Source organism: Amphiprion ocellaris, chromosome 10 (genome assembly GCF_022539595.1).
Source record: "Amphiprion ocellaris isolate individual 3 ecotype Okinawa chromosome 10, ASM2253959v1, whole genome shotgun sequence".
NCBI classification, from domain to species: Eukaryota; Metazoa; Chordata; class Actinopteri; family Pomacentridae; genus Amphiprion; species Amphiprion ocellaris.
Window position 1 is genome coordinate 26,875,470 of NC_072775.1, and position 230,233 is coordinate 27,105,702.

General features: G+C 39.9%; 8 protein-coding genes and 2 long non-coding RNA genes across 20 annotated transcripts in view; 6 read left to right on the forward strand and 4 right to left on the reverse strand.

Moving 5' to 3' along the window:
* Positions 1–1,273: 1,273 nt before the first annotated feature.
* Positions 1,274–16,164, forward strand: LOC111570371 (dnaJ homolog subfamily B member 6-like). The gene is made up of 8 exons (XM_023273096.3): positions 1,274–1,770; positions 8,463–8,569; positions 9,878–9,987; positions 10,217–10,282; positions 10,535–10,645; positions 10,785–10,931; positions 11,076–11,289; positions 15,272–16,164. The coding sequence occupies exons 2-8, from the start codon at positions 8,505–8,507 to the stop codon at positions 15,375–15,377; spliced, it is 819 nt and encodes a 272-aa protein (XP_023128864.1). The 5' UTR covers positions 1,274–1,770; positions 8,463–8,504; the 3' UTR covers positions 15,378–16,164.
* Positions 16,165–18,337: 2,173 nt separating this feature from the next.
* LOC111570379 (potassium voltage-gated channel subfamily B member 2-like) lies at positions 18,338–50,052 on the forward strand. The gene is made up of 3 exons (XM_023273110.3): positions 18,338–18,602; positions 20,563–21,342; positions 42,715–50,052. Exons 2-3 carry the CDS (start codon positions 20,758–20,760, stop codon positions 44,728–44,730), a joined length of 2,601 nt encoding a protein of 866 aa, XP_023128878.1. The 5' UTR covers positions 18,338–18,602; positions 20,563–20,757; the 3' UTR covers positions 44,731–50,052.
* Positions 50,053–52,802: 2,750 nt separating this feature from the next.
* On the forward strand, positions 52,803–54,182 carry LOC129349732 (uncharacterized). The gene is made up of 2 exons (XR_008602846.1): positions 52,803–53,843; positions 53,958–54,182. It is a non-coding gene; the product is annotated as an uncharacterized LOC129349732 (long non-coding RNA).
* A 7,988-nt stretch (positions 54,183–62,170) lies between these two features.
* LOC111570370 (E3 ubiquitin-protein ligase RNF31-like) lies at positions 62,171–123,735 on the forward strand. 4 transcript variants are annotated; one of them, XM_055014398.1, is made up of 25 exons: positions 62,171–62,365; positions 66,708–66,908; positions 68,018–68,164; positions 70,965–71,120; positions 71,715–71,771; positions 73,380–73,578; positions 74,493–74,655; positions 76,269–76,402; positions 76,856–77,028; positions 77,388–77,621; positions 77,713–77,898; positions 78,025–78,189; positions 78,280–78,465; positions 89,883–90,089; positions 90,181–90,354; positions 96,235–96,333; positions 97,108–97,197; positions 98,405–98,519; positions 100,159–100,271; positions 104,590–104,700; positions 105,155–105,203; positions 112,019–112,115; positions 114,012–114,177; positions 119,172–119,248; positions 122,100–123,735. In XM_055014398.1, exons 1-24 carry the CDS (start codon positions 62,312–62,314, stop codon positions 119,220–119,222), a joined length of 3,327 nt encoding a protein of 1,108 aa, XP_054870373.1. In that variant the 5' UTR covers positions 62,171–62,311; the 3' UTR covers positions 119,223–119,248; positions 122,100–123,735. The 4 variants fall into 4 exon arrangements, 3 of the variants coding, with proteins under 3 accessions (XP_054870373.1, XP_023128863.1, XP_054870374.1); XM_055014399.1 differs by adding an exon at positions 63,977–64,107 and having other exon boundaries at positions 62,222–62,365; positions 119,172–123,735; XM_023273095.3 differs by having other exon boundaries at positions 119,172–123,735.
* LOC111570376 (cytochrome c oxidase assembly factor 1 homolog) lies at positions 123,148–126,563 on the reverse strand. Of its 4 annotated transcripts, none has more exons than XM_035949459.2 (6): positions 126,455–126,563; positions 125,576–125,682; positions 125,325–125,375; positions 124,734–124,885; positions 124,041–124,117; positions 123,148–123,484 (listed from the first exon to the last, which is right to left on the reverse strand). In XM_035949459.2, the coding sequence occupies exons 1-6, from the start codon at positions 126,541–126,543 to the stop codon at positions 123,349–123,351; spliced, it is 612 nt and encodes a 203-aa protein (XP_035805352.1). In that variant the 5' UTR covers positions 126,544–126,563; the 3' UTR covers positions 123,148–123,348. The 4 variants fall into 4 exon arrangements, with proteins under 4 accessions (XP_035805352.1, XP_035805351.1, XP_023128874.2 ...); XM_035949458.2 differs by lacking the exon at positions 126,455–126,563 and adding an exon at positions 125,769–126,402; XM_023273106.3 differs by lacking the exon at positions 125,325–125,375 and having other exon boundaries at positions 126,455–126,558.
* Positions 126,564–128,831: 2,268 nt separating this feature from the next.
* blvra (biliverdin reductase A) lies at positions 128,832–137,853 on the forward strand. Of its 2 annotated transcripts, XM_023273102.3 has the most exons (8): positions 128,832–128,998; positions 129,101–129,160; positions 130,412–130,531; positions 132,736–132,855; positions 133,606–133,703; positions 134,087–134,194; positions 135,604–135,772; positions 136,367–137,853. In XM_023273102.3, exons 3-8 carry the CDS (start codon positions 130,413–130,415, stop codon positions 136,620–136,622), a joined length of 870 nt encoding a protein of 289 aa, XP_023128870.1. In that variant the 5' UTR covers positions 128,832–128,998; positions 129,101–129,160; position 130,412; the 3' UTR covers positions 136,623–137,853. The 2 variants fall into 2 exon arrangements, with proteins under 2 accessions (XP_023128870.1, XP_023128868.1); XM_023273100.3 differs by lacking the exon at positions 129,101–129,160 and having other exon boundaries at positions 128,833–128,998.
* Positions 137,854–142,856: 5,003 nt separating this feature from the next.
* Positions 142,857–154,840, reverse strand: LOC111570377 (uncharacterized). Its single transcript, XM_023273108.3, has 5 exons — positions 151,682–154,840; positions 147,549–148,549; positions 146,251–146,406; positions 145,559–145,657; positions 142,857–144,113 (listed from the first exon to the last, which is right to left on the reverse strand). The coding sequence occupies exons 1-5, from the start codon at positions 151,848–151,850 to the stop codon at positions 143,814–143,816; spliced, it is 1,725 nt and encodes a 574-aa protein (XP_023128876.1). The 5' UTR covers positions 151,851–154,840; the 3' UTR covers positions 142,857–143,813.
* A 282-nt stretch (positions 154,841–155,122) lies between these two features.
* On the reverse strand, positions 155,123–167,745 carry LOC129349832 (uncharacterized). Its single transcript, XR_008602985.1, has 2 exons — positions 157,030–167,745; positions 155,123–155,582 (listed from the first exon to the last, which is right to left on the reverse strand). It is a non-coding gene; the product is annotated as an uncharacterized LOC129349832 (long non-coding RNA).
* Positions 167,746–170,967: 3,222 nt separating this feature from the next.
* On the forward strand, positions 170,968–176,203 carry LOC118470478 (uncharacterized). Of its 2 annotated transcripts, none has more exons than XM_055014479.1 (5): positions 170,968–172,726; positions 173,118–174,107; positions 174,224–174,382; positions 174,482–174,577; positions 175,555–176,203. In XM_055014479.1, the coding sequence occupies exons 2-5, from the start codon at positions 173,412–173,414 to the stop codon at positions 175,867–175,869; spliced, it is 1,266 nt and encodes a 421-aa protein (XP_054870454.1). In that variant the 5' UTR covers positions 170,968–172,726; positions 173,118–173,411; the 3' UTR covers positions 175,870–176,203. The 2 variants fall into 2 exon arrangements, with proteins under 2 accessions (XP_054870454.1, XP_035805347.2); XM_035949454.2 differs by having other exon boundaries at positions 171,049–171,164.
* Positions 176,204–182,952: 6,749 nt separating this feature from the next.
* Positions 182,953–230,233, reverse strand: part of LOC111570366 (junctophilin-1-like) — a 61,533-nt gene continuing 14,252 nt past the window's right edge. Inside the window, exons 2-8 of one of the 3 annotated variants that reach the window (XM_023273087.3) lie at positions 214,084–214,843; positions 202,519–202,637; positions 197,846–198,124; positions 190,129–190,556; positions 185,610–185,683; positions 185,392–185,488; positions 182,953–183,503 (exon numbers count right to left, since the gene is read on the reverse strand). In XM_023273087.3, the coding sequence (XP_023128855.1) occupies positions 185,678–185,683; positions 190,129–190,556; positions 197,846–198,124; positions 202,519–202,637; positions 214,084–214,843 (1,592 nt within the window). In that variant the 3' untranslated portion in view covers positions 182,953–183,503; positions 185,392–185,488; positions 185,610–185,677. Of the gene's footprint in view, positions 183,504–185,391; positions 185,489–185,609; positions 185,684–190,128; positions 190,557–197,845; positions 198,125–202,518; positions 202,638–214,083; positions 214,844–230,233 lie in introns of those variants that run through there. The other 2 variants (XM_023273086.3, XM_023273089.3) reach the window with 2 other exon arrangements.

Below are 230,233 nucleotides of genomic sequence, written 5' to 3' on the forward strand. Positions count from 1 at the left end.
GTCTTATTTCACACTTTTTTGTTTATGTAATACCATATGTGTTCGTTTATAATTTTGATGCCTTCAGTGAGAATCTACAATGGATATAGTCATGAAAATAAAGAAAAAACATTAAAATAAGATGTGTCCAAACTTTTGACTCTTAGTGTCCAAATCGAAAATAACTCCCAAGGTTTTTAATAGTAGAACTGGAGGCTAACATCTACTCCATTTCTCTTCCTATCCATACCTTTATAATAAAAAAAAAACAGCTTGAACCCTGCTCCTGAACTTCTAGCTTTGCTACCTTTCCACCTGGTCTCCTGAACACAGTATATAAATCTTCCTTCTCTCTATCATGTCAACCATCTCTCTAGCTTTTCCTGTCATACTCCCAAAACATTCAAAGTCCCTACTCTGAAGGTGCGATAGATGCGATTTTCCCGCACGGCAACGGGAAATCTCCGCACGCCGCATCAAATTTGCATAAAGTAGAAGTCCAGTCTGCTCTATGCAAATGAGCTGCAGCTCTCTCCGGGTAAACACACCGGATCGCAGCTGGAAACGCACCGAAACCGGACCAGCATGCCACATGCGGCACATTTCCAGCTGCGATCCGGTGTGTTTACCTGGAGCGGGCCGCAGCTCATTTGCATAGAGTAGACTCGACTCCGGCGTGTGGAGATTCCACGCATCGTGAAACTGTCCTCAAACATCTAAACTAGCCATCGGTGAAATAAAACGAGGACAGATTCAGCAACTGCATAGCTTATTTCTCGCCTCAAACGCTTTCAGGGATATTTTTCGCTGAAGTGTTTTTGTAATAATAGACAAAGTTAGCGGCCGAGTCGCCATGTTGGTCCGGTTTGAATCCCAGGAGCAGACCAGCCCCCGAGTCGATGCGTTTGTCCAGTCAGGGGCAGGCAAGGTGCTTAACCCTTTGATGCGTAGACCACATCAGGAGATACCCATTTTCCATTGGATTTGGGTCACTTTTGACCCATGTTATGCATCAAAGGGTTAAAGAAGGTCGGCAGGTGTTGAACATAGTTCGCCATGGAGGAGAAGCTTATAACAGCTGTAGGCCTATCTGCCCACGCATCGTAACCATTAGTGTTTTCGAAATAAAAGGGAAAATTTGCGGCCGAGCTGCTGTGTTTTTTGTTTTTTTTTTGCTGCTGTGTTTATCCGACTGATTTCCCGGACTGTCAAGCTGAAAGCGCTGTCACGTGACATTGTTGTGGTCCGCTAGTGACCGCCCGCCATCCGTGCGATTTTCAGATGCGGTGCGTTGCCGTGCGGGAAAATTGCATCTAGTGGACATGCGGCTTCAGTCTCGTTGGCGGCGGTAAATCGCCGGTAAAAACTAATAACAACCGAAAAAACTGGAAGAGGGGGAAGAAGAAACAGTAACACTTTCAAAGAGGAAGCTCTTTAACGACCTGTGAGTCGTTGAAGACGGTTTTTACTTTGCACCCGTGGTTCAACCTGGATAACTGCAATTAAATAAAGAAACTGTTGGAACATCTCTGCAGTATGGACGATATAAGGCATAAACATCTATCTTAAAAAGCGTATTAAACCCAAACAGTAGAGGGCGGCAATACGGCAAAGCAGCGTGTGTTTAGCCGACAAAGAAGAAGAGCCAGAAACAGGATGTTGCGTCTAATTTGAGAAACTGCAGGCTGCTGAAGATGAATAAAGCTTTTCACCTTCTGTTGCCGCCTAATTAGCAAAACTCGTCGTTCCCTGTTTATCTGCTGAGACCACGGACAGCTAGACTTGAATTGGGTAAGACTGTTTGACAGCACTCATATTATGGCGATTGATATATGTACAGCTCAGAGCTAAGCTAACGCTCTAACCAGCTTACGTTAGGTTCGCTCAGGTGAGCAGCTACCGTCACTAACAACAGCGTTTCATCAGATTCTGTTTTTCATTGTTTGGTTCGTTGTTTGACGAGCTTTATCATTAAGTGCTATAAACACAATTCACATGTGATCGCTTGAGGATTGTGTAATTGTGGGGCTACCTCTTCGACGAAGTTGGCCTTAAGGATGTAAAATGAATTTCGGTGTCGTATCATAGTTGCTTTTGACGGCAACAAACCAGCCAGTGGCCCTCATAAAGGTTAAACAGTCTATAACGTAAAAGGCAATCAGCTGCAGGACACATACACTATGTAACCAGAACAACAAGATATTTTATCATGAGTTGATATTGTGAATTGAGAACTCAGACCAGTCAGTTTGACGCGCTATTCATCAGTATTGAGGTTCCATGTGATAGCTGTACTTATCGTGCCATGGCATTTGACTGTTGGGAAATGACTCCTATGACACATTATTGTTTATTTCTATTTTCTGGAACTAAACGCTGTATAATTCTTAAAGATTTAAGCATTATTTACGTGCTTCACATGCATTATAATGATCTTTGTTCACTGTCAGTGCTGAGCATTTGCACGTGAGGTGTTCATACTGTGTGGAGTGATTACAAGAGGTGATAAATCATAGCCCATAAATCTCTTTTATTGGAAAATCATAGTCAAAACTCAAATAGTATTTGTCACGTGATGAGTAGTCAGCATTTAAAGTTTACAATGGAGTTTGTGCTGTAGACAGTGACTGACAAACGAATGCTCTGTACAGGATTTTTTTTTAAAATACCCACAACAGGTCGTAGCAGCTATCTACAAATAAATCTTTATGATTTTAGAACATTGACCAAGTCGGCAAAATGTCAAATTTGGTTGATGAATGTCCCAACTGTACAGTCAGAAAGTGTTCCACCATCTTCCTTCTCAGTGTTGATTTCGACCGCTCCAACCGAACTCAGTGTCGGAAGCTGACTTATTTACCACTAGCTGGCAGGATCCTTTCATAAATACGTAGCCATGTGCATTTCGATCTGTGCACATTAAAATTAGTGTACAAAAGTCATAGATATATGCAACCTCAGATAAAAACGGACACGTAAACAGCACTACAACTACAACTTTAAAAGTAGAGCAGGGTTCCAGACATCAGTTTACATTGATTGTATTAGTGTGCCAAACCTTTTCATGTAGGTGCACCTGCACGTCATTTAGGTGTGCCCAAACCTTTTCAGCGAACCTTTTGGTAAGATGAGGGAGGCCCACTGGTTACAATAGCACGTATTACCAATTGGATTCTGCTTTATGGTATTGTAAAGAGAATGCTGTGACACACTGGGATCTCTTGAAGGAAATCTCCATTTGCTGTGACTGCTGGAACTATTTTTTTTGTCTTTGTAGTATTTTTTTAACCATTTGTTTACTTGTTTTGTTGCTATTTTGCTTTGAAGAATAAAACTATAGTAGCTTGATTACAATATTAGTATCATAATCAGTGTCATTAGTTGAGTTATATGAGTGGTTAATAATGATTTTGTTTTGAACTCACTAGACAGCTTGTGCGCATCAGAAGTGAGTACTATACGAAATGTCAGAATTGTCTAAAATAAAAACCGAGTGGTTTTATCTGCTTGAGCGGAATAAACAGTCAGTCTCTGATCTTCAGGTGTGACAGAGTTGGACCTCTCTCTCCACTAGCGGCCTCCTCTTTCCTCATTTTGTTTTTAAAATGATCAGCTACAGCCCCCTTTATCTTTAGAATGCACAGCAGCTAAACAGCATCAGGCAGAGACAGACTAATATGACCAGGGAAGAAATATAAGTAGTCCACCACTGGGGCTAACGCAGTGACCACCTACACTGAGAATCATTCACCCGCATCAATGAGACCACTTATAAATTTAACTCACACACTCTCAAAAAAGGTCACATAGGTGACCATTTTGGTTGCAGTGTTGAGCCTTGTTGTAGTTGTAATTTCAGATTTACCCAAGGAGAAACAGAGTAATTTTTTGTTAATCAATATTTGCCATTTTCTATTAGCAGTTTTTTACAAGCAGAGTGCATTTAAATGTCAGTTCTGCAGTCGATCATTCTGTCATCAGTGTAGTGCTGTTCATTCTTCACTGAGTCGGTCATTTGAAATCTTCCTACACCTGCACTCTGGTCATCAGGAGTATATAAGTCAGCTTGTTGTTTCACATCAGACATTGACAGACCGACAGAGCCAGTAAAGAAGATAAAATACTTCTTTCCATCACTAATGGTAACCCTGACCTGGTCGGAGGGGCACCAGAAGAGCCTAATGATCACCATGTATTAGGGACAATGGACCCCGACACACCACAAAAACTGCTCAGGAGTGACCTGGGGAACACGACAGAGCTAAGCTGTTCACCAGGGTTCCACACTCCCCAGATCCAAATCTTACTGAGCATCTGTGGGATGTGCCAGGATAATTCAGTGCCTCCATCCCGGTGGCACAGGACATTCACAACAGGACTCTATATGGTTTAAATTGTTTAAACTACTTGAGATATAAATAATTATTACCAGTAGGTGTCACTGTGGCTCTAACTTTTGCGTGTCTAAATTACTATTTTGTGGCATTTCTGGATTTTTTTTTTTTAAATCCATGCCATACAAAAAGCTCAACTCAATTTACTAATTTCAGCCTTCTCTACTCCTCTGTCCGCCATCCTCTGGCTCATGACTGAGGAATCAGTCTTGGTGCATCATCACGAAAGACATATCAGTTCTGGAAGCACACCTAGATGAGAGTACCAAGGAGGCACTGGAGGAACTACGAGTGAGGATGCACAGTATCCTCACTGGGTCCTCAAAGTCTTTTCTGCGTCTGTAACATAAAAGACGCCTGACACACAGCTGGATTGTATACAAACCATGTTGAAAGTAGAACTGACAAATGTTTGTGTATATGATATATATCACTCAATATTGATATATGTCACATTGATTATAGTATAGTATATACAGCACTATTTTGTGTCACAACTCTTTTATGTGTCACACTGCATGTGTGCTGAATGCAAATATATGAACAGTAGTAGGCTGTAACTACACAAAGGACACGTGATGCAACTTTGTCACATGTCATATTAATGTATTGTCACTGTAGAGCGATGGCTCCAAGGTGAGGATGTCTCTTTTTGTTAAAAACCTGTTGCTTTGTTGCATCTCTGTCTGACCTTCTCTGCTTGCACCTCTGGTGGGTGTGACTAAGACGTGAGGAAAGGAGTCGAGGAAAGGAATGGATGATATGCAATTAGTGAAATGATATGAGGGAAAAGTAACAGTGTATTTATATTTGAAACATTATCTTCTGTCGGTTTCCTGCAGGATGGAATGTCCTTAATGATGCTCTGTGTCACAGTTATGCTTTAAATTGGGACAACCTCTTTTGTGAAACAAAAAATGCAATACCGTCATTTGTTTTTAATCACAATTTTTTACAGTCATTAAAAGTATTTTCCTCTTGTTTGAATTTCATTTTAGGCCTTCCTAGCACAATATATAGAGAATTTATTTTATCAAAGAATGTCAAATATAGCCTTCATATCTTTAAAAAGAACAGTTTGGCGAATTCCATTCTTGCAATTGCAAGGATTTTACTGAACAATCTCCTAAGACATGGGGATGATAGAGACTGCATCCATGCCTTTCATAACAGCCTGCTTTTTGATTGTAGGGAAGAGTTGTAGTTCTTGTTAAGTCAGCCACATAAAACCAAATTGCAGTTTGGCTGAATGTGTATTCTATGTTGTTTGAACAATTCATTTAATATTATGGAGCAGTTCCAGTGTAACCCTTCTGCAGTATCACATCTATCACACATAACATGGAAGAAACTCATTCAAATATTATACTAAGTTTAGCTTTGTAAGGCAGCCTGTGTTGGACTTTGAATTCAGTAGCCGGTGCAAGGGGTTATTATTAGCAGGGATTTTATCAACGGAATATATGCATCTTCAGGTTTGGACTCTTATTGTATGGTGCACAAAAGAATTGATTAACACCTTTCATGTTGTTGGAGCAAAATCTCATTCTACCAGGAAAACAGACTATGTGTGAGATAGCTCCTGTGCATTCGTTGAATGAAGCGATAGGAGAAGGTATTTAGATCTCATTAAACGTGTTTATTTAACAGCAGATTGAATATAGTATACAGAGCTCTGGGTACAAACTTCTATCCCTGACAACAACAGAGTTCTTGTCAGTTCACGAAGTCTGACACACTATTCTTCTCCTGACCCAGCCTTATGTCTAGTTTCACAGGTGCATAAGCATTCAAGGTGTGTCTTTCTTCTGGTTGGTTGTCTTGTGCACATCTAACCCCCTCCTTTGCGTATGAGCAGCCATCTTATTGTCCCGATCTGGATGCTCCAAACCTTACAGCCATGAAGATGGTTCCTCTCTCTTTGTGGGGGAGGATGAAACCTCAGCAGTTGTTCTTATCTGTGAAACAGAGTCTTCCAGCACAACCTTGAAACAGAGTCTCCATCATAACTTTTCACCTAGTTCTTTTCCAATCTTGCATACCTCCCTCATCCAGTGTTTTTCCATCTTCATAGACAGTGTAAAATATCATCATAAACAGTGCAAAACAGGAATACGATTCTATAAAAGCAAGCAGTTAATATAAAAACATATGATTCTATAAATGCAAGCCGTTAGTATAAAAACAGTATAAGAACTCCATTTAGAAATATCATAGAAATCCCACAATGTCCACTATGTTACATCAGAGAAAGCACATTAATTATACACCATGCTGCTGTACAGTATATCAAGTGTAGAACACACCATGTAAATTTCATGTTAAACTAGTTATTTGTTACATGAGGCTGACTTTCTGTTTTCAGTGTGTGGCACTATGACTACAAATCAGCATAAGTTGAGATGGGGAAAGCACAGATGGAATTAATGATGGCTCAATTACAATAAGTGTCTCAGACATCTTTAATTCTCTAGAAGGAGTTCATTGTGAGTACAGTGCCTGATAATGGCACAGTAAATTCAAAATAGTTGACTCCCAGTGTCTTACAGCTCCAAGCAGATTTTTTGGAAGTCTGCACAGGTGCCTACTAAATTCATGAAGACTAACATGGGTGCTGTAACTTTGAAGATTTGTAGGTGTAACTATTTTGCCCTACATATGTCCAAGGCCCATTAAATATATATTTCAACACTTTTAAAGCATTTGCCAAGATTTTCACTTTTAAGCATTCCTACTCCCTAGAAAACTGTTTTGTCTTTCATGGCTAATAATATGCCACAGTGTTTGAAGAGCTAAGCTTATTGCTGCCACTTGATTGCGATATGACTGTGATTTAGTAATAGCATGTACATTTTCACAACAGGAATCTTATTAAATGTCTGAAATTTGAGAAAGATCTGAGAATGTGGAGTCAAGTTACAGTCAAGTCTTTTTTCATGTCAGAACATCAAAATCTACAATATCGCCAAGACAACTCACAAGTTTGATAATATTGCATCATTCAAGTATTGAGAGTTGTTCTAATTCAAATTTATGTGCATCGGTTTAACCTGGAAGGCAAGTCTGGTAAAAGTCAACTACCCGTAACTGGCTAGAAGTCAATATTAACATGTAGATATGTTCAGGCTGTATTCTTGTCAAGCATGAAAATTGTAAAACAAAGGATATTAAAGAATAGTTGTTAATTACCGTTAGTACCTTTAACAGTCTAAAAATGTCATAAGGAAAAGGGCGATGGGCATGCATGTCACTAAATGTATATAGATTTGCCATAGGACCTGGCTGCACCACCAAGTCGAGTCTGTAATTGTTAAAACCTGTAGCGACCCGAGAAGGTAGTCTTTGGGTCTCCCAGCAGTTTTGTGTTGACAAGCCTAGAGTATTGTGGGATTTTAGCCATTCAAGTGCCATCATGAGAAGGTCACCTGTTACACTTAATGACTACCAGCCAGAGGTATCATTATGTAGATGAGCTTCAGTGTGCTATGGCAGCATTACTGTGATAACAGTGTAATTGAGGAAGGCTACATTTGGTTTGGAACTGAAAGTTTGGTAGGAACAAATTTGACTTTTAACCAGTGTGGGAACTAATAAACCAGTCATTGCAAAGAGAACCTCATGGCCAGAAAGTGAGTATCCCTTTGTTTGCAGCCCAGTGATTTTCCATAAATACAGGAAGGCGAAGGGCTCTGCTTTTGACATCCTTTAGCGATTGGGCCTTATAAATGTGAAGGATTATTTGCCTTAACAAATGAGAGAAGAGTTAAATCCATTTGTTTTTGTAAATATAGTGTTCCAATGGTGGTACCTTAAAAGTACAAGGGTTCTGATAGCAGTGATGTAGCCAATCAGGGAGGAAGGAGGCAACCCTGAGTTACTGATGTTTGCTGTTTATCTACCATGTCCAAAGCAATCACCTGCTATTCAAGCCTAGGCATTTCTGTATTGCGCTATTTAAAAAATGCAAAGCTCAAACTGTTTATGAAAGGCATGAATTTAACTTTTAAAGTCAAGGGCACCACTCAGAGTGGCATGTTGCGCTGACAGTAACACTCATCAGCAACACTCTCAATCCCTTTGCTCTTTCAGGTGCATCTACCTTTCTGAAGTTTCTCCATTCATCCACTCATCATGGTGGACTACTACCAGGTTTTAGGAGTACGAAGGGATGCATCTGCAGATGACCTAAAGAAAGCGTGAGTTGATGTAGTTTTGAAATTTGGTTTCAGGTGTGACATCTGTACAGGGGTTCTTTTGCTGTGCTGTCCTCCAAAAGCCTTGGCTACCATGCATAAAACTCCTTAATGAATTTACAGGCTGCTCACCTTTCCATTCAGTTTCAACAGTAAAAATAACTAAGTGAGCCAAACTAACATTCAGCATTCTCTGATCAGTGTCTTTAAGCTTCTCACTCTAGTTTTAGTGCTTTGCTTCCATCACATGCAAGCGCAACCATAGCATAGCAATCTGTGCTATTCCTTAGTTACAAGACAACTAAGTTTGGCTTGTGAAGTGTTCCCTATTATTGCTCCTCTTCAGTCCTATCAGGAGCCTTCCCAGTGCAATCCATCAGGTTTAACTTCTATAAAGAGCTAAGTCAAACACACTGACATGGGCACATCCTACAGAAAGCAAAAATTCAGGCATCATTGTTTAAAATGTGTTTTGTTCCTGTGTGCTGTTAGATATGGATTTCATTTTTTTCTTTGTAAATTTACCTGTACTGACATTTTTTCACTTAGTTTTGAGCATTCCTCACATTTTTGTGCTCTTTCTGCTAGGGTAGAACGTTCTTCGCTCAGCCTTTTGTCAACAAGAAAATGTTGAAACAATTTTATACCATTATGTGAGGACATTTTGAAGGATTGGCTATGGTAAACATGATAAAACTGCTCATTACAAATGTATTTGCTGTAACATTGTTCATTTCTATTAAGGTGAACTTTCCCCTAACATTAGAACTACAAAATATGAGGCATAAGGAACAGGTGTAATGATCTGATCTGTAACACATGTTACCAAAGGTGTTAAAGTCTTATTCCTTCTGGTTTGAGGCATTTTGATTTGGTGACACCTGTGGTTTCAGGTGGTGGGAGCAAGTATTGCAGAGTTTCGTTGGACTGACATGTCTTGAATTGGTGTGAGCAAACACACACCAAGCAACAATTTTGTAGTCCTTGGGCAGCTCTTTATCAAACAGCAAATTTTAAGAACACTTTGATTGTGAAATGCACAGATATTTTCTCTACGTTCATTTTTTTTAATGAACAGCACTGTTAGTCTCTCTGGCTGATACATTTTATTACATGTAGTTGTATCACAGTAAAAGCTACCGTATAGTTTACCAGTTTAACAGGGTAATGTGAAGCAGCAGGTGGAAACGTTGAGTTTGCATTAGCAGGAATTTAGTGCAGTTCTAGTATGCCTGCAGTGAGGGTCAGTGAACAGGAAGTTTGGCTCAACTCTTATTAAGCACTTCTTACCTCCCCTGTGTCCTGGTGCAGATACAGAAAGCTGGCTCTGAGGTGGCATCCGGATAAAAACCCAGAGAACAAGGAGGAGGCTGAAAAGAAGTTTAAGGAGTTGTCAGAGGCTTACGAAGTCCTGTCAGATGGTTTGTATTACAGCTGTCTGTGCAAGCCTGCAAATAACCACCAGACAATAGAGGAACACTGCACTGTTAAAGGGATGAAGCTCATACCAATAACACAGGGTGTGAGAGGAGCAGAGGAGTTTAAATGAAACGCATTATCTGTCTTTCCCATTCAATGATTCTTGTTTCTAGCTCTATAGTTGGTTTCTCACTATCATTCTGCTATTGAGTTTTCACTTTAATCTTTCAGCCAACAAGAGGAGCATCTATGATCATTACGGCAAAGAGGGGTTGACAGGGAGCAATGGAGGAAGAGGTTAGTGTTTCTTTTAAACTTAAACCTTTGCAGTGACTGTGTGCGTGTATCTATGTGTGTAGTTTAACTTTTACTTACTCAAATATACCATACTGCAAGTATAAGAGGATATTTAATCTAACATATAATTTTATGTTATATGGAACAGATGGAATAAACACAGACTTAGCAGTGTCAAAAGAATTTAATTTGTTTTGACTTTGGTCCAGGTTTACACTGTTAACTTTAGCTTTTACTAATATAATGTTTCAGGAAACCACTTTCACAATGGAGAGCATTTCCATGAGCCATTCACATTCCGTAACCCAGAAGATGTTTTCAGGGAATTCTTTGGTGGAAGAGACCCATTCGCAGATTTTTTTGGTAAGACATCCTATGCAGGTAAAGATGCCGATACATGACTAAAGCATTGGAAGCTAAGATTGAAAGAGTATCAGCCTAAAGCATTGTTTTCCTTACCTCCAGCTGCAGTTTTAGTTTGTTTTTTATTCTGTCTTCTCAGGTGCAGATCCTTTTAGTGATGATCCATTTTTCGGTAGTGGTCGGCAGCAGCAAAACCGGACAAGTCGCAACCGAACAAGTGGCTCATTTTTCGGGGGCTTTGTTGGTTTTCCTCCTTTTGGTGCTGGCTTCTCACCTTTCGACCCAGGTGAGGATGCACAAACACATTTTTTATTCAGAAAAATATTTTCAAAAGGTGTTCTGCTGCAAATCATATAAGCTTCAAAATATTTCACATTGCTGCCAAACCATTCTTGCATTTTTAAACAAGATTTTGTCCTCTTTATTCCAGGCTTTGGTTCTTTTGGCTCCATGAGTACCATGGGTCACATGGGTCATATGGGTCACATGGGTCACATGACAACAATGGGAAATCTGGGAGGTGGAGGCTTCACTTCTTTCTCCTCAACCTCCTTTGGAGGAGGAGGTGGAGGAAGCATGGGCAACTTCCGCTCTGTGTCCACCTCCACCAAGATCATCAATGGCAGGAAGATCACTACAAAAAGGTAGTTACTGACCAAATGGAATATCACAGTGACTCGCACATGCCATTAGAAGCTGTCTGCACAGTTATAAAATGAATAAGTATTCTTATCATTATTCTTGAATCACATGCACATGCACATACTGGGTCAGACCAAGGAAATAAAAGAATAATAAATAAAATGAACCTGATGATGTCTAATACTGGAGTGTTAATTAAAAGAAAGATATCGTTGAAAAATCTAGTGGGGATAGGGTCCAGCAAATATGTTGCTGCTTTAGGAAAAATTGACTAGAATTGACTCGAGGTGAGCTCTGAGAGATTTACAGAAGAGAGGCAGCCCAAGTATAAATCTGGTTCTGTGGATGCTTCCAGAGCTGCTGCACCTAAACACATGTTCAGGATTTTTTGTCTAATATTCAAAACTTTATTTGTGGAGAAGGTCATGAAGTCATTACTACTGAGGGGTAAAGGAACAGAAGGCTCCACAGAGCTGTTGTCAGCCTGGCTACAGAGCTGAAAAGAAACCTGGGGTTGTTCTTGTTATCCTGAATTAAAGATGAATAATAGGCAGTTCTCCTGTGAGTAGCTTTTTTTATATATGAGAAAACAATTTTTCCCCAGAAACTTTTCCAGTTATCTACATTACCGGTCAAAAGTTTGGACGCACCTTCTCATTTAATGGTTTTTCTTTATTTTCATTACTATTTCCATTGTAGATTCCCACTGAAGACATCAAAATTATGAATGAACACATATGGAACTATGTAGTAAACAAAAAAATTTGAAATAAATCAAAACATGTTTTGTATTTTAGATTCTTCAAAATAGCCACATTTTGCTTTGATTACTGTCTTGCACAGTATTGGCCTTCTCTGGTTGAGCTTCATGAGGTAGTCACCTGAAATAGTTTTCACCTCACAGGTGTGCCTGTCAAGGTTTATTTGTGGAATTTCTTGCCTTCTTAATGCGATTCGGACCATCAGCTGTGTTGTGCAGAAGTCAGGTTGGTACACAGTTGACAACCCTATTTGACAACTGTTACAATCCATATTATGGCAAGAACCAATCAGCTAAGCAAAAAGAAATGACAGTCCATCATTACTTTAAGAACTGATGGTCAGTCAGTACAGAAAATTTCAAAAACTTTGAATGTATAAGTGCAGTTGTAAAAACCATCAAGTGCTACAGTGAAACTGGTTCACAGGAGGACCTCCCCAGGAAAGGAAGACCAAGAGTCACCTCTACTGCTGAGGGTAAGTTCATCTGAGTCACCAGCCTCAGAAATCGCAAGTCAACAGCACCTCAGATTAGAGCCCAGAAAAATGCCACACACAGTTCTAGTAGCAGACATGAACTGTTCAGAGGAGACTGCGCAAAACCCTTTATGGTCAAACGGCTGCTAAGAAACCACTGCTAAGGAAAAGCAACAAGCAGAAGAGATTTGTTTGGGCCAAAAAACACAAGGAATGGACATTAGACCAGTGGAAATCCAATCTTTGGTCTGATGAGTCCAAATTTGAGATCTTTGGTTCCACCCACTGTGTCTGTGCGACGCAGAAAAGGTGAACGGATGGTCTGCATCATTAGTTTTTCAACAGGACAATGACCTTAAACACACCTCCAGGCTGTGTAAGGGCTATTTGACCAACAAGGAGAGTGATGAGTGTTGCATCAGATGACCTTGCCTCCACAGTCACCTGACCTAAACCCAATCTAGATGGTTTGGGATGAGATGGATCACAGAGTGAAGGCAAAAGGGCCAATAAGTGCTCAGCATCTCTGGGAACTCCTTCAAGACTGTTGGAAAACCATTCCAGGTGACTACCTCATGAAGCTCATCCAGAGAATGCCAAAAGTGAGCAAAGCTGCCATCAAAGCTAAGCACGGCTGTTTTGAAGAATCGAAAATGTAAAACATGTTTTGAGTAAATTCACACTTTTGCGTTTGCTACATAATTCCATATGTGTTCGTGATTTTGATGTCTTCAGTGAGAATCTACAATACAAATAGTCATGGAAAAAAAAAAAGAAAAACCATTAAATGAGAAAATGTGTTCGAACTTTTGACTGGTGGTCTATATAGCTCTCATTGTTTTATGGACACCACCTCGACAGTCAGCGGTTGACATTGTTTTAGTGAAATTACACATCAATTCAACATTAATTTTGGTAACCTCAAATTGCCTCAACCGAATGTTATTACCGCCAACATGAATTACAGTCTTATTGTATTTACAATTATCCTTAGCCAGCAGTTTTAAATAGGACTCAACGTCACCCGCTATGCCCCCTGGAATGTATTTAACTATGGTCGCCGGTGTCTAATTACACGTTTCTGACCAGGAGCTGCCAATTACCAGTGTGTGTTTGTCAGCAGATGTGTTGCTAAGTGGGGAAAGGGGGTTAAAAACGTGAACAGGGGGTGGTTAATGACTTTGCTGCCTTCCTCATCGTACTTAAATTCTTTGGAGGACTTTTGGGCCCTTCCCAAACGAGATTAACAGTAAAGGAAAAATACACTTATTAGGACAATATTTTGAAGGTTACAGGTTCATTATGAATAGATCAAGAAACAGATTTCATCCATGGAGCGCTCATGACAGTTAACTGAAAAGAAGGATATATTGTTCACTGAATGTCCCACAAAAATGTTTTGGCATTTTGTGTTGTTGTATTGTTACAATTACTCTTTCCAGATTTTTTTGTAAATTGTGCACTCCAGCATGTTCCCCTGAGAAAGACAAAATTCACTTTTCCTTTGTTAAACATTCAGCTTTGAGGTTTAGTAACATTTAAATTGACTGAGAGCATTGCGTTTGTTCAACAATAATCTCAAGAGTACCATTTTTTCTGGGATTGTGCCAGCAGTCTAATGGAATGATCATGGCTTTAGACTATTTCATTTTCTCAGCACATTGCAGTGTTACACAATATAGACATTTTTCAATCTTTGCTATCACATTATTTATTACTAGAAAAATGAAAATCTAAACTAAGATGATACCACCTACACTAGTAGCCCCCTGTTATCAGAACACCTCAACTCCATTACAAACCAACCTGAAATAAGCATGCTGATTTAATAGCAAATCAGTAAAAAAGCAGCTTTGGCCAGGGCAGGCCCTGAGAGTTCCCAGCTGCTCAGCAGTACAGTAAGCAGTTTCAACTTATCTTATAAGCACTGTGTAATGTGCCCAACAAATCCTGTGTTTTTAGTGAAACTGCTTTTTGAGCAGTTTTTGCAGATTAGAAGTGAAGTGAGAGCAGCTAGTTAACACCCATTCAGAGTGCTAGGTTGAGGAATTTTAGAACTGTCCTGATGTTGATGTTCTGCCTAGCAACTGAATTCTTTAAATCACGGCTGAGATCCATATCACAGTTTAGACCAAAGATTTTGACATGAGTTTTAGCAGAGCGTGACATGGCTTTCAATTTACAACTGTTGCAATCTAGTAGTTGTACATGTAGTAGAAGAATCACCAGAATGAGTGATTGTGGTGAGCACTGTGACTTTGATTTACTGTAAATGCAAATTAAGTGGTCACCAAATAAAATACTGTTTGTTCGAAATCATTGTAATAAACCAGGAAACGCTGTACATAAGTGTGAAGCAGCTGTTTTCCAGATGTGGTTCTTTCTGTCACAGTTGTGATGTATTTATTTATTTATTTTTTAACTATATGAAACCAACAAAATTAGTTTCTTCTCCTTCTAGAGAATTTTTGGTGAGCAGTTTTACATTAAAATTGCATTTCCAGTGTAATTTTTATCTGTCTATCTTTGTAAAATCTATTTAAAATGAGAGGTGCACTGTAGATTCTTGTAATATGTTGAATTGGCTACATTGACTTTGCTCTGCACTATCACAGAGTGTAAATTCATCTCCAATTTTATGTTCATTTAGGAAGTTTTTAATAAGCAAGGTACTTACATGGGTGATGTAAAATTTGATTTAAAGCCATCTGTACATTCTCTCCTCTTCCTCACCCTCTCTTTTTCCAGAATTGTGGAGAATGGTCAGGAGCGGGTGGAGGTGGAAGAGGATGGGCAGCTGCGGTCACTAACCATTAATGGGAAGGAACAGTTGCTGCGACTGGAACACAAGTGAAGACACAAGCATCCTCTGCTGGAGAAGTGTTACCTCAGCACAAACATCCCAACAAACTTGAGCTGGAAACAGAAAGAAAAAAAATGGCAACAAAACAATGTAATAATAGTGCTCTACTATTAGTTGGATGTACATACTTTATTTCCCTTCATGTCCTCTGCCTGCTGACTCATTAATTAACCAGCGATTCAAATCAGAGGATTGGGATGCAGGCTTTTCTATGCATTTTGTTAGTGTATTTCTGAATTGGAGCTGTTCTTATATTTTCGCTCAGGGTGGTGTTATTCTTTCAGTGTTTGGGACCACAGTATTGTTTTGATATGACCAGGCCCCTTCTCTTGCAGTACTTTCTGTATGCACTCCACTGTGTCATTCTGTGTGCAGACAGCACACATTATTTTCAGAAAACAATATAAGACTGCTTTTTCATCTGAATGGAAAAAAATGTTGACTTTGATTTTAAATAGTGAGTAGGAATAACTGGAGTTGTCCCCTCTCTCTGTTTACTGCTTGTCTAACCTCTTCTTGGTAATTCTTTTTTATTTATAAAATACAATGCTGGTAGGATGGGTTATGCAATTTTATATGTTCTAATACCTATATGTTTATGTTTATTTAATTATGCATGTACTCCTATTGATGTTGGGTCTTAATGTTAAACTGCATTATGATGCACAAATGATGGAAGGCATTCTACAAATTCTATATGAATTTCGAAGGAATTTTGTGTACTTTGTAATCCAATAAATCTTGAGTTCCATCTTGTTTTCAGGATGCTAAAATCATAGCTCTTTCTGGTGTTAGTTTGCTGTGATTTAGGTAAGTGTCTTTTTTCCAACCTTGAAATGTTACGAGCTCCATCATGGGTAAATAACTGAAGTGTCAGTAAGATTTTGTCAGACTTCCTAAAAATGTGTGTTAATGTGAACATTATTCAGACATAAAAAAACAATATTACAGGGAAAATACTTTATTGCAGTGAAACATTTAAACATAGCTGCAGTACAATCCTTTTTATTGCTTGACTGCACACTTTTTTAAATTTTTGCTCTCACAGGTCTGCATGATCTCACACTGTCACTGTACAATGTCTCTGGCCTACTCAAAGCCCAATCAAAAAGCAGCACATGATGCCATGTTCTAAAGACATTCAAGAACAAATGCCAAAGTCACTGAAACAAAGTAAACCTTCCCAGGAGTGGCCAGCTGCCAAAGCTTTCCCCAAGAGCAGGTCAGCATCTCTTCCAGAAGGTCACAAAAGAACTGCAGGCCGCACTTGCTTCAGTAAAGGTCAGTGTACATTATTCCACAATAAGGAAGACTGCAAAATGGCATCATGGGAGAGTTACAAGGCACAAATCACTACTGACCAAAAAGAACATGAAGGTTCATTAGGTTTTTGCAAAACCAAGACCTTTGGGAGAACATCCTGTGGGCTGGTGAGTCAAAGGTGGAACGTTTTGGAAGACATGAGTCCATTACATCTGGTGCTTAGCTCATACTCCACAAGAAGAACATTATACAAGCAGTGAAACGTGGTGATAGTGTGATTCTTTGGAGCTGCTTTGCTTCCACGCCTGGTCCTGGACAACTTGTCATAACTGATGGAGCTATGAATTCTGCTCTCTATCAGAAAATCCTCCTGGAGAACATCCACCATTAGTTCATGACCTAAAGCTTGAGCACAAATGATTTATGTAGCTTGACAACGAACCAAAGCACACAAGCAAATCCACATCTGAATGACTCAAAACGAACAAAATGAAGGTTTTGGAGTGGCCACATCAAAGTCCCGACTTCAATCCAATTGAGATGCTGAGGTGACATAAAAGACTGATCTCAAGCTGTAATATGTAACTGCAGTTGTTGCTGCCAAGGGACCAACCAGTTATTAGGTTCAGGGGGGACATTTTTCACAAGGGTGGTACAGGTTTTCAATAAATCTTCAATAAATTAGCATTTAAAAATGGCAGTGTGTTTTGTGGGTTATCTCTATGTAATATTAAATAAATATAAATAATAGTTTGATGACATGGAACATTTAAGTGTGAGAAATATGCAAAAATATAAAAGTTCTGGAAAAATATGGCTACAGTACAAGACTTTCTTCCTCCTGGGCAAAATGACAACCTGCTAGTACATAATGAATGTGAAATGAAAATGAAATATTTTATTGTAGTCTGGAAGACAGGACAATGTACAAATATGTACTGAATTTTTCAGGGGATGTTCATTTGGACTTAAACTTTCTCAGGAGGGGGCTTGGGGGATTTCATCAGTGAAAATGAGTTTGCATATCATGCCCCTTCTGCTGACTGTCCCTCTCTGCTCTCTCTCTCTCTCTCTCTCTCTCTCTCTCTCTCTCTCTCTATATATATATATATATATATATATATATATATATATATATATATAGCTACAGATTGAAAACAAATATTTAAAGACTGCAAGTTACAGAACTGAGCTATGCTGACCACATCTTAGGTTTTAGCAGCCAGCATTGCGATGTTATGTGCACTGGTACTTTTATAGAGAACAGTGCAGGCTAAATAAAGCCATGCAACATTTCAGTCACCACTAGTTCTCAGTCGGGATAAATACCTGTAATTTCGATACAGCGATAGTTGTGGTTCAAACACCCCTTTATATGTGAGTCAGAGTTCAGTATAAACAAAACGAAACTTGGACTACTACAAGTCGCTGTGTATAAAATGTCTACAAAATAAATGTAATGGCATGTATATCCACCTAACCTCCTTAGCGGAAGTTATCAAAAAACATCCAGGAAGAACAGAACGGAATGCGACCGTCAGCAGGGCTCGAGGCGAGCAGGAGTTCAGCTGGAAACGAGCTGTTGATCTGGAGCTGTCCTTGGTGCTGAACGCCTCAATCCAATTACCCGCGAGGGGAGGGAGGGAGGGAGGGAGGTAGGGAGGGGGTTCGCTCTCTCTTTCTCTCTGTCTCTTTATTCTCTCCTCCCCTGGGGTAACATCTCTCTATATCCGCTGTGTGTTTCCTCATGTAGAAATCCGCCGACCCCTTTCCTGGGACATTTCCTCTCCTGCGCTGCCAAAATGCAGCTCCCCAGCGGTCTCTGTGTTCTCTGCAGACTCCGCAGGTCGGAGGGGAGGCGAAGCAGCTGGGATAACTGAGAGGGTGCTATGGTGGGACCTCCTGGAAAGCAGAAAGTTCCACACTTCCGAGATATCAACACTTTCCACTGAGGTAGGTCACACGGAGGTTCTCCTCCTTTCCCGACTTTTAACTGTCTTTAAAATGTTTACTTGACTGCTATGACGTTAATTCGGCGATAGAGAACAGATTAAACTACAAGGTGATGTGGTTGCTATAGACACACTTTTTGTTCATTTTCTTTCTACCTTTGAAAACTTGGGGTGGACAAACGTGAGTTAAGCCTGAGTCACCTTAATCTCCTGACGGAAATGAACGTTCTCATTTTGGATTGTTAGTCTGGGGTCTATGTCCAGTTTCTAAACTGTCCTGCTTTGATTGAAGAAAATGGAGAGAAGAAAAAAAAGTCTTTCCTATAGTATATTGTCAATGACTCCTAAGACTATTGTTTAATTAAACAAAAATGTATACTGTAAAGTGAGTTCATTAATCTAAATGCTTATATAAAGGAAATAATTGACATTTATTTTGGATGTTAATTACTAGATAAGATCGTTTGTGGGCAATGACGTTGCATCTTGGTTCCTGACGTATGCTCCATGTGTCCTGAGTGTCCCAGGAGAAGATAGACAGTCTATAATTAACTAAGGCAGACTTGAGCCAGGGGAGGCGAAGCTTAATGCCACTACTGGGATTTGTGGAACTCCATTACACAATCAGATAAAGGTCCTGCAGTCAGAGGACTTCTAATGGCAGCATAAACCTTTACAGTACAACAGGAGAAATGCTTCCAAAACAAAAACTGCACTTTAAGTTCTATGCATACTCTGAAAGTGGAATACAATCTGCATTCATTACTTAACAAAACATGTAGAATGATGTTTCATTGTCAGGTTTCACAAGAAAGAAATACATTTTCTTGAGTTTTGATAAGTCACAAGGGCATAACAGGACTGCCATTTATCAACCTGTAACACATCTGCAGTATTCTCATCCAACGAAGTTAGCTTTCACTATAAATAATCAGATATGCTTTTTTGATTTGGTGCAAAACTCTTTTGTTTGTCTGCTTTTCATTGATTAGCAGATACATTCAATTTTAACAACAGTCTGTATCAAATGTGATGAGACATCAGAGACAGGCTCTTTATATTTGCACAGGTGGCAAACTTTGGTTTATGTATCAGCCAATTGGACTTTAATATTATATTTCTTTTTATTATATTATTTATTTCAAAAAATGTAATGCAAATACTGACACATTTTATTTACAGAACACAAACATGACTGCCACAGAATGTAAAGAGTAGCGTCCATACCAGTCTCTGCTCACCGAACACGTTGTCCAATCATGACCCCAGTCATAATATTTGGTAGATTAATAGACTTGACCAGTCCCATGCCAGCCACCCCTCTGTCTTCCATCTCTGTGTCTGGTGGTCTGATGTTTCTTTCTATAATACAATATTATAAGATCTTCACCGAACTACGTGAAGTGTCTTCAGATGATCTAAGTTGTGAAATGAAACTGTATAAATAGAACTAAATTGAAGTGAATTGAATTGAAACATTCACTGGGAATTGTCAATGACAAGAGGGCCATGCTGTAACAATGTGCTAGCAGTATGGGGAGGTGGGGAGAACAGGGAATCAGTAAGCATGTTGATCCCCTGTTTCAAGAGTAATGTAACTTCACAGCCTGCTGTAGCTGCCAGAACTCAAAGTGTGCATAATTTTACCAAAAAAGCTTTAACCAAAGATTAACCAAGTTATACCTAATATACTATACGTATACTAGCATAAAAAGTTGTATACATTGCATGTTGTAGCAGAAAAAGAAAATCATGGTTGATGTCAGAATGCCCTTGGGCAGGATTCTGTAACATGTATGACTTTCTTTTTTAAAATCAGTGTAATGTTTTCAGTGTGACTGCACAGTGTAAAAATATGGACAGTAACAATAGTCACAAGGAGACTCTAGTAGTCATGGAGAATTGGATCACATCACAACTCTGGTCACTCTTGTGAAATATGTTATGTTTTGTTTTTCCAGCCATGGACCTGACCAGGACTTCAGTCATCTGAACACAGCGAGGTGAGCTTGGTGGGCTTGGGCAACCTTCCACTGGCTAACGAGCACCATCCTCTCATTGAGCCTGAAAAGCTGCAGACATTCACAGACACCACACTGACCTCTGTTAGATGTGACCCACACCCATTATAAGTCAGCAGTGTAAGCAGAGCAAACATGACAGACAGAGTTAGCTACAGCACACCCAAAGCAAACCCCCGGCCTGCCGCACCTCCTGTTCTGCCCCCTGAGCCGATCGACATCATCCGCATTAAGGCGCGCTCTCGGAGGGTCAGGCTTAATGTTGGAGGTCTCACACATGAAGTCCTGTGGAGAACGCTTGACCGGCTGCCCCGAACCCGTCTGGGACGGCTAAGAGACTGCAACACCCATGAATCACTGCTGGAGATCTGCGATGACTACAGCCTAACTGAGAACGAGTACTTCTTTGACAGGCATCCGGTAGCCTTCTCCTCCATCCTCAACTTCTACAGAACAGGAAAGCTGCACATGATGGAGGAGATGTGTGCATTGTCCTTTGGCCAGGAGCTGGACTACTGGGGCATTGATGAAATCTACCTGGAGTCCTGCTGCCAGGCACGGTACCACCAGAAGAAGGAGCAGATGAATGAGGAGCTGAGAAGGGAGGCTGAGACACTGAGAGAGAAGGAGGGAGAGGAGGAGGACCAGGGCTGCTGTCCCGACAAGAGGCAGAAACTTTGGGATCTTCTGGAGAAACCCAGCTCCTCTGTAGCTGCAAAGGTAGCACACACACTGTACACATACTAGTAAAGTCAAACTCCACTCTAAAATACAATTTAATTCTTTGGAATTTAAATTTGGAAGCCTGTTATAGTTTCTGGGGTCACCAGGAGGTCTGCTAAAGCCATAGAAGAAGATGAAATGCCCTCTGCTCAGGCTAGGTTGAGAGCATTTTCTATTTTATAGTATCTGCACTTTGGTTCATTGAGAAGAGCTGTTTGTGCAGTGACAGGTCAATAGTTTTACACTAGAAGTCAGGTTTTTTTTTTTTTGGTCATAATTAGTGATCAGTCTATGAGAGCTGTTGTATAATGTTTCAATGTCTCTGGAGAAATTTCACCCAGTCTGAGAAATTACTCTGATGTTGTCACAATGATGACATCTTGATTACCTCAGTGTGGGCTTAGACCACAAATTTAGAGCATAACTTCAGGTGTGACGCTTGAAAGATGGTGGTATTTACCAGGTAAGAAGGATCTAATGAGAGGATTGTGCAGGGATATAGGAAATGTATGATAGAGTTTTTGTAGCTTGATCAATAACAAAAATCAGAGGCATTCCTCTCAAGTATGTTTTTCCTTTATTTTTACAAAAGAACAAAGACATGAAAATGAGATGACATGGAACAAAGCAAGAATTCTTAAATTAAATCAAACCAATGTCCATGAAGTTACTGCACATGGTTATACTGTACAACCTAAATCCGACGGCCACCAAGACATGGCTATAATGGCTACATCTTTGTTTTTAATGAGGGTTAGGGTTAGGGCTGTAGTCATAAACTACCAGAGAACCTTGCTAAAGAGACTTTTTTTTCACATGCTGGCTTACTGAGGTCACAGGAACAACATTTTATTATGGTGAAGATTTATTTTTAAAAACTGTTCCAAAGGCAAGGTGTTATGCTAATTTACAACTGAAATTAGTTTGTACGTCAATGTTCCAATACAACAGAAAGTTAGGCATCTCCCACAAAACAGATATTTCATTAGTAGTGCCTGTCAGTCCAAGACATTACTCTACGACATCAGATGAACCCAGGTCTGTCCCTCCTGCTCTTTTCTATCTGCTTTTATGATATATAGCATTATGCAGTCCCTGTGGAAAGATCATAGGCCATTAGAGAGCTATCAGGACCATGTTCGTCTTTCATCTATAAAGTAGAGGTGCCAAGAAGGGGAATGTTATTGTTGTGTTAGATTGTCCTGTGGTTCTCACTCATAGAAATGTTGTGATTGAATTGTGTTTGTACTGATGGTACAAACACAATGATAAACAATGAGGGTAGGTTGCATTTTAATAGATACAGCCCAGTCCTGGTGCAAGGACCTCCAGCTTAGAAAGGGTTAAAGCAGGGCTGGACTGGGACCAAAATACGGGCCTGGCATTTTTGGTCATGGCGGCCCACCATGATTATTTATACAATATACCAAGGCATACGACATACCAGAGGATATATGTGCACATTGTATTGTTTCAAAAATTAAAATAAAACGCAGCAGCCTACGTGGAAGAGAGTAACCATGTTAAAAAAAAAAGATACACTCTATCACTTCTCACAGAGACTTTATTTAAAATTTTATTTCAAAGTGTCAAAATTACCAACTTGAATTAAAAGTGGAGCTCTTCACCAAAATGGAACCTTAAAGTATGAAGAGAGAGATTGAGAGAGAGAAAGATAGAGAGAGAGATGCATAGATGATAAAGAAAAGAAAGAGCTGGAATCAGTTAAGGTATAGTTTTAATAATGTTTAGGTGAACAGAGAGATAATATTTTGTACTTACATATGCTGAGACAAAAGGCTGCATGGACCTTGCTGCTCTGATGAAGACAGAAAGCAGAGGTGACGTCAGATATGCTAGACTCCCCCTGAACTTCGGCTTCTTTTTCTATCCTGGCAGCAGCACTCGCTGCCGCAGGTGAACTAGTGGAAGCAACGGCAAACATGTCACTTATTTTGGTGCATTTTGCTGCATCGACTTGCAGGCTTTTAAGCCTTTTTTCGCGCAATTTTTCAGCGCCCCCCTTTCGTTTGGGCCGTTTCTCCATCTTTGCTCCTCTCCACTTTCGGCCAACTCAAACGGCAAAATTTGATAACTTTGGTCAAGAGGCCGGGGAAGGGCGGGCCGGGGAGGGGCGGGCCGAGGAGGGCTGAGAGATTTCATTGGATTAGCCCAATGTCCTTCAAGAAAATCAACCAATGGGCCGTCGTGATCGACAAAAAGGATTTATAATACACTTTCTTGGTTAAATTATGACACCCCCTGGGCCGGCCCAAAAATGTGCGTCGGCCCACCGGGCATCGCCCGGTACGCCAGATGGCCAGTCCACCCCTGGGTTAAAGGACAAATGTACTCAGATTTAAAATCAAATAAACAGCCAAACACAAAACAAAGCAACTTATGTTTCACTTTCCTCTAGCAACATTTATCCAATCAGAAAGTGTAAGCTAAATTTTTCCAAGTCTGCTTCAAACAGATTACACTGTGGATGATTGGAATTTAGTTGGTTGTGCACAGAACATTAAAAAATTACATTTACACCACAGGCGTTAAGTCTGTTACTCTGGATAATCCACATAACACATGGTGAACCGATTTCATCAGAACCGTTTTCTGCTGAAGAAAAAATGCCTGTAAGAACCTGTTGCCTATGGGTCTGTGGATTATCCAGAATTGTTTAATACTTTGGGTGAGCAATATAATCCAGATATACAACAATGGGTGATAAATCCTGCAGACTTTCTCTTATTTGTACCTATGCCAGTGAATGTAAACAACCAACTTTTTGAGGAGGGCCTTCTTGGAATGCATGGGTTTCTTCTTCTTCTTCTTTCTTCATCCGCTTTTTGAGTTGGATTTTTGAAGGCCTAAAAATACTCGAAAACGTGAAAATTTGTACACATATCAGGACCGGAGAAAAATTTGATATTTTAGGGAAATTGTATAGGTGTATGCCAAAATGGCTCAATAGCGCCACCTGGAAAATTTCAAACAGGAAATACGGCCAGTACGTGTCAACGACAGCTATGAAATTTGGTATGCATATGGAACATGTCAAGAAAAAAAAATATGGCAACCATGCCAAAAACACAACAGGAAGTCGGCCATTTTGAATTATGTTTCATATTTTGGATGAGTTTGGACCAATTTTTGGACATTTTCAAAAGCTATAAACTCAAACAAGGTAACCCTGACAGAGCTGAAATTCTGAAGGTGTGAAAATGGCAGCCCCTGGAATTTTGATGTTTCGCAATGAAACAGGAAATGCTGTGTAACTGGACTGTAGATGCTCCAATCTGTCTCAAACTTTACACGTGTGATCAGATTCCAGCCCCGATGACATTCACAGGCCAATACACAGTCACAGTCACCTGGCAGACATTTTTTATGGCCGCCATGAAGCAGGAATTGCTGTCTGATCAGTCTGTACATGCTCCAATCTGCCTGAAATTTTTACAAGTGATCACATTCCGACCTTCATCACATCCATAGGCCGATAAACATCCACAGTGATAGCGCCACCTGATGGACAGTTTTGATGGTTTGCCATCTATTAGATGGCAAACCATCAAAACCATAGGCCGAAGTACAGTCTCAGTCGCAGCGCCACCTGGTGATCATGCTTGGATTCACTGACCAGCAAGGATGCAAGGACCCGACCAGCCCTGCTTGCAGCTTTAATATAATTTTAGAGTTAATTGCCTTTTGGGCTTTTAACCCCAAAAAACAGGCAGAGTCATATGCTAAGATTCTTAATCACAGATTGTATATTTGTCATGACACTGATCTGAACATAAGCACTAAATTTTATTTTACTGAAATATTCATTGTTCTTATTTATTTCTCTTTCAAGACCCCCATATGATGATGTTAGTATGTTCTGTCAATTGTCTCAACTAAGCTCAAAGAATTTTAATATGAGAGAGTTTGATGCACCAGTTGTAATCTCTTTCACACACAATCTCTCTTAATCTGATCTTCATTCTACCATAATTTATTGATAAGGGATAGTTTGATGACAGATGGAAGGGTTGCAGGACATAGGTGAATGAACCTCTTCAAAAATCCCCAAATTCCATGTAAAATCTTTTAAAAGGAAAGCACAATGTTTTCCGTTACATAATTTGTTTCAAAATTGCTGTGACATCTGTTTAGTTTTATTTTTTTGGATTAAAGAAAGTGGTTTAGAGATGGTAAAGACTCTGACAGGTTTTCACTGACAGGTGCAATCGAGAGGTGGTTTGTGTTTTGTTTTTGTTTTTATCTGATGAAAAGATGACGTAATTTGTTATCTTAATAAATAAGTATGGATTTCTAGTGAAATAAGATTCGTGACTGTGTGTCTGCAGTGTGCACCACACATCGCACATTGTCTGTTCTTTTCTCTTTTTTTCTAAGGTTTGTGAATTACATTGCAAGCTTAGAGTCATTTGACAATTTGTTTACCACAGCAAGCTTACTGTGCTTGTTTTATTGTCTGCAGCAGAGCAGGCAGACTGCAGATAGATGGCTAAAAACACAATCCAAGCAGAGCATTAGTCTATTTCTAATGATGTGACAGCAGGGCACATTTGTCTGTTATTGCTAAATACACTAAATCCCTGTCACTATGGAAGGAATTCAATAATAGTACAACTTTGTTCACTGAAGCACATATGAGAGGAGATTTTTATTTATTTATTTATTTATTTATTTATTTATTGCACAATGGCACATAAACATTTTGAGCTGAGGAAACCTGCTTAGTCTCCATCATGGATTATTGTGCAGCTCATAGTTTACATGTAATGACAACATTCAGAATCAGGGCAGGAAGTAGACCATGCTTTCTGTAAATCAAGTGACACTAACATGTGTAGAGGTCAGTATGGTTGATGTGAATCCAAATGTGACAAACATTATGTATCTAATATAAGAAAGATAGTTGATTTATCAACAACTGTATCATTTAAATGTAAGGAAAGGAAAGAAAACAGGCGTAAGTGCAAAAGTACACGTACACAAAAGCAAGTAGTCAAGGGAGACAGCAAACTTGGGGGCTGATATTAGAAATTGATTCCCCTTTTTTAGCTGACTGACTAAAGAGTATTCCAAGCCAAATACACTGTCAGCACCCAGCGTGAGTAAAGACTGTTCAGCGCTGTGATTTTACTCAGAGCTGATTATCATTTAGAGCTCAAATTTGGGCTTTATCTGTCTCAGTCAATACAAGCAAACCCAACATGTAAGATTGAAATCTGAATGATGCAGATGTGGTTTTACTGACTATGTTTGTAGCAAATAGTTTCACAGTTAGACTTTGTGGGAAAAAGCAGTCGTGCTTACGAGAGTTCTGAAGGAATGTGAGCAGCAATGAGGATCCTGCGGAGAATCACCTCTTTCTGTAACAAAATGAGCAAAATGTTGCACAGAGGAGGAGGCTGGAGAGGTTGAGGGATGCAAGACCACAGGATTTATGACAAGAGTAAGACAAATAAATAATATCAGCTTGTTATAACGGTCATGGAGCCAGCTATTGTGATGGATGAATGTTACCACTGAAGATATTTAGTTTGCATATTTTTACTACAACCAAAAATTTGTTGAAGTTATTGTAACTATTCTGCAAAATTAATTTTCATTCTATCACTACAAATATTTGTTACAGTTCATTTCAGTATGCTATTAAAATTAACTTACAAAGGAATCTTTGCATGTTAACACACTTGCCAGGCAAGCATAATTTCAGAATTAAGCAGTGATGCTAAACAGCACTGTACAAATGAACTGTGTTGTCAGGAAATTATTATTACAAAATAATAAATAAACAACAAACATGCATATTGTTTCTTACCTTTAATAGATTGCTGTTGATCTTCTAACACTAACCAAATATTGCCACCATTGATTGGACAGTATTGATAAAAGAAATACTGACACATGAATTTTAGAAAGAAATTCCAGAAATAACACATTAGTTAAAAGATTTTCGTGGCATGTGGGTTTGTTTTAGTACACGTGTACCTGATTGGCTGAAAGGTCACTGAGTTTGCAAAGTGAAGGAAACTGCAATACCAGTAGCAACAATCCAGAAAAATGGCAGAGATGTTTAGTATGTGAGTGGAAAAGGTATCATTATATGTTTAATCTGTATTGTTGCTAAAGCCCTGAGTGTCCAGATGGATCATTTTACCACTACACATTGTAAATGCAGCAATCTCTATTCTTTGGAATCTATAAAGATTACGTGTTGCTGGGACTTAGAGCTGTAATCAGCATTTTAGGTGAACACCGGTGAGTCCTGGTAGCTTAGAATGTTTACCTGTGATTCATTAGCAATAAATCTGGGCTCACTTCTGTTCTTCATCATTAAAGTACAGGAAACCACTTTCAGGATTTCATAAGACTCTTCTATGCTGTAAGGTAGAATTATCAGTTTGGATCAACTCTTGCTTTCATACCGGTTATTACTTTCTGCACTTGTAATTATGCGCTTTCTATGAGGGTGTTTGCATACAACAAATGCTTAAAATGATTAGATTAGCTAACGAGGGATCAGACTAAACACTATTTACTGAAGGTAAAATAAACATTATTAGTAATGACCTGAACATTCCTCATGGACAAAATTAGGTATTGATATTAGTAAATTAAGAGCACACTGGCAGAAATGAAAACCTAAGTTGAACAGAGTCAAAAGTTGAATTGTCTAACTCAAAATTTTATTGGAGGTCTCTTAAATTTTTCTTTTGCACTGTAAGTGTGAAACCTGATGCCATGACCTCCATACTTATAAAGCTTGGTGTTGTGATTTGTGGATTCTGAGCATAGGAGAGGCAATTGGCTCTAGAGACACCTTAGTGTTGTTTTCTGCACTGAACAGCTGTGAACCATGTTGACAATTCCCACAGCATGAGATTTTATCCTTTATATTTGTGGATCAGGAAAAAAAACACAGTATCTAGCGATATGGCCAACATTTGCACCAAATGCAGGGTCTAATTCAGACTCCATTATATAACATGCAATTGTAATGTGGTGTATATAGCTGGACATTTCTCAGCTACACATATATAAAAATAAATGAAGTCCAGTTTACAGATAGTTGTTCTCTCTAAAAATACAACTGTGCTGGCCTTCAAAAGGTCCATGTGACTATGTAGGAACCGTAGTGTCAGCAGGAGGGAAGCTGCTTAGGCCACTCTGCACTGACACCAGCTGTGTGTCACTCTATAACAGCACTGATGCAGCTCAGCACGTAACCAATAGGAGTGCCTCTTCCTAGTGGCATGGACAGGTCAGTGCTATAGCTGATTAGAAAAGAAGCAAGGGAAACATGGTGCATTTTCTGCCCTGTAGCAAAGACGCATAGACACGGCAGCAGTTCAGAGTCCAGATGGACAACTGTTCATAATAGTTTTCTTTTTGTTTGATAGTATGAATATCAAATGTTCAAATAATAGAGATTAGTTTTATACGCTTCACATAATCTGTGTAATCTTCTTATTTTGGGCTCTGATTACACTTTGTGACATGTTCCCTTTTGTACTACCACACACATTCTCAAACTGGATTTTTTTTAGTTTCAGTTTCTTTTCTGTTTTCAAACATTCTGTCAAACATATCTAATGCTTCAGGCTCAACATTTTTGAGGATCATAACAAAAATAACCTAAATTTTCTTTTCTTTTCCTGTATACAGTTTATTCTAGTATAAAACTAAATGAGTGAATTTGATGAGTGAATTTGAGTGAATTTAGGTGAAACAAACATTGAGATACAATAGCACGGCAACATACATGGTCTCTCTCTCTCTCTCTCTCTCTCTCTCTCTCTCTCTCTCTCTCTCTCTCTCACACACACACACACACACACACACACACACACACACACACACACACAGTATGACTTAGGAGTATGGCTTAATCTCCTTTGGAGCTTTTACCAGGACTGCTACTGCTGCTGCAAATAGACTAAATGTGTTGGCAGGTTGGATAGACTGTTCTGTCCACTGTCTGACCGACCTGCAGTAGAAACAGAAGAGCGATGAAACAGAAGAACGTCAAGACAAAAGAAGTTTGAGACAGAAAAATAGCTCATATGCCAGTTATTAGTGGAATTTTATAAAATGCATTATTCAAAGACAATATCTTTTTTTTTAATCCAATGTATATAAAAAAAAGCTCCAAACTATACAATGCCCACCAGACTGCATCTGATAACATTGTGGTCAGTTGCAGTCTGTGGGGACATTTCTATCTGCGTTTCAACAAATATTTTTAACTCTATTTAAAAAAAAAAAAAAAAGAAGATAAAATTCTGTCCAAATAGCCAAGCTTCAAAACATAAAAATAAAGAGAATGATGAGAACAGAAATGAGGAGAGGAGAGGAGAAGTCAAAAAACCAAAACCAAACCTAAACACAGATCATGACAGTTTTCATTATTGACCTCAAGCACTGCTCTGTGACATGAAAATGATTTCCTGGAGTTCAGAAAGGGAAAACTTTTGACCCCAAATGGTTGTTAAGGGGTGATTATTTATATACAAACGTGATGACTTTTTTCTCACAGCCAGTGAATGGAGAGGAGATCTGTGGTCTGTGTATTCAGTTTTGTGCCTTTTTCCATTCAATTTTCTCATTTTATAATTTTGCTTTAATTTTAAATGATTTTTACTCATGTCTGAGCTAGCGATGATTAGGGCTGCCTGCCTTTTAAGCTCCACATTCATTTCAAAAGTGGTCACAGTTGCATTTGGCCACTCCTGCTGCATTTCAGGGCACATAGATACCCGACTGAGGGCTGTAACATTCAGAAAAATGTTTGTATTTCCCTTTAAGCAATTTGCATATATAATATCATTAAGTGAGATCCTTCATTGGTGAAAAGGAATTCATCATTTTTTTGGTATTATATTTTGACATCAACATCTTGTTCCTAGCCTGTTGATGAGCAGAACAGAAGGAAGAATTGAGAATTGAGGCATTTAAACACAGGAATGATGTATTTTATCTGGCATGAGTCTTTCTATGTTGTATGTGAACACGTCTAGGAAAAAATGAACGTAACACAGAGGCTTTACAAACTCGTGGGATCAGTGCAACAGAATACAGAACTAAAAGGCTGTTCATTAGATGTTGGAAAATCGCTTCCTGCTTCACCCTTTATTTTATGCTAGTATTTTAGTATGCGCAATGGATAATTACAACAAACAAGTCCAGTGAGTTCGCTATTAACTTTCTCTTCATGTAAGCAGTTTTTATAATGTACTTAAATTGTTGTATTGTGTCTGACTTGCATCTGTTAATTACACTGTAAGGTTCAGATAAAAGGAGGATTTTATTACATTACACATTCCTTTCTGTAGCTTTGTAGACACAGTTTCCCAAAGAAGTGTTGATGTTAAAAACAGACAACAGGACCCAAGCCCAAGATTCAAAAAACATAAGGAATGAACAGTTTACTGTACTGATTGTAAAATGTATAGTGATGAATAGTTCTCAGGTGGTTACTCAAATTAGTGTAGTGCAGAATGACAGAGGGCAGGGTTTGGTGTGAGCTGACAGAAAGGGAGTGATTATTAGACTGGGAGTCCAAGGAAGAAGTTGGTGAACACAGGTTGGCTCTTGTATACAGTGGCTTGCAAAAGTATTCATATCCCTTGAATTTTTCCACATTTTGTCACGTTACAACCACAAACATAAATATATTTTATTGGAATTTTATGTGAAAGACCAACACAAAGTGGCATACAATTGTGGAGTAGAAAGAAAATTATACATGATTTAAATTTTTTTTAACAAATGAAAAACTGAAAAGTGTGGTGTGCAAAAGTATTCAGCCCCTTTTCTCTGAGTGCATCCAATTGCCTTCAGAAGTTGCCTGATGATTGCTGAATGATCGAATGTTGACCTAATGACTAAATAGAGTCCACCTGTGTGTAATTTAATCTCAGTACAAATACAGCTGTTCTGTGACGGCCGCAGTGGTTTGTTAAGAGAATATTGTGGAGCAAACAGCATCATGAAGTCCAAGGAACACACCAGACAGGTCAGGGATAAAGTTGTGGAGAAATTTAAAGCAGGGTTATGCTATAAAAAGATTTCCCAAGCTTTGAACATCTCACGGAGCACTGTTCAGTCCATCATCCAGAAATGCAAAGAGTATGGCACAATTGAAAACCTACCAAGACACGGTCGTCCACCTAAACTTACAGGCCGGACAAGGAGAGCACTGATCAGAGATGCAGCCAAGAGGCCCATGGTGACTCTGGATGAACTGCAGAGATCCACAGCTCAGGTGGGGGAATCTGTCCACAGGACAACTATTAATGGTGCACTGCACAAATCTGGCCTTTATGGAAGAGTGGCAAGAAGAAAGCCATTGTTAAAAGAAAACTGCAAGAAGTCCCGTTTGCAGTTTGCCAGAAGCCATGTGAGGGACACAGCAAACATGTGGAAGAAGGTGCTCTGGTCAGAAGAGACCAAAATGCCGAGGAGATGTACACTTTTTTTAATCGTTTCAGTTCCCCCATGACCACTGGCTCCACCCCACATCCCTCCTCTGCTCCTCCTGACCATCACCATCCTGCTCCTCCTGCACATGGCTCTCTTTCGCTCTCACGTACGCTCACCACTACCACCTCGACTCCATTGCTTCCCACTATTACAGCAGTCCAGGTGACAACTGAGTTGCTACATCTACACCCTAGGAAGGCTGCAGGTCCGGACCAAGTTTGTCCACGGCTCTTGAGGGCTTGTGCTGCAGAGCTTGGAGGACCTCTACAGCAGGTCTATAACCTGAGTCTGCGGCTGGGGTGAGTATCCTCACTGTGGAAAATATCTTGCATTGTTCCAGTTCCAAAGAAGGGTCGTCCTCGGGACCCGAATGACTACAGGCCAGTTGTGCTTACATAGCACATGATGAAAACACTGGAGCATCTGGTCCTGCAGTTCATGCGACCTCAGGTGCAGCTGGTGAGGTACCCCCTCCAATTCGCCTATCACGAGAAGGTGGGGGTTGTCCCGCGTACCATCAGGCTGTATAATGCAGCCATTTCAGGAAGGAGCAGGAGAGGAGTGCTGGAGATGTCCTGAGCATTGTTTTGCTGTGTCTTGATTACTTGCACATTTCAGTGTTGTATTAATTAATTATTTATTTATTGCATTTTTTAATGTGTACTCTATCTTTTGTCCTTGTTCTGTGTCTGTGTGGATGTGAGCAACAGACTGCTGCAATTTCCCTCGGGATTAATAAAGTACCTTGATCTTGATCTTGGTGGAACTTTTTGGCCTAAATGCAAAACGGTATGTGTGGCGGAAAACTAACACTGCACATCACTTTGAACACACCATACCCACTGTCAAACATGGTGGTGGCAGCATCATGCTCTGGGGGTTCTTCTCTTCAGCAGGGACAGGGAAGATGGTCAGAGTTGATGGGAAGATGGATGGAGCCAAATACAGGGCAATCTTGGAAGAAAACCTGTTGGAGTCTGCAAAAGACTTGAGACTGGGGCGGAGATTCACCTTCCAGCAGGACAACGACCCTAAACATAAAGCCAGGGCTAAAATGGAATGGTTTAAAACAAAACATATTCATGTGTTAGAATGGCCCAGTCAAAGTCCAGACCTAAATCCAATCGAGAATCTGTGGCAAGATCTGAAAATTGCCGTTCACAAATGCTCTCCATCTAATCTGACTGAGCTTGAGCTGTTTTGCAAAGAAGAATGGGCAAAAATTTCAGTCTCTTGATGTGCAAAGCTGGTAGAGCCATACCCCAAAAGACTTGCAGCTGTAATTACAGCAAAAGGTGGTTCCACAAAGTATTGACTCAGAGGGGCTGAATACTTTTGCACACCGCACTTTTCAGTTTTTTATTTGTTTAAAAAAAAAAATTTAAAAAAAAAATTAAAATCATGTATAATTTTCTTTCTACTTCACAATTGTATGCCACTTTGTGTTGGTCTTTCACATAAAATTCCAATAAAATATATTTATGTTTGTGGTCATAATGTGACAAAATGTGGAAAAGTTCAAGGGGTATGAATACTTTTGCAAGCCACTGTAGATGTAGACTGCAGCTAGGTGGCTTACAGTCAGCAGAGGCAGGGAGGGAATCTGAAGCACAGAATCAAAGGAGTTACTGAAGAGTCAATGTATCAGAAACAAAGCAAAGCTACACAAGTAGAGTTGGCCGAAACGCTGAACAATCTGGCAGACAGTGGCATGAAGAGCCAAGGAAGATTTACTGCAGGAGGTTCAGTCGATCAAATGAGGAGCATCACACTTAAGCAAACACACACAAACAAAAAGAAAACTGGGGGCAACAAAAAATATTAAAGAAATGCAGGGAACAACAGAGAGGCTAGGTCAGAGCCACATTACATACACACAATAATATCTGCAACACTTTAAATGGAATCTCTCTGTTAGTGTACTTATTAGTAATCTTTTCAACACTTATGACTTTTAAAATTCATTGTGAAATCCTGAGTGAAATTCTGGACAACAAACCAGTCAACACTGAGTCAGTGGTTGTGTGTGTCCAAAATGCCTCCTTCTGCACTGTGTAGGAAGCATGCCAGACAGCAGCAAGTAGCTAAGTGGCTTCTCTGAGGTCTCTAGTTTACGGGCCCTGTCCCTTTGGGTAGGAGCAGAAGATTGATGTGTATTCACTAATGTACTGAAGCTTTCCCGTTATGAATGCATTAATTCAGATGAGAATTTATCACAGGAAACCGGCAGATCCAAAGTGGTTTGCATTCTACAGCAAGTAGTCCTGTCAGCTGTAATTTTGTTGATAAATGTCTCCATATTAGACTGTTCAGTGTGCATAAGTAAATACTGCTGCTACATTTTCACTGTTCAATAAATGTGCAAATGTGTGTGTGTATGTATATATATGTGTGTATGTGTGTGTGTGTGTGTGTGTGTGTGTGTGTATAGTCTTACATGTATATATTGTAAATATTTTTTACACTGTATTTCAAATAATTTTAGTTTTTGTTTCTTGTCAGTCTGATGGCGAGTTTTTGCAACAAACCTTCATTCAAATGTGCACCAACTACTGTATGTTCTGTCTGACAATAACAGTAGCTATTCTATTCTTTTCTGTTCTGTGATATTCGTGTGACACATCTTTGAATTTGCCAGATTGTCTTTTTAACTTGTTTGTTTGCTACTTTATTTGTTTTCCGTATACAACGTAGGCATCAATAATATTTCTTTGAGCTAGTTAATTCTACTGTCTTTACTGAAGGGCACTGCAGAAGATTGCTTGTTTTTATCAGAAAAAAAATACCTTCCAGGGTAGCCATTTCATGACTTCTTGTAGGCCATCATATCAGCAACAAATGTTGTAGAAGGTGATATTCTGCAAAGGCACAGAATCACATCAAAAGTAAAATAATATGCCACTAATAAACATGATGCTCTGACTTCAAAAACATTTCTAACAATCTTTTGGGCAAGACACTGAACCTGAAGTTGCTCCCAGTGGCAGGCAAATACCTTGCATGGCAGCTCTGTCGCTTTGAGTACCACTAAGGTAGACGAATAGCAGATAAGGAGCGAGTTGCAGAGTTACTGCTGCTTTTACTGAAAGTTACAGTCTTGCCAGAACTAACAGAAGGTCTGACTCTGTTATGCAACTGAGCATCTAATGGAGGTTGCTAAAACAAGCTAGTACTGAGCACTCTTTCTGTTTTTTCCCCACAAGCCAGCAATTGCCCCCCATCCTCCATCTGTAGTAAGCAGAGGTGGAAGAAGTACTCAGATGCTGTCCTTAAATAAAAGTAGTAGCCTAATACTAGAGTGAAAAAATATTGTGTTTCAGGTCAAAGTCCAATATTAAAAATTTTTCTGGGATAAAAGTGAACAGTGTTAGCTCAAAAATATTTTTAAATGTAAAAGTAACTATTGTGCAGAATGGCCCATTATATTAGACTATATATACTGATGCATCACTTTAATGTTGAAGCTGGTAGAGATGAGGCTAATTGTCACAGTCCTGATGAGAGAGGATGAGGAGCAGCTGCAGGACTTGCGCACATATTGATCAAGGTTTGGGTCGATTTTTTCCACAAACCGTAACACTAATTTCTACTACTTCACACTTTACAGTATTGTATACTGCACATTAATCTAAAGTAAGAAGAGTTTTTATGTTATGTCAGTAGCGTTAATGATCTATAATGAATGGGACAACTTGATGGTTAAGTGGTGGCCTAAAGTTTGGCCACACTATTGTCATTCCCCTGCTCATTTCCCTATTATCTCTAAAGTACTTTGGAAATAAGAGTCAAAAACTCAATCAGATTCAACTAAGTACAGCTTTAAATATGTTGTGAAGTAAAAAGTAAATATTTTCTCTAAAAATGTAGGTATTAAGTAAGATACAACAATATTATTGAGCTAAAGTAACAAAGCTAGCACTTCACTATAGCACTTAAACAAGTGTACTCAGTTGCTTTCCATCGCTGCTAGTAAATGTGTCTTACATAGCGTATGGCCAGCATGTTTTATTTTGTTAACTTCTTCTGAACCTTGAAGGTTTATTTGTGACAGTGAAATAACATTTCTTAAGAGCAGACTTGCTTTTACCCAACCTGCAGTCACATGATGTCACTTTTATCAGGCTTCATAAGGCATTACAATGACTCTGAATGGTATTAGTTTGTGCAGAAAAGATTAGTGAAATAAAATTTGCCTTTGCAAGAACTATGAGCAGTTGTTTTAATTTGCTTTATTTCTTTTAAAGACTATAGGACACAACAACATGAAAAACATTAGCCTTTACTTTGTGTCTTAAACCTTGCTACATTGAGCCCAGAAGAACTAAATATGGAAATTGGTCACAAACACTGTTCATTAACTCTGTTCAAACTACTTTGGAGTGGTTGGGTGTAATAACCAGCTCAGCCGCCGTGAATCTTTCTGTGAGTCAGCATAGCCATCTAACTTTTTGATGAAGTGTGAATTAGGGTTATACTCACAGTCAGTTGTATCAGCAGCATCTATGAAGGAGCAGAAGGACCATCAGGCTCAGCTCATCCCAGACTGCCAACATTTAGACTTTTTTCAGCTTGCTCTGAAATGTGTCAATGTGAAAATTGGTAGTGCAGCTAGCCCTGTTTATGTCTCTATTTGTCAGTACCTGCGGTGTTGTGTGTATTTTTAATGGCCAGTCCTTGCTTTCTCAAAAGAAACCTTTCAGTATATAAGTCAGCTTGTGGATTAATTGAGCTTATTAACAGGTTTGTGGGGATGGAGATCGAGGAGGGGTCTTTTAAGCATTGCTGGAGATTTACTTTTGGTAAAATAAAATAGAATTAGTTTCTTTGTAAAACATTTAGATTTGTCTTTGGAATAAAACATGATTACAAAGACAAAAACATTCTGACACATCAACAAATGTTCATCAAACAACCTTAAATATTAAGAGCAGCTTCCACTGTGTTTCAGTGTGGTCGTTGCAGTGACCACCCTGCCAGAGACATCAGTTACTATAATTCCGATATACCCAGATTTTGTGGCATTGATGTTTCTGTCTCACTTTGTTCTTTGCCTTAATCTTTATACTTGTACTTTATACTTGTTAAATAGTGAGTCAGGTTGCACCATTTTTCATGTGGTCTCTCATTTCATTTCTCTCAGTAGCAATGAAACCAAACTGCAGTCACATTTCCTGTCTGCAATTTGTTTCTTGAGTTTAGTGGAATTTGCACCTAAAGATAAAACATTACACAGGTATTACACTATAAGGACAATAATATAAAGATACATGATAAGAATGAGGACATCCTTGAGCTCAAAGTGACAAGCAAAAACAGCTAAAATGACTAAGACTGCTGTTTCCAAATAAATCCTGATTCTTCAAGGTATAGTCTTTGTGAAACACAAACCCACTTCTCAGCAATAGTGCATGTCAGGAAGACTATGATCACCTTTCCAACCATCTCTCAGTCTTGCTTGATAGCTTCTTTAAAATGTAAAATCCAAATGTAGCTGACGATTAAATATTCCAAATTAGCGTTCCCCAACCCTCATCATGAAAAAGGCAGCAACCTGCAAAGGACAGAGGAGTTTTAAATAGATCTGCAAAAAGAGATTCAGTTTGGTGATTTGTTGACGCAATTGGTATAACACCAATTGCGTCAACTTTATCTTTAACAGTGTAATAAATATCTAAAATATTAATCACTTTCTTTTACTGAAAGAGGTGCATGTTGCTAATAGCTGAGTACTCCAAATGGTAATCACAAAGAATGTAGAACATCTAGTTTAAAGATTACATTAATGAGTAAATATCAGAATGAACTCAGTGTAACAGCAGATAAAAAACTATTTGACCACAAGACCTCTGCAGAATAAGCAGCTGTCCAGCAGATCCTGTGACTGTTGTTCCAGAAATTCCGCACATATTGATCAAGGTTTGGGTTTCTCTGTACAGTCACTTCATCCACTCTTTCGTTCTATTTTATATTATCTCATCCTTTAAATTTCTGTGACTCCTATTTGACTTTGTTAGAAATCTCTCTCAGATTTGTAGGCATTCCTCACAACTAACTACTGAAATAATTTGCAGCTGTTTTTGTTTGGAAAGTGCAGAGTTATCAGTTTCTCTATCTTACAGTTTTTTTATTTGGACTCTAAGAAGTGTACTTACCCATGCCGCTCTTCACTTCTTCACAGCAGTCTATGGTTGACCCTCTCAACTCTTGCATCTCTGGCATCACTGAGGGAGCTAATTTTCCCCTTCTGCATAAGCGATAGCAAACTTTCCCCTTTTGACACTGAGGATTCGATTTATATGATGTATAGTGTTGGTGTGCCATGGATGAGTGTGTGCCTCATGGGGTTGTAGCGTCATGCATACATAAGCCTGTAAAGGACATACCCTTCCATACTAGGCATACCCTGATCCCAAATATTTATAATTTTTTCTGATCACTCCATCAATACAACAACATTCTAATGGCAAAAATACCAAAAATACTAAAAGAAAAGTGTCAGAAGTTTGTCAGCAACTAAAAATATATGGAACTAGCTATAATTAAAATCATAACTATTAAATGACTGAAGAACTGTTTCACTGTGATTAATATTTTTGAACCGAGTCCATTTCATTTCTTTGTAAGTGACTCTAAAAGTGTTACTGAGCAGCTGAATCTCAAATGTGGAGCCTCAATTAATTCTTCCTTCACTGCACAGCTTCTAAAGCAGCTTGTATGTTCCTGGTACTGCTTAAAATCTGCCCTGGGTGCCAAGGTCATAGCATTTGGCAGCCATTAAGCCATTAAGACGCTGTAGGATGGCCACACTTTGATACACTTACCCTCTACATTCCTTTGCCCTGTCTTTCTTTGGCTTTCTATCTATCTATCTTCCTTGTCTGTCTCAACTTTCTCTCTTATCTCTTTCTTTGTTTCTCTCTGGTCCTCCTCCTTGCTTTCCATACAGTTTTGGCTAAAAACCCTGTACATATACTGTACATTTTGCAAAGCTCTAATGCTCAGTGTTCGTTCCCATGACTCTGATAGGCCAGACGATTCGTCACCGAAAATAGCTGAGACAATCCATCGCATGATTTCACAGGAACTTCCTGTCCTTACTGCCTTACTGTCCAACTTTGTGAATTAAGAACTAAAATATTTTGTTATTTCTAGCCAATGAGTAACGGACCAGTGGTGTCACATCAGTAATTTCACTTTCACTTAAAGTCTATTATATATATATATATATATATGCACATGTAATATTTTATATAACATTTTATCCATGTTCTGACTCTATAAAAATGCTTGTATCTGCCATATATTACCTCTAAACCAGGCAACCCTCTACTGCTTGGCCACTTGGGCAATCAGGAAGAGTACCTTTCACACTCAGGCATAACAAATCTAGAGTATTAGTTCATCTATTTACTCACAGAGTGTTGTTCTCATGTAGAGATACAGTCACTCCCAGTTGTAATTAAGCATGAGGCAGCATTCGCAATATCAATATATATAGACGCAGATATTTTTTTCACTTTGATTTAAAGCTTTTCTGGGGTGTCAAGCTATTGCTTAATTCCAAATGTTTGATTCTTCCTGTTGGGGGCGGAAAGAACGAGTAACCACTTCTAACCTCTCTATATCCTTTCTATAGATAGCAACACAATCCTATTACAATTATCCTGAAATGTCCTAGAGCTGCAGAGAGAAGACACAGACCAGGATGCTTCAGCTACTCTAACTCCTTGAACGTTAGAGTTCCCCGTTAGTTTTTTGAATCGAGGCTGTAGGTAATAGTGTTGAATCTCTTCAGTCAATTTTTCATGAGGTCATGCTGTGAGAAGTTGGACGACTGTGCTTCTAATTAGCCAGGAGAGGGAGTGAATAGGGGCTGAGGTCAAATGTAGTTTCAAGGGTTCAATATGAATGAGGACAAACACTCAATCTGTTCACATTTTATAAAACAATTTGTAGAATATACATTCTTTAACTTCTGCTGGCCCTGATGGTAATTCATCCATAATTCAATTTGACCAATCTGTAAAAGGGCATCTAGAAAGTTAAAATGGTTGACACAAAGTAGGAAGATGACCGCAGATCTCTGATGTTCTTTGTATTCGGGCAGTATAGAGTAAAATACTTTCCAATGTTGGTTTCCATCCTTGATTTCTGAAACCTGAATGCTTCCCTGGGCTTTACAGTGGATCAGTAGTTAGCACTGTTGCCCTGCAGTGCATCCCTGGATACCGGCCTGGGCCTTGGATCTTTCGCATGGAGTTGGCATGTTCTCCGTGTGCATGTATAGGTTTTCTCTGGTTACTCCAGCTTCCTCCCAGAGTCCAAAAACATGCTGAGGTTAACTGGTGATTCTAAATTGTCTATAGGTGTTAATGTGAGTGTGATTGTGGATAATGGATGGATGGAAGGATGGATGGATGGATGAATGCTTTCTCTAGCTTCCTGTAGGGTATAACTGACAGGTCTTCAGCCCAAAGAGGAGCAGAGCCACACCACACAGAATACATACCCTGAGAACATTTCTTCATTTACTGGGGGAACAACATACAACAAGGAGCTGTGGGTTGGAATTGGACAGTAGTCTTAGTACATGGGACACACATTCAACCAGGTGAGAAATCAAGGCCTCTCAAAAGCAGCCCCCAATAACCCTCCACAAGATAATGGATGGATGGATGGATGGATGGATGGATGGATGGATGGATGGATGGATGGATGGATGGATGGATGGATGGATGGATGGATGGATGGATGGATGGATTTTGTGTCATTAATGGTGGACTACACCCACAAATGCAATCTTGCAGGCAGTATGTCAATATCCTTTATACTTCAGTATTTTCTTAGTATTGTGTGGCTTTTTAAAAATAAATTCATACTGCTATATGGCTGGAATGTGTCATCCAGTTGCAATGAAATTTTGCGTTGGTGTACAGACTTAGACAATGGATATAAGTGGCACTAAGGGGTGCTAGAGTAAATAAACAGAAAGTCCTTAATATAAATTGCTTTCTATACACTAAAGGCTAGAAACATGGTTAGACTTTTAAAATCTCAAAGAAGTCTAATCTACTTGTTACAACTTGTTATTATATCTTAAAAATATTGACTGCATTCACCTTAAATTGATCAGAAGACTGTATCCTTTGCATGAATATTTAAAGAAAATAATTATATGGTGCAGGATTGTAAATTTTTTATAATGTACATTTTCAACCTTTACAGTGGGCGTATGTTGCCACTCCTGACTGTTTCAGGTCTTGAATTGTACACCTCTAAAGGTCCTCAAACCTTTATCATGTGGTAATTGCTGGAATTATAGTAAGACATTTGTTAATTTTTGTTAATGTACGAAGATTGTTTGTACTCCTGTGGCTTTTGTTCAGATCTCAAGAGTGTTGCTGTGGCAGTAGGTGAAAGCATTATTTTCTGTTTTTTTTTTTTTTTACCTTAGGAAACATTTTTTGATCTTGTCTGGCCTTTGTACAGGTGACATTTTAGTTTCATTTATTACTAAGTCCTCTTATTTTACAGTTGGTGGGTATTGTATTCTGTACACACTCAGTTCCAATGATTTCTACTAATCTCTTCATTCGATGCTGGTGTTTTTCCCTAACGCTTTTTTTAAGTGATACTTTTCCCATTCCTGGGCCGTCTTTACACCTGTTCTCCTTCTTAGTTTAGAAAAAAACGTTTTTAAACATTCAGCATTTTTGGATCTTCAGCTGGAGCAATGACAATTAGCCAATTCACTTCAATATATTTCAAAATATTTGAATTTTAGTACTATTAATAATAGTATTTTCTGCAAAAAAAATGCAGAATATTCTGTACATTTTCTTAAACACTACTTGTCCTGAACACAGAAGATAGAAGCATTGTTCCAAAGCTAAAATGCTTAGCATGTTCAGATGATTTATCCTATGACTTTTTTGTGTTAGTATCTCTAGTTGATTTTATTTTTTTATTACATTTTTTTTCAGTAATGTTTTTTTTTTTAATTGACATTTCTATGTAATTTGGAAAGCATGCAAAAAAAATTATGGCTATATCAAAAAGCATAAATACTGACAAATGTGGTGGACCATTTCCCATATGCAATTATTTCCCCAAACAAAATTTGCTAAATGCTTAGTAAAGGGTTGGTAAAAGGTTAAAAGCAAACTTCAGGTGTCTGAAGATTCAGTGGCTACTAGAGAAATTCATGTAAGTCACATCCATTTGTCTTGAACATTTTTCTGCTATCTGAATTTTTTGTCTGTACATATATTTGACTGTCTGGGAAATAAAAATTTCATGAAACATGACAATCTTGTGGCAGCTGCACAGTCAGCAGATTTAGACTTAATATTTTTAATGATTTCTTTGGAGTTACTACTGTATTCTATGACTTTGTGGGTGAAATTTTTTCTTCAAATACACAGCAAGACTTCTTCTGCTGACCCATTTTCTATCAACACACTCTTACAAATTAATTACCATAAGCAAAGCATTAGCATCGCATGCAAAGTATAGCTAAGGCTGATAAGAATGATATTATTTTTGGAACTGGAGATCATCAACAGGTGTAAAGAGTTTTTTTTTTTTTAAATCAAATATGGTAACAGCATTAATTGGACTACAGTAAGTCAATGAATCATTAGTCATTTGGACTCTGGGGAGCATCTGATCCAAAGCTGGCATACAGGCTGATATTCACCTCCCTACAACAATGCAGTTGGGTACTAATAAGCAATAATTGGACCAAACTGCAACTATCAACCGTATCTGATCACAAGTTCTACATATTTTAATTTGTCTGTGTAGATACAGAAGTATGTATGAAATTAATAATAAGCACAGCTAACACAGTTATCTGTCTATGTCTTGCAGATCCTGGCCATGATCTCCATAATCTTCATCATCATTTCCACTATTTCATTGTCTCTCAACACCTTACCAGAGCTGCAGGTTGTAGATGAATTTGGCCAGTTCAATGACAATCCCAATCTAGCCCATGTGGAAGCTGTCTGTATTGCCTGGTTCACCATGGAGTACATGCTGCGCCTACTTTCAGCACCCAACAAATGGAATTTCATCAAAGCACCTCTGAATATCATTGATTTGCTGGCTATACTGCCTTATTATGTGACACTCTGCCTCACAGAATCTAACAAAAATGTGATGCAGTTCCAGAACGTACGCCGTGTGGTCCAGATTTTCCGTATTATGAGGATCCTAAGGATCCTCAAACTGGCCAGGCACTCGACAGGACTCCAATCTTTGGGCTTCACTTTGCGAAGGAGCTATAATGAGTTAGGTCTGCTCATCCTCTTCTTAGCCATGGGTATTATGATCTTCTCTAGTTTGGTGTTCTTTGCTGAAAAGGACGAAGATGCAACCAAATTCACCAGTATCCCTGCTTCCTTCTGGTGGGCTACTATTACTATGACAACTGTTGGTTATGGAGACATTTACCCACAAACCTTGCTGGGCAAGATTGTAGGAGGACTCTGCTGCATAGCAGGTGTGTTGGTCATTGCCCTTCCTATCCCAATCATTGTCAATAATTTCTCAGAGTTCTACCGAGAGCAGAAGCGGCAAGAGAAGGCAATCAAGAGGAGGGAAGCTCTTGAAAGAGCCAAACGGAGTGGAAGTATTATTTCTATTAACCTAAAGGATGCTTTTGCCCGTAGTATGGAACTCACAGATGTGTTGGTGGACAAAAGAGAGGACAGTAAATGTCCTGTGGACAATCACCTATCACCTAGTCGCTGGAGCTATCACAAGCGCTACTCTAATATAGAGCTGGACAGCCCAGAGAGGTCCCAAAATTATCAAGGAGGTGCTCATCTGGGCTCCCCTGAACAAGTCAAACCCTCATCTAACAAAACCACTCCTCAACACCTCAGTGCAAAGCGACTAGAAGATGTTTACAACAAGACAGCAGCTATCCATGAGCAGCAAGAAAAAAATGTACAGGAACAGACAGAGATGAATGCCATTGCATCCACCCAAGCCCAGCAAACTTCACCTCAAGTCAGCATGGCTACGAAATTCTCCAATGTGGGTGATGATTTTTTAAGGGAAAGAGGAGAAAGAAGCTCCCTGCTCCCCAATGTTGAAATAGGCCAAACTGGAGCTAGACAGCAGCGTATTCCCCCTCCCTTGGATCTAAGTCAGATCAGTACCTTGGAGTTCAAAAAGGGCCCTGACAGCATCCAGCCAATGACCATCATCAAAGAGGGTCTGTATGAGTTCATGTCTAGTCCCAGAGAAAGCACGACTGGAGATACTGAGTTGGTACCAGAAAATGTGGAAAGTTTTGGGATGATCTGTGACAGCATCTGTGGCTCCTTGCGAGACAATAGCAGTCCACAAAAGACGAGAGCCCTGAAGGTTGACTTCATTGGATCCCAGGATGACATTCTTATGGCAGTGATGACACCTGTAGCAAGACCAGCCTCTATTGGCTCAACCAAGTTTGCTCAGCTACTTTCTGATGACATGGTCTCCAGGTTTTCTCCTCCTAGTCCTGCAATACAGGAAGCTAAGTCTCCGCTGGCAATCCTACAATCTCCGTCCCTGGCCCAGCAATCTGTCAGTCCTAGCAACTCCCAGGGGGGAGGTGAGGGCTCAACAGCCAAGAGCTTAGAAGGTGAAGGGCAGCTCACAAGCTTAAGCCACCAGGGGAGGAATCACATGGAGAAGTCTGCTGTCAGCTCAGGCAGTGATGCTAGCCCACTGTCATCTAAAGGTAGCCAGCTCAACTGCACTCAGGAGCTAGTAACTATGGAAGGAGTTGATGACAGAGGAGGAGGGGAGGGGCCAGAACAAAGTGGAGAAAAGCGAGAAAATCACATTGTTCTGGATGGAAGCCTGACACCGCCCTGTGAAACAAGTATGTAAGCTGAAAGGAAAGACAGATTCACAGACAGGAACAAAAAAAAGGCAGAGTTGAGGAAAAGACTGATGGGATGGATGTCAGGAAGAATCCGAAAAAACATAGCAACAAATACCTGGTTTGGGCTTTGCACCTAGATGGTAGCATGTTTCATATACCACAAGACTTTTGGACTCTCTTCTTTTTTTGACAAGTGCTACTGTCCAGAGATAGACTTTGCTCTGGTATTGTCACATAACTTTATTACTGGAGGAAATTCAAAAGCACATGCCCACTTGTCTAGGTACAATGTGAATTTGAATTGACAGTGTCTCGTGTTGGTGTTATTTACTTATTCTTTGAAGGTCAAACTGATATGCTGCAAAACTGTGACAACTGACTCATCTTGTAGGACTCGGATGTGAGCAAAAACAAAGCCTTGTCTGAATGATATATTTATGACCATCCTCAAGTTTTTGTGTACATCTCAGCAGGAGTAATTTACAGTTTCCGATTGCTTGCTGTATAGATCTGTTTATTCTAATGGACTATTTACACCAAGCAAAAACAGGTGGAAGCAAATTATATTTTTATATTTGTCTGAAATTCTTTGAATTTGAAAATTAATCTTTTACAAGACGTGAAAAAACAATGATCAGTCATTACATTGTATTATGGATCTTACGTACACATCATTTTATAAGTCCAGGTATTACATTCTTGTAATGTAACAAACACAAGCACAGGATACAGGACAAGAGGTTCCACTATTGACACTTAAGAAGTGATGCTGTGAAATCCAAAAGGATCTATGCAACTGCTTAGTCCAGAACAATGATATTTGTCACAGTGCTTCAACAACATATGTTCTTACTTATGTATGTTTCTGTTTTTTGATTGTTTGCTTTTTGTTTTGTTTTAATGTCTGTCCCTCATTTTTCTATAATACCTGAGATGGAAGCAGCATCTTGAATGTGAAAAGGGAAACGAACAGAGATGTAATCGCTATAGTATTCATTACCATAGCTCTTTTCACACACATTTCTAGAAGAAAATGTTCTTTAAAAAAACAACAAAACAAAACCATTTAGGAAACAACACTTTATACCTATAATGAGACAGGAGAATTGAGTGTATATGAAAACATAAAGACAGAAAGGAAAGTGCACAAGGACTATGAACAAGTTCTGAGATCATTCACTGTGGGTCACAGAGTCTGCCTATGACCAAGCTCAATGGCTTCTCCGGCAGTGTTATGCATTGCCATGCTAAATGTGTTACAGTAGACCAATAGAGCTTCCAGTATGACAGAGTTCGGACTTTCTTTTCCGATCCATCAAGAAAATGGCTGGCCACATGTTTAATACTACGTTCAAGCAGCCCTCCTAAATTCATGAACTTCAAGTGTGAATGTAGTACTAGAGATGGCAAAGAGCACCCATCCACACCATGTGTTTTGGTCTCTATGAGACTTGTGATTTTTTGAAGGATCGTTCCAGTTTGCTGTAACTTCAGTCTTATTTTGTAGTTCGGACAATTTTTATCAGTAATAATATCACTGTACTCATTAAATTAATACCTAAGATCTCAAAACATGGTGACTCTAATAAAAAAGACCAGCATATCAAACATTAGTACTCAGACAACCAAACAGTTCAAAGCAAAACAACAAATTAATTAAACCTATCTGGAAGAGAAAATGAAACAAATTTGTAATACCATCATCCATCAGTTTATACACCTAACTATACAATATAGGGGCTTGGTGTACTTCAAACAATTTACCTGTCTGATTTAAAGGGGGGAGGGACATCATCAAATAGATTCCACTAGATTTCCAACTCACAACCTCACAACGACAGTGACTGGCTAGTTGTATGGAAGTGTGAGAGCAGAGAAGGTTTAAACTTTTCATTCTTTCCTATTTTGAATGTCCCTCACCTTTCACGTGAATAACTGCATGCAGTACAGTGAATGCTTTTGAAGTGTACATCATTATTCCAAATTGTATAATTTATTGCATGGAGACTACTAACATGCACAGCACTGTGATGCGGTGGTTAGCACTGTCGCCTTACAGCTAGAAAGTCCTTGCTTTGAATCCCGGCCTGAGGTTGTTCTGTGTGGAGTTTGCATGTTCTCCCTGTGCCTGAGTGGGTTGTCATTGGGTTCTCCGGCTTCCTCCCACAGTCCAAAGACATGCTGAGGTTAATAGGTGATTCTAAATTGTCCATAGGTCTGAATGTGAGTCTGCTTGTTTGGCTATGTGTAGCCCTGTGATAGACTGGCGACCTGTCCAGGGTGAACGTTGTCTTCACCCTAAGTTGGCTGGGATAGACTGCAGCCCTCTCTGCTAACTCTAGGGAGGATTAAGCGGTGTATAGATAATGGATGGATGTATGAACTACACCCTAAAAACAAAACTATTTGAGAGAGACAAGGTGTACAAAATTCCTTGAGTGTGAACATTCAGAACAGGAAAAGGCATTTTTGTTGTACACACTATTTTTTAATGCATACAGCACTCTTCACTGCAGTTGTGTGAGCACAGTTTTCCTATGAAAACATTTTTTTGTTCAGCTCTTTCTTATTTGGTGTTATTGTCATTCAGTGTGATTTAGATAATCTGGATAAGCTGCTGACTTGTTCCCAATTATCTGATCACCTGACTGGTTGTGTTTAACTCACTGGCCTTTGTTGTACTACCAACTACCAAAATATGGCAGAGTGGTTTTAAACTAATAAATTATCCTCTGAGGGAGGAGGTGCAGGTTCATCCTTCTGGCCTTCCGTTATGCAAGCAAACTATACGAAGTTATCCCTGAATTTCTGTGACTCCATACACTGTTCGTACTGTTCAAACCTGAGAGTATTGATAAGTAATGACTGGAAAGAGATCAAGAGACAAACGGATTCTGTGTATTGTAAAGGTAGAAAAGAGTGGGCTGCACAGTGGCCCTATCGCCTTGCAGCTAGAAGATCCCTGGTTCGCGTCCTGGCCTGGGCCTGGGACCATGCATGGAATCTGCATGTTCTCCCTGTGCCTACGTGGGTTTTCTCTGGGTACTCCAGCTTCCTCCCACAGTCCAAAAACATGCAGAGACAAATCTAAATTGTCCATGGGTGTGAATGTGAGTCTGCTTGTTTGTCTATATGTAGCCCTGTGATAGACTGATGACCTGTCCAGGGTGTCCTCTGCCTTCACCGTAAGTCAGCTGGGATAGGCTCCAGACCCTCCACCATCCTAATAAGGATTAAGCAGTGTATAGATAATGGATGTATGGAATAAGAGTGCCCTCTACAGGCATTCTCATAGTACCTGAAAAGGCCTGATGCCTCTTTAGCACTCTATGTCATCTTATTGAATGGTTATCTTTTTATTAGACCAGCTGTGCATTCATTTCAATGCATGCTGACACATTCAAGTGCAAATTTAATTTTGTGCTAAGTAGATGATTCATACAGACTGCAGAGTGAGTGTGCACTCATGGGAGTGAAGACATGGTGAAATGTGAATTATAGCTGCGTCCCCAAATATATTTGCTCACTCTTTCTAGGTCAAGATGTCATATCTTTTGTTGTCAGTTAAAACTTATTTATTCGAATTTTTAAAGAGGACCTTGAAGCTATGTATTGTTCTTAACATCCCAGTATATGTTTTTTAAAAAATGGTACCTTTTCATAAATAGACAATTTATGAGAAGGTTAAAAAAAAATTAAATATTGCCATTTTTTCCTCTTTTTTTCTTCTTATTTCCTTTCTTGTTCTTGTGTAGTGGATAACTATATTCATACAGCATCCTCACCTTTTCAGGTTTTGCTTTGATTCCTGGCTTCGTGTAAAATTATCCACTTCAGTGTCAATCATCCAGTTTTTATGCATCATAGTTCACAGTTTGACCTGACTGTGCCACACTTTCATTTTATTTTTACCAATTGAAAATTTTGTAGAAAGCAGTGGCTTCTGTAAAGTTCAGAAGTGAGTTCAGCTCAGATCACACTGGTGCTGCAGCAGTTTACCTGTATAACTGAACCAAAGAACTCCACTCAGTGAACAGCAAAGTTACCACAGCTGGTAAAATTATCACAGCTGGGACATGTGTCAGTCAACACAAACTTCACTACAGCAGTTTTGAACATTATCTTACTGTATTTACCTTATGTATAGGGGCCAGTACTCCAAGCTGGCCGCTCAAGCAGAACGGGTTTTTTTTTATAATTAGGTAGGCAACACAATGACCAGAATTGTATCTTAACAAATTCATCTCACAAATAAGAAAGCCATCCTAATAAGGTCATTGTAACATGAAACATAATAACAAAAGCTTAAAATACAAAATTACCTAGATTGGAATAACTAGCTTCGTTTTATTTGTTATTGTACTTTTTGTTCATCTGAGAGATTAGCCAAAAAATGAAAAAGTTGCACTACAGTCATGAAAACCGGGGCTGTCACTTTAACTGTGATACAAAATAAACAAAAACCTTAAAATGCAAAAGGTATTTTTTTTTAAAACGCATTGCTAACATAAAACCATTATCATATGCAACACCAACAATGTGCCTGCATACCAATTGGTTGACTGAAGAAGTTTAAAAATAATCTTAAACAGTGGCTGATGCACACTGCATGCGCAATACAACTAAAGCAAAGAGAAATATTTAGGTACTTAACATTCCCTTGTCTACATTCACAGATTCATTTAAAATAACCAGGGGAAAACCTTCCAATATATTGGCCATGGCATACCTTTAACAACTGGCAGTAATATATATGCAAAAGAAATCTACAAACTGCAGCTTGGAAAAGAGTTAGGTTAGCATGCTCTATATCGGAGAGAATGACTCAATGGGGGAAATAAATACTGTAAATCCTTGCTTCACCTCTGTCTATCTGTGGAAGAAATTGCTTCACTACAGAACCTTACAGCTCTGCCTGGATTATTTGATCAGATGAGGCTCTGTGGTAAGGAAAATGTTAGTTTATTACTTCTGCTGATCAGAAACCATAGGAACAGTGTTATGGCTCCAATACTCAATCTAATTTCCACACTTTGTTTGAAAAATATCAAACCATCATTTCTACTTGTGTTGTAAACTTTTAGGTTTTGTACAGTGAGGCAAACATTTCATAAGACGCAAACCAGACACTAAAGCTTGCTTTTCCATTGTCCTGCCTGCTCAACATCTTTAATTGTTTAATGTCCTTCTTCATCATCTACTTTGTTTAACAGTAGCCTGTGTGATGATTAGCAAGACTCATCATATGTAAGTCAACATAATGATAGTGAATGATAAGTACTTTTGACTGTCATCAAAATGCAAGACAAATAAATGTGTTCATGTGACCTTTTTTTCTTGTGTGTATGTTTTTGCTATGTGTATGCATGTGTACATTTATGGAAGAAAGTTCAGGCAATTCTAAAATTCCAGTTGTGGCGAGCAGAGCTCAGAAGTGTTAGTTTCACTGTGTAAGCATTGGTAAAATTATTATTACAAATGTGTTATGTGTGCACTGCTAAAACATGCACAGTGAAAAGTACTATAAGCATATCCACTTAAGCACATTAGTTTACATGAATTCATCATACTACCAACTATAACTCAACAACATTTAGGAGTACTTTGTATTTGCATTATTGTGTTTTTTTCTTGACATAATCTAAACCCAATATGAAGCTAAGAATGGCTAAGGATTTGGTTGTTTTGTCAGTAATAATGAGGTATGCTCATACTGCCTATATTGAGGGTGACATTTATTTTGTACTCGAGTATTGATGTTTGCAGCTGAGTGTGACGTGACTGGCTGAGAATCACTGTCTCCAAAATTTAGACCCTATGCAGGAAAATTATGGATTTCCGCCTGCTAGTGTAGAGAGAGTTGCTGTCCCAAATGAAAGAGTTCAAGTATCTTAGGATCCTGTGTAAAAGTGAATGCAGGTAGGAATGAAAGATTCAGAGGCGAATTGGTGCTGGATCTGCAGTGATGTAGACCCTGGTCAGTTCTGGTGACCAGGGAGCTGAGCCTCAAACTGATGCTCTCAAAATGGATTTATGTTACAACCCTCACCCATGACCATGACCTCTGTGAAATGATCGAAAGAACAAGAGCGTGGATGTAAAAAAACAAAGTGAGTTTCCTCCTTGGTCCTTGGGCGTACATCAGAAACAGGGAGGGACCGAATGATGTAATTCACGCATCTGGATGCCACCCAAACATTTCCCTAGGGAGGTATTCAAGGTGCTTCCAACTGGGAGGAGGCTATAGAGCAGACTAAGATTACACTGGAGGGATTACATATCCTTCTTGTCTGAGAACATCAAAGGATCCTTCAGGAGGAGGCTGATACAGGGATGGGCACTGCAGTTATCTTAAGCTATAAATACTCTGTACAAATAAACTATATGAGGTAATGTAGGTGCAACAAAATTATTAAAACACTCTAAATAGCTCAGTCTAATAAAAAAATTGGGCACTAAGCTCAGCTGAAGGGTTTTCTTCTGATGACTCATAGGAGGAAACTAGCTGATATAAGGCTCATCTCATTTCACAGATGTCAGCCTGCTTGACCCTTCAGTTCGTGGTTCTCTGGCTTGTGAACTGGAAATTGATGGTGGTGCAGCATAACAAAAGATGTCTCAATTCCTATAATGCGGATAAAATAAGACAAGACAAGATAAGATAAGATGCCTCACGTGGGGAAATATACATGACACAGCAGATGAACACAGATGAGAAGATGGAAGAAGCAGGACAAGAATTACAAAAGTACAACTACGCCCTCCACCTCCAACTCTGCTTAGTGGCAGAGTTGGAGGTTCCCCTCTTTTCCTTTTCCACCTGGTGGTCGTGTGCAATTTGTGTGTGTGTGGATTGCGGGCAGGTTCAGGCCATTGGATAATCACCTGAGTGAGCACACCTGTATGGAGGACTAAAAGTGCCAAAATTAAATAAATAAATACATCATTAAATAATTAATTAAATATGTCATTAATTAAAATTGGAATTAAATATTTCATTAATTAATTAAAATTGGAATTAAATATTTCATTAATTAATTAAAATTGGAATTAAATACATAAATGTGTTATTAAATATGTCATTAATTCATTAAAATACCAATTCATTTTAAGTAAAAAACATATTTTATTATTTCACTATTTAATTAATTATTTCATGGTCCTTGTGTTGCAGTGAATTTATTTTATCTGTCAACCTCGCCTGTCAAAGTCGGTGGGCGGATCCTAACACCTGATTGGTTACCCTGCACATCAAGTCAAGGCAAATCGATTCCAGATAATGGATTGATGCAGAGCTTGTGAACACATTCAGATACACTGGGTGGCGCTATTCACCTCTACGTTGGTTTGGATACTCAATAAAACAAAACTTTATTAGCAACCGCTAAAGACTCGGTCCTCTTTCCCAAATGTTGATACATGCGGTGCAAGACAAATTTTCCTTTAGCATTTCCTTTAGCATCTACTCGGCGCGCCACGGCTCGTCTCGGTTTAGTTGTTTTTCCATTACATTGAGTACCACCTCATCGTGGGTGGAGTCGTCATAGCACGGCGGTCCGAAAGTCCCTTACCGTCATTTCTGTGCCACACAAACGCAATGCAACAATGTACATGGAGGCGACACTACACCTGCTGCTCGGTCTGTGGCTTTCTGTCAGATTCAAAGTAATAGAAGTTGGAGAAAGCTGAGAGCGGCGAGTCGAAACACTCAGGAGACACACAGGAGAGTTTGGGAGGCGATACAGCAGTATCAAGCTGAAGACAAGAGGATATGAACTAGACGACATGTGAGGGTAAGCTAATGCTAGTTCGCTAGCTATCGTGTATCAGTCCTGTGAACGACCCTGTAATGGCTGCAGTTTATCGCTATTAGGTATTAAAATATGTATGCTCTGTATGTGTTTCAGATGGCTCTCTGATGAGACTTCATGGGATTTACCTGAAGCAGCAGCACATGAGCCTGCAGTGGCACAAGGTGTAGAGGAGGAGGGCAGAGATGTACAGGATGCACTAATGCAGTACGTGTCATGCAAAGTTATTCTTCTTGTTATACTTCTGTTTTTCGGTCCCCGGACTATGGAGGACTAAAAGTGCCAAAATTAAATAAATAAATACATCATTAAATAATTAATTAAATATGTCATTAATTAATTAAAATTGGAATTAAATATTTCATTAATTAATTAAAATTGGAATTAAATATTTCATTAATTAATTAAAATTGGAATGAAATACTTAAATGTGTTATTAAATAAATATATCATTAAATAATTAAATATGTCATTAATTAATTAAAATTGGCATTAAATATGTCATTAATTAATTAAAATTGGCATTAAATATGTCATTAATTAATTAAAATTGGAATTAAATACATAAATGTGTTATTAAATATGTCATTAATTTATTAAAATAACAATTATTTTAAGTAAAAAACATATTTCATTATTTCACTATTTAATTAATTATTTCATGGTCCTTGCGTTGCAGTGGATCATGAATTTATTTTATCTGTCAACCTCGCCCGTCAAAGTCGGTGGGCGGATCCTAACACCTGATTGGTTACCCTGCACATCAAGTCAAGGCAAATCGATTCCAGATAATGGATTGACGCAGAGCTTGTGAACACATTCCGATACACTGGGTGGCGCTATTCACCTCTACGTTGGTTTGGATACTCAATAAAACAAAACTTTATTAGCAACCGCTAAAGACTCGGTCCTCTTTCCCAAATGTTGATACATGCGGTGCAAGACAAATTTTCCTTTAGCATTTCCTTTAGCATCTACTCGGCGCGCCACGGCTCGTCTCGGTTTAGTTGTTTTTCCATTACATTGAGTACCACCTCATCGTGGGTTGAGTCGTCATAGCACGGTGGCCCGAAAGTCCCTTACCGTCATTTTTGTGCGACACAAACGCAATGCAACAATGTACATGGAGGCGATAGTACACCTGCTGCTCGGTCTGTGGCTTTCTGTCAGATTCAGAGTAACAGAAGAGTCGGAGAAAGCTGAGAGCGGCGAGTCGAAACACTCAGGAGACACACAGGAGAGTTTGGGAGGCGATACAGCAGTATCAAGCTGAAGACAAGAGGATATGAACGAGACGACATATAAGGGTAAGCTAATGCTAGTTCGCTAGCTATCGTGTATCAGTCCTGTGAACGACCCTGTAATGGCTGCAGTTTGTCGCTATTAGGTATTAAAATATGTATGCTGTGTATGTGTTTCAGATGCTCTCTGATGAGACTTCATGGGATTTACCTGAAGCAGCAGCACATGAGCCTGCAGTGGCACAAGGTGTAGAGGAGGAGGGCAGAGATGTACAGGATGCACTGATGCACTACGTGTCATGCAAAAGTTAAAAGTTGTTCTTCTTGTTATACTTCTGTTTTTCTGTCCCCGGACCGCTATTGTTTTCTTTAATGCAATTCTGACAATAAACTTTTGTAGATGTGTCTATGCTATTGTTTGTTTGTGAAGGTTAGCAAGATTAAATAAAAAATTAAACGCCAAAACATTAAAACAGCTGTTTTAAGAAAATTCCAGTTTGATAAATCAGTATTGCTTTGGTGTAATTCAGTCACCAGAATTATGAACCATAAAGGAGTTTGTGTTAAAACATGTTAAATCCCATTAAACACAAATACATTATTAGGGAATATAGAATTGTTTGGTTCAGACTGTTGACTCTTTTCCTACCAGTGTCTTAACAGACAAAATGAAAAGTTATGATGCAATCACATAAGTCACAAAATAGTTTATTAGTCAGCAGCAAAATCAAAACTATTTACAATGTGCAAAGTACAAACTGTGGTGGGCCTCTCCTACAGTGGAGGGCTAAAAGTAAAACTATATACAACTACAGGTGCTGGTCATATAATTAGAATATCATGAAAAAAGTTGTTCATTATTTCAGTAATTCCATTCAAAAAGTGAAACTTGTATATTATACTCATTCATTACACAGAGACTGATATATTTCAAATGTTTATTTCTCTTAACTTTGATGATTATACCTGAATACTAACAAAAATCTCAAATTTGGTATCTCTGAAAATTAGAATATTGTAGAAAGGTTCAATATTGAAGACACCTCTAATCAGCTAATTAACTCAAAACACCTGCAAAGGCCTTTAAATGGTCTCTCAGCCTAGTTCTGTAGGCTACACAATCATGGGGAAGACTACTGACCTGACAGTTGTCCAAAAGACAAGCTTTTTCGTGATATTCTAATTATATGACCAGCACTTGTAAATCTCAAGTCTATGGGAGGTGGACTCGCTCACACTCGCCGGCTGCCCACTGCCTACCCAGCTACCCCAGCTGCCCCAGCACACCCAGGAATGACTGGTTGAAGGCAGTATTCTGGGCCAGCTTCATTCTCTCTTGCCTCGCTGAGGAGCAACCAGATGTTCTCATCATGCTGGGCATGACTCCACTCCTCCTCAGCCTGCATCTCCACAAGTACGCTAGGAAGGTCCAATTTTCTGTGGCCCCCTTTCCTCTTGCCTAGACCAAAGACAGAAAAGTGATCAGAGTCAGCTTTAATGGCCAAGTAAGTACACAATATACACAGAATTTGGTTTCGGCTGTTGGTGTCATCCTAGGAATATGGAAGAGAATAATAAAAAATAAACAATAGAAAGAGGAACAGGGAGGAAAAAGAAATAGTAGTAAAATAGAACACAATATAAACAGAAATGTACAGCTAGACTGGAATGTATGAACACATTAGCAAAATGGTAATTGCTATAAACACAGTAGTGGCGATTTTTGTGTACAGGGCACTGTAGTCCAAATGTCCAGGGTGAGTGGGGTCTCTGATGATGTTTTCTGCAGTCCGTACTATGGGCTGTAGTCTGTTTCTGTCCTGCTGTGTGGTTGATCCAGAGGTGCACAGGACAGATTGTATGACTGCAGTGTAGAACTGGATCAACAGCTCATGTGGCAGGCCATGTCTCCTCAGCTGTCGTAGGAAATACATCCTCTGCTGAGCCTTTTTCAGGAGGTCCTGAGAGATTGTAGTCCCCAGGAGCTGGAAGGACTCCACAGCTATGATGTGATGTGTTTAGCCACCCGTCCATCCATTTTCAATCATGATCATGTCTTTGATACTTTAATAAACTTCTGGCACTCTTCGCTTTAACCAAAGCACAAGCAGTAACTGCTCCACCACAAACAAAAACGACGTGGTGTGAACTTCATTTCATCCTGTGCACATTTTGGAGTTGCTAAGAAGAGCTGTGTTTTCTCATTTTTATGTATATTTTCATTCAGTTTCACAGCTACCTAGTGACTATAAGAAGAATGGTTGCAATACTACACCGCACCAGAACGTAAATTAATTAGAGTGACTTACTTGTTAAATCAATAGAAAATAAATGCAGCTGCATGTGTTCTGTTTATGTGTCACTGTAGCTACATGTAGCTTTCATCAGGCGTTCCTGAGCTGGCTGCTGCACAGTTTGCATTTACACCTGCCTCAATTCTTGGTCATTGGTCTCGTTGTTCTGATCATGCTTGCAGGCATTTACACCTGTAGTAATAATAATACGAAAATCAACCATGCTCTCTGTTTACCGTGTCTTACCGGTGATAAGACGTTGCTGTGACGTGCTGGTGTCGGTGTCCGAGCTGGTGCTGGAGAGGAGACAGGGCAGCCGGGGGCTCCGCGACGGAGGTGGAGTAGGCTTCGCATGTGGAAAGGGATTCTTGAACAGAAATAAACACTCACTCTAAGTACAAGAAAAACACGGCATGCTGACTGAAGTATTAGCTTCTGAGAGCTAAACGTTAGAAACAGCAGCACGAAATACAAGCAGAGCACGGAGTTAGCGCCGATGGCTAACTAGTTATCTTATTGTCTGCTACAGGAGACAACGACGTTACTTTCTAAAAATACTTGTTTGCTTAAAAGAAGGTTGCCACCAATGGAATAAATGATGTATAAGTTTCTTGAAGTCACAAAACACTCACCGTCCTCGAACGTCTCCAACAATGCAGCGGCTGAGTCTCCCTCCTGTTGCTCGCCGGTGCGGTGCCAGTAAATAGCTTCCATTAAACCTCTTCCAACACCTCCTGGTTGACCCACGCCGGCCGTTGTGGTCCTGGGTGGACCGATAGTCATTTTTGAGCTTTTTCAGCTTCTCCCTACACTGCTTCTGTCCTCTTTATATACAGTCTACTGTATATGTGAGCGGCCATCCGCTCAGAGACCTCCTGATAAACTTTCTCCGTCCAGCTCTCTCTGTATTCTTTGGTCCGCCACCAAAGACAAAGTCTCGACCTCTTCATTCACCCACGGTACAGGTCTGGCTGTCACATTAAAATTATGAAGAACAGAGAGTTTCGTGAAGAGCAATGCACACCGTCGCTGTTTACAGTCATTTTTTAATGCAGGATTTTGTTTTCGTGCTGAAGTTGCTCTGTGTCGTCACTCCCTGTCCAATCAGTGGCCTGCACTATGTAAACGCCACATTATCGGCTCATCTCAGCTCGCTGGGAACCTCAGCCGAGAAGGTGCTGAAAATTAGTCCGTATGGAAACGCTCGCAAACAAAGATGAGACGAGCCGTACCGTGCCGAGTAGATGCTTGTGGAATCGCGGCTAAACAAAGACGAGCGGAGCCGTGCCGCGCCGAGTAGGTCCTAAAGGAAAAGCGCTCGACACTCCGAGCATCGCTGCAATTTGACAGGCTGGTAATCCACAAAGAACGTGATGTTCCAGAACTTCCCTCGGTATGCCAAACGCCCTGGTCCCTGTGTGTGCTCCTGTTGCACCCTGGTACCAGAAAACCGGCGGAGTACTTCCTCTAAATTTGCAGTCACTCTACGGTCAACATCTTGGTCGGAAAGTGCGGAAATAACTTCAACAACGTCAATAAATTCCTCTGCTTTACACGCTACATGCTCGCGGTAAGCAGGTCCTGCTTCCACATACTCTGCAAGGTCTAAAATATCTCTCACCAACTCTCTAGAAAGTTCACAGCGACTCTCCCTCTACACAGCCTCCATGTTTAGAAAGACTTCTACTTCCGGTTTCAAGGCAGACAAAAGCAGTGGATTAGACTAGATTCACGTTAGTCCCGCCCACGGACTTTGACGGGCGAGGTTGACAGATAAAATTAATTCATGATCCACTGCAACACAAGGACCATGAAATAATTAATTAAATCGTGAAATAATGAAATATGTTTTTTACTTAAAATAATTGTTATTTTAATAAATTAATGACATATTTAATAACACATTTATGTATTTAATTCCAATTTTAATTAATTAATGACATATTTAATTCCAATTTTAACTAATTAATGACATATTTAATTATTTAATGATATATTTATTTAATAACACATTTAAGTATTTAATTCCAATTTTAATTAATTAATGACATATTTAATTCCAATTTTAATTAATTAATGAAATATTTAATTCCAATTTTAATTAATTAATGACATATTTAATTAATTATTTAATGATGTATTTATTTATTTAATTTTGGCACTTTTAGTCCTCCATACCGGACCGCTATTGTTTTCTTTAATGCAATTCTGACAATAAACTTTTGTAGATGTGTCTATGCTATTGTTTGTTTGTGAAGGTTAGCAAGATTAAATAAAAAATTAAACGCCAAAACATTAAAACAGCTGTTTTAAGAAAATTCCAGTTTGATAAATCAGTATTGCTTTGGTGTAATTCAGTCACCGGAATTATGAACCATAAAGGAAAGCCTTACACAATTACTGATTATCTCTGCACCAGCTGTTTCACATTTCAGAATTGGTTTGGCATGGTATATATATATATATAAATATATATGGTTGCTTCTACACTTCTGATTTGTGGTGAGTTGGGAGATTAGAGATAGATTTTGAAAAATGGATCCCCATAAGGTGAAAGAAATTGAAAACTTCTTACAGAAGAAAATCTATCCAATTGGCTCTACAGCCAAAAGTAGATATATTATAAAGAGAAGATGCGAAAATTACATCATTAAGGGTAAGTGGTGAATCTTGTCACTTTAAAAATACAATTCACTCCTGTAGAATTACTAATATGTTTGGCCCAATAGATGGGCAGCTGCATTACATATGCCACAGACGGCAGCAGGGTGAGCATTATGCTAAAGTGGTAACCTCTCCTGAAGAGGCTGACCAAGTGTTCCTAGCTTTCCATGCCAGTAAGCATGGAGGCCACTGTGGCATGGAAAAAACAGTGGATGCCGTAGCCCTCCGGTATTACTGGCCTGGTATGGAAAAGGACATACGAAAATGGGTAAGTTCCATCAACATTCGTAAGTGACTTTATAAGTAACACTTTTGCAGTGTCTTCATGTTCACTGTTGACCCCTTAAAAATTTCCTTTAGATATCTGAGTGTCCTGAATGCCAGGCCAGAAGAAATGCATTAAAAATGAAGAAGGACTACATTCCTATTGAGGTGTGTGTATATGGGTTTTCTTTTGTTTTATGTTTTTGTTCTTTTTTTTCAAAAGATAAATTTCCACAATATGTTCTCTCTCTTCAGATAAATGAACCTCTGGAACTCGTAGGCATGGATCTGGTGGGCAAACTGACTCCAACTTCAGAGGGACACCAGTACATTTGTGTAATGGTGGACTACTTCACAAAATGGACAGAGGCCTATCCTTTAAAGACTAAAACTGCCATTGAGGTCACTGAATGCATTTTAAATTTCTTTGACAAATTTGGTGCACCAAAAAGGCTTCTCACAGACCAAGGACGAGAGTTTGTTAATCAGGTAAGAACTTCTCATGCCATTTGTGCCTTAATTCCAATGGGGTCAATATTCATGCTTTTACTTCTATTCTCAGATCAACTATCATGTCTGTGAGAAGCTCTGCATTCAGAGAAGGCTTTGTTCTCCTTACCACCCTCAGACCAATGGCTTGGTGGAAAAAATGAACGGGACTATTCAAAGGTATTGTGGCTGAAGTTTTCTTTTTTGACAGAAATTACTTTGTAGCTATGACTAATCGTGTTGTGTGTATGTCTGACCTTACAGAACCTTGACTAAATTGGTGGGGGACAAACCACACACTTGGGACAAACATCTCCCAGCAACCTTGTTTGCACTGAGAACCAAAAAACAGCTGACAACAAGGTTCTCTCCATACTTCTTGATGTTTGGACGGGAGGCCAGATATCCGACAGAGGTTCCAGAACACTATGAGGTCTGTAGGACAGTATTTGTGTCTATGTGTATAGTTGCTGCAAGTTACCCATCTGATATGCTGACATTGTATCTTGTGTTTCTTGTTGTTACAGATAAATGAGGAGCTGGTACAAACAATTGCTGCCCATGAATCATTGTCCTCAAGTGTCCAGGCCCTACCTGGACACTTCCTTGCAGCTAAACAAAATACTGACCGAGTCAGGAAAAAAATTAAGCGAAAGAGGGAGGAGAGGGGCTGCGAAGATGATTTAGAGTGGGAGACAAAGTCATGCGGCAAAACATCAGACAGGAGCAGAGGAAAGGTGGGAAAATGGAGAGCTCCATGCTAGGACCCTTTACAGTTGTCAAAATAGAGGGGAAAAGTGCTGATCTGATGTCACACAAAAATAAAAAGACTTCTTTAAAAAAGAAAAAGACTTCTTCTACTTCCGGTTTCAAGGCAGACAAAAGCAGTGGATTAGACTAGATTCACGTTAGTCCCGCCCACGGACTTTGACGGGCGAGGTTGACAGATAAAATAAATTCATGATCCACTGCAACACAAGGACCATGAAATAATTAATTAAATAGTGAAATAATGAAATATGTTTTTTACTTAAAATAATTGTTATTTTAATAAATTAATGACATATTTAATAACACATTTATGTATTTAATTCCAATTTTAATTAATTAATGCAATATTTAATTCCAATTTTAATTAATTAATGAAATATTTAATTCCACTTTTAATTAATTAATGACATATTTAATTAATTATTTAATGATGTATTTATTTATTTAATTTTGGCACTTTTAGTCCTCCATACACCTGCAGTGGGGAGTGGTGCACCTGCAACTCATCTACTTCAGTCATAAAAGCCTGACTCAGACCATTACTTGATCTGAGACCACTGAACAACTACAGTTAGCCTTTGTTTTTCTTTCTCTCAGTGTCAGTTTTGTTGTTCTAACCAGTCTTTCCTTTTGCCTCAGTTCATGACCACTCCTGCCTGCTCCGTCTACCTACTGTCATAACCTCTAGTCCTCCAGCTTCATCAAACCTGGTCCTATGTGGATTCTCTCTCAGAAATCTCTACCTGGCTCCTGCACCTGCCAGGATGACATTCCTACCACGGCATATGTCCGTATTCCCTCATGCTCTTTCCCCATCAGGCTGTCAGGTATGTAGCACCATTCTCTCTCTGGGTCTTAGTTTGTGTGGTACTTGTGTATACTATTGAGCGTGTGTTTGTACCTCTCTGTGTAATTGAGACGAGTGTACAGCAGAGGGCTCAGTACACAGCCCTGGGGCCACCAATGATCAGGGTGCATGAGTAGGACAGGCGTTTTCCCACTTGAACCACCCGTGGTCTGCTGGTGAAAAAGCTGTAGACCCACCTGCACAGGGAAGAGGTGAGTTTGAGGTCCTGCAGCTTAGTGACCAGTCTGGAGAGTATTATGGTGTTGAATGCTGAACTGAAGTCCACGAACAGCATTCGCACATAATCCCGCTTCCTAGTGTCCAGGTGGGCCAGGGCTGTGTGTAGCAGGTGGTTGATGGCGTCCTCTGTGGATCTATTGGGCCGGTATGCAAATTGTAGGAGGTCCAAGGAGGCAGGTAGGGAGGAGGTGATGAAGTGTCGAACCAGTCTTTCAAAATATTTCATCACCACAGAGGTAAGGGCAATGGGCCGGAGACTCTTAATTTATTCTGGCATTGAAGCTATACAAAAATACTATGAAAGGACTTGAGTATATTTTTGCTGATGATTTTGAGAATGTTCTTTTTGCTTTCCATAAAGGTAACAGCAGTTCAATCAAAGAATGTTATTAATAACTTAATATCTTTGCAAAATTACATGTCCACAATTACAAATTTGATAACTGGACATTTCAGTGTGTGTGCAAAATTAAACCAGACTATATACTAAAACATTTTTTCCAGTAACAGGTGTGTGAATAAATGATGTCCCCTGGCTTTGTCATTTAGCATTTTTTAAAATGTTTTTTTTTTTATGTTCACTATTGATGTCATATGAATGTTCTGTTATTACAATTCATATTTGTGTAATAATGAATGTGACATTTAAAAAGAAATTAAGAAAAGAGACAACTGCAATCTTTCCGGGAATCATTCTGCACAAGTGTGACTCACCTCTATCTAAATGATCATTGATAAATGACTTCTGATCACTAATAACTAATAACCAACTGTCATAAAGCATCCGCTTCGAAACCTGTGGGTGACGTCATTTACGCTGCGTCCATGTTTTCCTCCAGCCCGTTCAGTTATCACTGGGAGACTGAAGCAGGCTGTATGCCGTAGCTTTTTGTGCTGTACATTATATTTACTCTGTAGGAATGATGGGGGTATTTAGAAGAGCGTAACTCTGCAGCTTTATGTGAATGAGGTCAGCGGACTCAAGGAGGAATTCGCCGACGTGTTCTTGTGAAGCAGAGGTAGGAAACCGCAGCGGCATGCCTGTATGGTTTGGCATTTGCTACATGCAGGTTTACATGTCTACTTTGGAGGATTATATCTACACATTGTTTCAGAAGCCATATATGCAATATATATAATGCGAAATGTCGTTTGGCCATAGATTCGTGTCTGGATTATTTGTACGGACAGCATGACAGTCGGTGTTCAAATATAAAACATCTTCCACAAAGATAAAAAGATGAGTAAATTCATAAAAATACACTACAGTATAAAAGGAAAATCAGGAGTGGAGACAAGGGGCGGCTAGAGTCTGGCCACCCCATGTCTGATTTAGCGGATGTAGGCTGGGAGTGTAATCATCAGTTCATGCTTCATGCTCATCCATGTGAAGGCCGATAGGGGGACAGCAACACACGCCTTCTCTATTCCAGAGTCTTTGACAGAGTGAGTCCCGGCAGCCAAAGTCCCAAATGCTTGATGATCACCAGATTCATAGAGACTTGAGATCGTTTTCCAGAAGCTCTGAGTAAATAATTTGAATCTGTAAATATGGACAGAACTGCCATTTAGCAAGTAGTAGTCAATAAATAATTAAATGTACAATATTCATATAACCATCTGACATGCATGAAGCTAATTACATCAATGTTTATTTTTTGTTTGTTTTGTTTTTTTTAATTCGGTGAACTTCACCAGAGTTAGAGGATTAGTGTGAGCAGCTAATGTTACTGACATACTCTAGGTTAAGTTAACATGGTTTATTGTGTAGATTTAAAAAAAAAATTATGTTCTTGAACTTGTATGATAGTCAAGGGCAATCACAGTTTAATGTTTATTGATTTATTCAGAGGGAGGGGAATGGAAGGGATGTTCTAAAATTCAGATTAGATTAACTTTCTACACAAATGTTGTTATGTTATCAGTAATCCCATGTAATTTTTAGGGCCTAGATGATCTAAATGATTTGAAGACCAATGTAATCTTAATGACTTTCAGATAGGACAGAAGAAGACTGACAGCTGTCCATGGATTAGCAGCAGCAGCATGATACATGTCTCAGGAAACTTATAAGTGGGGTTACATTTATTTTGGTGTTTGCAATTATTAAGACCCTATGCACTTACTGTTATAAACCCTGGTACTTAATAGAATAGAAGAATAGATCTTTATTGTCACTGTTACAGAAAACAATGAATATCAGTTTAGTACTCTCCGAATAGCAGCATTAAAAATAGTCTATGTAACACACCATAAAAAATATATATACAACATAAGAGCAAAACACAACTTAAAGAGTATATACAACATAAGAGCAAAATTGCACATGGTATGAATTGCATTGACTCATAAATATTGCACTTGCAGGTATGTGATATTGTTATTCAGAGGGGAGGGAGCAGACATTTGACAGCTTGGGGATAAAAGCTGTTTTTGAGTCTGTTGGTTTTGACTCTAAGTGTCCTGTAGCGTCTACCTGAGGGGAGGGGGGAGAAAAGAGCTTGTCCTGGGTGTGAGGGGTCTCTGGTGATTCCCCTGGCTTTCCTCTGAAGTCTGCTGGTGTAGATGTCTCTGAGGGGAGGTAGTGTGGTCCCAGTCACCCACTCTGCTGCTCTCACCACCCGTTGCAGGTCCTTCCTGTCCTCTGCAGTGCAGCAGGTGAACCACACTGTACAGCAGTAGGTCAGGAGGCTTTCAATGGTGCAGCGATAGAAGTTTATGAGCAGCTTTTGGGGGAGATGAGCCTGACGCAGCTTCCTGAGTAAGTACAGTCTCTGTTGAGCCCTCCCCACCTGGTGTGTAATGTGGGTGGACCATGTGAAGTCCGCAGAGATGTGGACCCCTTGGAACCTGAAGCTCTCCACCCTCTCTACCTCCTTTCCATCCATGTAGAGGGTGGAGTGCTCGGTTTGCTTTGATCTTCTAAAGTCCAAGATCATCTCCTTGGTCTTTCCAGTGTTGAGGTTCAGGTTGTTGTGATGACACCAGCTTCGCAGATGCTGGACCTCCTCCCTGTAGGCTGATACATCGTTGTCTCTAATCAGTCCCATGATGGTGGTGTCATCAGCAAACTTGACGACGGTGTTGCTGGAGTGAACAGGAAAGCAGTCATGTGTAAATAGAGAGTAGAGGAGAGGGCTGAGGACACACCCCTGAGGAGTGCTGGTGTTCAGGATGAGAGTGGAGGAGTTGTGTGTAATATATGTTTTGAGTAAAAAATGAATAACTTTTTCTTGCATGTGTAAAAATCTGCTATCAAAAATGGTGCATTAAACACATCACATCCAAGAGGAAAGGACAGTTGGTAGAAAAGGTGATGAATTTAGAATTACTTTGAAAATTGGAAAACCAATTTTAATTTGTAATTCACCCGTTTAGCAGAAGGAAAGTGATACTTGCGTAGCCTTTGTAGTAGTGAGAGGGAGGCCTCTGCAGAATGTGGAGCTGTGATGATCTGCTGGATGAGTTGGTTCAGGAACGCAGAGACAAGAAGGCACTTTGGCAGGTTTGCATTGCAAAAGTCTGCCGAAGTAAAAACACTAAGAGCCAAAGCTCATAGTTATCAAGAAAATATTTGCACTATTGTAGTTCTTAAGTAATTCTTACGTCCGGTTACATTCTTCTAAAACTTGCATTTTTCTGAGATCCCCATGTTCTACAAGCCCATTCTTAGAAGAACAGTTACAAACCTAAGTTGAATTGTTCTAAAAGCCCAAGTTACATTCTTAAGGTCAAAACAAAAGCTAAAAACTAAATTAAAAAAACTCAAGAAAGCCCAAAAGAAAAGCTAAAACAAAGCTAAACTCAAAACTTAGCAAAAACTTAACTCAAGCCAAGTTGCATTCCAGTTACTTTCCTCTATATAGAAAGCTTTGGATCCAAATTCAAATCAGCATCTAACCAATCATGGATGTGTTCCTCCCAAGGGGCGGTGTTGCGCTTCACTATCCAGGAGAGGTCAGAGGCCAAATACCTTTAAAACTTACTCTTAGTCCATTTCTTAAATGTAGAAATCCAATCGTTCAACATTTATGGTGATCACAGATCTGAAATAACACCGAATAAATGATTAAAATGACACCAAACATAATATGTTTGTCTCATACAGTTCCTGAGATAATAATAAAAGGTGTAAACATAGACTAAACTTTAAAATTGTAGACTTTAGGCTACATGAAGGTAAACTTATAACATGGTTAAACACAAAAGCATATACATTCACTAATAATAAGAAAAAGAAGATATAGGGAGAATATATGCTTAGAGTGAAAAGTCTTCTGTGTCTTTTATGGCTGCGGTCTGTGACAGAAAGAGAGAGGAGGGGGTGTTTGTGTATCATGTGTGTGCATCTTCCACAAACACTTCAGATTCCATGTGTTCTTCTTCCATACTGGTCCTGATCAACCTGGTATCAGAAACTGAGTCCAGATCGTCATTCCGATGATGGCGCATTTCTTTAATGTTCTGATTTAAATTGTTCTATTCATTCCTGTGTAGAAAGTTCTGTGTGTTAGTTACTGAGAGATTAGAAGGTCAGAATGCCAATCCTGCAGAGGTGTGGTTTTCCTCACAGTTGACACTTTATGACTTATCAGATTCTAGTGGAGGTAGGAGGCATCCTGTTGTCTCCAAGAGTCCTGTGAGTGGTCATTTAGCAGTAAACATCCGATCAGCAGATCTTCCATTTGGAGGTGAATTTTGGGTTAGCCGTCTTCTGAAATGGTGTCTTACCAAATGTACAGCTTTGGGAAAGGGTCTTTGGATCTTTGTGTGGTGCTCTGGAATGTTCTGCACCTGAGTACGCTACACTACTGTGACAGCAGAACAATGTCAGAAGCTGGTGGAGAGCATGCATGGCTGCAGTCATCAAAAACAGTGGTTTTGCAATCAAGTACTAACTCTTGTGTGCATCATGTGACTAAAACGGACAGAAAAGACGGAATGCCTTAAAGCAGTGTTTTTGACATTACAGTGCCATAGCTACTGATGTAAGAACTTAAGGGATTTTGGTTATTATCAAGAAAACCATGGAAAATGGCTAGATATAAGCTCTTAAACTGAACTCTTATGAGCTATGGTCTAATAATTTTTTCCATGACTGGAGGTTTGGACCAGGAAGAAAGTCTTCTTTCCTAAACTTAAATTATGGATCTTCATTAGTTGTGATCAACAGCATTTGCTGCTAATGTTTAAGTATGACAAGTGTCATCAGTTGGATATGTATGTGGGTAGACAACACAGAGTTGTAAATGGGAAGTACACTCTCAGTACAACACCCCTGTCCTACAACATCATTGATCACCACTATGAACCAATGCAGCATACAACATTATTCATAATAATATGCATGTGTCTGTGTAGAATATGCCATCCCTGTCAGAGCAGCTGCAGGATGCACGGAGTCGTGCTGAAGTGTGCCTGTACTCTGGGGGCAGAGTGGTGGAGGTGCGGACCGGGGTGATGGCTTTGGCTAATCTGCCCTTGCCACCTTGTTCCAAATACCGCCACATTGCTGCAGAGACCATGGTCATAGAGAACAGCTTTGGCAACAACAGAAAGGAGGTGAGAGAACAGAGACATGTGTAATATACCCACCGACAATGGCAAATGGTTTGCACTATACCCTTAGTGGCACTTGAAGCTATTTACAATGTTTCCCATTCATCCATTCATACACCTCTGCCTGCTTGTCTGCCTGCCTGTCTGCCTGCCTGCCTGCTAGATATAAGTTAATTAAACCAGTCTTTAATTGGCTTATTCTGGTTTGTCTTTGGAAATAATGTACGTACTCTCTTTTGAATGTTAACTGAATGTTGATCAGTGCGTTTCTTCCTATTTTTAGTTGACATGCATTTGTTGGCAATTTTACATCCTGGGCTTGTCAGCCTAATATACAAATATTTTCAGCATAGTTTTAATTGGAATCTAGAGAATATCAAATTAGTTCTTTAGTGGGTTCTCTGCAATATGTGATGCTGTTATGATTATTCCAAAGTTCTAGTACTGTGTGGTTAATTATCTGACTACGATCTGTTAACTGGTATTCATTCTATTGACATCTAGTCCATTTTTGAAAAATCAAGGGCTTAGAGTTATATATTTACTGCTAGGGCCCATTTATATTATGTCCAACTGCTGCGGTAGTCCTTGTTCAGTAGGAGACAAGAGATCAAGGTAATAAGCATAAAACCGAGACCTAACATCTCTATCAGGTAGAGGGAAGCGAGGAGGAGCGCACTGATCCTAATGAAATTAACTGATGATTCTAAATTGTCCGTAGGTGTGAATGTGTGTGTGCTTGGTTGTCTGTCTCTATATGTAGTCCTGTGGTAAACTAGTGACCTGTCCAGGGTGAACTCTGCCTTCACCTTAAGTCAGTTGAGACTCCAGCACACACATATACTGTATATGCCATATTAAAAAAAAATCATTTATTACCACATTTGCGTGAATAGTTTTACATTTTAGAACATGTATGTATCTGCTGAGAACTGGATGACAAGATGGAGTGGCAGGTGGGTAGATGGAAGTAGAGTTCAGTTTTTTAACATGCCTATTTTCCATTGCAAAATCTAAATGAGTCAATTGAGTTGAGTGTAAGTTATTGCATGTTTCTATTTCTGATTAAACTTGACACCGAAAATTATTTAACTTTTCTGCTTCCTCTACAGACCCTTGCATCTCTTCAGCGCTTGTCTACTGCGCTGAACATCCTAGAAAAATATGGATGTAACTTGACGAATCCCAACAGACCAAAATACTGGAGGACCGTGAAACACAACAACCCAGTCTTTAGGGCCACTGTTGATGCTATTCAGGTAACAACACATAGAACTTGTTACCACGCTGCCATGTGATTTTTATTTAATGAAGTTCTGAATTATAAATTAAGCTGATTTTCTAAGAGCATTACTTTGAATAACAGTTACATTTATATCTTCTTCCAAAAACAGCACTAAGGAGCAGGTGCATACATGACATTACCACCTAAAGTTTATTTATGTACATTTAACAGGACAACTTATATTAAATAAGGCTAACTGTCTGTATGGCTGCTGTGTGTTCAAAAGGCATGAATCACAAACTGTAAAATCAGGGAATCCGCTGAAGTATTACAACAGCACTGAATTTACAATTATATTAATACCATCCTGTCATAAATAACTATGAACTTTATACAATGTGTTTTGTGTTTGATTTTAGAGTTTATGCTATCAGAATCAGGAAAGACGGTTTTGAATATTGTATTATTTCTGTCATTTCAACCATAGTATAATAAAAATTTAAAATACAGGGATGTAAACAGTACCTGTACTGTTGTACCATCCAAGTCACATCAAACAATGCAATTACTTTTGACAGCGTACACCAAATTTTGTCTAGTTTATCTTTCATCATTTAAAAAAAATCATTACTTGACAAATAATGCTTTTTATAGGCTTAAAATCCATGCAAATTTTTCCTTTTACTATACACTATATTGCCAAAAGTATTCGCTCACCCATCCAAATAATCAGAATCAGGTGTTCCGATCACTTCCATGGCCACAGGTGTATAAAATCAAGCACCTAGGCATGCAGACTGCTTTTACAAACATTTGTGAAAGAATGGGTCGCTCTCAGGATCTCAGTGAATTCCAGCGTGGAACTGTGATAGGATGCCACCTGTGCAACAAATCCAGTCGTGACATTTCCTCGCTCCTAAATATTCCACAGTCAGCTGTCAGCTGTAATGTAAGAAAGTGGAAGTGTGTGGGAACGACAGCAACTCAGCCACCAAGTGGTAGGCCACGTAAACTGACGGAGTGGGGTCAGCGGATGCTGAGGCGCATAGTGCCAAGAGGTCACCAACTTTCTGCACAGTCAATCGCTACAGACCTTCAAACTTCATGTGGCCTTCAGATTAGCTCAAGAACAGTGCTTCAGCAGAGAGCATCATGGAATGGGTTTCCATGGCCGAGCAGCTGCATCCAAGCCATACATCACCAAGTGCAATGCAAAACATCGGACGCAGTGGTGTAAAGCATGCCGCCACTGGACTCTAGAGCAGTGGAGACACGTTCTCTGGAGTGACGAATCGCACTTCTCCATCTGGCAATCTGATGGACGAGTCTGGGTTTGGCAGTTGCCAGGAGAACCATACTTGTCGGACTGCATTGTGCCAAGTGTAAAGTTTGGTGGAGGGGGGATTATGGTGTGGGGTTGTTTTTCAGGAGCTGGGCTTGGCCCCTTAGTTCCAGTGAAAGGAACTCTGAATGCTTCAGCATACCAAGACATTTTGGACAATTCCATGCTCCCAATTTTGTGGGAACAATTTGGAGCTGGCCCCTTCCTCTTCCAACATGACTGTGCACCAGTGCACAAAGCAAGGTCCATAAAGACATGGATGACAGAGTCTGGTGTGGATGAACTTGACTGGCCTGCACAGAGTCCTGACCTCAACCCGATAGAACACCTTTGGGATGAATTAGAGTGGAGACTGAGAGCCAGGCCTTCTGGTCCAACATCAGTGTGTGACCTCACAAATGCACTTCTGGAAGAATGGTCAAAAATTCCCATAAACACACTCCTAAACCTTGTGGACAGCCTTCCCAGAAGAGTTGAAGCTGTTATAGCTGCAAAGGGTGGACCGACGTCATATTGAACCCTATGGATTAGGAATGGGATGTCACTTACGTCACTTATATGTGAGTCAAAGCAGGTGAGCGGATACTTTTGGCAATATAGTGTATCTGTCAAACTTCCTGCAGTACATTTTATTGTAGGCGGTAATAAAAAGGTCTAAGTTGTTAGGTTCATTTGTATGTGTCAGGGAAGTTTTATTTTGAAATTTAAATACCATCAGCATACATTAAATGTCACTGAACAAAGAACATCCATAAGAACTTGAATGAAATCCATCGGTCGGGGTCCATCCTGTAGATCCACAGAATTATAAGATGGTCTTTTGTGTTTAAGAGGTGAGGAGAATTTGACAGAGCAGAATCTCTGCTCCTCCTGCAGATGAGCATAGCATATAGTTTTAAGCTGACCTGATATGTATTTTACTGCTTTTATCATCAGACTCTCTCTGGGACTTTGTTTTTGCTTTACAGTGTACGCAGTTGTTGGCAATGCTGGAACAGCAACTTCTCCTGAAGGTTTTTCTCCCTCTGACTCAGGCATTCCACCGTCTGAAGAGATATATAGCAATGACAGCCTCTGTCTGAAAATACTTGTGACTGGCCAAAGTGTCTCACCACAGACTAATTTCTCAACCCTGAAAACAAAGCTAAGAGGAGGTGCTAAAGTCTAGTTGACAGTATACTGAAACCTTATTATGGAATTTTTCACCAATGATGCCCCAATTTTTAATCTACAGTAGTTTATTTTTCAGTTCAAAATACTTTGGGAAACACCTCTGAAGAGTTCTGATCTTATCCTGTATTGCCCTCATCCTGTCCCTTTTGCTCTATACTAAGAAAATGATTCTCCATGTTGACTGAAAGGACTATTACATAAACAACCCAGGGAGATATAATCTGATAATTAACCATTTGATAAATCAAAAATAAATAAATAAATAAATAAATAAAGCATTTAGTTCATGCTACATCATGTCTGTACTTTCTGCTCCTAGGGAGGACGAGCAGTGCTTTATCTCTATGGTTACTCCAATCAGCAGCCAGATGGTCTCAGCTTCCCTGATGATGTCACAGATCCTGATGTGGGCAAAGTTGCTGCAGTAACACTAGAAGTGATGAGCCTGAGGATGGAACTAGAAATGCTTATCAAGGTGCGGATGTGTGAAATTTCTACATTTGCTAGTTTAACTAGCCCTCTAGCACATCTTCATTCAGCAGAGTTCTTACTATGCCACACTTCCCCCAGATTGCGCCAGAACTAAGAGGGCTTTAAACTGTTGCATTTGGTACACACTGACCAGCCACAACATTAAAACCACAGATACAGTCAGGTCCTTAGAAGGTGGAGGGCACATCTAAAATGTGTTGTAATTCCTTCACTGTTTACCTAATTTGGATGTAAATACCCTCAAATTAAAGCTGAAAGTCTTCACTTAAAGCACATCTTCATTGTTTCATTTCAAATCCATTGTGATGGTATATAGAGCTGAAATGCTGAAAATTGTCTTGATGTTCAAATATTTATGGACCTGACTGTATCTATCCTACAATGCTTAATGATAGATTTGTTTGACTTGGGGATAAAGCCCTCACATTCTTTTCCCCAGCCTCTATGATGGTTATGTAGGTACAACCTGCTCCATTTTAATGCACTGCTCTGGCATTAGTGTATGCATGCTGCATTGTAACTATTGCCTGACTTAAAATGTAAAGAATTTATGATAACTTATCTCATTTTATCCCAGGAGGCTCATCCACACCCTGAGTTCTATGAGAGAATTATTCCTACACTGAGACACAAGGTAAAATCTATCAGTAAACCGTCATATCTGTTACCCAGTCTATTTCATGTGAATTTTAAAATGTTAGCAGACACCATTAGGGGATGAATCAATATTGACTGTCTACTCTACTGCTTGCTAAAGATTTGAACCAGTAATAGGGGTGTGCTCGGAGACCTCAATACCATTTTGATTCCAGTGAAAATGGCTCACAGGTTATATCTGGAAAAATGGCTTCCCATGGTTTACACATTTTTGGCCACATACAGTTTCGCTGGATTGTGCAACTCCCTACTGCTACATTGCAGGAAAATATTTTACTGACATGACCCTTTATTTGTTTATTGAGAACAATGGCTTAAGTTCTCATCATTGAAATTGTGGTTATAACCTAAATATATTTTGAAAATAAAGCTATTTCAGCAGAATTTGAAAAGTGATTATTAATGAATGTGTGTGTAAGGAAAACTTTTGGGGAGTAATTCTAAATGCAGCCAATACACCCATGCTATCTTGCAGCTATTTTTTGTCAAATTGGGCATTTTTTTGTTTGATGGAGCGGCGGCTAAAAGTCACTTTTGCTAGCTTGTGAAAATGTGGGCAACTTTTTGGACTTTTTGGCCAGTTAGGCACTTATTTCATGGCAGCCTGTGTACACGTTGGCATTTGTGAGCACCAATGGGGAAATCATACTGTTAACTGACTGTCTCAGGAGAACAGGACATAGCAGGAATAGGTAAGCAACTGCATCGAACAATAAACTCAACATCAATTAGTCAAGTAAATCTGTCCATTCTCTTCTCCTAATGCGGCAAATGAGACAGATACGAGACAAAATATTTCATCACAATGTTGCCCAAAAAATTCATTTTTCATTATTATAACTGCTGTGTCATGTATGCCCAACTACACAAATGGCTTGAATCTTGATTGTCTGACTGGCCAAAAAGTCTTTTATAATAAGTGGGCATGATAAGATGACTTAACACTACTCTTTCCTGTAAATGCACAGCAACTGAAAGACACTTACATGGTTGAACACATCTAATTCATTGTTCTGCTACCCATAATCTGATTTAACCTCAAGGTCAGAACACTGCAATCCACCACACCAAACACCTACCCAAGTTAATAAAAACCAAACAGAGTGTGCTAGAATGAAACAGAGTGTGCTAGAATGAGTTTCAGTGCTCTGGATAAAACAAGAAAGCAAATGACATTCACTTTGATATGTCAAGTGTCCACGATTAAGGTGGCTAAAAAGTCAATTCAGGGCAATTATTTTTCAATTTTTGGGATTTTCAGGCTTGTGCAGCTACTTTTTAGGTTTTAAAGTTTTGTATTTATTAAATTTTAGAACCAAAATTGTTCAAGGTCTTTTATTGTGGTTCTGTCTTTAAATATAAATGAAATCTGAAACCAGTATTATTAGTACAGACACTACATACCTTTGATTTTCTTCCTGTTGTTGTCATACTGTGGGTTGATAAGGAAAGCTCTTTATCTTGTCTGATAAAATGCTGGTATTAATTCACCACACTGAGTGAACTGCCTCTTACTTTGAATTTTATGGTACCCTGTAGTGCCAGTTCTACAAGTCAGGTTTTTGCTACTCCTTTCTTCTCTTAGGATGTGGGTCTCAACACTGACGCTGTGGTCTACACCACCTCCTCCAATTCAGGTCCTTCAGACAGCCAGACCAAGTCTTTAGCCCTCCCCCTCCACCATCGCTCTTTCAGGGAGAGCAGACATGGCCACTCCCTAACCACCAACTACCAAGGTCTGAGGTCCATACAGGTCTTTCCCACCTCCTCAGTTAAGCATCCAGGTGAGGAGAGAAGTCATTGTTTTTCTGCACAAACTACTTCTTAGGCATGTATGTGTACATGTTCTAATGCCTATTCAGAAGAAGAAGAAGTCACAGATATGTTAGTATTTATGCAATTAAATCATTGCATAGACATTACATACATACATTACATAGGTAATTGAAATGCAAAAGTCATAGATGGATCACGAAACATCCCTCTGAGTACAATTAAATGCATCTGCTTCTTGGCTTGTAAAGGTAGTGGGTAAAAAGAATGCAGCAAAGTGTAAGTAAATACAGGAGGACGACTTAACCTGATGCAGTCTTAAAGACAACTGCAACTTGGAAAAAGATTTGTTTCCAGTAAGACAAAACCATTCAGCATACCTCCAAAGCTAAACAGAAATGGTTTAAAGACAACACAATGAATGTTTTGAAGTGGCCAAGTCAGAGATGGGACCTCAGTCCAGTTGAGAATTTGTAGCTGGACTTTAACAGGCCTCTTTACTCCCAGTGCAACCTGACACAAATAAAAATTGCAGTAAAACTGCAGTGTCCAGATGTGCAAAGTTGATTCAGAACAATCCACTTTGTCTCAATGCTATAATTGTGACCAAAGATGCATCTACTAAATATGGACTTCTAGGGGGTGAATACTTAAGCAATCATTTATTTTACCTGACATACAGTTTTTTGCAGATTCTTGTCAGAAAAGATAAATTGACCATGATTAAATGTCTAATAGCAATAAAAGGGGAAACTTCCAATGGGGTAAGACCTTTTATAGACCGAATTTGTATATTGTATGTCATGGTTTTGCACATTGTAGCCATACAATATTTGACACTTTGCAAGGTAGTGTTGATTTTGCAGTGAATTAGTACAGATTATAGTGACAAAGGAATGTGATGATGGTGTTGTCTTTGCTTCAGAGAACTGCACTATTTGTGGAATATTCCGTATCTCTGCCCACTGCCTCACCTGCCTGCAGGGGCTCTGCTCAGAGTGTGACAGACTGTATCACTCCTACCCTGAAAGGGCCAACCACCGTCGAACAGCTGTCACAGCATCGTCCAAAAACAGGAACAGTCACAGGTCAGGACCAGTTGTTCTAGCAATATAAGCTAATAACACTCTCATTCCAGTAGTCCACAACTGCTCGTGGCACTGACTATTTGTTGGTCTACATCAAATAACAAATGGTTCACTACAGTGGTGACTTTCATGTTCAGAGTCGCAAAGATCCAGGATCCAGGAGGCTCTCTGAACATACCATGAGCAAGGAAATAATTAGAATAATAATAATAAATTTGTATAACACTTTTCAAAACACACACTTACAAAGTGCTTTACAGTTCAAACAAATAAGATAAAACAGTTAAAATTTAACACCAGTAAGATTCCAGAAAAACACAGTGTAATCATAAAAATAAAAGCAGCAGGTAAGAAAAGGTCATATGATAAAAGTGAAGAAGAAGATATTTAGAAATGGATACTGAGTTTGCCTGACTGAGATCCTCACTTTTTTCAAAAATAACATCTTCACTGATGCTTCTGCTTCAGAAGCTGATTAAAATATTGTTGTCCACTGTATCAAAAGCTGAGCTGAGGTCAAGGAGCATTAAAATTAAAAACAAGCTAGAATTGGCTGAAAGCAGCAGATTGTTATAAATTTTGACTACAGCCTTCTCTGTGCTACGGAGGCTGCAAAAACCTTTCAACTTTTCAAAAACCTCATTCGTAAAAGCAATTAGCTGAGTGGCCACAACTTATTCTAAAATCTTGGATGAAAAATGGTAACTTCAAGATGAGTCTAAAATGTCTTAAAACAATGGGTGGGTTCAATTGGCTGACAAGGCTGACTATTACAGATTTAACTGTTTTAAAGAGGATTCTGGGATTATGACCATGATTTATAATGAGCTTGGAAAAAATATGCATTTCTTGCTTCTTTGATTTTATGCTGGTCACAGGTTTTTTCACATCATCTCTGCCTTCTTGCATTGTCTCTTTATACTCCTCACCTCCTTGTTTATCCAGGGCAGAGATCCTGGAGCTAAAATCGGAACCATGGGTTGTTGGTGACTGAATTTGAGGTAGAACGAGGCTCAGGGAAGACATTTGCCCCAACTGGTTAGGGTGAGGGTAAGGGGTAGAGAGAACACAATAGCAGATGGAGAATAGACAGGCTTTGCATAAGAGAACAAAAACACCTTGAAGGCCAGTGAGGTCAGAAACTGCAGACCAGAAACCTGTTGCCCCAAATCCAGAGATACCTGCAGAAAAAACAAACACAAACTGAAGGAGAGAGAAGACACAAAGTTAGTAACATGCAATAGTGGCATATAATTGTATGGAGAGAGAATGAGAGTTGATTCCAAAAGAGAAGCCTGATAACTGAAGGCTCTGCCTCCCATTTTTCTTTTGAAAACTCTGGAAAACACAAGTAAACCTGCCGTCTGAGTGCAAAGTGCTCTGTTGGGACAATATGGTCCAATGAAGTCTTTAATATGGTGGAGCTTGGTCATTAAGAGCATTGCATGTGAGGAGAAGGATTTCAAATTATATACTAGATTTTACAGATAGCTGATCACAGCCAAGTTTAGTGACAGTTTAAGCATAAGTTTATTAAAATAATTAGAAATGAGAGCTAGTATAACTATCAGAAGTATGTGAACAGCATAACAGTCCTTCTTCCTCTGTTTCAGGTCTTCCACATGGCGTTGCCTTCACTGCACTAAAGTCAACTCTGTCCAGGATGTGCTATGTGAGGAGTGTGAGCGCCCTCGACTAGAATCCACCAGCTTTAAAGCGGATGAATGTCAGCCTGCTACTATCTCTGGTCTGTGTTGTTTTTTGGTGCTTCCCGCAGCTGCAATCATGCCAACATGATCTACATTTATTAATTCCACTTTTGGGTTGCTTCCTTAACATAAAAATTTAAATAAAAACAAGTGAATCTGTAAATCTGACATCTACACTTAAGTCACCACTCCTGCTGTCAACATGGAGAAAGTTGTTAAACTTTCTAAACTTCGTAACTTAAAAATGCATATAATGATTAAAGAATGCAATTTATTCAGTATGTTATGATAATTTCAGTCTTTTTTGCTATTGCAATTTGCAACTGTTAGGCTGTTTAGACTGATTTCAGGCCAAGTTATTAACCTCTCAGGAGCTTAATCCCTTTACTCTTGTGTAAAGACAGTGAAACTGTGAGATACCTGCAGGGAGCTTCGTTTCAGTAACATGAACAGAATGAACTGATATGTGTATATGTATGGGTTTTTCTCAGAATGGCAGTGTAAGAGCTGTACCATGGTGAATGCAGCCAGCAGTATTTTATGTGAAGTGTGTGAAAGACCTCGCTTGGCCACACGTCCTCCAGTGACCCCTTCACACCCACCCGTCACCCCTCCAAGACCACCAGCACCAGTACTTGGAATGCCTGGGGACCCTGACAGCCAGGTCAGTTAAGTCTCTGCAAGATAGCCAGCTAAAACAGTACATCAAATTTCTGCACTTATTGCTCTGAGTAGCCAGATAGATAATGGTTTTTCTATCCAGCATAGAAGAGAATTGCATATGGGATTGATGTCTCAATGACCAGCTGATGTTAGAGGAGAGTTTACATCAAGGAAAACCTATTGTAATTTTCACATGGGTATCTCACTGGGGTTTTAATCCAGACTTGAAAAATTGTCGTCCATTTTTTTAAGATATTAGTAGTGTTATATAGCAGGTGTTGCAAAAAAGTTTTGCCTTTGGTATAGTTCCTGACTCTCTTCTTCTCTTTCTTGCTGTATGTCTGGGTCTCTTTTCTCCAGTGGGTGTGCCAGTTCTGTACCTATCTTAACTATTCTCCTGCAACAGTGTGTGAGATGTGTGACCTTGCTCGTCCAGAGCCTGCACCACTGCCTGTGAAGCTCCGCCCTCCCTCTCCTGTCAGACGGGTCCCTGCCCTACCAATCAAACCCAAAGAGGTGGCCCCTGCAGACCTGGATACTTGGAGGCAAAAACTAATGAAGGAAGAAGGGCTGAAGCTAATTCAGCTAATTAGAGCAAGTCACCTTCATCACCTGTCATTACCCCTAGATGTAGACTTCATTAGTATCTGTATTTAAATCTGTCTGTCCTTTTTATCTGTGCCAGGATGGGGAGAAGAAAGGAGTGAGTCCAGAGGAGGTGTACACAAGCATGAGGGTTGCAGGGGATCGCAGCAACCTACCCTGCAAGTGGTTAAAGACGGAGCTTCCTCTGCTTTTAGACCAGATCAGGATGCTCGTGGCAACATCATCCATTCAGTCTGTTTCTGACAAGACTGTAACGGAACACACAGTCAGTATGCTTCTCTTAGTACAAATTAAAGTATGTTTAATCCTGAAAAATGAAACCTTTACGAGTACTCCTTTGACTGTCACTATTAGGGGTGTTTTCTGTTAGTGATTTGCTGTGCTCAAACAGACCAAGTCATGTGAAGCTCCTGCTGAAGATGCTGGGAAAGAGTTAGACCTGACAGAAACGGAAAGTGTCCAGCTGTCCAGAGCAGAAGCCAAGCAGGCATGGCTAATAGCAGGAGGTGACACTGAGAGAGCTGCCAGACAAGCTCTGAGAGACAGACTTGCCAAGGTGCCAAATGTGACTTAACAATGTTTCGAGATGTGCAAAAGATATACCTTCCTTTTGACTAAACATTAATTTTTTATCCTGTCCCCTCAGGTAAAAGAACTCTGTGCGTTGGGCTTCAGTGATGAAGCTCAGTGTCATGAGGTTTTGATTCAGAGTGGTGGTGAGGTGAGAGGGGCCCTAGCCCTACTGCAGCGACCCCTTCTAGAACCTTTTCACAAATGCATTTGGAGTGACAAGCCTGAACCTCCCATAGACATCAATCATCCTGACAAACAGGTAAGACCACAGACTGTATGTAGCACTGTGTGATGCCACCCACTGATTTACACTGAGGCCATCTTGAAACAGAGCTCTAGTTTATGGCCTCTTAAAATATTAGAACAATTCATTCCACGTTTGAGAGAATTACTATCCGAACAACATAAACACTGTGTGTCTCTTGGTCTAGTTCAGTACGTGCAACCACAATCATGTGGACAACTGACTTAAATGATATCCAGAATATGATCACAGACATCTTCAGGAAAGAGGCTACAACTGTTGTGCAACTAATTTCAAGCCACTCCTTAACTCAAGACAATGCCAGGAGTGTGTTATTCTTGTCTACCAGCACTATGTCAGGGTGGTTTGCCAGCACATGCTTGTTAGCCTTAAACTTGTCCAACAAGATCTTCGCTCTGTTGTTCGCCATCACTTGCGTGTTGTGTCTTACCGGGACCTAGGGACTTCTTGTCCATATAAATGTTCCTGCAGCCACTTGGTTGTGCCTGTTAGTGTACGCTGTCCATGCATGCATCTTACATCCTGGTAAGATGCATGCATGTAGAGAAAGAGACCACTGGAGTGTCTCAGTGGTCTCTTTGCACAGCCTGCAGCTCAGGTCCTGTCTAATGTGGTAGATTCCTACCTCTGTCAATCTGGTGCCTAGTGCCAGCTCTTGTGCCACCATGATCTGTCCAAGTCTGGCCTTTTTTAGCCACTGGTGGGATTTCTTGATGTCAGCCACCTCCTCTATCTGACAATTGTGCATCCCATGGCAGGGTTTGGTCTTGCGCTATATCTCCTCTTCCTCTGCCTCTTGTTGCCTGGGGCAGTCTCTGATCGGGTCATCATGAGGGGAGCCTCTGATGTTTGCTTAGATGTTTCTTGTTTCAGCCTAGATTTTGGCTCTGACACTAATTAATTGTCGCCCCAGCTATTTTCACTGCTCATTGAGTCTCAGGGAGCTGGATTTTGGGTGAAAACATCCATGCATTGTGAGCAGTTTTGACATGGGCAGCATCCGCCTGCTCCTATGGCCAGCTCACTATTCCAGCTGCACATCTTACAATGTGTAGGTTGTACACATTTTTGGCATGTATCTTACTCCTTCCATTGTGCTGACTTGTCAGCTCTGTCTTAACCTCTGGAAGTATTTGGCAGTTGCTGTCCTCCTTGTGTCCTCTGAATGGCTCCCATTGGCCGGTGGAATACCCAGGTACTTGTAGCTTCCCTGTATGTCTCTTATGACATACAGGGAAGCTACATCTGTTTGGCGCTGGCTGTGGCGACACGTAGCAGCAGTGTGTGAGGTGTCCGTTTGTTGGCTGTGTTTGTGGTTTTATTAACTCTTTTTACTAACTCTTTTAACCACTTGTGGAAGACAATGTCGGCAGGGAGTCATCCCAGTTTGGGGGGCATTCTCCTCATTTTAACACTTTTATTCCACTTTTTACTTTGAGTATGTGAGAGTGGAAAACCTCACCAGTATAGCCGCGACTTCCTACTTTTGCTCCGTGACTCCGGGTTGGGCACCGTGGATCCCTCGACAGCTGTTCCCCTGGAGATCGGCCGGCTGAATCCCTTCACGGAAAACCGGAGCAGGTCGGACGGGCCGAGGCGTGCGAGGAAAAGGGGGAAACGCGGCGGACTGCGACAGAGGCTCAAGCGGCAGGGCCACCGTCGGATACCTCTACCCACTGTCATCCTGGCTAATGTTCAGGAATAAGGTGGATGAGCTTCAGGGTAACGTCAAGTATTTGGCAGAGTACAGGGACGCATGTATCCTGGCCCTCACGGAGACCTGGCTTAAGGAGCAAGATCCACAGTCAGCACTGGAGATTGATGGATTTGGAGTTCCCTTCCGCCTTGATAGAGACCCCGCAGTGACCGGCAAGTCACTCGGCGGGGGTGCGTGTCTCTACGTCAATAAAAACTGGTGTAATACGGTGATTGTCAGGGAGACACTGTGCACCAAAGACATTGAACTATTGTCCGTATCCCTGCGACCGTTTTATCTTCCCAGGGAATTTCCACAGTTATTTATTACTGTTGTTTATGTTCACCCGAAGGCTAATGCTGATGTAGCAACTCAGGCAATGCTAAAGGCAGTGCAGCGGCTGCAGGGGTTAGCGCAGGACGCACCATACTTTATTTGGGGTGATTACAATCACTGCAAACCGTCAAACTTCTTGGCTAGTTTTTATCAATATGTGACGTGTCCCACTCGACATGCAAAGTGTCTGGACCTTTGTTTTGGACCCATAAAAGGAGCATATAAGTCCTTCAGCAGAGCTCCACTCGGTACGTCCGATCATAATATGGTTTATTTGGTTCCGTCCTACAAATCCGTCCTGAAGAGGAACAAGACGGAGAGAAGATTGGTTCCGGTTTGGTCAGAGGAATCAATCCATTGCCTCCAGGACTGCTTCCGCAATGCGGACTGGGATTTGTTCACAAATGTTTGCGAGGATATTGATGAATTAACTGATGTTTCATCATATGTTTCTTATTGTGGGGCCTCCATTATTCCACAGAAAGAAATTTTCCTCTACCCCAATAATAAGCCATGGGTGACCAAAAGTGTCAAAACTGTGATTAATCAGAGGAACATTGGTTTCACTCAGGGTGATACTGCTCGATATAGGTAGCTTCAAAAAAAGCTAAAAAAGGAGCTTAAACTTGCTAAATGTAGATATAAGGACAAGGTTGAGAGCATGCTAAGGACAGGCAGCTCTCGGCCTGCATGGGAAGGGGTCAAATCCATGATGGGGATGCAATTCAGGAAGAGCCATGTCTCCCTTAATGGAAGGTCTGATCTGGTGCTCTCAAATGAACTGAACAACTTTTACAACCGTTTTAAAAGCTGTGATTTTAGTGAGGAATTGTCAGTTTTTACAAATGCTGACCCTCACAGAATAATGTTGTTGACAGGTGCAAGGTGTGTAAAATTTTCCATGGAATCAAGGAAAGAAAAAGCCCTGGCCCGGATGGCATTGGAGGGCGTGTTCTTAAGAACTGTGCTGATCAGCTGGCAGATATATTTACTTTCATTTTTTCAGTATCCCTCCAACTTCACAAGGTCCCTTTAATTTGGAAGAATTCTATTATTTTTCCAGTTTCCAAGCCTGCATCCCCCAAATCACTAAATGATTTTAGACCTGTGGCATTAACTTCTCTTGTTTTTTTTTTCTCTCTCTCTCTTCTCTTGTTATGAAGTCATTTTAAAAAATTGTCAAGGAGATGCTTATGACCTGTGTTCAAGAGAACCTGGACCCACTGCAGTTCGCTTACAGGTCAGGCAGAGGTGTTGAAGATGCATTAGCCACCCTTTTAAGTCTTGTCTTAACTCATCTTGAGGGAACCAAGACTTTTGCCCGTCTTTTATTTATTGACTTTTCATCTGCTTTTAACTGTATACAGCCACACATTTTAGCAGTAAGATTAAGGGACTTCCATTGCATTGATCCTGGTCTAATAGCTTGGCTAATGGATTTTTTAACACAAAGACCACAACGTGTGAGGGTCAATGGTGTTTTGTCAGACACCCTCATCTCCTCCACTGGATAACCTCAGGGCTGCGTCCTTTCTCCTTTACTGTTTGTTTTATACACGAACGAGTGCCGTAGCCAACATGTGGGGCGTCACATTTTGAAATTTGCGGATGACTCAGTTATTGTGTCCTTGCTGAGTAGTGACAACCCTGATCATGGCCCTGTTTTGAAGGAATTCACTGACTGGTGTTCCACATCCCTTATGCACATCAATGTGTCTAAGACTAAAGAGATGTTTATAGACTTTAGGAAACATCAGTGTCAGTCCCCCCTGCTCTTGTCATTGAGGATCAAGCCGTCGAGCTGGTCCATACTTATAAATATCTCGGTACTAATATTGATGACAAGCTGTCTTTTGACTTTCATGTTGATGCTGTTTGTAGGAAGGTGCACCAACGCATGTATTTTTATAGGAAATTGCAGAGTTTTAAGGTTGATAGTACTTTTATGAAAATGTTTTATTTTTGTTTTATTGAGTTTGTCTTAACTTTTTCTTTTATCTGCTGGTACAGCTTACTTTCACTTAAAAACAAAAACAAATTACAAGGTATAGTGAGAGTATGCAGCAAAATTGCAGGTATTAACCTCAACAATCTCTCTGATGTATATAAGTTCAGAACCCTAAATAAGGCCCACACACTCCTCACTGACCAGAGGCACCCCTTGGTTGGTGAGTTTGTGCTGCTCCCGTCAGGCTGCAGGTACATCGTGCCAAGATGCAAGACAAATAGACTCAAGCATTCTTTTGTCCCTGCTGCAGTTGTCCTGCTGAACAAGTGACTGTCTAATCTGTTCGTCCTATTTATTGTTGTCGTCTGTGCTTTATGTAACTGGTACTCCGCGATTGTTGTTGACTTTTGTTCTGCTGACTGTAGAGTGATTTGCCCCACGGGGACAATAAAGATTCCTTGAACCTTATGCTGAATGCTGGTAACGCCACCCCCTTAGTCGTGATCATCTTCCCTCTCTTTTCCACCATGGGGCCACATTTATCCAGTCTGAATGAAATCCCAATGCCCTCACTGTAGATCCTGATGAGCTGGATCAGTGAGTCTATCTCTTTGTCACTCCTGGCGTACAGCTTGATGTCATCTATATACAGGAAAATGCTGGTGGTTGGTGCATTGAGGCATAGGCCTTCTTGTAGTCAATCCGAGTGGTGTTCAGGTTGGTCTCTCTAGTCTTAGTGTCTTTGGTGACTGCACTGTTGATCAGTACCTGGTGCTTAGACCCACTGCTGTTGTTTCATATGATCTTCTGAGCTTATCTCGGGTTGTGCCCCTACTAAGCTTAGCTGTCAGGATCTTTTATGATTAGGATTGTCTTACCTTGTGCTAGCCAGTCTTAGTCCTTGGGCCCGGACCCAAAATTTCAGATATTGGTACCACTCAAGGTGACCAATTCTTTTTGATATTTTTAACTTGCTATATGTCTCTAGTTTGCATTTTGATATGATAGCCCTTGCAGACTCACAGCTCAATATATGTTATTGTTAGAGAATTCTGCGATGTCGAAAGAGGAATCAGGAGGCAAACTCAGGGACGCTCTGGAGACTCAGACGGCTTATGCTGAGAATAAGGTTTACGGAATTCAGGAAAAATGATACAGCGAGTAACACAGTGACGTGAGCACTGATGGCATCAGTTCTGAGGAGTCTCTCTGGTCTTGGGCATATATACCGTTATGAAGGTGTGCCATGTTTATGTTATACTCTAAATGTGGAGGCAGGACTGCTGGTTCAGGATCCATCTGAACAGGAACACAGCAATATAATCTTGTTGTTCTGACGTCGTCAGCCAGATAGTTGTCTTTTATCCCTATGTTATGTTTACCAAGAGTCTGTCTGTCTCAGGGTCATATTAGGGGACAGAGAGAGCATACGCAAGTTTGCATCCTCTATCTAGAAGAACCATGAGTCAAGGGTGACCATTTGGGATGGCTCAGCATTTAGGCTGTCATAAACTAGAACCACCTCAGTCATGAGAAAGTGAGTAATTATTCCTTCACAGTTATCACTCGTTTAATGGACATGCCCCACGATGAAAGGCGAGGGGTCTGAGCCGTAAGTCCTATCAACGCGACAGGATGGAATTCAATAGGATTTTTCCTCATTACGAAAAAATATGAAATGCCACATGCTACACATCTTCATCGGTATTAATAACTTCACAGTACAGAACAATACTACAACAAACTTAAGACTGAGAAAGATTTTGTTTCTATGGAAACAAGATTTTCTGTAAGCGGGACAGACGGAACAATAGAATAGTGAAATTTTGACAAACGGATTCAAAGTTAAATTCTATTGATGTTAAAACTAAGACTAACCATATCTTATGATTTTTGGTCAGTGTGATAGAGCATACTATAATTACCAATTAAACATACAAAAAATATTTAAATTGAGTCAAAACAGACAAAATTGTGATTTTGCACCAAAAAGTTCAAAATTTAACCCAATTACAGCAGACTGCTACCAGAATTGATCATATGCCTAAAACACTATTGAAAAGACTATTTCCATTACCAAGATGAATTTTCAAAAGCTTTTAATTCTCATTATGCTTTTAATCAAGTCCTTCCCTTTGTGCTATGCGCACACTTTTTCCAAATTCAGAGGTAATTTTCTGAGAACAGTACAGGATCATAATGAGACAAAAACATAAAACACAGGTAGGAGTCATTTCTTACATGTATCAGTATCATATAAAATAAAGGTCATTCAAAGTTAATCCTAGAAAAGGAAAGGACATTACCATAGTTAACTGATCTTAACCAACTGAGCTTAATTAACTTTAATTAGACTGTAAAAGACAACTTGCATAACTGGACATCGCAGCAGTTTCTTCAAGGGACCTGAAAACAAATGTACACCCATCAACCAGTAACTCTTCCTATAGGAAAAAACAAGTGAATGTGAATACACAGTTATCAAATAAGCATCATAAGATGCATTCATTTGGATCTGATGTTTAATTATTATATTACCCTTTCTCACAGTCATATTTGATTATTGACTTATATTAGATGTGATCTTTGCATACTGCAAGATTTAAACCCAACTCTGAAACCCAAGCATTAATGTATTTTTTTTCCTTTTTAAACTGTTTTTAAGAAAATAATGAGACTTTTTAATTTTGGAGATTTTTCAGGATTTTGTGAAAACGTCGCAAAATTGCAACAGTCTTAGTGTATGCAAATATTACCATTTTATTTTTAACAAAGTCCACAGATGATTTGGCATTGATGATTCAATAATATCAAAACATGTATCTTGAAATGAATTGTATTGATATGAAATTGTTGAATATGCCACAATAAATTGCAAATTAATTTAACAAGTCAAGACTGTAATTGCAATCCATGCTAGAATGCACTTCCACACAGTAAAAAAACTGAGAAAATCATGTTATTATAAATTTCCTTTATTTTCTTTGGACTTGCAAAAGTGGAATTTTATTATATCAGTCCTCTGCAATTAGTTCATGTTCACCTTTTGGACTTTGCTTGAACATCATAATGATTTCTGGTGTGTGAGGGCTCTTAATTGGTAGATGGCATTCTCCTTTGTGTCTCCTTAGATGTGAAACTGAAGGTAGAAGTTTATTGGATTTGTGAAGCACAAACGAACATCACACTTGTTGCATGCAGTTGATGGTTCTCTGGTTACAGCAGAGGCCATGAGAGGGGAACTGCAGCAGGAGGCCAGGAGTGGGCCAATGAGCTGAATCTGTTCTTTAACAGATTTGACTCTGCTCCCACTCCTCCCCCCTCTCATCAAAGCACCGGCCAGCCAGCTCCTTCTTCACACTTCAGCTCTCTACCACCAACACCACCAACAGCACCCCTCCTCCGATCCCCGTCTTCTACCACCTCCGGACTCCGCATACAGCCCCATCACCCCTCCTCGTCTCACCCCCCACCACCACCATCACCCCTCCCCCTGCCACCCTCCCCCTGCCTCTCCATAACAGCTGATCAGGTGAGAAGTGAACTTAAAAAGATCAAGACCAGGAAAGCTGCAGGTCCTGATGGAATCAGCTCCAGACTCCTTAGAGACTGTGCAGACCAGCTCTGTCAGGTGCTGCTGCACATCTTTAACCTGAGCCTGAATCTGGAGAGGGTTCCTCTGTTATGGAAGACTTCCTGCCTGGTTCCTGTCTCTAAGACCAGGAACCCCAGGGAGCCTAACCACTTCAGACCTGTGGCCCTCACTTCTCACCTGATGAAGACCATGGAGAGGATCGTCCTCAAGAACCTCCGTCCCCAGGTGAGCCAGTATCTGGATCCACTGCAGTTCGCCTACCAACCGAACATTGGAGTGGATGATGCAGTGGTCTACCTGCTGCACAGATCACTGACTCACCTGGAGAAACCCAGCAGCACTGTGAGGGTCACGTTCTTTGACTTCTCCAGTGCTTTCAACACCATCCAGCCTTCTCTGCTTAGGGTGAAGCTTGAAGGAGCGGGAGTAGACTGTCACCTGGCTGCATGGACCATCGACTACCTCACCAATAGACCACAGTACGTGAGGCTTCAGGACTGTGTGTCTGATGTGGTAGTCAGCAGCATGGAGGTCCACAGGGGACAGTGCTCTCCCCCTTTCTCTTCACCCTGTACACATCGGACTTTCATTATAACTCTGGGAGCTGTCACCTCCAGAAGTTCTCCGATGATACAGCCATTGTTGGGTGTGTATCTGAGGGGGACGAGCGGGAGTACAGGACAGTCATCTCTGACTTTGTGGACTGGTGTGAGCGAAACCATCTGCAGCTCAACGCCAGTAAGACGAAGGAGATGATCGTGGACTTCAGCAGGAGGAGGACACCCCAGACTGCACCGGTGAACATCCAGGGTTTGGACATTGACATGGTGGACACATACAAATACCTGGGTGTTCACCTCAACAATAAACTGGACTGGACACACAATACAGAGGTCCTGTACAAGAAGGGCCAAAGTCGTCTCCACCTGCTGAGGAGACTGAGGTCCTTTGGAGTGTGCAGGACTCTGCTCAGGACATTCTACGACTCTGTGGTAGCGTCTGCTATTTTCTATGCAGTGGTCTGCTGGGGAGCAGGGAGTACTGAAAGGGACAGAAAGAGACTAAACAGACTGGTCAGGAGGGCCGGTTCTGTCCTGGACTGTTTCCTGGACTCCATAGAGGAGGTGGGTGAGAGGAGGATGTTGGCAAAGCTCACATCCATCATGGACAATCCCTCTCACCCACTGCATGACACTGTGGGGTCTTTAAGCAGCTCCTTCAGCAGCAGACTGAGACATCCACCCTGCAAGAAAGAGCGCTATCGCAGGTCCTTCATTCCATCTGCTATAAGACTTTACAACATCAGCATCACTGGCTGATGTTAACATAAACTGGACTATATCATTACCACCCCAAACCATAAAATTTGCACTGACATTCTTGCACTGCACATCTTTGCACTTTTAAACTTTATTTTTATTTTTTATTTTTATTTTTTCTGTTAAGCCACTTTATCCTCATCTCTCACCCTTGTATATACTGTAAATATTATTACTATTGTTCTATTATTATTTTATTCTTATCACTACGTCCACTGTTACATAAGCTGCTGTAACAATGTAAATTTCCCCTGGAGTGGGGAGAAATAAAGAACTTTATCTTATCTTATCTTATGTACAGTAGGTGTTAATATACTGTTAATCTTATATAAAATTAATAGGGTTAAACTTTAACATAGATAGATAGATAGATACAGATATATAGATAGATATATATAGATATGGATCTCTCTCTCTCCGTGTGTGTGTGTGTGTGTATGTATATATATGTATGTATGTATGTATGTATGTATGTATGTATGTATGTATGTATGTATGTATGTATGTATGTATGTATGTATGTATGTATGTATGTATATATATATATATATATATATATATATATATATATATATATGTGTGTGTGTGTGTGTGTGTGTGTGTGTGTGTGTGTGTGTGTGTATATATATACACACAGCTTTTCCAAACATACTACTCTTATTTTGGATGCTTACATTATTTTACAAGTTTATCTAGCAAAAACCAAAAACTACCAGGGTCATTATTAGCCCCCTTGATGCTAACAGTCAGTTGTGTTTCCTTTTTGCTGGATAACAGCTTACAGTCATTTGTTCTAGTTTCTAACGAGTCTCTGACATCTCCTGAGGAATCCCAGCCCATTCTTCTTTGGCAAATCTGTCAAGTTCCTCCAGATTGGATGATCTTCTGGAATGGACTCTGGTCTTCAGGTGACTCCACAGATTTTCAATTCCAGTCAGGGCTTTGTGCAGGCCAGTCAATAACGTTCACGTCTCGTCACGTTGGTCTTCTGGAGGTAGGTCTTCACCAGGAGCGACGTATGTTTTGGGTCGTTGTCATGTTGGAAGACAAAGTGACGACCCAGACCCAGTTTTGCAGCTGACTGCTTGAGATTTTCTTTCAGAATTTTCATATATCTTTCTTTCTTCATGATTCCTTCAACCTTGACAAGATTCCCAGTTCCAGATGCACTGAAGCATCTCCACAGCATGATATAGCCACCACCATGTTTAACTGTGGGGACAGTGTTCTTTTGGTTCTATGTCTCGTCCTTCTTTCTCCAAACATAAGGAACATCTCAGTGGCCAAAGAGTTCTAGTTTGGTCTCATCTGACCAAAGGACATGTTTCCAGTATTCATAATCTTTCTCCAGGTTGTCCTCAGCAGACTTCAGTCTGGCTTGAAGGTGCATCTTCTGTAGAAGTGGAAGGTTAGGGTTCAAATCCATTTCTGTGTCTTCTTTGACACTACAATGTACTTGGCTAAGTCATTATCTAGTGTTTTGGTGATTGTTCTAACATCTTTGGACACATCTTTCACATGTTTTCTTTCCAGAGAATGAAATCTTTGGCCTGCCTCTGCCAGACTGAATTTCTTGATGAGACTTCTCACTCCACTTCTTGACACTTGGAAATGTTGGTATAACTTTGTAGACCCTTCTCCTGCTTTGTAAGCATCAACAATTCTTTTTCTCTTTTTGTTTTTGTCATAATGCTTTCTCAAGTTATAGCTCAAATCCTTGAAGTTTTTATACTGTGTGTAAAGTGTAGGACAACCCTCAGTTTTAACTTGATTGATTGATTGATTACAAGCTGTGAGCATTACAAAGTTCAAGCACATGATTGCACAACGGTGGTTTGTGCTGTGGCTCAATGAAAAGAATTAATATTTTCCTGCCAAAAATGCTGCAATTTTGCAGTCCAGAGTGTGGGGTGCTGAGATAGGTAGTGTTTGTGTACATTCAGTCAGAAATTGGTTGCATTTTTGACCATTCTTCCTAACAGAATTCGAGGAGTTTAATTAAATTTGTTGCTGTAATTTGTTGTAAATTTGTTCACAATTTTATATCTCCTTTATCTGCGGGCACTGTGTCAAATAGGACAAAATGGTTGCTTGTTCAAAATGATTTCTTGTGCTTTTTTACATGGCTGTAAATGCAATTCCAAAATTTTAAGCATGTATTTTTATGCTAATTAAATTAGGGAAATGTTGTATGAAGTGCGTTCCGTAATAACTCCACTAGGCATCTCTGTAGAGCTAGGTTTCTGCCAAAGTGCTCTATGTAGAGAATAGAAAGTCAGCTATGCTGTATCAAGCACTGTTATTTCAGCTTTAATTTAGTTTCATCTATGCTTTTATGTGATTATCTGACACCCATCTTACTAATATTGCCCTGTCTGATGTAAATGTAAACCTTTGCTAATACGTTCATCATAGCAACTTAATGATGAGAAGGACCTTGGAGAGGATACATTAGTCTGACATTGCTGTAGGATATGTGAAATCTGTCCTCTGCATGATTTCATTCTTCTCTTTCAGCGGATATGTCGGAGGCTCCTAGCAGTGTATGATCTTCCCAGCTGGGGTCGCTGTGAGTTGGCTCTGTCCCTGCTTCTGGAACACAGTGCCCCTTACTCATTAGAAGACGTAGTGCAGGCTGTACAAGAGTCCCACGACAGGGAGTTTATCAAAAGAGTGCTTGCTAAAGAGTGTCCCATCTGCCTTTCTATTTTCCCCCACAGCAAGGTATATAGACAGTGAATATTTATGACTTTTGCATCAGTAATGCATATATTATGTAATTTAATACTTTCTCTCACCCTCTCTCCTTTCTCAGATGCAGTCATTGACATCGTGCCAGTGTTCTGTGTGCTGTGGTTGTTTCCAGCAGCACTTCACCATTGCTGTAAGGGACAAACACATTAGAGACATGGTGTGTCCAGTCTGCTGGGAGCCTGACATCAATGACCCTGAGCACCTTAACAGCTACTTCTCAACCCTGGACATCCAGGTAGGGAAGCAGATGAACCATGGAATAAATAAAGGAAAGAGGTAACAACCCTCTTACTCACAATCCAATAGTGCAATGACCACATATTGACCAGTACTGGTGCAGGTCATCTCAGAAAGTGGGATAGTGACATTTAGTGAGATAGGTGATGTGTAAAGTTGCTGAACTCTCGGCTGTTCAATAGAGCACGTTAACTAAAGCAAGCATGTTTTTATCACTGTCTGCTGACAACTGCTTACAGACATTCCTCTTTTATAGAGCTTTCTATCCTCCAGCAGACCACCATCGTAAACAGCTTTCTTGACAGGTGCAAGATGGATTGACAGCAGTTGTCAAGACAGTTTACTGTTGGTCAGCTTTCACCAAGTTCACCTACCCTTAGCAGTATTTGGAACTTTCACTTATAGACATGCCCAAAAGTGCTGGTAACCTTGTACCTTATTAAGCAATGCTTTGTTCTTTTTTGAAAAGTACTAAAATGAAAAATTCTTGATCCATGCAGACCTGAATGCCTTGAGTTTGCCAAAAATTGAAATAAAGGAACTGTGACAGGAGCTGAAATGTTGCTCAATCAACAGAGATCTTCTAAAATGACAAAATTATTGATAGATATGGTGAAAAATAAGTGGATTGGTGATATTTCCAGACTGTTGTTATGAAATTATTATCACTGGAGTCTTAAATCTTATAATCATTCAGCTTGTGGAAAAAAAATAGTCACTGTGGTCTTTGGTATTATTAGGCTCATTTAAGGTAGCAGCAGCAGCAGCAGCAGCATTGAGACAAAAAGCTACAGCAAACACTGCAAAGACTCTCTCTTGGCTCAAACTGCATTTTATGCATGTTCTTACATACATTAGCATTGTATCTGTTAGCTAATTTGTATATAAATCCGCTGAGCAGACCTGTCCCTCTCAAACTACATAAATCATTTGAAAACATTTACAATGGTCATACAGAAGAAAGAAATACTAGACAATAGTTTTCAGTACTAATCAGATATTCAGACTGTTGGGGTTCCACATCTACAGATGCTATTTTAAACATCCTTAAATCCCAAGTAGAAGAACTTTTGGTGTTGTTAAAAACTCCAAAAATTTCATCAGTCAAATGGTGATGTTCATTAGACCAGGACTGTAATATATTGAACACACTTTATGGTGTGTAAATCTGAATTTGTTCATCCCCTCCGACTGAAACATCAGAGTCAGCAATGACAAATGTATAATGTTCACAGAACAAACTATCATAATCAAAGTGCAAATCTTTCCAATTCAACTAAAATAAAGTTTCCACAGTGTATTTAAAATTGACCCAACATCTAAATCAATCATCTCTTAGATCAGGTGAGAACCAGACATTTATTATCATGTCCTGAGGGAACTGTGATGTCTGCTCCAGAGTCTGCAGCAACACGTATCTTTTGAGATTGTTGTTGCCAACATCACTAAACACATGATGTCAGAGTAAATCGGGATCTACCAGGACAGAAATCTGACTGGTATGCAAATGTGTGATGACCATTGGTGATCGACTATGCATTGGTCTGGCTCATTTCAAATGAGCCTGTGATTTGTGCACCACACTAAAAATGTATGAGAAAAAGACAGTTGTCTGAGGAGGTGAGGAAAAACTGGCAGCCATGTTCAAGGCAAAGACTCCAAGGCCATCCCCAAGTACCCCAATGTTTCTGTGATAGCTACAAACATTATTAGATATTTAATGTCCATGGGACCAAAGCTAACAGAACAATGACCAAAGAGAAAGGTTAGGGTGGGAAGAGAAGGATAGCAGATGGAGAACATACAAACAATACCAACAGGACAATGAACATTTTGGAGGTTGGTGAGGCCACAAACTGCAGATCAGAGACATGTTCCTCCAGATCCAGAGACACCTGCAGAGAAAACAAGCACAGGACCTTGGGGGAAACACAGAGTTAGTGACATGCAATGGTGATATATAACAGTATAGAAAGAGTATTTTCAATTCAATTCAATTTTATTTATATAGTGCCAATTACAGTCAAATTGTCTTGAGACGCTTTACAGAACCCATATTCCTGAACCCCCAGAGCAGCCCTAAGGAGACAGTGGCAAGGAAAACACCGTTTTAACAGGGAAAAAAAACCTCGAGCAGAACCCGGCTCTTTATGTGGGGGGACCCATCTCTCTGCTGGCTGGGCGGGTTGAGAGGGACAGAAGAGGTAGAGAGGTAGAGGGATAGAGGTAGAGGGTTACAGGTAGAGGGTTAGAGGTGGAGGTAGAGGGATAGAGATAGAGAGGTAGGGGGGGACACAAGGGCCATAAAACACACAGTTTAATACATGCATGATAAGACAGATGATACATGCAAAGTACAACTAACATGGAAACTGATTATAATTTACTGCTATGGTGTACGGCTCTGGCATTAAATATACTACATATATAGCTGGTGGTAAATTCAAAAATATGTAGATGAGCAAATCAAGTATAGTAAGGGCAATGCAGAGTAGATTGGTGGAAATGGGCAGCTGGAAGCAGTAGGCTGGAGGAAGGTCAGCAGCAGCATCCCACAGATGGCGATTAGGCCAGTTGGTGGGCGAGCAACCACACATCTGAAGCATCCAGCTATGGGACCAGGGACACTCGGAAAAAAGACACAGGGAGAAACAGAGTGAGTGCAATGCAATAATGGTATATATAGGAGTAGCAGAGAGGAGCCCAGCTTATCATGGGAGTCGCCCGTCGAAATCCAGACTAAACCTATAGCAGCATAACAAAGAGATGGCTCAGGTGATTCTGAGCAGCCCCAACTATAAACTTTATCAAAAAAGAAAGTTTTAAGCCTAATGATTAAAAGTAGAGAGGGTTTCTGTCTCCTGAGCACAAACTGGGAGCTGATTCTAAAACAGAGGAGCTGATAACTGAAGGTTCTGCCTCCCTTTCTGCTTCTGGAAACTCTGGGAACCACAAGTAAACCTGCAGTCTGAGAGCAAAGGGCTCTGTTAGGATGATCTGGTACAATAAGGTCTTTTAGACGTGATGGAGCTTGGTCATTTAGAGTTTTATATGTGAGAAGCAGGATTTTAAATTCTGTCCTGGATTTTACAGGGCGCCAATAAAGAGAAACTAATATGGGAGAAATAGAATCTCTCTTGCTGTTTCCTGTCAGAACTCAGGCTGCAGCATTTTGTATCAGAGGGAGGTTTTTAAGAGAATTATTGAGACATCCTGATAATTGGGAATTACAACAGTCCAGATACTAGTTATAAATGCATGGACTAGTTTCTCAATGTCGCTCTGAGACAATATGTTACTGGTTTTTACAATGTTACGCAGATCAAAGATCTGTCCAACAAACTTGTTTTATATGTATGTTGAACGACATGTCCTTATCAAAAATAACTCCAAGGTTTTTAACAATAGAACTGGAGGCTAAGGCAATTTCATCCAGTCCCTCCAGGAATTCGCGATGTTCCAATCACGCGAATTCAACCAATCTCCGCGAATTCTGCGCGACCTTGCAATTTTGTCTAATCACCGCAACTTTTCCGCAATTTTGGCCCGTCTCCCGTGAGTTTCACCAATTATAGCAGTCCCCAGCGCAAACGTAATGCACGTACGTCACCAAATTCACTTCCTTGTTTTTGGCTTGAAGACGCAGACATGTCCCATTCTAATGTCTCTCATTTGCCAACAAAAATTACTGCTACAGACCGTGAAAAAATTTAATTCCCTGATGTTCTTCACCAAAGCGGAAGTAAACTGGTTTACACCCGTGCAATATTGTGGTGGAATACAAAAAAAAAAAAACATAAAAAAATCATCAATTGATAAAAACTTTTCTACCACGAAACATATTAGGAGAATGGTTGAAACGAGTGGACTACAGAGCAGACAGATCACCGTGATGGAAACTGTTGCATCCAGATCTGTTGGAGCACTGAAAGAATGAGGGTAAGTTAAATTAATTATTCCATCAAGGAACACGGTGGAGTTATGTGACGATCGAGGTATGTGAATCATTCCTCTGTCAGCAACATTACTCAAAAATGGACGAAGGGATTTGGATGAAATGTTCAGGGTAGGTCAGAAATGACACAAGGACCAACTGATTAGATTTTGGCAGTGATGAAGCTTATAGTCTGGATCCACGGATTTTCTAAGGATTTCCCATTGAGGTAGCGGCACGGCGTCTGATAGCGGCATGGTAACCAACAAGTGAACACTACCTCTGCGGCCTGCTGATGATCACATCATTGCGATCCTACTACAAATCCACCGCTGTAGACGTATCGGAAATGATACAAGGAAGAACTGATTAAATTGTGGGGGTGTTTCTGAGTCTCATCAATTCCCGCTACATATTTAGGTCACGCAATTCGGTATGTACACATGCACAACAGACGCCTGTGTTCAGCGCAGAGTCAGGTAATGAACAGTCTTGGCGGAGTATTGCAGTCTCAGTGATTTTCTTGTTCACTGACGTGACAAGCCGTGAGCACACGTGTGTGCCAGGAAGTGAAAATAACTTTTCCAAATGTGATTAATTCCATAATAAATTTTCATTTTGAGCCTTAAATCTACCAACCACTTCATGTTAAATCAGTATCTGGCTGCTTTACCACTGCTTTACAACTATGGTATGCCAGCTTTTGTGTAAATGGGTTGGAGGGTAAAAGAATTAATTTCGGAGTAAGTATTGTCAATTACAATGTTGTAACATGTTCTAAAAGCTGAAAAAATGCAACTTTTTTTTAGCAACTATCACTGTCTTCTGCAATTTCATCGCAACAAATAAGCTTAAAACATTGCAACTTTACATCGCAATTTTTTAGAAAAGCTGCCACCAATTCAGGCATTTTCGGACACAACAATCTCGAAAAACGCCCATGAAATCCTGGAGGGACTGTCCATCTAGGGTATATCTGGTTGGATAATGTGTATCTGAGGTGTTTAGGGCCAAATGCAATTATCTGAATTTCAAAGAAGAAAATTACAAGCCCATCCAGACCTTTATGTCCTCCAGACATGCCAAGAATTTTTCTAATTGGTTTCATTTTGCTTTATAGATAAATATAACTGGCTGTCTGCATAGCAGTGGAAATTTATGCAGTGCTTCCTAATAATATTGCCTAAGGGGCGCATATAAAAAATAATTGGTATGGGTCCTAACACAGAACCTGGTGGAACTCCATAGCTAACTCTGGTGTGTACAAACTGGAGTCTGTCTGATAAATATGCTTTTAATCAGTTCAGTGTGGTTCCTTATGTCCCAATAACATGTTCTAATCATTGTAATAAGATGCTGTGATCAGCTGTGTCAAATGCAGCACTGAGATCCAGCAGAACAAGTATAGAAGCTAGTCCGCTGTCTGATGCTATAAGAACTTGGTCACATTGGTGACTTTCACCAATACCGTCTCTGTACTATAATACATTCTAAATCCTGCCAAAATAGGATTCTTCTTGAACCACTCCTTTGTTGCTTTGTCCGTATGTTTTGGGTCATTATTTTTGACCCATCCACAACCGATTTTTAATGCTCCAACTGAGGGAAGGAGGTTCTTGCCCCAAACTTTTTGACTATGCACACATAACCAGTTTAGATTATTAGTTTCTGAAGCAGAATGGGCTAATATGTGTGCATCTTGACCACGTAGTTAACCTATGGGAGGCAGAATTCTTGCTGATAGAAAGGGGATCAAATACTTATTTCACTTGATCAACTGGAAATTAATTTATAACTGTTAGATCATGTTTCTCTTAGGTTTTATTGTCTATATTTTTTCTCTTCCAGTTAAAATAAACCCACTACTAAAATTACAGACATGTAATGTGAAATGTGTATGGTGATCAAATACTGATATCCCCCACTATGTTTTCTGTATATCAGCTGCGAGAGTGTCTGGAGCCAGACGTCTATGAGCTATTCCATAAGAAGCTGACAGAGCAGGCCCTGATCAAGGACCCTAAGTTCCTCTGGTGCTGCCATGTGAGTACAGTTTTGTCAGCATAAATTAAGCAAACAAATTAGTTCATGAACAGTAACTCTTTTATTAGTGATTTTGTTCAAGCACAATCTTAAAGACAACGAGCCAACAATGAATCATGGTCAATTCGATCTGGCTTTTTTGACAGAAATTTAAGTAGAAAGACTCTGATGTCAAAATTAAATTTAAAAAAAAATTCAAAGTAATGTAAAAAATAATGAAAAATATAAAATATAAAATAAGTGAATTTTTACCCCATTTAGATTGTCTCACTTAATTGACAGGTGCAACTAATTGGTGCTGGAACTCACACAATAAGTGAAATAGAGATCATCTGAGTGAAGTGAATATATGAAACAAATGAATGCAGAAAACTTGAAGGGCCTGAAAAATTGTTGTATGCTCTATAAATATGAGGAATCATTTTCCATACCTGAAGACATTACCAAATACACATTCATGAAATATTAATCATCATTTTTGACTCCCACAATGAAATGAATGTATTTATCTGTGATATTAAGATTTAAAATCTCTTCTCTGCTTATAGAAAGTACCGTTCACCACACAATACAGCAATAAATCAATGAAAAATCAATAATCTCAATACTGAGCAATACAATTGTGGTTATTATTTTTGCCATTATTGTGTCACGGACTTACAATAATCATATTAAATTCAGTTTTTATATTTTAGATTTCATTATTTGAAAATGTAATTTCTACACTCTCTTCTCATTTGCTGTTTCCTGCTTCCTCTCCTTTGGTCTCCTCAGTGTTCATATGGGTTCATCTACGATGGAGACCAGCTGAAAGTCACCTGTTTTCAGTGTCGAAACAGTTTCTGTGCTCAGTGTAAAAAGCCTGTAAGTATTAGACTCTCTGCGTTGCCTCGATTTCCTTTTCTTCCTCTTTCAATGGTACGGATGCATAGTAAGGGTAGCCCTTACTCCAGTCCCCTAACAGTTAGTATCAAAGTAAAAAAGAAAATATGTACCATAAGTCACATTGTCATGTAGGTTTTAATATATTACCGTGCATGTAAATAGGATGGATAAAACATGGGAAAATTAAGAACAATGAGTCTCTCTAACCTGCCAGCAAATCTATATAATATACAGTATGGACATGAAAATTCAACCGTTTGTTCAAAACAGGATTGTGCTTCACATGGTTAAAGGTTTTTTTCCAATGAGACTTAAAGATTTTGAGCCGTGACCATTTGTTAGAGGGGCTATTCCTTAGTCTGCCTCCCTGCACCCAATCTCTGTGTCCTTTTACCTCACTGATTGATACTGGACTAAGAAAGAAGGACTCCAAACATGGCTGCCTCCATCAGCAAATCATAATGTTTTTGTGTACTCTATCAGCAGGACATATGTAACGGCAGCTCCAACTGTTACTAATGATATTAACAAAGCCTTGATAATTGTTCTAACATGTCCAAACCAATATCGATAAACCATAGATTGTTTAATGCCTCCATATGTGTTGGGCTAAACTACTGAAAAAGAGTCTCTGTGTAAAGTTTAACCTTTTGAGCTCTAACATGACATTAGTGGGATGAATGCAATATCTCTGTAACCGTATGTGCACTTTATATGTATCTCTTCTGGTCTCATACAAAAGAATGGACAAATGTCATTACAAAAATACACATTAAAGCAATTCATAGATTTTATTACTTTTTGGTCTGTCCAGGACTTTGTTTTTACTTTAAGTTTCATTTCTATAGTTCCCAAAGTTCTGAAATTCTGAACTAGTCTTTGTTGTGTTTATAACAAATTACTAAAGTCAAAGTGTGCCATTTTTTTGTTTTAAGTGTCATGACACTTAAAACAAAAGCCAGTTTGTGTTTGCACATTCAACATCAGTACATCATGGTCAACAGTCCATTACCATTACAGTCCTAGTTCAGCCTGTCAGTGTTAAACGTGAGCTTTGTGAATTTAACTACACAGAAAAATACTGAAATTTCATGTGTTAAGTTAAAGTTTTTTTGTCATCACTGTAATGACTGGTTGTTACTAACGAACTACACAGTGGCTGTTTGTTTCTCTATTGTCTGTGTAGTGGGAATCTCAGCATGTAGGTCTGTCCTGTGAACAGTACCAGTCATGGAAGAGAAAGAACGATCCAGAGTATCAGAGACAGGGCCTGGCTGGATACCTCAGAGACAACGGCATCAGTGAGCAAGCACGCACGCAATCCCACTTTCCACTTATCTATCAGCCACAGATTCTCACACTCTTTACGCTCTTGATGCTCAAAAGCCTTTTCTTCTCTCACAGTTTTTTTTTTAGCGTATTATCCTTGACAGCTGTGGCTCAGGTGCTAGAGTGGGTCGTCCAATGATCGAAGGGTCGGCGGGTCGATTCCCCCTCTGTCCTAGTCATGTGCTGTTGTGTCCTCGGGCAAAACACTTTACCCACCTTGCCTCCAGTGCTGCTAATCACACTGGTGTATAAATGTGTATGAATGTTGGTGGTGGTCGGAGGGGCCATAGGCGCAGATTGCAGCCAGGCTTCCGTCAGTCTGTCCCAGGGCAGCTGTGGCTACAAATGTAGTTTACCACCATCAGAGTGAGAATGTGTGAGTGAATGAATAATGGATCCGTTGTACGCGCTTTGAGTGCCGAGAAAAGCACTATATAAATCTAATCCATTATTATTATTATTGACAGCAGTGATTTTTGGCAGTTCGACTCTCCGTATGTCATTATTATTTCATTATTAAAACATATGGAGATCCTTTCAGTTAGTTTTCAGTAGTCATTAATGTATTTTCTCTGTAAAGCTACTGCAGATAAAACTGGGATAACAACATGATTTTAGGGCTGAGTGACTTTGAAAGACTCGAAAGACAGATTGAAAACTCTCCCCAGTCTCAGGACTTTAAGGCTGACAACATATAATGTCACTGTTACCTTTGTAATTCAGTTATATCTGATGTTGTCAACATTTAATTGTCTCATCCTCAAATATTAATATTCCACCTTCAGAACCAACCAGCTCTGCTCTCTCAAGACGTAATTAAAAATGCTTTAATCCTTGTAATTATGTTTTCATCAGTATGGTTTTACAGAAGTACACACATGTACATACACATTTCTCCAGTGTTGTTTCTTAGCAGCAGTTGCTGAAAGTAATATGTGTTTCTGCTTTAGGTAGGGGAGCACTAATAGTAGACTTGCAATTGTGTCATGCCGGAGGTTCTGAACCCAAATGCAGAGCACACAGGGATGCGGAGACCGATCAAGTTTTAGAAAAGGATTTATTAAATCAGCAATAATATAAATGTATGAACAAACTGGCTAAGGAGGTGAAAGAACAAAGTAACCAAACTACAGCTAAATAATTACTAATTAAACTAAGTCCTAAATCAAAATGAAACAAACAATTGGAAAACTATACAAACAAACACACTACTAAAGGTTTTAAATGACCTTCCAATGGGGAACCCAGCAATGTTCTTCAGGTCTGTAGCCCTCACAATCTACCAAATATTGCAGCCTGTGGACCTGCCGCCACATGTTCAATTTCCAGTTTCGTCCATTTCTCTTGCACTCTATCATTTCCAGACATGTGCTAAGCCCACAGTGTCACTCAGATTTTCTAGTGAGGCAGCTTACTTTCAATTTGATCCTACCACAGGAGTCACAATGCTGAAATACATCAATTCAGTAAATAAATAACCTTTAGACACTGTCTGTTTGTGCATTAGATTGAGATAATATTTCTTAATGTAGTGACACTTTCTTCCTTCTCTATCTGCTTTTCCACCATTCACATCATGCCTGTCATTTCTCTTTTCCTCCTTCCTTCTAGCCTGTCCTAACTGTCGCTTTCAGTATGCACTGTCTAAAGGAGGCTGCATGCATTTCTGCTGCTCACAGTGTCGTTACCAGTTCTGCAGTGGCTGCAACAACCCTTTCCACACTGTAAGTCTAACATGTATTGTCCTGTTCATTATTAAAATGTAATGGAGAAGGTATTACATTTTACTAGATGAAATGTTGGTCCACAAGACAGTTTTACTACCCCGAGTGTATTCATAATTTCATATTATTGTGTGATATTATGGGCTTATATACATGCCTGTATTACCTTAATTATTTGTTTATGTTTTGTTAAATTAGATTTAAAAAAAAATTCTCCCGAAAAACACTCAATTTTCAATTTAATTTCAATTCCTCTTCCTCTTAAACAGGAGTTTTTTCTTGCCACTGTCGACTTAGGGCTTGCTCTGGGGGTTCACGCATATGGGTTCTGTAAAGTGTCTTCAGACAATTTGAGTTGGAATTAGTGCTATATAAATAAAAATGAATTGAATTGAATTAAATCGATTTTATTTTTTTCCCGATAAAGAGATTTGTAAACGATGGCATGGTTTGTGGTTAACCACATATTTGTTCTTACCCCATATATAAATATTTGTAAATTTAGTTTGTTCCTGAATTTGGTATTTAATTTGCAAAAGCAAGCTTGTGACCAGAAGGTCACCAATTTTAATCCCTGAACCTACAGGATAAAGTCTGTGTGGGAAAGTAAAAAAGCAGAGAAACACCACAATACCCTGGAACAAGGCCTGTGAAATAAATTGCTGCAATAGAATTGCTCAGTGGCAAGCAAGTCAGACTGTGGCTGTACTGGGCAAGCATGAATGCAACCAGGATGATCCTGCAAAAAAGAACTTATTACTCAGTGAAACCAGTGTGATTAAGCAAAGGTAAAAAAAAAATTACCAAATGTCCTATATATGGACAGTAATCCTTGCTTGATTTATTTGTCCATCAATATGTTGTCTGGGATTAACATGCAATCTCAAAAAGTGTCAAATGTCAGTGTTCAAATAATGTCTCAAGAACAGAAAAAGGCTGATTGCTCATAAATCCATGGTTAAAAAATACTGAATGTGGAAATGTACTGTACATCAGGTAGGCATACCTGACAAAGTTTTGAGTTTACATAAACAATAATGTAAAACATAAACACATCAATGATGTGTTTATGTTTTACATTATTGTTTATGTAGGAAGGTTATGGTATATCTTCCAGCTGGTTTGGAATCACATAGAAAGCCATCAGAAAGAAATGGTGAAGGATGCTCAGGAAAAGATTGTTGGCTGCCCTGGGGCTGTGTGTATGCTCCAAATTAATAAGAAATCTGTGCAACGTTACATGAATGGGGTTCACTGTCTGAAATAACATGAAGCAATTATTTTCAGAAAATTCAAACAAGTCAGAATGTAAAAAAATTGCTGTAAAGGTAAATTTTTAGCCAAAGGATTAAGACTGTGATAAAATGTGATCATATACACCAGCTGGAAAACCTGTATTCATTGAGCTACATATAACTATAATTTCCAAGCAGCCAAACTGCAGTGAACAAGGTTCTAAAATGAGCTGCAAACACCATATCTTGTGCCTATCAGCATATCTGCATCATAGCTTTACATGGTAAGAATTTCCAGACAAATTGAAAAATTTGATTATGAAAATTTACATATGATTGAAAACTATAGAGAAATTGGGTCACCAACTAAAAATCTATGGACACAGTCATGGGAAATCAGAGACCCAAGCACAGACAGAAAACCCAGCAGAACATGTTTACGTAAAAAAAAACTTTATTATACAAAGAATAATTACAGAGCAAATATGCAGGGAATGAATGAGGAACGGTGAGTGGGAAAGAGATCAGAATAGAGGACTGAATGGCTAACGACTGTAACCGAAGCAATGGAGGAATAATATGAACAGGGAACTATAGTGACCACTGGAGGAATAATCTAACCAACAGAGTAGTGCGAGACAAAAACCTGAAAATGCTAAGACTACAGGGACATAGGGAGGCCCTAGCTATACAAAATCACAACAAGCGAAGTCACTACAGATTAAATCCAAAGAGCAAATACACTTATCGGGAGGGATAGTGACCAAGACCAAGTATTACATGGTGGAAACAGTGACAGGGATTGCAAACAAGATTAATATTACAAGAAATGGGAATAGAGGATTGGCACAGTGCAACGCTATGCAAAAACAGAAGGCACAAGCACAACTACAGGAACCTATGAACAGAATGCATTTCAAAGCAGTACACCACAAAACACAAAAGTACATAAAGCAACTCAGCGAATCTTGCGCTGCAGGATTAGATTAGATTTAGATTTTTTTTTCTATGTGTATGTGACAAAAAAAAAATCTAATCTAAAATCTAATGACAGTGAAATGCAGTGACTGTCCACCAAGCTTCATAAATCCAAAATGTTAAAATTTGTAAAAATATAAAATACAAAAGAAAAATATAAAAAATACCAAAAAATGCAAGGTAAAACTGTAATATACAAGAACAAACAGGTAAAATGGACATATTTATGGTCTGTACACAGTGCAAGAGGTAGCGGATGTTCAAAAGTGAAGATGTGCATTCACACAGAGAATGTGCAGTCTGTGTGATGTGCATGTGCACTGTTGCAGTATTTACCATTATGTGTTTATTGTCCTTATTTGTGAGGTGCTGACTGGAGGTTAGAGTTGACAGTCCTCATAGCTTGAGGGAAAAAGCTCCTCCTGAGTCTCTGTGTTTTCACCTTGATGAGGCGAAGATGCCACCCGGAGTACAGCCACCTAACAGTTTGTTGTGAGGGTGTAGAGGATCCTTCATGATCCTGTTCACCCTGACCACGCTCCTCCTGGTGTGAATATCCTGGGGGGTAGGGAGTGTTGCACCTATGGTACACTCTGCTGACCTCAGCACCCTCTGCTTGGCTCATCGGTCACAAGCAGTGCTGTTCCCATACCACTGGGTGATGAGGTGTTTCTGTCCACATGGACCACATGAGTTCTGTCTGACAGAAAATCCAACATCCAGGCCCACAGGGAGGGGCTGAGCCCCAGGCTGGTCTTCTTGGTGTGGAGTTTGGTAGGGACTATGGTGTTGAAGGCTGAACTAAAATCAATGAACAGGAAACTTACATAGTTCCCGTCCCACCACTCCAGCTGGGTGAGAGTTGTGTGCAAAACCTTGGCGATGGCATCGTCTGTGGATTGGTTTGGCTGCTAAGCGAACTGAAGTAGGTCCAGAGACTCAGGGGGCGATCAGCACCTCTTTAAATCCATCCATTACCTATACACCACTTAATTCTCATTAGGGTCGCAGAGGAGCTGGAGCTTATTCCAGCTGACTTAGGGCAAAGGCAGGGGACACCCTGGACAGGTCACCAGTGGGACAGTTTGGAATTACCAATTGACCTGAGTATGTTTTTGGACTGTGGGAGGAAGCCGGAGTACCCAAAGAAAACCTACGCATACACAGGGAGAGCATGTGAACTCCAGACCAGGACACAAACCAGGGATCTTGTAGCTGCAAGGCAACAATTCTAACCACCAAGCCAATGCGCAGCCCCCTCTTTAAATCTCTAAACTCAGTTTATTTTGGGGTGGTTCTTGCTAGTGAAATAATACTTAATAAGATTCTTTGATAATTTAATCAAATTATCAAAGACTTCCTTTGCAATGGGAAAGGACAAAGATTAGCTTCAAGAAACATTTTAGTCCTACAAAAAACGGTGGTCTGGGACTTCCGAAGATGATTCCCACTTGGATTGGTTAAAAATGGAGACATATATGATAGCTTCACACAAGGTTAGGATGCTTGTGTGTTCTTTTCTCTAGGCGCGGCCAGTTGTTCTGCACCTACATGACGGGCAACTTGCAACCTATCTAATCAACTTCTCCTGTATATGAACACAGGCTTTTCAACTACTTGTCGCCAAATTGTTCTGTCACTTACTGACTGGATACTCTACCTTGCTTCACTTCAAGGTGTCCGCCTGACTGCTCCACCTACCTTATCTTCTCCTGCACTTGGTTCTAAGTTCCCTGCATGCATACTTTTTACCACCATCTCAAGCACATTTTTCCACCATCTCAATTATGGCCAAACCTTAGCCTAAAGTGCTGGCTTTCTTCCACACTCGTCTTCCAATTATGCACTGTTTCTTTTTCCACCTGGTGGCTTAAGTGATGACTCAAGTTCAGGACTCAAATAAAGTGTCATGTGCTGGGATACTGTCTGCAAACATTATAAGTCTAGTCTTTGTAAAAAAAAAAAAAAAAAAAAAAAACTGCCCTGAACATTTCTCATCAGCAGATTTCAGTCGACCAGATTGAAGGAGAAAACTTCTCAGGTTGATAATGGTTACTATAGAGATGATTCGATAAACCTGAACAAGTGACGTGTCTCCTCCTCAGACCTGTGCAGTGGATGAGTGCAGTGTGACAGGACTCCATGCCCATCATCCCAGAGACTGTCTCTTCTATCTGAGAGACTGGGAACCTTCCAGACTGCAAGCTTTACTGAAGGTACATGCATATACATAGATACATACATACATACACACATCATCTTCTTGGGCTGTTTTAGGAATAGGAAAGTATGGCAGCTGCTTAAGGCACCACCAGCTTCAGGGGTACTAGATAACGGAATTAATATCAGAATTTCTTTCTATGAGTGGTCTTTGTTTCACATAACAGTAGTCCATCACCAGATGGTGAAACTTGACTTTTCCACACACCCAGCGTAATGGAGTTGATTGAAATTAGTTTACAGTGTTCACTGCATTGAAATATGAAACTTCCAGATAAAATGTACACATTTGTGGATAGTGTGCTATAAATCTATGGGAATTTAATGTTGTAATGTAATGTGTTTATAAAAAAGCTGTGTTCTCCATTTTGATTTATGGGGTTCTGTTTAATGTTGTGTTTTGCACCTCAGGGCCAGTGTAATAAGTAACCATTTTTCTTTGTGGCACAGAATAATGGAGTAGCCTTCAACTCTGAACCTCCTCCTGTAACACAGACAGGTAGGCCAAAATCCCGTGCACGGCTTCCTCCCTACTTTGTATTTTAACTTTTTATATTTCTGTCATGGCATATAAAATATTTTCTTTACTTTGAAATGTTTAAAGTGACAAGAGCACAAAAACATTTATCAGATTTCTAGTGCATACTAGAACATGACGTGTTCATTAGAATACACAGTAAGTAGACGGTTTATCAGGGACACAAAGGTTAAACTTGCAACACAAATACAACACACAACAAAGGATATGATGTGCGTTTTTGTTGGAAATTGTTTTGAAGAGGTTGTTGAATTGTTTTATGTTACACTGTAAGTCGTTTCTGATATTTTCTTCCCTATGATCTCATCAATGAGAGAACAGTAAATCTATTAAATATCTGTTTGTCAACACAGTTCAAAAACACTTCAAAGGGCAGCTTGTATGGAGGACCTTGTTGTAAACTTCAACTTTAATGTAATCAAATCAAATAAAACCAAAGCTATTTGCCATAGCAAGGGCATTGACATTTTATCTGGTTTGGTATAGAAAAATAAGTTACCCTCAGAGTCCAATCTTTATGTTGAGTGATTACCTGACAGTTTTATTGGATTTGAACTGCAGCTAAGTTAAATAAATGCTGCTGGGTGGTAATCACGGTACCATGTGCCACACTAACGAATATGCAACAAAATAGTAATGTCCATCCATCCATCCATTATCTATACACTGCTTAATCCTCACTAGGGTCGCGGGGGGGCTGGAGCCTATCCCAGCTGACTCGGGCGAAGGCAGGGGACACCCTAGACAGGTCACCAGTCTGTCGCAGGGCTACATACAGAGACAAACAATCACTCTCACATTCACACCTACGGGCAATTTAGAATGATCAATTAACCTCAGCATATTTTTGGACTGTGGGAGGAAGCAGGAGTACCCTGAGAAAACCCACGCATGCACAGGGAGAACATGCAAACTCCATGCAGAAAGATCCCGGGAAAGCTGGGACACGAACCAGGGATCTTCTCGCTGCAAGGCGAAAGTGCTAACCACTACGCCACTGTGCAGCCCTAAAATAATAATGTGATATGCCAAATATTGTGTTTCAAATCATTTTCATCTACTGGTCAGCAGATAACAAGATGTATTTAGGCATGTAGTCGTGGTCAAGACAACTTGCTGAAGTTCAAACCAAGCATCAGAATGGGGAAGAAAGATTCCTCAAAGTAGCCACCCTTTGCTTTGATTAGTCCTTTGCAAACCCTTGGCCTTCTCTCAATGAGCTTCATGAGGTAGTCACCTGAAACAGTTTTCACTTCACAGGTGTCCCTTGTCAAGGTTAATTTGTGGAATTTCTTGCCTTCTTTATGGGGTTGGTACACAGTCGTCAGCCCTATTTGACAACTTTTAGAATCCATATCGCAAGAACCAATCAGCTAAGTAAAGAGGAACAACAGTCCATCATTACTTTAAGAATTAAAGGTCAGTCATTCCGGAAAATTGCAAAAACGTTGAATGTATCCCCAAGTGCAGTCTCAAAAATCATCAAGTGCTACAGTGAAACTGGCTCAGATGAGGACTACCCCAGGAAAGGTAGACCAAGAGTCACCTCTGCTGCTGAGTCACCAGCATCAGAAATGGCAAGTTAACAGCACCTCAGATTAGAGCCCAGATAAATGCCACACAGAGTTCTAGTTGCAGACACATCTGTATATCAACTGATCAGACGAGACTGTGCAAATCAGGCCTTTATGGTAAAATAGCTGCTAAGAAACCACTATTAAAGAAAAGCAACAAGCCAAGCAGCTCTTGGGGATTTATTCAAAGTTGAAGGCACACTGAACCAGCTTGGCCACCACAGCATCCTGCAGTGACATGCCATCCCATCCAGTTTGCGTTTTAGTTTGTCTTTTGTTTTTCAAGAAGACAATTGACCCCAACCACACCTCCAGGCTGTGTAAGTGCTATTTGACCAAGAGGGAGAGTGATGGAGTGCTGCGTCAGATAACCAGGCCTCCACAGTCATCGGACCTAAACCCAATCTAGATGGTTCGGGATGAGATGCGGTGTTTCCTCTAGGATTTTTTCAGCAGCGAGGGCAGGCTCTCTGGGGAGTCGTGGCAGCGTAAACAAATGACACTTGACTGCAGATTTTACTTCTACAACTTATTTATTGAATGGCCAGTTGAAAATGGCTTTTTAAAGGCTCGATGTAAAAATAAAATAAATAAAACAATAAAATTAGATAAATAAAAATAAAAACAATAATTAAGAATTTATTGATGGGGCTGTAGAATTAGTGGCAAAGTTTCCATCCAGGCTCAGAACACATAATTTGTCTGGGTTTTTTATAGAAGAGCTCTAAGGCTCTGTTGTACGGAAATTCTCTGAGAGGGAGCCCGCTGATGCTCAGCAGCTTACATGCTGCAAGGTGAACTCCCTGCAGCTATTTTTTTCAACCCATTTCGGGTCCCAGTCTGATAGCCTGTGTTTCCCTTTAGGTTTTTCTCGTCTACTCTTATCTCTCTCCTGCAGCATCACTTGGCTCTCTTCCTGCTGTACTCTGCTCTCCCTCACTTCATTCCACTGCTCCTCCCTGTCTAATGTTACTTGTCTTATACGATTACATAAAACATTAACGTTAGATAATTTACACTCACATCACATATGATTACAAGTGTGAACACAATTTTTTACCTAACCATCATCATTTATGAGTCAGTAAAAGGCTATTGATACCTGACTAGCATCATCTTCATTAGGTGTCTTTCTCTTCTTAGAGAAATATTTGAACAAGCTCATCTGAAAATGCAGTCAGCAGTTACATCATGGCATGTAGATGTAATGCTATCAATTAGTTTACTCACGTTAGCGACACTGAGTTGGCACTGGGCCCAATTAACTTAAGCTACCGATATGTTACGTAGCTGACCATCAATATTTTGCAAATGTCTATTTAACTTGTAAAATCTATTATGAGATAATGAGTTATCTTAAGCTAATAATGTACTATTCGCATGGGCCTGGTATTACCTGGGGATCTCTGGTTATTTGTGAATTACCCCCCCACGTCTGTGTTTATTGCAGTGCATTCGCATAGGATAAGCGAAGTCTATATTTTACTCGAATTTACTGACAGTACAGCCCGGATATGATGTCAAATCTGTGCATGTCACAACATCCACTGTTGTCACAGAATACAGTGTGATACCTGCTCTGTCTATTACATGCTGAACCAACAGTGTCGCCAGGACAACATAATTTGTGCTTTCCAAAAGCCTTAGGCCTATATGTCATTGTTATAAGCCTATGATGTAACAATGCTATTGTTAGAGTCTCGTTAGGTTTAGGCACAAAAACCACTTTGTTAGGTTTATGGAAAGCTTGTGGTTCGGGTTAAAACGATCACTTTTAATATGGTATGTAGTCATCATAGCAACAATAAACAATGTCAAAGTAGCAACGTGACTTGAGGATAAGGGGCTGTCAGGGCATTTGTATTAAGCCTGTTGAAAGATACAGCTAGAAAAATGTTTCTTACCGCATGCTGCTACGCATGTCATTCATCTCCATATCCTCCGAAATTTCCCTCTTCTTGTTGATCAGATTTTGCCGTTTCTACGAAAGGTCCATAGGCCTGTTGTGTATAGGCCTACTCCTGTATTTGCACCTAAAATACTGTCAATAATTTCCACCGCAGCCTCCATAGTTCAACTGGGAAGGAGATAGAAAAAGGTGCACAATAAAAAAAAAAATACAACTAAAATACCCCCCAATCACTGAGATGCAGATTTGCACGGGCTAGTATTATCACAGGACGTTGGTGTTTGGCGAAATATGGTAGTTAATTTGTGGTGGAATTTTTACTTTACAAATTACAGACATGCCGCATTCGCACTGGATTAAGATCACAGACATTCTCCACAGTTATTACAAATCACCATTGGTCCCGAGGTAATACTAATCCCGTGCGAATAGGACACTAATATGTCTACCTTTTCTCCGTTAAGTCGCTGCCCTGTTTTTCCAAGACGACACTCCTCTGACTCTCTGACGTGAGCTTGGGTGCTTGACGTGATGTCACTTTCAAGACCGCACTCTTGCGAGTAATTAACCTTGCATTTGATTCATTAATTAATGAAGTGGTGTCCTCTGGGACCCTTTGAACTTGCAAAAACTCAGTTAAACTCAACATTTTCTCCTGCATTACCCAAAGTGAAAACGGTACTGTACAGGCACCCATGTTTTAAACTACAAACTCAGAATTCAGTTTTTCTGATTCTAATTTTAATCACTCTTTCTGAGTTTTTTTTCTTCAGACTTCTATTTGATTCTTTCTACTTACAGTGGGCCAAGTTGTCTTCCATAGCATTTTCTGTGAGAGCTTATCATTTGTGAAAATAGTGGTCCTCCCCTTACTTGATACTTTAGAATTGGCTGTAAGACCAGATGGATATTTAGAATTTTTCACCCCCATACATCTCTCTGAACTCATTTCAATAGTTTCTACATCCAAACCATCAACATGTCTTTTAGATCCTATCCCAACTAGACTGTTCAAGGAGGCTTTACCTTTAATTAATTCCTCAATGTTAGATCTGATTAATCTCTCTCTAGTAACAGGTTATGTACCACAGGCTTTTAAGGTTGCTGTAATCAAACCTTTACTTAAAAAGCCCACTCTAGATCCAGATGTTTTAGCCAACTATAGACCAATTTCCAACCTCCCATTTCTCTCTAAAATTCTGGAAAGAACAGTTGCAAATCAATTATATGAACATTTACAAAGGAATAGCCTGTTTGAAGAGTTTCAGTCAGGCTTCAGAGTGCATCATAGCACAGAAACAGCTCTGGTGAAAGTTACTAATGACCTTCTCATAGCGTCAGATAATGGACTGGTCTCTATACTTATTTAATTGGACCTTAGTGCAGCATTCGATACAATCAACCACAAACTTTTATTACAGCGACTAGAACATTCTATTGGCATTAAAGGGACAGCACTGGACTGGTTTAAATCCTACTTATCAGACAGGTTCCAGTTTGTGCATGTCAACAATGACTCTTCTGAGCATACTAGGGTTAATCATGGAGTTCCTCAGGGTTCTGTCTTAGGACCAATACTGTTCACATTATACATGCTTCCCTTAGGCAACATTATTAGGAAGCACTGTATTAATTTCCATTGTTATGCTGACGACACTCAATTGTATTTATCTATGAAGCCAAATGAAACTAATCAGCTAGCGAGACTGCAAGATTGTCTTAAGGACATAAAGACCTGGATGACCTATAATTTCTTACTACTAAATTCAGACAAGACTGAAGTCATTGTATTTGGCCCCAAACATCTTAGAGAATTGCTTTCAAAGCATATAGTTACTCTGGATGGCATTACATTGGCCTCCAGTACTACTGTGAGGAACCTCGGTGTTATCTTTGACCAGGACATGTCCTTTAACTCGCACATAAAACAAATCTGTAGGACTTCCTTTTTCCACCTGAGAAATATTGTGAAAATCAGGAACATCCTGTCTCAGAGTGATGCAGAAAAACTAGTCCATGCATTTGTTACTTCTAGGCTTGACTACTGTAATTCCTTATTATCAGGTTGTCCCAATAGCTCTCTGAAACATCTACAGCTGATCCAAAACGCTGCAGCCAGAGTACTGACGGGAGTTAGCAAGAGAGATCATATTTCTCCTATATTGGTTTCTCTTCATTGGCTCCCTGTTAAATCTAGAATAGAATTCAAAATCCTTCTTCTGACATATAAAGCTCTTAACAACCAATCTCCATCATATCTTAAAGATCTGATAGTACCATATTATCCTAGCAGAACTCTTCGCTCTCAGACTGCAGGCTTACTTGTTGTTCCTCGAATCTCTAAAAGTAGAATGGGAGGCAGAGCCTTTAGTTATCAGGCACCTCTCCTGTGGAACCAGCTCCCAGTTTGGGTTCGGGAGGCGGACACCCTCTCTACTTTTAAGACCAGGCTTAAAACCTTCCTTTTCGACAAAGCTTATAGTTAGGGCTGACTGGGTGACCCTGACGGGGTGAGCTGGTGTTTTCATTTGCACAACTGACTTCCCCTCTTGACGTCCCTTTAGTTTGCCCCTAGTTATGCTGCTATAGGCCTAGGCTGCTGGGGAACCTCTCTGGATGCACTGAGCCCTTCTCTAACTACCTATGTATTTACTATATATACCATTATTGCATTACATTCACTCTGTTTCTTTCTGTGTCCTTTCTCCGAGTGTCCCTGGTCCCAGAGCTGGATGCTGGATGCTTCAGATGTGTGGCTGTGTTTTATGGTCCTTGTGTCCCACCCCCCCACCTCTCTATCTCTACCCCTCTATCTGTATCCCTCTATCTCTACCTCTACCCCTCTATCTCTACCTCTCTACTTCTTCTGTCCCTCTCAACCCGCCCGGCCAGCAGGCAGATGGGTCCCCCCACATTAGAGCCGGGTTCTGCTCGAGGTTTTTTTCCCTGTTAAAAGGGTGTTTTCCTCGCCACTGTCGCCTTTTGGCTTGCTCTGGGGGTCAGGCATATGGGTTCTGTAAAGCGTCTCGAGACAATTTGACTGTAATTGGCGCTATATAAATAAAATTGAATTGAATTGAATTGAATTTTCATTCCTAATTATAATAGTCTAATTTTAAACTCAAGCAGTGAAATAAACCCTGGCAGTAAAAATATGTCTAAAAAATATAGTTTGCATAATATCCTTTCCTAAGCATTTGGTTTTTTAAGAGTTTTTAGTCTATATTAATTTGTGTCTCATTTACTCCTTTTTTTTTTTCTTGTACTATAACCTCTTCCCTTTCTTTTTTCAGGACTTTGTGGAGTAATAGAACAAAAGGATGAGGGAGGGCAGCAGCCAGATTCAGCCTGTGGAGCTCAAACCCAACCTGGACATGCTGGACTCTGCGAGTATGATGGCTTTCTTACAGGGTTATTTGCTCTTACCATCCACCACAGGTTTGCTGTGGAGGCTTAACAGTTTATCCAAGCTTTTGCTTAACACTTTTTGCCAAGAAATGACCAACCACTCACCTGAATAACTTTCAGCTTGACACTGAATGTCGCGGGAGCCCAGCAATATACCTGCCCAATGTGCCAAATGATGTGACAACAACAAATAGTTGTTGCAAAAGGCAAAGAACAGACATACAGATTCCTTCATTTATTAGTGAGATGACATAGCAAACAAACTAGATACATCACTATATTAGAATTCATTTAAACTGGCTACTCGGTACTCAGGACCTTTAAAAGAGCATACAAACTCACCACAGAAAACAACCTGTATCAAAAGCTGGTGAGATCTGTGTGAGATCTAAACCTGTTGTGGTAGTAGCCCAGCATTTAACCTGTCAGGTTTGACTAGCATCTTTAGCGCCATCACTGTGTAGTCTTGTGTCCGCTATTACAAATACCTGAAAGGATGCGTCAGCACCAATAGAAAGGATGCACCCCACAGGAAGTTTCCCCCTTTTTTTATTGCTTTTCAACACTGGATCATTTTCAATTTAATTGGTCTTTTTGACAAAAATCTACTAAGAAAAAGATCCTTTTATGTAAAAATCAAAACAGAATTCTACAAATATCAATAAATTTAAAATATAAATTGTAAAATAGGATTTTGCTCTCTTCAGAGTAATTCATCTAATTCAAAATAGATGCTATGTTGACGACACCAAACACTGCACATCCTCACAAACACACCATTCCCACTGTGAAGTATGGTTTGGCAGAATCATGATGTAGGGATGAGAACTGAGACTCTGGAAAATATCTGCTTGCCAGCAAGACAATAACCCAGAGCATTTAGTCAACACAAATGTTTTAATGGTAAATGTTCTTGAGCAGCCGAGTCAGTGCCAAGAATTCAGTCCAACTGGGAATTTGTGGCTGGTCTCAAACGTGCTTTTCACTCATGATCCAAGTGTAATACAAAACTTGAGCACTTTTAAAAAGAGCAATAGGGTAAAATGTCAACATCCAGATATGCAAGGCTCATTGAGATCTATCCATGCAGACTCAGTGTTGTAACTGCAGTCAAAGGTGCATCTACTAAGTATTGACTTCGATCAACCTGGACAGGTCACCAGTCTATCACAGGGCTACATAGGGAGACAGACAACCAAGCACACTCATATTCACACCTACGGGCAATTCTAGAGTCATCAATTAACCGCAGCATGTTTTTGGAATGTGGGAGGAAGTTGGAGCACATGACGAGAAACCACACATGCACAGGAACATGCAAACTCCATGCAGAAAGACCCCAGGCCCAGGCTGGATCTTCTAGCTGTGAGGCAACAGTGCACCATACAGTCCTAAGCATTGACTTGAAGCGAGTAAATACTTGAGCAATCACTTATTTTAAGTTTTCTACTTTTAATCAATTCTCTTTGCTTTGTAGAAAATTCTTTTCACATGGTATCACCTTTTCCTAAATTCTTTTTTAAAAAATGCCAAATTATATGGAACACAATTCAATGTTGAAAAACCATAAAAGGTAAAAACTTCCAAGGGGAGTTTATACTTTTTATAGTCACTGTAATTAGACAGAAGATGAATTTACTTAAAGACCTTACTGTATGTGAGATGTGTACATAACCTATGTAAATAATGGCCAAAGCTACAAAAAATTAACTAGGCTGTAAAATAAGTCACAATTTTCCAATAAGGGGGTAGCATCATAGAATCTCATGCTGTCCTTTCAGCTGCTTCACAATTATTCAGTTTTATTGTCAGCAATAGCAACACGTCACCATGCTCTGCTGTATGATAATGCTAATGTCTTGGTGTACCGGTATCCAGGAAGCATTACCGGGAGTATCTGGTCAGCTTGATCAACAGTTACTCCATCGACCCCGCCCCCCTCTACAGCTCAACTGAGCTGCTGCTGGCTTGCAAGAGATACAAAGTGGATGACGCCCACAGGGATGGAGAAGACACTTTCACCTACTACTGCAGACTGCTCGAAGTAAGTGTGTGTGTATATATATGTATGACTGATGTGATCTTATGTTTTTCACTATGCTAGCCACCTTTTGTTCAGATGTAGATATTTTTTTGTTGTGTTAAGTACAAACAGTGTTGTTCAGAGTATGTCCCAGTATTGCTTATTTGCGTAAAAACAGCACAGTGCCCACTGTCAAACGTGATATACATCATGTATATTATACACTTCCCTTTGCCATCATAGATGTTGGCTGCTGTTCATCCAAACAACTTCCACCTTGACATTGTACTTCCTTGGGTTTCCAATACACCCACCAGGTTTCAAGAAGATTGGATGTATAGTTGATATATGTAAAGAAAAGACACAAATTTCTTCATCTATTAATGAGATGTCTCAACATCTATTAAATGGATTATGATACAATTTGGCTCAAACATTTGTATTCCTGTCAGGGTGAATCATATTCACTTTACGATGATCAACAGATTTTAAAGCTGTCTGTTCATATTTTGAGATTTATGCTGAGATTTCCTAGAGGACCTTAGCAAAAGTTTACAAAGACTTGCACTTTGGCCCCCCACTCAGATAAAAACAATGGATGTGCTGACAACTGTCATGCTAATGCTGAAGAAAACTTGTACTGTGATTCTCTGGCAAATTAAGGAGTTAAGAGGCATGATTATGGATGTTGATCTATGATTACAATATAAGTATATCCTCTGAAGGTGTAAGTCAAACTCATTGCCTGCATGAGCTGTGTGTCACAGCTCCTGCTGCACCTCCAGCTGTTGTATTTTTGTCATTGGGGACCAAACTATAATAAGTAGCTTCATGTTAGTTATTATAGTATGATAGCAATTATCACAGTTATTATACTAACTCTGCTACTGATTTTAGAACACTTCTTCTCATTCGTCATTTTTGCCTCATTATTTTTTCCCATCCCACTACACCTGATTCAATCTATAATACTTTTTAATGTTTTTAAGGCTTACGTATGTAATGGAAAAATCCCAAATATTAGAGCCAGTGGGAGATGATTTACCAAATTACAATAGTACATAAATACATCCATCACTGCTTAATTCTCTGTATGGTTTCTGTAGGAGTCTATCCCAGCTGACTTAGGGCAAAGGCAGGGGTCACCCTGGCCAGATCACTGTGCCAGACACAATAGTGAACAGCATGAGTGCACCTCAGGGGATGATCCTGTCTCCCTCTGTTTACTCTCTGTTTACTCTCTACACCTCTGGCTTCAGATACATCTCACAGTTCCACCATCAGCAGAAGTTTTTGATGACTCTGCCATGGTGGGCTGTATCAGCAGGGGACAAGATTCTAAGTACAGGAGTGTAGTGGACAGGTTTGTGGAGTGTTAAAAAGAGTGTTGGATTTCAGGAGCTACAGGATTAATCCAGACCGCATCATCCTAAAGGGTGCAGAGGTGGATTTTGTCGAGGATTATTAGCACCTCAGTGTCCACATAGATAATAAGCTGGTCTGGACTAATACAGTTTTTCTCTATTGATAAGACACTGTTCCTAAAAAAATAGCACACATTTCTCAAAACACTGCACTCTATTTTCTTTACAATTTTTCTCAGTTGATAAGACACTAAATTCCATTCACTGCACACAGCCACCAACTGACTACACACATTTCTCAAAAACAGGACTCTGCTGTCAAAATTTTGGACACTATTCATGGTTTGCACACAGTTTCCAAAACTCTTGCACTCTTTTTGCAAAAGACCGAACACGTTTTTTGCTCATTTGAACACACTTTTTCACTCATAGCACAAATTTTTCAAAAAGTGAACACTAGGAAGCAGAATTGGGACACTGTTCCAACACTGCTGTCACAATTAAAACACAACAGGTCAAAACTGAAAACAGTTTTTCCAATGAAGTGCACACTATAAAACCTGCTGGGAAGCAGAATTAGCTGTTCAGAATGGATGTCAGAGGAGCAAGAGGTCATGCTGGAAGAAGAGGACGTGGACGACCCAGACCACGACCAGAACCAGAACCTGGACCTGACTATGCACTTGATCCTGGACCACTTTACATGGTATGTAAATGTTGTTTGTCACTTCAGTGCCATGTCTATACTGGAACAATACAAGCAGTCAGAAATGCTGTGAGAATGCTGTAAAAATTCTAATGCATAATTGTGGTTCACAAGTGCTAGTAAAATTACAGAACGTGTACATGACTGACTTTTTCTCTGTTTGGTGTGCGTTTGTTCCAGAGAGTTTTTCAGTTGGATTCTGATGATACACATGAATACATCTATGTGGATGAGGCTGGTTTCAACCTGGCCAAGAGGAGGAGAAGAGGGAGAAACATCATTGGACAACAGGCTATAGTCAACGTCCAGGTCAGCGTAGGGTCAGCGTAGGGTCAACGTAACCCTCTGTGCTGCAATAAGCGATCATGGAGTAATTGACCATCATGCGGTTCTGGGACCATAGAACACCCAGCATTTGTTGACTTTCCTAGATGGACTTGGCGAGGGCCTACTGACACGCGTGCAGCAGGGCGTTTGGCAAGAAGACACAGTTTTTGCTGTTGTCTGGGACAATGTTCGCTTTCACAGAAGACTACTGATTCGGGAATGGTTCGATATAAACCCTCAGGTTGTTGTTGTTTTTCTGCCACCATATTCTCCCTTTCTGAATCCTATAGAAGAATTCTTCTCTACTTGGAGGTGGAAGGTATATGAGTGGCAGCCATACATTCGGGAAAATCTCTTGCCATCAAAAAAAATAAATAAATTTGTGTTCAAATTAAAAAAAACAAAAAACAGTGTGCAGTGTGTTGGAAATGTGTGCTATTTTTCACGAACAGTGTCTTATCAATTGAGAAAAACTGTATTAGGACACAATTCGCAAAGCACTGCACACTTGTGTCAAAAGCGCACTTTATTGTCAAAATTTGAACTTTGTTTTCAAAATTAGCACACATGAAGTAAATAAGATACTGCACTGCTAAATACAAAACACTCTTCTCTCACTGTGTTTAAACATTAAGTATAAAAAAATTATACAGTCCTCAAAAATGACAACTTTAACACAAATGCATCCTATAAATGACTCAGATGGGGCCATTGCAGTGCCTGACTGTACATTATAAAATAAAAATAATGTTAGACAAAAAATACAGCACTCTATTGTACACAGTACAGTATGCAAATATTTACACCACGTCTGCATCTATTCTTTCAGCCTGGTCAGACCACAGGACCTCATCAACATCACCAGCTATGTTTTCTCTGCTCAGGCAACGTGGAAAGAAAGACCTAGTGTGTCTGATCCAGCCCTGACATGCATCAACAGAAACATCAACACATGCCAAAGCCACTGATTGCAATAGATTTTCCCAAAGTATGGCTGCCGCTCATATACCTTCCACCTCCAAGTAGAGAAGAATTCTTCTATAGGATTCAAAAAGGGAGAATATGGAGGCAGAAAAACAACAATAACTTGAGGGTTCATATTGAACCATTCTCGAATCAGTAGTTCTCTATGAACACTAACGTTGTCCCAGATGCATTCATGTGGCCTATCATCAGAATCCAATTGAAAAAATCTCTGGAACAAATGCATACAAAACATAGAAAAAGTCAGTCATGTACACTTTCTGTAATTTTACAAGCACTTGTGAACCATTAGATTTTTTTTTTTTTTTTTTGCATTAGATTTTTTACAGTATTCTCAGAACATTTCTGACTGCTTGTATTGTTCCAGTATAGACATGTCATTGAAGGGACAAACAACATTTACATGCCATGTAAAGTAAACCACAATAAACGTGAAACAATTTACTTTATGCACCATCCTTACCCTCTGCTGGCCTTAACAACAGATTACATTCTGAACAGCTAATGCTGTTTCCCAGCAGGTTTTATAGTGTTTTCAGCTTTGACCTGTTGTGTCTTAATTGTGACAGCATTGTTGGAACAGTGTCCCTATTCTGCTTCCCAGTGTTCACTTTTTCAAAAATGTGTGCTATGACTGAAAAGTGCGTTCAAATGAGCAAAAAACGTGTTCAGTCTTTTGCAAAAAGAGTGTAAGAGTTTTGGAAACTGTGCAAACCATGAATACTTCAAGGTTTTGACACCAGAGTCCTGTTTTTGAGAAATGTGTGTAGTCAGTTGGTGGCTGTGTGCAGTGAATGGAATTTAGTGTCTTATCAATCAAGAAAAACTGTAACATGGAGGCTCTGTACAAGAAAGTACAGACCTGTTTTTTCTCAGGATGCTGAGATCTTTCAACATCTGCAGATCCATGCTGCAGATGTTTATTATCATTTGTCATCTTCTGTGCTGTAGTGTGCCAAGGCAGTAGGGTGAAGGCAGCCAATGCTAACAGATATACTATGTCTCCCATCATTTTATTTCCTCTGTAGAGTAAGTCAGGTTTATTCCTATTCGGTGCACATTCTTTGCTCACATTAAACCTAACTCCATTTATCTTGGGGTCCACACATCTTATTCTACTTTCATTATCTTTATCTTGCTTCAGCTTATTTTTTCAATTTTGCCTCAGCTAAAGCTAAATTTTTTATATATGGGTAATGCTACACCGCACTTGATTAGAGTAGGAGCTATGAAATATCTGGCCATGAGTTACCGTATGTTGAACAGTCGGCCCTAAGAAACTTCCAGATTCCTCTCCTAAGGATAAAAATCTGTCATTAATAGCATATACCTTTAAATCCATCCATTATTTATATACCACGTAATCCTCTGTAGGGTCACAGAGGGGTTGGAGCCTATCCCAGCTGACTTAGGGCGAAGACAGGGGACACCCTGGACAAGTCACCAGCCAGTACCTATTATTTAGCTTCCCTGTGGCTCAAATATGTGGAATTCTCCATCATACTAATTCATCTTCCACCTTCAGAAAGAAAAAAATAGCAATGTTGAGGTGGAGAAGTTTAGAAAAAAGTGTGTGAATTTATATGGAACATATTTAATATTGATACAGTAATATCCCCATTGTTTCTCTTCAGAAACTGATGGATGAAGTGCCACTTGGTGAAAAGGTGCCACGCAAGAAATAATAAATGCCTGTTTCCTGCTGCTGCAAGTATGTTGAACTTTCAACTTAAAACCCAGCAACACAAGACAAGATAGCAACAGTGTCCTTCAGGTTTTGTATCTATTGTTAGCTAATATTTGCTCTGTCTGAGTACTTTTGGTTTCACTTGATCAGTGACTCACTGTCAAATTAGATATCTGTAGACTGTGGTAACAGCGCCGATAAAAAGTAAATTTTTTAAACATAATGAGGCTTTGCTGTTACCTTTTTCTCAAATTATCATCCAGTGTTTTAAAATAGAACCATTTCCAGCAACCATCACTCCTGTGTTCTAATGGTACATTATATTAGCTAATCACATTGAAAGGCTAATTGATGATTAGAAAAGCCTTGTGAAATTATATTAGCACATGAATAAAAAAAAGTGTGAGTTTTCATGGAAAACATGAAATTGCCTGTTCTTGAGAAGATCGATTTGGTCAGAAATTTGCACTTTGAATAATCTAGGAAATCAGTACCAGTCAGTACAGTTCAATGATTAGTTCAACTGTTGTTTAAATCTAGATGCTCTTACCAGGGAAAGTACTGAGGAGGCAAGTAATTCTGGTAATAAATGAAAATGTTTCTGTTGTTGTAAACTCAGTATTTTTGGCCCTGTCAAGATCCTGTAGGCACAGTCATGGATGTGATTGGTCAGTGGCTGGGCTGTTGACAGGATTTGATCTCATCAACTGAACTGGAGCAGATTTGCAGTGCAACAGCTAACCAGGAAGCCTAAGTTAAACCTAAGATATCTGCCAAACTCACTAGTTTCACTTCATGAAACAGTGACACCATAATACTTGCAGCAGTCCTAAAATTGCATTGCCATGAATTTGCCTGTAATGAACATTTAGCACTGTTTTGTTTTATTGACATTGCATAAAGTTAAATATTGTAACTGCACATGTTTACACTTATAGCAGAATCAGTTTGCAGAATGTCATATGGGGTACTGTAGATAAAGGCCCAACTCACATGACAGTTGGAGGAGTTACTCAGTCAGAGTGCATGTTATGTTCTGTACGATGTCCAATTACACTCCCCCCCCCAAAAACTAGTGAGGCCAATTCCTATATTTTTGCTGTAGACTGAAAACATTTGGGTTTGACATCAAACAATGAATATGAGAAGATAGATAAAAATTTCAGCTTTTATTTCCAGGTATTTACATCTGGATCATCAGATCCAGATGTAAATACCTGGGAATAAAAGCTCTTCTAATAAAAACTTAGAAGATAGCATCTTTTGTTTGAACCCACCCATTTTTCATGGAGCAAAAGTATTGGAACATGTGACTGACAGGTATGTTTTGTTGCCCTGGTGTGTCCTATTACACTGATTATTGAAACAATAAATAGCGTTCAATGTCTACGTTCAGTGTCAGATTTGAATTTTGCCTTTGCAGACTGCATCTATAGTTAGATGTGTAACCAACATGAAAACCAGAGAGCTGTCTGTGGGTGAAAAACAAGCAATTGTGAAGCTGAGAGAAGATGGAAAATTAACCAGAGCCATTGCTCAAACATTGGCCATAGCTAGCGCAGCCATTTGGAATGACTTGAAGAAGAAAGAAACCACTGGTGTACTAAGTAACAGACGTTGTTCGGGTAGACCAAGGAAAACAGCAGCAGTTGACGACAGAAACATTGTGAAATCTGTAATGAAGCTAAAGTTTGGATAACGAAAGGATCTGCTTGTGATCCCAAACATACAAACTCATCTGTGAAACACAGTGGAGGTAATGTCATGGCTTGGGCTTGCATGGCTTCTTCTGGGATGGGCTCATTAATCTTTATTGATGATGTAGCACATGATGGCAGCAGCAAAACTAACTCAGAAGTTTACAGTAACATTTTGTCTGCCAATTTAGAGAAAGATGCAACCAAACTGATTGGGAGATCCTTCATCATGTATCAAGATAATGACACAAAACACACTGTCAAAACAACAAAGGAGTTCATCAGGGGCAAGAAGTGGAAGGTTTTAGACTGGCCAAGTCAATCTCCAGACTTAAACCCTATAGAGCTGCATTTACGTGCTAAAGAGGAGACTGGCGGGAGTAACCCCTCAAACAACTGAAAGAGGATGCATTTAAAGCCTGGAAAAGCATCATAAAAGAAGAATGCAAAAGTTTGGTGATGTCAATGGGGCACAGGCTTGATGCACTTATTGCAAGCAAATGATTTGGAACTAAATTTTAAGCCTTATTCACTTTAATCTATTTTAAGTCTATCTATTCCAATACTTTTCCTTACCTAAAAATGTAATGTTATCTTCAAAATTGTGTATCAGATCCAGATGTAAATGCTTGGAAATAAAAGCTAAAATGTTGATCTCTTGTCTCATATTCATCTTTTGATGTCAAACCCAAATGTTTTCAGTCTACAAGCAAAAATAAAGAAACTGGCCTCCCTGTTCCAATATTTTTGGAGGGGAGTGCATATGTTAATAATGTAACAGGTAGACTTCTTCATGACTGTGCCATACATGCTTTATTGACTCGTTGAGGTCATGATTTGTTGTTTTTTGGTCAGCCTCTGCACATAAAGCAGATCAACTATAATACTAATAGAGTAACAGTCTCACACATGCAAAGTATTGATATACCAAAGGTACGAATGTGGCACCAGGGTTGAACGACTCCTTTCTGCCCGCTCAAAGTAAACTCTCCTTCAAAGACAAAGGACTTATTACACATTTTTAACAAGATACTGCCAAATGGCTTCTTGTGGGAGGTGTCAGTAGCTCCATGTTGTGCAGGCATAATTATAATAACGGAAAATGCTTACCAAGTATTAAATTAAGTAATACTGTGATTTTCTCATAGATGTTTATAAAATCTGACTTCTTTTTGCAGCCAGAAGACTCCGACCACTGCTTGCTTTCAGAAAGAATGCTGATTTGCAGACATTTCTGCTTTGGCTTTACTTTCCAGAAACCAAGACTCTGTCTATCTTTATATACAGTATATGCTTTAAACTAGCTGTGATCTAAAACAGTAGGCCTGTGCTCATGAGTACACAGCTAAAAGCAGATTTAAGATTGTTTTTGTTGTCTTGTTTCAGGGTTTTCTTTACAGCATTTTTGTCTTATGTTGCAACGACTTTTTTGTGCTAACTGCAAATTATGTCTTCAGTTTCCTAAAATACTGAAGTGAGGTAAATCAGTCCTTTTGCCTATGAGTTGGTGTGTAATAACATTTTGAATAATTATTTTGAGATGTATTGCAATTAGTTAAATGATGAATAGGTAATAGGTGTGAGCAAATGAAGGTGTCGGACTGAGTTTTATTTGTACAAACACAGAAAAAAACAATTTGTAGAAGGGTATCTATAGAGTGTTTAACCTTACAGTAGACCACACTGTAGAATTTCAAATGGTTTGTTGTTCAGTTTTGCGTGACAATAAACCATCCGAATGAAGGCAACAGAATCAGCGGCTGCTGTGTTGGATTTGGACTGTTAGGAACGTGTAAGAAACAGCCCTGATAAGGTGAAATAGTGGGAAATAAGTTAAATAAGAAAAGGCCATGACATTTTACATTATGAAATCTTGTTAGCTATATAAAGCTTGAAGACCATAATACACACACAAAGCATGCTTTTCTGTAATGGAAATTTAAGAGATTAAGTGTTGAAAACACTTGTTTTTGAAAACAATAAGCTCACAGCAGAATAAACTAGATAGTCTGTGTAGTTTTATATAAACACCAGGGCGTCACAAAAATGCCTTCGTGTGTTCATGTGCTTTCTGTACATTTGCACAAGAAGTAGTAAGTTGTTCATATAGTCAGTGAAACCCCAGGTCTGTGTGCTGCTGTATGACGCATCCTGCTTTTTGCACTGCACACACATACAAACTTTTTCTGCCAGTTGGTCTAAAAAAAGGTATTGACTAGAGGATAATTTATGTTCAACACCAAAGTGATTTTTATTGGCAAGGTCTCACGTGTCAGGACCTTGGGCACATTATAGTTTTCACAGATGTCATAACTTCAGACGAGGTATTTACTAAAACAGCAATGACTAAACACATAGAAACAAGAGTGGGTTTAAGAACATGTCTGCATTATGATATATTTACAGGACCTGTTTGAGCATGACTACTTATTTATGCCAGTCCCCTGTCTCTACACCCTGCGTATTCTCTGCTACTTGGGTTTGTGATGCGACTGGTGAAGAATTCAGCAGGTCGATGGTCTGTCCTTCCCTGAGCTTCAGAACTGCCTGCTTCAGACTCCAACTGCAGGGAGGGACAAACACACATCAGGAATGGTGCCAACCATGAACTGGCAATGCTGTATTAGAAACTATGAGTGTATTAGATTTTCACATATCCCAGGGTTGCCTGGGAAATGTGGAAATAAAAGGCTGAAAAAGCTAATTTTCCTCGTAGTGTTGTTACAATACATCACTTGTGTTAATATGCACTGTTTTAAAGAGGGTCAAATGATTACTTGTCAAAATGTGTCAATAAAGCAAATTTCCATGAGACATACTTTCTCACGTGTTTCATACTGATGCTGAATGAGAAGCTTTTCATACAGTTTAAAACAGCAGTATGACATAAGCACTGACCACACAGATGGGAAACGCCATTTACAGTCTACGTAAAATACCAAACTGTATAAGGACACTATGCCACATCAATCTGCTGAACAATCAAGGATGTTAACATGAGCATTTACATGTTGCACTGTATTTCTATGAAAATCGAACCACAGTTATTTACGTAACACACAGCTGTTACAATAAACTGAACAAAAATCAATTTCCACCATCATCTGCAGTGTACTCACCTGTTGGTATCGGGGTCTCTAAATGAAGAAGTATACAAATAACCCCCAGTTTTTGACCCAGTTACAGGGATCTTTATCTGCAACACAATGCAAGAGGAAACTAGTTTGTTGCCTATGCATTGAAGAACATTAGTATTACAACACCAAAAATATCTTTCTATGGTCTGTTATCTTGGGGATTGAATTGGTGTGTGTTGGAGTCAGCATTTTTTGAGCCACTCAGTTGTATTGTCCATCTTTCTTATGCATTCTGTGCATTGTACCATACATGGATTCAGCTGGTAATGCAGAAAAAACATTGCCTCTACTCCAGCTATTAAGAAAACACTTATTTGAAATAGATTAGTCTATTGGTATTTATTACAGAAAAGATGTAATCATTAACATTCATTTTACTAAGGTTACTTCCACATATCCTCTATTATGGGACAGTGTCAGGTCTAAATGCTTTTCTTTAACATCACATTTAAATAAATCAAGTTTGAAGTTTCAGAGCTCTAACGTGTAGCTGTCGCATTAGAAATAAGCATCTGAGAGTGATTTGAGTGGTAAAATAAATGTTTTAACTTACATGATCAACAGTTTTCTACCAACATTCCTCTCTTGTATCATTGACAGTGATATGGTAATACATTTTTATATTTATTGTACAAACTGAATAACAACATTTGATGATTTTCTAAAACACAGTACCTGTGCAGTGTGCTGAGCTATACGGTTGTTTCTGTCAGTCAGATGGATGTTATGAACTTTTAAAGGAGGAGCCCCCAAGCTCTCCATGGCAAATGGACACGATTCCAGCTTCTGCAAAGCCAATTTGTGGTAGCCTGACTCAGCAAATTTTTCTAATTGTACAAGGGACAGACAGGTACAAGGGAGTGAACAAAATGTTACTTAACTGTGTTTTGCCCACAAAAAATTGTTGCTCTAACTTTTTTTCAGCACCTCAATATACAGAAGCAACTAAGCCACAACTGTTGTGGCTCATGACAACATCACTGCATTGGCTACTCAGGCTCTGTTGACATTGTGTGCCGAAACCATTTGAACCATCCGTTAAACAGTGAGCAACTGAACTCAAAAATCAAGATATAGTAAATATGTCGGGTGAGCTGTTGACACATGGGAATACAGAGCTATTTTAAAATCTATAAAGCTCCACTTTTTCCAAAAGCCCGGATAAAACAGCTCACATTCACTTCATATACAGACTAGAAAACAAAGCCACAAACTGTAGCAAGAAATAAAAAAACACAAATGGTTCAAAGAAGTAAATGTACACACCAGAGACAGATGAGGAACATGGGGAAGAATTCAGGTAGGACAACAGGAGATCTGACAGGAGGGTAGAAAAACAGGACAAACTGACAAAGGCAAAAACAAAAGACACATGGCTCACAAGACACAGACGAAACTAAAAAGTGCAATAAAAAATGGACAGAAACAGACAAAAGGTGGAAGAAAAGGCACAAATAAAACAGGAAGTAAACAACACAAAATCAAACTCATGACAAAAAATTTGCATTTGTTCTTACTCTGAAGTAGATAGTACATGGTGCCAACCCCTCCACCAGTCAGCACTGTGGTAAAGATAGTGAGCTGCTGTAGCTGACTGGTCGAAACCCTCATCTTTGCTTTGTTCCTGACAGAGAATGATATTAATGTTAAATACATATACACGTGGAACATTCATGTGAATTTTGTAATATGGTACTGTGAATCATTTACAATGAAATGGTTTTCATAACTACAAAAAAAGAGCTCAAACTCCAGCAGATCTTCATGGCATCCAGGAAAACTGCCATACTGACCACCAGTAGAGCCATGGAACCATCGGGCAGCCAAACTCACCACCATACAATAATGCAGTCATGACCATGTCATGGTACTGCTGGTGACTGTATGGACGTTCTCGATTTGAATAGAAAATATGTAGTAGGTGTAACAGTTTCCAAAATGTTTATTAATACCACTTTAACTAAAATAATCTCACTTTATTAACGAGCTAGATTTAGCTTTTTTAGAAGCTTGGGCAGCAGAGTATTTCTCAAAGTGGCCTGTTGTGCTGACGGTACAGCTCGAACGCGTTTCTCTCTTTTATTTTGACGGTTTAGCGTTACTTCCGGGTCACCCTTTCATTTAAGTTGGGGCGTTTATGAAATAAAACTGACGAATATAAATCTTTGTATTTTGCTCCCCTTGCTTGTCGGACAGTGGGGAAAAAAATGAAAAAGAGAGTCCATTTTCTCGATGTTTGTTTTTTGCTTAAAATGAATAAAAATGAACAAATTTTCTGTTTTCCGCATTTAGTAAGAGTTAATGACTATTACCAAAAGCGAACAGTAAATTATACTTTATCACCCATACCCTACAGCTTCAAGTACATGTAGTTGTTCAGCTAAAAATGCTCTCACCTTGTGTTCCATTGGCAGGACGACTCTGCTTTGTTTACTTCCGTAAAGGTCACACAGACTGTCACCAATCGGGTGTGAGTGCGCTCCATTAAAACTTTGGCGTGTGCCTGAGGAAATAAGAAGAGGATGGTGTTATTAATATTAACCTTGGGCATTTTCTTTATAAATTATTTTAGTTCAGTTTATTTGCAGCAATTGCAATTGTTACTGACAATAAATCACATAATTTTCGCTCTGATTTCTACCAAAAACTAAAATCATTTCCACATATCCTTCATTATGGGACAGTGTCAGACCTATTGAAAAGCAGTTGAGGTATCATCTTTATTTGTATGAAGTTTAAATTTTAAATGATTTAATGTGTAACTGTCGTGGTCAAAATAAGCTGCTGAACTGAGAGTGCAAAGAGTAGTAAAAGAAATATATAAACTTACAAGATTAGTCACGGGCACATTAAAAAATGACAACAATAATATTTATGCACTAAAAGCTTTTATTTTACTTTCTATTAAAATCTAACAAACGTTCTGTTTTATTTTTTTACAAAAAATGCATCTACTGAAACAATGAGTTTATCAGGGCCGGTGTTGAAATGTGTAACATGAAGAATATTTGAAATCAGTCACGTTACAAAAATGGTTTGGTTTCCTGACGTTCAAAATCCTAGAACTACAGCAACAGAATACTGCTGTGATGCTGTCTGGCAAACTGGTCCTCAAATACGTTAAGATCCAAGGCCTTGAACCATCTGGATTCTATACTCAGCACAGGGGCCAGCACAGGGGCCAGCGACATTTGGACAGGGGCACTGGCCCCTGTAGGCCCCTGTGTAGAACCGCCACTGAGTAGGTGGCACCCCAATGGTCCGTTTGGTACAGAAGAGTCACACAATGTATCATACACCGTGTCACCACTCACATCTGCAGATGAAAGCCTGGATTGACAAAGAAAGTTGATAACCACTCTCATGATACCCATTATTTCCAATTGTGGTTTTGTTAAGTTAGCTTACACAATGACAGCAGAGCTATGTCAAGTTGACTGCATAGTACACCTCTATCAGGACATTTACAGGTACTATCTTTAAAGACAGGCAGTCGTTATTTGTCTTATCTGCACCCCAGACATCTGTGGGTGTGTCTCACGCTGATTCTGCGTTCTGCAGATATTAAAACACCTTGCTTGTGCTACATTTACACATCACATATTCTAGAGTTTTTGTCTTTAATGACAAAATTCATACCTTGATTCGACATGTTCCTGTTATGCTCCTACTATACCAGAGGTTAATTCAGGTTAGTGAATTACAAATCTCTGGTATCATTTGGGTGGTCCATTAGTGTGTGAGTGTTACTGTAAGTGGGTGAAAGAGAAACATAGTGTAACACACTTTATACAGTCCACCTAAGGTTAAAAAGTGCTATGTAAGTGGGGGCCATTTACAATCTTCTTGTTATATGAAGTGAAATTATTTGTGGAATTTTTACCATTTTGCTAAATATTGCAGATGGTGAAGTAAATAAGGAGAGCAGACTTGCCTTGCTCTTAAAGAACAGTTTAATTTTTCTAAATGGCTTAATTATGGTAAAAGAAAGACAGAAAGAAAGAAATTAAATGGAAGGAGAAACAATCTTGATATATTTGAATGACAATAGCATGAAGAAAAGACTCACAATTAAATAGAAGGACCAATCACTGTGTACAGAATTATTATTGGCAGCCAAGGTTGATAGTTGAAGCTCCACATGCTGAGATGTGTATGAGTAAGATGCTGACAGGTGAGCAGTTCTGCTGCCATGGGTGTGTGACTGTGTGTATGAATCTGTGAATGGCAAGCACATTGCAATTTGAAGGTCCTAGATAAGTTGTTATTTGAGTGCGGACCATTTACCATTAAAGCAGTCTATTGTCAGCATTAAAGTTCTTACAAAGTTTCAGCACTGTTGTCTTCACAGACTTACTAAAGGAGCAACTGGGTTAAAATAGTTTGGAATGATTTCTCCTTGTGTACGGTACCTTAACCAACCAACATAAGACACATCAGAGTGCACATAGCGCAAATGAGCCGAGAGTTGAACTAATCTGATTATATAAACAGGGTTTAATGATAGTTTCTGCTCCATTTTCAGAACATTCTACTTAATCTATAGGTTTAAACAAATGTTTGATACATTTCATCTACAGTAGGCATCAAGATAAACATAGTTGGATATATACATTTTTGACATATTGTTTCTAGTAAAACAGAATTTAAAAAAAATGTACACTATACACTGTATACTACATCTCATTTGTAAGTCGTGTTTGGTATCACAAGGTTGAAATTCAGAGGGGGCTGAAGCGATAGCTCCGCCCCTGCACTTAAGTTGAACTGCGGGACAAAACAAGCGCACCTTGTGGAACGACAATCGCTTTCAACTACAGAAGCTCATGGGCTACTGATAGCTTCACGTTATTCATCTCAGTCTTGGTCTTTTATATCGACACACACCGATAATAGCTGTATTTGTTCGTGTGCGTCACGGCAGAGCTACGTAGAGTGAGGTAAGAACACACCAGCATGTCGTTAGTTTTCTGTCCGTGATCCGGTGCTACTAAACGACAAGAACACAGTAAACAGCTGATCAGCTCTGATCTCCTGTACAGGGAACCACCTTTGACCTGCTGATGAAAAGTGGACATCAGATTAGAAGCAGTTGCATTGAAGTAAAGTACCGTTTTTGACGTTAATCTGTCTGCATTGTGATTCTCCATCGGTTACTTAACAAGGTTGCATCACACGTGCGCTTGCTTGTTATTAATCATTTTGATGGTACTGCATTGATACCCAGAATTTTAAAATCTATGCTGGACGATTTTTACTGCTAACCTGACCCACAACTTTAACATTTCAAAAACATTAAACGGAAGCCAGCTCCCCTCTGCCATCACCTATCTGTATAATGTCAGACTTAGGCCTTGTCCACACGTAGCAGGGTTTTTGTAAAACCGAATATCCTGCCCCCTCCGTCTAGAAAAAAACTTACGTACACACCACCTCGTTTTTAGAAAAAAACTTCATCCACACCTAACCGCATAAGTGCATTTTCAGCACATTCATAAGCATGCCGGACCTTTAGGTGGCAGTAGTTCCCCAAATCCTAGCAAGGTGGTGGAGAATAACCGTCCTTAACGTCGTCCTTCGCCTGTGTTGTTGAATGTGGAGCAGTATCTGGGCTTGTAAAAACAAGCAAGTAAAAAGCGCCTGTACAAGAAACAGCGCCCAAAACCTTGTGAGAGCATCCATACTGTTAACGAATGTAAACACAGGTCGCATATGTGACGTAAGAACATATTTTGTCGCAGGCGGTGACGTTTCGAAACGCAAAACCCCGGTTACTGATGTCCACATGCAGACGCATAAAACGGAGAATTCGCAAATCTTCACTTTGGTCGGAGTTTTTAAAAAGAATCGTTTTTGATGACGTAAATCTGCGTTTTCGTGTGGATGATAGGCCGAATCGTAGAAAAATATCTTCGTTTTGTGAGATACCCGGCTACGTGTGGACAAGGCCTCAGTCAGGACCGTGACTAATCTGCTCAGCACAATGTCACTGAAAGAAGTTTTCTGTAAAAGTGTGTTTATAAATAAGAAAAAGCAGCAGGCATTCATTCCTGGAGGAAGTTTAAAACATGATCCTGAGAAACTCTGACTTACAGCTGTTTATTAATCCAGTAATCCAACTATTGAATAAGCTCAACATTAAAAATTTATACTCAACATTTTGTTGACAAACTTCCCTGCTGGTTTGGGGCATGTGGTCTTGAATTTCCTATAACTAGAGTGTTTAAGCAAATCTTGTTATGATCCTGCGTAAACCTGGTTCACTTTGCTGTCCATGATCATGTTTCTGATATTCCTGACATTATTTTAACTCCACTTAACAGTTTTTCAAACTGTATTTCTTTGTCTGTTAGTATGTTTGGAGCAGTGGTGGTTGGTATCGGCACAGCAGGTTGGGTGAGGATTAGAGACATGTTAGCTCCAGCGCTTGGCAGTCCTGCTGAGAAACTTGCTGTCAAAGGATTCATATCCAGGTAACACACACAAGGTCCAACGCATTGATAACACACATATGTAGAACTCTGGGGAAATTACATGTTTTGTTGTTCCTTGAAATTAAGAGTAAGAGGAAGAGAAAGTAAGAGGAAATAGTCTTATCTATGGATGGGTATCATTTAGATTTTAACAGTGCTAGTACTTTTACCGATACTGCTTATCATTCCAGTACTTTAACTGTATTCTTATCGGTACTTTGTGATTTGTTTGTTAGTTTGTTTGTTTTCTTTCTTTTTAAAGAGAAAAAATAAATAAGTCAAGATCTTCATTTTCCTCATATGTACTGTATAAATTAAAATGTATATTGACACTTAAGGTTTTGTTGATGGGATGATCAGAGCACTGTGGACAGTGTCAAAGATGTTATTCACAAAATAAAACGTTGTGCAGTGTGTTTCATTAAACTCCAGAATTATATTAGAATTCAAAGCTCCACCTCGAACAGATATTAAGTAAATGTCATTAAATTGTGTTTGTAAAACCTCTTTCACTCTTCACTTTTGAGTATAAAATTAATGCAGGACTTTGACAGTATTTTTACTGTATGGTGTTAGAAGTTTAGTGAAGAAAACAGTTGTACATCTGCACCTCTTCTACCACTAAGACCAACACTGAGTGAAAGAAACAGTGCAAATAATGTAAGACAGACTTTGTCTGCAGCCCCTAGATCACTAAATCCAGCATATATCCAAAACGTATTTCTACAAAGTTATACCATTTAATAAAAATATAAACATAAAATACGTGATTGCATATGTTTTTACCCCCTTTAAAGAAATCACATAATTAGTGAAATGGAGATCATCCAAGTGCAGTGAATCTCAAGTGATTGTACTATAAAGATACCTGCATCTGCAAGGTCTAGTTACTGATGAGTCTGCATTCCTTGTTGTAACTACACCATGAAGGCAGAAGAACATTTCAAGCAATTCTCTGACAAGATTATTGAAAAGCATAATTAATGGGATGGATACAAGACAATTTCCAGGTCACTGAATATCCCTTATAAAGATGGAATATGGCACATTCATAAATCAAACTAAAGCAGCCCATCTTCAAAAACTGAGTGAGCACACTATTAAAGAACTAGTGAGGGAAGCCAGCAAGACGTCTATGACTTTATGGAAATATTGTGTATCAAACAACTGTTGGCAGACATCAAACACTGTATATCATCACAAACGCACCATCCTCACAGTGAAGCATGGTGGTGGCAGCACCATGATGATGGGATGCTTCTTTGGAGCAGGCCCTGGAAGACGGGTAAAGGTGGAGGGTACGATGGAGTCAGTAAAGGATGAGGAAATCTGCTAGAGAACTGTGACTTGAGAGATTTTTTTCAGCAAATCATTCTGAAGCATACAGTCAAAGCTAAATAGAAATGGTTTAAAGACAGCAATGTGAGTGTTTTGGACTGGCCGAGTCTGAGTTTAGACCTCTATGCACCTTAGAATCTGTGGACGTGAAAAGGGCTGTTACTTAATATCCCCATGCAACTTGACAGGGCTTAAGCAATTTTGCAAAGAACAGGGTAAAATTGTAGTGTCCAGATGTGCAACACTGATTGAGCCCTTTCCACACAGAGTCAGACTTCAAGGAAGGTGAATCATTTTTATTGCACTGTATACCATATTTGAGTGCAGCGAGGCTGAAATCTAGAGGCAAACCCAGGGAAAGAGGAGTAATTTGTACACGGGACTTTCCCCCTCTTAGTCCCCCAAAAGGAGGGAGGAAAGTCGCAATATTGGAAACGAAAAGGAATGAGCTTCTAAGGGCGTGAAAACATCTGCAATTGTGGATACTTTATATATTTTTATTTCGAAAAAATTACTGCAGAGCATGGAAATTAAACTGTGCTAGGTTTAGCTATATAGAGCCATTGACTGAACATTTCCATTTTTGTTGCTCATAGCATTTCATAGTCCTAAAACACAGTAGATTAACTGAGACATACAATTCTTCAATTCTTCAAACATTTGCATTGCCATGGTAAAACTTTATAAAAACCAAAGTGCATTAATATGATCTTTTTCTAAATTTTGCCATTTAGCCTAAATTTAGTCATTTTTACCACATAAAGTTTGTGAAACCTGAAGCTAAAATGAAATATTCTGTCAAACATGGTTCGCTGTACCTACTTTTTATTAAAGCAGCATTTTCCCCAATGTGTTTATGCCAACAGGAGAAGCTTGGACAGTCAGCAGGGAGTGAGCCAGATCTCAGTGGACATGGCCATAAGCAGAGAAGACATTCATGTGGTGTTCATTTGCACTGAGAATGTGTCCCATGAAGACAGTGTCAGGTGATGCATTTGATATGTAACGAGAAGTCGTCTTTCTGTGTCACACGTTTAGTGAGCAGACTAACTTGCTCTGCATGCTGTTTCAAAACACAGTGACATCTACTGGACTTTTTTTTTAGTATAATGTACCTCAGAGTGGTACCTAATGAGTGGTAGAGATGGCTGAAACAGGTGGAATTAAGTAAAACATATTTTTCAGTAAGATATAGTGAGCTAAAATGTGCTCTACCAAATGGTTGAGCAGAACGTTAAAGGGTTATTACAGAGAATATTTGATCAGTAACATTAGTTTCACTTTGATTTGGCCACAAATTAAAGTGATTTCCTTCATTATGAGAAAGTGTCAGACCTAAATGCACTGCAATACAATATCGTGTTTCATTATAAGAAGTTTAAAAGTTTAATTGTGCAGCTGTCAGTTAGAAATAATCAGCTGCATTGATCAGTAAATTAAATATATCACACACGTTTAACAGTTTTCTACCAGCATTCCTATCTTGCACGATTTCCAGCAGCAGCACTTTTTGCCATCATACATTTTTATATTCTTCACTGCTCTCCTTTGAAACAACCTGTTGACTACAGCAGTGCACAGGTTCGGTTCATTTTGTGCAGAAAATGAGGTCAAATGATGTGTTCAATGCTACTGTTTGTTTGGCCGAGTTTGAAGCAGAAAGTCTGAGTTCACAAAGAAAGTTGAAAACCTGTCTTAAATTTGACCAAAAACACTCCCTTTTCCTGTCTCCTCAGAATGTTTCTACAGGCAGGGAAACATGTCTGTGTTGAGTATCCCATGACCATGAACTACAGCGCTGCTGTGGAACTCTATGATTTAGCGGAGGAAAAAGGTAATCTTAATTTGTCAGTATTCACATGCATGTTCCTTGTGAAGGTCAGAGATTCAGTTCAGAGGAATGCTCTCAAGGCGAGTACTCAAAAGGTGAAGAAATTTAGGTGTGAGACATCTTCTGAGAATTGGAAATTTATCAATTTGCTTTAGTTACAGTTTCTTTTCTATTGTTGATGGCATGATTTTGGTTCATGAACACCATGGAACACCAAGGGCACTGTTTGGACTGAAGATTCACGACGTCTGATAGCATTTCTTAAATGACAAATTAAAACTGAAATCAATGCTTCGTTCAGTGACATTTTGCAGAAACGTCACACCTAAAAAGTTTGTGCATCTGATTCTAGTGTCTCATTAAACGTGTATACGTGTGTTTGTCAGGTTTGATTCTCCATGAAGAACACATAGAGCTGCTGACAGAAGATTACAAAGAACTGAAGAAAACGGTAGATGGAAAAGTCCTGCAGGAAGGAAGTCTTCATTTTACTGGCAAGTGATGGAATTGCTTCCTGTGATACTTCTGAGTTTTAAAAGTGAAATATACAAGATTTTGAACTTTTGCTTTCTGAATCTACAGTGGCATAATGATGTCCTTAACAAAGACTGAAATAAGAACTCCTACTGTGTGTGTGTTGGAATCCAAGCTTCTGTTTTGTTTTCGCACCCTGTCCAGCTGTGCAAGCATGTGAGGCCCTCACTGTATTTATAAAAAGACAAAGTGACATCCCATTCTGCACTGTGAAAGCTGGAGTGCAAAAAGTGTTCAGCAGGTGCCCCAGAAACCAAATAATATAATATTAGCATTATATTTGGAATTTACCACTTATCTAAAATTATTTCTGAAAGACAGTATTAGCCCCAATAAGGTCCCTGCTTGAGAGGTAGTATTTTTAAGGTTGAGGAATTTTAAAGATTGGGCTTGCAATGCGAAGCTGATATGTTTTGTTTTAGAACATGAACTTTGCATTTGCATTTCTCACAGTTCCATTTCTAAAAACCTGCTGCTGCAGACATGTTGCTCTTTTTGTAATTTGTGGAAAAAATCACAGCCAAAAAGATTTTTGGACTGATGAATATTGGTCTGCACTTCTATCGCAGATAAGGTAGGAACCTTAGTGGTACTCAAAGCACTTTGTGTTTCTCAATTATCCAGTCACACACCAATGGTGACAGAGCTGCAGGTGCTTCTGTCATCAGGAGCAATTTGGGTTCAGTGTCTTGCCCAAGGACACTTCGACATGTGGAGGGGCTGGGAATTGGACTGCAATCAGACAATCAGACAGGTCGGGAGGCGGGGAGAACAAGGGCTGGAGTGCAGGTCTTCTACTCCAGACTCGTCGACTGAGATGACTGGGGTTCCGGAGAGGCTCCCAAACCAACCACAGCTGGGCCTATACATGCCATCTCCCCATACAAAGGCCCAAAAGGAAACCACCCCAGAAACAGGACAGCACACAATTACCTGTGGCCTTAACATCCTCTTAGTAGAAATATGTCATGTTCACACAGCTATTGATTGGCACTAAAATACATATATATCTTACCAACAGCACAGATCACTTGTGTTGGCTCTGCATAGATTTAAGGCAGCAGTATAAATCAAGCTTTAAAGTGTAGCCTGACTTTTAAATTTTATGACATAAAAGCTGCCGAAATTTGATATTTTTCCTGAAACATTCAGCCCTAATGAGCTAAAGGAACACATTTTGATATGTGGACATTCCTGGAAGTTTTAGTGAAAAAGCATCTTTAGTGTTGAAAGGATTTTTTTGGTTTAGTGTTTAAATATATTTAATTGCGGGTTCATTTGATGGATTATATTTTAATTACAAATCTGATACAGGACAGAAGGTAATAATGTAATAATAATATGTATACTGCTTTTTTTATTGCTCAAGGTGGCGCTCTGAAGCCTGGATTTGGTTTCCTAGCATTCAGTGGTATTGCTCGCCTCACCTGGTTGGTTGATTTGTTTGGTGAGCTGTCTGTAACTGCCGCAACCATGGAGGAGGACGTTCCTAATAGCTACAGCAAGATGACGGCAAGACTACTAACTTCTGACAACAGGTAAGAGAGGACATGTCTTCTCTGTATGTATGTCTACCATAGAGACATACTGTCACACCCTCTGCAACTACCTAGTTAGGAGACTCCACCCCCATTCTCTCCTCCTCTCTCTGAGTGGGTGTGTTGATTGCAGAAGTGCAGACGCTGCTCCAGCATCCAACCCTCAGCTAAGTTCTACAGCTCCACCCTCAATCCTTCTTCATTGTTGCTCAACCCCTAAACTCAAAAGATTCAGTTTTACTTAAATGTTCAGTTTGTAAATAAAATAACTTTGGAGCTATGTCTGATCTACTTCTGTAATCCGCTCTGCCCATAACTCAAACTTTTCTATGTTGTATGCTTGGGTGCAGCCTCAATGACAACCAGAAATGTCTTTGCAGTTTTGCATTCTTCTGTTGTTGAATTTTGTTAAATGGGCTGAGTTCTTAAGGTATTAAGTGGGGGTCTTCAGATTAGGGACATTCTGAAGGCTCCTGATTAGGAGTGTGTTCCAGTCTCTATCTCAAAAGTAAATGAGAGCACGGAGGAGGAGGCGAGTAAATTGTACAAGAGGGATTTAAACGTGACAACCAAATTCTGCCTGTTTCCTTCTAGACCTCTGATGTGGATTGAGGAACGGGGACCAGGCCTCCCCAGGGCTAAGAACATCAACTTTCACTTTGACTCTTGCACTTTGACTCAAATCCCTCCTGCACCCAGAGGAGCTGTGGGCCTCTTCATGCAAGACCTGATCCACTTCTCTGCCAAGCTGGCAGGCCAAGTGAATCCTGTGGAGCTGCGGAAAGAGAAAGTCCGAATCCTGCACTGCTTGGAACTGGCAGAGAGGATAAAACAACTTTGCCAGAATTAAATGGGTCTGTCCAGTTTCTAACCATCATCTTATTTATCTTGAATTTCTTTGTTTTTCACCTCGATGCCCTTTAAGTTTTGTACTGGCTGTAAAAAACTTAAAATAATTATTAGTTTATCATACCAATGAATATTAGTATTTACTACTCATCTAAAGTGGAGCAATTTAATTACTATTTATTACTCGTCTAAAGCGGAGCAATTGAATTGAATAATACATGCTAGCATCATATAGAGCAGGTCTGCGGTATCCAGCAAGGATTTATCAGCTACGCTTATTGTGCCATCTTGGACATAATTATTACCTTGATCAAACAACCGCCTTATATTTAATGTTTTTCTTTTTCCAATAGCAATTGTTTTTACATTCTAAATGAAATATATTGCTACCTGGCCTGCTGGAAAAGTTTTTATTTACTCTCCTGCCACTGTGACACTTGTTTCAACCTTCCAAGGCAGTGACATCTCAAGCACTCTACCCCATTCAGACTGATACAGTGACACTGGGGGTCAGTGCTCAGACACTGACCCTCCATCACCACTTTGGGCTTCAGTTTAGCTTTGAGATTGCCAGGTTTCTGTACAGTAGCATTTCATTTCTACCAGGAGCACACAGTGATTCAGCAATACTGAGCATGATTTAAATCTTTAGTCTGATTTGATGGGTGTCCTCTCTAAATTGCCAGATTCACCTCTTTCCATTGATATTCACGTCATCCACTATAAACTGAATAAAAATCGGAACTTTACAAAAATTAATTAAACTTAAACTGCATAGAAATCATGAAATATGTCAAAACACAGATTTAGATAAATAACACTCAAAGCCGTGTGTTTATATGAAGTTTCTGCTGTAAAATATGCCAGAGCTCCAGGGTTCCAAAGATGCTTGGGTTTTGTCAGTTGGCTGGCCAGCTTTCTATTCATTTCCATGGGGATTTTGAATGTAGTTCTTAAGAATTTTGCAAAAACACGTACAATGAAAGCACATCATTCCTGATCAAGCCACACATTTTATTTTATTGTAATAATTTGTATGTTTTTTTCTCAAAGCTGAGGAATAAGTTAGGTGCTGAAAATCATATTGGAAGAATTTATAATGAGAATATGTCAGTTAATCACTGTGTGCAATGGGAGTCACAAGTCACAAGACTAATTTTACTAATTGAGGGAGGAGTGTTGTTGCTTTTATTGACTTATCATTGTATTAAATGAATATTTGTGCCTCCAAAGCTATCCTTGTGTTTTTCCTCATACCAACCTTTCAAGCTGTCCTGGTTGAGATCCAGAGACCACAGAGGCTGTAGTATGATAATTACACAATTTGTCCAAATGCAAGTCTTAGCAAGCAAGTTATCATTATTATTGTAATAAGTAGTATTTTGGGTTGAATAAACCTTTTAAACCTCAACGTGTTAGTTAAAAAGCACAACGTGGGTGAAATAAACCTTTAAAATTATAGGTACTTTGACAAGGAGCAGTACTTTTTGTTGAATACTCCTTGAATAAACCTTTTAAATTATCAGTACATTTTGAGTGAAATCATCCTTTAAAACCACAAGTTGTGCACTTCAATGATGATCTACTGTGGAGGTGCTGCTTCTGCGGCCCTAGAAGAAGCGTGCGGTCCTAGAAGTGTAGTCCTATTGGTATGGGACCTGAGAGTGCAGCCTCCGGCTATGCAGACTCATACTATTGGTCCAAACACAGGGCACCCAGAGTACAGTCTGACTGATGGACAGCAGCAGTGAAATCAATGTAGACAAGCAGACCACCAACAAACAAGTGAGTCATACAGTAGTTACTTTCTGAAAAAAGATTACATGTTCAGTAAACTTTGTGCTGAACCACCTGCTTGCTGGATACATTGGTGAGCATCTAATTAGCTGATGTTATGGGCTGCTAGCGTCTGGTCACTAGCCAAGATTAGTAACTGCAGTGGCGCAATGTCAGTTGGCAAATAATGAAGAGAAAGTCAACGGGCATCTGCTCTCTCTTTAAGAAGAAAAGTAGAGCAGAGGAGATGCAGTAGAGGTTTGATGTTAGTAAGGAGAGAACAAGGACAGGACAGAGGAGCTGCTCCAGGTGGCATCAGGAACAGAGCATCCTGAACTGAACAACAAACAGCAAAATGGTACCAAAATGCAGAACATGCAGCAATAACTGTCCCAGAAGTTGACCACCTCGCTGGGTGGTGACAGGGCACCAGCTATTTAACCTGCTCCTGGACCAACAGCTTATTGCATGATGCCCCATATAATGAAGTAAATGGCAAGAGTTACCGGGATAAATGTATATTATTACTGTGTCAACATTGAGTTGTGAATCCTGGCATGACAACAGAGAACTTCTTATTCATGTTTATTGGTGGGTGAGTTTGAATAGTCTGAACATTGTCGACTATTAATTGGGTCGATATTACAATTTTTATCTGATATAGACAGGGGTGAGCTATTAATGTTGTTACTGTTATTTAAACTGTTGTTTTTGTTGCTGCTATTTTAATTCAGAATAACTTATCTTCCTCATGTTTTATAATAGGCATATCCTGGTCAAGAGCAGAAGGGGCTTTAAAACTAGAGTAAACTTGTTCCCAGTAACTGTTTTGTTTGTACTACTTAATATCAAAGCTGTATATTTGTCTTTTAAAGAAAAGGACACCTACCCAATTAGAACAATTGCCTAACTCATATCTAACCAGATACTTAATAAAGCAGGCTTGTTGTGGAATTCAAAATGTTAATTGTACCATATGAGTTTATGCCCATGAGAGTAATGTTAATTGTAAAATAAAAAGCCTTAGTATTATAGTTACATGATTCCTTAATTCTCATGCTTAAATAATTTTTAACTGGCCTCAATACTACCAAAGGTTTTCTTTTTGAAATTCAGTTACTGGTTTTAGTTTCGGTGTACCACCCTAGGATTTTCACTGGCCCTATCTGACTCCCCCTGAGAAAAATTTCTGGGGTGCGCCACTGGTGTCAGTGTCCACATTCAAGTGTGTTTTTCATTACCATGAGCTGGGACGCTTTCCTTCTTAGTGTAAAATTTTGAATTTGGTGCGAGCTGCTGCCTCCTTCGCCAGTGTCGGCTGGTGTGGAGGATGCAGACAGACTCTGAATTGTCATTTTGTTTGTGCTCCCTTCGTGATGGAGGCTGGACTGGGCAGGGTTGTCAGGAGCAAAGTGTCTTCTTTATGTTTTTCTTTTGACTTGCTTGTGGACGTCGCCTTAAGGCTTGCTCTGTGGGTTCAGGCATATGGGTTCTGTAAAGCATCTTGAGACAATTTCAATTATAATTGCCGCTATAAAAATAAAATTGAATTGACATCAGAGGGTGAAATTTGTTGGTGGAGTGACTGAGTGGAAAAACTGAAGCAATGTATGTGCTGGGAGACCTGAAGTATCGTTTGTTGCTGTTTGTAGGAGTTTTTCCTCTGAGTTTGTTAAATACCTGCATCATCAGACAACAGGATCTATATGAGCATCGGGAGAGGCAGTTATGCATGCAACAGAAACTATCTGACATGGAGACAGAATTAATCAGAATCTAATGAGCTGTGATTGACGCTGTGTACCGGTTTAATCAGTCCTAAATCCACAACTTCATCACAACTGAATATTGTTTGAAATTAAAAGATTAGTTTCCCAGTTGGAACCATTGGCACCTGGTTCTGCTGTCTGCTCCTGATTGGGAGAGAACGTGATAAAGTTAGGTGAGTGGGGAGGTGCTGACTTTTTTCTGTGGAAGGTCTTCTTTTGGGATTTATTATTTTTATTAAACATACTGCTGGTTTAATACTGATTTACACATTGCATCAAGTGCTAATAAAAAGAGCTGTTTTGACCTATGAAGACAAGAAGGTCACAAAACATCATCCCACACTATGTGAATTGGGATGAACCAAAGATGAAAAGAACCAGGTCAACAGAGGGCAAACTGCAGCAGCTTACACTCACTACACACCAACACTCATTGCTGACACACATACAGGCATGCATGCACACTGCATGTTCTCACACACACACTTAGTACTGAAGGCCACTCTAATGTCATGAAAATTTTTTGTGAGAAGAAAAGCTGCTGTGATCAAGTACTGTTAAAATACTCATAACTGGAGCTGGTGTGCCAGCTAGAAGCTGTGATGATATCATATGACTGAGACAGAAGTCAATGATGAAGGGACAATAAACTAAGAAACATATGAATCATAATAGGGAGGGACGCTTTTACAGCATCTGGAACCATCTGATTGGAGGATCGTGTGCCAAGAAGCTATGGACATGCCTGTGCACCAGAGAAGAGAGGGCAGAGTTTAAACACAGCATCTCTCCAACAGTTTTTGTGGGGCAAGGAACATATAACACACAACTGATAAGATAGATGATACAAAGTACAAGCTAACACTGAAACTGATTCATAAGTTTACTGTTATGGTGTAAGGCTCTGGCATTAAATATACTACATACATAGCTGGTAGCAAAATTCTCAAACAGTGCATAGATGAGCATATCAAGCATAGTAAGGATGATGCAGAGTAGATTGATGGAAATGGGCAGCTGGAAGCAGTGGGCTGGAGGAAGATCAGCAGGAGCATTCCACAGTGGACATGATGGAGACTGAACAAGTTGGCGGGACAGCAACCACAGATCATAAGCATCCAGCTCTGGGACCAGGGACACTCAGAGAAAGGACATAGGGGGAAACAGAGTGAATGCAATGCAATAATGGTATATATAGTAAATACGTAGGTAATTAGAGAAGGGCTCAGTGCATCAGGAGAGGTCCCCCTGCAGCGTAGGCATGTAGCAGCATAATTAGGGGCATAAATAAGGGATGTCGAAGAAGAAGTCAGTTTGTCCAGCTGACCCCCTCTCAGGGTCCCCCAGTCAGCCCTAACTACAAGATTTGTCAAAAATGAAGGTTTTAAGCCTGGTCTTAAAAATAGAGAGGGTGTCTACCTCCCGAACTCAAACTGGGAGGTGGTTCCACAGGAGAGGTACCTGATAACTGAAGGCTCTGCCTTCCATTCTACTTTCTGAAATTCTAGGAACAACAAATAAGCCTGCAATCTGAGAGCAAAGACCTCGGCTAGGATGATATGGTACTATAAGGTCTCTAAGATACGATGGAGATATATATAAGAGAAATATGATCTGTCTTGCTAACTCCCGTCAGTACTCTCGCTGCAGTGTTTTGGATCAAGTGCAGGTGTTTCAGCGAGCTATTGGGACATCCTGATGGTAAGGAATTGCAATAGTCAAGCCTGGAAGTAACAAATGCATGGACTAGTTTTTCTTCATCACTCTGGGACACTCACTCAGCCTCAGAGGGAGAGACAGCATCCAGAGAGACAGCATCCACACTTTATAGTAGGGCAGCTTGCCATGATTGGCTTAAGACCTCCACAGTGCCAAAAGGGAGATTGAAGCCCATTTGCATTGGGCAGGACTACTCTGTACATTATTAAAAAAGGTTTATATTTTGCATTGGGAATGTTTAATGATACATTTAGTTGTTAACTTTGTATCTACTGTTTGTGCCTTTTACAGTGTATGCTTAGCATGCTATTCACTGTTTCCTGCTGTCCTTTTTTTGGTTTTCTTTGTAAGATTTCTTTGCTTTTGTTAGTCCACTTAGGTTTGCATGACCTGTGGATGAAAAGACTTGGGGGTGCATCCTGTGAGGGCAGACAAGCTCCTTTTCATTTCTTCAGTTGTTTTTATTTGTTTTGTATTAGTCATTTCCCTATTTACGTTCCACTGTGGGTAATTAATTAACGTAATCCCTGGTAGTACCGAGACCTAACTTCTGCATGTTGATGAGTGGAGTTAATGTATAGATTAATGCAGTGCTTCGTAATATGCAGTTAATGTGCCGTGACTTGTAATTTGACACCTCTGGTTTTATCGGGTTTCAATTTCCAATAGAGTATTAATGGAGTGTATTGTTTGACCCTTTTTGGATGAATAAGATTTTGATTTTATTGTATGTGCAATAAATATCAGAACTTAAACAAGTATATTCCTTGCTCTGCGATTCATTAAATGTTTAGCATTTAATTTAATGTGTAAAGTGCAACATAAGGTCAAAATATTTTTGTCATACCAAGTTTTTCTATTTGAGAGATTTTTAACTGGCGGTATATGCAGCAGTGACATTATGCTCTTCAGGATGCATTAGTGACCTCTCTAATCAATGAAGTAACCAACAGTGAAAAGAAAAACCGAACTACTTCAAAACTGTTTTAATCCATTCTGACAGTTACATGCCAATACCATCAGTAATGAACCTTGTGTCTTGTAACACTTAAACTAAAATGTCAATTTACAAAATGTATAAAAACAGTCTCTTTAAAAAACAAGCATTTCTTTTAGTATTATTTTTTTCACTCAGAAGATAATCAAACATTAGTTTAGCTACATGTAAATCTAAACTTTCATGTGAACTTGTTTCACATCTTACTTAGAAACTACACATCACACTGAGCTTTACAGACCTGAGAGAATCCTGGTACAATAAGCTTGTTTAGTACTTTTTTGAAACATCCAAAACTGGGCATACAAGGGCTTTTCTATCCCATTTTAGTTTTGGGACTTACTCAGCACTACTGGCGAGTCTTAAAGCTGATACTGCACAGTCTGACCAAAATTTTACTAGGACCATCTCACATAACGTGACATGGAGGTGAGTGGAAAATTAAGTCATTTACTTTACTCACTTCCTTAGTACTGAGATAGAATTTCAACAAAAGGAAGGAAATACATCACCATGTTTTAACCATTTTCAAACTCTCATTTATGAATGAACACAAACTAAAAACATTCAGTACAATCATGTATGATGGAAGCAAATTACTACTAATATAAGCAATCCAGCTATCTACACCTTAGGTGGGATAGTTTGCATTTTACTTGTTATATGTCCAGTAACTTGACCCTGAGTGTTCTTTTTTGCTTTAAGTCTATCTTCTGGCTTGTGATGCATGTAATTACTGTGACTGTGTATTAGGCTGTGACTGTTGCTAAAATTCAGGTATGCCTGAATGCCACTGGAACTGTTGCTGCTGCTCTGATGTGCTGCTCACACGAGGCACGCATGTTGACACAGTGCTACATTTCCTAAATATAACATGAACAAAATAGACCATTTGGTACATATAACTGCACCAGCAGCTCAAAGTGATTGTTTAGGTGAGGAGTCTGTTTTTCAGGTTGATATATTTTGAAGTTGGTTTTGGCTGCAGCGTATCAAGTCCTACAAATAATCTTTGAAAAACTTCAAAGGTTTTAGCAAGCTTGGGAGGATAATCCAGATTCAGGGCGTAGGTCAGGCCAAGGAGCAGGCAGCAGGCTTCAGGCATGTTATCCAGACCCATCAGCACTGGAATTCCATCAATTATAATGCCGACTGCATGTGGCTGGTGACAGACGTAGATCCTCATACCCTGTGTTTGAAGGTCCTCAAGCACTTTATTCTCTGCTGTTTTCTAAAACACATGAAAACAGAGTTGTTTACATCTGAAAAAATTAAAAAGGTCAAAGGTTTTCATGCAATCCAGTTAAGATGATGCTTACTCAATCACTCAATCTTACTGGAGCGAGACTTTAGAAAACCACATCAAATGTAATGAGAGTATATAGCCAAAAATATTGAAGCTCAGATTACACATATACTCAATGTTTTACAGAAAGCATTAATTACTAATGGAGAGACTGTATTGGCTATTAGAGATGTGCAGACCACCCTTCAATTACATTGGTATCTGTATATGTTAGGGCAGTAATATTTTTTGTAATTGAAAAAGCAGAGAGAGGCATACAGTTCTGTAGAGTAATTTCACCAAAATGGTTGCATGTGTGACCTTTTTGTGGAGAGTGTACGAGTTAAAATTTCAAGTGGTCATATTGGGGCGAGTGCAAGATGATCATGAAGCTGCATTAGTGTCGCTGTACCCGTAGGCAGCTACCATGTTAACCACAGTGGTGTAAAGTAGTTATTTTATAACTTCGGTGTACTGCGGTATCTACACTTAAAAATGTGGTCTTTTAGTGAAATGCAGAGCGCACCTGTAAATGTTTTAATTTAAGGTCTAAGTTCATGTAATACATAATTTCATGGGTTATAATTTAACAAGTTAAATAAGTGAATAATTTATGGAATTGTACAATAATTTAAAAACAGCAAAAGGGTTAAGTTTCCATGTAGGAACTAAGGTTACATGTTTTTGGTTCCACTACAGATTTGAGTGACCGACAGCATAGACAGGAGAACAGCTTTGCTTCCAGAGCTGGCTTGGGTGTCTTTGAGAGACTTTTCATGGACTTCAAAGGACTTTAAAAAGGAAACTTTCAGGACAGGCAATGCAGCGAGGTATTGTTTATTTGTGTATATGTTTTCTTTCACATCTTAACAGTTATCGTTATTGTAAATTCTGCTCTTAAAATATTCTTATTGTTCATGCACATTGTAGTTCTCATGACATGAGACTGGCACGTGTTTAAGGATGAAGCTGCTCCAAAGGTTGTAAAGAATAAACGGCCATTTTAAAAGAGCTACCTGCACCTGTGATCATGAAGAGATTGAAAGAGAAAGCCTGAGTTAACAAAGAAAGTTGATAACTACCTTTGAGATACCTGCTATCTCTGATCTGGGATTTAGTTTTTGTTGAGCCGACTAACACAAAGAAAGTCTGGCTATGTCAAACTTGCGTCATAGTACAGCCCCCTGGTGTGTGCGTGTTTTACAGTAAACCACTGAAGTGTTCCACTTTGCCCTCACAGGTAAGTTTTAATTTTTTTTTATCATTATAGTAATACTAATTGTGTGCCTACAAACATGTTTTTTGAGAAGATGTGAACTGATCTGAAATACTAGATCAGAATCATAGCATTAAGATTTTCTTTCTCATCCATATCCAGTAAAAACACTTACATAGTAGTCCGAGATGAGATCCTGCACACTCTCCCCCATGTACTCGATGAGACATCTCAGAGTCACATCCCTCTTCTTCATAACTGAGGCATGGGGGTCCTATAATTGGATCAAAAATTAAAAGTCAAGCAATTTAATTTCTCTCGAGTCATTTCTTAAGTAAGGGCGTGTTTCATTTTCTCAGTTCATAATTACCTAAATGACAATCCATGACCAGTAGTATGGCACATTATTACACACAACATTAAAACCACCTGCATCAGAAAGGTATTGATTTCAGCTCAGTATTTAATATAATCTCTCCCAAGACACTGACTGGCAAATTTGGCACTTTGCCCTTGAATCCCACTCTGAATTTTGAACTTCCTAACAGAATCTCAACAATTTGGATCGGCAGGTTTTTGTAGTGTGACAGGGTGCATTGTTCTGCTGGGAGAAGGTAATGCCGTGTGGGCCACAGAGGACCCACTTGGTCTCTAGCAATGTTTATGTGAGTGATATATGCCAAAGTAACATCTACATGAATGTAGGCCCCCAGGTTTCCCAGCTGAACAATGCAATGAATCAGTGTTACTCCCTTTACCTGTCACCAGCTTTAATGCTGTGGTTGATATGTGTACACCATGTTGCTCAAGCTCCTATTTAGCTAGTTATTGTTTCACCTTATTCACTTTTTGTGATGTTGACCTCACCTGAATCAGGTCAGTCAGCACAGTCTTCATGCGTTGTCCAACAGCTCCCCCTTTGGACCTGAATAATTCCAGGAACTTTGGCATATACCCGTCCAGCTGGGAGATGAATGTGGACTCCAGAGGAATGGTGTTGCACCTTCGGAATTCTTCATTTATCTGAAAGATAGTATTTTGCCATGTATGACACTGAAGACACACATTTATAGCAAGTAACAGAGACATATTCCTACATAACGTAATAAAATACTTGCAGTTTGAGGCTGCACTTTGGGTTTTAGGCTTCTTCTGAGTTTCAAATATGTTTAAGGAAATACTCTCCCTTTTAAAGTTTTTTCCCTCCAGAGGGCACTGCTGTCATTTCTACTCTCCAACCATCCTGCACATTGTATGTTTTTTGTGTATGCCATTTAAAAAACAATATTAGGAGAATCTTTTAGAAAGATCATAAACATTTCAATTTGCAGATGTTATGACATAAAGACAGTTTTGGATATAAAAACTAATCAAAAAACTTGTGAGGAAGTATAACTGGGTCCAAGCAACATCATACAGATTTTGACTTGACCCAAGAAAATGAAGAACATTGCTAAATAGGCCTTTAACGGGTGCTTTAACGCATGTTACATGCTTGGTCAAAGATACCTTAAGACTGTGTATACTGCTAAAGTATGATTGAGCCTTGAACAATATAGACTAACTATTGTCAGTCTGCAACAAGCAACAAAAGGCTCTCAATTCTTCATTCTTCCTTTCATTCACTTGGAAATGACAAAATGGTTAGGTAGCTTCACCTTTTCCACCAGTGCTGCTCAGGATGATATGAGCACTGTTCTGTATGCCCTGTGACAAGCCAGTTTGTGTCTTCTCCCATTTTATGAATGGGATATTGCACTGTCAGCATCACTGAGCAGCTAGTTCTAGAGCTGCAATGATTAGCCAGTAAGCTTAGCAACACAAAATTAACTGGCAACCCAAGAAAAGTTAGTGTAACAACTCCCATTTAACAAAAAGAAAAACTCAAGTAACAAGACTTCTGTTCTTCATTGCCTTTACATAAACTCGACATGAGACAATTTATTCAGTGTAAGTTTTGACTGCACTTCACTGTATTCACTCCAAGACTTGATTGTGTCTTATTATATGAAGTCATGTTTCTTTAATATCTTACAACCAAAAGATGCTATAAAAAAATAAATTAAAAAAAGGACTTTATCTCCAGATAAGGATACATGCTACAATGAGTTGTAATACAGGTATTTTCTGGTGTGACAGGATGATTGCTCATTAACTTTATTTACCTGTAATGGATCAAATAGGGCAGGCCATCTTTCTTTGAACTCTGCAATCTGCACAGATTGGCCAACCACTTCTCTCCTTCTACAGCTGTATGTTCTGGACATCATGTCATTTATCATCTGGCCATTGTCCTGTATCTTGCTCATTGCTATAAGCTCAAGTCTCACATTTTCCAGGCTACTGTCTGTTTCACCCACTGGATGTGGGGGGAGGTAGTTCACCTCAGATTTCCTCGGTTTTTTGACGTTCTTGGCAGGTTTTCTGTCGCCCTCCTGCTTGTGCTTAAGTGTATTTATAATCAGTTCAGGGTTTCCGTGTGCTTTTAATTTGCTTCGGTAGTTTCCACATTTGTATTTTAAACTTTGCTGCCACCCATAGCATCCATTAAAAGAGCCTGGCTCCCTCAAGCATGGATGCTTCTCTATTAGTGCCTGTGCAACTGCCGCCCTCTGTGGATCATTGGGATATGCTGTATAGGAAAACATGGTCTCGGCCAGGCGCTCCAAAATGTCTGATTTGATGCTTGGTATTGTTAGTAGAGTTCCATCTTTTAGAAACTTCTCATTGCCTTGCCTCAAAGCCATCTCAGTATTGTAGGAGAAGATTGGAATAGGGAACAGGGCAGGCCACAGGTGTTGCCTCTCAGTGGCAGGGGGACTGGGAATCAGATTGTCTTGTGAATCTGCTGAGAGCAGATCGTCCACAGAGGACACATCAGAGTTGTCTGGGTTGCGCTCATGAGGGACCGTGGTCATTATTATGCCCGGTGGCATGTGCACTACTTTCAGTGTGTCTTTATCCTTCAGGTCACTTGTAGAGGTTAGTGTGAAGAAGTCATCAAAGTCAGCATCTTTGTACTGAAGGCTTATGTCTGTGGTGATGGAAAAAGCTTGTTTAAATACTTTAATGAAGTCCTCCACCGATGAGGGGATGTCATTTTGGAAAGTAATCTTCTTGATATCATGATCAATGATGACTCGAAATCTCATTGCTTGTTGCATATCTGCACATAAAGGAAACACAGAAATGGTCATAAATTCACAGAGTTAAATGCCTGCGGTTTTAAAAGGAAAATGAGTAATTCCCGTCTTTGCTCCAAAATCCAGGATTTCTCACCATAAGCCCAAGCTACGTTCATCCATTTATGGCCTTTAGAGAACATAAAAACATATCAACACAAGCTCAACAATCAACTGTGCAGTGACAGTGAGTTTTTATAGCTTGTAGTTTGTGTTCACTAGATAACTATATAGTATTATTGAACTAAAAGCCTTAAATATCTGATATTTACTCCCACCAACAGTTAAACTGCACTCTTAAACCCTGGACTGTAGATGACACTTGACCACAGATTTCAGTGGGATATAAAACTGCAGGGAACTGCAAACATCAAAAACCTTTTCAGTGCTATCAGATTGAGTGATATTCGCAAACTGCAACATCTTAATTCAGTGCGAATACTAAAAAAAAAATCGTAATATATGTTGGATTTTACCTTCAAAAACAGTGAACTGTGCAATAAAATAGGGCAATTTAAAAAGCTGTTAACAGATTTGATTTTTTTTTTTAAATATCAAGATGAAAAACACATAAAGGAAAAGCTTTATCCTCTGATTTCATCCAGTGATCACTTTCATGCATCAGTCCAGAACATAGCAGAAATCTCTGAGGATACAATCCTGTTGTTTCTGAAGTCTCAATTACAGGAGGATTGATTTAATGTCAGGGCAAACTGCTCTCAATAAAACCTGCTGACTTGATTTTGAATTTGCAGACAGCTGTCTGATATAGTCATTTCTCAAATAGTTTGCACACTTTATCCTTTGATTACAGATTTTCAACTCTTATTTGTTTGTTTCAACCAAATTTGCTGCTGGTGATGCAGTTTTATCATTATTCATGAAAAAGACAAAACTATCGAATGCAATTTTCATAACAAATCAGAAGCCCCTTTGGTTTATTTAACCTTCCCAGAATACATGTTGATCTGCCATGTATTTTGCCGCATTAAGGTTTCTGGGTCATTCACAACACTCTGCAAACATCAAAACAATTTAAACAGAAATAAAGAGCACAATAAGTACCCATAGTAAAGTCCCTTACAGGTAAAGGAGCAAAGGCAATTATCATATCAAGTTTCAAATGACTCCTGTGAAGCTTAATGCTTTGTAATGGAATTTTTGAAACACATGATTCTTTGTCACAAAAAACAACTATGCATTTTGGTTCCTTCATAGATTTATTACAGTTCATCTGGAAATAAAACAAAATCTGCAGAGAAAAAAATATACAGCAATGCTATTGTTTGGTTAAATGTCATTTGACAATTTTCGCATAAACTAGAAGCTTTTGGGAGCAGCCCACAGGTATTTGGTTGTATATTTGACTAATCCTTTTGACATAAATGGTGCCGTTTAACTAAATGGGTTGGTTTTCTTCACAGTCTACAGGTTCTTAATGGTGTTTAACTCAGAATTTTGTAGAGACCAGTCTAGCTAGCTAGCTAGCTAGCTAGCTAGCTAGCTAGCTAGCTAGCTAGATAGATAGATAGATAGATAGATAGATAGATAGATAGATAGATAGATAGATAGATACTTTATTAAAATTTGACCTTCATTCTAGCCAAATTTAGTAATTTCCTTAGCATTTCTGATGTGTGCTTTGGGTCATTGTCTTGATAAAACACCCAACTGTCTAAGATCCATCGTTCTGACTGATGATTTTAGGTTTTCCTGAAGATTATGGAGGTAATCATCCTCCTTCATTATTTCATTTACTTTCTGTAAAGAAACAGTCCACTGGAAGCAAAATCACCCCACAGCATGATGCTGCTATCATCAGGAACTCAATTTTCTTTTCATCTGACCACATGCGTGATTTCTCCAGAAGGCCATTTCTTTGTCCAAGTGATCAGCTGTAAACTTCTTAATCTTAGTAATATAACTGTTTCTATGTTTTCAATGGACATGAATACATTCCCTTCATGAAGTTTAAAAGAAATCAAAACAAGCCTTCCTGAAAATAAATACTAAATAGTTTCTACACACAACAAAAATTTGGTCAGAATTGATTTTTTTCTTGAAGTCTGCTGATAGTGGATCGATGGGCAATGTTTTAAAAGATCTTTAGTCCGGAAGGTATTTGATATATTAAGAAAACAATTATTAAATATTTTATTCAGATTTTATGCTATAAGAAATCGGACAAATCAAGATGGTCAAGCTGAAATTGTTGTAAAAATGTGATGATTTGAGATGGGATAAACCTACTCCTATGCAAGGGTGTTTCTAAAAAGAAAAAAACTCCCTTGTTATTGATAAGGCAGTACAAAACAAGTAAATAAACTCTCTCTTTCTGTGCAAATTTGAGTTTGATGTGATTCCTGTGTAACCAACCAAAATACATGTTCCCATGGCAACATGATGAATACAGTGTGTGATACTATAACTTTACGGATTCATTCAGTGGGACTAGTAACGTACAGATCAACATGTTTGCAGATACAAAATATTCCCTCAACTGAGAATCTGTATCGCTTATAAACAATCTTCAGGAAATTATTTGGTAAACGAGACGTGACACTGAAAACTCTGACTTTCGGCTCAACATTGCTGCTGACCCACTAATGTCACTACGTACCGTAAAATAAAGATCATAACAATCTTTATTATACAGTCTCTCAGTCCAGCTCTCAGTCCGGCTCAGCTTATTTGTGTTCAGTGTTGCTTTTCGAAGAGTTCGGATACACTTCCGGTATCATCTCCATCACAGTGATCAATGATAAAAGCATTAAAGCACACCAGTCATTGTCACACAAATAAAGCCAAATTCAATCCGGAAAATTATGTACATTTATCCACGGGGCCACTAATAATGTATGAAAATCACCCTGCTCAGATTTTTAAATTTTTTTTTTAAAATTCTTACGCTGTTACTATGAAAACGTTTACAAGCTCTACCGGCTTTAATGTCGTCTGACTTGACGTAGCAGTGACTGGCTAGATGAGCTTATTTCCAACGCTACAGAACCACTGTTCAGTTGTTTGGTCACTAGGGTTAACAGTAGCTTGTGAAGTAAGAAAAGAGGGGGACATGGCTGTAATGAGAGCAGCATCCGAGAAAAACTTGGACATACCTGCTTTTTTGATCAGGAACTCAGACCTCTCATCTTCTATCAGCCTGCGCTGGCGATTAATCTCCTCTTCATAGTTGGAAATTGTTGTTTCCAGGAGGCCGAATATCTCCTCTACAGCCACAGTGAGCCGCTGGTTGATAAACGTTTTCAGCGTTTGGAGTGTGGACATTTTCAGAGGGAAAGTTGCACAAGAGAAACGTGCTTCGCCTCCAACCTTGGGTTTTTCGGTAGCTCTCCTCCCCCGTAATGACGTCACTCACGAGTCTCATCCCCCTCAACAAAGCAGAAGCGCCCCCCGACGTCTTACAGCAAAATAATGTCGTTCTCCAACTTATCTAATGTAAGGTAGCAAGCTTTTATTAATCAAGTGAATATTTTAAGCTGAATAAATATAACTGGAACATCTTAGGCTAATTGAGCTAGTCACAATCCCCACAGAAAATCCTTTGATTATTAAGCACATGTCTTAACAAATCCATTTAAGACAAATATTTTGATATTGTCCACTGAAAAGCTTACTTTACTGCATAGTCCATGTTTCTGAGACTGCCATTGTTACACTGCCGTTTCAAAGTGAAAGCACTCAGGGTACTGACTATTTAAAAACATAAACATGCTGACAAGGTACAAAACGTGATTTTCATCAGAGGCAGTCATTGTTATAGCTGATCTCAAAGCTAACCTGGATTTTGGTTAATTTGTCTGACAATGTTGTCACCAGACACAGCTTAGTAATGACTGCACTGCTACAGCTTAGTAATGACTGTTGGTTAAATAACTATGAACCAGCCAATTTCACACTACGTCTGACATCTGCTCAATGGAAGACATCCTGTATTGTACCGGTACCAAAAATCAAATGTCCAGCTGAGCTAAATGACTACAGACCTATTGCCCTTACGTCACACATCATGAAAACTCTGGAGCGACTGATTCTACGCCTACTGAGGCTTGAGGTCAAACACAGACTCAATTCCCTGCAGTTTGCATACAAAGAACACATTGAAGTGGATGATGCCATCCTCTTCATGCTTCACTGTGCCCTGTCTCATCTGGAGGAACCTGGAGTTTGCTGACACCACCACCTTGGGAATTTCAGCCAAGGAATCATTCCACTTCACACGCACGCACTCATGCACGCATGTCCACTCTCAATTAATTAATTTTTAAAATTATTTATTAGCTTTATTGACAGGGCAGCAGTGAGAGAAAGGGAAGTGGGGAGAAGAATAGGGGAAGGATCTGCAGCAATTTGAATGAAACCCATGGCCACTGCAACAGGGACTGTAGCCCTTGTTTATGGGTCACCTGCTCAACCTGTTGAGCTACCAGGGCGCACAATCTACTTTCAATTTTAACCCGAATTAACTACCCACTACTTTAACCTAACATGCATGTGTATAGACTGTGGGAGGAAGCTGGAGTACAGGCAGACAACCCACGCAGGGAGAATACAGTGGGAACATGCACACCACACAGAAGGGCCACAACCATCACCATTAGTCCCCTAAATAACTTTAGCTACATTATATAAGTCATTGTCTCCATTGACATTACAGTCCCAAGCTGTTGGATCCGACTATCAATACAAGACAATATTTGAGTCATATGTTGCAGCTTGCACTTCTGACTTCTCATGAACAGAGCAAACAGCCCCATCTTTTAGCAGCAAACTAGCTTAAATTTAACTTCATGATGGGCTCTGGCAAACATAAGAGTCTTATGTTAAGTGGCATGAGCAAATACATTGACATAAGTCTGTTGCTGGCCTATAAACCAGAAATTGTATCCAATGTTGTCAGCTTTTTTTCTTTTGAAAAAGCAAACAAAACAAAAAACAGGGCTTTTACAAGACATTTAACTAAAAAGGTGATGCAACTTTCACCCATTAAAACTCGGTCCACTGTTTTTTAAACTATAAGGGAGATGAAAGGGCTAGGTGCAGGTAATGACTGCGTGCACACCCGATGGTAGATAGCAATATGTAAGCTAACTGAGCATACTTTTTCAAAATGTTTTCAATAATGTTAAAAGAAGCTTAAAAAACAGGGCTTTACATTGTAGCCAAGAATGTATCCTACTGAATCTATGGCAACACTATGTTCAGTTTCTTATAAAAGTTAACATCTGTGACTTCAAACGTTTAATGTAATTGTAATAATTTTCAAAAATACTTTGAATTGTAATCACATTGAAGCACTGTCTTGAACCAAAGAGGAATTACACGAAATTAAAAAAAGCAGTTCCATAATACCACCTGTTGAAATTTTCTTCAACACACCTTTTAAAATGTGACTTGAGAAGACCTGGATCATTTCTAAACATTACAAGATCTGAATCTCATAATTCCAATCAAAGATGAATTGAAACAATTTCTATCACTCTGTAACACAATTGTATGGCCAGTGTGCATTTTTGTAGTGAAAATGGTACCAAAAGAGGGGTGACAAAAGATTAGCTGATCCCCTTGCATCAATTTAAGAATCCCTTGGTCAGCATTTGATTTGTTTCTGAATATGATAACTATATGGGCCATAGTTTCTCAGTGTCTCAGATACATTTAATGAATTTCTCTTACTCTGCCGCTCATCTCATTTTCTTGTTGTAGCTACAGATTGTGAATAACAATCAGGCTGCCAGTAAAAACTGTGTTTCTGCCATCTCAGCCAGTAAAATAAGATTACAACTCTTGCACCTAGTAAGATTCAAGAAGGGATCCAAACATATTATTACACACTGAAATACAAACACTACACTTAAAGACAAAAAGAGAACATATAACCTAGTAAAGTGTAGAACAACTCATTCTTATTTTAAGAATTTACAGTGTCTTGATCCACAGCTTTCAACAGCACCTATAACGTACAAGTTGGTGTGTAACTTATTATCAAATCAAAGCCCTTATTGTCATTAAGTGAAGCAAGCTAACATGCAAGGTGCAAACCATCTGTAGGCATGATGAACCAGGAATCAAAACCCCAAACTCTAAGACTATTCCACAACCTGTTCTACTACCTGAGCCACAGTGGCATGTCTATGCCATGACAACCTTGACTATTTTCCTGCCCAAAGCTGAATGGTAGTTTAGACATGTTGACTCTTTGCTGAGTTTTTTTGTTGTAAATTCAAGTCTGTTCTCTCAGAATCACCATATCAATCTCTCACCAACAAAGTTTTTCTCTTCTGTGGACTGTCATGTGTTGTGTCAAATTTCCTTTTTGTGCAAACCTCTCACCACAAACAGGGCAGCTACATGGTTTCTCTCTTGTGTGGACTGTCAGGTGTTGTGTCATATTTCCCTTCTGAGTAAATCTTTTACCACAAAGAGAACAACTGAAAGGTTTTTCTCCAGTGTGACACCTAATGTGTGTTTGGAGATGGTGCTTCTGGCTAAATCGCTTACCACATTTGGAGCAGCTAAACATTTTCTTACCCTCCATATCATTTACAGAAACTTTAGTTTTAATAATATTTAAATCTGTCTGAGGTTTCCTTATCTCCTTTAAATCATTACCATGATCATTAGATCCTGACAGATACTGAAAACCAGACACTAAGAACCTGCCTGGTTGTGATCCTCCACAGTCCTCTGTCTTAAACTGCTGGGTTGAGCTACTGCCCGGAGACTCTGCCTCTCTGTTCTCCTCCATCTGTCTTTGATGAAGCTGTGAGGACTGCGCTTCCTCTTCAGCATGTGTATTTGTCACAGAGTCAGTTGTGAAAGGGACATTGGTGACCTCCTCCTCAGACAGTCTTTGTAGCTGCTCATGCTCCAGATGGGGCCAGAAATCCTGTTCTTCAGCTTTAATCTGTTGGTGGACTGGGTCTTCCTGATTCAGGCTGCAAGCCCACTGCTGCTGCTCAGAAGAGACCTCATCTTTAATCACCAACTGTTGGACTTCTGCAGAAAATACATTGTAATACAGACATACAATCAAATTGAATGCAACTTAAACCTCAGCACATTATTTATGTTCGCACTTGGCATGCACCAAATAAAAATACACGTACATATCTTGTCATTCGCATTAAAATACCTAAGAAGAAATCGTCTCAGTATTGCTATTACTAGTACAATTTCTCTATGTACTGGATAGACTGCTGTGATAACTGGTTTAGATAATAATGGTGCTCAGAGGGTGAATTATTGACTTAAGTGATCTTCTGACATTTCCTCTGACTTGGACAGTGAGATTGACATTAATAGTCTTAAGTGAAATTAGCAATCTTTAACATCAGGAAATGGGAAGTCTTTGCTGTGTGGCTCCTGGTGTATGTGAAACTGCACATTTCACACCACTGGTACACACTCTGGCAGACGATGCAGTCGGTTTGTGGGTTGACATCTCAGTAGTCAAATGAAATATGTTTCAGGCAAGACTGATCTCTCTGTCCATGTTCCCCAAATACAACTGAGTGCCTCACTACTAGGGATAGTTACCGACCCCTGGTGTGAAAATTTGTAAATACCGGAGGATAGATAAGCTCCGACATTAACAGTTTTGCTATCTGTACTTTACAAAGTAAAAACGTTGTGTTGCACATTCAAAACATAATACAGAGTTCTTGGATTTGGTGTGTAAAGAGTGAAGGAGCCACATTTTTCATGGTGATGTGGAGGATGAATTTGGTAATCTCACAATAGGTCTCGGCTTGGTGGTGTTAAATGGGTTTGGGAGTAAGTAAAGCACAACTGTAAAAACATAATTGGAAATCATCAAGTGGGCTTATTGCAAATGTTATGAAAAGGTAAATAATCAGGTTATAACGACCGCTGTCAGTAGTTAGCAGGTACTGGCCCTAAAAGTCTGAATGGTTGGAATGATGCTGCGTTCAAGGTATCTTGGACATACGGGAAAAAACGCATCAGCACTGATTCAACAGTACAACGTTTAGTGTAAAAACGGGACAATTCTATATTTTACGAAACGGGTGGCAATCTTATTCATAATAGCAGGTTTTGATCTGAAGCTCTGAAGTAAATCATGCTGTCTCATTAATTATGACGATCCTGGTTAAAATTTAGACAGCTTCATGATATCAGAAACCTGAGTCAACGAAAGTAAACGATAAGGGTTAAGGTCAGCGGATACTCACTCATTTCACTTTGTAGTTCAGCTGAAATTAAACCGAGCCTGTGACTGACACCGACATCAGATTAACAGAAAGGACTGTATGTCTGAAAGGGACTGAAGTCACTCTTTCACAGCATTAAAAGCATATACCAGAGCATATCTGGTAAATGTTTTCATTTACAACACTTCGGCGGGAGGGGCGTTTGCTGAAACTAAAAGGCAGTGCATAGACAGTTTATTTACCTGTTACAATACATGTGCTATAAAACAAACCTATTTTTTGCTTCGTTTCCTGAGGATCTGAGACCGTAGCCAGCAGCTTGCAATGGCGGCACTCAGTCTCGTCTTCGTACTCGGTTAAAGTTCTCTCGAAGTGCCCAATTACCTCCTCCACTGTCGCAGTTAGCCGCTGACAGATGAACGCTGAAGTCTGGACATGTTCAACAGTTTACGGATCAAATCCGTGTTTGTGAAAAACGAACCAGTCTCTCAGTTGATGTTTTGAGTATAGAACAGTCTGGGTTGTAGCCTTCTTTTGACGGTTGTCAAACCAGCTGAAAGAAACATTTTCGCCACCTACTGGACTGGTGTATGGAGCCAACAGACGACTATAATAAACACGAAATTCTCTCTTTTCAGCATGTTTTTCGCCATCTTCCCCACAACGTTTCTCCTTGGAAATAATTTATGTTCAAGCATCCTGCAACTTAAATTACACACACACCTAAATACAGTGCATCTGTTCCTTATTTAACCATGCTGCTAATTCATGTAAAATCACCTTGCACTTCTTCATCATAATGGCACCTTATGCACATTGTCAATATGATTTTCTACTTTATTTTCATCTCAGCAAGTTCTATTTTTAACCTAATTTTCTAATATTCTAACCACCACATGGCTGCTCATACTATTATAGTTGTTGCTATCATTCTGCTTAAAACTGCATGGTTTGAATTTCTCTCAGGGGACGAATAATGTTTTTTGAAATTAAACTGAATTGAAACTGAATGAATTTATCGATGATGTCCTAGCATTGCTGACATGTTTTGTTGTTGCTGCTTTTCATTTGACCACTCATGATGGTTTTATCCATTGCTTTAATTAATGAAACCTGAAAACTAGCTGTTTGTGATTTAAGCAATTGTTGACTTCCCCATTTCCTTCCACACTGATGTGAGCTTGGCCACCTGCACGGCCACCTCAGATTTGATCAGCGGTCAGGCTCATTCACTGAATCTCCAATGTCCAAGTTTCAGTTGATTATGGTGTCTATGTGTAACTGAATCAGAGAAATCATACAGTTCTTCCAAGGAATCAAATGTAAGTCGTGGTTGGATACAAAGAATGGACAACAGAGCAAATGGCATAAACCAGAAATAGTGATTAAAGCAAAGGAACTCCTTGCACATCTATTTCATGAGGCAGATGCATTGGAGAAGGACGACCATATCCAAAAGAAAATAAGTATCTTAAATGTGATATTCTATATACTATTGAAAATTGTCATCTGGTCAAATGTTTTACATATCAAATTTCCTTATGGCATGTGGAGTATGTTGATTGGCAGTGGAATAAGAGCCACTCCCTATTTAACATGGTCTCTCTCTCATTGGACCAAAGCATTTACCTGAAGCAGGTTTAGCACCAAAATGTTGCACTAATATTTTTTATTTTATTTTTTTTTTGCAAGCTAGAAAGGAGTCTGCCTAAAACTTTTAGTTCACTGAAGTGCCACTACTGATGAGTTTGTCACATTACAGCAGGTTTCAGGTGTTTCAAGAAGGATTACAAACCATTGCAATGTGACAAAAAACAAATTTGTTGTTTTTATGCATGAATGTACTGTTGAATGATAAATCAACTCAAAGGATCAAAAAGCGAAAAATCATTGTTGGGCAAACTTGTTCGTACTGTTTGGTTTGTCCTTGCTTCAGTCTTTCAAAAAAAATTGCTTTGTTGAAATATTTGATAAACAATACCCTTTTGCCTAAGTTACACTGAACAACAAATGAGTTACCACTGAACTATTTAGCCATGCCATCTAACACTGAGTAATCAACCAGGCCTTTGTTGTTTTTGTCGATTATTCTTTATATCTTTGTAAAGATAGATTTGAATAGCTTAATTCAGAGATTTTTTTTAAAAATGAAATAAAAAGAAATTGTTAATTCAGCATTGCACAAAAAATGATAAGAATATCATCTGGGTGACAGCTTTAAAAGAGAAAAATATATTTGAAATTAACACAATGGAAATACTTACAAAGTTTTATAATGCAAAACAATTAAATCTTCATATTTTCTTTGCTGACCAGAGGCCACGGTCAAATCTGGCAACTCGCTCTTTGGTTGGTAAAAATCAATGCAAATCTTACCATGTGTGTTCTTCCATAGCAGAAAGACGCTGACCTGGGAGATCGTTGCGGTTTGGCTTTGCCTCTTGTTCAAATACTGGTGGCAGCCTAAAGAAATGCTCTTTGACTGTGGCAATTCTCACACTGAAATATTGTACCTCTTCGAAATGTAGAACATGGACCAAATTCGCCCTTTTCTTCTGCCAGGACAGACTGATCTGCAGAGTACACCTAAAATGGTTGATAAGCAGACACGAAAGAGTTTAACTTCTGATTTTTCCAAGCACTTTGTGGGTCAGTGCTTTGCTTTTTGCACACTGGGCAAAAGCACCATTAAGGCCCCACAGCACCAACCAGTGTAAGGACCCTCATTAAACTGTACATACTTTGCACTTGTATAAAAAGTGGTGAAAATGTGTCAGCTTATGTGTCCACTGTGTGGGTGTGACAAAAGGGTTTAACAGCACCCCCCATGAAATTTTAATGGGGTAACCCTCATTTCACCTTCATGTACAAAATTACATAGCCACATGTAACATTCCAAGACTGACAAAAAAGCCTCCTAGAGCCAAACAGTAAACCTACAAGGAAGTCAGTCATTATGATTTTATTGTGCAACTTTGGTGCATTTTTTTCCAATTACAGATGTTGTACTTCAAGGAACATCTCCCAGAGAATTAATCTGGTCAACCTCATATTTTTCTTAGTATAATATGAAGACCTTTGCGATTCAAATTTCAAAGCTTTTGAGTATACAATGGCAAGTGATGGCTGGGATTCACTACTGACAGGGATGAAGGGATGAAGATGAGCAGGATGTGAAAAGGTTGAAATAGTGTGTATGTATATTTTTGTTTTTTTTGAACTATCCATGAAAAGGAAAGTCGCCACCTCACCCGGATCAGGGAAACTGGGGCCTCTCCTTGGAGCCAGGTCTGGGGGGAGGAGTTCCCCAGAGAGCACCGCCCAAAAAAGGAACATGGGGTTGTCGCCCGGTGGGCCCACCATTCACCAGGCAGGAAATCAGGGTCAGGTGCTATGCCCACCGGGCAGTAGGCAGAAGTGGGCATCTAGGCACACCGCCCCTTGGTGGTGTAGATCTCACTGGCAGGGAAGGATCCTGAGCTGGTGTGGGAGGTGAGCGATACCGGCTCACCTCCATGCACAGCAAGGGTTCCGGAACCAGAATCCTGGAGAGGGGTTGGACTCTCTCCTTTTCCAGAATTGCCCTGGGTGAGAGGCACCGGGTGGGTGTGGGGATACTCATGAGCCCCCAGCTGAGTGCAGCTTTGTTGGAGTTCTCCCCAGAGAATGAGAGGGTTGCCTCTCTGCTACTTTGTTTTGCAGAGGGGAAAACTGTCATTTGTGTTTATGCACTGAACAGCAGTTCAGAGTATTCGGCCTTCTTGGAGTCTCTAGGTGGTGTCCTGGAAGGGTTACCGCCTGGGGACTTCATAGTTCACCTGGGGGACTTCAACGCTCACGTGGGCAATGATGGAGAAACATGGAGAGAGGTGATTGGGAGGAATGGCTTGCCTGATCTGAGCCCGAGTGGTGTTTTGTTATTGGACTTCTGTGCTAGTTATGGACTGGCTATAACAAACACCATGTTCGACCAAAACGTGGCTCATAAGTGTACCTGGTACAAGAGCACCTTAGGCCAAAGGTCGATGATCGACTTCATAGTCATATCATCAGACCTGCGGCCGTGTGTCTTGGACACTCGGGTAAAGAGAAGTGCAAAGCTGTCAACTGATCATCACATGGTGGTAAGTTTGATCCGATCGCAGAGAAGGCTGCTGGACAGACCTGGTAAACCCAAACGTGTAGTGAGGGTGAACTGGGAATGTCTGGCGGAGGCCCCTGTCTGTGGGGTTTTCAACTCCCACCTCCAAAAGAGTTTCTCCTGCATCTCAGGGGAGGTTGGGGACATGGAATCTGACTGGGCCATGTTCAAAGCCTCCATTGCAGAGGTGTGTGTTAGGAGCTGTGGCCTGAAGGTCACTAGTGCCTGTTGTGGCGGCAACCTAAAGGTAGCCAAAGAAGCTAAGAAGCTCCTCGGTGGCAAGGCGCCCGGTGTGGACGAGATCTGCCCTGAGATGCTGAAGGCTCTGGACATTGTTGGACTGTCTTGGCTGACATGTTTCTACAATGTCGTGTGGGTATTGTGTACAGTGCCTGTGGAGTGGCAAGTAGTCCCCATTTTCAAAAAGGGGAACTGGAGAGTGTGTTCCAGTTACTGGGGTATCACACTTCTCAGCCTCTTGCGGCACTGCTGAGGGGATCCTGGGAGTTTGACCTGCCAGTTCACATGTGTTTTGTGGATCTGTAGAAGGCCTGTGACAGTGTCCCCTGAAGGGCTCTGTGGAGGGTACTGCGGGAATATGGGGTACCAGGCTCACTGATACAAGCCATTCGGTCCCTGTACAACCAAAGTGAGAACTGTGTCCGCGTACTCGGCACAAAGTCAGACATGTTTCCGGTGGGTGTTGGACTCCGCCAGGGCTTCCCCTTGTCTCTGATCTTGTTTGTGGTGTTCATGGACAGGATCTCACGGCGCAGCTGGGGTGAGGAGGGTATCCGGTTTGGGGACCTCAGGCTCGCATCTCTGCTTTTTGCAGATGATGTGGTTCTGTTGGCTTCATCAGACCGTGATCTTCAGCACGCACTGGAGCAATTTGCAGCCGAGTGTGAAGCAGTGGGGATGTGGATCAGCGCCTCTAAGTCCAAGGCCATGGTTCTTTGCTGGAAACTGGTGAACTGCAATCTCTGGGTTGGGGGGGAGTTGCTTCCCCAAGCAAAGGAGTTCAAGTATCTCAGAATTGTGTTCATGAGTGATGGGAAAATTGAGCATGAGATGGACAAGTGGATTGGTGCGGCATCAACAGTAATGCAGGTGTTGTATTGAACCGTCGTAGTGAAGAGGGAGCTGAGTCGCAATGCGAACCTCTCAATTTACCAGTCCATCTACGTCCCAATCCTCACCTATGGTCATGAGCTCTGGGTAGTGACCGAAAGAACAAGATCGCAGATACAAGTGACTGAAATGAGCTTCCGCTGCAGGGTGGCTGGGCTCAGCCTTAGAGATAGGGTGAGAAGCTCAGACACCCGGAGGCACTGCTCCTTTGCGTCCAAAGAAGCCAGTTGAGGTGGTTTGGCCATCTGATTTGGATCCGGGGAGGCTTTCTTAGGAGGTTTTCCAAACACATCTGCCTGGGAGGAGACCCCGGGGCAGACCCAGAATTCGCTGGAGGGATTATATATCTCGTCTGGCCTGGGAACGCCTCCGGATCCCCCAGGAAGAGCTAGAAAGCGTTGCTGTGGGGAGGGACATCTGGAATGACCTGCTTCATCTGCTGCCTCTGCAACCCGAACCTGGATAAGCGGAAGACAATGGATGGATGGATGGGATGGATGAACTATCCATCCATTCATTCATTATCTGTACACCCCTTAATCCTCATTAGGGAAGCGAGGGGCTGACTTCCAGTGACAGCAGGGGACACCCTGGACAGGTCACCAGTCTATCACAGTGTAGCAGAATGAAGGGGTACTGCATCCTCGCTTTGGGTTGGCTGGTGTTTTGCTCCTGTGACATAATGACCGTGACTTGCTTTAACCAATCATGGCAGGAGGATGCACTATAAGGCTGGGCTCTTGCTTTGACATCAGGGGCACGCCCCGCTCTCCGTTCGCCTCACTTCCTGTTTAAGTTTTGCCTACAGGTATGGTAGCAATTGCTACATTGTTTGCCCTCGGTTTAAGGCTGTTTTCGTGCGTTGTGGTTATAGTAGCCCATTATTATCCTCGTAGAGTCACCGTGGCGCATCCGTAGCCTGAGAGGTGAGCCACTCGCAGGCTGTTGTGTCCAGTCCGAGCCGTGAGCCACTTGCGGGCCGTTACTGGTAGGTCCTCTCTGCTTGCTATCATGTAATGTGTTTATGTTGCATGCGTATAACAGCTTGTCATTATAGGCTGTAACTGTGGCCGCTGGTTGCTTCCTGTTCCCTTTTTCTGGACCGAGTCACCGCTTGGCGTGGCCAACACTTATCTGGAGCTGTGCCGGCTACACCGGGTCACAGACGCAGGAGACGCTGCTGCTTTGCCTCCGTTTGTACTGCTTTGCTGCAGCCGCCGGTCTGCTTTGTCTTCTGAGGTTTTGTTATCTGCTTTTGTGTGGGTGCTGCGGGTACTGGGCTGCCTCAGTTCACATCTGTTGCCGCTGACTATGTCCTACCGGCCGCTATTTTAACGTGTTGTGTGTATGTGTGAAAGCAGGGTTTAATTTCTTTTTTCTTGTCCCTGTTTTTTTTGAGAGTATTTAAGGCAGTTACACTGTCACGTGACCATTTGTTTCTGTTAGGTACTATTTTCTTCATGTGATTTATGATTTGTTTGTCACGTGACTGCCCTTGATTAATCGTTTTTGTATTATCAGTCGATTTTGCTTAAGTATGTTAGTATTTTTTTGTTTATTATTTACTTGAATGTTTCAGTTTTAATAAATTGTTTTCTTTCCTTTTGTTTGCGTTAAGTAGTTTTGTCCAGTGTTTGTAATCATTTTGTTTAAATTGGTAATTGATTTAAAGATAACTCTGTTAATGAACGTTCCCTTCCCTTGTGCTTTGCAGAAGCTGTAGGCCTCCCGTGGTGGGGACTGGTGTCTTCGGGTGGGGGGAACCCCTTCCTGCTGCTCATCCCCTGGTTGTTTTTTTTTTATTTCTTCACTCAGGTATGTGTGGGTGTGTGCATGTTCACGTGTGAGTAGGGTGATTTCTCCTGGGCTCCCCTGTGACGCCCGTTGGCCCAAACCTCCACCAGAGAGCCCCCAGCTCTGAATAGTCCCCAAAACCCTTCATGTAACAATCCTGTGTGAATGGTTGTTTTTTTAAAAATTGGTTTTAAAGTGAGTATTTTTGCTACTGTTAAATAAATTTTGTATTGTTTTGCCTTCACTGGAATCACGTCTCCTGCCTCATCAGTAGGACAAACCTGAGTTGCCTTCTCGTTCTTAGTGGTTACAATTCCCTGGGTGAAAGTCCCAGGGTGGCGTTGTTTGGCTGGTGTCTACATCCAGTAGTTGTAGCACCCTAGTCTATCTCAACCCCTCTGCTCGCCACAACAGGGCTACATAGAGAGATAAACAAGCACATTCACATTCACACCTACAGACAATTTAGAATCACCAGTTAACCTCGGCATGTTTTTGGACTGTATGAGGACGCTGGAACACCCAGTGAAATGATCCCAGGCCCAGGTCGGGACGCAAACCAGGGATCTTCTAACTGTGACATGACAGTGCTAACCACCAAGCTACTCTGAAGCCATCCAGGGATGGATGACTGATAACATACGAAAGCACACTGTGATAGCTGAGGACAGTCTCATCTTCGCTGATGATCTAAAGATGTCAGTATTAACCTCTGGATGTAATGAGCTGTGACAAAGAGTGCAAGTTATCAAAAACTGCACAAGTACCTCTTTATCTTTCTTCCTGCTGGGACCTCTTGCCAGGTCATCAATGTAAATGAGACATTGTTCTCAACTGATTTTACCTGGTAAAATAAAGAATTAAAAAAAGACAAGTGAGAGGAACCGGCAGCGGAACCAGAGTCATTAGCTCATCAAGCTAGGTAGCTTACCAGTTGGACGGAGACCGAAACATGTGAGCTAACAGCAGTAGTCAGACACAGACTTCTTCAAAAAGAAAAGCAAGCCTGGTCTAACTCTCCAGAGCCCTCAACACCTTGTTGATGGCCCTGACAGCAGAGGTGGATGAGTTGAAAACCAAGTTATGTTCACTCGAGCTACTCATTGGTGAGCTTTGCCGATGGCAGACAGAGCTGTGTTCGACTGGCATGTCTGGAGCCCGCGGACAGACACCAGTCACCGGCTTCAGACCTGACTTCACTTCACCCCAAATCCTGGTCATCTGCTGTCAAAAGTAATAAAATGGTCTCTCTTACCCTTTATGACCCATTTAACATAGGTGATAATGATACCCCACTCACCAACTTTTTCTCTCCTCTTGCTGAACTTTCACTGGAGCAGAAGCACTCTCCTGCTCCAGCGATCCCTTGGCAACAAATCTTTTATCTGTCAGAATTTTATTTTTAGCAACAATGTGAACTTTTTTGCTGTTACAGAGTCTTGGTTAAATCTCAATTATTTGGCCCCTCTTATTGAGGCTTCTCCCCCAGATTATTTCTTTCATCAGCCTTAAATAACAGGCTGCGGTGGGGGGTTGTGGTTATACACAGGAAGGTTTTCACCTGTTGTCCAGTCTCACTTGGCTGTTTATCCACCTTTGAGAACCGTAATATAGACCAATTTGCCCATTTTATGTGTTGTAATTTACAGACTTCCAAAGCTTACTTCCAGCTTTATTCAGGAATTTTGTAACCTTCTGTCTATTACTATGATCACTTACAACAGAATTCTCATTCTTGGTGATTTCAATATCCATGTTTGTTTCCCCTTCTCCACTTCATTTGTTTCAGATTTTGTGCAACTTTTAGGTTCCTTCAATTTGATGCAACATGTAAAGCAGCCCAGCCATGACAAGGGACACACAGTTAATCTTATGATCTCCCATGGTCTCTGTGTGAATGATGCAAACTTGTTTGAGTTTGTTGTTTCAGATCACAATGCAGTGCTATTCCAGCTGTAGTATCTGATCTGAGACATGTATTAGTTGATAAGTTATTAGAATGGAACCTGTTCTGTCTGTTCTATTAGCTGACCAGCAACTTGTGGGAAAACATACGTTTCCTCTTTCCCTGCGTAAACAGGCTGAGGGAATGTTTATGCAGGGGTCCCCCGTCCAGATATTGATGGATGGCCCTATAGAATTGAGGGGTCTGGTTGACAGGGGGTATCCTGTATCCTGTTTTTACCAAGTTTTCTAAGAGAGACTAGATGTTGTGACCTCATACGTCACCAAAGGGTATAAAATGACCACCAGCCCTTTGTTCAAGTGGGATTTTCACATTGGCTCTGAAGTCTCCATGGCGCCTGAACAGATGCTGTCTTTATTATATAATAAAATCATATTATGTAAAAGCAACAGTGTCAACGGACGTTTTATTCAACATCTGCACATCCTTGAGGTCTAAGAGAAACTACGACACAGCATCCAGTTCTAGCTCCTGGATCTAATCCCATAGCTCTGATTCGTTCCCGCCCACTAAACGCCCTCTCTGCTCCTCGCTTCTGTCATGCTTTTATTTACCCAAACACAGTCTCCCATACCAGTGGGCAACATGGAATTTCTGTGGAGAAACTTGTCAGCAGTTTTAACAGTTCTTGTACAAGTATTCTAGACTCTATAACTCCAGTAAGATATAAACAGCAAAAACCTTCTTCTCTGCTATGGCTGAATGAAGATGTTCGGATCTTAAAGAAACAATATAGGAAAACTGAACGTAAGTGGAAAAAGGACAAGTTCATTGTCTCTCTTGCTTCTCTAAAGGAGTTGATGCGCGGTTATCGATGTATGGTCAAAGATGCACAGGACATCTATTTTTCAGCATTCATTACTAAACACAGTCATAATCCTAGGATCCTTTTTAAAACTATATTCTGTCTCAGATTTTGTCTTGCCTTGCGGACATCAAGAAATGGATGTCAAAAAATGTCCTACAGCTAAACAACTCCAAATAAGAGGTGTTAATAATCACCTCCTCTGGGCCCTGCACCAGCAGCATTAATAACCTCTCCTCTAGTCTGGGTCCCCTCGCAGATGTTCATAAACAAGCTAGCAATCTAGGAGTCATTTTTGATTCAGAGTTGTCTCTTGGCACTCAAGTGACCGCAGTGTTGCAGTTGATCTGTCTCAATTTGAAAAGCCAGCTTTTTTAAAAACCAACATGGCTCAGTTCAAATTTTTTTCTTAAAACAGAACTTATCATTTCTCTGGTAGGATTTCAGCATCTGATGGTTTGTTATTGCTGTGTTTCGTAGAGAGAAATTAACATCTCATCTGTTGAAGATTTAAATTAATGCCTCTGTAGAAAATAAAATAAAATAGTGTCCGGGTTCTAGTATCTGCCATTTCAGGAATGTATAAAAATAAGACGTCTTTCTGATTCATCTAAAAATCAGGTTTTTACAGAGAAATTTGTAGCTTTGTGTGGTACATCTCACCTTTTCCTCAGCAGACTTAAAACGGTTATTCATGCCTTCGTCTTTTTCAGACTTGACTATTGTAATGCACTTTAATCTGGCATCAGCAAGTGTACCATCCAAAGGCTGCAGCTAGTACAAAACACTCCTGCCAGGCTTCTAACACACATTAAAAGATGTGCCCATATTACCCCATTCCTCTCTGATCTTCAGTGGCTACCAATGAGTTTTAGAATCAATTTTAAATTTTTATTGCTTGTTTTTAAATCCAAAGTTGTTTAAATCAATCCAACTGGACTTTAAGAAGGTTCCTTGAAGACGTTTCATCTCTCATCCAAGAGGCTTCTTCAGTGCTGAAGAAGAATGTCTTGGATTGATTTAAACAACTTTGGATAACCATGACCTGGATGAATGAGAAACTACACAGACAGCTTGTTTTTAAAGCACTGAATGGTCAGGCTCCTGATTGTATCTGTGATTTGTTAACTCTCTAGGTACCTGACCGTCATCTGAGATCCTCTACCAGGGCTCTCTTAATCGTTCCAAAGTCCTGTCTTGTGTCTAAAAGTGATTGGGCTTTTACGGTTTGGGTTCCTCAGCTGTGGAACTCCCTCCCTAAGGAAATCAGAGAAGCAAACTCGGTGTCGTCTTTTAAACTACTTCTAAAGACTCACTTTTATCATCACAGGCCTTGTCCTAGTCTGTTTAAATAAATTTGTCTTGCTCTGTGTGGTTGTATATCACATTATCTGTTCAGTATTTTTGTAATTTTGTATTGCATACTGATTATCTATTGTTGTATGGCATATTTGGAATTTATTACTGTATTTGTGTTTTGTATAGCACTTTGTAACTTTGTTTTGAAAGGTGCTCTATAAATAAAGTTATGAGTATTATTATTATAGCATATTTAAAACAACACTAGAACGTGTTAAAACAATTTAAAACATATTTTTCGTTTCAAGGACTTTTTCAGCAAAAGATAGATTTCATCCAGAATTGAATGATTTCTCAATAATCTAGTACTATAACATGATTGTGGCTTTCAGTAGCTACTCTAGTGAAAACCAATATATTTTTCAAGCTATCAAAAATCTGGTTTTAATTCATCAAGTAGTCTCACTTTGCCAGACTATTCTGCAGAACATAATGGTCTGGTTTCACCTCACTATCATTCTGCTATAGGGGAAAAAATGCTAGGGCATATTTGTATTTCTCTAAACCAATCACAGTTGTCATAAGCAGGGCTTCAGTCTTCCCTCAAAATAGCAACAGATAGAATTGTTGTGGTGGATCATTTGCATTCAGTGGGACTAGAACTGTGATTAAAATAGATATTCCACTGCAAAAAATTAGCAGAGCTGCCTGAGTGCACAATCCAAATCCTCTGCAAAACATCCATCCATCCATTATCTATATACCACGTAATCCTCATTAGGGTCGTGGGGGACTGGAGTCTATCCATGCTGACTTAGGGTGAATCCAGAGACACCCTGGACAGGTCACCAGTCTATCACAGGAGTACACAGAGACACAATCACATGCACATTCACACCTCTGGACAATTTAGAATCACCCACCAGACTGTGGGAAGAAGCCGGAGTACCCAGTGAAAACCCATCCAGACCCAGGCCGCTACGTGAACCGGCAATCTTCTAGCTGCAAGACAACAGTGCTAACATCAGTGAAACATTCAGTTTGAATTTCATTTTCAGTGTGGTAGGTGACCTGCCTGAACCTTGTTGTTTTTGTTTCCTGTGATGAACAAAATTGTAGTACACAGATATAGGAAGCGGAAGAATGCTGACCAGGATTATTGGCCATTAGCAGACTTTTACCAGCAACCTACATCTGGTGAGTCAGGCTAATTTGCCCAGGATCAATAAAGGTCTCTATCTATCTATCTATCTATCTATCTATCTATCTATCTATCTATCTATCTATCTATCTATCTATCTATCTATCTATCTATCTATCTATCTATCTATCTATCTATCTATCTATCTATCTATCTAAGAGATGTCTGGATGTCTTAAAATGCAGTGGAATCCTAACCCTTCACTGACTAAAAATACATTAACTAGTGCTAAACAAAAAAATATATCTCACACAAATTGGACAGGCACAGTCATAAATAAAATCAAATCATCAAATTTACAACATACTGACATTTTTTAATTGAATAATATTTAGAAACTACCATTCATCTTGTTTCCCTCAAATACTTTAGTAGTATGCACCATTGATTGTCTTCCACAAAAACTTGCTGAAGTTTGCTATGTCAGCATAAATTGGACTAAACTATCAGTACTCTTAAATGGCCCAGCATTTACATTCTCAGATGTAAGTGTCTAAGCACACAACACTGGAACAATCTTATATAATTCTTCATCAGAATAATGTCATATAATCTTTCTGGGTAGACACCCCACCTTGTGAAATCTTTAGTGTTGTGCCGCAGTCTCCAGGCAGGCCAGCAGCTGTCAGCCATCACGACTATTTTGGTCATAGGAGAGCCAAGCCAAGTTTCACACTTTTGAGTAAGAGCATCTCTAAAAGAACACTGTGTGCTGGGGGTAGATCAACTAAAGCAACTGAGAAAGCCCCTCTTTTCTTCCCAGTGATTGTCAAACTGTACTTGATGAGACTAGTGCAATGAAGATACATTTATTATGGTATAAGAATAGTGATCATGATTTCTTGGTGGTTGTAAAATGAGCTGTAAAACTTGAAAACAAAGGCAAGAGTTGACAAACATATGATGTAAAATTATAACCCACATTTTAATTAATCTCCTTTGAAACATATAAGGAAGAACACAAAGAGAAGAAAACTGTTTTGCAAAATAACCAATAGTACATACAGTATATCACATGCAAGAGTCAAATAGATAGCTAATTTTAGCAATCAAGTCTATTATTCAATATGCACTCATGAACAATTTCAGATAAAGGCTATCAAAATGCCTTGAAACCCTTAGATAATAGACAGTGATGTTAAAATCCTATGCACAGAGAAAATAGAGATTTACATTACTGTTTCAGATATAAGTCACAATAGATGGTCCTGTTGGGGCAAAAACATTGATGGTACATTAGATAGAATTAATAGACATGATACCGTACAAATGATACTCTTTCCATATACAGACAAGGCCTTCATTTGTGACAAACATTATTGTCAACACCTGTTACACAGACAAGCTGAAGCCTAACTTCCAATTAACTAGTCTCATGAAATTAATGACCTAACTTTAGTTTCAAATTTGCTGCCAATTATTTCGCTGACAAAAACATTCTTATACATCCAAGACTCTCTTACCTTCTCTTCCCCACACTCCTCAAAAACAACATATCACAGAAAAATCAGCCCAGTGCTGCTCTAATCCCTCCCATTCACTACGTCTATGCTTGCTTTCCTTTAAAAACAAAAACTTGATTTCTCTTGACAATCAGATCTGAATAAAGCAATATTTTCTCTGCTTTGATCTGAACACACATATTCCAGTACATGAATGAAACTCATCATCAAATCATCTTGTTTACAAGAAACACTTTTGTGTCTCCCATAAGCCTATGTCAGGAGAAGGTCCAGACATTTCCCCCTAATAAGGCACACTGTAAAAAAGAAAACTACAGTCTATTCAGCAGAGTTGGTATTCTGATTTGTTTGAACATGAAAAGTAAAATAGCTATACTTGACTTGAAAATACACATCAGACCAATTGTGTACACCTCATTATGTCTAAATTTGTAATTGTAAATAAGCTGAAAATGTAATTTGTTGTTGGTACAACAAAGTTGCAAAAAACCGGGTTTCCCAGAATACACAGCAGGGGCAAGTCCTCATGCTTCTTTCCCTGCTTTACAACAACTCAGACGGAGAGAAGACATATTTCAAAGGAAGACCCTCAACCAAGCTTATGAAAGTAAGTATTTTGCTTGCAAATCAACAGGCATTGTATTAAATAATAGCGAGTGACTTGACGATAAGCGTTTGCTGCTTTGCCAAATGTGCTAGAGGAAATAGGCTACTTGGTTACTTGGCTACTAGCTAAATGCTAGCTAAACTAGCTAAGTTACCGGCCTGCTCCCTCAACTTTTGCGTCTCATTCACGTTTTTTACTCGCGCGTGTAACCTAGCACAAACGTTTGTATTTTAATGTATGCAGCTGTCGGCACCGTAGAATAAATATATACACTCTATATACAGTTTATATGTATACACTCTATTGTCGGCACCGACTTCAGCGTGCACGCGCTTCGGCAGCGTCTCGCGCGCGTGAACGCCATTAAAAGCACTTTATTTACTCTTTTCGGCAATGTTTAGGTAAAACATCTGGTTGATGCTCAATACTGGATTTGGGTTAACTGCATGTAATAAATTCGCTCCATGTCTCTTACTCTCTCTCCTATTATGTCAGCACGCAGCTGAGCAAACATGCAGTAGCACATTTGGCACATCCCCTTTTGAAATATAACATTTGAGTAGTATTACACTGTACCAGTTTATTTAAACCACTGATAAATAAGCAGTGTAGGCATCAGGTCATTTCCTTACAAATACTCTGACAAAGTCAACAAACCTAAAATTATTCCTAAAGCTGCTTTTTCGAAAGGTTCTATTGGGGGAAATGCACATGAAAATTGGGCATTGTTGCGGCTGCTTCCTCTCATGATTGGTGGCTTTGTTCCAGTGGGTGAACCATCATGGGAAATTCTGATGGATCTGAAGGAGATAGTTGAAATTGTTGTATCTGATAAATTCACAGAGGAGGCATTATGTTACCTAGCATGTAAGCTGTCAGATCATCGCTCATTGCTTAAAGCAACATTTCCTAACTTTGTTTTGAAACCAAAACATCATATTATTGAGCATTACCCAGAACTCATACGCTGTTTCGGGCCATTAGTGGACCTATGGACAATGAGGTTTGAATCTAAACAGAGTCTGTTCAAAAAAGTCGCCCGTGATATGCGTAATACAAAGAATCTGCTGCTCTCCTTAGCAACAAAACATCAGCAGTCGATGGCCTACCATATGGATGGGCAGAGTCTGTTTAAATCTGATCTTAACATTGAGAAGGTTAAAGCTGCTCAGGTGTCATCTTTGGATTCTCCTCACAGAAATGCTATTTTGACAAAGTTTCCACACGCTGACACAGTCGCCATCTCCTGTAAAGTACAGCTGTTTGGAACAGAATATGCTCAAAACATGATTATCATGGCAGGACATAGCTTTGGACAGCCAGAATTTTTCAGGATATTGAGCGTTGTAGTCTATTCTGGTAAAGTGTCCTTCTTGTCAAAAAGACTTACTGCCTGGTACTTGGAGCATTATAGGTCATTTGAAGTTGAAGACAGTGACTATGCTGAAGTTATTGTTCTTGATGCTGAGGATTTAAATCATTATTATCCTTTGACAGCTTATTCGGTTAGAGGAAAGCTTTGGGTGACACTGAGGGCTTGTTTGTATTAAAGACAGAAAATGGTAAGTACAGGGATGAGAATTTTCCGCGGATCCGCGGAATTCCTAGTTTTTTTCCGCCGAAAGTATAGTTTTTGTGAATCGTGTAAATCCGTTGAGAAAATTGTAGGGGGGTAGGCAAGCGGCCGGCCGGCCGACGCGTCGCGAGCCGAGGCTTGTGATGGCCGCCCGCCGTGATGGCCATCCCGCCGCCGACATCTTTCGGCAATGCGCTTTGCAACGCGCATTGCAACGCGCATTTGGGGGGGGGGTGTTCGGCAGACATTTTCCGAGTTTTTTTCCATTTGTCATTCTCATCCCTGTAAGTATTTTTCTAGAAATACTGTATATCATAATTGATAATTGTAGTGATAGAGCTTTGCAAGTTAATGAAACTATCTTTTGTGTTTCACAGGCACTGTTTCGTGTTGTGATCTCAAAAGATGAGGCACGGTGAGTTCAGCTGTCTCATGTTCCAGAGACAGTGGATGCCCTCATTGATGCTATCAAAGAAAAATTACAACTTCAGGGAGACTTTGTGTTACAGTTTGAGGACCCTGAATTCCAAAATGCACTCTGCAATTTGTCAGAGATTTCAGAGCTCCCCCCTGGCCGTGCGATCCTACACATCAAGTAGACAAAAGTATCTCAATCTGGAGAATATGACAGCCAGTCTCTTGGCTCCATATCTTCTGTGGACACTGTGAGCATGAACTCTTCAGGAAACCAGACAAACAGCCTTTCTCCTTTATCAAGGTATTGGCGCAGCATCTCAGAGTGGCCTGATCCATTTCCTATTCCCACCCTGTCTCTTGATGTAGAACTGAAATTAAGAAAGGGCAACGAGTCATATGAAAGCAACAAAATAGGCATTGATGTATCAAGAGACATGAAGATTGAAATTCTGGACAAAATTGCCCAAGCAGCTTTTGACATCAAGGCCTATCCAGATCACGATGAACTCGAATCCATTGCTTTAGCTCTGATAGCCAAGTACCCTTGCCTCAAAGAGCCTGGTAGAGGCAAAGGCTATGAAGGATGGCTGGTTAGCATTCGGAACAAGCTCAATAATTACAGAGCAAAGTTGCGAGAGGCAGGTTGCAGTGAAGTGTCAGTTAACAAAAAACGAAAAGCAGATGGGGATGTAACTAAATACACCCTTAAAAGAGCTAAACGTGGAGAAGTGAACCATGTTCCTGAACATCCAGAACAACATGATGATGCCTCACTTGAAGAGCAAAGACTTCTCTTGGTGGAAGCCTCCAAGAAGGCGCGATTTGATCATTCATTTATTAGGGAGAAGATGGACTTAACTTTCTCTCTAAGGAGAAGAGAGATAGTAGAAGAACAACCCATGGTGATGGAAATCCAGACGAGATGGCCAGCTTTGTTCTTTAAAGAACAGGTAAGTGTTTACTATTTTGTGTCCCTATGCATTTTTTTATGTGTGAATGTTAATTTATCATTTCGAATTCTTAGTAATTGGTCTGATGTGTACATATCCTGAACATGTTTTGGCAGATCTGTGAGGAGTTTTTCCGCATAACAAACAAGGAACTGCTGGGAATATTCAGAGCTGCAGTGGACGAGTACACACCGAAACTCCTCCGGCTGTACCGCGCCCGAAAAGGAGCTTTTGGGAAGGACATGGAAAATCTCTTGGAGAAACTTGATGATGAGGTACAATGTTATAAGTTTGTTTAACTTTAGATGGTTATGTGAAATTCTGTATGCAAACTTTTTTTGAAAAATCTAAATGCATCTTTGTATTTTTTATAGACCTCCAACATTGTCAGACATCGCAAGGATGCTGCACTTCGAGGCCTTCCAGTGTTCCTTCGGGACGAGCCCAAAGAACTTTTCAAACAATGTCTAGTAAGTATTACATATCACAAAAGAGCAGCGTTTTGATTTTGTGAGATGAGTGTGGAAGTGCTTTAGTGCCACACTTAAGTACAGTGGTTCCCAAACCTTTGATTAGAAACATGACAATCTATTAGAATTCATTGTTTCAAATTTGTACTTTTGTTTTCACCATCTTCTCCTTAAAATTCCTTCTTGAACAATAATTAACAAAACTATTCAAGAAAATGAATAAAATGGCAAAAAAAAAGATGCACCAAAGTATATAAATGAATGGAATATTATCATTATTTTTGCATATAATTATTACTAACTGCAAAAGTAGGATGGAAACACAAGAAATATCTGACAGGTGTACCCTGCAAAACATTATTTAAAATAAGAAAAAATAGAAACTTTATTGCTCTAAACAACCTTTTTGGCCAGATTAGAAGAAATTCCTGAATTTCTGGTACGCTCATGAATGCCCCTGAGAGTGTAGTTTACACACATGAATGCACAACACAGGACTGATGATAAACATAAATTCTAGAAATATAACCGCAAAAGAAAGCGGTTTGTAAGAAATATAATATTGAACTCTTTTTGACTGTATTACACAGTGTGTGATTGGTGTAAACAAAGCTGCAATGTCGTGTTTGAAACTCGTTAATAATAATCTGACAAATGATGCATTTTCAGCCTTTTTGGTCCAACCAACATATTTGAGTCACTGAAAGTCTACAAATGTCTCCAGTTTAATTTGTTTTTAGGGCTATTCTATTCTATTCACTATAAGAAGAAAAACATACAACACATCATTACTACAATGACTCATTTTTTCTTCTCCACATGAATTTAATTCATTCATACCTGGCAGGCTGGATCAGAAGTCTTGGTGGGTAGAATGTGACCAATGAGCCGCCATTTAATGAAAGTCTAAAATGTCTACATGGTGGTTTAATTTGTTTGGCATCATGTTATATTTTAACACTGCTCTGTCTTTACAGGAGTCTGATCGTGAGGATGAGTCTACCAAAGAAGTGGCTGTGGGCATACTCTTTGTTGTAGAGGACTGCGTTGCAACAACTTCATCTGCAGTGGTGCAGAACATTGCTGTGGTTTTGGAGGAAACCATTGTCCTGGAGGACGTCCCAGATCTTCCTTCCGCACTGGCATATCTTTTTGGCCTTCTCTATGCTCTCAACATCTCCTACCCAAAGGCTCTGAAGTATACTTTTGAGACATTTCAACACATCTTCATGGAAATGGGCTCTGACTGCACACAGCGTGTGCGGTCACTGAAAAACAAACTCTTACTTTAAGCCCGTGCAATTGGCTCTATGGACAATTTGTTTCTGTTGTTTTGAACTGATGTTTGACTACTGTAGTTTTAAGTTGTGTTTTCAACAATGGATCATACCTGTGGTGGTATGTTTTTGTGTTTGAGCAAAGGTGTTCTCATGTTTGGCAGTGTTGCCATATTCAAAATGATCCTGTACAGATTCTAGTTCTGATATTGGTAGCTGTACTTAAGTTCAAGTGTCATTCATTATTCATCTGTGCTGGTCTTGGTGAAAAGAATTCTACCTCATCTCCAATTTGTATAGAATGCACAGTGGACCTTACCCGGACAAATAAAGCATGGAGAAAATGCCACTGAGAACGACGTATTTATTAAAATGCAGTTATTTATTTGACTGTAGCTAAAAATGATCGTGGGCTTGATTAGCTTTTGCTAGTTATGTGAATCACACTATTCAGCTAATAAACAAGTTTATGTTGGTCAAATGAAGAATTAAGAGTAGTGACGATTCACGGAACAATGTAAATGTAATTGGTACAACAATGAAATTTGACTTAGGACAATGAACTCGCAAATCGTTGAGACAATTCAAATATTTTGCTGCAAAAGGTTGCCTTGAAATTTTAAGTTTTCTCAACTATTCTTTTTTTACAGTGCAGTATTCCAGCTTAAAATGCCACTGCATAACCAAAGCAAATGAGTTTGTGTTGTAGTGTGTTGTTACAATGAGAAGATGAAGTAATAAGTAATGTATGTTATCAAAGCTATCATACACTCTCGTGCTGCACATCAGGTAATGCTCTGAGATGATAGATTGGAGGGTCTTTGATCAGTATTTTGGATTATCAACACCTAGAACAAGAGCATACACCTGCTGCATTAATAAAACATCACAAGTGATGCAGTGAAATTAAGCTGACATATGGTTCTTGAAACTTGGTGATGTCAGAAAATGTTGAGAAACCAATCTAACTAGTATAAGACACAGTAGTCATTCAAGAATTCATAAGACCAATCTTGCTTTTATCCAGCATATATAGTGTTATATAGTGTTTTAGACTCTTTGCCTTTCCATTCCCTCAAAGTTCAGCACTGCCAATACGACCTGCATGGTCAGCAGTGCCCATTTACCAAAGTTCTTCATTGGTGATTTGGCATTTAATGTGCTGCATGGTAGGTCTGATGCCGGTTTGAAATCAGATTTTATGTATGCATAATGTGGACTCCTTTCATTCCCTACAATGCCCATAGGCCCAAGCAGTTCTCTACCAGGTACAATAGCACAGAACTATTCCTGCTTGTCTTCACATACAGGTGCAACAGTGCATGTGAAGTTGATTTGAATAATTAGAAATACCATTTCCCCTTAGTGTACAAACAGAAAGTTTCCTTAAAATCACACTACTGTGGACAGTTAAGTGGTGACCAAAGTCAAGCTTCTGTCCCCAAGTCTACAGCTTATCTACTATCTCTGTAGCTTTATGTACCATTATCCTCTTTAAACATAAAAAAGAGTTGTCCGATTTGAATGCCTGTTAATGGCTTATAGTGGGATTTATTCTTTGAAAAGTCAATTCTTGGTGATATGTCACTGCCAGACCAGCACTGATTAAAAAAAAAACGTTTATCTAAACTATCAAATCCTGAAGCTGTGAAAAAATGAAATGTTTTCCAAACTCTGATTTATAACATCTAAGGCAATCCAGATTTGCATAAACTCTGCAGTATACCACATTTTCAGTAACATCAAAATTGCCTGTGTATTATGTGTCAGGCGTCATATGATATCTAAAACCTCATGTGAAATATTCTTGGCTTTATCTAGCTAAAGGGTTCACCCTGCACTGCAGAACAATTTATTGTCCTGTTTTAGCCTGGATGCACCCATATTTAAAATATGTACTCTACATCTTTTTCTATTTAAACTCCCAACAATCGAAGGGTATACAGTTATCGGGTGTAGTTCTGTAATATTACACCATTTGTCCGTGTAGTTTCTCATTCATCCAGGTCATGGTTATCCAAAGTTGTTTAAATCAATCCAACTGGACTTTAAGAAGGTTCCTTGAAGACGTTTCACCTCTCATCCAAGAGGCTCCATTAGCATACGAGGGCTCGGTGAAACTCGCATTTCAACGACCCCCTTTGTGTCACTCCCTGGCTCCCAACGACCATCGTTGAGGAGCCAGGTGGGCCTTGGCAATGGTCGTCGCAATGTGAACAACACTGACCACACCTCACAGGGGTTATAAGCTGAGGCAACATCAACCACCACCAGAACTGAAGAAGCCTCTTGGATGAGAGGTGAAACGTCTTCAAGGAACCTTCTTAAAGTCCAGTTGGATTGATTTAAACAACTTTGGATATTACACCATTTGTTTTTGTCAAGTTACTCTTCAAAACTAAATGTCAGTAGAGGGTTTAAACAGTTTACGTCTGTTTCAAGTGCAGTAAAGATGCAGAATATACTATACTTATTTTAAAATCTATTAATATTTGTTCTAATCTTCAAAAACCCACTTCCCAATCCTCCAGCCAATCTTTGGTGGTAATGTGTACTCCCAAGATGATATATTTTATGCTTTACATGGTGAGCTATTTACTTTAGGTCTAAGATTTGGCTAGGTTTTCTGTCATTTAACTCTATTGTTCCTAAATTGTGATGATGTTACAGCGAGTAATTTGATTCTATCGGCTTGAATGTGCTGTATTTCCTAGCAGACAGTGGAAAGCACCAAGCTCCCAGTAATGGAATGAAGAAAAGACATGTCAGTGGTGTCTCTGCTGATGGAGTTTCAGTGGGATCCTACAAATAGGAATGTAGCTTTTTATCATGTTCCTGATCTAAAATGCATTGTAAGTACAATATTACAGTCTTGTTGGGGCTGAAGCTGCAAAAAATAACAGAAAACTAAAAGGTTCACTCTGACTTTTTTCACAGCTGCAGTTTAGTCCAAACTGTCAGCAAAACTAATGCAACTGCATACACACACTTTGTACAATATTTTAGTCTGACATTCAGACTAACAAAACAACCCAATATGTGCATGCTAAACTACACACCAAAATCATGTCACAACAAAAACAAGTTACTTTAAATGCACCACTCAGGATGAAAATATTTAAGACTTTTTTTTCTTCCCCAAACACATTGATATGTTGGGGATGGTATCATGCATGCTCATGATGATTAATTTCAAAGGGAAAGTACATTTTTATATTTTAAATGACATTTATACATCTGAATTTTGAATGAAGAAAAACATAATAAATGCTCTTTACAATATAAATCACACATTTAAAAATGCTGAAAAAAATTCAGGTGTTCAATAAAATGTATTTTCCCCATAAGTCGAGAGGTGCCAGAAGACAACTATTATTATATTTCCTTTGTTCAAAATCAAATAATCTAAATTACTGCACAATCATATGTTTGGACACACAATATTTTTTTAAAAAAAGCAGTTCTTTGCACAGTGAATTTAAAATAGAGAAGATGAATCAATGTCACAACTGCAGTTATGTGAATATAATGCATTAATGCATGTTCCTTCAGTGTTGCTCTCTACGCCTAACTGTACATTGCATGTATTTTAGTCAAACACATATTAAGGAAATAAAAACAAAACAAAGAAACAAAACATCCTATCTGTCACAGGTTCTTGTGCATAAATATTTCCGGCAAAAAAGGCAAAATATTATGAGCTCATAAAAAAGTTGATCACCCATTACAAAGAGAAATGTTATCATTTTGTCTTAAATACAGAAAATTAAACCAAAATAAATCATAAAGCCATGGTTACACAGAACCGGTGTCATGCCCTGCTTATTAACTATTAAAAACTATCTTCCGTGGGAAAAAAAAACAAAACAGCGTTGAAAATACATTAAATAGTGGACAAATCAGTATTCAGCTTAACCTACAGACAAATTATTGTATTAGTTAAAGCTGCAAAAAGCATGTTTTCACATTCATAAATGAATGAATGAATGAATGAATGAATGAATGAATGAATGAGTGAATAAATAAATAAATATTTTGGATCACAGCTGTTTTCTGTATGTTGTATAGGCAAGATACACAAACAATTTATGTTCAACTTATAGTTTTTGATGTGGATTCCTTGAATGATCGTGTACACATCACAGGCCTTGGCATTAGCTGAATTTTTTAATGCATGGTTACCATTCTGTGTGACAAAGGGTCCAACTTAAACTCTGCTGAAACTGCACAATGATTGAAATTATGGGAGAAATCATCTGCAACTCAATAGCAACAACAAAATACATTATTATTCAAACTAGAATGATACAATATAAATCCAATTTTCAACAGCCATAAAAAGTAAAATTATGAACTGAGTGCCTTCAACAAAAGCATAGAATCGCAGCTGCAAGTAAAAGAAAAATCCAAAAATATTTTTCTTGCACCGAAATTGTCAGCAGTTGTGCCTTTTTGTTCCATATACCAAAAGAGAGTAGCTATGTAGAATACAGTTGAAAGAAAAATACGATCAGCAAGCACTATGTTATACATGGAACCCGTTTTGTATACTGGTACATTTTACAGACACATTCAGTACTCCACATGAAATTGCTATTTCTGAATGTAGTAAACCATGGTCGTACTGTTTAGGATATTGCTGTCAGCTTTAAGTAGAAAAATGGTATTAAGACCTCATATTAGTGTTGAAAGAGCAATTTAATGCTGTCTTTTAGCTCTGTTTCCAACTGTATGTGGTCATCAGGAAGAATTAAGGTAAACTCTTTACAATGCCATGATTTCACTTAGATTTTTATGTATCTTGATCAGGGAAGTAGTCCAACTCTCTAACAAGTATCGATGTGGCCTGGTACCATTAACTGTCATCCATTCACATTTTTAGCTTTGTTCATTTTCTGTTGTGTGCTTCTCCTTGCTTGACGACCTACTGATACCCTCCTTTTCTTAGAGACCTACAGAAGCAGCAGCAACAACAGCCACTGCTGTGTGTATCTACATAATACTGCACTGTCACTGAAATGCCTTCACAGTAGTTACTGTTACTCAGTATTCCTAGATGGAATCCATTTCTTTAGTGAAAATACAGCAATTGATTTTACTACACAGCCCTTATTCCAGACACTTCCTCTCGGCCTACGGCTAATGTTTTGCAATAGGGCAGATGCGATCACTTCAATGATTGAATAATTAAAATAAAAATAATTCTACATAAAATCTTGTTAAAAAACTACCTTAATGCTTAATTTCACTATGAAACTGGCACAGTCTAATAAATGTTGTTTACTCTCTCACTGTATTCTTGCACCGTGTTACTACGTAGCAACCCTGCATTGATGAGAGCTAGACCAAAGAAAAGATGAGAAGAGCAAATACATCAGACAAGCAAAACCATTAAAGCAAGGTTTTGGCAGATTTTCTTGTGAACCAGCGGGCTAGCTGCTGCAATAACTGCTCTCACATGCTAGCTTTAACAGGCTAGCACTTAGCCACAGTTGCCTCTGCTACATTGCAGTTGGTACTGCAAGGTACAGTATTAGCCCAAGCTAAGCTAGCTGTTTCTTATCTGCTAGTAGAATCAACTGCACCTGCCAATAGGAAGCAGCCCCTTATAAGAGACATTACACTGTTCTTGGAGAACAGCAATGATATATATTTGTAATAACATTCAAATATGTTTGAGCCTTGTAAGAAAACCACATATACGTAGGTCTGATTTTAGGATTTTCTTGTTATAAAACAGCTATTCTTCACATGAACAAGGATTACTATTCTAACACTAAATTATAAAAATAATCATTGATTGTGGTCCTACAATAAAAACCTGCAGCTGAGCTTCTGAATTTATTGAAACAATGAGCAAGGGGGGATTTGATGGTGAAACAGAACAGGGTTCCTTAGAGAATTAGGGAGTGATCTAAATGCATTAAATTGGGCTTCGATTCATCTGTCAATAAAAAATTCTAATATAAACACTGGAACATACCACTATTCTATTCCAACATATTGGTGAACAAGATATGTCTTTAAGAGTATAGCAATTTTAAATGAAGTTCAAGTAATGCAGACAGCGGGAATATGAATATAGTTCATGTTTCAATGCTAAGTATTAGTTGAAACAGACAGAAATTACCTTGTCAGTTAATCTTTCATTCATTCATCAAAACAGGAATTGAGTTCCAAAATGAAATCTGTCTTACAAACCAGATAGCAAGTAGTTTTCCAAATATAATATCAATTAATTTTCAAACAAAATTTTTCTGATTGTCTAATTTGCACTTGATTCAGTATATAAAAACAGCCAGTGATGAGACCCAAGGAAACAGTTAAAAACAGATATGAACAGATCAATAAACAGACTGATAGAAATAGAGTCCCTCTCCCAGAACCTGGCACAGGGGAAAATCAACCGAGTGCTTCACATTCCTGCTCGGACTCCTCTCACCCACGCCATGTCACTCTGTAAAAGGGTAAGGCAGCTGTTGGCTTCAGTCAGGCACACACACACACACACACACACACACACACACACACACACGCGCACGCACATACACACACACACACACAAACTGCAGAAGCACACAGAAGCACAGACGTGTAAAATGTGCACTGTGATATGCACAAGCTTGAAATCTGTCCAAATACTTTTATGAGGATTTTTATGTAAGAGAAAAGTAGCATTAAATTCTGACAAAAGATCCTTTGCCATGGCTAAAACCTTTCCCTGCTCACTTGAAACAGAAATGGCTTCTTAATCAACACATCATAGAGCAAGTGGCAGTGGAAAGGCATCAATTGAAAAAACTAAATCTTGGTGTTACTGACAGTTCAGTTATAGTGCACTACAGTTCTAAATGGCTTTCATAAAGGTTTTATGAAACATGTATGTTTACCAAAATCTGAAAATACGCTCCATATATTGTACCTCCAAAGTATAAGTAGTCTATCTCATGGTAGTTGTTTGATGAATGCATGGCATCTGACCAACATTAGTTGAACTGAAGAGCAATAGTTACTTTTTCAGAACAAATTAACATTGTGAAGGTGCTCTCTGTTCTTTAGATGGATCAATTAAGAAACAAATTAGCTTCAACTCAGCTGGACAAGGCACAAACTTTTTTATTGCAGCATTTCAAAACTTCCAAATATACTTAACAGTTGGATGGAAATGGAGCTACCGACAGGCGGGCACACATTGCAGGCATTTATTGGCAGCATAGATGCCAGGCCTCACAATCACTCATATTTATTCAGCTCTCTAAGGCCCCTCTTATTTCTTATTTCTAACGTTGATATAGAATCCATAGCTGGAGTTAAGGGGCCTATTTCCAACCAGCTACTGCCTGCTTTAGCTTTCACTGCACGCTGAGTGGAGTCACAAATCATCGCCAGTCCAATCAGGTTGGACTCAGGCACCAAAGACAGTCATTAAGTCCATCCAGGGTTGGTGGTGGTTTCATCTTTTCCTCTCTCTGTCTTATCCCCCCCTCTCACTGCTCCATGCAATTTTTCTTCTCCTCCTCCTCCTCCACTTGGCTATTTTCAGTCCTCCGTTTTGCCTGTGTCTGCTCGTCTCTCTGGCACCATTTTTTAAAAGGCCCCTTTGGTGGATTTAGAGTTAGCGGCTCCGGCAACTAATTTAGATGAATCCACTGCAGGGTCAGATAAATGGGAGATTAGGGATAGAATTCTCCTTTTATGCTGAATAACATTCAGAATATGAGGCCATATTGCAACTATGCAGATAAAATAAAAGTAACCAACCTTTAAAACACAAAATATTTAAATTGACATAAATAATTTGCATGTACACAGATATAGGTGAGAGTTAGGTGACGTGACAACTAAAAAAAATTATAACCAAAACTTTTAAATTATGTTTTTAAAAAATATTTCAAAAGCTATTATTAAAAATATTTTTTCAACATTTGTTTAAGTCAATATTAAGGTTAGAGATGATGTTAAAAGATCCTCATTCACAACATTCACAATGTAGTATTTTTCCATTTAAGCTGCTGTCAGCTGCTGTCAAGTTTATGGTAACACTAGTGCCTCCGTCTGGTCCTTTACCATATTTGGGAAAGACACCTGAGATAGTGTTACATTTGCTAAACACATCAGTAAGTCCTTACCCTAAAAACCTTTCATCTGTTGCCTTCTCATTAAAAGTGAAACTCTATCTGAAGACATGAACATCTGAGATAAACAGCCAGATATTACAGTATACTTATCCTTAAAACATGTCAAGTAGTTCTGCAATGCCAGAAAACACTTTTGTCTATGGTGGGCTGTGAGGATAATAACTATGTCTTAGTGAGAACCTTCCTTGGTCTGTGGTTTGCTCCCCTAGTTTTAATTTGCTGTTGACACTAATAAATTTACAGTTTTCGTTCAGTCAATATTTGCTGTCATTTGTACTTTTGGGTTTTTGTTTGCTATTAAGAAACCACAAGTCAATCTTGCTTCAAGGGCTATTCACAATAAATGCCTTCCAGTTGTTCAGTGGTAAACAGTAAAAAGATCAGCGTGTATTATTTACGCAATTATACTAGTGTAGTTTGTCAGTTAAAAGTCTTTACCATGTTCAGAACTGCAAATCATGAGGTATTCACACATTTCCTCCTCCCTGCACTGACAAACTGCTAAATGGAAATAGTTAGAAATAATGAATAAATTAAATTGTTGTTTAAGATTTGAGAACTTCTGCACTGTATGCAGTTCCATTAGAGGAAAAAGCATGGATTGATTCTCTAGAGAGAGACATACTCTGCTGTGGCTACTCACACTGGTGTATGAATGCGTATGAATGTTGGTGGTGGTCGGAGGGGCCGAAGGCGTGGATTGGCAGCCAAGCTTCCGCTGGTCTGCCCCAGGGCAGCTGTGGCTACAAATGTAGTTTACCACCATCAGAGTGAGTGTGTGAGTGAAAGCGCGTACAATGGATCCATCCATTGTACGCGCTTTCAGTATGCCTTAATAGAAAAGCGTTATATAAATCTAATCCATTATTATTATTATTGCTGTATCCCTTTTAGCTTTAAGTACAAGTACTAACCCACATTGAACCCAGGTCCAGAGGACGGTAACGAAGCCAGTTTAGCTACTGTACATTGATCCTTTAGGATGTAAGGACAGAGCAGGTTTAACCAATGTCCTTGGGTCGGGGTTGGGTCTCAGTAAAGTATGAGTTAATACCTACTATGGAATTACAGACAATGCTCTAGTCATACTTAACATAGGTTCATTGCCACAGCAGGAAGAGTCTCAAAGAGTAGAACCATACTGGTCTTTAAAACTAAAATGTCAGTATACATTGTTCATGAGACAATAGTAGTGCCAGCAGTATGACTGTAGCTCTGAATATATTAGATAGATTCATTAGAAAAAAAAGAATATGCCTACATTTCAAATGTGCAGGTGTTTTGGATGTGAGTTAAATTACCCACATAACCCTCTGTGAATAATAATGCAACAACAAAACTGCTCCAGTTATTACAGGCTGATATTCTGAGGAAGTGACTGGTTCATAAAAATTCTTACCTGAGTTCAGATTTGGTCAAGTGAGAAAATGAACAAATATGATTGCTAGACCAACATTCAACAGCATCACAAGAGCAACCAAGATTGAGTTAGGGCCCTGTGTGGAGAAACAGGAAAAGTTAATGGTCAGAATATTGTCCCGTTCATTAATGCACGTCACATCAACTATAGACAGATAAATTTTAATAAATTTAATCTAGAATCCCAGCATCAACTACCTGTCAGACGCAGTTGCTGCAAAGCTGATAGCAATTTCGTCTAGCAGTAGTCTATCATCTAGAGAGGATCAACACTGTAGGTACACAGAACAGTTCAGCACAAAAACTGAATTTAATGTTTGAAAAGACAGAGGGTTTTTTGTTTCGGAGAAGTTGAGTCTTTCTCCAAATAAGCCTTCTAATGTAGCTGATTGTGTCATGTTATTTTCAGCTAACATTAGTTTGGTAGTTGTTAACAACAAACAGCTGGCACACAGTAAACAGTCATTTATCATATCATTATTTTAGGGTTATCATCTTAAACGTCATGTCAGTCTTTGGAGCTAACATTAGCAGAGTCAGCTAAAGTACACAGCTGTCAACAGTATCATTAGGAGTCCTTGGTCAAATGTCCAAGTTAGGTGTAATCAGATGTGGTTTACCAGCAGTTCATCATTATCAACCCAAGTGAACAACTACAGTCAGGTTCATAAATATTGAGACACTAACACAATTTTCTGCATTCCCTCTCCGTATACAACCACGATGGATTTGAAACAATCAAGATGTGCTTTCAGTGCAGACTTTCAGCTTTAATTTGAAGATTTTTACATCCAAATCAGATGAACGGTGTAGGAATTACAACACATTTTATATGTGCCCTCCACCTTTTAAAGGGACCAAAGGTAAACTAACATAATCATAAATCAAATTGTCACCTTAAATTTTTGGTTGCAAATCCTTTGCAGCCAATGACAGCCTGAAGTCTGGAACCCATAGACATCACCAGATGCTGTCTTCACTTCCTGCTTGTTCTTGGGGCATTTTCCCTTCAGGGTTGTCTTCAGCAAATGAAATGCAGTTCAGTTGGATTCAGGTCAGGTGAGTCGCTTGGCCACTGCAGAACATTCCATTTCTTCTCCTGAAAAAACTCTTTGGTTGCTTTCGCTGTATGCTTCGGGTCACTGTCCATCTGCACCGTGAAGCATCGTCCAATGAGTTCTGAAGCATTTGACTGAATATGAGCAGAAAATATTGCCTGAAACACTTCAGAATTCATCCTGCTGCTTTTGTCAGCAGTCACATCTTCAATAAATAGAAGAGAACCAGTTTCATTGGCAGTCATATATGCCCACGCCATCATTCTACCACCACTGCTTCACTGATGAGATGGCATGCTTTGGATCTTAAGCAGTTCCTTCCCTTCTCCAGACTCTTCTCTTTTCATCATTCTACTACAAGTCAATCTTTGTCTCATCTGTCCATAGGATGTTGTTCCAGAACTACACAGGCTCTTTTTAGGTCTTTGTTTTTTTTTTTTTGGTTTTTTTTTTGCAAACTCTAATCTGACCTTCCCGTTTTTGAGGCTCACCCATGGTTTACACCTTGTGGTGAACCCTCTTTATTCACTCTGGTGAAGTCTTCTCTTAGTTGTTGACTTTGACACAGATACGCCTACCTCCTGGAGAGTGTTCTTTGTCTGGTCAACTGTTGTGAAGGGGTTTTTCTTGACCAGGGAAAGGATTCTTCTGACATCTACCACACTTGTTTTTTGGGGGGTTTTCTGTGTCTGTTGGCATTGTTGAACTCACCAGTGCATTCTTTCTTTTGAAGAATGTACCAAACAGTTGATTTGGCCACACTTTGTTTTGTTTTGCTATCTCTCTGATGTATTTGTTTTGATTTTTCAGCCTAATGATAGCTTGCTTCACTAATAGTGATAGCTCTTTGGACTTCATATTGAGAGTTGACCTCGCCAGTTTCCAAATGCAAATACCACACTTGAAATGAACTCTAGACCTTTCATCTGCTCCTTGTAAATGAAATAATGAGGGCATAACACACACCTGACCATGGAACAGTTAAGCAGCCAATTGTCCAATTACTTTTGGTCTTTTAAACAGGTGGAAGGCACATATAAAATGTGTTGTAATTCCTACACTGTTCACCTGATATGGATGTAAATACATTCAAATAAAAGCTGAAAGTCTGCACTAAAAGCACATCTTGATTGTTTCATTTCACAAACATTGTGGTGGTATACTGAGCCGAAAGGCAGAAAATTATGTCAATCTCCAAATATTTATGGACCTGACTGTATGTAGCTGTTACAGATACTTACAGTGAAATAGTGGCAAGCCAGACATTTTCCTTAAATCTTCCAGCTCTACTTACAACAACTTTACAGCAGTGATAGACCATGCGGGGATAGCCATTGTATTATGAATTTTGCGAAGGGGAATATGTATCTTTCACTGACAGAGAATGCTTTCTAAAAACATGTTTGTGTTTTATGTTAGATTTGTATTGTATTGTAGCTGCACTGCATTTTTTTGTTAAAATGTACACTGAAGTAACTTGAAAAATACATAAATAATAAGTAAATGGATTAATTAACATACAATATATTGCCAAAAGTATTCGCTCACCTGCCTTGACTCGCATATGAACGTAATCCCATTCCTAATACATAGGGTTCAATATGACATCGGTCCACCCTTTGCAGCTATAACAGCTTCAACTCTTCTGGGAAGGCTGTCCACAAGGTTTAGGAGTGTGTTTATGGGAATTTTTGACCATTCTTCCAGAAGCGCATTTGTGAGGTCACACACTGATGTTGGACCAGAAGGCCTGGCTCTCAGTCTCCGCTCTAACTCATCCCAAAGGTGTTCTATCGGGTTGAGGTCAGGACTCTGTGCAGGCCAGTCAAGTTCATCCACACCAGACTCTGTCATCCATGTCTTTATGGACCTTGCTTTGTGCACTGGTGCACACTCATGTTGGAAGAGGAAGGGGCCAGCTCCAAACTGTTCCCACAAAGTTGGGAGCATGGAATTGTCCAAAATGTCTTGGTATGCTGAAGCATTCAGAATTCCTTTCACTGGAACTAAGGGGGCAAGCCCAGCTCGTGAAAAACAACCCCACACCATAATCCCCCCTCCACCAAACGTTACACTTTGCACAATGCAGTCCGGCAAGTATGGTTCTCGTGGCAACCGCCAAACCCAGACTCGTCCATCAGATTGCCAGATGGAGAAGCGTGATTCGTTACACCAGAGAATGTGTCTCCGCTGCTCGGGAGTCCAGTGGCTTTACACCACTGCATCTGACGCTTTGCATTGCACTTGGTGATGTATGGCTTGGATGCAGCTGCTCGGCCACGGAAACCCATTCCATGAAGCTCTCTGCTGAAGCACTGTTCTTGAGCTAATCTGAAGGCCACATGAAGTTTGAAGGTCTGTAGCGATTGACTCTGCAGAAAGTTGGCGACCTCTTCGCACTATGCGCCTCAGCACTTTCTTATAATACAGCTGACAGTTGACTGTGGAATATTTAGGAGCGAGGAAGTGTCACGACTGGATTTGTTGCACAGGTGGCATCCTATCACAGTTCCACGCTGGAATTCACTGAGCTCCTGAGAGCGACCCATTCTTTCACAAATGTTTGTAAAAGCAGTCTGCATGCCTAGGTGCTTGATTTTATACACCTGTGGCCATGGAAGTGACTGGAACACCTGATTCTGATAATTTGGATGGGTGAGCAAATACTTTTGGCAATATAGTGTATTTGTACAACAGTACAACTCTTCAAGACAATGACAATACTGACAAAGTTTTGGATTCCCAATCCAACTTGTTAACCATGCAATGCATGGGTTTTGCTTGTAGTATTTTCAAAACATAGTATTAACAACAACAAACACACAAAATACACAATCAGCTACAACATTAAACCCACTGAGAGGTGATGTGAATAACAATTATCTCATTACAGTGGACTTGATGTTGACGATGAAGTTGATATGCTGGAAACATTTACATTCATTTACAGATGTCAGAAAAATCTGATTTGCTCAGTGTACACTGGTATATTTCCTGTTCATACTGTGTTGTTTTGTACAAAGCCCATTCTAACTTCTTAGAGAGACATATACCAAATTCAAAGTAGTCAGCACAGTAATCACTAATGCAGTTATGCATGTATTGCAATATGGTTATTATTCAAAGAGTGAGTTGTTCCACTGTTTTGGTGCCATTGGCTTTTGGAAAATGTGGCACTTCTTTTCTTCGGCAGTGGTTGGTGTTTTTCAGAAGAGCACACATTATAAATTTACTGGAAAATTACTTATGTGCTCAAAGCAGAAGGGTTTAGGAAGCTGAGATACAGATTTCCTTATCAATCCTAACTTCTCCGGGTCCACTAACTGGACAGTTCTGATCAATGTGCATTTCAGAATAATAGCATTTAGTTTATGAATAGTACAAAAACAAATTCCTCACCATCAGTACCCTCAGGCACATCATTATGTATAAGTTGTTGTCCCTCAAATACTGAGGAAAATGCTGCTCTGCACTGAACCTGTAACCCAGTAGCTGCACAATCACGTTGCTGTAATAGACTCATACCCTTGCTGACCTAACCAAGCTTGAGACAGCTGGCATTAACATAGACAGCATGTATTATGTCGGTTTTATTCCTGCTAGGCACAGCAAAATTACACATTAATACACTGAAAAATCAAATATGTACGGTAACTCACCAACTCCTCCTCAATAATATCAGGAGCCATTTCTATACTAGCTTTCTTAGTATCTAGGAGGCTCTTTGGTTTGGATGATTCCGTTTTCTTTGGCTTCAGAGGATGTGGTGCTTTGGTGCTCTCTTTTGGTGGAACTGGTGAAGGGCTACTAGCCATCAAGGATGGTAGTGGTGCCCGATTCAGTTTGGCAGGTGGTGGCAAGCGTGCCAGGCTTGATAGGGAAAGGTCTTCCTCCACGCCAACTGGTTCTTCAGGTGGTGAAACCTTAATATCTGCCTTGACGTAGTAACCATGGTACTGGGAGTGAATCTGCCCATTGCTGGGGTAACTGCTAACTGTTGTAGTAATAGCTGGTGTCACTGCTGGAGGAGATTCCTGCTGCCTCACGTCCTGTCTGAGAGAAAGTTTTGATGCTGCTTTCGTTATGCCTGTTGAACAGAAGAGAGAAAGGTAAGAGCTAACCAAAGAACCAGCGCAAAGTGTTTTCAGCATTTTGATTCAGACAGGTGTGGCTCAGAGGGTAGCGGAATTTGTCAAATGATCACAAGCTGTATGACCCCAGCTAATTGCATGGTAATTCACTGCCACTGAATGGATGAGTGACAGCTATAAATAGAATTGTTCTGTTTTTGATAATAATTCATCATACTGATTGTAACATAATTACAATCTATTTTGTACAAGATTTCTGTGTAGATTCTCAGTTATCCAAGTAATGGTAATTACACTCCCCTCCAAAAGTATTGGAACAGTGGGGCCAATTCGTCTATTTTTGTTGTAGACTGAAAACATTTGGGTTTGAGATCACAAGTTGAATATGAGACAAGAGATCAATATTTCAGCTCTTATTTCCAGGTATTTACATCTGGATTCTACAATTTTACAATTTCATTTAGCAAACGCTTTTATCTAAAGTGATGTACATCTGATCCTGAAATGCCAACATCAATGAGTGTGGAGAGGAGGACCTGATACACAACTTAGAAGATAGCATTATTTCTAATGGAACACCAAATTTTTAGGTAAGCAAAAGTATCAGATCAGACAGACATAAAATAGACTTAATATTAAGCAAATCATTTGCTTGCAATAACTGCATCAAGCCTGTGACCCACTGGCATCACCAAACTTTTGTATTCTTCTTTTGTGATGCTTTCCAGGCTTTCACCACAGCCTCTTTCAGTTGTTGTTTGTTTTGGAGGGTTACTCCCTTCAGTCTCCTCTTTAGCAGGTAAAATGCAGCTCTATAGGGTTTAAGTCTGGAAATTGATTTGGCCAGTCTAAAACCTTCCATCTCTTTCCCCTAATGAAGTCCTTGTATTGTTTTGGCAGTGTGTTTTGAATCATTATCTTACTACCCAATGAAGGATCTCCCAATCAGTTTGGTCGCATCCTTCTTTAAATTGACAGACAAAATGTGTCTGTAGACCTCTCATGTGTTCCATCATCAATGAAGATTAATGAGCCCATCCTAGAAGAAGCTATACAAGCCCAAGCCATGACATTACCTCCACTGTGTTTTATAGATGAGCTTGTATGTTTGGGATCACGAGCAGATCCTTTCTTTCTCCAAACTTAAGCCTTTCCATCACTTTGGTAAAGTCTAATCTTCATCTCATCAGTACATACAACTTTGTCCCAGAATTTTTGAGGATCATCTCTGTACTTTTTGGCATATTCCAGCCTGGGCTTCCTATTCTTCTCGCTAATGAGTGGTTTGCATCTTCTGGTGCAGCCTCTGTACTTTTGTTCATGAAGTCTTCTGTCAACAGTAGATTATGATACTTTCACTCCTGCTTACTGGAGGCTGTTGCTGATGTCACTAACAGTTGTTTTAGGGTCTTTCTTCACAGCTCTCACCATGTTTCTGTCGTTAACTACTGCTATTTTTCTTAGTCTACCCAATCGACGTCTGTTGCTTAGTACACCAGTGGTTTCTTTCTGCTTCAAGAGATTCCAAATGGTTGTACTGACTATGGCCAATGTTTGTGCAATGGCTCTGGTTGATTTTCAATCTTCTCTCAGCTTCACAATTGCTTGTTTTTCACCCTTAGACAGCGCTCTGGTTTTCATGTTGGTTAGACATCTAGTTATAGATGCAGTCTGCACAGGCAAAATCCAAATCTGAACGTAGATGTTGAGCGCTATTTATTGTTTGAATAATCAATGTACTAAGACACACCAGGGCAACAAAACATACCTATCAGTCACATGCTCCAATACTTTTGCTCACATGAAAAATGTGTGGGTTCAAGCAAAAGGTGCTATCTTGTAAGTTGTGTATCAGATTCAGATGTAAATACCTGGAAATAAAAGGTGAAATGTTGATCTCTTGTCTCATATTCATCATTTGATGTCAAACCCAAATGTTTTCAGTCTACACCAAAAATAAAGGAATTAAAGGCCTCATTGTTCTAATACTTTTGGAGGGGAGTGTAGACATTGTGGACATTGAAAAATTTCTGTTACCTAGTTCTGCTGTGCTTCATTTAAACACTATCATGTTTAATTTTATAACTTAAACTTGAACAAGCAGGTGCTTCACTTAATACCATGCACACAAACAGGGTGATAATGACAGAGAACCACTGATAAATAACTAGTAATGAAGCTACTATTCTGCACAGTTAAACTCAAGAAACCTTATTTCTCAGCCACTTGCTCTCTTACAACTACACTGCTGGTTGCCGTGTTGTTGGAGTGCTCCTGTTTACCATATTGTTGTTAGAGTTAGTGTGACTGCTGAACATGTTCCTGAAAAATCTGTTGCCACTTACCATGTCACTTCAACAACACTACCGCTGCTACAGGTATAGCTGCTGCTCACCATATTTGTTGCAAAAATAACTGGTGATGTTGTAGTAAGCTTAAACAGGTTACATAGTTAAAAACAAATTCACCAGTACAGAAAACAAAATAAATGCATAACAAAATATTTTTGTCATTTACATTGCAAAATGTAACTAGACTACAATTTCTGTTTGTATGTACACATAAATTAACTATTTGAATCAAACAGATTTCCTCTAGCCACAGTAATGCTGTCTAGACACAGTCCTCAATCGCTGATGTTGAAGTTACAGATACTGCTAAAGTCACTGCTCCTCCTGAAATTGTTGTTGCCTGACTCAGTGCTGGTATTCATCATGCTGCTGTTACAATTACTGATGTTGCAGGAACAGGAACTGCTTGGAGTTCAAAAATTTGATCTCACAAGTAAGGTTGGGTATCGTAAAGATGTTAATGGTACTCCTACTCTGATACTGCTTATCAATCTGGTACTTTACTGACACTTTTATCAGTACTTCTTAATAGTTTTTTCTTCTTTCTTTTTTCACAAAAAACCTTAACAATTTAAGTACAGACTTAAGATGCTTTGTTTTCTCATCCATACTATATACACTACAAGTCAAAAGTTTGGACACACCTTCTCATATAATGTTTTCTCTTTATTTTCATAACTATTTATATTGTAGATTCTCACTGAAGGCATTAAAACTATGAACACATATGGAATTATGTAGTAAACAAAAAAGTCTGAAATAAGTCAAAGCATGCTTTATATTTCAGATTCTTCAAAGTAGACACCTTTTGCTTAGACTAGTGCTTTGCACACTCTTGGCATTCTCTCGATAAGCTTTATAAGGTAGACACCTGAAATGTTTTTCACTTCACTTCATAGTTTTTTGTCACGGGGGAGGGGGGGTCAGAGAACCCAAGTGCAGACACACAGGTGCAAGCAAGGAGTTTCATTAAATCAAACAATAAGGCTGAGCAGAACAGAAACTGGTCACAGGAGAAGTCAGGAGACTGGAGAACCAAACAACATAAAATCTAGGGATCACAAAGTGAGGGATTACAAAGTGAGGGAGAAGAGGATGAGAGACCAAGACAGAACATGAGCGACATGGATCAGAGACAGACAGAGATGAAGCCATGGGGGAGAGAGAGGGACAGAAGGAGGGAGAGAGGGAGGAAGATAAAGGAAAGAGGTTGAGAGAAACAGACTGAACTGGGGGCCAAGCAGCAACCCTGACATTTTGATGCTTTCAGTGAGAATCTACAATGTAAACTGTCATGAAAATAAAGATAAACCATGAAATGAGAAGGTGTGTCCAAAACTTTTTAACTGGTAGTGTACATTCTTCAGTAGCATACTGCAGGGACATTGTTTTTAATCAATTTAGTCACTAGTATATACTTTAATGTGACAACTGAAATTTAAAATAACTACAATAATGACAAGTAATCATTTTTGGACATAGTCACAGGTTTTATTCACATTTTAATAAAATAAAAATGTGATGCAATTTGTTTCATTAAACTCTCCAGCATTATTTATGTCATGAAAAGAACCATCTTGGACAGATACTAAGTAAATGTCAGTTCATTGTGCCGATAAAACTCTTCCACTCTTATCTTTTGAGTATAAAATTAATGCAAGACTTTTTCTATGGCAATATTTTTACTGTTATATTAAAAAGTAAAATGAAGAAAACAGTTGAAGTAGTGCTACCACTAACACTAACATTCAGTCAGAGAAAAAGTGAAAATAAGGTAAGACAGTTTGTCTGCAGCCCCCCAAATCACTAAATCCTGTGCTGCTCTGTGGTCTGAAAGTGAAACAAAAATTATAAATGATTGCTCAGATGATGCTTTGAATTTAGAGAATTAATTTATGAACACAGTCACAGTTACACAAATGGCTGGGAAATGCTTACTTTTCATCATTAACTCATGTTCTAATTAACTCTGTTGGGCCACTAGCAGACGTAACATACCTGGTTAGTGAGGGATGAACTATGAGCTCAGCAGTCAAACATTCCACCATCTGAATGTGATGAGCCTTGAGTGAGCGTTTGATTGACTTGTTACTCTTGGTGTAACAAACATTTTTCTGCATTAGCTGTAGCAAAATGTAATCATACTTTTGAATGTTTACCCCTTTCCTGCACCATCATTTATGTCTGCTGCATGGAGCTGCAGGTGAGTGACATAGCTCCTCTACTCCTCCTGCTTGCTCTCTAAAGTACCAATAGCAGAACAGTTAAGATTGGTTATTGACCCACCAATATTTAATAAAAAATATGTCACCCTGGGGCTCTGTACCCATCCCTACTCGCAAGAACAATGGTGTCCACAATCCTTTATGCGCTGCAGACTGGACAAGTGCCAGTGAAAGCACTAAGATTAAAGAATTAATGTTAATCAACTGCATTTTACATGTAAAACACACAATGGAAATCCAGCTACAGAGATAAGTTTGTTTAGGAGCATTACAAAGGAGAAGTAATATTCTTCATTGTCTGCTGGGGTTAACCCAGTTGTTCTCAAACTTTCTCTGTCAGGTCCCCCTTCAGAGGCCCAAAATCTTCAGCATGCGTTATTATATCCGATTCCATTTCGTTGTTTTTCACAGTAAAGAGAAGGGATGTTAAACTCATTTTAGTTCAGTGGCCACATACAGCCCACTTTGATCTCAAATGGGCTGCACCAATAAAATCAGAGCATAATAACCTATAAATAACCACAACTCCTATTTTTTCCCTTTGTTTTAGTTCAAAAAAGTACATTCTGTAAATGATCACATTTAATGAACTATCTTTTGACAAAACATTATTATCATCCTGAAATTTTTTATGTAAAATAAGTTGAATTTCAACAGTATTATGCCTCAGTTGATCATTTACACATGTGTAAATGCTGCACATTGCAACGACAGACCATAGTTTATCTACAAAGGCACAAAACATTTAGTCACAGTTATCTGGACCTGAACAATTTAGTATTTTATTTTATGATCAAAACAACTTGTCAAGGTCTAGAAATTATTTAAAATGTACATTTTTACAAATTTACAATTTACAGTTAATGTCTTCTCTTTAATTTTTACACTTTGTAAAGTCATCCCGCGGGCCGAAATGGACCATCTGGCGGGCCGGTTTTGGCTGGCGGGCCATATGTTTGACACCCCTGGTAAAAATAATTAGAGTAGATGAGCCGAGGTGGTGATGTCATCTAGTACGTTGGTGTTCCAATTGCACATTAATGATGTGTTCTCCCGTTCTTGGAAGTCCGTACTTCGAAGTTCGTACTTGTGTCCGTACTTGCCAACTACGCAAGTATGGATGCAAATACTAACTCGCATGCAAGTATGGACTTGCGTACTTGGTATTGAGAAATGGCCAGCGCACTTTGAGTATTGTTGTATGCCACAAACAACAGGCCAATGTTAAAACAATAGTTCAGCTAATTAGTTACATGTAGATGGACCTTTTCCTCCCAGTTGCTCGCGCCCACACTGCCATGCCTCTGCGCCCCACACTTTGAGAAACACTGGGTTAACCCAACCAACTTGGCTAGCAAGAAAGTGACAGCAGTAAGTCAGAGTTAGCATCTGTGTAGTCTAACTAAGCCAGCCCCTTCGTTAGAACATAATGGTCAGGCTGCATCACACTACTGTTCTGCTATAAGGAAAAAAACATTCTGGTTCATTTGTATTTCTTTAAACCAATCACAGTTGTCGTGGGCAGAGCTAAGTGAAATAAGGCTACAGTAAGAAAATAGTAACACACAGATAGTGGAAAGGAAGGAGAGTGCAAACTGAAATGGTCGGCCAGTGGCCGATCTGGTGAGTCAGAATAGCAGTTATGTAATTTACTACACATACGGTACTTATTAACTAAACACTAGCCTCGAGAACTGTAACCTACATTCACTGCATCAGTTTCAAAGTTTAAAAAAAAAAAAAAATCTTAAGATGAGAGGAGCTAGCTTGCCAGTCAAGTTTTGTGTTACTTAAGCGCAATGAATCTGTCATGTTGTCTGTGAAAAAATAGAAAAAAAAATATTCTGAGAACCCTAGACCACCAGTTCTCAAATTGTGTGCAAGTGGAGCAGACTTGGGGCCAGATGCATAAAACTATGACATTTTAATGACTGTGCTCCTCTCGCTGCATGCAAATGTTCCCCCAATACAAAACAATTTATCAATCACTATCTGGTGCAGACTGGCCCTTCTCCAGTGCTGAAACAGCACTGTGGAGATTTTGCAGCGAAACACCACACAATCTGGTTTGAGAAAAAAGTATCATTTGGTTTTCCACAGGACAATGAACCATTATACAACTCCAGGTACTGTAAGGGCTATCTGAGTAACATCCATAGTGACAGAGTGCTGCATCAGATGACTTGGATTCCTTAATTACCCATCCAAAACCACCTGAGAAGATTTGGAATAACTTGAACCACAGAGTGAAAGAAAGGTAGCCAGCAAGTGCTTGGCATAGTGGAACTCCTGCAAGACTGTAGATAAAGCTCCAGATGACAACATCATGAAGTTTGCTAAGTAAATGAAGACTGGACAAAACTTTGTCAAAGGTGACAAGGTGGCTCATTTAAAGAATGTAATATTTACAACAAAATTTGCTTTGTTCACACATTTTGCTTATTACATCAATCATAATGTGTTATTTCACAGTTTGACTGCATACAGTGTTGTTCTACACTGTAGAAAATAGTGAAAATCATTAAAAATCTTTGGATGAGTGGATAAGCCCGAGTTTTTGACAGGTGCTGTAAATATAAATGTATTTAATGTAAACTGTATTGATATTGTTAGTGATGAAACTATCAACTTATGACATTAATTGCTAATGCATGACGTTTTTATGAGAAAGACGTGTTAGTCAGTTTAACAAAAACTCAAGCTGCTTACCTGCTGTCAAGGATTCAGCTGTTACGGCTTTGTTCTCATTCACAGCAGGCTTTGTGGAAGCAACAGTTGCAGGAGTTTTATTGCTGATAAAGGTCTTTTTAACAGCAGTGGGTGAAGCACTAGGGCTGGGACCTGGGCTCTGAGATGGAGACTGGGTGGGTGTTGTGCCTTTCCGGTAGAAGTGAGGGCTCCCTGATGGAGATTTCTCCTTTTTTTCCTCTACAGGAACTTCCTTCAATTCTAGTGGCTCATTATACTTCTGCCTTAGGTAGTCAGGACCTGCAATAACATCAAACATAATAAAGCTACAGACCTACAGAATAAAGATAAAAGCAAGTTATAGTCTAGTCACACATTCTTTGTTTTGTGGGCTCTTCTAGTTTCAAAGAAAATAAAAATGTCACTCCATCATAACTTAAATCCCAACTCTTGACTGAAATTATTCTATGCTGCTCATCATGCAAGTATTCTGATGTACGTAACACTGATTTAATTTTTTTTTTTTTTTTTACATATTCTCTGATTTTATAGTTGTCATAGTTTAGGGGGTTTTTTTTGTTTGTTTTTTTTGTTTTCCTTTTCCCTGTGTCTTGTGTGTTTCCTTGTCTGGGAGAGGAGGGACAGGCAGTCTGTATGCTAATGTTAAGGAACCATACAGTTCCATAGCGCTCCTTCCCATGGACAGATCAGATCACAGTCTGGTCCATTTCAAGCCCATCTACATTCCTGCAGCCCAGCAGCAACCACTGATCAACAAACCTATTCAGAAGTGGTCACAGGATGCTCTGGAGACTGTGTAGGGATGTTTTGAGGTGACAGACTGGGATGTTCTCTTGCTATGCTCACACTGAGGACATAGATGGATTAATGGACTACATTACAGACTATGTAAATTTCAGCATGGACAGGGGATCCTAACCAGGACAGTGTGTCGTTTTCCCAATAAGAAATCCTGGATGAGTAAAATCATCAAAGCACACTGAACAGAAAGAAGGTAGCCTTTATGAGCAGAGATAGGGAGGAGTTGAAGAAGATTCAGAAGGAGCTGAAAGACAAGATTACTGAGGGCAAGGAGAACTACAGAAGGAAGCTGGAGATGAAATTCCAGCAGAAAACAATAAGGGAGGTGTGGAGTGGCCAGAAACTCATCATTGGCCACTAGGGATGTAACGATACACTCAACTCACAATTCGATACAATTTCCAATACTAGGTTAATGATACGATTTCCTCATGATTTTTTAAAACAGAATTTTAGTAGAATAACTATGCAATTAATGCATATTTTAAAAACATATACATATTTAGACATAAAAACTACAAATTACATTTTCTCTTATCTTTAACAAAATAAAGAGAATCCTTTTTTATTTCTCTGAGGTAGGGTAAGCTGTACAATACAATGCATATGTCCTCTTCTTAAAATTTCAACTGAAATTCTATTTTATCATAAACAACAAAAAAAAGAAAAAAATGGATTTTCAAAACAAACACCACATCAAAATAACTAAATGAAAAATACAAATAAACAAAATGTGTTCAAATAAACAAACTAAAGCTTGCATGTGTTCCCAGTTACATGGGATTTACATGTATTTTTTAAGGAAGATCAGCATATCAACATTCTCAGGCAAAAGCTGAGATCTCTGCACATTCATGATGTGAGAAACGTCATTTTGTTTAATTGTGTACTACATGCATTGCTGAATGACAATAAAGCTGAAGTTGAAGACAAGCTGAGCAGCAGGGAAGTGGACTCACACCTTATTTCCCGCATTGGAGACTACCTCACTGACAGGCCGCAGTTCATCACACTACGCGGCTGCACATCGGACACTCTGGTCAGCAGCACGGCAGCGCCTCACAGCACTGTGCTCTCCCCTGTTCTGTTCACGCTCTACACATCTGACTTCTAGTATGAGTCTGAGCTCTGCTCATGCAGAAGTACTCGGACGATACTGTGATTGTTGGATGCGTCGAGGATGGACAGGAGGAGGAGTAAAGTTGCCTGGTGGAGGTCTTCGTGGGATGGTGCAGCTCAAACCACTAGCAGCTGAATACCTCTAAGACCAAAGTGATGGTGGTGGATTTCAGGAGGAATAGACCCCATCTCCAGGGTTAGGGTTAGGCTACTGAACATATTGATTTTACTCCATTTCTGCAAATGTATTGAGAGTTATGGGGAAGCCTTTATATACAGTCATGGAAAAATGTATTAGACCACCCTTGTTTTCTTCAATGTCTTGTTCATTTTAATGCCCGGTACAACTAAAGGTACATTTGTTTTGACAAATATAATGATAACAACAAAAATTGTTCATAAGAGTTTAATTTAAGAGCTGATATCTAGCCATTTTCAACGGTTTTCTTGAAAATAACCAAAATCACTTAAGTTCTTACATCAATAGCTATGGCACTGCACTGCCAAAAACAGTGCTTTTAGGCATTCTGTTTTCTTTTCTGTCAATTTTAGTCACATGATACACACAGGAGTTAGCACTTAATTGCAGAACCATTGTTTCTGATGACTGCAGCCATGCATCTTGACATGCTGTCCACCAGCTTCTGACATTGTTCTGCTGTCACAGCAGCCCATTCCTGTTGCACAAGTTCAAACAAATTTGCTTTGTTTTGGGGCTTGTGGTTCTCCATTTTGTGTTTGATGACTTTCCACAGGTTTTCAATTGGATTTAGACCTAGTGATTGAGAAGGCAAAGGCATGGTCCCAATGTTTTGGTTCTCCATCCAGGCTTTAAACTGACCTTGCTGTGTGTGGCAAGGGGCATTGTCTTGTTGGAAAATCCAGTCATTCGAGGCAGGAAAGAGTTTTGGAAGAAGACTGTGTTCAAGAGTAGCCCTGTACATGACCTGGTTCATTTGCCCTTCACACAATTGCATTTGCCTTGTTCCACCCATACTGAAAGAACCCCTGATCGTCATCCACCCCAATGTTTTACTGTAGGAACAAGACAGTCTGGTTTGTAGGCTTCTCCAGGCTTTATCCTAACCAGTAAGTTGGCTGGAGTGGGCATCAACTGAAAGTTGGATTCATCACTGAAGAGAACTTTAGCCCAATCATCAACAGTCCAATCCTTGTCATCCCCAGCAAAGAGTAACCGGGCTTTCCTCTGCCTTTCATTGATGAAGGGCTTCTTCCATGCCCTGTGTGACATCAGACCAGCTTCAAGAATTCGGTTTCAACTGTCCTTGCTGAACAACTCACATTTCTCGACAGCGCCCACTCATTTTTAAGGTCCCTGGAGGTCTGACGACAATTCCTGGCACCAGGAACAGATGAGTGCATAGTCATCTCGTGGGGTACAAAGACATTTCATGCCGCGACCAGCTAGCAATTTGGTAGTGCCATGTTAGGCTTGTTTTTGTCTTGGTGTAATGAATGGCTGTCTTGGAGATCCTCAGTTTTTTTGCTGCCTGTCTCTCACTCATGTCAATTTTCCGCAGTGTCAAGATGGCTGCCTTTGTGGTTTCACAGAATTCTTTTGTTTTAGGCATTATGTGAGAGCTGACAACTTCTGAGTTGTGCTACAACTTGAATGTAAGTCGGAAACCAGTCCAGGCCTTTGCATATGCAGGTGCTGCTTATAACATGAAATGGCCTCTTATATACTCTAGGAATACTAGTAAGCTTAAGCTTGTCAAATAGGACATGGAGTATTAACTAATCAGCTGCATTTTTTTTGTTGTGTTCATTGTATTCTTTAGGTAATATACCTTTAGTTGTACCAGGCATTGAAATGAACAAGAAATTGAAGAAAACAAGGGTGGTCTAATATTTTTTTCCATGACTGTACGTTGAATGCTGTCACTACAAAATTCTCTCGGTATTAGGCTTTTATACAACCTTTTTAACTGACTCCTATATATTTCACTTAGAAGGCCGAAGTGTTAAAGTCCATTGAACTGTACTATTTACCTGTACCTTCCCCTCTGATGAACTGAGGGGCTTCAATGTCAACTGCTTTGACAGAATCATGGTTATTGCCATGTGTAGTTTTGGAACGTCTGACCAGTCAAATCACTACATGTACACCCTAGCACTAGCCTATGTCCACTTATTGGTCCCTGAAAGATGAGGGGTTCTATGGTGTGCTGCTATATTAGCGAGTAAACTGCCAGTCTGGTCGTTGATTTGCCCAGCTAGGTTGTCATTTATAGTTAATGGTCAGATTTTGTGCTGTAGCTACAGGCATAAGATAAACTTGCTTTTCCTTGGGTAGTGGTGCATACTCAGCTAACGAGAAATCCTAAGCAGGCTCTCCAGCAAGAAGATAGGTCAGTGTGTATCTGAAATCTGCATCTATGATTTCACAGTGATGCTGTTTTTTTGGCTTCAGTGTTTTTTTAAGCCAGCCCTCAACGTCTTCTTCACCAAACCAGCTAAAGCTTCCCAGCATGCTGAGCGTCACTGATGAGAACTCATAACAGAACTTGTCACAGCTGACAACAGTACATCTTCACAGGTAATATACTCTACACAGAAGGTTCAAGACAGACTTTTTACTGTGATAAGTGATTTTGTCCTACACTGTGTCCTTGACTTGTACTTGACTACTTGGGAGCTAACAGATAGATTATTACCTGTTTTTAGCATTTGATTCATCTTATTTCATTTGACTTGATTATATGTACAGTGTACTGCTACTGTTACAATACCTGGTTGATGGAAGCTTGGGGAGAGTTCTCTGGCCACAGCCCTGGCAATATCTGAATCCTGACTAGCTGACTGGGCAGCCTGATCTGCAGCCTCTGCTTTGGCCCGAGCATGGGTCGTCCTGCAAAAATACATTGAAATAGCACACAGACACAGTGAGTTACTCACACAGTGTAGTCACCCCTATTTTTTTTATTGCTTTTTTGTTTTACTGAATATGGTTTATTTGGTAGCGTTTTCTCACTAAAATTGTATATCACTAAGCAGAGTTCTTCAAAATTTAAATGCCCACTCTGGTCATTAATTAAACACTGAACTGAAACTGATCTCTGTGTATCAAATAACTGGAAGTTTTTTACACTGTTACATTGTCGCTTCTTCTAGAATGTGCTGGCCTATGAAGTCCCTGCCTTTCTCTTTACCTACCCAGCTCCACTGGATGCAGGAAGGGCTCACCAGTTTTCCTGAGACTGCTAAAACAGTTTAAAAGTACTCTATACTACAAAATGGCAAGTTGTAATGAGTAATTCAGCTACAAATGTCCATCCATCCATCCATCCATCCATCCATCCATCCATCCATCCATCCATCCATCCATCCAGCCAGCCAGCCAGCCAGCCTGGGTGGGGTGGCAGTGGCAGCAGCCTAAGCAGGTCTCCAGACCTGTGGGTCTCTATCAGCCCTTGTGATAATCCACCATAGGTTAGGCCAGATATTGCCAGGGCTGTGGCCAGAGAACTCTCCCCAAGCTTCCATCTACCAGGTATTGCAACAGTAGCAGTACACTGTACATACAATCAAGTCAAATGAAATAAGATGAATCAAACACTAAAAACAAGTAATTATCTATCTAATCTATCCACAACATAATATGAGTGTGGATGTTCATCTACACAAAACCATAGGCACTGTTGCAAGTACATTAAACAGAGTTTATTTACATCATGCAAACATTAAAGGATCTAGACTCACTTGTTACAACCATCTGAAAATTCCCATGGAGTGTCTAAAGCCATTCTATTCTGTGGTGCTCTTGTCCTTCCACCACATGCACATCTGACTCCCATATTTCTTTACGATTTGCTTAACAGAATAAGATAGAACTACCAAACCAGTTTGGAGGAAAGCCAAGTCTTTGCAGTATCCATGTATCCCACATTCCTGACCGAACACCAGACAGCTACATAGACCAAAATATAAAGCTACGCTTGGAAAGGTTAGCTCTGATCATGAACAATACATTCCCTCACCAAACAGTCCAGGTGCTGGTCTATTACTGCAGCAGTCCCCAACCACCAGGCCGCAGATTGGTACTGGGCTATTTGTCATTTCATACACAGAAAGAATGAAAAGGTTTTATTTTTTATTGTATTTCTGGTGGATTCTGCCAGGTGCTTTATTTTGAAAATCAACTACAGTGTCTCCACGTCACTTCTGTCTCTGCTTGTTTCCTGCACTTGCCTGTCAGTTGTCATGCCCAGTCATTAAATGAAGCCATCAATTTGACCCCTGCCAAAACGAAAAAAGAAGAAATGTCTCTGCAGTTTCTTTGAAAAGAGGGAGATACTCAAGGTTGAGAAAGAAGAAGACTCCAAAAGTGCCATTTTAAATGCAGCTTGCATTTAAAAGAAAATACCAAGAGTCATACTTGAAGGGTCTTCAACAGGTAATTCACATGCTCCTGACCCACTCTATATAATATGTGGTGACTGGCTATCCAATGAGGCTATGAAGCCTTCAAAACTGCTTTTGCCACATAGAGACCAAGCATCCTGCGTTAAAAGACGAGCCTTTGGAGTTCTTTGAAAGAAAAAATGTGAATACACAGGTGAGAAGCAATTGTTGAAGGTCAGTACATCAGCAAATACAGTACCACAAAAAGCATCATATTTAGTGGCTACTTGTTAGTCTAAAGCTAAGAAGCCTTTTACTATTTTCAAGGAAATAATCCTGCTTGCTGATAAGGACATTTGCCATGTATTTTAATGAGAAACTGCATATCTAGAAAGCACAGGTTCCTGTTTTGGCTAGCATCATAACTAGAGGAACTGATAAAATATCAGAGGACACTGAGAAACAATCATTGGAGAAGATTAATTAGTCACGTTGGCATGCAATCCAGGTTGACAATCTTTGCTTTTGAGAGAGTTTAAGCGTTACTTTCTGATCCCCAAAGGACCCATTGACCGGACAGGAATGGATCCGTGATCCATTTGTGAGCATGCCGGGTCACTTGACTTTGTATATACTGAAAGAAGATCAGCTGCTTGAGATGGCAAATGACTGTGGCCTTCAAATTATGTTTGAGACAACTTCACATCTCCCAGTGTTCGAGATTAAAATTAAGGCGGAATATCCTGAGATCGCTACAAAAGCACTGAAAACCCTCCCAAGGTTTGGGAGTGCTGCAATACTGTCTTTCACCCTCCAATCGAATAAATGACTTAAGTTCCTCAGGGTTCTGTCTTAGGACCAATACTGTTGACATTAAAGATGCTTCCCTTAGGCAATATTATTAGGAAGCACTGTATTAATTTCCATTGTTACGGTGATGACACTCAGTTCTATTTATCTATGAAGCCAGATGAAACTAATCAGCTAGCCAGACTGCAAGATTGTCTTAAGGACATAAAGACCTGGATGACCTATAATTTCCCACTATTAAATTCAGACAAGACTGAAGTCATTGTATTTGGCCCCAAACATCTTAGAAAATTGCTTTCAAAGCATATAGTTACTCTGGATGGCATTACATTGGCATCCAGTACTACTGTGAGGAACCTCGGCATTATCTTTGACCAGGACATGTCCTTTAACTCACACATTAAACAAATATGTAGGACTTCCTTTTTCTACCTGAGAAATATTGTGAAAATCAGGAACATCCTGTCTCAGAGTGATGCAGAAAAACTAGTCTATGCATTTGTTACTTCTAGGCTTGACTACTGTAATTCCTTATTATCAGGTTGTCCCAGAAGCTCTCTGAAACATCTACAGCTGATCCAAAATGCTGCAGCCAGAGTACTGATGGGAGTTAGCAAGAGAGATCATATTTCTCCTATACTGGTTTCTCTTCATTGGCTTCCTGTTAAATCTAGAATAGAATTCAAAATCCTTCTTCTGACATATAAAGCTCTTAACAACCAATCTCCATCATATCTTAAAGACCTGATAGTACCATATTATCCTAGCAGAACTCTTCGCTCTCAGACTGCAGGCTTACTTGTTGTTCCTAGAATCTCTAAAAGTAGAATGGGAGGCAGAGCCTTCAGTTATCGGGTGCCTCTCCGGTGGAACCAGCTCCCAGTTTGGGTTCGGGAGGCGGACACCCTCCTCTATTTTTAAGACCAGGCTTAAAAACCTTCCTTTTTGACAAAGCTTATAGTTAGAGCTGACTGGGGGACCCTGACGGGGTGAGCTGGTGTTTTCATTTGCACAACTGACTTCCCCTCTTGACGCCCTTTAGTTTGCCCCTAGTTCTGCTGCTATAGGCCTAGGCTGCTGGGGGACCTCTCTTGATGCACCGAGCCCTTCTCTAACTACCTATGTATTTACTATATATACCATTATTGCATTACACCCACTCTGTTTCTCCCTGTGTCCTTTCTCCAAGTGTCCCTGGTCCCAGAGCTGGATGCTTCAGATGTGTGGTTGCTCTCCCACCAACTGGCCTAATCTCCATCTGTGGGATGCTGCTGCTGACCTTCCTCCAGCCCACTGCTTCCAGCTGCCCATTTCCACCAATCTACTCTGCATTGCCCTTACTATACTTGATTTGCTCATCTACATATTTTTGAATTTACCACCAGCTATATATGTAGTATATTTAATGCCAGAGTCGTACATCATAGCAGTAAACAATAATTAGTTTCCATGTTAGTTATACTTTGCATGTATCATCTGTCTTATCATGCATGTATTAAACTGTGTGTATTATGGAGCTTGTGTCCCCCCCTACCTCTCTATTTCTATCCCTCTACCTCCACCTCTAACCCTCTACCCGTAACCCTCTACCTCTATTCAATTCAATTCAATTTTATTTATATAGCGCCAATTACAGTCAAATTGTCTCGAGACGCTTTACAGAACCCATATACCTGACCCCCAGAGCAAGCCAAAAGGCGACAGTGGCAAGGAAAACACCCTTTTAACAGGGAAAAAATCCTTGAGCAGAACCCGGCTCTAATGTGGGGGGACCCATCTGCCTGCTGGCCGGGTGGGTTGAGAAGGACAGAAGAGGTAGAGAGGTAGAGATAGAGGGGTAGAGGTAGAGGGGTAGAGGGATAGAGGTAGAGGGATAGAGGTAGAGGGATAGAGGCAGAGGGTTACAGGTAGAGGGTTACAGGTGGAGGTAGAGGGATAGAGGTAGAGGGATAGAGATAGAGAGGTGGGGGGGGACATTCAAAAATATGTAGATGAACAAATCAAGTATAGTAAGGGCAATGCAGAGTAGATTGGTGAAATGGGCAGCTGGAAGCAGTGGGCTGGAGGAAGGTCAGCAGCAGCATCCCACAGATGGAGATTAAATCTATCCCTCTACCCCTCTACCCCTATCCCTCTACCTCTCTACCTCTTCTGTCCCTCTCAACCCGCCCGGCCAGCAGGCAGATGGGTCCCCCCACATAAAGAGCCGGGTTCGGCTCGAGGTTTTTTTCCGTGTTTAAAGGGTGTTTTCCTTGCCACTGTCGCCTTTTGGCTTGCTCTGGGGGTCAGGCATATGGGTTCTGTAAAGTGTCTCGAGACAATTTGACTGTAATTGGTGCTATACAAATAAAATTGAATTGAATTGAATGTCTGGTGGAGTGCAGTAGTTGTCACTGAACTCCAAGAGTGTTGTCTGCACTGTGCAAGCAGAGTGCTAACATACTCAAAAGGTTGACATAAGATATGTAAAATTGTGTATTTACCTGTAAAATGCCAGTTATTTCACTTGATGCAGTTTAAAAAGGCACTATAGCGCGTACTTATATTTTTAAACGTACTCCAAACATCAAGTGGCCTGAGGTGGCTTTTGTTAGACTAGGACCAATAATCAACACTTGATCAATCAACAACTTCCAGTGAATCATAAAAGAGAAGAATGCAGTATGACTGTGATGTTTCAGATTTCTGGATGTGACAACTTTTTTTGAATAATAGCCACACAGTAATCTGACAATGTCTAGTAAAGTGACATTGCTTGCTTGTTAAGAGGCCATGCAATTTAAAAAACAACACTTTAACAATGGCCACTTACAAAGTTAGGAAGTCCTTACAAAAACACTACAACCAGAACAAAATTCTCAAGGTAAGATTTACCCACATGTAATCCATATATACTGTATGCAATCACACCTCCTCCATCTGTACTGAATACCACACTCCCCCATATTTATGACACATGTCAGACTAGTGTTGATCTTATGGGGTTTTTCCATAGAGGAGGTGGGTGAGAGGAGGATGTTGACAAAGCTCACATCCATCATGGACAATCCCTCTCACCCACTGCATGACACTGTGGGGTCTTTAAGCAGCTCCTTCAGCAGCAGACTGAGATATCCACCCTGCAAGAAGGAGCGCTATTGCAGGTCCTTCATCCCATCTGCTATAAGACTGTACAACATCAGCATCACTGGCTGATGTTAACAAAATGCATTCATATCATTACCACCCCAAACCACAAAATTTGCACAGCAATTCTTGCACTGCACATCTTTGCACTTGTAAACTTTTTTTCTTTTAAGCCACTTTATCCTCATCTCTCACCCTTGTATATATTGTAAATATTATTACTACTGTTCTATTATTATTTTATTCATATCACTATGTCTACTGTTACATAAGCTGCTGTAACAATGTAAATTTCCCCTGGCGTGGGGAGAAATAAAGGACTTATTTTATCTTATCCACAAGCATCTACTCGGCATGGTACGGCTCGCCACTTCTGTACTGGACTCGGCTCATCTCGGTTTAGTTGTTTTTCCATATAACCTCATCGTAGGGGAAGTCGTCATAGCACGGCGGGCCGAAAGTCCCTTAACGTCATTTGTGTGTGACGCAAACGCAACAGAACAATGAGGACATCGAGGCGATGGTATGTCTGCTGCTGGGTCTGTGGCTTTTTGTCACATCCAGAATGAGAGAACAGAGTCAGAAAAACCGTAACCCTAAAAACCCTAACCCTAAACTGAGGGCGGTGAGGAGAAAGCTAAGGGTGGCGAGGCGAAAGACAGAAGAGACACACAGGAGAGATTGGGAGGCGATACAGCAGTATCATGCCGAGGACGAGAGGATACGACGACATATGAGGGTAAGCTAATGCCACTTCGCTACAGTTATCGTATATCAGTCCCGTGTACAATCCTGTAATGGCCGCAACTTACTGCTATTAGGTAGTAAAATATGTATGCTGTGTATGTGTTTCAGATGGCTCTCTTGTCGCGAAATTATCGCCGCAAACTGTCGGTCTGGGCGTTCAACCGCGCCTCCCAGTGGTGGGATTTCATTGTTCCTGGCTTCACAAACGCGCAGTGGGTGCAGAACTTCAGGATGTCTGAAGAAACGGTGGACTTCCTGTGCATCAAATTGTGTCCAGTTATGGAGCGACAAAACACCACTTACAGAGACTGTGTGACCCTAAAGAAGAGAGTGGCGATTGCACTGTGGAAGCTTGTCACTGGCTCAGACTACAGAAGTATTGGCCATCTCTTTGGAGTCAGCATCATGACTGTGTGCAGGAGTTTTGTGCTGCAGCAGAAATGTTGCTGGTGCCAGAAAAAATCCGGTTCCCCAACGAAGAGAGGTACAGAGAAATGGCTGTCCATATTGAGAACAGGGGGATGGTCCCACACTGTGTGGGTGCTATTGATGGCTCTCACATACCCATCATAGCGCCACAAAATTACCACACAGACTATTTCAACCGCAAAGGCTGGCATTCCATAATCCTACATCCTAGGTGTTGTTGATGGAAAGGGAAAGTTCTGGAATGTGTCTACTGGACTGCCAGGCAGCTTGCATGATGCTAGGGTTCTGAGACTGTCCATACTGTGGGAGTTAGCCAGCCGGGGAAACCTCTTCCCACCTCATATCAGGAACATCGGTGCGGTGACTGCTGGCTATTACATCCTCGGAGACTCGGCTTATCCAGTACAAGACTGGCTCTTGAAGTCACTCTATGACACTGGACGACTGACAGCAGAACAGCATTTTTTCAACCAAAAATTTAGCCGAGCACGGGTAGTGGTTGAAAATGCTTTTGGCAGGCTGAAGGGACGGTGGCGTTGCCTTTTGAAACGGAATGACTATGACACCCAGCTGGTGAAGTCGATGGTGCTGACTTGCTGTGCTCTGCATAATCTGTGTGAAGATCAGGGGGAAACTTATGAGACTTCATGGGATGTACCTGAAGCAGCAGCAGCAGCAGCACATGAGCCTGCAGTGGCAGTGTCACACAGTGTAGAGGAGGGGGGCAGACATGTACGGGATGCACTGGTGCAGTACTTGTCGTGCAACAGCTAAAAGTTATTACTGCTATACTTATGCTTTTCTGGTCCTTGGACTGCAACTGTTTTGTTGAATTCTGCAAATAAACGTTTATACATTTGCAAATGTTTCTACGCTGTTGTTTGTTTTATTTGTGAAGGTTTGCAAGACTAAATGGGAAATTAAAGGCAAAAACATTGAAACAGTTTTAAGAATAATACAGTTTGCTAAATCAGTATTGCTTTGGTGTAATTTAGTCAATTGAATTTTGGACCACAAAGTAGTTTGTGTTACAACATGTGAAATCTCATTAAACGCATAAATTTTTAGAGAATGCAGATGCTAGTTCAGGGTTTCTGCAGAAATCAGCCAGTCAAATTCAATGCTTTTTAATGCCTACGCAGATGCACATATCTAATGAATCTCAGTGTATAAATACATATTATACCATTATCAAATACACTATATTGCCAAAAGTATGCGCTCACCCATCCAAATAATCAGAATCAGGTGTTCCAATCACTTTCATGGCCACAGGTGTATAAAATCAAGCACCTAGGCATGACTGCTTTTACAAACGTGTGAAAGAATGGGTCACTCTCAGGAGCTCAGTGAGTTCCAGCGTGGAACTTTGATAAGATGCCACCTGTGCAACAAATCCAGTCATGACACTTCCTCGCTCCTAAAGTGGAAGTGTGTGTGAACGACAGCAACTCAGCCACGAAATGGTAGGCCACGTAAACTGACGGAGCAGGGTCAGCGGATGCTGAGGCACATAGTGCGAAGAGGTCGCCAACTTTCTGCAGAGTCAATCACTACAGAACTTCAAATTTCATGTGGCTTTCAGATTAGCTCAAGAACAGTGCGCAGAGAGCTTGATAGAATGGGTTTTCATGGCCGAGCAGCTGCATTCAAGCCATACATCACCAAGTGCAAAACAAAGCGTCGGATGCAGTGGTGTAAAGCATGCCACCACTGGACTCTACAGCAGTGGAGACGCGTTCTCTGGAGTGACGAATCGCACTTCTCCATCTGGCAATCTGATGGATGAGTCTGGGTTTGGCGGTTGCCAGGAGAACGGTACTTGTTGGACTGCATTGTGCCAAGTGTAAAGTTTGGTGAAGGGGGGATTATAGTGTGGGGCTATTTTTCAGGAGCTGGGCTTGGCCCCTTAGTTCCAGTGAAAGGAACTCTGAATGCTTCAGCATACCAAGACATTTTGGACAATTCCATGCTCCCAACTTTGTGGGAACAGTTTGGAGCTGGCCCCTTCCTCTTCCAACATGACTGTGCACCAGTGCACAAAGCAAGGTCCATAAAGACATGGATGACAGAGTCTGGTGTGGATGAACTTGACTGGCCTGCACAGAGTCCTGACCTCAACCCGATAGAGCACCTTTGGGATGAATTAGAGCGGAGACTGAGAGCCAGGCCTTCTCGTCCAACATCAGTGTGTGACCTCACAAATGCGCTTCTGGAAGAATGGTCAAAAATTCCCATAAACATACTCCTAAACTTTGTGGACAGCCTTCCCAGAAGAGTTGAAGCTGTTATAGCTGCAAAGCGTGGACCGACGTCATATTGAACCCTATGGATTAGGAATGGGATGTCACTTATGTTCATATGCGAGTCAAGGCAGACTTTTGGCAATATAGTGTATCTTTTTTGAAAACTGCAAAAAGAATTTTTAATGCCACTGAGAATAAAATGTAATGATTTTTTGTGCCATTTAAGGCCTCAATTTTCACACAAATCAATTTAATGACTATTAATGCTTATTAATGCCCTGCAGAAACTCTGTAGTAGCACACAGATTTTTTTTTTTCAGACCGTTGACTGTTTTCCCACAGTGTCTAACCAACAAAATGAAAAGTTATGATGCACTCACATAGGTCACAAAACTGTTTATTATCAAAATCAAAACTATTTACAATGTAAACTGTGTAAATACAAACTATGTATAAAAAGTCTCTGGGAGGTGGCTCGCTCAAACTCGCCGGCTGCTCACCAGCCTCTCCAGCACATCCAGGAATGCCTGGTTGAAGGCAGCAGTCTGGGCCATCTCCTCCCTCCTTCAGGGCCATCTCCTCCCTCCTCATCGCCGCTTCATCCGCCCACAACGCCGCTTCATCCACCTGCAACGCCGCTTCCTCCTCCCGTGCCTCACGTGCGTCGGACAGGAGCAACTGGATGTGTTAATTGTGCTGGTCATGGCTCAGCACATCCGCTGAGCGGTAAAGTGGAATTAAGGAAGGGGATAAACGTGTGGTCCATGTAAACCTTAATTCGGAATTAATATTTCCATGTAAATGCAAAGCACAAAACTTTAATTTCGAATGAGTTAATTCTGAATTAATAATTCCGAATTAAAAAACTTCATGTAAACATGGCCAGTATCGGCTCATCTCAGCTTGCTTGGAACCTCAGCCGAGAAGGTACTGAAAATAGGCCTCGTACCAGGTACTAGTCCATATGGAAAAGTTTACAAACAAAGATGAGCCGAGCCATACCACACCGAGTAGACGCTTGTGGAAAAAACCCTTTAGTATGTGCAGTTGATGCGGCAAGAACCACTGATTGAAGTTTTTTGGGGTTTTTTTTTTGCCTTTTTTAAAGAAAATTAACAGCAATGGCACATGCATACAGGAAATGTGGGGGGTAGAGAGTGGCTGGTGGCATGCAGTGAAGGTTATTATGGGAAATGTAAGATCTCTCCCTAATAAGACAGAAGAGCTAGCAGCTCATGGAGACTTGGGTGAATGAACTCACTTCAGATTTGCTTGTGAGCTTGGATGGTTTTCAGCTTGTGTAAATGGACAGGGCAAAGGATAGTGGTAAGAAGAAGGGAGGGGGAGTAGTGATGTTTGCCAATGACAAATGGTGCTACGCTGGGCACATTAGTGTTCAAAAGCAGCGCTGCACTAAAGATATCAAGCTTTTAGTTGGTAGCATTCGGCTGTATTACCTGCCGACGGAGTTCTGGCATGTCATAGCAATAACTGTGTACATCCACCTGGGTGGATGCTGCTGTAGCCTGAGAGCTTTTTCACACTGTCATAGCTACAGACTTCACACCCACAGTCCCCCCTTCTTTTCTCAGGAGATTTCATCCATGCATCTTTGGCTTCCACTCTTGATGCCTTTACACAGTATGTTAAGTGCCACACTAGGGACAATAAAACTCTGGATCTGTTGTATGCAAATGCCAGGGATCCATACACCTCTTCCTCAGTTTGGTTGCTCAGACCACAACTTGGTACATCTGCTCCCTGTCTACACATCTGTGGTGAATAAACAATCCCCTCACCATTCTGAGTGTAAGGAAATGGTCAGAGGAAGCCAATGAGAGACTGGGAGACTGTTTTGAATCAAAAGACTGGAAAGGATTATGTAGACCTCATGGGGAGGACATCGATGGTCTGACCCACTGCATCAGAGACTATATGGACTTCTGTTAGAAGAACACTGTGCCTACCAAGAAAGTGTAGTGTTTCGCAATAACAAGCCATGCGTGGCCCCCAAAAGGACCCGCTAAACAAGACGAACAGGGCTTTTGGATCCAGAGACAGAGAGGAGCTGAGTAGGGTCCTGAGGGAGCTCAAGAGTAAGATCAGGGAAGGCAAGCTAGCTATACGGCGAAACTGGAACACCACCTGAAACAATGCCAGAGAGCTGAGGACAAGTCTGACAACCATCTCAGGCCACAGCAATGGGGGATGGGGGCTGAAATCAGGTGAGTAGAAATGGACAAATGACCTGAATCCATTTTTCAACAGATTTGATATAGGCTTCACTCTCTCTCCCACCAACCCTACACCCTCTTTACATCACTACACCCTATCCTTCACTGCCCTAAGTAGCCTCCCACCATCTGTGTCTCATTTTCAGTCAGTGTAGGTGTAAAGCACTCTAAGTATCAAAAGACATGACAGTAAAGAACTGACCTGATGACTTTCATTAGGCTGAAGAATTAAAGGGGGTACTGCAACACTTGCTGTCCAAATGAAATTGATCCTACCTCATTAAAAGATCAGTAACACCCACCACAATATGCAAGAAATATTCATTTACTTATGGCTTTCATGATATACAAAACATTTTACCTGGAGATGGCAATCTCAACTTTGGTTCTGGCGATAGCTGCTGCTCTTACTGCTCCCTCAATGGCACGATCAACTTTCTGTTTGGTCTTGGTGTTCCTCAGTGGGATTAGCTGCTTCCTGATTCCCCGGGCCAGAACGTTGTTCTTGTACTTCCCTTCTTCTTTAGTGCCATCAGGAAAGATGGTGCAGCCATAGCCATGGCGCTTATTGTTCAACCACTCACCTTCATATTTCATGCCATTAGACCTTTCAGAGACACCAAAGCCACTGCGCTTGTCATTCTTCCACTCGCCCATGTAAGACTCGGTGGTGGTGGCATCCACATTGTCCTCTAGAGGCAGGTAGTCATCACCAGGGTCGCCGTCTCCAAAGCTGATGGTAGAGTTGGCATCGCTTGAACTGATTCGGCTCATGGTGGTGTCACTGTGTGCTGAGCTGCGCTTACTGGAAATTGATGATCTTGAGTCTGATTTGCGCAGTCGCTGAAGACTGCCGAAAAGGGAGCCACGCCGGAAAAGACCTTTCTTCTTTTCTGAACTATCCCCTTCTGAGTGGAAGTTGAGCACAAATCCACCACGTGTGCCAGCAGGGCTGTCAGACAGGCTATCACGTAGTACTGTACCATTACTCTGCTCACTGCGGAGAGATGCAAGTGAGGTTCGTAGAGGTGAGCGGATGACAGAAGCCATACCATATGGAACACTTTGACGTACACCATAGCCATGACGCATCCCACCTGTCCACTGACCCTGATATGTACCTAGAGCAAGAACAGAGAGGGGACAAAAGAAAAAGACTGAGTGAGGTGTAAAATGCAGGAAAAAAATGATGTGACAAAACAATCACCAACAGATTATAGTTGATATTTTTACCAGATGGTCTTCTCTTTAGCTTATGTCACTTTGTTTTAAGATGCCGCATGTCAATTTTCTATAAAAGCTGTTTAGGAGAGACTGATATTAAGCAGATATTGTGGTTGACTAGTATACAGCAGTGGTGGAAAAACATTTTTGGACACTCCATGCATTTGTGAAATATTGCATTCAGAATCACTGTCAGGTCTGCAAGTGCAATTTCTTTTAGTACAGTAACAGCCAAAATACAAATCCGTAAAAAAAAACATTAAAAATTTCAAATTTATTGGTTCCATAAAAATACATATAAAAAAATTTGAGTATTGGGTCATTATGGTAACAGTGATCCACTAATGAAGGTTGTGCTTTTTAATAAAAGACACATTTTTTATATATTTTTTATACACAGTTTATATAAAGCCAGCACATTTTAAAGTTCTTCAGAGACAAAAATGGCTAAAACAAGGAAACTAATGCAGGAAATACGCCTGAAGATACAGATTCTCAGCCAGGAGGGGTACATGCAGTCCTTCAGCAGTTGGATACACTCTGCAGAAATACAGACGAACCAACAGCTTGGAAGACAAACCAAGATCTGGGTGTCCAAGGGTTTCTTCAGCAAGAAATGATCGCATCCTGATTCACATGTGCAGGAAAAAAACTGCTGAATGACAACACAGGAGCTTCAGCAGCAGTGGTCAAACCAAACTGGTGTCCAGTGTTACACCAGCACTGTGTGTTGACGACTTTTAGATCATGGTTTAAAGTCCTACAAAGATGTCAAGAAGCCCCTGATCAATGAGAGACAGAGGTTAGCCCAGCATCACTGGACCCAAGCACACAAAAACTGGACAGTCAGGAACTGGAAGAAGATTCTGTGGTCAGATGAGGCCAGTTTCCAGCTTTATCTTCCTCCTGCTAATGTGAGGGTAGGCAGAAGGCCAGGCATGTACAGTATCTACTGTCAAGCATGGTAGAGGCAGTGTCATGATTTGGGGATGCATGAGTGCTGCTGGTGTTGGTCATCTCACTGCCATTCTCCAAACCCACATGCTCCCTTCTGCACATGCACTGTTCCATCAAGGTCAGAACTGGATGTTTCAACAAGATAATACCCCTTGCCACACATCCAGGGCCAGTAGCACTATCTGCAGGAGCGAAGTATCCAGGTCTTAGAGTGGCAAGGTCAATCACCAGAATAAGCCTGTTTGAAAATCTGTGGTGGATTATCACAAAGTCTGTTTCAAAGCATAAACCAAAGAATTTAGAAGAATTAAAAGCAGTAATTCAAGAAGAATGGAACAAGATTACCCCTCAACAGTGTGAAAGGCTCGTGGGGAACATGCCAGCCAGGATTAGAGCTCTACTGCATGCTAATGGCAGGACTACTAAATATTCATTTGATGATGTGATGATTTATTTTTTTATTCAGTTTTGAACACATTCTCTGTTATTTGTTGACTTGATACTGACAATGTTGAGAACTGACATGTTTCAATGTAAATTCTTGACAGTTTCATGTCAAGAATTTAGTGTTGCTAGTTTTTCTTGCAAACAATAAACAAAAAAAAAACTATCATTTGTATTCGTCTCTGTCTAATGCAACCACGCCTTTTGGAAGACAAAAAACATTATTCCACAAACATTTCATGATAATGCTGTCATGGCAAAAAATTATTAAACCACCCTTTTGTTTTCTTCAATGTCTTCATTTTAATGTTTGGTACAACTAAAGGTACATTTGTTTGGACAAATATAATGAAAACAACATTATAGCTCATAAGAGTTTAAGAGCTGATATCTAGCCATTTTCCGTAGTTTTCTTGAAAATAACCAAAATCACTTAAGTTCTTACATCAATAGCTATGGCATTGCACTACCAAAACCAGTGCTTTTAGGCATTCCATGTTTTTTTCTGTCAATTTTAGTCACATGATACACACAGGAGTTAGCACTTGATTGCAGAACCATTGTTTTTGATGACGGCAGCCATGCGTCTTGGCATGCTCTCCATCAGCTTCTGACATTGTTCTGTTACACCAGCCCATTCCTGTTGCACAAATTCAAACAAGTCTGCTTTGGTTTGGGGCTTGTGGTTCTCTATTTTACGTTTGATGACTTTCCACAGGTTTTCAATTGGATTTAGATGTGGCATTCAAGCAGGCCAAGACATGGTTCCAATGTTTTGGTTCTCCATCCAGGCTTTAACTGACCGTGCCGTGTGTGGCAAGGGGCATTATCTTGTTGGAAAATCCAGTCATTCGAGGCAGGAAAGAGTTTTCCAGCTGATGGAAGAACACTGTTTTCAAGAGTAGCCTTGTACATGACCTGGTTCCTTGGCACTTCACACAATTGCATTTGGCCTGTTACACCCATACTGAAACAACCCCAGATCGTCACTGATCCACACCCTTATTTTACTGTAGGCTTCTCCAGGCTTCCTCCTAACCAGTAAGTTGGCTGGAGTGGGCATCAACTGAAATTTGGATTCATCACTGAAGAGAACCTTAGCCCAATCACCAACAGTCCAATTCTTGTGATCCCCAGCAAAGAGTGACTGGGCTGTCCTCTGCCTTTCGTTGATGAAGGGCTTCTTCTGTGCCCTGTGTGACTTCAGACCAGCTTGAAGAAGTTGGTTTCCAACTGAAATTTGAACAAACAAGTCACATTTCTCGATATTGCCCACTCATTTTTAAGGTCCCTAGAGGTCTGACGACGATTCCTGGCACAGGAACGGATGAGTGCATGATCATCTCGTGGGGTAGAAAGATGTTTGCTGCCATGACCAGCTAGCAATTTGATAGTACCATGTTGGGCTTGTTTTTCTTGGTGTAATGAACGGCTGTCTTGGAGATCTTCAGTTTTTTCACTACCTGTCTCTCACTCATGTCAATTTCCAGCAGTGCCAAGATGGCTGCCTTTGTGACTTTATATAATTATTTTGTTTTAGGCATTATGTGAGAGCTGACAACTTCTGAGTTGTGCTACGGCTTCAATGTGAGCAGGAAATCACTCTAGGCCTTTGCATGTGCAGTGCTGCTTATGACATGAAATGGCCTCTTATATGCCCTGGGGATACAATTAAGCTTAATCATGTCAAATAGGACGTAAAGTATTATGTAATCAGCTGCATTTTTTGTCGTGTACATTGCATTCTTCAGGCTGGGACTTTAACGCGTTAATTTCGATTAATTAATTACACTGAAAATAATGCGTTAAATAAATTAACACATTTAATCGCACCTTTCTCAGTTCCCTCATTTCTGGCACACCAGTAACTCTGATAAACACTCCAGCCCAGTAGGGGGCGGTAATGAACCTAAAGTCTGTTTGCAGCCGCGATGAAGAAGCACTGAGTGATGTCAGCGCACTGGTGAACAGTGAAGGAAGACCAGATTGAGCTCGTTGGGAGGACAGTTGTACTTTAAAAATCTTCCTGATGTCAGCTTGGATTAAGGCGTGGTTGTATGTAAATTGTGCAACAAAGAGTTTTCTGATCACCACAGCACTTCAAGCCGACGGTGTCACCTCAATGTAAAACATGTTGCCCTTAGCACCAGAGCTAATGTTAGCTATGACAGTCCCGCTAATGGCTAACAGTGTAGCCATCCCATAACAGACCACTTTTCAAGACAGTGCTTTGAATATCATCGCTATATATATATATATGTATATGTATATGTATATATATACACACACATATATATACACACACAGTTGACAGCCCTATTAAACTGCTAGAATCCGTATCCATATTACATCAAAAAACAATCAGCTAAGTAAAGAGAAATTAAAGTTCATCATTACTTAAAGAACTGAAGGTCAATCAGTACGGAAAACCGCAAGAACTTTGAATGCATCCCCAAATGCAGTCGTAAAAACCATTAAGCACGACGATGAAACATCACATGAGGACCACCCTAAGAAAGGAAGACCAAGAATCACCTCTGCTGCTGAAGAGAAGTTCATCCCAGTCACCAGCCTCAGAAATCGCAAGTTATCAGCACCTCAGATTAGAGCCCACATAAATGCCACACAGTGTTCTAGTAGCAGACACATCTCTAGAATAAACACAAGGAATGGACATTAGACCAGTGGAAATCTGTGCTTTGTTCTGATGAATCCCAATTTGAGATCTTTGGTTCCACCCACCATGTCTTTAAGCAATGCAGAAAAGGTGAACGGAAAGGTCTCTACATGCACGGTTCCCACTATGAAGCATGGAGTAGGAGGTGTGACGGTGTCGGGGTGCTTTGCTGATGACACTGTTGGGAATTTATTCAAAACTGAAGGCACACTGAACCAGCACGGCTACCACAGCATCCTGCAGTGACATGCCATCCCATCCGGTTTGTGTTCAGTTGGACCGTCATTTGTTTTTCACCAGGACAATGACCCTTAACACACCTCCAGGCTGTGTAAGGGCTATTTGATCAAGAAGGAGAGTGATGAAGTGCTGTGTCAGATGACCTGGCCTCCATAGTCACCTGACCGAAACCCGAAACAGATGGTTTGGGATGAGATGGACCGCAAAGGGAAGGCAAAAGGGCCAACAAGTGCTCCTCTGGGAACTCCTTCAAGACTGTTGGAAAATAATTCCAGGAGACTACCTCATGAAGCTTATTAAGAAACTGCCAAGAGTGTGCACAGCTGTCATTAAAGCAAAAGGGGGCTATTTTGAAGAATCTAAAATCGAAAACATGTTTTGACTTCTTTCACACTTTTTTGTTTACTATATAATTCCATGTGTTCATTAATAGTTTTGATGCCTTGTGTCATGCCTTTGGATCAAAGACATAAATAATTTCATAACAGTGACAAGTTAGTTAAAAGGTTACAGATAAGTTCATAGTGTATAAATAAATAAGTTGATTTTAGGGTAAAAACTGTTGAAGGGCTATGGTTAAAAAGTTACCGGAATGAAACACTTCTTCATAAAAGATCGTCTTGGTTTCTGCAGAGTGAGTGTTCATCTCACATATAGACAATCTTTGATGGTTTTTCTCTCGATGAAAGGCAGATTGGCGTTACGGCAGAAACAGGGTTGGGAAAACCGCATGTATATGCTGCATTGACTAAAACTGTGAGCCTTGAGAATTTTTCATCTTTGTAAGTACCACGTGTACAAAGCACTTATATAAATACCACAGAAGTTATGAATTATTTCTTGAGTAAGTTTTGGAAACTCAATGTTGTTTCTATTAGCAGTTACTGATGTTACCAATGTGTATTAGCTAGCTGTTGTATTTTAGCATGCCACATGTACAATAGATGGTAACTGCATTTTTGTATTTATGTTACAGTTATAAGTTGTCACATTTTAAAACAGATATCTTCATTAATCCAAGAAAAGAAAGCCTTGTGTATGGAGTGTCTTAATGGTTCGCTGGCTGTCTAGCAGTACAGTCACATGCTGTGAGGACAGCACAGTAAAAAGACGAGTAAAGACATTCAAAGTAAGAAGACGTCTTCTCAGCAGGTTCAAGCAACACTGAGCAAACATGAGTTTACGTTCAGGAAGAGCTTATTTGAGAAACTATGAGCTGCAAAATGAAGCAGACGCAGAGCATTGTCCAGATGTTGACACGGAGCAGCTAGATGCTACAGGCCAACCGTCGGATATGCAGCAACCTCCACCGCCACTAAACACCAGGTCCACGGCTACCAGCAGGCAGTTCCATGCATCATCATCAGGGTCTTTAACCACTAAGGCCTACGCCAGGGCTCAAGCAGCCCAGGGTCAACTAGCATTTGCTGAAAAAGAGGCTAACATTATAAAGCAAAAGGCAGATTTAGATGCTATCCTCCACATTCTAAAATCTCAAAAAGCAGTGACTGCAGCAGAAGCAGAAGTTGCTGCCTACGAAGAAGTAGAGAATCAGAGTGGGGAGAGAAGCACAGGGCCCCCTGCTGAACCTTAGCCTCTTGATACAGTACAGCGCACCAGTGAATATGTCGCACAACACTGCAAGTCAGTCTTTTCTGAAGCTTCAGACAGACCCGACGACTTATCCAGCTAACAACTGCAACCCAGTATGTTCCTCCTCCAATGAAACCAGACATAAAAAAAGAACAGCTAACGGAGGGTACAACAAACGCCCATCTGTTATACCCCCTAGCTCACATCTTTCAACCTACATGCAACAACTCCGCTGAGTGAAATGGGGCACAAGATATTGCAAGGTGCCTCATCCACAAAGACTTGTCATTGCTGGCTTACTGCAGTTTGATGACAAACCTGAGAACTTTTGGGCATGGAAAGCCTCATTTGTCAGTGCAACTAAAGACTTAAATCTGTCAGCTAGAGAGGAACTAGACCTGCTCACAAAGCGGTTAGGGCCAAAATCTTCAGAGCAGGCCAAAAAGATGCGTGCAGTACACACCCTCTATCCTTCTGTAGGCGTGAAGATGGCAGCACTTTGAGGAGTGTTATGGCTCCTTGGAGGCCATTGAGGATGCACTCTTGAAAAAGGTAGAAAACTTTCCAAGACTATCAAACAAAGACAATGATAGGCTAAGAGAATTTGGTGATTTCCTTTTAGAGTTCCTGTGGTGCTAAAGCAGATGGTGCGCTACCAGGTCTTGCGTATCTGGACACAGATCGAGGGGTAAGACCAATAGTAGAGAAATTTCCCTTCAACCTACAGGAAGGATGGACAACTGTGGGGACCCAATACAAAGAAACTCATAGTGTGTCATTTCCCCCTTTTTCAGTTTTCTGTATAGTTTGTGCAGAAACAAGCTAAAATGACAAACCATCCAAGCTTCACTACATCCCGCTGTAATAGTCAAGCTTCTACGCACACAGAAAAGCCCACACCATACAATCGCAAAGCCACTGTGTCAGTACACAAAACAAATGCTGTAGATAAAAGTCAAAGTGGTCCTGAGCAAAGGAGAATAGAGGAATTGGATCGACAGTGCCCAATTCACAAAAAGCCAAATCCGCTCAGAAAATGTAAGATGTTTAGAGACAAACCTATCGAGGAACGACAAGCCTTTCTCAAAGCAAACCATCACATTTGCTACAGGTGTTGTGGTTCAGTTCAGCATATTGCAGGAGATTGTAAAGTGGCAGTTAAATGTGTTGAGTGCAACAGTCCCAAGCACATATCAGCACTTCATCCAGGTCATACTCCTGTCCCCAAGGGCCCCACCTCAGAAAGTGATGAACAAAACAAAGGTGAAGAGCGAATTGAGAACTCTCCTTCTATCACCTCCAAGTCCACAGAGGTATGTGGCCAAAGTAATAGCGCACGTTCTTGTTCTAAGATCTGTTTAGTGAAAGCCTATCTAGAAGGTTAGAAAGACAGAGCAATTAATGTGTATGCAGTGAACGATGAACAAAGCAATAGATCTCTGGCTAAGACAGAGTTCTTTAACCTGTTTGAAATCAAAGGCACGCCTGCTCCATACACACTCAAAACCTGCTCAGGAAAAACAGAAACCACAGGGAGGAGAGCAGTGAACTACATCATGCAATTCATGGACAGGAAAACAGATATCCGGCTACCTCCCTTGATTGAATGCGACTCAGTGCCAGACGATAGAACTGAAATACCCTCACCCGAGATTGCTCAGCATCATCCCCATCTGCTTCCAATTGCAAACAAAATCCAACCTGTCGACCACCATGCTCCAATCCTCTTACTCCTGGAAAGGGACATCCTCAAGGTACATAAAGTACGGGAGCAGATTGACAGGCCCAATAACAACCCCCAAGCACAAAGATTGGACTTGGGTTGGGTTATTGTGGGAGAGGTGTGTGTAGGGAAAGCTCACAGTACATCAGAGGTGAACGTTTACAAGACACACACGTTAGATAGTGGTCACATCTTATTTTGAATGATGTCCAAACGTTATTACAGTGAAAGCGAACTATGGTGTCACATCACACCAAAACACACAGGCAGTCACAAAGTGTATGGACACTAATGAATTTACATACAACACAGACAAGCTGGGTCACTCTTTGTTTGATAGATCCAAGTCAGATGATAAGGTCACACTGTCTGTAGATGACAAAATCTTCCTTACTCTCATGGACAATTCAGTTAGTCAGAACAAAGAGAACGGTTGGATTGCTCCTCTATCCTTCCATTCCCCAAGAAGGAGGCTCCCGAGCAATACAGAGCAAGCCCTGAAACGCATGTACTCACTCAAAAAGACTTTCGAATCGAAACCGGAAATGAAATACTATTGCATCCAGTTCATGCAGAAAATGCTGGACAATCAAGCTGAACTTGCGCCACCTCTGCCAGAAGGTAAAGAACACTGATACCTGCATACATTTGGCGTATACCACACACAGAAAGAAGATCAAATACGGATTGTTTTTCATTCTAGTGCAGAGTGTGATGACTTAAACCAAGTGTATCTTAGCGGACCCAATCTCAACAACTCTCTGTTAGGAGTCCTGTTGAGATCAGAAAAGAGCCCATAGCCCTGACTGCAGACATACAGCAAATATTTTATTGCATTGAGGTGTGTGCAGACCACAGAGACTATCTTTGCTATCTCTGATTTGAGGGCAATGACATAACAAAGAGCATAATTGAATACAGAATCAAAGTTCATGCTTTTGGTAACAGCCTGTCACCCGCTGCAGCCATGTACAGGGTGGGCCAGAAAGATTTACCCATCGTTTTTTCTGTACTACCCAAAAATGCCTGCAGACAAACATAAGAAACATTGAACACAGTTTCTATACTTTATTCTCTGTCACCAAAAAGATTTACATCTCAATATGGCCACCCTTTGCCTTTATCATAGCCTCGAGAAGACTTGGCACTGCCTGGCATGAGCGCCGCACTGTCTCTGCATCAAGTTTTGACCATGACTTCATCAGAGCTGTTTTCAAAGCGGTGACACTGCTGTGAGACACTCTTGAGACATCCCTCTCCAGGATAGACCAGATCGCAAAGTCCATTGGATTGATGTCCGGACTTGATGGAGGCCACATGTTCTTGTCCCAGAAGCCAGGAAAGTGCTGCTTGCACCAGGCCTGTGTGATATTGGATGTGTGAGCTGGTGCACCATCTTGTGTGAAGACATACTGGTTTCCAAACGCATTGGTACACCAAGGCAACACTTTTTCTTCAAGCATTTGAAGGTACACCTGGCTGTTCACTTTCACACCCTCCTGAATGAAGACCAAAGGAGACTTTGAGCCATCAGATGCAACAGCAGCCCACACCATGACTCCAGCTGGCTTTTGACGACGAAAATGAGTTCTGCAGCCTTCGGGTAGGTGCTGTGCACTATGTGCATAAACCCTGTCATTCTGGGAATTGACCACTGCCTGAACGGTGAACATCTTCTCATCAGACCAAACCATGACTTTGTCTGTGGCACTCTGAATCTCCTGCAACATCATTTTCCCCCTGTCAAGCCGTTTCTTCTTAGAAGCGGCTGAAATCAGTTGTCTATGTTGCATTTTTAGTGCTTTCAATCCGAGATCCTGTTTGACGATTCTTCTCAGTGAAGTTCTTGAGATGTTCACTTCCTTTGCTGTTGCCCTCATGCTCCTGCGAGGATTCCTTTGGACTCTCTTCTTCACCCTCTCAACATTCCTTTTGGTACGGACTGAACGTTTCTTCCAGGGATTGGCTTGCTGGTGGTATTGCCAGTCTCCTTGTACCGTTTCATGACATTGTAGACAGTCTTACGACAAACATTCACCTTTTTCATGACTTGCATTGTTGTCAGTCCAGCCTCCTTCAAGGCCACAATCTGGTCGCGCTTACCTTTTGATGCCATACTTGACAACCATTTGGAGTATACAAATGAACTCAGGTACATCAACACCTATGCCTTTTAGGAGACACTATCCAAAATTTTAGGTTTCTCGGATAAAAGGTAAGCAAACAAAATAGAAATATACGATGGGTAAATCTTTCTGGCCCACCCTGTACTGCATGAGACGGGCTGCATAAGAGGGCGAGCAGGAACACAGCACTGATGCAAGACAGTTTGTTGAGAGACAGTTTTATGTCGATGATGGACTCACATCAGTGGCCACACCAGAGGAGGCTGTCGATCTTTTAACAATAACCAAAGACATGTTAGGTGAATCTAATCTGTGACTTCACAAAGTGGCTTCAAACTGTAACCAAGTTATGGAAGCATTTCCTGTGGAGGACCGCACAAAGGATTTAAAAGATTTGGACTCAGAGTAGTAGTAGGACTCTCGCATAACATTATGACCACCTGCCTAATTTTGTGTAGGGCATGGACAAGAGGACCTCTCAGGCTGTTCTATGGGGTCTGACACCAGGATGTTTGCAGTGGATCCTTTAGGTGTTTGTGCAAAAGGTAACTCCACATTTAGATCAGAAAAATTTATTTTGCAACTGCCATGTTCAACTACACCAAGATAATGACTGGCAATTTGGTTCCTCACTTGAACAACAGCATACAGGAAAAATAGAGCCCCCTACCAGAATGGCACGCAGCATGTACATACAACAAAGGAGTAACATTAGGCACTCTAGGTTGTGCAGGGAATCAAACTTGTTTCACTGCATTCTGTTGATGCTTGATCAGAATGGGGTCTAGGAAGTTTGGAGGTCAAATCAACATCTTGGGCAATTGTCATGTTCCTCAAGATGTTTGTGATTGATGTTTTTGTAATGTGGTGGGGGTCAGTGACATTTGGTACTGCCAACTGCATGAGGGAGTGTGCTTGTTCTGGGACAATGTTTATTTGGAAGTCTTATAAACACGGATGCCAAAATCCAAGGTTTTCCAGCAGAACACCACATAGTGCCAATATGATCAATGTTAATCGCTTCACTTGACAGTGGTAATAATGTTGTGGCTGATCGGTGTAGGTATATACACTGCCTGTCCAAAAGAAAAGTCGCCACCTTAATTTAACTGAGCAAATAGGTAAGAGCCCATAAATGGATAATCACTGCAGTGATGAATACATTTCAGCTGGCAACAACTCATTTAACCCTAGCTGATGCAGTGAGTAGCTTCTCATTTCTTAAACAACCATGTCGGAAGTTATCCTGTGGTCACGGAAAGGATGCATTAACATCCTTTCCTGAACTTTGTCTCAGAAGGGTCAAGTTATTGGCCTGCATCAAGCAAAGAAAACAACTAAGCAGACTGTTGAACTACTAAAATTGGGTTAAGAACCGTCCAACACATTATTAAAACCTGGAAAGCTAATGGTGAACCACCATCTTCAAGGACAAAATGTGGTCAGAACAAACTCTTGGAAGATCATGATCAGAGATCACTTAAATGTTTGGTGAAATCAAGAGTAGAACTCACAACTATATTTAATAGTGAAAGTAAGAACATTTCCATGCACACAATATGTAGGGAAACTAAACCACTGATCAGTGAGGCTAATCAGAAATCAGTAAGGCTATGCCTAGTGCCTACCATACAAGCCTGTGGAGGCAGTGTTATGATCTGGGGTTGCTGAAGTTGGTCAGGTCTAGGTTCAGCAATGTTATGTGCCCAAAAATGAGGTATGCTGACTACTTGAATATACTGAATCACCAGGTCTTTCCGTCAATGGAGTTTTTCTTCCCTGATGGCACAGGCATATTCCAAGATGATGATGCCAGGATTCATGGGGCTCACATTGTGAATGAGTGGTTCAGGGAGCATGAGACATTATTTTCACGCATGGATTGGCTGCCACAGAATCCAGACCTCAGCCCCATTGAGAATCTTTGGGATGTGCTGGAGAAGACTTCGCACAGCGTTCCAACTCTCTCATCATCAGTACAAGGTCTTGGCAGAAAATTAATGGAATTCTGAACAGAAATACATGCTGTGACACTGCAGAAGGTTATCGAAAGGATGCCATGACAAATGTGCGCTGTACTCTAAGCTAAAGGCAGTCCAACGAAATATTAAGAGTGTGCGACTTTTTGGGGGGACGGGCAGTGTATATCAATGGCTAACAATCCTTTGTTACCTTTCTTTTTTATAATTTTCATGTCAATTTCATTAGTCAGTAGATGTCTTTGGTGTACACTCACTAACCATATCTTGTATTCCCTCTCATTTAGGAGTTTGAGCAACATTGACCTTAGTCCCTGGATCTTTCATTTCATCTGATAGTTTTGGTCCAACACTTACAAAGAATTTATTAAGTTCATAACAACTTATTTACTATTTATAGTTCTTTTGTTTTCCACAAAATATTGTGGGTAGTGTTACGGTCCTGCACCTCTGTCCGCCTCCCCCTGTCTGGTCATTTGTATTTTTGTGTGCTGTACTGCTGTCGCCCCGCCTCCATGTCCGTCCCACCACACATCTGGAGCTGAGATTGGAGCAGGGGAGGGACTATCACTGCAATCAAGGTTCGAGGAGCTGTTAAAAGGGCCAGTTGATGCCAGCACCCATTTGCTTCCAGACCCCTCACTTCATGTGTTGAAACCTACTCCTTAATAAAAAAAATAAAACGGACTAAAACTCTGGAAATTCAGTGCTTGTTTGCTCTTGTAATTGCTGCAACTGGGTTACCCTAGATAGCCGGGTTGTAACAGTAGCTTTCAGTTCTAATTCTATTTGTAATTATTCAGTACTTTTCATGTGACCTTAATATTGTTTTTATTCTTTTCTATTCAATCATAACATTCTTTCTTACGAACTCTCATGGCATTCATTAATCTATTCTTATATCTGTTTTCAGCTTCTGTAGTTCTCTTCTTTATAAATTCTTCATATAGTATTTTTTTCCTCTTTGAGGCATTTTGAAGCCGACTCAAATCCAGGGTTTTCCACTATGGTTTTGTTTTTCATTGACTAACCTGATGGAACAGTATTTGTCGTACAATGTCACGAATAGATTCAGAAAGATCTCATATGCTGTGTTACCATCATGTTCCTTGTAAACCATGTTCCATTCTTGTAGAAGTAATTCATTTTTCAGTGTTTTCATAGCTGTTTCATTTTGCACAAGCTTGTATTTGATTTTCTTTGTCCATTTACTGTCTTTACAATTGTAACTGTGAAGACTGGGAAGTGGTCACTTATATAATTTATTAGTAATCCACTAACCATTTCATTTTCCATAATATTAGTGAATGTATTGTCAAAGTAGCACAATGTGTTGCCTGATAATCAATTAATATAAACTCGTGCTACAGTTGAAATGTTTATCCACATATAAGCTGTGTCCCCATTCAGAGGCTGCATCCTTTGAAGGGTGCATTTGAAGGTTGAATGCATCGCATCAGCACGACAAAGACTGTCCCATTTCATCAAGACATGAAAATAACTTCAAGTGCAGCTGACAAATACGTTCTTTTCATCAGCTGCAAAGGATGCATCAGGGAAATTTTTCGTGACCCAACATATCTCAACATTCATTGCACACTGGTGACAGTTTGGTCAACAGCTGATATTTTAACTGCTCACAACCTGACTGAACAGATGGATTTATTACTGGCTAAGGATTATACGTTAAAATGTAAGTACTGTGTTGCAGCTCACTCCAGCAACTAATGATACACATATTAAAAACTCAACAGGCTTCAAAAACTTTTAAAAAATGTCGGTTAAGTTTGGTGATGTTATTGATGTGAACAATTGCAATTTAAAATGTTTATTTTCCAACTGTACAGCCATTAATATCAACAGCATTTAACATGTTGCTTTACTATGAACTTTGCTATATTTTTACAATTTCTAGTCTTATCCTCGGGGGAAAAAATTTGGCAGTGCGGGTTGTTAGGCAGCAGGAGCGGCAGTATGGGACATGACGACGCAAGCAAGAAGGCCGTCATACACTAGACTGTCTCATTAAACACTCAGATGCAGCCTTTGTGTCTTTCGAAGGACCCAGACTTCAAAGGATGCAAAGGCTGCATACTTTTGAATTGAGACCCAGCTATAGTGCCACCCCTCCTTCAATTTTGTTCTCCCTATTTATATCATTTAAATCATATTCACTAATCTCAAAATTCTTTACTTGACCTAAATTTTCTTTAATTTTATCAAAATCTGTACATGAACTTCTGCTATTAAAATAAATCTGAGTTTTTACAGTATTTAGAGCTACGATTTATGATTTGTATAAATTACTTTCCTGATCCATAATTCGGCCATATTCATACATACTATGCTCATAGTACCGAAAAGGTTTAAATTCATGTCCCTCAGACAGCCCCAACTGACTCCCACTGTCCTTGTGATCCAAACGAATGACTTCATCATCCATACTTTCAAATGAAAATATGTTCCTGTCCTTGGTGCAATCATATTTCTACATTCAACCTAATAAAGTGTCCATAACGCAGCAAAACTTAAGCAGTACATGATAATATTTTGCATTCACTAAACAAAAAATAGTCTGTCCAACCACAAACATTATTCTCTTCTGCACTGTGGCCCTCTCCATCTTCCACAGTCCGTTCTTCTCACCTGTACACCTTTACCGTTTTGTCATATCTCCGACTGACTCTCTGAATTTTACTACCGTATTTTCCAAATTATAAGGCGCACCTAAAAGCCTTTAATTTTCTCAAAAACTGACAGTGCGCCTTATAATCCGATGCGCCTTATATATGGATCAATATTGGTTAATTATGGCTATCGTAGACAGGGGGCGTCGCCGAAGTAACAGCGGTAAAAACGGTAAAGGGGAATTCCAGTCCCACACCATTTGTGTGTGTATAAAGACCCCAAAATGGTACCTTTCAAGAGACACGCTTATGACGCAGAGTTCAAACTAAAGGCTATCAGTCATGCAGTAGAACATGGGAATAGAGCAGCAGCGAGAGAATTCAACATTAACGAATCAATGGTACGGAAGTGGAGAAAGCAACAAGATGACCTGCGCCAAGTAAAGAAGACTAAACAGAGTTTCCGAGGGAACAAAGCGAGATGGCCACAGTTAGAGGACAAACTCGAACAGTGGGTTGTTGAACAGAGAGCAGCAAGTAGAAGCGTCTCTATAGTCACTATTCGAATAAAGGCAACAGCGCTAGCATGCGACATGAACATCAATGAATTTAGAGGCGGTCCTTCTTGGTGATTTCGTTTTATGAAAAGACGTAATCTCTCCATCTGCACACGAACTGCTGTCTTGCAGCAACTGCCAAAAGATTACCAAGAAAAGCTGGCCACTTTCCATGCATACTGCAAAAACAAGATCACTGAAAACAAGATCTGGCCAGAGCGCATCATCAACATGGACGAGGTTCCACTCACCTTTGATATTCCTGAACCGCACTGTGGAGAAAACAGGGACCAGTACGGTGAATGTACGCACCACAGGGAATGAGAAGTCATCCTTCACTGTAGTTCTCGCCTGCCAGGCTAAC

What these genes read in the sequence shown, in the direction of transcription:
- LOC111570371 (XM_023273096.3), top strand. Translation starts at nt 8,505, where the DNA reads ATGGTGGACTACTACCAGGTTTTAGGAGTACGAAGGGATGCATCTGCA. An exon ending in AGGGAGCAATGGAGGAAGAG is followed by an intron (nt 10,283 to 10,534) that starts GTTAGTGTTTCT and finishes ATAATGTTTCAG; the next exon opens with GAAACCACTTTCACAATGGA. An exon ending in CTTCTCACCTTTCGACCCAG is followed by an intron (nt 10,932 to 11,075) that starts GTGAGGATGCAC and finishes TCTTTATTCCAG; the next exon opens with GCTTTGGTTCTTTTGGCTCC.
- LOC111570379 (XM_023273110.3), top strand. Translation starts at nt 20,758, where the DNA reads ATGACAGACAGAGTTAGCTACAGCACACCCAAAGCAAACCCCCGGCCT. An exon ending in GCTCCTCTGTAGCTGCAAAG is followed by an intron (nt 21,343 to 42,714) that starts GTAGCACACACA and finishes TATGTCTTGCAG; the next exon opens with ATCCTGGCCATGATCTCCAT.
- LOC111570370 (XM_023273095.3), top strand. Translation starts at nt 62,312, where the DNA reads ATGAGGTCAGCGGACTCAAGGAGGAATTCGCCGACGTGTTCTTGTGAA. An exon ending in TCAGCCTGCTACTATCTCTG is followed by an intron (nt 76,403 to 76,855) that starts GTCTGTGTTGTT and finishes GGTTTTTCTCAG; the next exon opens with AATGGCAGTGTAAGAGCTGT. An exon ending in GGACATGCTGGACTCTGCGA is followed by an intron (nt 112,116 to 114,011) that starts GTATGATGGCTT and finishes ACCGGTATCCAG; the next exon opens with GAAGCATTACCGGGAGTATC.
- LOC111570376 (XM_035949458.2), bottom strand. Translation starts at nt 125,866, where the DNA reads ATGGCTCTACTGGTGGTCAGTATGGCAGTTTTCCTGGATGCCATGAAG. An exon ending in CATGTACTATCTACTTCAGA is followed by an intron (nt 125,376 to 125,575) that starts GTAAGAACAAAT and finishes CCCTCCTGTCAG; the next exon opens with ATCTCCTGTTGTCCTACCTG. An exon ending in TAGCTCAGCACACTGCACAG is followed by an intron (nt 124,118 to 124,733) that starts GTACTGTGTTTT and finishes ATTGTGTTGCAG; the next exon opens with ATAAAGATCCCTGTAACTGG.
- blvra (XM_023273102.3), top strand. Translation starts at nt 130,413, where the DNA reads ATGTTTGGAGCAGTGGTGGTTGGTATCGGCACAGCAGGTTGGGTGAGG. An exon ending in TGATTTAGCGGAGGAAAAAG is followed by an intron (nt 133,704 to 134,086) that starts GTAATCTTAATT and finishes TGTGTTTGTCAG; the next exon opens with GTTTGATTCTCCATGAAGAA. An exon ending in CTACTAACTTCTGACAACAG is followed by an intron (nt 135,773 to 136,366) that starts GTAAGAGAGGAC and finishes GTTTCCTTCTAG; the next exon opens with ACCTCTGATGTGGATTGAGG.
- LOC111570377 (XM_023273108.3), bottom strand. Translation starts at nt 151,850, where the DNA reads ATGTCCACACTCCAAACGCTGAAAACGTTTATCAACCAGCGGCTCACT. An exon ending in GTTCCTGATCAAAAAAGCAG is followed by an intron (nt 148,550 to 151,681) that starts GTATGTCCAAGT and finishes CTTTATGTGCAG; the next exon opens with ATATGCAACAAGCAATGAGA. An exon ending in TGCTGACTGACCTGATTCAG is followed by an intron (nt 145,658 to 146,250) that starts GTGAGGTCAACA and finishes ATCCAATTATAG; the next exon opens with GACCCCCATGCCTCAGTTAT.
- LOC118470478 (XM_055014479.1), top strand. Translation starts at nt 173,412, where the DNA reads ATGAACTCTTCAGGAAACCAGACAAACAGCCTTTCTCCTTTATCAAGG. An exon ending in TGGAGAAACTTGATGATGAG is followed by an intron (nt 174,383 to 174,481) that starts GTACAATGTTAT and finishes TATTTTTTATAG; the next exon opens with ACCTCCAACATTGTCAGACA. An exon ending in AACTTTTCAAACAATGTCTA is followed by an intron (nt 174,578 to 175,554) that starts GTAAGTATTACA and finishes CTGTCTTTACAG; the next exon opens with GAGTCTGATCGTGAGGATGA.